We start from the raw sequence: 288,358 nt of genomic DNA, 5'->3' as shown, positions 1-288,358 counted from the left end.
CAACCCAGGGAGTCGAGACAAAACCATTAATAAAGAACCCAAACAGAGACAGTTCTTGGGGTTTAGTCCAGCTTTTAGGAAGGAAGGGTACTAGCTAGCCGAATCTTCACAAAGGCTATATTAACTGCAGAATATCTTCTACTGTATTCAAGTGCTTTTCTTTTAAGATCATTTTATTGGGGGCTCTTACAACTCTTTTTACAATCTGTACATCAAATTTAGCAGACATCTTAGTACATATACGGCCTTCATTCTTTTCTCGACATTTATTTTCTATTGAGCCCTTGGGATCAGCTTCTCTTCCACACCCCCTCACCCTCGTGGCCCCTTGATAGAAAATAGATGGTTATGTTCATATCTCACACCGACTGCCGTCTCCCTTCCCTTCTGCTCTTGCTGTTCTTCCCCCTGGATGGGGGTGTGGGCTTAGGTGCTGTTCATTGTGCTCAGCACACTCTTCGACCCCTTCCCCCTACTCTTTTGGTATCGCTAATCCCATTCCTGTTCTTGGGTTCTGCATGTTCTGAGCTTTATCTCTTGCCTATACCTAGGTACATGTTCTGGTCCAGTCCAGAGTGGGAAGCAGCACTGGGGTGATGATAGTGGGGGTGGGGTGGGGTGAGGAAGCCTCAAGGAATCAGAGGTATATTGCGTGATCCATCGGTGCTCTGCTGCACCCTGATTTACTTATCCCTTCCCTGCAACCCCTCTGTGGGGAGATGGTCCATTGTCTGCAGATGGGATTTGGGTCTCTGCTCTGACCCCCCTCATTCTCACCAATGCATTTTTGTTTGTTTGAAGTTTGTTATGAATCTTCTGATGCCTGTTACCTGGTCCCGATAACACCTCATGATCACACCAGCTAGTGTGCTTCTTCGATGTGGGCTTGTTGCTTCACTGTTGAATGGCTGCTTATTTAACTTTAAGCCTTTAAGACCCCAGACATATAGCTGGGCACCATCCTCTGTCTTCACCACATCTGCTTATGCACCCGCTTTGTCTTCAGCGATCGTGTGGGGGGTGAGCATCATAAAATGTCATTTTGTTAAAGTGCTCTTGTAATGAGGGAGAGTATGAGCTGGTGCCCAAGGCCCACCCACAGCCTCAGTGTATTGCCTCCTAACTATATGCCAATGCCAATGCCTCTATTTTTATGGATTTATGTATTTACATAAGTACACACCTCTGTTAATACCTCTATCTATAGCTTTGCTTCCTAGATCCTTCCTCTGTTTCCTTCAAGTACATGTTATAAAACATTTCACTCTAATCATTTCAGAATAAGAATGTAGTCACTCTCACATTGATGGCCTTCATAAATTCCCAAGTAAAAAAGGTTCCTTCCCAGTTTAGTTATTTTCTAGGTGCCTGAGTTAAATGGACACAAGTGGAGTATGATGGTCAAGCTTCTTATGCCCAGAATGGATAAGACCCTTTAGAATCTTTCCCTATCAAGGCGTATGTATGTCTGCATAGGATATATTAGCACAGCCATAAGGACAGATGGAAAAAGAGTCCAGAATCGGCTGATACTCCGCTGTGGCTCTATGAATTATTCTCCATATCCCCAGCTGGAGGAACTAGTTGAGCGTAGCTGAAGGCCAGGGATGGATTAGAAAAGCGGGTTCAATATATTTCCTTACCTAGGGAGAGGATCTCCTTGAAATTGCTCAATTTGTTGTCAAGGGGTTCTACTGAGAGGGCAGGATTTTCAGATAATGATCCCCAAAGGGATGAAGCCAATTTAATCTGTATAAAATTACCTCCCAAGGTTTGTCCTAGTCTAAGTTTTAACAAACAGCTCCAGTGGGCATGAAATGATATGGAACACTATAGATCTATGCCGGGGGCGGGGGCGGGGAATCAGGGACCCAGAGGAGAGGCGACAGAAAACCCCTGCCAGCAGTGTATTTCATAAAGTTTGTGGTTGACACAAGTTTTACACATGAAACTGAATTTTGGATTCGATCCCACTCTCCGGTGATCAGTTTATTACAACATGGTTCTTCACCGTCAGTCCACCCACCGCCTCCTCTCCACGCTCAATGCTGCTCTCCCTACATTTCCCCTCTTAGCACCGCTTCATGCTGAAGGCAGGCACATGGCATCTGTGTCAGTGCGGGCTGACTAGAGAAACAAATCCAGTGGCACTCATACATGTCTGAGAGAGAACTTTATATCACGAAACATCAGGGAAACATCCCAGCCCAGTCCAAACCAAGTCCCTAGGTTCGATATTAGTCCATAAGTCTGATATTAGCCCATGAATTTCTCTTCAGATTCACGCAGCACATGCAGTGATGCTGAATGCAGGCAAATCACAGGCCAGTGGGTCCAGTGGTGGTAGAAGCATCCCCAGGGATCTGGCTGCCATCAGCATGGTTCTGTCTGGCTCGTCCACAGGAAGGTGAAGCAAGAAAGAGTGTGTCCCACCTCCAGGGAGGAAGAGAAGTAAGCCCAGAATCTTTAGGAGAAGGCCACACCCACACGGAGGCATCATTGGCTATGACCTGATTGACAGGCTAGACTCCACCCCTTTACTCATAATACCCTCAATTTGACACGAGACTATGTAACTGCCACAACACCCATGTTCTTAAACGTGCCATACTCTCTCACACCTTGTGTGTTTGACCTTGAATGACCATTTTTTCTTTTACTACCAAGGAAACACCGATTTACCTTTAATTAGATCAAATCTCACCCTCCCTATTATAAGTGTTTGCTTACTTCCAACTTCACCACTACTCCTACTTACGAAACATTTGACCATTTCTCCCTCTGTAATTCCTATTAATTTGAGTATACAGGTAGTCTGAGATGTATGGCTGGCTCCATTCTAACTACACCTACTCAATAGGTTCCAACAGATGCAGAATCCCTCTTTACTTAAAATTTTTTTTCATTATTATTGCCAGTATCTTTGTAAATATGAGAGTGAACATCTGAGAATGTTAACATCAGCAAATTAGGCATTGCAAAATTGTATGTAGCACACATCAAAGAGCTGTAAGTGATTTGTTAGTAACTACTATGTTGGGGCCCACCTGTATCGCTTTAATACCACAAACACACTTAATAACACCCCTGTGGCAGCATCAGGGGTCTTTTCGGGGACCTGGGAGCTCTGGTTCTTATTTAATTGTCCAAGAATTTTCAGCTCCTTCCAACACTTTCCATTTTTGTGCTCAAGTTAGCGGAATTTACTTTCTGTTATATATAACCACAGAAGCCTAAGTGTTCAAGAAATATTTGAGAACTGAATGAATTACCTGAATGGGAAGGCCTCAGAAGGCCTAGAGAGGCAAACTCAAAGAGCCAGACACAGTCAGTGTTTGTATTTTTTATTCTGGCACAAAAATAATTCTTCAGGACTCCTTGTGTCTTAAGGATATTCCTAGGAGCACATTTTCCCCTCTGATTCCACGCTTTCTGGCTGGCTTAGTCTTCTAGTATTGCTATAATAAAAAATAGTACAAGCAGGTGGCTTTAAAGAATGGAAAATTAATTTGGAGGCTCAAACTCTGAAGTCTCAAAGCAGGGTCGCAGCATGTCAATTTCTTACTTGTTGGTAAGCAGGTATTTCTTGGCTCCTTGGCTTTCCTTGGCTTGTAGACTATCCTCACATGCCACCTGCCTTCCCTTGTGTCTATTCTCCTCCTCTTCTCTTCCTTTTGCACTCAGAAGTGTTTAGGTTTAGGACCAACACTAGAGGACATAAATTAGCATGACAAACCCACCTTGTTTCCAAATGGGATGACTTCCACAAACACAGTGGCAGGATTTCAATGCGGGTTTTGGTGGCACACAATCCAACTCACAACACAGCCAACTTGGAACCAAATTTAGCCTTTAGGTGTCACGAGACCAAGAGTGAAGTAGCCTTGCTCAATGAAAGAGAGATTTCCCATTGTAAATGAATAGCATCTGGCTTATAAGGCATTCCCTTGATGGTTCTAGTCAGCTCTTAGTCTGCCCCTGTTCAAACCTGACAAAGTCAAGTTTTTGAACCTGAAAGCCTAAGTCTGACCTGAGACAGCCTCACCAAGGTGGTGCTAGTGTTTGTTTAGCTCTTGGTTACTATTTTAATTTTTAAAAATCATTTTATTGGGGACTGTACAGCTCCTATCACAATCCATCCATCCATTGTGTCAAGCACATTTGTACATTGTTGTCATCATCATCATTTTCAGAACATTTTCTTTCTCCTTGAGCCTCGGTATCAGCTCATTTCCCCCATCCCCCACCCTGCCTCCCTCATGAACCCTTGATAATGTGTTTGTTTTTTTCTTGTCTTACATTGACCAATGTCTCCCTTTACCCACTTTTCTGTTGTCTGTCCCCCTGGGAGGGGCTTATACATAGATCATTGTGATCTGTTCCCCCTTTGTCCCCCACCTTCCCCTTACCCTCCTGATATCGCTACTCTCATTATTGGCCCTAAGGGGTTTACCTGTCCTGGATTCCCTGTGTTTCCAGCTCTTATCTGTACCAGTGTACATGCTCTGGTCTAGCCGGGTTTGTAAGGCAGAACTGGGGTCATAATAGTGCAGGGGAGGAAGCATTAAAGAACTAGAGGAAAGTTGTATGTTTCATCGGTGCTACACTGTACCCTGCCTCATCTCTTCCTTGTGACCCTTCTGTGAGTGGAATTGTCTACAGATGGACTTTGGGTCTCCGTTCCACACCCCCCCTTGTTCACATTGATATGATTTTTTTGTTGTTGTTCTGGGTCTTTAACGCCTGATACCTGATGTGATGCCAGTGTTTTTCCAGGTTATACACTCCTCTTCCCTATCTCATTCCATATAATACTCAAGAGCTCACTGCCACTGCTAGCCATTGTGGTTAAGTCAACTCCCAATCAAAGTCAACTCCCAATCCTACTGGACAGAGCAGTACTGTCCCAAGGCTGCAAATCTTTAAGAAGTCAAATTGCCAAATCTTTCTCCTGAGAAGTGGTTGGTGGATCCAAACCATCCATATTCAGTTGGCAGCTGAGCACTTACCCAAGTAGCATGCTGGTGGGAAGTCAATCTCCAAAAGCCATCTTTGCACTATGTTGGGCCAGGGTGTAAGCAAAACTTCATCAATTCCTCCCATCACCTACAATTAGAAATTTGAATCAATAAGGGTTAGTTTTACTTCTATATGATAAAAAGAGTTTAAGGAAATTGAAGGTGACTGGTTGACACAAATGATTAAGTATTCTACTTCTAGCTAAAAGGATGGGGCTTCGAACCCACCTGCAGGCACCTCAGTAGACAGGCCTGATAATATGCTTCTGAAAGGTCACAGCCACGAGAACTCTGTTCAGGAGTTGTCTCCGAAGATGGGGTGACTGTGAGATGGAATAGACTTGATGACAACTGAGAGCAGCACGGGACACTTGATCACATAAGGCATTAATATTCTCTCTCTCTCTCTGTTCTGTGACTACAAGACTAATGTTAGCATGAGCAATATGACTCTGAGTGCAATTGCTGACTTCATAGGAGAAATCTCATCATCTCAAGAAGATAATAGTAAAAGAACATGTGACAGTAACGTTCCTGCGAATGTGTGACCGTGATATGATCACCTCAACGCTTCCCTAGTTGATTGGAAAGGTTAATCGTTGGCAGTTTGCTACATCGGCGATGATCTGTTTCAGGGTGGTTGCAACACACGTTGGGTCCTGTTGAGACCTGCTAAGGTACATACTGAAGGGAGAATGGCTAAGCTAATTATTAACTAAACCATTTATCAGAATGCTCTAGTATCATGGAGCTAGCATGTCAATTTCATCTTTCCTGGTCAGTTCTAGCAGGAGAAACCGAACCCCAGTTTGGGAGTATTGGCAGCTTCAGCTAAACTACCCAACTCTTGCTGGCAAGGAATCCATCGATTAAATGATCCAGGCACTGTTGGTGTTGCGCTCCTCTCACAAATTCAGGCGGATCTTTTCAATCAGGTTCACTGAACAAGGCTTGATTCCTAGGGCCTGAGAACGCCCAAGTTACATGGCAGCGAGGTTCTGCTTCATTCTGGACCTGTTCATTTAGATCGCTCAGCCCACCAGGCCCCCACTGCAGGTAGAGTACTCTGGATGCTAGCCAGCGCCTTTTTAGGCCACGTGGGATTTATCGACTACTGGACCTGTAATTTTTGCCTCTAAAATGCGTGTGTTGTGGCATGTTCTTAATGCCATTGTCGCAGGATATACAGAGAGCAGGTCCTAAAGTTTGGAGTTAGATGTTGTGCTGCTTCTACCTCACATTGGCAGTTTGAGTACTGCCTTTTTACAAAGCATCTGTGAGCTTGCATCCAGCACACAGGAATTACCTAGGAACCAGAGCCATGAATTATGGATGGCACAGTTTCCTTTGCTTAATATTTCCTACTTTTGGGGGGTTTGTTTCGCAACTTTAATATTATTAATCTACACAACCTTTTACTTTTGATTCAGCATTTATATCAGAATCAGGCTAATAAATTAAAGATGAGTTAGTTCATTGTTGGATGGTTTAACATAGACCTAGCATGTTAATCCTGATGTACTTGTTACCAGGGTTTTAAAATTTTTATTATTATTTTCTTCTGCCTTGTAGCTGTGGTTAGGCAGCAGCAATCAATCAGAACAAAGGAATGAAGGTATTGGGGCTTTAGGGAAAACACGCATTAGAAAAAATTGGTTTGGCACTAAGGGCTGTATTGCATTAAGATAGAGTTTAGAGATAAAGAGGTAAGAGAATGTAGACAATAAATTGTATAAATAATCTGAGAACCAGCAAGTCTGTACAGACCCCTGTAAGCTACCATCAACAGGACTTCCTAATTCCTGTTCAAACAGACCAAACAGGTACACACTCTACTGAAATAGCCAGGGGAAATGGGCACACGGCTAATGCTGGAGAAAGTGGGGGGACAGATAAAGCTCTTTCAAATAGCCCAAAGGATTGGAATAATAGAAGTGCGGGTAGGAGTCTGACCTAGCATTTTCTGCGAAGAAGGCTTTATTGCCACTCCAGGCACTGATATTGCAAACCCATGCTAAGACAATCAGAAACGGGAAGCCTCACGGGGCAAGAGAATGCAGCTCTTGGCCGTAGGGAATTCATGTTGGCAGCCTGAGTGTGGAGGAGACCGGAGGGAGCATCCAGATAAGGTCAGGGTATGCTGTGCAGATGAACAAAATCCACAGTGTGAAAAGTGGAGGGGGTTGGAATGAGACAGGACCAGTCCCAGGTGCTAGGCAGTGGAAGGTTGTGGGAAGTAGTGGCTGATGGGTTTGAACCACTAGCCTTGTAGTTAGCAGCCCAGTACCCAACTCACAGTGCCATGAAGACTCCTTACAGAAAAAGAAAAAGGGACGTTTCCTAATAAGTAGAATCTTTGGGTGGTACAAACAGTCAATGCACTTGACTGCTAAATGAAAGGTTGGCAGTTCAAGTGTACCCACAGGCAGCACAGAAGAAAGGTCTGATGATCTATTTGTGGAAAACCAACCATTGAAACACCTCCTCTGACGTGCAAGGGCTCAGATGAGTTGCTTGGTACTGATGCCTAGTAAGGGGTACCTGAACCGAGAGAAGCCCATGTTCAGGGGCAGATTTTATTATTGGTGAAGGCCTCAGAGCTTGCAGATGGTGAGGGACAGTTTGTCTGGAACCCTAAACTGATGCTTGCAGTTCTGATGTGTTGGTTTTATCTTTGCTTTTTAAAATCCAAGGTGGTCCAGGCAAGTGCATGAAGAGACCCTGCTCCCATCTCTGTATTTGACGCTTCCCTAGACTGCCCTCCCATCTGCTCACACGCCCCGCCCTGGGCCTGCGTCACCTCCCCTGCAATCTGCAGTAGGTCTGCTCCTCTGCCTGACTGCCCTTCCCTAATGCTCCATTCCACCTTTAACAAGGGATTTTCTTGTTCACAACGGTCTTTAAGATACAGAAATGGGTGTAGAATGTACACAGAGTTCCTGTATACCCCTTTTCATTGACACACAGTGATTCATCTTCGTAAGATTTTACATTCCTGTGATGTATTTGTTTCCATTGATGAACCAACAATGGCACATAATTTTTAGGGAAAACTGATAGTTTACTTGAGAGCCCATAATGTGTGTTGTCTGGCTCTATGGACTTTGTAGATGTATCATGTAACACAGCCAGTAAACAGGATTGCCCCACTATCCTAAACTTGGCCTGTGTGCTAGATAGTTATCTCCCTGCCCTGCGCCCCTGGCAACCAATCAATAATCAATCTATCTATCTATCTATCTATCTATCTATCTATCTATCTATCTTTCTTTCTTTCTTTTTCTTTTTTCCATTCCCTGCCTTTGTAGTTTTGCCTTTTCCAGACTGTCATGTGGGTGGAATCATACAAGGGGCTTCTAAAAGTTCATGGAAAACTGGAATTGAAAGATAAGTGCAATTTTTCCATGAACTATTTGAAACCTTTTGTTTGTTGTTTTTTCCCAAATGTAAAGTTTCTCCATATCTTTTTCCCAGCTTGATAGATCATCTCTTTTTGCCAGTGTTCATTAGACTGTATCACAATTTATCCATTTACCTCTTAAAGGACCTCTTTTTTCATTGCCTTTAATTATTAGTAATGATGAGGAAAGCTGTGATAAATATTTGTGTGCAGCTTTTATGTGAGTATGCATTTTTCTTTATATAAATCATTTTATTAGGGGCTCTTACAGCTCTTATAACAATCCATACATCCATTGTGTCAAGCACATTTGAACATACAATGCCATCATCATTTTCAAAATATTTTCTTTCAACTTGAGCCCTTGTTATCAGCTCCTCTTTTCTCCCTCCCTCCCTCCCCTCCTCATGAATCCTTGATAAATTATAGATTATTATTATGTTCATATCTTACACCATCCACTGTCTCCCTTTACTCATGTTTTTGTTGTTCATCCCCCTGGGGTGAGGGTGGGGTATTAATACAACAATCATTGCAATCAGTTCCTCCCCCCACCCCCATCTCCCCCACCTTCCCTCTATCCTCATGGTATCGCTACTCCCTGGGGCAAGGGGGGTGGCCATCGGTTATTATCTGTCCTGGATTCCATGTGTCAAAAGCTCTTATCTGTAACAGTGTACATGCTCCGGTCTAGTAGGATTGAGAAGAACTAGAGGAATGTTGTGTGTTTCGTCAGTGCTATACTGCACCCTGGCTAACTCATTCTTCTTTGTGACCCTTCTGTGAGGGGATGTCCAATTGTCTACCAATGGACTTTCAGTCTCCACTCCGATCCCCCTTGTTCACATCCATACGATTGTTTTGGATCTTCTGATGCCTGATACCTGATTCTGTCAACAACTCACGATCACACAGGCTGGTGTGCTTCTTCCATGTGGACCTTGTTGGTTTTCTGCTACATGGCTGCTTGTTTAACTTCAAGCCTTTAGCTGGGCACCATCAGCTTTCTTTACCACATTTGCTTATGCACCCACTTTGTCTTCTGCAATCGTGTAAAGAAGGTGAGCATCAAAAAGCAGCGATGAACGTATGAAGCACATCGCCGCATGGGAAGAACTGGAGGAAGTTATGCTAAGCAAAGTAAGCCAAGCACAAAAGGGCAAGTACAACATGAGTAAGCTTAATATATATATGGAACATAGGGGAAAGGCTACTGTATACAAACATTCCTGGGGTGAGGTCCAGGTAGTATGACAGGGGCCAGACCAAATCCAGGGATACAACTAAAAAGGGGGAAAAATGAGTAGCAGGGAAACAGGACACTAACCCACCCAAGGGGAGGTAATTCTTTATAGCTCCACAGTGAAAGAGGGACCAGACTTCAACCCGGTGCTCCAAGATGTGAATGCAACATACCTGCATGAAGTAGGAAACTAGTAGAGAGGTCTGAGGGGCTGGCCCCAATTCCAACTACATGGACAGCTGCCCCTCCCCCCAGAAGAATTTACTTCAGAGGACACACTGAAGCTACAGCTCAGGAAGAGGGACATGTCTGATCAGAGCATTCAGGAGCAAATGAAAGGCGGCGAAGAAAAAGTGGAGCACATCCTGGCCCACCAAGCCTTCAGGACGATATCCCCACTCAGAGCAGCCAATCAACACAGAAGACCACATGGCCAACCCCACTATGAGACACAACATCCCTCACTGACACACAGCCCTACAGGGGACAACACTGGAGACACAGGGTAGGAATTATCCCTGATCTGAGGCACACCACACCGAGGCAAAACACTACACCATTCAACAGAACAGCAAGGGGAACAGCAATGAAGTCCTGAGGGAGTACCAAAAATAGACTTTGGGACCAGGAAGTGGCACACCATCAGACTCCACTAGAAAATACTTCTAAAGACCAACAAAAAGTTTTCAGGCTTTTCTTTTTTTGTCATTGTTTGCTGTTCTTTTGTTTTCTTTTGTTGCTTTGTTTTGCTCTATCTTGTTGCATGTTATTATTTCTCTAGGTCTGTCTAGATAAGATAGGCTGGATAAACAATCTGGAGGAGAACTCAATGGGATCGATGGTTCCTGGGGGAGGGGGAGGGGGGAAAGGAAGTGGTGGTAACAAACCCAGGGACAAGGGAACAACAAGTGATCCAAAATCGGTGGAGGAGGGTGTAGGAGGCCTGGTAGGGATTGTAACCAGGTAGGGTAAGGTAACTGAGAGGAATTACTGAAACCCAAATGAAGGCTGAGCATGATAGTGGGAGAAGAGGGAAGTAAAAGGAAATAGAGGAAAGAACTAGGAGGCAAAGGACATTTATAGAGGTCTAAATACAGGCCTGTACATATGTAAATATATTTATATATGAGGATGGAGAAATAAATCTATGTGCATATATTTATAGGTTTAGTATTAAGGTAGCAGATGGACATTGGGGCCCCACTCAACTATTCCCTCAATGAAAGAATACTTTGTTCTATTACAGTGACATTCCATGATGCTCACCTTCCCAACATGATCACTGAAGAAAAATGGGCGCATAAGAAAATGTGGTGAAGACAGCTAATGGTGCCTGGCTATCAAAAGATATAGCGTCTGGGGTCTTAAAAGCTTGAAGGTAAACAAGCGGCCATCTAGCAGCCCAGAAGCAACAAAACCCACATGGAAGAAGCACACAAGCCTGTGTGATCATGAGGTATTGAAGGGAACAGGTATCAGGCATCAAAGGAAAAAATCAAATTATTGTGAATGAGGGGGAATGCAGATTGGGGACCCAAGACCCAACTGTAGGCAATGGAAAATCCCCTTACAGAAGGACCGCGAGGAGGAGACAAGCCAGTCAGGGTGCAGTGTACCAAAAAAGAAACATACAACTTTCCTCTAGTTCCTAAATGCTTCCTCCCCATCTCACCTCCACCCCCACTATCATGATCCCAGTTCTACCTTACAAATCCAGCTAGACCAGAGGATGTATACTGGTACAGATAGGAACTGGAAACACAGGGAATCCAGGACAGATGATCCCTTCAGGACCAATGTTGAGAGTGGTGATACCAGGAGGGTAATGGGAAGGTGCGGGGAGAAGAGGGAAACTGATTACAAGGATCTACATATAACCTCCTCCCTGGGGGATGGACAACAGAAAAGTGGGTGAAGGGAGATGTTGGATAGTATAAGATATGACAAAATAATAATAATTTATAAATTATGAAGGGTTCATGAGGGAGGTGGGAGAGGGGAGGGGAAAAATGAGGGCTCAAGGGCTCAAATAGAAAGCAAATGATTTGAAAATGATGGTGGCAACAAATGTACAAATGTGCTTGACACAATGTATTTATGTATGGATGGTGATAAGGCTTGTACAAGCCCCCAGTATAATGATAAAACTAAGTAAGTAAATAAATAAAAGCATCTTTCAGAGGAAAAAGAAGGTGAGCATTAAAGAATGCCAGGTTATTAGAACAAAGGGTTCTTGTGTTGAGGGAGGACTTGAATGGAGGCCCATCTGCTACCTTAATACCTAACTTATCTAGATGTACATAGACCTATATACCTATCACTATATATTAGTATATTTATGTATATACACACATCTATATTGATACTTCTATAAATGTCTTTTGCCTCCTAATTCTTTTCTGTTTCCTTTTACTTTCCTCCTATTCCACTATCCTGTTCTACCTTCATTCGGCTCTCAGTAATTCCTCAGGCTCCATTACATTTGCTCAAACCCCACCAGGCATTCTACATCTTCCTCTCCATCGATTTTTGATCCTTGTTGTTCCCTTGTCCCTGAGTTTGTTGGTTCCTCCTCCATTTGCCCCTCTTCATCCTCTGCTATGTCCCCCCAGAGCCATCAGTCCCATTGTTTTCTCCTCAGTATTGTTCATCCTGACCATCTTATATAGATAGACTCAAAGAAAAGAGAAAACCTGTAAATAGTTCCAGGTTTGTGTGCTGACCCTTATGAATGTTTTCTAATTGGGTCTGATGAAATGCCAAAGCCCTGTCCCCCTCAGTCAGAAGTCCATATTCAGAATTCCTTGAGGACCTCATTGCTTTGTCCCTTGCTGTTGCTCTGTTGTATTCCCTTCATGTTTTGTCCAGTGTGTGTGTGTGTGTGGGCGGGGGGCGGGGATAGGGGGTGGAGGTGGGGGTCAGACAGACACAATTCCCATACTATGTCTCTAGTGCTGGCCTCGTAGCATTGTGGGTCAATGAGGAGGCATCGTGTGAGTAGGTACACATTTTTAGGTCATATGGGTAAATACCTACAAACATCGGACTGCTAACTGCAAGACCAGTGGTTCAAACCCACCAGCCACACTTTGGGAAAGGTTTTGTGTCTTATAATTTGGAAATAGGAGCCCTAATATCATAGTGGATTACACGTTAGCCTGCTAGCTGCTAGGTCAGCAGTTCAAACCCACTGGGACTTCTGTCTGAGAAAGACGAGGCTTTCTGCTCCCGTGATGATTAACAGTCTCAGAAACCCATAGGGGTGGTTCCGTTCTGTCTTGTGGGTTCTGTGAGTTGGCATGGACTTGATGGCACTGAGTTGGCTTTGGTTTGGTCTGAATTGAAGTGGACTGTGCTATGTTGTAGTCCCCACCCCTTGTCAGTAAGTTTGTTGTCCTGTGGTGGCTTATGGGTGGCTGTGAAAGCCTAGAGCTAGCGAACCGAAAAGGAAGAATGCACTCAGCATGTCTTACATTGAAAGTACAGGAGAGGAAAGCTTTAAGCATCAAGTTTCAATATTGAAAGATTCTAAAGGCAAAATATTGAATGATGCAGGGAGCATCAAAGGAAGGTGGAGAGAACACTTAGAGTCACTGTCCCCAAAGACCTAATCTACACTCCATCATGTCAAAAGGAGACATGACCCAATGGTAATGACGCAATGGTATATGAACAAGAACCAACGGTTCTAAAAGAAGAAATTCAAGCTACACTGAAAGCATTAGCCAAAAACAAGGCTCCTGGAATTAGTGGCATACCAACTGAAATGTTTCAACAAGCTGATGAAGCACTGGAAGCACTTACTCATCTATGTCAGGAAATTTGGAAGACTGCTACTTGGCCAATTTACTGGAAGAGATCCATATTTGGACCCATTCCAAAGAAAAGTGACCCAACAGAATGCTCAAATTATAGAACAATATCACTGAAATCACATGCAAGTAAAATTTTGGTTGTAAAACAATGGTTGGATCATCCAACAACAGTTGCAGCAATACATTGACAGGGAGCTGCCAGAGGTTCGAGCTGAATTCACGAGAGGATAAACAACAAGGGATATTGGTGTTGACAACAGATGGATATTGGTTCAAAGCTGAGAATGCCAGGAAGGTGTGTATGTTTTATTGACTTGTCAAGGCATTCAAATGTGTGGATGAGAACACATTGTGGATGAGCTTGAGAAGAATGTAATTCCACAATCCTTCATTTTGTTCATTCAGAACATGTACATGCATCAAGGGGCAGTTGTGCGAACAGAACCAGGGAATATTGTGTGGTTTAAAGTCAGGAATGGTGTGTCAGGGCTGTATCCTTTCACCATACTTTCTCAATCTACATGCTGAGCAAATTGTTAGAGAAGCTGGATTATATGAAGAAGAATGTGATATCGGGATTAGAGGAAGGCTTATTAACAACCCTCATTATGTAGATGACATAACCTTGCTTGTTGCCAGTGAGGAGGCCTGGAAGCCCTTCTTGATGAAGATCCAGGATCGCAGCCTTCAGTGTGAATTATGGCTCAATCGAAAAAAGACCCAAATCTGCACAATGGGACCATAGGTAGCATGATGATGAATGGAGGAAAGATTGAATTGTCAAGGAGTTCATCTTGCTTACATCCACAATCAAGGCTTATGGAAGCAGCAGTTAAGAGATCATAAGACTTGTTTCAGGAGCTGATACCAAGGGTAAAGTGGAGAACAAATATTTTGAGAATGATGAGGGCAACAAATGTGAAAATGTGCTTGACACAATGGATGTATGTATGGATTGTGATAAGAGTTGTATGAGCCCCCAATAAAATGATTTTTTAAAAAGACTTGTTTCATTGGATAAATCTGGTACACAAGACTTCTTCAGAGTGTTGAAAAGCATGGCTGTTTTATTAGAGAAATGAGGTGCGTCTGACCCAAGCCATAGTACTTTCAGTCGTCTCATATGTATGTGAAAGTTGGACATTGAATAAAGAAGTCTGAAGAAGAATGAATGTGCTCGAATCGCGGTGCTGAAGAAGACTGTAGAAAGCACCAGGGCCGACCGAAAGGACAACCGGATCTGTCCTCGGGGAAACAGGGCCAGCGTGCTCCTTCGAGGCAAGGGTGGCAGTGAGACTTTGTCGAACATATTTAGACATGTTGCCAGGAGACATGAGTCCCTAGAGAAGGGCATCATGCTTGCCAAGTGGGTGCATGGACGGGGTGGGGAGGAGTGGCGTGGACGGCCCTCAAAGAGCTGGATTGACACAGTAATGGCAACAATGGGGTCAAGCACAGGAACAATGGTGCAGACTGCCTAGGGCTGGGCAGTGCTCCGCACTGTTAGGCCAACGGTTGCTGTGGGTAGGAGCTGATTGAATGACCCAGAAGAACAACAACAATTTGCAGTCCACAGCAGGAACGGGAGTTTCTGCAGCTGCACATCCTTGCCCATATGAGAAGTTCTCTGGTTTTCACATCGTAGTCATTCTAATAGGGGTGTAATGCTATTTCAGAAATCTTTGGTTTGCAATACCCCCAGCGGTATATAATGTTGAACACTTTTTCATATGCTGCATGGGGAGCGAGGCACATCCCTGAGGAACACGGAAGCCTCATGGAGACATGGTGCTGCGACCACTCTCAGACTTTTTATATTTATTTTGCTCTCTATGTATCTTATTTGGTGAGGTTTCTATGTAGATCATTGGCTTGTTTTGTAATTTTTTCCTTATGGTTGAGTTTTAAGAGGTTTTTTTTGGTGGGGGTAGTGGGGGAAATGCAAGCCCTTTATTACATGTCCCTTTTGCAAATATTTTCTTCCAGTCTGTAAACTGTATTTTCATTTTCCTAATGATGGGTTTAGCAGTGCAGAACTTATTCATTTCAACCCAGAACGATTATCCAATTTTCTTTTTATGAATTGTGCTTTTGGGGTTTTATTTGAAGAGTCCTTACCAAACCCAAAGTTACCTAGCCTTTCTTGCGATGCTGTTTTCCAGAAGCTGTATAGTTAGCATTTTGCGTTTAGGTTAATTTTGTTGGAAAATGTATACTGGACTGAAAGATATCCTCCTCCTCCTCCTCCCCCTCCCTCTCCCCACCCTTCTCCCCTCCCCCAAGTAGCACTGCAGAAGCATTCAGAAGAGGGGAAGAAGCAGGACGAGAGAGTCAAGGGTTGTGATAAACACATAAATAATCTGAAAAAGAAATGTCAGAGAGAGAATGACTGAGCTGGAAAGCTTGCTGGACAAGACGCAGGCGGCCTGCAGGCTTCCACTGGAAAGCCTGGGACAGAGAGAAGCCACTAGACCAAACCTGCAAGAGGAGCGTGTGTGAGGGCCAGTGGAAAGGCCAGACCAGATGTGAGATGGTCTGACGGTAAACCTGGAGTCCTGGCAGAAGGAATGTGATTCCCTCTGAAAGGTTGTAGAGAATCGGCAGCTGGAACAGAGAGTGCGAGAGAGCGAATTGCAAGTTCATAGTGCCCTTTGGGGCCGCCCATCCCTTGGGGGATGTCCGCTTGCTGAGGCTGCAAGAACTGCAGCGAGAGAACACTTTTTTTTTTTTGATGATGAAATAAAAAATGTTTTTATTTAGGCATATTTTAATTTTATTTTTTTAAACATTTTATTAGGTAGGGACTCATACAACTCTTATCACAATCCATACATATACATACATCAATTATATAAAGCACATCTGTACATTCTTTGCCCTAATCATTTTCTTTTTTTTTACATTTTATTAGGGGCTCATACAACTCTTTTTTTTTTGTTGTTGTTTTTTTTGTTTGTTTTTTTTATTTTAACAATTTATTGGGGCTCATACAATTCTTTTCACAGTTCATATATATACATACATCAATTGTATAAAGCACATCTGTACAGTCTTTGCCCTAATCATTTTTTTCTCTTTTCTTCTTTTACATTTTATAAGGGACTCATACAACTCTTACCACAATCCATACATATACATACATCAATTGTATAAAGCACATCTATACATTCCCTGCCCCAATCATTCTCAAGGCATTTGCTCTCCACTTAAGCCCCTTGCATCAGGTCCTCTTTTTTTTCCCCTCCTCCCTCCCCCTTCCCCCCTCCCTCATATGCCCTTGGCAATTTATACATCGTTGTTTTGTCATATCTTGCCCTATCCGGAGTCTCCCTTCCCCCCTTCTCTGCTGTCCCTCTCCCAGGGAAGAGGTCACAGGTGGATCCCTATAATCAGTTCCCCCTTTCCAACCCACTCACCCTCCACTCTCCCAGCATCGTCCCTCACACCCTTGGTCCTGAAGGTATCATCCCCCCTGGATTCCCTGTACCTCCAGCCCTCATATGTACCAGTGTACAGCCTCTGTCCTATCCAGCCCTGCAAGGTAGAATTCGGATCATGGTAGTTGGGGGGAGGAAGCATCCAGGATCCGGGGGAAAGCTGTGTTCTTCATCGATACTACCTCACACCCTAATTAACCCATCTCCTCTCCTAAACCCCTCTATGAGGGGATCTCCATTGGTCGACACTTGGGCCTTGGGTCTCCACTCTGCACTTCCCCCTTCATTTAATATGATATATATATACATATATATACATACATATATACATATACACATATATACACATACATACACACACTTATATCTTTTTTTTTTTTTGGCATGATGCCTTATACATGGTCCCTTGGGCACCTTGTGATCGCACTGGCCGGTGTGCTTTTTCCATTTGGGCTTATTTGCTTCTGAGCTAGATGGCCGCTTGTTCACCTTCAAGCCTTTAAGACCCCAGACACTATCTCTTTTGATAGCCGGGCACCATCAGCTGGCTCATACAACTCTTATCACAATCCATACATATACATAAATCAGTTGTATAAAGCACATCCGCACATTCCCTGCTTCAGTCATTCTCAAAGCATTTGCTCTCCACTTAAGCCCTTTGCATCAGGTCCTCTTTTTATCCCCCTCCCTCCCCACTCCCCCCTCCCTCATGTGCCCTTGGTAATTTATACATCGTTGTTTTGTCATATCTTCCCCTATCCGGAGTCTCCCTTCCCCTCCTTCTCTGCCATCCATTTCCCAGGGAGGAGGTCACATGTGGATCCTTGTAATCAGTTTCCCCTTTCCAACCCACTCACCCTCTACTCTCCCAGCATCGCACCTCACACCCTTGGTCCTGAAGGTATCATCCACCCTGGATTCCCTGTGCCTCCAGCCCCCATATGCACCAGTGTACAACCTCTGCCCTATCCAGCCCTGCAAGGTAGAATTCGGATCATGGTAGTTGGGAGGAGGACGCATCCAAGATCTGGGGGAAAGCTGTGTTCTTCATCGGTACTACCTCGCACCCTGACTGACCCATCTCCTCTCCTAAACCCCTCTATGAGGGGATCTCCAGTGGCCGACACTTGGGCCTTGGGTCTCCACTCTGCACTTCCCCCTTCATTCAATATGGTATACACACACACACACGTATATATATACATATATATATATATTTTTTTTGCATGATGCCTTATACCTGGTCCCTTTGGCACCTCGTGATCACACTGGCTGGTGTGATTCTTCCATGTGGGCTTTTTTGCTTCTGAGCTAGATGGCTGCTTGTTCACCTTCAAGCCTTTAAGACCCCAGACGCTATCTCTTTTGATAGCCGGGCCCATCAGCTTTCTTCTAGGCATAATTTTTCTTTCTTTCTTTTTTTTTAAACAATTTATTGGGGCTCATACAATTCTTATCACAGTTCATACATATACATACATCAATTGTATAAAGCACATCCATACATTCCCTGCCCCAATCATTCTCAAAGCATTTGCTCTCCACTTAAGCCCCTTGCATCAGGTCCTCTTTTTTTTCCCCTCCCTCCCCTTTCCCCCCTCCCTCATGTGCCCTTGGTAATTTATACATCGTTATTTTGTCATATCTTGCCCTATCCCCCAGATCCTGGATGCTTCCTCCCCCCAACTACCATGATCCGAATTCTACCTTGCAGGGCTGGATAGGACAGAGGCTGTACACTGGTGCATATGAGGGTTGGAGGTACAGGGAATCCAGGGTGGATGATACCTTCAGGACCAAGGGTGTGAGGGACGATGCTGGGAGAGTGGAGGGTGGGTGGGTTGGAAAGGGGGAACTGATTACAAGGATCCACATGTGACCTCTTCCCTGGGAGAGGGACAGCAGAGAAGGGGGAGACTCCGGATAGGGCAAGAGAACACTTTCTTATGCACACATTTGCACAGAAGACTGATGCCTTACAAAATAATTTGTGAGACCTCTAAAATGGTGGCTCTTAGTCACCTTTCAGGTCTGGAATGGAAATCAGTCCCCCCACCCACTTAAAATAAACAGCTATTTGTCTATGACCATCTGTATCATTCTGGGAAGCCACTCTTGCTCTGGCCTGGTTCGGGCCAAATGGGAAACTATATGAAAGGGTAGCATTTACGCAAGGTCAAAATTCAGAGGATGAGGAAAGAAGGGGATGAGAACAGGAAACACAGGGAGGAAGTGAGATTGCTTCTGGTTCCTTGAGGGGATTACAACGGAGGAAGTGAAACAAAGTGTGTATGAATTACTGAATGAAAAACCAATAATCAGCCCTTAAACCTTTACCTAATTCACAACAAAAGTTCTTAAAAAAGAAAAAGAAACTTACCAAAGAATATGAATGATTAAACATAAATGATAAGATCTCAATAACAGAAAATAGCCAGTGAATAATTGTCAAATTAAAAAAAGTCAAAAGTTGCACTAGGTGTAGGGTTGTACAACCAAATCGCTGTAAATGCTGTCAATAAGCTGCACGTTTGTAAAAAGTAGAATTGGAAAAAATTGTGTGATAGATACAGTTATAAAAATGAAAAAAAATTGCTGGGGCTGCTTATACACAACCAATTACCTCGTGGGATCTGATTCTTTGGTTTTTAGTTTAAGGGTCATAGTTTCATGGGATAGCCCAGTTAATGGGCCTAATATCATGTTTAGTGCTTCTGTTATACTTCCTAGTTCATTGTATGGTGACCTGGGATCTTTAAAACTTGCAAGTAGCCATCCACGGCACAAAAGTTTCTACTTCCCTGAAGCAACCGAGGAAAAATTAACAAACACCAGCAAACTCACTGGCATGGAGTCGGTGCTGACTCATAGTGACCCCATAGGACAGGGTAGAACTGCCCATGTGAGTTTCTGAGATGGTAACTGCTTATGAGAGTAGAAAGTCCCTTCTTTCTCCACAGAGCAGCAAGTAGTTTCAAACTTTGGACCTTGTGGACTGCAGTCCAAGGCACTGTACAACCAAGGCTCCTGGCAGAGAAAGGAGAATCATCAATAAGAGGAGGACCTTGAACATGTGGCTCCTGGCCTCCATGAGCAACTGCCTCCTTTGTCATGAGACCAGAAGAACTGGATGGTACCCCACTACCATGAATGAACTTTTGTATTGAAGATTCTATAGAAGGATCAAATGTAAACGCAATGTCAGCTTCTCATGGACTTTAAACCGTCTTGAGCCACAGATACTGAATGAACACTTGAATCTATTACCCTGAGATAATCATTAAACACTAAGCCAATAATACAACCTGAAGACTTCTTAAAACCAAGTGACAGTTTAGTTTCACCAGTAAAAACTGCCTGCTTAGAGCATTACGTCCTTTTAAAAACTATCTATGTCGGATCAAGTTGATAACAGCAACTCAAAAACAAACACAGAAACCTTATGAGGATGTACGCTTGTTACTGAATGAAGAACAACCTGGAAACGGAAGATAAGACTGGTTGCACCACCCAAGGAAGAATACAAGTTTCTGAATTATACATAAAGAACTGTTGAATCCGTGTATGTGCCCAACAACAGCAAGACAAAAAGGAAATTAAAAATTGAAATAAAAATGACAAGTCAGTGCATTAAGATTACTTAGCAAATACATGAGGTACTTATTACTAAAGTAAAATGCAAAAGCAAGAGAGAAAGGCCCTGTTGGGCTGACAAGGTTGGGGGGACCTGTCAAGCTTATTTGTCAGGGAAAGATGAAGGTTTAGACTTGAGCTCTCAAGGGCACTAGTTCAGACAAGAGAAGAAAGAAGGGGTGTTTTACAGTGTGGGCACCAGGGAGCAGCTGTCAAGAAAGAACATGGGCAGACAAATCTTACCCTTTGTGTCTGACCATTCTTTGTAATCTTTTATGTTTCCTGTGCATTGATGTGTATCCCCAACATCTTGAACCATGATCTTGGCTCATGTAAAACTTGACAGTGTTTCTCAGGGACAGCCTATGAAACGGAATTGACAGGAGGATTCTGTCTGTAGGTTGGCATGACAAGCCTACTAAGGAAATGCACTCTTCAACGAGTCTGAAGCTCACACCCGGCTATTTTCACTCCTCAGTAAATGCTGGCTACATTCATTTTAATAGTGCTCTGTCAGTGTTTTATTTATTTTGTCCCATGCCACATTTCCTCTCCCAAATCTCTCTTGCATAAATGATTTACTATTTGTTCCTAAAGCCAAAGATTTTATGCCTTGTCTCATTTTTTCCCTGATAAGAGGATATTACAGCAGCTTTCTCTTTATACTGCTGATGGTTTTTATTTTGTTAATTCAAAGTTCAGCCGAGTAACTAGTTTAGGAAGGCACAGAAAACCAAGGTTCAGCTCCTGAAATGACTGAGACAGTAAATCTTCACCAGCCCATTATCAGGTAGAAAACCCTGTTGAATTTGCTTCCCTACAAAGCAAGTTAGCAACTAAAAGGGTTTTACATTTTCTAAACTCTCCAAACTAATTATATTTAGCGACCGGGCACTTAAGGTCCTTAAGATTAAGAGCCGGAGAGGAAAAACAGTTTTATGATGGAAACCCACGCATCTTGAAAGAAGGTTTAAAAACGAGAAGAATTCTTTTTGGGTATACCTTAAAAGCCTTCACATAGGAATGTAGAGTGCTATACAATTAAGACAGGGATTACGTGATTATTAAGAAGACTCATTTTATTTCTTCCATTTTGAAGCAGCATTTGGGGTCTTGATTTATAATAAGATATGTATATATGTGGTGACCACTACAGTACCAAGCTCACTGCCGTCCAGTGGCAACGACTCACAGTGGCCCTATTCAGCAGCAGTGGCTCTCAACCTTCCGAATGCTCACTCTTCCATACAGCTCCCCGTGTTGCACTGACCCCCAACAATAAAATTATTTTGTGGCTACTTCATCACTGTAATTTTGCTACTGTTATGAACCAGGCGACCCCTGTGAAAGGGTCATTTTACTCCCCAAGGGGTCACGACCCACAGGTTGAGAACCACTGCTCTAGAGCAAGGTAGCACTGAGAAGCATGTGTTTCTGAGACGGCAACTCCTTAAGGGGCTGGAAAGCCTGTCTTAATCCTGTGAAGTGGCTGGCGGCTTTGACTGACTACCTTTGCAAATCACCGCTCCACCAGAGCACATTTTGGCGGTCACTAAGCTAAGGGGAAAAGTAGAAATGAAAAACAAAAATCAATCAACACATTCACAAAAGTCATTCTCCAGCCCAGCACAGAATATTACTGTCCGACCAAGATACACATCAGCCGAAAGCCACACAAGTGCAAGACAGACCTGACTCCTCGGTCTGGGCTCCCACCTTTCCTCCCTTGAAGCATGAGAAGGAAAATGGCTACAGACTGAGAATGCTCCATCCTTTTTTCCTGAATTGCCCTTTTCCTTTCAACATTTCTAGCCTTAGCAGCCCTGCAGGCAGACCCTGAGAAGCAACATGTTCGGGGAAGTTGGTGAGAAATGGAGAAGGTTTGGGTGTCAGTTGGGTTACATCGAGTGCACTGCATGCGAGGGGGGGCAATGCTCAAAACACAGTGGAATACTTTTGTTAAACTTGGGTAAACAGGCTTCTCCAGCTTTCACTAATTACAGTTCTCTTCCAGAATATTGGTTATATGTATCCTGATTTGAGGAGCCCTGCTGGCGTCGTGGTTACATGTTGGGCTGCTAACCACAAGGTCCGCTGTTCAAAACCACCAGCTACTCCTGATCACTGCTGATGTCAGACAGCTCTTGGCTGAAAGCAGAGGACACCAGAAAGATATTTACTTGTGTTTCATTGTCTATAAAAAGGCATTCAACTGTGTGAAGCATTACAAATTATGGATAACACTGCAAAGAATGAGAATCTCAGAATACTTAATTGTGCTCATGCAGAGCTTGTACCCAGACAAGAGGCAGTTGTTCAAACAGAACAAGGGCATCTTGTAGAGTTTCAAGTCAGAAAAAGTGTGTGTCAGGGTTGCACACCCTCGCCACACTTTCTCAATCTGTATGCTGAGCACATAATCTAGGAAACGGAACTGGAGGCAGATGAATGTGGCATTAGGATTGGGGGAAGGTGCACTGACAATCTGCGATAGGCAGATGACACAACCTTGTTTGCTGAAAGTGAGTCGGACTTGAAGGATTTGCAGATGAAGACCAAGGGTTGCAGCCTTCAGTGTGTGGTGCAACTCGCTGTAAAGAAAACAACAGTCCCGACAACTGGACTGAGAGGTGACATCATGATAAATGGAGAAAATTTAAGTTGTCAAGGATTTCATCTTACTGAAATCCACAATCAATGCTCAAAGATCAAGAAATCAATTGATACATTCTGTTGGACAAGTCTGCTGAAAGTGTTAAACTGAAAAGATGTCAGTCACTCTGAGGACAAAGGTATGCCTTCTCTGAGCTATGGTATTTTTAACCACCTCACATATATGAGATAGTTGGGCATTAGGTAAGAAAAACTGGAGAAAAATCCATTCCTCTGAATTATGGTGTTGGTGAAGAATATTAAATACAGCACGGGCTGCTGGACAAATGGACAATTCTGTGTTGGAAGGAATGCAGTCAGGATAATTCTTAGATGGTGAGACTTCAGAAATGTGACCAGAGGGACCAGCTCCTGGAAAAGAACATCATGGTCGGCAAAGGAGAGGGTCAGTGGGAAAGAGGAAAGCCCTCGATGAGACGACTTGGCACAGTGGCTGCAACCATGGACTCAAATGTAGGACGGATTCAGCGAATGTTCCGGGACTGAGTGGAGTTTCCTTCTGTTGGGCATAGCAGCACTATCAGTCAGAACTGACTCCAATCTTACAGCAGTAGCATGACAACAACTTGAGGTTTTAGAGTGAGGCTACAGAAGGTGAACAAGCGGCCATCTAGCTCAGAAGCAACAAAGCCCACATAGAAGAAGCACACCAGCCTGTGTGATCACAAGTTGTCAAAGGGATCGAGTATCAGGCATCAAAGAACAAAAGAATCAAATCATTGTGAATGAGGGGGAGTGCGGAATGAAGACCCAAAACCCATCTGTAGGCTACTGGACATCCCCTTACAGAAGGGTTGCGGGGAGGAGATGAGCCAGTCAGGGTGCAGTGTAGCAACGATGAAACATACAGCTTTCCTCTAGTTCCTAAATACTTCCTCCCTCCCCGCTATCATGATCCCAATTCTACCTTACAAATCTAGCTACACCAGAGGATGTACACGGGTGTACATCCAGACAGGAACTGGAAACACAGGGAATCCAGGACAGATGAACCCTTCAGGACCAGTGCTGAGTGTGGGGATGTCAAGAGGGTGGAGGGAGGGTGAAGTGGAAAGGGGGAACTGATTACAAGGATCTACGTATAGCCTCCTCCCTGGGGGATGGACAGCAGAAAAGTGGATGAAGGGAGACATTGGACAGTGTAAGATATGACAGAATAATAAGAATTTATAAATGATCAATTTATAAATTATCAAGGTTTCAGGAGGGAAGGGAGGCGGGAGGGGGTGGAAATGAGGAGCTGATACCAAGGGCTCAAGCAGAAAGCAAATGTTTAGAGAATGATGATGGCAACAGGTATATAGATGTGCTTGACACAATGTATGTATGTATGTATGGATTGTAATAAGAGTTGTATAAACCCTCAATAAAATGATTTAAAAAAATCAAAGCCAAGAACAACAATGTATTAAAAGATATAATATTAAAAAATAATAAATAAAGAAGAATGAGGCTGCAAGTCATGACACAGCATATTGCTAGCTTCTGATTTACCTTAACTAATAACACCTCAATAACATAATTACTAGCTGTTTCCCAAAAGACTAAGAAGCATATGTTCATCCTATTTATTTAATTTGTGGAAGACTAAGGTTTTCACTCGGACTTAGTTTCCATTCCAGGCTCTCTGGCATTCCCCTTTGCCCACTCAGTTGTGCCAGTTCGCCGAAGGCAGGAGGAGAATTTGTTAAGATTCGGTTACAAGAGGCATGTCCTCTACAATTATTTTGATTTATTATATATTTTAAGCATTAGTACCAATGTAGTAAGAGCTATTTAACAATTCCAACTGACATAAATAATGGAAGAAACAAAAATATCGCTATTTGAGGATGATATGTATCTAATAAACTGTCTAAAAGCCAAAACCAAAAATAAAGTCAACTGTCATCAAGTCGGTTTTGACTCACACAGAGACCTGATGTGATAAAGTAGAAATGCCCCTTGAGGAGTTTCTTGAGGTTGTAAATCTTCATGGGAGAAAGTAGTCTCATCTTTCTCTAATGGAGGGGCTGGTGGCATTGAACTACTGACAGTTCAGTTATCATCTCAGTTTGTAAACCCACTACACCACCACGGTTCCTCAAAATGCCCAAGAAATCAACTAAAATCTTTAGACTTAATAGGATAGTAAATGGCCAGGTATAATATAGGAAATTCATGAAAACATTTGAATACCTATTACAGGCTATAAATGTCTAGTTTATAATAGATCCAATACACAGCCCAATTCACAATTGCAATAAAATAGATAAAAGAAGAGAAAATTTAAGAAGTGTTTAATTATCTAAATAAAAAGTAATAGTTATTGGGCAAGATGAATACAATAGTGTAAAGATGTCAATGTTGAAATTTTTCTCTTTAAAAAAAAGCTAATGCAATCCGACCAAAATCACATGAGTGTCTCTCTGGAATTTAGGAACAATGCTGTAAGACCCATTTAGAAAAATAAAGAGATGAGGAGAATAAAAATGTTCTCAATAAAAGGAAAAAAAATGAAGATGTACAACAGAAATATAAGTGAAACAGAAGAGAAATCCCAGCTTAAGTATCTCTTCCATTTTTGCAGCTCCCTTGTGTATGAAAATTAAATAAATGACCAAGTGCAAGACCAAACAATAGAAAATAATTTAAAATACATATTATTGGAATGGTTTATTAGAACTTTAAATTAAATTATTTTAGATCAAACACACCAAAGCATACTCCAGCTACTTAAGTAACTATATGTATCTATAAAGTGAAGCAACAGATGAAATTACAAAAGAAGGGATCAAGGAAGAAGCACACCAACATCATTGACCAAAGGATTGCAAACCATATAATCCTAAACTGAAGGAGGAAATGGTACCAGAGCCTAAATTGTGAGATTCTGCTTTGCAGAAGGCTATGGATCATACTTAAATTTTTTTATTTGACTAAAATATTAAAGCAATTTTAAAACAACAAAGGCAAATAAAATAAGATTCAGTTGTAGGAATGGATTTGGGTCTCACACTGAATCCTAGCTCAATTTAAGAACAGCTGGTTCTTACATCATGGCCCTGCTTGATACTCGCGCTCAGGAAGGAAACACAGAAGATATTGTCGCTACAGCAAAGAGTGGTAAAGCAATTAGATGTTGCCCAGTTAGCAAATAAAACAGCACCTGGAGTTTTAAAAAAAATCATTTTATTGGGCTCATACAACTCTTATCACAATCCATATATACATTAATTGTATAAAGCACACTTATACATTAGTTGCCCTCATCATTCTCAAAATTTGCTTTTCATTTGGGTTCCCAGCATCAGCTCATTTCCCCTTTTCCCTTCCCCCTCCCTCCCCACTCCCCCCCTCCCTCATGAACCCTTAATAATTTATAAATTATTATTTTATCTTATCTTACACTACCCGGCATCTCCTTTCACCCACTTTTCTGTTGCCCATCCGCCAGAGAGGAGGTTATATGTAGATCCTTGTGATCACTTCCCCCTTTCTACCCCATCTTCCCTCCCAGTATCGCCACTCTCACTGCTGGTCCTGAGGGGTTCAACTGTCCTGGATTCCCTGTGTTTGCAGTTCAAATCTGTACCGCTGTGCATCCCCTGGTCTAACCAAGTTTGCAAGGTAGAATTGGGGTCTTGACAATTGCGGGGAGGAACCGTTTAAGAACTAGAGGAAGGTTGTGAGTTTCATTATTGCTACACTGAACCCTGAGTGACTCATCTCCTCCCCACAACCCCTCTACAAGTGATGTCCAGTTGTCTACATATGGACATTGGGTCCCCATCACGCGCTTCCCTCATGCACGATGATATGATTTTTCTCCCCGTCTTTGGTGCTTGAAACCTGGTCCCCTCCGCCCTTCATGATCACACATGTTGGTGTGCTATCTCTCTACAGCTGGGCACCATCAGCCTTCTTCACCACACTTATGCACACATTCATCTTCAGTGTTTATGTGGGGAAGGTGATCACACAATGATGGTTTTTGTCCTTTGGTGTCTGGTACATGATCCCTTCAACACCTCGTGTTCACACAGGCTTCTGTGCTTCTTCTCTGTGGGATTTGTTGCTTCTGAGCTAGATGGTTGCTTGTTTGCCTTCAAGCCTTTAAGACCCCAGACACTATATCTTTTGATAGCTGGGCACCATCAGCTTTCTTCATCACGTTTGCTTATGCACACATCTGTCTTCAGCAATTATGTTGGGAAGGTGGGTATCATGAAATGACCGTTTAGCTGAGCAAGGTGCTCTTGCATTGAGGGAATGCGCGCGAGGAGGCCCAATGTCCACCTGTTACCCTACTACTGAACCTATAAATATATGCCCATAGGTTTATTTCCCCCATAATCATAAATATATTTACATAAGAACATGTCTATATTTAGGCTTCTATGCATGTCCTTTATCTCCTACTCCTTTCCTCTATTTCCTTACGCTTTCCTCCTGTCCCATGACCATGTTCAGCCTTCATTCTGGTTTCAGTAATTCCTTTCAGTTACCTTGCCCTTGGTCACTCCCTACCAGTCCTCTCATCCCCTCCCTACACTGGTTTTGAACCACTCGTTGTTCCCTTGTCCCTGGGTTGGCCAACACCTCCTCCCTTCCCCTACCTCCCATACTCTCCTGTGGTCCCATTATTTTCTTCTCACATTGTTTGTCCAGCCTATCTTATCTAGGTGGACCTGAAGATATAGTAATATGTGCATAAAAATGGGGATGGCTTTGACAACACCAAAGTGGCACATAAGAACATGACGACAACGGCAGCAACACCGACAAGCTAACCAACAAAAAAGCCACTGACATACAAAATTTAAAAGAAGAGCAAAAAAAAGGACAGAAAAAAAACAAAGCCTGTTAGTTCAAGGTCTGTTTGTTGACCTTTAGGAGTGTTTTCTGGACGAGTCTAATGGGGTGTCATGTCCTGTCCCCAAAGTCCATCTTTTATACTCCCTTGGGACCTCCTTGCTCTGCTTCCCCCGCCACTCCATTGCACACCCCCAGTGTTTTGCCTCAGTGTCGAGGGGTAGCTCAGTCGCACATCCCACACTGTGTCTCAGGTGCTGTCCCGTGTAGGGCCATGGGTCAGTGCAGGATGTTGCATCTCGCCATGGGGCCGGCTATGTGGTCCTTTCTGTACATTGGGCCCTCTGAACCGGGCTATCATCCTCTGAGCTGGGTGGGCCAGGTGTGCTCTGCTCCGTTCTTCCTCCTTCCTTTTTTTCAGCTTCCTTCTGGGTGTGGTGTGGTAGGTCAGTTCCTTTCCCACACCAGAGGAACTATTTTCATTTTCTGTGGTACTCCCTTCCATGGTGGGGGTTGGACTAATTCTGGTTAGGGCTGGCGTATGGTCCAGTCTCTTTTTGGATTCATCCATGCATTACTTTGCCCTCCTGGTTTGGCGTGTCATGGTGGGGTCTGTATGCACGTTTCAGTTCTGTGGGGACACAACCAATACTCTTCCCCCGGGTGGGTTAGTGACCTGTTCCCCCTGTGCCATCAACTCAGTTTCTCTCCACCTGGCTTCTCCCTCTACCTGCCCCCCTTCCCCTTCTTTATGTTGGCCTCTCATGTACCTCCCTAGGTGTGACCTGCCCTCCCTCCAACTATCTATGCTTCCACCTGTTTCTTGTGAGATAGGTGTTTATTCTTCTATTCCTGGCATGCTGATTGTACTTACCTCAGGGGACTCATGTTATACCTTGCATTTTGAGTTTGGCTTACCTCGCTTAACATGATTCCTTCCAGCTCTTCCCACGAAACAACGTGTTTCATGTGATTGTCCGTGCTTTTCAGTGCTGCATAGTACTCCATTGTATGTACGTGCCAGAATTTACTAATCCACTCATCTATCAATAGAAACTTAGGCTGTTTCCAAGTCTTTGCAATTGTGAATTGTGCCGCAATAAACATTGGAGCGCAGATGACTGGTTGTGTTTTATTTGTTGCTTCTACTGGGTATATGCCCAGTAGAGGGATGATTGGGTCATAAGGTATATCAATTTCCATTTTCTTTAAGTATCTCCAGATTGCTTTCCACAGTGGCTCTACAAATCTACATGACCACCATCAGTGGAGGAGAGTTCCTACTTCACCACAGCCCCTCCAACACTTGTTGCTCTCTCATTTGCTGATTTGGGCTAGCCTCAGGGGTGTTAGGTGGTATCTCATGGTTATTTTGATTTGCATTTATCTTATGGCTAATGACCTGGAACACTTTCTCATATGCTTATTGGCCATATGGGTCTCCTCCCTAGTGAAAGTACTTTTCAGTTCTTTTTCCCACTTCCCTATGGGGTTAACTGTTTTCCTCTTTTTTGTGAGTCATGATGGTGTTGTAGATTTTAGTAATGAGCCCTTTGTCCGATGTGTCATTACTAAAAATTCTCTCCCAGTCTGTGGGTTGTCTTGTCACCCTCTTGGTGAAGTCTTTCGAGGTGCACAGGTGCTTTATTCCTATTAGATCCCATTTGTTGATTTCCAGTTCACCTGTGTGTGTACTCTTCCCTATTGCAGTGAGCCTATGAGTTCCCTGGGCCAGTGCTCTGAGGTTAGTCTCAATTCCCTCCTTGATGGTTCTGATGGTTTGACGTTTAGCTTCTAGGTCTGTGATCCACCTTGAGTTTATTCTTGTGCATGGGGTGAGGTAAACATCTTGTTTCATCTTTCTAAATGTGGATATCCATTGTTTCCAGCACCACTTGTTAAAAAGGGCATCCGCTTCCTGCTTGATGGTTTTGGGACTCTTGACGAAGATCAGTTATCTATATGCTGATGGTTTTATTCTTGGGCTTTCTATTCTTTCCCACTGGTGTGAGTGTCTGTCATTGTGCCAGTACCATGCTGTTTTGACCACTGTAGCTGTGTAATAGGCATTAAAATCAGGTATGGTGAGTCCTCCAAGTGTTTCCTTCTTCTTGAGGAGTTCTCTGCGAATTCTGGGTTTCTTCCCTCTCCATATGAAATTGGTAGTCAGTTTTTCCAATTCTTTGAAGAAGGTTGATGGTATTTGTATTGGTATAGCATTGAACTTGTAAAGTGCTTTAGGTAGGATTGTCATCTTTACTATGTTAAGCCTTCCAATGCACGAGAGGGGATGTGGTTTTGGTTTCCTGTAGTAGGGTCTTATAGTTTTCCTTATATAGGTCTTTAGTATTTTTTGTTAAATATATTCCTAGGTATTTCAGTTTGTTCTTAGCTACTGTGAAGGCTACTTCCTTCTTAATCCCCTCTTCCATGGTCCTGTCCGATGTGTATAGCAAACCTACCAACTTCTGTTTATTCATCTTGTATCCTGCCACTCTTCCACATTCCTCTATCACTGTAAGCTTTTGGGGTTAATGTACAGGATCATGTCGTCTACAAATAGTGATAGTTTCACCTCCTCCTCTCCCATTTGGATCCCTTTCATGTCCTTCCGCTGTCTTATGTTGTTAGCCAGAGCCTCCAAAATTATATTGAGTAGAAGTGGGGACAGGGAGCATCCTTGTCTTGTACCCTTTTTCAGTGGGATTGTTTTTGTCTTTTCTCCATTGAGTATGATGTTGGCTGTTGGTCTTTCATAAATAGCTTGTATAAGGTTGAGGAACTTACCTTCCAATCCTATCTTCATGAGTGTCTTGCTTAGGAATAGGTGTTGGATGTTGTCAAATGCTTTTTCTGAATCTATGGATATTATCATATGATTTTTATCCTTTTTCTTCTCGATGTGGTGTATAATACTGATGGATTTTTGGATGTTAAACCATCCCTACAACCCTGGGATGAATCCTACCTGGTCGTGGTGGATGATATGTTTTACATACTTTTGCATTGTAATGGCCGATATTTTGTTAAGGATTTTTGCATCTATGTTCATTAGAGATATTGGTCTGTAATTCTCTATACCTGTGGCATCTTTGCCCTATTTGGGTATCAAAGTAATGCTGGCTTCATAAAATGAGTTTGGGAGTTTGCCATCCTCTTCTATGTTATGGAATACTTTGTGGAGGATAAGTGTCAACTCTTCCCTGAATGCTTTGGTAGAATTCTGCTGTGAAACCATCTGGCCCTGGGGATTTTTTGTTGGTAGGTTCTTGATGATCCTCTCTGTTTTTTCTTTCACTATGGGTTTGTTGAGGTTCCTGATCTCTGTCTGAGATAATCTAGGAAGAGACTGTTTTTCCAAATATTTATCCATGTCTTCCATGTTTCTGAATTCATTAGAATAGGGAACTTCATAGTACTTTGTGATTATCCTTTTAATCTCATTAGGGTCTGTTGTTATTGCACCTGTTTCATCCCTCATCCTGGCTATTGATGTTTTCTCCTTTCTATCCTTGGTAAGCTTTTCCAGAGGACTGTCAATTTTGTTAATTCTTTTGTAGAACCAGTTTTAACTGCATTTATATTTTGCATTGTTCTCTTGTCTTCCCACTGGTTTAACTCCGCCCTGATTTTTATTATTTCTTTTCTCTTGTTATTGGAGGGGTTGTTCTGCTGACTCTGTTCTAGTTGTTGGAGGTTTTGTGTTAATGTATCTGTCATACACCTCTCTTCTTTTTTCATATATACATTTAATGATATCAAGCTACTTCTGCTAACTGCCCATACGTTTTGATACATTTATTCTCATTGTCGTTAGTTTCTAGAAACTTCCTAATATCCTCTCTAATCTGGGCCTGTAGCCAATTATGTTGCAGAAAAACATTGTTCATCCTCCAATTGGTTGCCCTTGCTTTTCCGGACATCCTCTTATTAATCTCCAGTTTTATGGCATGGTGATCTGAGAAAGATGTCTGGATAATATCTATGTGTTTGAATTTACTCAGGCTTGACTTATGTCCCAGCATGTGGTCTATTCTTGAAAAAGATCCATGTGGACTTGAGAAGAATGTGAAATCCTTTGCATTTGGATGAAAAGCTCTATAAGTGTCTATCAGGCCCTGTTGCCTAATTACATTGTTCATCTCTATGGCCTCTTTGCTGAGCTTCTTTCCCAGTGATCTGTCTTTCTCTGATAGTGGAGTGTTAAAGTCACCTACTGTGATTGTTGCGTCTGTGATATCTTTTTTCATCTTTTTAATAGCTTTTTTGATGAAATTCTCTGCACCATTATTAGGAACATAAATATTCAATATGCTAAGTGCTTCTTGGTTTACTGAACCTTTGTGTATTATGTAGTGTCCCTCTTTGTCTCTTTTTATGATTTCGTTCTTGAAGTCCATTTTGTCGGAGATTAAGAAAGCCACCCCTGCCTTTTTTGAGTTACAATTTGATTGGTAAACTTTCTGCCAACCCTTTATTAGCATATTCTTGTCTGTGTGCTGAAGATATGTCTCTTGTAAGGAACAGATTGATGGATTATGTTTTCTGAGCCAGTCCTCAAACCTTTTTCTTTTAATGTATGAATTGAGTCCATTGGAATTCAGAGTTATTATCACTATCTGTGGATTCAGAGTTGTCATACCCTGTTTTGTGTTCTGGGGTCTTTACCTATCTCAATTCATATCAGTGTGCTTTGTTTGAGTGGAGAGTTTCTATCTTGTCTTCTTTTCCAACTGAGACCTTGTTGTCCTGATAATTGTTGCTGGCATGTTGGCTTCTAGATGGAGATGGGCTATATGGTGGTCTTTTGTTTGTTCTTGGTGGAGGTTGATCCTCTGGCCATAGTGAGTTAGCCAGTATCTTTCACAGGGTTGAGTGACTTGCAGTATATTCTTTGAGTCATTCCTTGTTCTGGAAGACCCTTATCTCGCCATCTATCTTAATGGATATCTTGACAGCGTACCGGATTCTGCGGGAGGCATTTTTTTCTTTCAGCTTTTGGAAGATGTTGCTTCATTTTCTCCTCCTCTTCATGGTATCTGATGATAGGTCTGGGCATATTCTTACCTGCACTCCTTTGTATATTACTGTCTTCCTTTCTCTTGCTGCCTGTAAAATCTTCTCTTTTTCCTTGAAGCAGAATATTTTTACTATTATATATCTTGGAGTGTTCTTCTTGGGGTTAAGTCTAGCTGGCATCCTTTCTGCTTCCTGTATGAATGCCTGGTTCTCCCTTGTTAGAGTGGGAAAGTTTACTTCCAGAAATTCCTTTGCTATCTTGGCTGTTGACTTGTGTGTTGTGTTGTGTTCAAGTAGACCGATTATTAGAATATTATTCCTCTTCAAAGCATCTGTCACTGATCTCAGGCTATCTTCTGTTTTTTAATTTTCCTATCTGACTGTCTTTCTTGCTTCCTTAGGTCTGTTTGAGTGCCTCGAGATCACTGATACAGTTCTCTGCCTCCTCAAGCCTAATCGTAAATTCTGTAACCTTGTGTGTGGCTTCTGCAACTTCCTCTTTTAGCTCCTGCAGTTCCCTTCGATGGGTGGGCTTCATCCCCTCTATTGTGAACTTCATCTCCTCTATCATTGCATCCGCATTCTGGGTTGCTTCCCTCAGCTCCTGTATTACTGAGAGCAGACTTCTGAAGATTTCCTTCGGTGGCAGATCTGCATCTGTTTCTTCTATGAGAGATGTTAGCTCTGCTACTATGTTTTGTCTCTCTGTTTTTCTTGTTGGGAGTGATGCGGTCTGTTGATTTTTCTTCAATCCTTTCATAGGTCCATGTTTGTGGGAGGCCAGGAGAACCTTATCTGTGTTACTGTTAAGGATTCTTTCAGGCGGCTCCCTATGACCTACTATAAGGATGTATCAGACTGCTGTGTAGGCAGAGTTCCCTGAAGGTTTAGTGACCAGCAGTGGTGAGATGTTTCAGCGACTGGAGTGGGGGCTGAAGCCTCAGTGAGTATACCCAGGCTGCTTTGATCTGGTCTGTCAAGGTACCCTTAACAGCCCCCCCCCTTTTTTTAGTAAGAAAAAAAAATGTTTTTTAAGTTAAAAAATAATTTTTAAAAATTTGGGAGGATAAAGAAAAAATGGAGAGAGAAAGAAGGAGAAACTATAAAAGAGAGAGAAGTGATAACAGTGAAAGTGGAAGGAGCAAAAAAATAGAAGGAAACCTAAAGAAAAGTGGCAGAAGGAAGTACTAGCAATAATGAAAACGGAGGAAGAGAGAGAGAAGAAAACACAAAAAGTAAAAGAAAAAAAGGAGAAAAACCAGCAAGAGATAAAAGATATATATATCTTCTATTAGGCATTGCTAGAACTAGGAGGGAAAAGAAGGGGGAACAATTTAAATATATATATTTAATATATATATTATATATATATATAAAATACATACCTCAGACATACCACGAATCGGGTCCTAGATCACTGAGGCCTCAGCTCAGGACAAATGCATGGGGTGGGGGTGGGGTGCTATTCCGGGGGGATATTTAACTCACCAGACTCCTACCACTCTGCTGCCTGGACACCAAACCCGCTTTGTTCCTTGTTCCAAAGAGCTCTCAGAGTATGTTGGTCCGCCATCTTCCCAGAAGTCTCCCATCTGGAGTCTTAAAGGCTTGTTTCCAAACAAACAGCCATCTAAGTGAGATGTCAACTAAGCCCACATAGAAAAAGCACACCAACATCACTGACCAAACAACTGCAAATCATATAATCCAAAGCAGAAGGAGCAAATGGTACCAGAGCCTACACTGTGAGATTCTGGTTTGAAGAAGGCGATGGATGAGAGTGGGAGCCAAGGATACATTTGTGAGAGCTATACAGGATCTACACAGGAAATAAGCCTCCAGTGACTTCCCTCTATACCTAACGGAGAGATGGAAATGAACTGGTTGTAAAACAGAGTAGAATTGAGAGGTGACTTTGGAAGATCAAAATGTTAAACCTGACATGAACAGTTAAAACCTTGGCAGTTGATCCCTCCCATACATGTTAGACCTGATAAGGTTTTCAACATTTTATGTGTCGCCCACCCCTTTAACTTCATATTGGGGTTTAGCACTGATGTATTTTGTCATTGGGGGTAGCTCTCTTGAATTTTTGTTATATGTTTTTTGGTACATGAAACCCAGGATTGATGAACCTCTAGAGTCAGGTACAATAAGGGTTCCTGAGAGGAGTCTGGTCTGTGGTCAAAAGGCATTTACCAGAAGCTTAAGTCACATGTATTTCCCCTTTACTTTATTATTCTTTTAAAATGAAACTATTTAAAAATGGGTCAAAAGAGAGATAAAATTACAAGACATTACATTTTAAGCTAAGTACATCTGCCAGAGCCACTTTACAATGGTCTCTTTCTGATAGCAAGCTATTCACACCCCTCACCTGTGGTCTAAGGGGATTCACCAGAGGCTTCATCCATCTGTGGACCCTGCACAGGGATTTGGGGCTTCACTGTCATCCATAGCTTTCTACAACTTGGGTACTCACAATTTAAATTCTGATACCATTTCATTCCCCCCTTCAGATTTGGATTATATTATTTATAATCCTTGGATGGACCACACAGGCTGGTGTGCTTCTTCCATGTGGACTCAGTTGACATCTCTCTTAGATGACTGCTTGTTTGAAGACAAGCCCTGAAGACCTCAGACACTATTCTTTCTGACAGCGGCCACCATACAGTTTCTCCACCTCACTTTGCTATCGCGCCCATATATTCAGCGATCTCTTCATGAGAGTGAACATCAAGCTGAGCCTTGTCATAAAAACTAATTTTCCTTATATTGGGCCTAAAATTGAGTGTGAACCCCACAGCCATCCATACACCTACAGTTTATATATGTCTCTAGATCACTTGAGAGACTCATTATCATTTTACGTTAGAGAACATTATCACTCATCCCCCTGGGGCCTAAGGTAATTCCGTTGATACTGCCATTAACTTACTCAATGGTATAGAGTTTAAAACACTGTTGAAAAAAGGAAAATAATGCAAGCACAGGCTGCCTTCAGACTGCAATATGTGAATGGTTGACTTGCGCAGATTAAAGAGTGACTAGACACTATTTACACACACACTGGGTGTTGGTGATAGGGCAAAATTTTCAATAATATTCATCCACTAAGGCAGAACCATGCCTACTAGACTAGGATTTGTCATAATAAAGCAAGGAGGACATTAAAATAGTAGTTTCCATATGCTATTCATTGGGCAGCCTCAAGGCAAGAGAGCTGAACCAGAGTTCTCTAACCTTGGGATAGCAGTCATCTGCTTCAGTCTTAAATTCAAGAACTGTGGGTTTGAGGTAAAGTCATTTCACTTAGTGGGGTTTCCACATTGAGCCTTTTGGTGTTGCCTAAGAAGGACGTTGTGTGCCTTAAAAGAACAGAGTTCCAATAGTCTATGGCATGGCCTGGGTGACCAAGGCCTGGATAGAAATTAGGTCAAAAGTGTCCACTAAGAAACATATCTCTTTTTTTTTTTTTTTAGTGAGAGAGTGAGTGAATTAGTGAGAGTGAGTGAATGAATTAGTGAGAGTGAGTGGTTGAATTAGTGAGAGAGTGAGTGAGTGTGAGAGAGTGAGTGGGTGAGTGAGTGAGTGAGTGAATTAGTGAGAGAGTGAGTGAGTGACTGTGAGAGGGAGTAAGAGAGAGTGAGTGACTGACTGTGAGAGTGAGTGAGTGAGTGAGTGTGAGAGAGAGTGAGTGAGTGAGTGAGTGAATGAGTGAGTGAGAGAGTGAGTGGGTGAGTGAGTGAGAGTGAGTGAGTGGGTGAGTGAGAGTGAGAGAGAGAGACTGAGAGAATGAGTGGGTGAGAGAGTGAGTGAGTGAGTGTAAGAAACATATCATTGGGCATATTCTCCCATGGGGTTCTTCTTTTTTTTTTTAATGGTTTTATTGGGACATGATTCATATATCATATAATATAATCAATATAATAATCATATCATATAATCAATAGTTCAATCATAGCAAGAAGAACTGTACAATAATCTCCACAATCAATTTTAGAACATTTTCTTCTTCCTTGTGCTCTTTGTTATTAGCTCCCCAGTTCTCCCCTTGGTTTCTGCATAAGTCCTGTGAAACGTCCCGCCCCCCCACCAATGGGAGATTTCTTCTCACAATTTACACCCCAACAGAAAAGTAATAGCCTTCTTGGAAACATGCTTCCTACATCCCCCTACCTTAGCACGATTGGGAGGAGCTCTGGTCGTGTAGAGATTACATGTTGGGCTGCTAACCACAAGGTGAGCAGTGCAAAGCCACTCTCCACTCCACAGGAGAAAGATGAGGTTTTCTACTCCTGTAAATAGTTATAGTCTATCCTCTTGTATAGGGATGCTATGAGTCCACGTCAACTCAGTGGTAGTGAATATGATTTTGTGTGTGTGGGGGGGGAGGGGGTTCAGCATATTTTTGTATGGAAGCATCCAAATGGCTTTCTCATTCTACCTGCATCTCGAAAAACTGATCCCAGCCAAATTGAGGTGTCTCTATCAAAGTGGTTGTAAGATATACATGTATAGATGTACATATAGGGGTGATATATGAAGGAGTAACTCCAAATAAATGGGAATTGTGCTGGTGAGTGGAGCTTTTATAGTAGTACACATTTTTCCTGCTAAGCAAGCATCAAGCAACTTACTCTGAGTTAATGCACCCAGTGGTGTCACCTGGGAAGGTTCTCTTTGGTCACTGCGATTTTTTTCAAAATAGCTGTTTCATTCAAACCTTCTTTTTTTGTGATGGCTGACTTAAGAGAACAGCTTGCTGCTGTGAAATTTTGTTTCCTATGAAGGAAAAATGACTCAGAAACTGTTGTGATGTTGAACACAGCTTACAAGGACTATGGGTAAAACTGAAGTTACAAGTGACTTTCTCGTTTCAAAAAAGGTGAAATGTTGACGGAAGAAAATATCCACTCATAGTGCATTTTGAGTTCATTCTACCAGGTCAGACTGTTAATCAAGCTTTCTATTTAAAGCATCTGAAAAGATTGTGTTAACAGTGTGCGACAAAAAAGGCCTGATTTGTGGCAGACGGAGGACTGGTTTTGCCACCACGACAATGTACCTCCACATGCAGCCAACTCAGTGCACCAGTTTTTGGCAACAACCAGCATGCCTCTCTAGCCCCACACCCCTGACTCACCTGACCTTGCTCTGTGGGACTTCTTTTTGTTTCTACTAATGCTGAGAAACATGAAAGTTCAGCAATTTGATGACAGAAGGGGTGAAGGAAAAAATGAGGGAGGTGCTGTCAGCCTCCAACAGATGAGTTTGAAAAATGTTTCCAAGAATGGAATCGCATATTTGACACATGTATTTAGTGTCACGGAGAGTGCCTTGAAGGTGAAAAGGTGTTTGTAAAAAAATGTAAATACATAGCTGTGGCAGTTACATAATCTGTCGACTAGAGGAAGGGATGGAGTCTGGCCTGTCAAACCTTTGGGAGAAAATTCTGGTTTTTAGAGGAGGTACCCCCTCATATGATTCATGGATGCTAGGTAGGGTCTCTACCTTGTTGCTTAGGAGGTTGGCTTAGATTACATGATCAATATATTTTTTAATGAAGCAATACATGACTTGAGCATCAGTTAGATGGCTGAAAGATAATCATTTGGGTTTTGTGAAGACCTGACTTTCCAATTTGGTTTTTACATAGAGAGCTGGCCTCATTTTGTTAATGATATGAATTAGAGTGTTTCCATCTATTTTTCTAGGCTGATTTTTAAAAAATGTACTATGAGCATTGTAAGGGATAAAGAGGCTCCAAAAGCTCTAATATAATTTATGGAGACACATTTCTTAAGTCTTAAAGAGAATACAGACAATTCATCCTGATGAGGGAGATCATCAGCCTGCGGCCACCTTGTGTCCAAGGATTTACAGAAAAATGACCAATTAAGAAGGACTTGAGAAGACAAAGGAAACTGTCACAAAACCATGATTGGTGGCAGATCAATACATTGCATTTGCCGGTGGACTGCAAGCAGGAATATGATCCAAGACAGTCAGGGTATGACTCATGACTATGTGACCCCAGGACCACAATCTACATCAAGGTCACACTCAGGCAAACCCCAAAGGGGGACTGAGCCTCCCTGGGCTAACTAGGCCCAGTGGCAGTAATCCATTTTCAACCACATGCTGCCTTTGGGCAAAACTAATTCACCCCACCACCATCAAGGGGAACTGGTCAGAAGGGATACAATGGAGGCTTGATCCAGGTGCAGACTCCAAATGGAACTCTATGATGCTCACTCTCCCGACACAACGGCTGGAGCCAAAGTGGTTGAACAAGTAAATGTGGTGAAGAAAGCTGATGGTGCCCGGCTATCAAAAGAGATAGTGACTGGGGTCTTAAAGGCTTGAAGATAAACAAGCGGCCATCTAGCTCAGAAGCAACAAAGTCCACATGGAAGAACACACCAGCCTGTGTGATCGAGTGGTCCCAAAGGGATCAGTTACCAGGCATCAAAGAACAAAAAATCATATCATTGACTGCACACCTCCATGATAGGATCGCTGAAGACAAATGGGTGCATAAGCAAATGTGGTGATGAAAGCTGATGGTGCCCGGCTATCAAAAGAGATAGTGTCTGGGGTCTTAAAGGCTTGAAGGTGAACAAGCGGCCATCTAGCTCAGAAGCAAAAAAGCCCACATGGAAAAAGCACACCGGCCAGTGCGATCACGAGGTGCCAAGGGACCAGGTATAAGGCATCATGCAAAAAAAACAACGATATAAGTGTGTGTATATATGTGTATATGTATATGTATATATATACCATATTAAATGAAGGGGGAAGTGCAGAGTGGAGACCCAAGGCCCAAGTGTCGGCCAATGGAGATCCCCTCATAGAGGGGTATAGGAGAGGAGATGGGTTAATCAGGGTGCGAGATAGTACTGATGAAGAACACAGCTTTCCCCCAGATCCTGGATGCTTCCTCCCCCCAACTACCATGATCTGAATTCTACCTTGCAGGACTGGATAGGGCAGAGGCTGTACACTGGTACATATGAGGGCTGGAGGTACAGGGAATCCAGGGTGGATGATACCTTCAGGACCAAGGGTGTGAGGGGCGATGCTGGGAGAGTGGAGGGTGAGTGGGTTGGAAGTGGGGAACTGATTACAAGGATCCACATGTGACCTCTTCCCTGGGAGAGGGACGGCAGAGAAGGGGGGAAGGGAGACTCCGGATAGGGAAAGATATGACAAAATAACGAGGTATAAATTACCAAGGGCACATGAGGGAGGGGGGAAAGGGGAGGGAGGGGAAAAAAAAAGAGGACCTAATGCAAGGGGCTTAAGTGGAGAGCAAATGCTTTGAGAATGATTGGGGCAGGGAATGTATGGATGTGCTTTATACAATTGATGTATGTATATGTATGGATGGTGATAAGAGTTGTATGGGTCCCTAATAAAATGTAAAAAAAGAAAAGAGGAGAAAAAAATGATTAGGGCAGGGACTGTACAGATGTGCTCTATACAATTGATGTATGTATATACTGTGATAAGAATTTTATGAGCCCCTAATAAATTGTTAAAATTAAAAAAAACATTTTATTAGGGACTCATACAACTCTTATCACAATCCATAAACACATAAATTGTATAAGCACATCTGTACATTCTTTGCCCTCATCATTTTCAAAGCATTTGCTGTCCACTTCAACCCTTTGCATCAAGTCCTCTTTTTTCCCCTCCCTCTCTGCTCCCCCTCCCTCATGTACCCTTGATAATTTATCAGTTATTATTTTGTCATATCTTGCCCTGTCCGGCGGCTCCCTTCACCCCCTTTTCTGTTGTCCGTCCCCCAGGGAGGTCACATGTGGATCCTTGTAACTGGTTCCCTCTTTCCAACCCACTCACCCTCTACCCTCCCAGCATTGCCCCTCACACCCCTGGTCCTGAAGGTATCATCTGCTCTGGATTCCCTGTGCCTCCAGCTCCTATGTGCACCAGTATACATCTTCTGCTCTATTCAGACTTGCAAGGTAGAATTCGGATCATGGTAGTTGGTGGGGAGGAAGCATTTAGGAACTGGAGGAAAGCTGTATTTTTCATTGGTGCTACATCATACCCTGACTGATTCATCTCCTCCCCTAGATCCCTCTGTGAGGAGATCTCCAGTGGCAGACAAATGGGCTTTGGGTCTCCACTCTGCACTTCCCCCCTCATTCTCCAAATGGCTTTTGAGCCTTCATTGTAAACATCTTAAAACTCAAACACACTGTGATTGAGTCCATTCTGACTCTTAGCAACCATTCAGCCAGAGTAGAGCGGCCTGTGTGGGTTTCCAAGGTGAAATCTTCACCGGAGGAGAAGGTATCATCTTTCTCATAGCCGTTCGCAGATAGCGCAGAATGGAAACTCTTCCTTGAGAAACAGAGAGCACAGGACAGCCTAGCTTCACTGCATGGCTGAACCCAGTGTTTCTCTGATCGTCACGAGAAGGTCCCCGCAGCCTACCTGGAACAATTGCTCATTTTGTCACTAGAGTGACTAGATTGAAGGACAGTACCTTCAAAACGAGTAGATTATTTTTGTGTGTAGCTATTATTCCTCAGCCAGCAGGGCTGAAAAAGCCAGAGGAGGCTGACAAATGACTCATGTCCTAGCTGTGACTACAGCATTTCCTGAGCACTAGACTAACGGAGAACGGACTGAAAAAAAAAAAAAAGACTTGTGACATAGTGGGTCAACACAAGACCAATGTCAAGCACACGTAAAATTGCTAACTCGTGGCAGGAGGAGAGAACGCGATCTGTCAAATACTTGATGCTCCATGATCAAGTTGGAATAATATCAAAAGTGATTCTAATCTGCGGCAGCAGAATGCCGTTTTCCTTGCATGGTGGAGATTCTCTGAGCAGACCCAGATTCAACGACTGTTCTTAGGTGGATGACACACTGGTTCCTCGTGCCAACAATGAATTCAGCCTGATGGCAACCTTTACAAATTGCTTCCTGTAAATTCTTTGTGAGAATAACAAGTCATTCATTTTGCCCGAGAGTGACTTTTGGCTAGGGACTCCACCCAACAATCTGGATTTAATCAAACAAAATGCACTTTGGTATTACAAACATCTTTTTGTGATCCAAGTTCCCCACAGAAGGCTGTGTAACAGCAAAGCATTTTCCTTCTCTATCCAGTGAAAGCCAGACTGATTAAGAGAGTGGTAGGGAAGGGGAAGGTCACTGAAAAGTCATGTACACATATTGTATTCAAGTTAATATATATATATATATAATTTAAAAGACTTTAGTTATAAAGTCACAATGGAGAGCAACACTTAGTCATTTAGACAGTAATTCATCCACTAAAGTTTGACATAAAATATTTATTACCAGGCATTTTCTAGGCTTTGGGGATACAGTTGTTGAACAAAATAGACAATGTTCTTACAACTTATATTTTAGTGAGGAAAGAAAGACAGTAAACCAAAAATTACCTAAAGAAAAAATTCCTTTAAAGAAGATTCTATGACTTGGATGAACCATGAAAACAAGTTTAGTAAAATATGTCAATCATGAAATAACAAATAGTATGATTTCACCTCTAAGAATCAACTGGAATAGGCAAAGGTATACTTCAGGAACTGCCTGCCATCAAGTCAACTCTGACTGATAGCAACCAACCAAACAGGACCGGGTAGAACTGCCCTGTGAGTTTCTAAAGCAACAGCAACACCAAACTCACTGCCATTGAGTCAACCCTGACTCACTGACCCAGTGATTGGTCCTTCTGGTGACATGTCAACAAAAAGGAAGACTGAATTTTAGCATCCTCATTTCTAACAAATATTTTGGCATTAGCTCCTCCAAGACAGGTGTATTTGTTTGTTGGTTGGTTGGTTTGGGCCAAAACCCACACTTCAGGTCCTGAGTCGATATATTCAACAGTCTTCACCAAGACCAGAGTTTGAAGGCATTTTCTTACTCACTCTTCTTTTTCCATTGTTCAGGTTTAGAATGCATGTGAGGCCACTGGAAATACCATGGCTTGGATAAAACCTTAGTCATCAGTGACATCTTTGCTGTTTAGTATTTTAAAGAGGGTTTTCAAAGCAGATTTGCTCAATGTAGTATATCATTGGTGTCTTGGCTGCTGCGTCAATGAGCACTGATTGCCAATCCAAGAAGGAAGAAATTCTTAACAACTTCAATTTCTTTGTTACTTATCATGACAATGTTTATTGGTCCAGTTTGGAGGGTTAATTTTTTCTATGTTGAGGTACAATCCACACAAAATAGAATAGTTTTTTTTTATCAGCAAGTGCTTCAAGTAATCTTCACTTTCAGCAAGAAAAGTTGTGCCATCTTCAAATCTGATGCTATTGATGAATCTCCCTCTAACCTTAGTGCCATAGAGTCAGTCCAGACAGGGTTACTAAGCCAAGCGAAAGAAGGCAATACCTACTCCAATTTGAAACCCTGAAGTACCTCCTCGTTCTATTCCAACAGCTGCTTCCTACTCTATAGACAGAGCTTGCATCAGCTCAATTACAATGTTCAGGAACTCACAATTACCCATACTTTTTACAGCAACGAAAGAATGAAGAAAGAAAAAGCCCTCTTTTGTTTTGTTTTGTTTAAAGACTTGTGTGGGGTGTTGGGGGGGGGGGGAAGAGAGTGAGAGAGAGAGAATTATATACTTAATAGGCAGAGTAGAGGAAATGACCACTTGCAGAAAAGTAGGTATTATGAACATTAGGTATTTAGGACTCATTGCAGATAAAATCATATTGGTAAATATTTAGCTTGGTGTCACTCAAAATCTGTATATAATTTATGATCCAGTTCCAGAATTCAAAGAGCTTACAATTCCAACTTGCAAAGCATTCCTGCACATCATGCAGACAGAAAGGGAAAAAGAGAATCATAGCGACATTGCCTTGCAGGTTATAATGGGCGCGAGGAAGGATTAGAACTCTTGAACCTTCAGGAATTAAATTCTTGGACACTGCGCGTCCGTTCTTATTTGGTCATCTGCTACTATTGTCTGTATGCCTTCACCCCTTTTTATGTTCTTTGGATTTATTACTCTTCTCAGCAATATCTGTGTCAGAATCAACTCCAGGACATTTTTCAAACCAGCAATCTAATGTTTTATTGTGTCAATGTATTATAATATTTATTTACCTACTTCCTTGTAGGTGGATATTGAGGCTTTTTGTGCTTGTTAGTTATACTGGCTGGTTCTCTCTCTCTCTCTTTTTTAAATCATTTTATTGGGGGCTTGTACAGCTCTTATCACCATCCATACATCCATCCATTGTATCAAACATATGTGTACATATGTTGCCATCATAATTTTAAAAACATTTTCTTTCTACTTGAGCCCTTGGTTATCAGCTCATTCCCCTCTCATTTCCCCCTCCCTCATGAATACCTGATCATATATATATATATATATATATATATATATATATATATATATATATATATATTCATGTCTTACACCAACCTCTGTCTCTCTTCACCCACTTTTCTGTTGTTCATCCCCTGGGAGTGGATTATACATAGATCTTTTGTGATCAGTTCCCCCTTTCTCCCTACACCTTCCCCTTCTCTTCCTGGTATCACTGCTCTCATTATTAGTCCTGAGGGGTCTATCTGTCCTGGACTCCCTGTGTTTCCAGCTCTGCTCTGTACCATGCTACATGCTCTGGTCTAGCCAGATTTTTGAGGTAGAATCAGGGTCATGATAGTGGGGAAGGAAGCATTAAAGAACTAGAGGAAAGTTGTATGTTTCATCAGTGCTACACCACACCGTGGCTAGCTCATCTCTTCCTTGTGACCCTTCTATAAAAGGATGTCCAATTGTCAACAGATGGGCTTTGGGTTTCCACTCCACACTCCCCTTTATTCACACTGATATGATTTTTTTGTTGTTGTTCTGAGCCTTTGATGCTTGATATCTGATCCCACTGCCACTTCACACAGGCTCACACAGGCTGGTGTTCTTCTTCCATATGGACTTTATTTGCTTCTCAGCTAGATCGCCACTAGTTTATCTTCGAGCCTTTAAGACTCCAGACACTATATCTTTTGATAGCTGGACACCATCAACTTTTTTCACCACATTTGCATATGCACCCATTTTTTTCTTCAGCAATCATGTCGGGAAGGTGAGCATCACAGAATGCTGAGTTATTAGAACAAAGTGTTCTTGCATTGCAGGAGTACTTGAGTAGAGGGCCAATGTCCATCTGCTACCTTAATACTTAACATATAAATATATGTACATAGATTTCCTAATCATTATATATAAGATATATTTACATAAGTACATGCCTGTATTTAAACCTCTATAAACACCCTTTGCCTCCTAGTTCTTTCCTCTATTTCCTTTTACTTTCCTCATGTCCCATTATCATGTTCAGGCTTCATTTGGGTTTCAGTAGTTCCTCTCAGTTACATTGCCCTTGATCAAGCCCCACTAGGCATCCTACGCCCTCCTTGCCATTGATTTTAGATCACTTGTTGTTCCCTTGTCTCTGGGTTTGTTGACACCCCCCATTCTTTCCCCTGCCTCCCAATCTCCCATGTTCCCCTGGAACCATCATTAGTCCCATTGTTTTCTCCTCTGGATTGTTTATCAGCTGGTTCTTCTACACATATCTATTTTCCAAAGTTAAATAAGATAAAGTATGCATTATATGCAAACCTATAGGTTGGCACTTAATGCATAGTTAACTATTGTTATCTAAAATCCTATTTTGTTTAGAATCCATGTATTGAATTCTAAACATTCACTACATGTTCATTTTCTTCTTTATTATAACTTGGACACAGTGTTTACTCATTTCTCTTGAGTATGGAGTTGCAATCTCATAGTTGTAAAAATTTTTAAAGAATTATAGAATCATCAGATTTCCCAAAACTTCATCTGTGAACATTGTTGTACTTACTATCTTCTACGAGTTGTTCTTAGGATATTTTATTAGCTTGTTGGCACGAGAATCCTACCTAATGTTTATTCACATTTCAATTTCCATTGAAATGTAATAGCTAGAGCTCTTGGATGCAAGTAACAAAAACTCAACCTTTTCTAGGAAGGGACTGTGGGAGTGGGGCAAGACTTCAGTGCCTGCTGGATCCACAGTGTGAAGAACAAGACTCTCTTCATATTAATCATAATAAAGACTCCTCACATAAAGAGAAAAACATACACACAGGTGCTATTTACCACCTGAGGGAATGATAGGAAAACCCTTTACTGATATCTCCAGGTGGACACAGAACCTTGTAGTCCACTGACAAGCAGCACCTGATGGAATGATACACGTGAGGCTCAATTATCTAAACCCAAGCCACAGAGTAATCAGGGCTCAGGCCCAAACCAAACCTTGGTGAGGACTTGTTGCTACACTATGTGCCTTTGGAGGTCTGGCCACTGATAGCCACAGGTTAGCTGGGCACTGGGAGAAGAGCAATCAGCAGTGGCAGCTTGTCTGAGGCTTCACCTTTGAGTCCGCCTCCCTCATGACGGCGACCCAGACATTGAAACAACGAAGTCAGAGGCAGCAGTTCATGCAAGTCTCTGTCCACCTGGTTCTGAGCCTTCCTGCCAAGCCACCTTCTCCAGGAGCACTCATGCCGACCTCACTGTGTCCTCTGGCCTGGACCTGTGAACCTGTCACTGCAGGTCATAGCAAGCCTTCTTTCCAACTTTCAGTCAAACTCTCAGACTTTGCTGATCCTCCTACCTTCCTGTGACTTTGGCAACAGTGTTTGTGCCTTGCAGCCAATATTTCAAGCAAACTCCTCGACTTTTGAGGCAATGATAATTGACGTAACGTGTCAATCAGGTCAATAAACATGACATGGGGAAAGATACAAGTGTGCTTCAAGGATCATTACATCCAATGACTCCTCTTGGGTGCTCTCTGCACGGGTTGTGGGTCACTTCTTAGTTCCTCCTCCTGTCTCCCGTGTCTGCTTCTCCCTGTGTTTAGTTTTATAGTCTGGTTGTCTCCACAAAGTCGGAAACCGAGATGCCAGCAGTCCCCACCCTTCACATTGACAGTGACTGCTTGGCTTCACCAACTCTGGCTAAGCCTATAAACTGGCAGGTACTTGGTACTCAGACTAGTTGTTCTCACTGGAATCATTTGGTTGGAGTAGAAGGAAGAGCAAGACCCCAGAGAGAATGTGTTATAGGAAAGGGCTCTCCGTTAGAGAAGTTTAACATTGTTCACATGTTTATTATTTGTGCTTTCTTGTGTGTGCGCTGTTCATATCTTTGAGCATTTTCCCCTCTTCAGAGAGTCTTCTCTTAGAAATATATATCATGGAAATAAAATTGTGCAACTATTATAGAAGCTTGGCTAGCTTTGACAAGTATTTGTTGGAAACCCATTATGTACAAGACTTAGTTCTGGATGCCACCAGAAGTTCAGGTAGCTGCATCACTGGTGAGAATTCTGCCTCTAAGACAGGGGTTCTCAATCTTCCTAATGCCTCGACCCTTTAATATAGTTCCTCAGGTTGTGGTGACCCCCAACCATAAAATTATTTTCATTGCTACTTCATAACTGTAATCTTGCTACTGTTATGAATCATCATGTAAAAATCTGATACGCAGGATGTATTTTCATTGTTACAAATTGAACATAATTAACATATAGTGATTCATCATAAAAGTAATATGTAATTATATGTTGTGAAATATTTATTTCTAATGACAAATAAATGAAATTTTGCCTTGAGGCCTGGTGTAGCATGGGTAGCAGGCTTCACGGCAGGTACTCCTATGTGGGCGTATCTGCATGTGGGCAGACCTGCCTGGAGACAGATAGAGGAGCGGTGTCTCGGTTCCTAAGACCATCGGAAATATGTGTTCTCTGATGGTCTTAGGTGACCCCTGTGAAAGAGTCATTTGATCCCCAAAGGGGTTGCGGCCCACAGCTTGGGAATCACTGCTCTAAGGGATAAACAACATAAAGTACGAGATAACAAAAAGATGTACAATCACGGCCTCTTGTTATTTTTTTTGTACTTTTGAACTCTAGGACAGAAGGATTTGTGGGTCCAGAGTTGAGACCTGTAGTGGAAACTGGGTTAATAGAAATGGTGTTTGGAGCAAACCTCTGGAAATCTTTCTGTTTTCCTGTACGAAAATAAACATCACATTTTGTTCCTCTTAATTTAGCAATCGTGACTACTACATGGATATTTGACTCTTCACTATTTCAAACTCACTAGCAAGAAAGACATGAAGATTTTTTTTATATACTTTCAAGGAGCTGTTTAGAAATTGTTTTTCATGAGTGCTAAAAATAGCAGTTGGGGGCGGGAAGAAGCTGCCCTCCTCAGAAGGATCAACTTCTGCCTTGTTTTATGACTGGTGGTTCCAGCTCTGTGTGGTTGTCCTTTTTCACATCAAGGGTTTCTTGCTCAGCTATTTGTGACACTGCTAGAGGCTGTTTCCAGCTGGAAGGGCATCGTTGGTGGGGAATAAGCTGAACGTGGTTTTGACTCTCATGATACACGCACAACTTTCACACTCTAGGAGACAACCCAGGGGGGGGGGGTTTACACTGATTCTGCAACATCACCACTGCCTTCCATCTTTTCCCTATCTCACTGTCTCAGTCTCCAACAGGCACTTCCTGCGATCGCACCTAAATGAACTACTTACATCAAAAGACTTGCTTTAGGGTTTATTTTAGGGGGAACCCAGCTTAAGGTAGACTTTGACGCCTTCCTGGATGTGCTGGCTCCCAGACAAGTGTGGACGCTTGAGACGGAAAATCTTGAGAACTGGTCTCCTCCACTAGCCAGGGTGTTGTAGCTCTGGAGCTACCTGGTGACTCCATGTTGGCATATGATCTCCCTCCTGTCCTCCTCACAGGCATCTCAAGAGGTACTTCCGGTGGCCAGGTTTATTGTCCAAGTCCTTCATTTCAAAAACCTTATTTTGCTTAATTCCCTTTCTATTTTCAACCTCCATTTCTCTGTCCCCCTAGTTATCAATGGTAGGAACGACTTAGAATTTTACTGTATAAAATCAACCAACTCACAAAACAAGCCAATTTCCATCAAGTTGACTTTGACTCACATTGATGTGCGTCAAAGTTGTGTGACTGAGTGGAGCTGGGCCCGATAGGAGTTTTAAAGTCCTAGGTTTGGGGGAAGTGGCATAGTGCGTTGTGCATTCGGTTGCTAACCACAAGGTCAGCAGTTTGAAACCATCAGCCACTCTGCCGGAGAAAGATGAGGCTTTCTGCCCCTGTAAAGATTTACAGTTTTGGAAACCCACATGGGTAGTTCTACTGTCCTACATGGTCTCGTTGAGTTGTAATTGATTCTATGGCAGTATATTTTTTGTTCTGTTTTTACTTTGGAGATGATCGGGCCTTTCTCCTAAGGCTTCTCTGGGTGGGGTTGAACCTTCAACCTTTTAGTTAGCAGTCAGAGACTTCCCAATTTACAGACATCAGAACTGGAAGTCCACAGATGCTAATAAAATACAAATCTGTGTGTATGCATGTAACAACAGTCAAGCCTAAGAGAACCTCACAGCTGAGGGATTCGAATTAGTGTGTTGGACACTAAGGAGAACTAGTCAAGAAAGGTATCACAGTGAAGGCTGAGCCTCTGAGTTAGCCCAGTTTCTGACCTGACAGATTAAAAGATTGAGATCCATAAAGTTAAATAATTTATTCAAGGTCTTCCAGCCTCAGCTGCCCTCTGCCCTGAAACTATGCCTGTGCTCAGCTCAAATGCTTCCCACTCACTGTTTGTCCAGGGGAAGTCTTTGCTGACCTTGTACTGGCCATGACTAGGAGGCCTGGGGAAGAATGAGAGGCAGTAGCAGTCTCCTGAGCACCCTACTTATCAGTATCAGTTCTTCTCCTGGGGCATGAATCTGCAGGATTTTGTTATTCGTTTGTTTTGTTTTAAATCTTGGAAAACATTTCAGTTGCATGGAATGTTTTCCCCTCCGGAATGAATCATGAGTAGCATATTCTTCAGCCTTGTTCTTTGGCAAAGCGGAAAACAAACCGGCCACTGTTGGGTCCCTTTGTTGAATGACGCACTTCTACTCCCCCTGAGCAGCCTCTGAGATCTCACTCTCTCGGGACAGCGGGGTGCTGCTGAGTAAGCCCTTCCGCACCCAAACGGTCCTTGAGTAAAGCCATTGACAATGCTTTCAATGCATTCTTCCCATTTCTGTTTTTAAAAAGAAAAGTGAAAACCTCAGCACGCTTTTATATTTTGTGCAAATTAAGAGGAGGCAGGAAACGGAGGGAACTTTGGCAAATACCCACTCCCACCACCAAAACGCTTTTCACATGTGTAACTGAAGGGGTTTCCTACCAGGTCCTGAAATGTGAATGCATGCAATATATTCACTTCTGCCTCAGATTTCAAGATGATGTTTCTGGTACTTTCTCCAGACTGTGGGATCAATATTCTAAGAATGAATCTGTCTTTCTCAGCCTCCAGTAACAGTGACTCAGGCAGAATTGAGGAATCCATTAAAACACAACTTTCTCTTCCCAGATCATGCTTTGTTTTAAAGTGACACATCATTAGCCCACTTAGTGTTTGCAACAGAGCAGTGCTATTCACCATGAAGTCATTTGATTACAAGGTTAATTTCCCATAATAGAAAATCTCAAGAATTCAGTATTAGTTGAGTGATACACTGACAGTAATATTATGCATCCTGCACTGCTCTAATTTTCTGCATTGATTCATGAATTTGATCTAATTGAGCATGTCTCACTTACTACAGAAAATACTGTTCCTTTGAAGGCTTTTAGCACCTGGCGTGTGCACTGCGTTTGGGTGTGGATGTCTATCCACATAAGGCACTCTAGTCTATCTGAGAACCTTTCTGGTACCTGTGAGGGGGCTTTTAAAAATTTCATGGAAAATTTGAATTAAAAGATAATGAAATTTTCCCCCCATGAATGTTTTGAAGTCCCCTCCTATGCGGAGCTCTCAAATAAACCCCAGATCTGCTCCCCTTTCCCTAGACTGTTGGGGCCCCTGCATCTCTTACATAGAGAATCATCTGGACAACCAGAGGTTTATAAAGGGAGAAATAGAAGAAATTATTGTCAGCAGGAACCGTTTGATCCTGTTTCCAAAAACAAGATCCAGTGTGGAGTAGGTGTTATTTTAGTAAGCATACCCTTGAAAACAAACAGAACTTGAGTAAGGACTTCCAGGGCAAGATGACCAACTAAACATACACACAGGTGGATCTCTCTGCAACAATCATAAGAAAATTGGCACAAAAGAAGGACCAGGTGGCCGGGGATATGCTGACCACCCAACGTCCCGTGTGCACGGAGCACTCTCTGGAATGGAGAGTGCTCTAACAATATGTCCTAACGCATCGTTATGTTAGAAGATATCCTAGAACATAACAATATGTTAGGACACAACGTAAGTCTTAATACATTTGAAAATGTGGAGCTTTTACGATCTATTTTCTCAGACCACAAAGCTAAGAAACTAGAAGTCAATAATAGGAAGAGCAAGGGCAAAAAAAAAATCAAAGACCTGGAAAATGAACAACAAGCTGCTTCAAATGACTGGGTAAATGATGACACCAGGAATGAAGTTGAAAAATTCCTTGGAACAAAGGAGAACAAAAACACAGCATGCCCAGACTTTGGTAAACAACAAAAACCGGGATCAGAGGGCTATTTACTGCAATCAACGCACACACGTGAGAAAGAGAACGGGACCCAGACCAACATCTTCACTCGGCATCTTCAACAGCTGGAACAAAAGCAACTAAATCAACCTTCAACAGCAGGCGAAGGGAAATCACAAGGAGGAGAGCAGAAATAAATGAATCTGAAAACAGAAACGTAGTATAAAAATCAATAAGAAGGTATTTCTTTGAAAGAAGGAACAAAATTGATAAACCACTGTCAACAAACAAAAGAGACCATGCAAGTGTCGAGGCCAAATGGGAAAAGGAGTAACATCAAACGGATCCAATTTAAAGGGATGAAATTTAAAAATAGTAACACACTACTTCAAACTATGATCTCCAATCAATCTGAAAACCTCGATTAAAGGGACATATTTCTAGAAATGCACTAGCAACCCAAATTTACGCAGACCAACGCAGAAACATCTCAACAAACCCACAACAAAAATAGATCAGGTTATTAAAAACTTCCAACAAACAAAAAGCCAGATGGCTTCACCAGCGAACTCTACCAAGTGTCGGAACAGAACTGACAGTTCTACACAAACTGTTCCAGAATGTAGAAAAGGACAGCAAATGCCCAAACGCATTTTAAAGAGATCGTCACCCTGATGCCCAACCCAAGCAAAGATGAGGGGTGGCAGGGGATACGACCTTCAGCTATAAGCGTGGAAAGGACAATCTCCTCCATCACCACGGGAGAGGTTTGATGAGGAGATCTAGCCTGCACTTGCTGGCAGTGAGAAAATCAACTTTAAAGCTAAGTCGAATAAAGTTCTTAAAGTGGGAAAGCAGCAATTCCTGCTGGCCGTCTCCCCTTTCCCACTGACCAGTGGCACGAGCTGCTTCTGGGACCTCTTACCTCAATAGCCTCTGAAGCCCCTGTGTGGGTCGCAGACCGAGTGGGCAGCTTGGAGCAGACGATCTCAGTGCCCAACCTATGCTTTTGGCCATTTTTTCTTCCTCCCTTTCTGCCTGCTCCTCTAGTACCCTGCCCTCCACCTGTTCTCCCTCCACCATCTGGCAGACAGGCACCCACATTAACACAAGGAAAGTAGCAGAAATACCCACCCACAAGCCTGTTTCACTTTTTTTTCATTTCTTCGATTTTTGGATTTTTGTTATATTATAATTATTTAATTCTTGTTTGCTCCAACTTTGTTTTCCTGTGTGACACCACCATCTGAGGATACACATTTCCCCCAGGCAAAAACAAGCAAGACCGTAGATTCAGGAACACGCATTGAATCAACGCCTTTTCTTTCTCCTCTGAGTGCATAGGGCTGCTCACATTTTCCCTCCCATAGCAACAGAGCTCCAACATCCACACCCAAGTCGCTGTCACTGTTGTCTCTTGTAGCTCTCCTCTACACATCCACATTTGTTTTTGTCCTTCTTTTTCACCTTGTCTTTTTTGGGTAACATTTTATTAGGGATTCATACAACTCTTATCACAATCCATACATACATCAATTGTATAAAGCACATCTGTACATTCTTTGCCCTCATCATTTGCAAAGCATTTGCTCTCCACTTAAGCCCTTTGCATCAAGTCCTCTTTTTTCTCCTCCCTCCCCACTACCTCCTCCCTCATGAGACCTTGATAATTTATAAATTATTATTTTGTCATATCTTGCCCTATCCGGCGTCTCCCTTCACTCCCTTTTCTGTTGCCCGTCCCCCAGGGAGGAGGTCACATGTAGATCCTTGTAATCGATTCCCTCTTTGCAGCCCACTCACCCTCTACCCTCCCAGTATCACCCTTCACACCCCTGGTCCTGAAGGTATCATCTGCCCTGAATTCCCTGTGCCTCCAGCTCCTATCTGCGCCAGTGTACAACCTCTGCTCTATCCAGACTTGCAAGATAGAATTCGGATCATGGTAGTTGGTGGGGAGGAAGCATTTAGGAACTGGAGGAAAGCTGTATTCTTCATCGGTGCTACATCGCACCCTGAGAAATACCACACCTTCTTTTTCTTTCTGTCTCCCTTTTCTCTATTTTTCTCTTCTCTTTTTCAATTATCCTCACATAAAACCTCATCTTCTGGTCTGAATATTTGCTTACAGTTTTCTCCTGCCCCACCCCTTTCTGCTGTGTCTCCTTTTCTGCATGAAATATATTTCCATGAAATCTATTAAGATTATCCTCTTTGGAAAGTAAAAGGAAATACAGGAAAGAAGTAGGAGACAAGGGTATTTGTAGAGGTCTAAATATAGGCATGCACATATGTAAATATATTTATATAGGATGTTAGGGAAATAGATCTATGTACATATATTTATAGTTTCAGTATTAAGGCAGCAGATGGACATTGGACCTCCACTCAAGTACTTCCTTAATGCAAGAACACTTTGTTCTATTAAATTGGCATTCTATGACGCTCACCTTCCCGACATGATCGCTGAAGACAAATGTGTGCATAAGCAAATGTGGTGAAGAAAGGTGATGGTACCCAGCTATCAAAAGATTATAATGTCTGGGATCTTAAAGGTTTGAAGATAAACAAGCAGCTATCTAGCTCAGAAGCAACAAAGCCCATGTGGAAGAAGCACACTAGCCTGTGTGACCACAAGGTGTAGAAGGGAACAGGTATCAGGCATCAAAGAACAAAAAATCATATCATTGGGTGCACACCTCCATTATGTGATTGCTGAAAACAAGTGTGTGCATAAGCAAATGTGGTGAAGAAAGCTAATGGTGTCTGGCTATCAAAAGATGTAGCATCTGGGGTCTTAAAGGCTCGAAGATAAACAAGCAGCCATCTAGCTCAGAAGCAACAAAGCCAACATGGAAGAAGCACACCAGCCTGTGTGACCACAGGTGTCAAAGGGATAAGGTGTTAGGCATCAAAAAACAAAAATCATATCATTGTAAATGAGGGTGAGTGCAGAGTGGAGACCCAACGCCCATCCGTAGGCAACCGGACACCACCTTACAGAAGGGTTGTGGGAAGAAGATGAGCCAGTCAGAGTTCAGTGTAGTAATGATGAAACATACAACTTTCCTCTAGTTCTTAAATGCTTCCTCCCCACACTATCATGATCCCAATTCTACCTTACAAATCTGGCTAGACCAGAGGATGTACAATGGTACATATAGGAACTGGAAACACAGGGAATCCAGATGATCCCTTCAGGATCAGTGGTGAGAGTGACGATCCCAGGAGGGTGGAGAGAAGGTAGGGTAGAAACGGGGATCTGATTCCAAGGATCTACATATAACCTCCTCCCTGGGGGATGGACCACAGAAAGTGGGTGAAGGTAGACACTGGACAATATAAGATATGACAAAATAGTAATTTATAAATTATCAAGGGTTCATGAGGGAGGGGGGAGTAAGAAGGGAGGGGGGAAATGAGGAGCTGATACCAAGGGTCAAGTAGAAAGAAAATGTTTTGAGCATGATGATGACATCAAATGTGCAAATGTCCTTGACACAATGGATGGATGTATGGATTGTGATAAGAATTGTATGAGCCCCAATAAAATGACTAAAAAAAAGATTGTCCTCTTTAAAATTAATTTTCCTATTTTTACAAATCTGTTGGTCTATCTAGATGGCTGATTATTATTACTATCATTATATTTATTTTATTCTCCCTTTTCTTTTAAAAAATCATTTTATTGGAGGCTCATACAACTCTTATCACAATCCATACATGCATTCATTGTGTCAGCACATTTGTAATGTTTTGCCCACATCATTCTCAAAACATTTTCTTTCTACTTGAGCCCTTGGTATCAGCTCATTTTTGCCCTCCCTCCCCACTATCCCCTGCTTCATGAACCCTTGATAATTTATAAAATATTATTATTTTGTCATGTCTTATACTGTCCAGTCTCTCCCTTCACCCATGTTTCTGTTGTCTTTCTCCAAGAGAGGAGGTTATATGTAGATCCTTGCAATCAGTTCTACCCCACCTTCCCTCCACCCTTCGAGTATCGCCACGCTCACCATTGGTCCTGTAGGGATCATTTTTCCTGGATTCTCTTTGTTTCCAGTTCCTATCTGTACCAGTGTTCATCCTCTGGTATAGCCAGATTTATAATGTAAAATTGGCATCATGATAGTAGGGGGTGGGGTAGGAAGCATTTAGAAACCAGAAGAAAGTTGTACGTTTCATTGTTGTTACACTGCACCATGACTGGCTTGTCTCCTCCTCACGGACCCTTCTGAAAGGGAATGTTCGGTTGCTTACAGATGGGCTTTGGGTCCCCAATCTGCACTCCCCCTCATTCACAATAATATGATTTTTTTGTTCTTTGATGCCTGATACCTGGTCCCTTCAACACCTCGTAATCACACAGGCTGGTGTTTTTCTCCCATGTGGGCCGCTTCTCAGCTAGATGGCTGCTTGTTTACCTTCAAGCCTTTAAGACCCCAGACGCTATATCTTTGATAGCCGGGCACCATCAGCTTTCTTCACCACATTTGCTTAGGTACCTGCTTTGTCTTCAGGGATCATATCAGGAAGCTGAGCATCATGGAATGCCAATTTAATAGAATTAAGTGTACTTGTATTGAGGGAGTACTTGAGTGAAGGCCCAATGTCCATCTGCTACCTTAATAAAAAACCTATAAATATATGCACATACACCTATTTCCCCATTATTCTCCCTTTTCTTCACCTCCACTTTTCCCACTTACCCATATCTTTCCCCATTGCTAGTTGTTGGCTCCAATTTGACCTCTCTCATGTCACTAGTCGGAACCAAATACTCTTAAATAACCCAGTTTCTCAAAGACCACTGATAACTGCACCATAATGCTGAGGAAACAGTAATCAACCACAGTAAACAAACAAGAAAAACAAATAGAACCAAAAAACCACTCAAACCTAAACAAACAAATTTAAAATCACTGCTCTTGAGTCAGTTCTGACTTATAGAAAAACCATAAGACAGCAGATAACTGCTCCTTAGTTTCTGAAATAGAATCGTAGGGGAGCAGACAGCCCATCTTTCTCCTGTGGAGAAGCTGGTGGGTTTAGGTTATCATCCCTGAGGTTAGCAGTCAGCCATTTAACCTTCGGTCCTACCACGGCTGCCTTCACCCCACTCAGGGACTCCAGTTTAATCATAAGCAACGCTTATTATCAAATTACATCTTAACCTAGCAGAGTTTTAAATCAGGCTGTGAACAAATTAAAAAGTTGGCCATCTCCATGTCTTCCTTTGAGTAATTGGGTAATTAAAAAAATACAGGAGGAAACTCATTTCAATTAATATGGTGGAATTGCATGTATTCCTGAGGCTTACCAGCACTGTCATAAGGAGGCATATTGCAACTTTCAATGTATAATGAAAATTAGGAGGACTATGATTTAGCAGCTAAGGTCTAACTTTGTCTGAAAGTAAATATTTATCTTTTCAAACCAGGAGTTTTTTGCGGATTTTTTGTAATCAGTATAACCTATGAAATCCAGAAGTTGCGTTAAGGCAGAAGCTTGTTACTCGCTGCCTTTGAGTTCATTCCAGCTCACAGTGGCTTTATAGGACAGAGTAGAACTGTGCCTGTCTCCGAGACTGTGATTATGGGAGTACAAGGCCTTTTCTTTCTCCGAGGAAAAGCTGGTGAGTTCAAACTGCTGACATTTTGGGTAGCAGTCCAACATGTCACCACTACTCAATGTGTATTGCCCACTAAAGAGAGACCGAAAAGTGGCAAGAGTGCACCCTCTAAAGGCACACAACTTCCAAGACCCAAAAGAAGGCAATCCTGTGGGGTTCTGGCGCACACAGCTTTCTCTATGCACCCGCTCCTCCCTTACCACCAGCATAGGTTCCAAAGGCGAAGTCACTGCAAAAACAGGCATGATGCAAAAATAGAGGGTTTTTGTGTGTCCAGGCTGTCCATTGTCCTTTTCTTTTTGAAAAACAGAAATAACAACAGCTGGCCTGCAATCCCATTTCTGGGTCTATACCGAGAGCGAGAGCGAGAGCGAGAGCGAGAGAGAGAGAGAGAGAGAGAGAGAGAGAGAGAGAGAGAGAGAGAGAGCTGTATAGTACAAATATACATGCACACCATGTTCATCACAGTACATTCACAATAGCAAGAAGATGGAAAATAACCTAAATGCCCATCAGCGGAAGAATGGATAAATCAAATGTCACACACACATCACGGAATATTATGTATCCAAAGAATAATGTCAAAACTATGAAACGGATGGATTTGGAGGACATTATGCTGAGTGAAATTAGTGCATTGCCAAAGGATAAAGATTGTATGAAATTATTACTACAAAAGAAAATAAAACAAGGTAAAAGTTTTTCATATAAAAAGAAATATACTTTGGTGTGTACATGAGTTGGGAGGGAATGGAAGGAAGGGGGAGCAATAGGCCTGACTAGAGTGGTTAACCAGGGTGAAGGGGAGGATACTATTCCACAAGAGGGAGAAGAGGAAAATGGGGAGGTGAGGGGGGTGGGCGGGCAAGCTCTTGGGATATTTGATAAGTTGTTTAAATTGTTTAATATATCATTGATGATCTGAAATGTAAACCCCACATAATTCACAATGAAACTTTTTTTAAAACCAGGAGAAAGGGGGAAACAACAATTAGGGAAGTATTACGATTAGCTGTCATTGTCCTCTCTGTAAGTATTAGTTCTGTTAGGTTCTTCCAGCAATTAGCTATTCAAAGGACATGGGTTTTGTTTTACTGGAGAAAGAAAAATGGTTAATTCTAGAGCATGGGGCACTTCTGAATATGAGACAGGTGTGCGCGCGCATGTGTGTGTGTGTGTGTGTGTGTGTGTGTGTAAACAGAGAGCACAGGACATCCTAACCTACTCCATCCTACCACCATGGAGTTGATTGAGACTCATACTGCCCCTATTATGATTTTAAGGCTGTAAAACTTTAGGGGAGCAAATAGCTTCATTTTTATTCTGAGCAGCAGCTAATGGATTTGAACTGTCAACCTTGTGTTTAGCAGTCCAACGCTTACCAACAGCTCCCACTGGACTCCTTTTAGTAGAGCCCACAGGATACAAAGTTATGGAAATTTCTTAGATATTCCTAACCCCCTGTAGGGAATCAGTTGTTGGGCTCCACAGTTTCCCCCAGAAGAGGTGTAAAAGGAGGTTAAGAAAGAAAATGGCCAAACTCAACATCACTAATGTAATGGCCTCCTGTGTAGCCTAAGATAGGAGTTAATGCTTGACCCTCCCTTTCTTCTTCCCCCTCCCATTTGGGTCCATAGGACGAGAATTTAAGCCAATATTACTGGCGTGAGAACTCACCAACATGACTAACTGAATTGCATTTCCTGGGAGTACGGTAGAAACCTAATAACCATGTTGCTGCTGCTGTTGGTGCCACTGAATCGGTTCTGACTCACAGATGCCCTGCCTACAACAGAAACATTGCCTGGTGGAGTACCCTCCTCACAATGGTTATGTGTGAGCCCATTCTTGCAGCCACGGTGTCAATCCACCTTTCGAGGGTCCTCCTCTTTTTCGATGCCCCTCTGTGTCACCAGGCACGATGTCTTTTCCAGACACTGGTTGCTCCTGGTAACATGGACAAAGGACATGAGATGAAGTCTGACCGTCCGCCCTTCTAAACGGCCTTCTGGCTGTACTTCTTCTGAGACCGATCTGTTTTTACTTTTGACAGTCCGTGGTACTTTCAAAATTCGTAGAGGGCACAATCATTCAAATGCATAGATTTTTCCTGGACCTTCCTTATTCAAGGTCCAACTTTCACGTACATATGAGGCCCCTGGAAATACCATGGGTTGGGTCATCATGGCACATTAATCCTCAAAATGACATTCTTGTTCTTCAACACTTTAAAGAGGTCTTGTGCAACACATTTATCCAATGCAATGTGTTTTTGATCTCTTGACTACCGCTTCCATGAGCAGTGATCATAAATCCCAGCAAAATGAAATCTTTAACAGCTTCAATGTTTCCCCCATTTCCATGCTATTACCTGTGGTCCAATGGTGAGAATTGTTGTTTTCTTTGAATTATGTTGTAATCCAAGTAGAAGGTTTGGAAGCCTTGTTCTTCACCTGCAAGGACTTCAAGTCCTCTTCATTTTCAGTAAGACAGATCATGTCATCTGCATAACAAAGGTTATTAATGAGCCTTCCTCCATCCTGATGCCCAAATCTTCCTATTGTCCAGTTTATCTGCTTATGTGCTCAGTATACAGTGGAATAAGTATGGTGAGAGGATATCACCCTGACACATGACCTTTCTTGATTTTAAAGCGTATAGCACTCCCTTGTTCTGCTCTCACAAGTTCCTCTTGATCTGTGTACAGGTTTTGCATGGACACAAGGAAGTGTTCTGGAATCCCCATTCTTCTCAAGACTACCTTCAGGTTTATAGTGCACACAGTCAAACGCCCCTGCAGAGTCAAGGAACTGTGAGTAGACATCCTTCTGGTAGCCTCTGCTTTGAGCCAAAATCCATCTGACCTCAGCAACGCTATAATCTTATTCCGTGTCCTCTTCTGAATCCAGCCTCGGTTTCTGGTAACTCCCTATCAATGTTCTCCTGCAACTGTTGTTGAATGATCTTAAGCAGAAATTACTTTCATGTAATATCAATCATATTGTTCTATAACTTGCTCATTATCTTGGCTCACTTTTCTTTGGGATGGGTACAAATAGGGATCTCTTCCAATCAGTTGTTCAGGTAGTGGTCTTCCAAATCTCTTGATTTCTTGGCATAGACCAGTGAGTGCTTACAGGGCTTCATCAGTTTGTTGGAACATCTCAATCAGTGTTCCATCAACTCTTGGAGACTTGGTCTTGGCTAACAACTTCAGTGTGGTTTGGACTCCCTCCTTAGTACTGTTGGTGCTGGATCAGATGCTGCCTCTTAAATTGGCTGAATGTCTATTACTTCTTTTTGGGACACCGATTATGTATTTTCTCCATCTTCTTTTGCTCCCTCTGGAACAATCCACTATTTTGCCATAGAATCTTTCAATATTGGAATTTGAGACTTAAAGGTTTTTCTTTCTTTTTGCTGGAGCAACTGGTAATAAAAACGTAGCTATTATTCACATCAGCATCAAAGTTTCTTTGGAGAATTGTGTCAAAGTCCCAAACTATACATTGCACACAGCTCAGGCTGAGCAATGAAAGAATTCAAGGGGAGTAAGCAAATGGCAGGGCTCCTGAGCTTCATGAAGGAGTCCTAGTGGCATGGCAGCTACATATTGAGCTACTAACCACAAGGCTAGAGGTTCAAACCCACTACTTGCTAGAGTAAAAAGATGAGGTGGTCTGATCCCATAAAGATTTCAAATCTCAGAAGACCTAAGGGGCAGTTCTAGTTTGTTCTACAGGGTACTCTGAATCAGATTCAGCCAGATAGCCTTGGGTTGGTTTGCTTATTTTTTCTGAGTATAGATGTGAGATTGTGCCCTGTTCCTCTGAGTCAGGCCAAGGGGATTAGCGGAGTCTGTGCTCCACACTCTGGGCAGAAGATGTCAGCTCATAGCTGCCTCTGCAAGGGAGGAAGGGGTCCTTCATTTACATATAGGTACAGGCTAGTCAGGACCTGAGCCTAAGACACCTGTAGTACTTACCCACAGGCAGGTAAGCAGAGTCAAGAATGGCACACACAAGGGTGCCTTCAACTGAAGTCACAACCCTGAACCTGAGCCAAAGCACTACGGCCCCAAAATACTTGCGCACTGACGTGGCCCAAACACTCCCAAATGATGACTTGGGAGGAGGTCAGCTGCCACTCTCAGGCAGTTTTCGCTGCACACATGGTTTAATAAAGTTCTCTTTGGCTTTGACCATTAGCCCTTTGCCTGAAATGTTCAGAAACTCAGTTTGGAAATGGGCTAGCTCTTCCCTGGAAGTTTAGGATTACCTTTTTATTTCCACAGGAACATAAAATTTCGTCCTTCGATCGGATTTGCCTGATTCTAGAGTCGACTTGAGAATATCTTTACTCACAGCTTGTTAGAAAGGCAGCGGAAACGTGGCTCCTGCGTCTAGAGCTGCTGCAGCAGACAAGCAGGCTTTGTTCTTCCTGAGCCGCAGTCCTGTCTCATGCACTGTCTTGCTCTCAATTTAGCACTTCACTTTTATCTACTCACTCACAAAGCATCGTCTGTGGTAGGCAGTCTGTGGGGTGCGGAGTGAGTCAGCCTGGCAGGAGGCAGTGCTAAGGAGTGTCTAAATATTTATTTCATTTAAGATGTTCTGTAGCCTGCCACCTCCAAAGGTTTTCTTTCTCCAGTTTGAAACATCTTTGGACCAGTCATTCAGAGGACGTTTGCAGTAAGAATCCAGACAAATGGAGTCAGCTGTCATGATCATTGTCTAGCTGATGGAACCACGGAGGTGGCCTTCCTAAGGAGAACGCCAACAAGCAAAGTGTTGTGGATTGAATTGTGCCCTTCTCCTCAAATATGTGTTTAAATCCTACCTCGTACAGAGCTGGAAGTAATTCCATCTGGGAATAGGGTTTTCTTTATTGTGTTATTTACTGTATAGGGTAGGTTTTAAGCCCGTTAATTTTGCCACACACCAGGAGCAGATCATGAACAGAAACAGAAAGCAGGAATGGGAGACAGAAGGATGTCATGGGAAGATCTCCAGGGAATGCTGAGCAGAAAAGATTTCCTCTCAGAGTTGACAGAGCCTTCTTCTAGAGCAGCGGTTCTCAACCTGTGGGGGGTTGAATGACCCTTTCACAGGGGTCGCCCGATTCATAACAGTAGCAAAATTACAGTGATGCAGTAGCAAGGAAAATAATTTTGTGGTTGGGGCGTCACCACCACATGAAGAACTGTATGCCAGGGTTGTGGCATTAGGAAGATTGAGAACCCTGAGTGTTGACTTCCAGACTCTTAAATTGTGCGAGAATAAATTCTATTTACTGAGGCCACCCACTGGCAATATTTCTCTCATAGATGCACTAGAGTACTAAGACAGAAAGACTGAGTTTTGAGCAGGATTGCCACCTACGATCACGCCTGCTGGCGGCAGTACATGGTGGTACAGGTGGCTATGTTTAGGAATGTCATAGAATGGATTAAGTTGTCTCTTTCAAGTCTCATCAGTCTCAAAGAACCGGTGTGTCAGCACAAAACATGGTTATTGCTTGTTCATGCTAAATGTCCAGACCACGCAAGGACGCGGTCTGAGGCCTTGCATCTCACCCTGGCCCTCTATAATGACCTCAGCCGGAGGAAGCATGATGATTTGTAATAAGATTTGTAAAATCAATAAAAATTATTAATTAAAAAATAAAATAGTACAAATCCTAAAAAGAAAAGCTTCTCCTCCTCTAGACAGAGCAGAATGGATAAGAGTGGGTGTTTGTGGTGCTCACAGTGTCTGTAGTCAAAGTCTTTATAGCTCCCACAAAACCAGTGGGTGGGACCATGCAGAGAGAGTATATTTCCTCTTGGCCCTGATGAAACTGCGTGAGAAAAGGTGGGGAGAGATGTGGATCAGATTATAAGATTCCATTGTGAGTGGTTGTTAACTGGGTTCATTGTAAATCTGAAAGCTGGGAACTCTAATGTGAGGATTGGTCGAGTTTGCCCTGCTGGGTATAAAATGAGCAATCTCAGAAGCAGGAGGGAGGAATCTCATTACTATCAGGGAAGAAGAGATAGGAGTGGGTCATTTGGAAGCTCCTGGATCCATGACACCCAAGGAGCGGCCGAGAGGCAGCAGCAGCAGCAGCAGCAGCAGAGATGATGGAGCACGGCACAGAGTGGTGAATTTCCTGGCTTCTGGAGTGAGTAGGAGACCCACTTGCAGAGTGGGTGCCTCCGAATGCTTACTTGGGGGAGCTAGGTTTGCTGATCCATTGAGTCAGAACGGAGCACACTTGGATTGAAGCGTACATAAGGGAAAGTGGATAGCCTTTTCAGCAGCAGTGGAAGAGCTTTGTAACCTTGCTTGAGCAGGGCAGAGGTCAAGAGGCCATGTCACTGGGTGCTGGAGACCAGAAAGGCATGCCTGGGGGCGTGACTCCGAAGAGGCTGTTCTGAGCAAATAACCGTGTCTTGAGCATTTCTGATCCCAAATTATAACCTGTTAACTTCCCCAATAAACTCCATAATTGTGAATAATTGTCTAGGAGTTGTGTGTAGCCATTGTAATGAATCGTTGAACCGGCAAAGCTATTGAGAGTGCTGTGGGAGGGGTGGCTGGTGTACGGATTGAGAAGATGATGGGAGAGTGGAGACATATTTGACCCGTCTCATAGGAATCAGTCTTGAGTGACATGGAGTTTGATTTTCCTTCCCCCCTGTGTAGTCAGAGGAGGTCAGACAAAACTTACACTATTCTTAAAGTCTCTGACCTCAGCTAGCTAAGAATCTCTTCTCTGAATTTGGAGTTTGAACTTAGTACACAGAGTTCTGCCCTGGTCTGGGTTTTCTATTAATGAGAGGTATCACTGAAACTGTTAGTGTCCACTAATGTTGATATGCACCTCTACATTCCCCAGCTGTCCTTGCAGTTAGATGGACGCCAGATGATTAAGTTTTAGCCAATACAACATAGACAGAAGTGACAGTCACCTGTATCTCTCGCGTATATTCTGTTTTCTGTTTCTCTGATAGGTGTTCTTGGGGGCCATGGGCTACAAATGGTGTATCTGTAACATGGATGGTGTATCTGTAACATGGATGGTGTATCTGTAACATGGATGGTGTATCTGTAACACGGAGAAGCATTGTCCATCCAGTAGGAAACTGTAATAGCAGTGAGAAGAACATTTTTATAGTTTAGGATGTATTTCTTACTTCTGCATAATCTATGCCAAGTAAAGCAGGACAGGAAATGCAGGAGTACCCGTGTTCTGCTGAGAAGGAAAAAGAGAGAGAGAAAGGAAAAAACAAAAACACAAAAAGCCTGATGTGCAAAGAGGGACAAAAAGGATGTGCACCCCTAGAGGTGCCGAGTTCAGGAAAGAGACTCGGCCCTTCTATCAGAATCGACTCGATGGCAGTGAGTTTGGGTTTCCTTTGGAGGCCCTTCTAATGGCTGGTTCAAATCCCTTCTTGAGGACAAACATTCCTGTCTACCACTGCCGCTGCTGTTGTGTGTAGGTGCCGTCGCACTGGTTCCAACCCATAGCAACCCGAAACACACAAAACGACACAATGCCCGGTCGGTCCTGCACCCTCCTCACAACTGTTGTGCTTAAGCCCTTGGTGGCAGACACTGTGTCAGTTCATCCCATGGAGGGACGTCCTCTTTGTCACTGCCCCTCCACTTTACCAAGCATCATGGCCTTCTCCAGGGTTGGTGTCTCTCAACATGGCCAAAGCCCGTGTGACAAAGTCTGACCATCTTTGCGTCGAGGGAGAACTCTGGCTGGAGACCTGTCATTTTCATCAAGTTTGCCAAAGACTTTGCTTTGCAACCAAGTAACCCATGACTAATACATCTCATCGTGCAGAGCTTTGGCTCGTGCTTAACTCATTACATCATTAAAATAACTCACAAACTAATGGGGATGGTTTGTTCTAACTTAGATTTCTAATTCCTACAAGTCTTTTATTCTGTCCAGGGATGCCAAGAACTATAGTAAAGTCTTGTCCAAATGTGATTAATACAACCATAACCTAAGACCTAGTTCCAGAATTACAGATTTTGTCTAGTTATCAAAAGGTTAAATAGAGGTGGATAATCTTTTCAGTTTTATTAGTTACAAATGAGCAGCTGACAAGTGACTCAAGTTCTGCAATTGTAGTAGAATTCTACAGTTATTGAGAAAGAATTATTTGTTCAAGAACAGCTAAAGAATTGATTGGCTCTTCAGAAGCGATGCCAACTTCCTTTCAGCAGGCAGGCTAAACAGCAGATGCCTTTCATAGAAGGGAAGCCATCATCTTAGGAAGGAAAACTCTCTGCTGTGAACAAGCTGAATGCAATGACAGAACCTGCAGACAAAAGAACTTCTGAGGACAGATAGTGCTGGTGCCTTCAAAGACATTCCAGGAAAGGTGGAGGGATAATTATGACTCACAAAGACTCATCCCCCCACCCCCGATGTACTCATTAGGCCAGTGGATCATCTGAGAAATATGTCATTGAGTCAGGCCATTTGGCAAAAAGATGCCAAGTCCCAAAGCTGGTTGTATTAAACCAAGTCAACCCCAAATAGATACAGTCTGAGGGAAAAGCGAAGACAAGAGTGTTTTGATAGTAAAAAGCAGTTTTCTCCTTTAGTCGTCCACATAACTGAAATAGAATGAAATTACCAAAGCCAGGGAAGAATGTCTTGAGTGTACTCTTCAAATCAATCAAGGACCCGGATGAAAAAGGGAAACAGTCATAATAAACAAAGGCAATCAACCGTCTAAAACAATGAAGTTTACATTGCAACTTATATGACAAGAGGACATATCAGAAAGCTGTTTGAAACATGAAAGGTTACACAGAAGGAGGAGATTGAGATGGGTGATGCAAGCATTATACAGATTGATCTGGCTCAAGAATTTAATGAGGTCATTGCCTGAAAGTATCCTATGACAATGGTATCAGCCATCTTTATGTTATTTATTTTTTTACTGAAGCATACATTAAGAATTGTTTATTAACATATAGGTACAATTTATATATACTTATCTATGCTACTGATATATCGAGGAATATAGTAGAGCATGCATGAAGTAAAATTATGAAAACTTGTTGGACATAATGGAACTGTGTAGGATGTGTGGCAGGGCCTGAGGGCTCAAGGATACCAAGGTCAATTGGAATAACACAATCCACAAAGATGATGTTCTACATCCTACTTTGGTGAGTAGGTCCTGGAGTCTGACTAGCTTGTGAGCAGCCATCGAAGGTGCACCTATTATTCTCTTCCTGTCCGGAGCAAAGAAGGGCGAGGGAAATGAAAAACACATGGAAACATTAGCTTAATGGACTAATAGACCACAAGAACCTCAGACTCCTGAAACCAGGAGAGCTAGTCGAAACCCACCCACCACTACCAACTACTCCATTAGAAGGTCCTGAACAGAAAGACGAGGCTAACTCGTTGAATAGAGGCTCACAGAACCCTCAAAACTATGGCCCTTAGTCACTTTTCAGGCCTCAAACTAAACTCCCTCCCTTGGTCTTATTTTCAACCAAACTATAGATAGACCTAGAAGGCGATTCGACTTAGGGGTACATAGTCCCTAGAATCATTCACCATTTGTGATCAAAAGTGCAGTAGTTGCTCAAGAACAAACTTCAAAAGGCAGGAAGGATTGGGAAAGAAGGAGGACTAGAGGAAGTAGTATATGTGGAGCTACTTTGTGGGGATTACAATTAATGACATAAACCAAAGTGTGTATAAATAAATGGTTGAATGGAAAACTGATTTGCGGCATAAACATTAGCTGAATTCACACACTAAAAAGTAACTGTGAATTCAACGACAGTTTATACCCTGGTTAACTGGCCTAGTCATGTGTTCAGTGCTTCTTATTGCACCTCGGAATTCATTGCAGAGAGCTGGAGACTTAAAATCTTGCAGGTGGTTACCCAAGGCACAACAATTTGTGTTTATTCACCTGGCACAACAGAAAAAGAAGGAAAGGCAGGCCCAGGAAGAGGAAATGGAATGAGTGACAAGTGGCTAACTGCCTCCCAGCACAACGGTTCCCTTGGCCACGAGAAGAACTGGGCTGTGCTGGCTAACATTAAACAATAGTTTGACCAAAGATCCCATAAAAGAATCTTGATCAAAAGGGAGATAGTACAGAACAGAATTTCAAATTCTCACGGACTCCACATTGTTTGGAACCATGGAAGCTGGATGAATCCCTAACCTACTGCCCTGAAATCATCTTTAAACCTTTAATTAAAAATATCTCAACAATAATTTAGATTAGCTAGTAAAAAATGCCTTCCTTGAGTACTATGTTCTTTCAAGGTCTATCTAAACCCAAACCGCCAAACCCACGGCCATCAGGGCAGTTCCAACTCATAGCAACCCTATAGGACAGAGCAAAACTGTTCCAGAGGGTTTGCACGTGTGGTAAAGTGACATTTCTGAACATTGCTCTTTTATCGATGTTTCTGTGACTCCCATCAAATGACTGAGTATGACTCAGCAACGAGGGCATGTGAAACACTAATAAAGGATACTGGTCAGTCTGGATGGCCATTCCCCTGGCTATAAGAGAGCCACCCCAGAAATGGGAAACAGAGAACTCCCAGGACCATTAAGCAAGAGTCACTAGTGGAACGTGTTCGAGATCCCAGCCTATAGTGGCAAAGGTGGTGTCACAGGGAGACCAGAGGCCGAGGCAAGACCACGAGACAGAGCAGAAGAGCAGTGCCAAAACTATACGAGTGGGAAGCAGAGCTGTCGGCTGGCTTCCTGACCCATGGAGACACAGAGTCAAAGGACTTCATGGCAGAGAGGCTGAGGACTAAGACTTTGTTGCTGCCCGAGAAGTGTTGCTGTGGTCCAATGATTTTATCCTAAATGCTTATGCCTTGACTTATAATAACCTGTTAACTTCCCCCCAGTAAGCCCCTTAACAGGGAGTATTCTCTGTGAGTTCTAGGTGTCCATTGTAATCAACGATGGAACCCAGCAGAGGAGTAGAATGTCAAGGGATGACTGGTTGGTGTCCAAATAGGGTAAAAGAAGGGTATCTGACCTCTGCCTTGTGGTGATCCATCTTGGGTTGGTGTGTAGTTGGTTCTCCTTCTTCCTCACATAGCCGAAGGGGGTCAGAAATGGCTTCTGTGTTGCTTATTTTCCAAGGCTGTAAATGATTAGGGAAGCAGACTGCCTCATTTTGCTCTTGGGGAATAGCTGATGGGTTCCAACCAAAGACCTTTCCGTTAGCAGCACACTGCTTAACCCACCGTGACACCAAGAGTCCGAGGACATACAAATGGGATCAGATTGACAACAGCAACTTGAAAGATTAGATAGGAAACGAATCTGAATTTATGTCGATGGGGGTAGAATGACTTAGACGGTGAGAATGGTTGTTCAACTTGAAAAACAGAACCAATGTCACTGCATTGCACCTGTAGAAGCTGTTGAATATTTTGCTGTATGCATTCCTAGTAACAGCAAAAAGAATAAAATTTAAATAATGGAAGATTAACAGGGCTTTACAAACCCCCTGTACACACTCTTTTCACCCTCTTGTGCTCACCCCTTCAACAGCCGGGCAGATATTACATTATTTGTACTTGATATTCATCATCTCCTACTTTTCTTTTATAGTTTTACTACTTTTGCTTATTGGAGGAGCCATGGTGGTATAGTGGGTTACATGACGGGTTGCTAATCAAAAGGTCAGCCGTTTGAAACCATCACAGCCCTGTGGGAGAAAGATGGGGCTTTCTACTCCCGTAAAGAGTTACAGTCTTGGAAACCCACAGGGGCAGTTCTACCCAGTCTTACAGGGTCACTAGGAGCCCATGTGGAGTTCATGGCAGTGCGTATGATTATGTACTTAAACTATATGCTGTTTGGGCTTGAAAATTTATTAGCTTTGTAAAGCAAGATCAAAGTTGGACTTTTAAAAAATGAACACATCTCTTGGTATGGCATCAAGTTCCCTGAGCATTTATAAGAGCCCTTTTGAGGAATGTCAGTGGGCAAGGTCCTCAACACATTCTGGGAGACAGACTCTGAACAGGCAGAACATCTGGCAGATTATGGGCATCATGGTATTATTAGAGTCAGGCAGGAATGGGATAAAGATGTGTTAGATGCTCTTATTTTTTTTTCAATGTACCTCTTCTCAAGAGTAGGTTAAGGCCAAATATTTAGTGAGATGCAATGAGAGTTCTCAATTGATGCTGGCATCAAGGTCGGGAGTACAGGGAAGAATCATTCATAGTAAATGGCCATGACACCAATAGGAATCTGGGCCAGGTTCCCACGAGCTCTCTGGTCTCAGGTGTGAACCCAGAGTAAGATTGTAGCGGAAACTTGGTGATGCCAGTCACTCACTTGCCCATCCGTGATTTGAATCTCACTACTGCCGGTTAGATGCCTTCGATGTCTGTTCATAGCTGCTCAGAAATCTCCTTGCATTGTTCTCATAAGGGTTTCCTTAAGCTCAATTTTGACATTGTTCTTCTAGCCTGACCTTGCCTATCGGTCCAGTCGTGAGGATTTCGGTTTTCTTCACACTGATTGGCAGTCCATACTAAAGAATGCAATCCTTGGTTTCCATCTTCCAGTGTTTCCAGTGCTCCTCACTTTCAGGAAGCAAGGTTGTCATATTCACACCGAAGTTTGTTAATAAACCTTCCTCCCATCCTGATGTCCCTGCATATAGTCTTCTTCATCCAGTGTAGCTTCTCAGATTAGTTGCTTCGGCGTACAGATGGAATAGGTATAGAACCCTGACACACACACCTTTCCTGATTTTAAACCGTGCACTGTTACCTTGTTCTGTTTGAACAGTTGCCTCTGGCTACATGTACTTGTTCTGTGTGAACACAATGGAATGTTCCGGAATTCTCATGCTCCTCAATGTTACCCGTTCTTTGTTACGGTCCACACAGTCAAATGCCTTTGAATAGTCCATAAAGCATAGTGATCATCTTTCTGGTACTCTTTGCTGTCAGTCAAGATCCAGCTGATGCTCACCATGATAGCCCTCTTGCCACATCCTCTTCTGAAACTGGCTTGCATTTCTGGCAGCTCTCTGTCAGTGTACGACTGCAATCTTTGTTGAATTATTTTCCATAAAATTTTACTTGCATGGGATATTAATGATACTGTTTGACAAGTTCAGCCTTCTGTTGGGCCACCGGTCATTGGAATGGGTACAAATAGAGATATTTTCCCGTTACTTGGTCAGGCCGTTGTCTTTCCAATTTCGTGGAACAGGCATGAGAGTGCTTCAGTGCAGCTTCTATTTCTTCCTTCGGACCATTGGTTCTTGATCATAAGCAACCTCGTGGTCAACCAAAATGTGCTTGTCAGTCCGTCTTTGGCATTCCTTCCATCTTCATCTGATGCTTCCTGCATTGCCAATCCTTCAGAACTGCACATCGAGGCTTGAATTTCCCCTTCAATTCTTTCAGCTGAGCTATTAGGAGTGTGTTCTTCCTCTCTGGTTTTCTAACTACTAGTCTTTTCACATTTCATTATAATATTCTCCATTGCCTTTTCGGACTGCCCTTTCAATTTTCTGCTCAACTCTTTCCCATCACCATTTCTTCCATTTGCTTTAGCGACTCTCTGGTTGACAGCAAATTTCAAGTCTATTATGGCGACCACTTTGGTCTTTTCTTTCTTTGCTGTCTTTTTAATGCCCTTTGACTTTCCGCATGTCTGCTGTTCTTGGTGTCTTCCCACAGCTCATCAGGTCTTCTGTCAATAGTGTTCGATGCATCAAATCTCTTCTTGAGGTAGTCTCTAACTTCAGGTGGGGTAAATTTGAGGTTGTATTTTGGTTCTGTGGTCTTGTTTTAATTTTCTTCAGCTTCAACTTGGATATGCACATGAGCAATCGAGGATCTATTCTACAGTGGACCATTGACCATATCCTGCCACTTATACAGAACTTCTTCATCATCTCTTTCCACAGACATAGTCAACTTGATTCCTGGATTTCATCTGGTGAAGTTCAAGTGCATGGTTGCCTTTTATGTTGTTGAAAAAAGTTGTTATGACAAAGTCGTTGGTCTTATAAAATTTTATCATGCAATTTCTACCTTAGCTTCTACCATTAAGGCCATAGTTTCCCTCTACAGTTGCCTCCTCTTTGTTTTTAACTTTCACATTCTAATTGCCAATAATTATCAATGCATTTTGATCACATGTTTGATCAATTTCAGACTGAAAAAAGTTCACAGAATTCTTCATCACATGCTTTAGTGGTTGTGCATTAATTTAAGCAATAGTTTCTTAACTGGACTTCTGTGTAGGCATATTCATATTATCACAGACAGCATTGTACTTCAATATTGATTTTAAAATGTTCTTTTTGTTGGTGGATGTGATGACATCCTTCTTGTGCTTGTCTCGCTCAGTCTAGTAATTGTCCAACTCAAAATTATCTCTCCCTGAGGCAGTGGGATGCTCAGGTTTGACTCAGTTGCCATTGACTTCTGTATTCTCCACCTGGCTTGGGCCAGGAGAAGGAGCGCCGATTTTCTGCTGTTGGTCAGGCCACACAAAGGCATGCAGTAGAGTCACAGGCTGCCAGATTCCCATTTGATGCTAACCTATGTCAGCAGTTGAAACCAGCAGCCTGCTTCTCAGAAGAAAGATGTAGTCTCTCTACTCCTGTAAAGAGTTACAGTCACATAGATATGATTTTTTTTTTGTTATGGGTCTTTGATGCCTGATCCCTGATCCCATTGACACCTCATGATCACACAGCCTGGTGTGTGTTTTCCATGTGGGCTTTGTTGCTTCTCAGCTAGATGGCCCCTTGTTTGTCTTCAAACCTTTAAGACCTCAGAAGAGAGAGTGAAGCACATCTTGGTCCACCAAGTCTTGAGGATGATATCACTGCTCAGTGCAGCCAATGCACAGAGAGGACCATAGGGCCAGCCCCACTATGAGACACAACATCGCTCACTGACCCATAGCCCTACAGGGGACAACACTGGAGACACAGTGTGGGAATTGCACCTGATCTGAACCCACCACACTGAGGCAAAACATTAAGGGTATGCAAGAGAACAGCAACAGACCTTGAACTATGTACAGGCTTTTCTCTTTTGTTGTTGTTGTTTTATATATATATATATGTATATATATATATATATATATATATAATTTTATTGGGGATCATACAACTCTTATCACAATCCATACATACATCAATTGAGTAAAACACCCTTATACATTTTTTGCCCTCATCATTCTCAAAATTCGCCTTCCACTTGGGTTCCTGGAATCAGCTAGTTTTCCTTTTTTCCCTCCCCCTCCTTCCCCACTCCCCCCTCCCTCACGAACCTTAATAATTTATAAGTGATTACTCTATCCTATCTTACACTGCCCGGTGTCTCCCCTCACCCACTTTCCTGTTGCCCATCCCCCAGAGAGGAGGTTACATGTAAATCCCCGAGATTGGTTCCCCCTTCCCTCCCGGTGTTGCCACTCTCACTGCTGGTCCTGAGGGGTTCATCTGTCCTCTGAAAGGGAATGTGTTAGTCTGGGTAGACTAGAGAAATAAATTCATAGAAACTCGTACGTGCATAAGAAAGAGCTTTGTATTCAAGAGCAATTGAATATTGAGAAAACATCCAAGCCCAGTCCAGATCAAGTCTCTAAGTCTGTTATTAGCCCATATGTCCAATACCGGTCTATAAATTGCTCTACAGACTCACAAAACACCTGCAATGATGCCAAACGGAGGATTATATCACAGGCCAGTAGGTGGGAAGTACTGTGGGTCCAGTGGCGTTGTAAGCCGGAGCCTCCATGGGGCTCTTCCAGCTAAGGGCACTAGTGTATTTCCATGTGTCTTGTGAGCTGCAGCATCTCCCAGGGAGTGAGCCAAGAGATAGAGTGCCTCCCGCCTCCAAGGAGGAATACAGAAGTTCCCAGAATTCTCAGGAGACCTTTCCTGCACAAAGGCCTCATTGGTTATTACCTGAGTCACAGGCTAGACAACTCCCCTTCATTCTTTTTCCTTTTTTAAAATTCTCAATACCTCTTCATTCTTAATCCTCCCAAATTGACAAGGGTTGCAGTCAATGACATGAGACCGAATGTGTGGAATATAAAACTAAATATCTTCTCTGTTAACTTTTACCCAAATCATAGTAAATCCTAAAAAAAATATTCTCACATGGGATACAAAGTGAAATCCTATAGAAGAATAGCCAGAGGAATCCTGGTAGGGAGTGGTTGGTGCTGGGCTGCAGAATGTAAGGTGAGCAGTTTGAAACCACTAGAAGCAGTGAGGAAGAAAGACAGGGCTTTCTACTCCGACTAACAGTTAGTCTCGGAAACTCACAGGGGCAGTTCCACCCTGTCCTACAGGGTCACTATGGGTTGGCTTGGATGCGACAGCGAGTTTGGTTTTTCCGAATTTGAGAAGGAGCTCTTGAGTGAGCACTGGGTGGTTGACTACCAAGTCAACCCAGCCACTCCTAGGGAGAAAGATGAGGCTGTCTGCTCCTGTAAAGATTTACAGCCTTGGCAACCCTATGTAGACTCAATGGCAGTGGTGTGCATATGAGAAGAAGAAGAAGAACATGGTGCTGATGCAGCCAGTCCATTCCAACCCAGAGTGCACCTGTGTGTGCAGAGTACAACTGTCTCCCTGGCTTCTCATGGCTGTGACCTTTCAGACGCAGATTGTCATGTCTGGCTTCTGAGAGGCCTCTGGGTGGGTTCAAGCAGCTAACCTTCTGGTTAGTAGTCAAGCACTTAACCACTTGTACCACCCAAGGACTCTAATCAGAGTACAATGTATAAACAGTGAACGGAAGTCCGCATGCCTTGACCCTGGAGAGTTGGTGGTACAGAGTGAGGCATTCCGTTGGCTTCGTACTTCACAATCCAGTCCTTTTTCTTCTGAAAAACAAGCTCAGGAAGCTTTAGCATAAAGTAGTAAAGTGGAGGTAGAAAAGCAAGACCAAAGGAAAAGGAGAATGCAAATGGCCCACGTTTAAAGATGGATGTTACCGCTAAGTGCATGCTTCAAAGTTGACTCAGCGGCTAGGGCAAAAGGTGAAACAGGTACATTATTTGATTTTTAGTCCAAAAGAAGAAGCCTACTAGTTCTTGTGGTCGTGTACAGCTGATTTACCCAACACAATGTGCCATTTGACCTCTTGACAGCGGCTTCCCTGAGCACTGACAGTGTGATCCCAGCAAGACAAACGCCTTGACAACTTCAAACTTTCCTCATTTAGCATGATGGTCCAGCTGTGAGATCTAAGTCTGATTTAATTTGAGTTGTAATCCATACTGTCGGCTGCAATCCTTCATCTTCATCAGCAAAAGCTTCGGCAAGCAAAGTTGTGTCATCTGCATATCGCAGGGTGTGAATAAGCCTTCCTCCAATCCTGATGCCTCATTCTTCTTCACGTAATGGATCTTTTCTGATTATCTGCTCAGCATATAGACTGAATAAGTATAGCGAGAGGAAACAATTCTGACACGCTCTTTTCCTGATTTTAAACCAGGCAGTAATCCCTTTTTCTGTTTGCACAACTCCTTCGAAGTGTTGAAAAGCAAGAATGTTACTTTGAGGAATATGGTGCACCTGACCCAAGCCATGGATTTTCAATTGCCTCAGAGGCATGTGAAAGTTGCACATTGAATGAGGAAGACAGAAAAAGATTGATGCATTTGAGCTTTGGTGTTGGTAGAGAATATTTAAAGTACCCTGGCCTGCCAAAAGGAAAACAAAACCAAAAACAACACATCCATCTTTGAAGAAATACAGTCAGAATTATCCTTATAGGCAAGGATGGCAAGACTCTGTCTCCCACACTTTGGACATGTTATCAGGAGAGAACTGTCCCTAGAGAAGGACATCATGCTTGATAAAGTCGAGGGCAGTGCGAAAGAGGAATACCCTGATAAGATAAACTGAAGCAGGCTGCAACATGGGCTCACACATCAGGACAATTGTGAGGATGGTGCAGGACCAGGCAATGTTTCCTTCTGTTGAACATCGGGCCACTGTGAGTCGGAACTGACTCAATGGCACCTACCAACTACAGGCGAGACAGGGTAGGGTTCAATTTAAAACATCTTTCTCTTCATGGTCTTTAAATTATAAAATGAGTGCATTAAAAAAATTCAAACACAAAGGTCTATAAAGTAAAAAGTACATCTTACTTATACCTGCATTCCCCTTCTCCAGGGGCAATTGCTAAGTACTTACACAGTTTCACAGAATGTGGGCCTTGTTTGATTGCTTTAAATGCAATTAATCAAACTAAAAACATTCTTTATAATGTGTGCTTTCACTTTACAATACATCAGGGACATTTGTTTACCTATGTATCTATTTCTTTGATTTCAGTGACTATAATATTCTGTTAAATGGATAGAGCCTAACTTATTAAACCATATGCCCCTATTTAAGTTGCTTTTAATTTTGTTTTAATTTTTCAATTCAATAAATAATGAGCATACTTCTATATAAATGTGTGTATATATATTTGTTCAGGAATATGAATATTTTCATAGGATAGATTTTTAGAAGTGCAACTATAGGATCATATGACTTATGTGTTTAAAATTTTGATGCATTGTTTTCTAAAGGACTACACTGGATTGTCTAAATAAAATAGGCTGGATGAACAATCTGGAGGAGAAAACAACAGGACCCACAGTTCCTGGGGGGACATGGGAGGGGGGGAGGGGGAAGAGGTAGTGGGATTAACAAACCCAAGGACAAGGGAACAACAAGTGATCTAAATCGGTGGTGAGGAGGGTGTGGGAGGTCTGGTAGGGCATGATCAAGGGTAATGTAACCAAGAGGAATTGCAGAAACCCAAATGAAGACTGAGCATGATAGTGGGACTGGAGGAAAGTCAAAGGAAATAGAGGAAAGAGCTGGGAGGCAAAGGGAATTTATAGAGGTCTAGATAAAGGCATGTACATATGCAAATATATTTATATATGAGGATGGGGAAATAGATCTAAGTGCATATATTTATAGGGTTAGTATTAAGGTAGCAGAAGGACATTGGGTCTCCACTTAAGTACTCCCTCAATGCAAGAATACTTTCTTCTATTAAATTGGCATTCTATGATGCTCACCTTCCTGACACAACCACTGAAGACAACAAAAAATCTTGTAATAGTGAATGAGGAGATTTATTGTGGAGTGGAGACCCAAAGCCCATTTGAAGGCCACTGGACATCCCCTTACTGAAGGGTCTCAGGGAGGAGAGGAGCCAGTCAGGGTGCGATGTAGCAATGATGAAACATACAACTTTGCTCTAGTTCCTGAATGCTTCCTCGCCGACCCTCCCTCCCCCACCAACTATCATGATCCCAGTTCTACCTTACAAATTCAGCTAGACCAGAGGATGTACATTGGTACAGATAGGAATTGGAAACACAGGGAATCCAGGGCGGACGATCCCTTCAGGACCAGTGGTGTGAGTGGTGATTCTGGGAGGGTAGAAAGAGGGTGGGTTGGAAAGGGAGAATCTATTACAAGGATCTACATGTGACCTCTTCCCTGGGGGATGGACAAGAGAAAAGTGGGTGAAGAGAGATGTCAGACAGGGCAAAATATGACAAAATAATAATTTATAAATTATCAAGGGTTCATGAGGGATGGGGTAGTGGGAAGGGAGGGGGAAAAATTAGGAGCTGATGCAAAGGGCTTAAGTGAAGAGCAAATGTTTTGAGAATAATGAGGGCAATGAATGTACAAATGTGCTTTACACAATTGATGTATGTATGGATTGTGCTAAGAGCCTCTAATAAAATGATTAAATGAGCCCCTAATAAAACTATTTTAAAAATTTAATAACTAAAAGAATAACAGGCTTGCAAAAAAAAAGGACTGCACTGATTTACACTCCAACCAACTGTGTATGAGTTCCCATTTCCCCTTTTCCTTGCCAACACTAGATACTATCAACCTTTTCCATTTTTCCTTGCCAACACTAGATACTATCAACCTTTTCCATTTTTTCTGGCACACACTTCTCAGTGGAATTTCTCCTGGCAAGGTCAATGCATTTTAATCAAGAGAGAAGACCAATGAGACTCTCTCTTGTTCTAGAATGTTGAATTTCAGGCTGTGCTCCATAGAGCCTCAAGAAGTTTGAGGGGTGGGAAAGAGGGAGCACAGAAGAACACGTCATCCCATCACTCTCTTGACCAGGGCAACTCAGCTGGTCTCGTTTACATGTCGCAGTGAAGGATGAGATTTTGTTCAAAGGCAAGGTCCTGTTGTTAAAAACAGATTTAGAAGCCACTGCTCTAAGACCTTGCTTTTATTGACTGAATAACAACTGGAAGAGAACTTGAACATGTAGTTCTTCCAGGCAAGTAAGGAAGGGTTCTTATACAGTGAGCCTCTAGCTATAATGCACATATTTTCATTTATACATTATATGCAGGAGTGTATGTATGTCTGATAATGGCCAATTCATGCTAGGCCTCTACCTAAAGTGTCCACCTGCTTTTCTCTAGCCAATCCTGAAATATCATTTCCTACCAGATTCCATAACAAACTATGGATGGCCACTGTGTTCATATGGAACCTGTACACAAATCGAGAGTCAGGTTATGTGACCAGAATAAGGAACTACTACATAGTTTAAAATCAAGAAAGGTATGCATCAAGATGGTATCCTCTCACTCTATTAATCTGCATGCTGAGCAAATGATGAGGAGCTGGATTATATGAGGAAGAATGCGATGTGAGGGCTGGAGGAAGGATTATTAACAACCTGTGATATGCAGATGGCACAACCTTGCTTACTGAAAGTGAGGAGGATGTAAAGTAATTGCTGACGAAGATCAAGGATTACAGCCTTTAGCATCGATTACAACTCAATGTGAAGAAAACAAAAATCTTCACAACTGTACCAATAGGTAACATCATGATAAATGGAGAACAGACTGAAATTGTCAAAGAGTTTGTCTTATTTGGATCCACAATTAATGCTCATAGAAGCAGCAGTGGAGAACTCAAAGGACATATCAGACCTATTTAAAGTGTTGAAAAACAAGGCTATTACTTTGAGGATTAAGCTTCATCTGACCCAAGTCAGGTATTTTCAATCACTCGTGTAAAAGTTGGACATTGGATAAGGAAGACCAAAGAAGAATCGACGTGTTTGAATTATGGTGCCAGAGAAACATATGGAAAGTAGCACAAAAGGACACACAAATCTGTCTTGGAAGAAGTACAGTTAGAGTACTCTGTGGAAACAAGGGTGAGATAGTTCATTGTGCCATCTTGGCCGATAAACACAAGTGGGATTAATTGAAAGGCAGAGATAAATGGCTCGGTGAGCCTCGCCTTTCTTGTCTCTTGCTTTTTAATCATCGGACCAGCATGCGGCTGCCTTGCTTGTTCTGTGCCTCAATTTAAAGGGTACACTACCTATGGGACGCCTAGCCTGTGGACTGTGTCGCTGTAAGTTGAGGTCCCTTTAAGACCACACAATTAGAATTTACATCTCTGGAGCTGGGGACTGACAGTTGGTGACCTGTCTTGCTGTTTGCTGCCTGTGCTGCGATAGCCTAGCTCTCTCTTCAGAGGACTACCTGGCGGCTCTCAAGACTTGAAGGACCTCCGGTGTCTCACAACTCTCTCACAGGAGTGAGTTGCACTGAGCCATTTGTACTGCTTTATAATTTAACTGTTCATTTCTTGTATTATATATCAATCTATATATCTGTGTATAATTTAACAGTTCATTTCTTGTGTTATATATCTATCTATCTTTATAAATATAAAGGGAGACTGCTGTCTCCCTTCCCCCATGGTTTCTGTTGTTCTTCCCCCTGGAGGGGTGTGTGCAGTTATGTGTTGATCATTGCAATTGGTCTCCCTTTCTCCTCTCCTCTCTCCCCCTTCCCCCTGCCCTTTTGGTATCGCTATTCCCAATCCTGTTCCTGGATTCCCTGTGTAGTGAGCACTTATCTGTACCTGTGCACATGCTATGGTCTAGCCCACAGTGAAAGGCAGGACTGGGGTCATGATAGTGGGGAGTGAGGAAGCCTCAAGGAACCAGAGGAATATTGTATGTTCCATCAGAGCTCTTCTTGGAAACATTTTCAAACTCGTCTGTTTAGAAGGCTGACTGCACCTCCCTTGTCTTTTTCTTCACCTCTTCTATGTTCTAAAATCGCTGTCTTTTCATGTCCCTCTTCATTCTCAGAAACAAAAAGAAGTTGCACAGAGCAAGGTCAGGTGAGTAAGGTGCATGGGACAAGAGAGGCATGTTATTGTTTGCCAAAAATGGCACAGTGAGATGGCTATGTGAACAGGTGCGTTGCTGTGGTGGCCAAACCAGTCCCCTGTCTGCCACAAATCAGGCCTTTTTTTGTTGCACACTGTTAAGCAATCTTTTCAGAACCTCTAAACAGAAAACTTGATTAACAGTCTGACCTGGTGGAACAAACTCCAAATGCACCAAGAGTTGACATTTTTGTCCATTCAGGAAGTTGACAGAGTCCAGAATGAGGTTTGTCATCAATCGGCATTTCACCTTTTTTGAAATGAGAAAACCACTTGTACACTTGAATTTCCCCATAGCACTGTCCTTGTCAGCTGTGTTCAACATCACAACAATTTCTGCAGTTTTTCCTGATCAGGAGACAAAATTTCACAGCTGCAAGCTGCTCTCTCGAATCAACCATCACAAAACCTGAGGTTCTAGTGAAACTGCTTTTACGAAAAAACTCACTATGACCAGAGAGAACCCTCCCGGAGGACACAGCTGGGTGCACTAACTCAGAGTGAGTTGCTTGATGCTCGCCTGGTGGGAAAAATGAGTAGTATGAAAGGTCTTCCCAGTGGAGCTTTTTCCCATTATTTTTGGAGGGACCCCCTCGTATGCATGGATGTACCCCATTCGCACCACCTGGGCTGCCTGTACCCATGTCATCTCTATAAACGGCACTCAGTGGAGGTAAAGTTCCACGACCCATGATGGTCTAAGACTTCTGTGAGCTACTCAGAACCTTAGGTTAGTGGGGCGTCCTCTGGCTCCTACTCTCAAGGTGCCGTCTCTCAGATCCACCATGTGAAATTCAGCTCACTCTTCAAAGTCACACCAAGAAAGCAATACCAATACAATGCATTCTTGAGAAAAGTATAATTTAATGCAGAAAACCTACTGCGAGGGGTCAGAGAAAGACGGGCTCTCACCAGGATGCAAACTATTTTAAAGTGGGTATCACTGTCACCTCTTGTGGCCTAGCCCTAGCCCCTCTTTATCTCACTGGTCCCCTGCTCTTTTTGTCTTCGTTCAGCTACCACCCTGGATTGAACAAAGAAGTTCAAACTTTTCCTCGACTAAGCATTCCCAGCTTTTACTCACGCGGCCAATCTCAATGTTCTTATTAAAGGGGCTTCCGTTTACTAGAATCTACACGCACCAGGAATTCATATAAAATCTTACCGACCCAGGTCTTGCCCAGCACAGCCAAGAAACAAAGGCAGAGAGGACAAACACGAAGGGGAAGCTGGGCTTTGGTTGATCCAGCAATGAGCAAGCCAGGACTAGAGTTGCCAAGTCAAGGTACCAAAGGGGAATTGCAGTTTTATACACGTACACGTACGCGTACAGATCAGGAAGCCAATAGAGGGGATTGTGATAAGCAACAGATATGTGAAGAACGATCCTGAATGTGCATTAGAGTGGGGTTATAATTCTTGGCTAGAAATGGCTTATTGGATCTCTTGCTTCCAAATGTCTGGTGACGTCTTTCTAGTAACTTTTAGCCCCTTGGTCAAAATGCTTTCATTCCAACTGAAGGTTGTAACTGTCTTTTCTGTGCATGTTGGCGGCCCAGGTCTGGTCATAACCGATATTGGATTGTTATGGGGGGCGCGACCACATTTCTACTGTCGTTCGCTATACAGTATCAGAAACCCTCAGGAACAATTCCACTGTGTCCTATAGGGGCGCCCAGGGGTCGCCAGGGGGAAAGGGCTCAGAAAAGACAGGTATCAGAAAGAAAATCCATAAAACCAAACACTGCCATAGAGATTTCTACCCATAGCGACGCTATAGGGCAGGGTAGAACTGTCCCTGTGGGTTTCAGAGACTATAACTCTTAAGTCCTTCTCCTTGGAAGCGGCTGGTTTACGAATTGCTGACCTTGCAGCCAGCAGCCATCGTGTCACATTATGGGCAATGTAGGAGGCATAAATATATTTCAACATCCTGTGACAACATCTCCTCTATTCTCAGGTAGGTTTAATGGGCAAACTATAGAATTTACAGGGTTACACAGGGCTAAACTGGTTGGGGAGTGGTCTCATAGAACAATAGTGAGTAACAATAGAAATGTTATTCACCCCACCCCTAATCCCACCTTAACACCCTGGAAAGGAGCCCTGGTGACATAGTGGTTACACACGCAAGGTCAGCAATTCATAACCGTCAGGAAGACAGGCTTTACAATCTTGGAAAGTCACAGGGACAGTTTGGCCCTATCCTTCGGGGTGCTATGAGTCAGCATGGGCTCCAGGGCAGTAAGTGTTACCCTGGGGGTAGGGGTGGGGGACGCGACAACATTTCTACTGTCGTTTGCTATACAGTATCAGAAACCCTCAGGAACAGTTCTACTGTGTCCTATAGGGTCGCCCAGGGGTCGACCATAACCCACGTGATAGCAGTGTTTGGTTAGTACTCTGGGGGAGCTCTGGTGATGTAATGGGTTACGTGTTGGACTGGTAACTGAAAGGTCAGTAGTTCAAAACCACCAGCCACTCTGCAGTGAAAGATGAGGCATTCTACTCCTGTAAAGATTTACAATCTCAGAAACCCAGAGGGACATTTCTACCCCGTCCTATAGGGTCACTATGAGTCACAATGGACTCGATGGCAGTGAGTTTGGCTATTGGTTTTAAATGTTCCAAGCCTCTGGCATATTACAAATGTGTAACAAGTACAATCACTACTAATTAAAAGATTAGAAGGAGGTTGAATGAGAAGTGAATACACGAAGACCCTTGGCTGTTTCCTAAAATACGGCGTGGAAATCTCCTTGCAAAGGTCATAAAACAGAAAGTTCCATGAGAATGCTCAGAAATTTCCCATTTCTATTTGTCTTTTAGGAAAGCTGTAATATGAGGTTGTCCTCGAAGTAGTCACTACTTTGGTTTTTTTGAATGTTGGCCTTTGCACTTCTAAAATTCCTTTCCGACTTGTCCTATGAGCGAGATATTATTTTTGTTCAGTCCCTTCCAGCTCAGCCAGATAGGAAGGACACAGATGATTATCTCTGTCCATACAAGATTTCCTCGGGCAGGGATCCCAATAATGAAGAATACTATATAAAGTAGCATGCTATGTAAACCAAGGCTTAAACCCGCCTTTAGGGAAGCATTATAAAATATCACTTGAAATTCCTACAGGAGCTTCTGCCTGCTCTGTTTAATTCCTAAATCTCATGTTATTAGAAGATGTCTGTTTGCTCTTATAGCTACACCCTACATCTCCCGATTTTTTTTTTCATCAAAACTGGCTTAGGTTGGTGTGAGGAGGCAGGAGCACATGACAACTTCAAATTTCTGATATTTGACCCTTTGTTACCAATTTAAGCCTATGAATAGCTGGTAGCTCTGCAAATAGATCCCATTCTATGGTGAATATGTACATATGTTTTCACTTTCCACCAGAAGCATAAACTTTGTCTCATTCTGCTTGTCAGAATGACAACATATTTACAGAGACCCTCAAGTGATAAAAGCTTCTATAAATTGGTAGAGCTATTTTGGTGAAATATACATAACTCAGAGAATAATTGACTAGTTTCTGGATTTTAAAAAAACCGATATTTCTCTGCAAAGACATTATCCTGTTTCTTCCAACCCCAGTGGACAAAGTGCCACATGCTCCCCTGTGAACATTTGAGTCCTGTCTGTGATCGTTCATTTCAGGTTTTCAGCTAAGGCAGTGGTAGCAGAAAAAAAATCTTTAATAAACCACACGCAAAAGGATGTTCACAGATTGTGTTAACATTTTAAGCATTTACATTTTCTGCGGGTCTCCTGATAAATAAACGGAAGCAGCTGGAGACAGATGTAAACTGTGCTTTCAGCATCAGCTCTGATTTGGAGCCTTGGTCCTGTCCCTAAGCAACTGTGACCTGGGGAAAGTGGCTCCCCTCCATAAGTCTGTGTTCTCAGCTCCAAACCGGGGCTCAGAGCACATTTCTCATATTGTTATTGTGGAGACTAAGAAGCCCACCGTAAGTGTGCATAAGGGGTGGCTGTGTTATTCTCATGATCGCGAACCCTTTACCATGTAGCACTCTGGTATCCTAGATTTTTTTTTCTATTTATAGCCCCTTTTGAATTTTTGCAAGATATTTTTCTAGCCAATACTGCATTGAATAGAAATATAGAGGCCTGTAAAGTTCTAATGAACCTCACTGAACCAGTTGCCAGCCCATTGATCTATCCCCACTTATGAGGGCCCCACGGCTTGAGAGAGGAACTGGGCTCCAGCCAGCAGGCTCTGGATGTCTGTTTTTTTAAAAAAATATTTTATTGGGAGCTCTTACATATATCATAACATTCCATCAACTTCAGTCGGTTTCAAAACATTTTCTTTCTTTTTTCATAGATGGCATATAATATTCTAAAAATACCATTAAACAATGTATTATTTAAAGTTAAGTATAATATGAGGGGATTTTTTTAAGTGTAGAAAAAAAAGAATTAAAATATAATGGCATCTTCCCACTTTCCCCCACTTCTTTTTTTTTAAAATCATTTGATTAGGGACTCACACACCACCCATCTCGATCCATACATACATCAATTGTGTAAAGCACATTTGATGCCTGTTTTTTATGATCAGCAAGCCTTTCTTCCAAGAACTCTGGGTGAAAGCGGGCTTCCTTGGGTTAGCAGTGGAGGGCACTGTTTGCCCCAGTGAATTTAGGGAACTGAGAAATAAAACATGCCCGCCATCCAGCTTCTGCACAAAACACCAGCCTTGTCCTCACCTTCATGAACAATCCTCCAGCCTCACACAACAACCAGAAGGAGGAGTTCTTCAAAGCACCATTTGATCACAACCCCTCACCCTTCACACTACTCCATTTCATCCCCAGTGAGAACTCTTCCCTGACTGGAATGCTTGCGGGAGAGAGAGAAACCATTAGCTAGGCTGGTGAAGTCCGGGCGCACACTCCAGCTCCCCTCAGAATACTCTTACCTCCTTGGTAGGTTCCGGCTTCTTGAAAGCCCCTCCTTCACTCATTCCTCTCTCCTGTGGCTTCTTTCCATCCTTCCTTTTCAACTCAACAAATCACAGCCTCAGGGAAGACTCTGTGGACCTCCCAGCCCTCGCCAGTGAGGGCGGCTCCCTTGTTGTTTGCACTTAGACCGCGCCATCGTTGTAACAATACATTTCCACAACTGCACTATAACTGCCTGTTGTTGCCACTCCTACAGGACAGAGAAGAGCGAACTGCTCCTGGAGGGTCTGAGGCTGTCAGTCGTTACAGGAGTAGAAACCCGCATCCTTCTCCTGCAGAGTGGCTGGTGGGTTCAAACCGTTGACCTTTCAAGGAGCAGCCCAACGTGCTAGCCGCTACACCACCAGGGCTATTCTGACTGTGAGTCAGGATCGACCTAATGGCCGTGGTTTTCTTTTGGGGGTGTTTTTTAGGGGATTGTCTCCACTAAGGAAGCAAGAGGAATCAAATCCCTTGTCTCCTTGCTATCACTAGCTTTCAGGATAAGGCCTGACATTTAGCAAACATCGAGAATCAGTATAGTGTATGTGCTTCCAGAATCTGTAATTATAGGTGCTGTCAGAGATACTGGGGGGGGGGGAAGGGGATTAAAAAATAATTGCAAGTGAATGGCATGTCTTCTTTCTCCTCTTTCTCCCTCCTCCTCTCCTCTGGCCCTCTCTCCCATCTACTCGTTTCACCCCTCTCTTTTTTCTTTTCTTCTCTACTCCTCCCCCCACCCCAGTCCAGTCCAGTCCTTTCCCCACTTAGGCCCCACCTCGTTTGAGACTGGTCCAGAAAAAGAAGATTCTGGTTCTAGCTCAATTAGGAGAAGGAAAACTTCTACTCCATCGAACAAGGTGGCGGCCAGACAAAATCCAAACTCAAATCGAACTCACTGCCATCGAGTCAATTCTGATTCACAGGAATTCGGGTGACAGAGTAGAACTGCCCTGTAGGTTTAGAGGTGGTAAATCTTTCGGGGAACAGACCACCTCATCGAAACCACCTGCTGCTCTGATAGAGAAAGAAGAGCCTTTCGGCTCCTCTAAAGGTTTATAGTTCAGGGGGAGGGATGGGGAGAAAAAAATGAGAAGCTGAGACCAAGGGCTCAAGTAGAAAGAAAATGTTTTGAAGATGATGGCAACAAATGTACAAATGTGCTTGACACAATGGAGGAATGTATGCAATGTGATAAGAGTTGTATGACCTCACAATAAAATTATTAAAAAGAAAGATTTACAATTTGATTCTATCCTAGGGTTGCTATGGGTCAGAACTGACGTGACAGCAGAGAGTAAGTGACAAGTGAATGCTTACAAGCTTTCTCCCGCTTTGTTTCTTCTTCTATTTATCTCTCACCTTGCTGTGATAAAAACTCTTCACTTAAGCAGATGGACTTTGGGCCTCTACTTAAAAATTAGCACAGTACAAGAATAGATTGCTCAATAATGTGGCAATGTATGTTACTCACTTTCCTGACACGATCGCTGAAGACAAAATGGGTGCATAAGCAAATGTGGTGAAGAAAGCTGATGGCACCTGGCTATTAGAAGATATAACATCTGGAGTGTTAAGGGCTTGTGGTCAAACAAGTGGCCATCTAGCAGGGAAGCAACAAAGCCAACATGGAAGAAGCATACTACCTGTATGATCAGGAGGTGTCAATGGCAAAAGGTATCAGAAGTTCAAAACCAAGCAACCAAATCGATGTGAAGGTGTAGGGATATAGTGGAGACCCAAACCCACCTGCAAATTAATTGGACAGTCCCTCTCAGAAGGGTCACACGGAAGGAATGATAAATCCAGGGTGGAGAATAGCACCGATGAAGCACATAACTATCCTCTAGTTCTTTAATATTTCCTCCACTTACTATTATGGTTTTTATTTGTTTTACCTCGTTAATCATGTTAGGCTTACATATGTTCACTTGTATAATTAAGATCATGAGCTACATGAAAGCCAAGAGAGAATCCTTGAGAAACAGTCAGAGATGCAACAGTTCCCTGAGGGAAGGGGAACTGGGAGGGGACAGCGAGGGAATGGGGAGCAGCTGACAGCACTGATGACTGTGTAACTCCACTCGAGGGGAGCAAACATCAGAAGATGTGGCAACAAAAGAAGAAAATAATAAGGGCTCCTGGGGGAGGATGGGAGAGGGAGCAGATAAAGGGGAGCTGATATCAAGGAATTCAAGAAGAAAGAACATGTTTGGAAACTGACTGTGGTAGCAATTGTACAACACTCCTTGATGTGGCTGAACTACGGAATGTTATATCTGTAAGAGCTCCCAATAAAATGATTTTAAAAACCCTCTTCACTTAGAACGCTTTTACTAAGTGACAGAAAGCAAAATGTTGTGGGACAATTACGGAGGTAAAAGCATTCGTGTTCATTTTCTTCTTTAAAAAATGCTGTGGGCAGAAAGTATGAACAGCAAACAGAAATATATGAAGCGTGCATCTAGTATCCCGCCGCCATACTGCTGTGTGACAATGTCTGCACCACCATGCCCCCTGTCCCCCAGAGTTGGGTTAATCTGTTGCAATTGCTTTTAAAATTCAAGTCAATTCAAATGAACTTGTCTCCTCCTCTAGACCCCTCTGTGAGGGGATCTCCATTGGCCGACAAATGGGCTTTGGGCCTCCACTCTGCACTTCTCCCTTCATTCACTATTGTAAGATTTTTTTTTTTTTATGCCTTATACCTGATCCCTTTGACACCTTGTGATCGTACAGGCTGGTGTGCTTCTTCCATGTGGGCTTTGTTGCTTCTGAGCTAGATGGCCGCTTGTTCACCTTCAAGACTTTAAGACCCCAGACACTATCTCTTTTGATAGCTGGGCACCATCAGCTTTCTTCGCCACATTTGCTTATGCACCCATTTGTCCTCAGCGATCGTATCATGGAGGTGTGCACCCAATGATATAATTTTTTGTTCTTTGATGCCCGATAACTGATCCCTTCGGAACTATGTGATCACACAGTCTGGTGTACTTCTTCCATGCGGGCTTTGTTGCTTCTGAGCTAGATGGCTGCTTGTTTATCTTCAAGCCTTTAAGACCCCCAGACACTATCTCTTTTGATAACCATCAGCTTTCTTCACCACATTTGCTTGTTCACCCGCTTTGGCTTCAGAGGTTGTGTCAGGAGGGTGAGTATCATAGAATGCCAATTTAATAGAAGGAAGTATTCATGCATTGAAGGAGTGCTTGAGTAGAGGCCCAAGGTCCTTCCGCCACCTTAATACTAAACCTATAAATATAGGCACATAGATCTATTTCCCCATCCTCATATATATATATTTGCATATGTACATGTCTTTGTCTAGACCTCTATAAATGCCCTTTGCCTCCTAGCTCTTTCCTCTATTTCCCTTGACCTTCCTCCTGCCCCACTAGCATTCTCCGTCCCCACCTGGGTTACAGCTATGCCTCTTCTTTACGTTACCTTACCTTGGGTCATTCCCTACCAGGCCTGTCACTCCCCCCGCACCACCAATTTGGATCCCATGTTGTTCCCTTGTCCCTGGGTTTGTTAACACCACTTCCCTACCCCCCCACCCCCACCTCCCCCTATCCCAAGTCCCCCCAGAACTGTCGGTCCCGTTGTTTTTCCTCCAGATAGTTCATGCAGCCTATCTTATTTAGACAGACCTGTGGAGATAATAACATGCACAAAAACAAGACAGAGGAAAACAAAGCAACAGTAAACAACAAAACAACAACAACAAACCACTGACAAAGAACAAAACAAAACACATCAAGAAATAAAAGCTTGTAGTTAGTTCAAGGATAGGTTATTGGCCTTTAGGAATGTTTTCCAGTCCAGTCTGTTGGGGTACCATGTCCTGGCCCCAAAGTCCACTTTCAGCATTCCCTGGGGACCTTGCCACTCCATTCCCTTGCTGTTCCACTACACTCCCCCAGTGCTTTGCCTCAGTGTGGTGGGATCAGGTCAGGTGCAATTCCCACACTGTGTCTCTGGTGCTGTCCCCCGCAGGACCATGGGTCAGTGCTTATTTACTTTTATGGCCAACTGTTAGGCATTTGTTTATGGAGAAAATGCACATCAGACCATGATTTTTTCCCACCCTTATACAATCCTTATACAACCCCACTCATGTCATCTTTAAAACAGAGAAAAAGAACAAAGAAACTTGTGTTGAGTCTCCCCACCAGCTGCTTGCTACTAGGTCTGGATTTGTTTTAAAAGTTTCCTAAGCACTGTTTCCATGACAAACTGCTGGTCTGCTTTCTCGGGGGGACCATCGGCACCAATGCAATCTTTTTGAGTGCTGGGTGTCCTCCCCCATCTCATGATTGTCAGTAGCTATTCCAAACACATTGCTCTCTTTTCCATCTTTTAGCCATAATCTTCTCACTTGCAATTACTCACAGTAAATGAAGGTTTTTTTTTCTTACTTCTCTTTCGCACACACTCACACAATCAACTGGCTGGTAAGTCCCCAATCTCTATCACAATCAACGATCTTTATCTTCGCCCCCTCTCCTCAATGTACGTAGCATTCTTCCAGCTATCCGTGATTAAACACAACAGCGAGTTCTGATCTATGGAAACATGCTCCTACAATTTCCTCCTCTTGCCTATCAACAAAGAAATGAGTGAAGTATTTCTTAATAGTAAACAAAATCTTGTTCTCAACCCCGTATTCCTCTCGAAACCTTGTGAACAGCATGGCCCTTGAAGGCACCATTCACAGAATCAACACGGGTGTGCTTGACACAACCTGAATATCTTGGCACCTTCCTTTCATAGCACGCTTCCTTAACAAACAAACAAAAACCATGCTTGCTATTTCATCTTCTTTAATTCTTACTCATTCCTAACTGACTGCAATGTGAGTTCTGCCCCCAATACTCCCTGCTAAAGCTTGGTGTTGAGACCAATGGTTTATTAGTTGTCAAATTCAATAATATGATTTTGTGTTTATCTTACCCAACCCTCCTGGGTTATTGGATAATCTTCATAGATGCTCTTTTGCTTGAAGCTCCTCTTTTATCTTTCATTCTCTTCTGACATTCCTTCCTTCCACGTCCCCAGGCAGTTTTTCTCAGATTCCTCCACGGACTTCTGTCCTCTGGCTTCCCTAACAGTTGGCACGCTCTGGGGTGCATGCTAGAATCTTCCTTTTCTGCAGCTTATCTGCAAACTGTAGTTGAAACAATTGGCTCTATGTGCAGAGGAGTCCCATTTTGAGACAGGGAGCTTTAGGGATGGTGATGGAAAGGGAGGTCCTAAAGTTAGGTGGAAGGTGTATCATGATTTACTTTTAGAAATCCTTTGAATAGCCCATAAAAACAGTATAGCACTCTGTCCTAGTAAGTTTAGGCAGCCAGTTTTACCTCCAGTATTGAAAGAGACTACTGAACATCAGCTGAGCGCCATGTTTAGTTAACACGGGTGCAGAGCCGAGTCATGTTAAAAATAGGTGCAATAGCTTCCAGCAGAGACCAACACTCAGTGTGGGGATGTTCAGCTCAGGGAACCTGGAAGGAAGGAAGGAAAGAAGAATGTGGCCTCTCTTTCTAGAGTTCATTTTGGGACAGAATCTGTTTGCGAGAAACCGTGGGGAAAATGATCAGCATAATCACTGATCGCTCTCTGTGTATGTTTGATTTCTCTCTTCTGCTGAAGGCATGTAGTTGGATTTGCATAAGTTAAATGTACACGTGCACTGTACTACCTGTATGCAGATGACTCTCCTTTCTGTATCTCCAGGATGGCCTTTCTCCTGAACGCACACCCACAAGCTGTCCACATTGTCTTCCTAAGCGTTAACACGCTAACTGAACCCACCACCAGCCCCTTAGCACACTACCCCTACCATCGAAAAAAATTACCTTCTACTGTCCTGCCTAGGAAAAATGAAACGTTTGTTTAAATACCCAGGCCAGCCCCCTGAGAATCACCCTTAAGTCTTTTCTTTCTTTCCCTCAACCTCCCCATTCCATGAACACCAAAGTCATCTTCATCCAACCCTCTTAAAGCCTCTCAGCTCCATCTTCTCTTCTATTGTTCTGTTGTCTCCTTTGGTCATATTCGTGCCATCGCCCGTGTTTCCCAAGAATTTCCTCAAAAGCTGTTAACTGATCTCCTGGCTCCTACCTTATTCCTGCTTCATTCTACTCCTAACATCTACAACACTTAAAAAGAAGGCCGAGGTAGTGCATCCGATCTCTCCTTTATTGTGGTGAAGCGTTACTTAACAGTTCTCTCAAAAACTCAAACTCACTGCCTCCAAGTTGATTCGAACTCTGTAGGACAGAGGAGAACTGTTCCTGTGGGTTTCCAAGACCAAAGCTGTGGGGCGGGGGGGGAGGGCGGAGGAGAAAGCCTCACCTTTCTCCCGCTTAGCAGGTCTGCCCAGTAATAATTTGAGGAGGATGTGCCAGAATTCACAGTAATGATTTAAGTGAGGATGTACCACAATTCACAGTGGAATCGTATTATGATTGGACTTCAAAGGTTAAGGACTCACATTCTATGCAGTTACATGTTGACTTGTAGATTTTTATCTGGTAGAGACGCAAACAGTTCTGTCTTCTAGAAAAGGTAACCTCAAGGCTTTATGGTCCTGTAGAACATTAACCAGACTGGCCTTTGACTTAAATACAAGGAAAAAGAGGAAGCAGGGTGGAGGCTCCCTGCGATTTATCTTTTGATGGCTCATCTCAACCCTCATTCCTTGTGTGCTCCGAATTATTGGCTGCTTTGTTACGTAACACATCAAATGAAATCTGTGACCCCTGTCGATTCCATACCCATATACGACCCGTGCTTTTTGTTTTTTAACTTACTGAAAACTATCTTTTGCCATCACACAGGCACTAATCATGTACTATTCGTAAATTGCTTATCCAATCATGCTGTTTCTCTGCTCACATCCCTAATGGCCTCCGTTCAACTTCGGGGTGGATGTGCACACTCCTTAGCTTGGAGCTTGCGTTCCCTTCATGCTTTCAGTCGTGCCTGCTTCTCCAGCTAACGCTCTTGCCATCTTGCATTCCAACAATGTGAAACTGCTCAGCAAGCAAAACGTCCCCCTTCACGCCTTGGCCCATGCTTCCTTCACTTAGAATTCCCCTGTCCCCACCACTCCAATTCCCTTTCCCTTTCGCTTTGGGCGAACATCTCTTTATTCTTCACCACTGAGCTGGGTATCACCTCCTCTAGAAGCCACCCCTTGTGCCCATTGCTGGGCATTAAGTGTACCCATTTAAGTGCCCATTAAGTGTACCTCCCCTGGGCTCTCCCACAGCACCCTGTGCTCTCTGGTATGGCGACCCCTGTCATGCTCTCTACAATTCCTCATTTACTTGCTAGATTGCCAACTCTTAAGCTAGGAACGGATCAGAAAGATCTCTTAGGTACTTACTTAGGTGTAGATCTTCTGATTGGACTAATAACTAATCAAAAAACTATTTCCCTTTTGCACCTCTGCAAAGAATGCATTTTCGTGGTGAAATGACATTGAGTTTATTGACTGTTAACAATGTCCTAATCACAAGTAGTGTTCAATGTAGCCCCTTCCCAGTGTCTTCCCATTGGTTTCTTCTTTGTGTTACACTAAATGAAAAACAAGCATAAATGAACTTATTCTCTGTGTCCCCATCGTATGGTCATGGAGGGATGCAGAAGTTTTATTTATATTTCAGGCTCTGCCTTTAATCAAGTTAAGCAGTATTATAAACACAAAGCTGTCCACATTCCTCCCATCCTGCCCCCCCTCCCCAAGAAATCTAGAGGAGCATTACCCCGGCAGTGAAGGCACTGGCCCATTAAGTGTTCAGAGCCCCTGGTAATGATGTGCATCTCAGTCTCTCCCAGTGTATTGTGTGGGTCATTGACTGTCCTTTCCTCTCAGCCAATTCAGACTAAGGCTCTGCTGCCCAAGAGGCATTCCATTGTGCGATTTCCTATTGACTAATGTCTTTCTTGTGCTTTGCTAAATGCTGTTCTGTCTGGAGCAAGATGGCTCCCTTTGGCAGAAAGTACTATTCATGAGAAAAATTCCCTAACGAAAGGCATCCTAGATGTCTGTGCGGAGTATCCGCAGCCTACGGCAAAGCACAACTGCATGAGGATTAGAACTTTATACGCATGATTGACTTCAGGCTCCAGCCAAAGCCAAGGCAGCATCAGGATAAATCCTCTCATGCCTTAACACACTCTGAATCACCCCCCGATGTCAAAGTTCATGGTAAGATGTATTCAATCTCTGCCTTAAAATACTTTGAGCCTCTAAATCTTTGAAAGCATATTTTCCTCTCTCAGTCCAGGCTGGGGAAGCACCACCAGGAAGGGTGACCTTGAGTTCCTCGGGGGTCTCATTGTAGATGGCTCCTTTCGTTACATAAGGGCCCTCGCCAGTTACTGGGCCCTCCTCAGAGGACTTAAAAACCACAGTCGCGGGTGATATGCATGTCTCTGCCTAGTTATTGTGGGACGGGTTGGATCAATGCTTTTTTAAAGACTCAGCTCTAAGTATCCTAGTGGGCCCCTGGGAAATCCCTCAGGCTCAAGCATGGGTGCGTAGATGGGGCTCTGTGGGGAAGTGAAATTGATTGGTGAACCCTCCTGTCCACGGTTCTCATAACTCTCACCATGTGACCTGGTGGGATCCAGCCGATAGGCACAGAGGACCCTAACTCGGGGATGGGTCAGTTTTGCCATTCCACTGGGTATGCAGTGAGGCACCTCAAAAGTAGGAACGGAGAACCCCACGACAAGCAAGGGAGGGAAAAAGTCCTGGGAGGCAAGCCCATGCAAGACCCTTTGTGGAGTCCGTCGAGAGCATGAGAGAGAGAGCAGAGGAATGGGACCATGCCTGAGAGGCAGCGCCAAGGGTTTCCCCACCCACCCAAGGCGCAAAGCTGCGTAGCTGCGGGCAGGAGGCTGGCCCGCAAGGTGGGTGCCCCCTGGGTATTGATCAAAGCTAAGGGAGCGGTGCAGCACTTGCCAGGGCAGGGCAGAGGCTGAGGACCAGAAGACCTGCCGGCGTGACTAAGAAGAGGCATGGCAGACAAAAGCACTGTTTCTTGAACATTTTATAGCCTGTAAGTTGCCTTCCTAAACCTCATAATACTGAACATCGTCTGTGAATCCTGGGTAGCCATTGCAGAAGATTACGGAACCCAGTGGAGAAGCAGAATGCCAGGGGAGGGATGGTGGGCAGCAGAGCAGGATAAAGGAGGTCGGAGGGTGGAAGCAGGTCTGAGCGCTGCCTGGTGGTAGCCGGCCTCGGGTTGGTGCGGAGCGGATTCTATTTCCCTTTACTGAAACCAGGGAGGTCAGAGCTGGCTTCCCCACTATTTCTGCAGTGTCCCCAAAACAGAAACCCCAGCTTCAATATAAGCAGCTTTCTTTTTTATGGACAGTGGGCTCTGTTTTACAGACAGTGGGCTCTGACTCAGATTTCATTTGAAGAAAGGACTCCACTACTTAAAAGCTTTGCTGTTTTCCCCCTGGGTTCTGTAACTAACTTGCACGTCACGCAAAGAAAGCAGGTGCAAACCAATAACCCGTTACTATCAAGTCAAGTCCAGCGCATGGCAGCCTCTTCTTCGTTAGTGTAGAGCTATGCTCCCTCGTTGGTATTTTAGAAGGCTGCTAGACTTGTCTTCTGTGATGCTTCTGGATGGACTCCCACCACCAGCTGCCCATTATCAGCTGAGTGTGTTCTTCATTTGCATGGGACTCCAAAGGAGGTATAGGATATGAATATTGTTGCTAGTTCAAAAAGAGACGCGTTTATGTTTTTATGTACCCAGCCTGCAAATGTCTCTTGAGCTTCTTCTGTATATTAGGTAGTGTGCTAGATGCAAGAATAGAACTACAAAAAGATGGCACGAGCCTTAACATTTTGAACCCGTGCCCTGAGGGCCTACACAGTCTAGTTGAGAAAGATAAGCAGTTAAGTAAGTGATTATAATGATTGTGATCACAGCTTGGTAATGGGTGTTAGAGCGAGGGTGGGGAGGCCAGGAAAGGCTTCTGAGGAAATTATTTCTAAACTGAGAATAAACTTGAACTGGTAAAGCAAAGTACCCACTGCCATCAAGCCAATTCTGACTCATAGTAGCCCTGTAGAGCATTTCTGAGGCTGTAAATCTTCACAGGAGCAGATAAGATCACCTTTCTCCCTGGGAGTGGTTGGTGGGTTTGAACCATTGATCTTGTGGTTAGCAGTCCAGTGCTTCTAATGCAACGGTGACACAGAGCTCAGCAAAGCAAAGTAGGGAGATGGAAATATCCAGGTAAAGACAATTATGTGTGTGTGAAAACCTGTGGAGGAAAGAAAACATGATTCTCTTGAAGAACTGTGGGTGGGGTAAGGGGGGTGGTGTGTACACAAACAAATCCAAGTTTCAAAGGAAAAAGGAACATTGTGAAGAGATAGAGAAACCTTGTAAATTATTTTAAGGAGTACAGATTTTGATGGAAATGTCATGGGAAATGGTGGAAAGACATGCTCAGATTTCCTTTTTGAATGCTTATGCTGGCTTCAGGGTAGAGACGGGCACGAAGTGGAACAGGGCAGAGGACCAGAGAGAAGGCGATGAGAGAGCTCCAAGTGAGAGGAGAGGGGTCCCTCTCGGAGCGAAGTACAGGTGGAGAGATGTCTCACGATAGCGCTACTAGGATGTTAGGTTCTGCTGGATTTGAAGTTAGATGGGACAGGTGTTGAACAGATGTGGAAGTAGAGCCTATCAAGGATGCTGCTCACTTTCTGGCTCAGGCATCTGAGTGGGTGGTGGAACGACTTACAGAGGGAGGGGCAAGTTGAGAGGGAAGGTGCTAAGATTCACTTTGGCCGTGCTGAGTTCTAGGTCCCTATGGAACATCCATGCACAGCTGGACATGTGAGTCAATCGCTTAGGAGGCAGGCCAGGCGGGAAATCCAGGGGCAGGACTCATCAGGATGGAGACGATGCTCAAAGCCTGAGAAGGGAGTGGGTAACAGTGCCCAGAAGTGGGAGTTGCCTGTGAAAAGAATTGTGGCTTAGGAGTGCAGAGAGACAGGGGAAGGAAAGAGAACGTGGCACCAGGGAGACCGGGGAAGACAGTAGCTCAAAGATGGCCGAGTAGCGGAGAGGTCACCGTCTGAAAAGTGGCCTTAGGGTGCAGGGCCATATTCTGCTAGGGAGGATGGTTGTAAGCGGATTACCACTGGTCTGGTCTAGACGTTTTCTCTTGAGTCCAGAAACAAACTTCATATGTAACTACAAGAATAGCCGGGAGATATAGAGTAGAATAAAAAACCAACAATTTCTATTAAATTTCATTTCTCAGTGGACTACTACCTTGCTCTGCTTTTTCTGTAAATACTAGAAGAGGTTTAAAAGTCAAAGAGCTAAGGATTCAAAAATCCCCAGTCACATACCATGGACGGGAGGAGCTGCAGCTGTCTCTTATACAATCTCTTTGAAAACCACAAGTAAATGTAGTACAAGTAAATGTAGTAATTAATACTAGTCTTGTGGGAAATATAATAAATTGAACTTGGAGACAACCAGAGTAAATGTGATACACTCACTCCCAAAAAATGATACGGCCATATTATCCCAGAGCTTTCCCCTTCCACCAGCTCCACTTACCTCCCGTCCTTCATTCCTCTCTCCTTCTCCATTTTTGGGGATCAGTGTGTGGAGCCATGATTGCTGATAGGTTGAGTTTGGGGCTTTACCCAGGCTTGTGGGATAGTGTTTGCTATGAAGTACGCACTTCTTTGCAGATGTTCGCATTTCTGTAAACGCATGGCTGAAAAAGAGCCTGGGGCTGCCTAAACCTACCCTCTTTCTCTGACAAATTAGGCCAGGGAGAAACAAAATGACTTGAGTCATTACATCAGGAACTAAGTGGGTAGTTAAATAGCTCCCCATATAGCCTGCCCTATGTGCATAAAAGGAGCCCAGGGGTGGGGGTGAGGGCTAGTGGTTACTCCTTGAGCTGCGATCTGCATGGTCAGCAGTTTGAAACCACTGGCAGCTCTAAGGGAGAAAGGCTGGGCTTTCTCCAGTAAACAGTTACAGTCTCAGAAAGCCACAGGGGAGTCACTATGAGTCAGCACTGACCGGAGGGCAGTGAGAATTAGATAATGACAATGTATCATGGCGAGGACATAAAGGACACAATATGCCTGCCCTGTTTTCTCCTGCAAGAGGAAACCTGTCTGTGTCAAGTTGCTAAATGGTTCAGATAAAAAATAAAGAGATTTTGTATGTTTGGGAGCTATTGTTAAAAACATTAGAATTCTTGTTTATTTTCTGTATTGCAGCAGCTTGCACCAAAAAAAACCCAAGTTTCCAAAGAAATCAGAGTTAGAGAGCTAGCCACTGATTTCTTCTGTGATAGCGGTTAAATTCTGCACCCCCTAAATCTTTCCACCCCAGCACTCCAGCTCATCCACTATCCCCTTCATTGTGCCAATGTCTCGACCTTCTCTGAGATGTCAGGAATTAACGTGGCTGCTTGGACAGGGCTGGAAATGGGACAAGGAAAGGCTGGGCCAGAAAAAGGCTCTTAAATCCAGCTGTCCAAAGGCCAGGTTAGTGTAAGAGAGCAAATAGCTTTCTTTGACCAGATGGAACTCCGAGCTGCCAAGGAGCCTGGGAGGATGGGAGAGGAGGTGGTCGTGCAGGAGAAAAGATCTCAGGCGATGGAGCCAGACAGAGTCGAGACCTAGAGTCCAGAGGACCACGTTGACTCAGCTGTGCTTCCAACCGACAGTGAACTGGATCATTTGTTTGAGCTTCTCTAAGCCTCAGTTTCCTCATTTGTTCAACCTGGCTTTGAAAGTTCAGCCAAATCATGATATAGACAAAATACTCAGCACATTGCTCAATGAATTCTAGCTTCACTTTTCTGTACCTAAAGTTTTCAGGCATCTTCTTTTATATCGAGTCTCACACTTCACATCTCTGAAAACTGACTCTGCTGGGGGAAAAATAAAAATAAAAAGACTCCAGAGTTCACTGGGACTAGCCTTTCAGAGAACCTCCTTGGCATCTAACTGACAGACTACAGAGTTGGTGGCATTGTGAGCCAACATGACTGCAACAAGGGAAAAAAAGAACTTGTGACAGAGAAGAATTACTCGCAGTTTGCAACACTCAGCGGCTTCCAAAGGCAGTTGTTGGTAGGTGGGGCCGAGGCGGGTGTGAGCATGCAAAGCTGGAAGAGCTCATGAAGCTGTTCTGCCTTAGAGAGTTTGTATAGGAGGTGGCGGAGCAGAACGGGACTCAGGAGCAAGGCAGCAAGATGAAAGAACCAGGGAAAATTCAGAGCACATGTCTGTGCGGGATGGAAGGGTACAGAGTTGGCTGGGAGAATTGTGTAAGGAGGCTCAAGAAGTTTAATAGGATATTCTATTAAAATTTTCCATGTGGTCCTGGCTATAACCCATCCACACATCTCTCCATAAATCTATGCGACATAATTGGTGTGTCTTTTTAATGTATGAGGGGAGCTGAACCTGTTCTTGTGGAGACATCTCACTTCAAAGTACCGAGGAGCCAGGACAGGGCCACCTATGAGGCTCGGGCACATTTGGGTCCCATTACCTAGATACCAGTATCTTCTCCTCTAGCTGAAGACATGTATTGTCTTTGAAAAGCAGAAAGAAGAGACACCCAGGAGTGATTGACTTCGGGTCTATATCGACACAGGCACCTCCGCAGGATGAGTGGGTGAATTCCCTCTGCACAGGTACACCGAGTCCAGAGGATTGGAGATCAACTCAGAACCTAACCGAAGGACTCTAAAGATTCCATTGCAAATGATTCCAACCTGAACAGCATCGCTGCTCCGGAATCTTTATCTGATGCCCTAGGTTTCTGAAAAACACTAGAACTACACCCAATCAGTCCCAAGGGATCAACTTTCCATTGACTGCATACTCTTTCCATATCCCCCAAAAAATCAACAGAAGCTGCTTGCTGAACTCAATGGGAGGCAGTGGGGTAATGGGTTGGAATTTTAGAGCTTCCAACAGAGCCTGCAGTTACATTGAACTCTGTAGGTCGACTTCTATTTCCCCACAATGCCCACGCCTTGTGTTGGCCGATTGACAAGCAAGTCGCAGCGTTAGAGAAAAAGAAAAACACAGACCTTGAAAACCTGAAAGGCATGGAAACTGTATCTGGAGAAAGAGGAGACGGTCCAGGAGAGAGCCCAGGAAGCGTTTAAGGCGGAGCAGTGTGCACACAGCGTGCGGCTTTGCTATAATCACTGTTCGAATGGAGGAAGCGACAAGGGTTTGTTGTGGAAGCTTAATTGCTTCAAGCATTTGGTGCCACTTCCGGAACAGCTACCATTTTAATTGGAAAACCACTTTCATTAGAGTGGTTAGCAGGTACAAATGATGGGACAGTGCTCAATTGTAAGGATCAGCTTCTAGATCGGTCCGAACATGCTATAGTAAGCCACCCTAGTTTTACAGAGCATCATGATATAGAACAGCATTTTCCAAAATGGGCAATACCAACCCCTGGGGGGAGGGGAGGGGGGAACGCTGGAATGATCCAGAGAGCTTCAATAACAGGTACCTATACTTTATCCTGGATTATGGGCTAGAGTTTTTAGTTGTGAGGGGGTACTCTAAGTAATCTTTTTTTCTGAAAAGGGGGTGGTAGACCATGTCAGATGGCCTAGACAGAAACCAGAATTCTAACAATTGTTAGCTCTCAAGAGGTAGGTCCCTCGGTTCTTTTGAACCTCGATTTCCTCTTCTATAAAATGATGGAATACTTGGATGCTGGATAGTTAACTTGCTCAGATTATTTTAAAAGTTGGTGGCCTGAACCCACTCAGAGGCACCTCAGGAAACCAACTGCTCAACAAGAAGAGTCGGTCTCGCTGGACCAGCTGAGACAGAGGACTCCCTGACTCTAACCTTGAACGAAAACAATCCCAAGTTCACCTTTTAGCAAAACAGCAGAGTGGCACACAAAGGAAAGGCTCTTTCCTGTAAGAACAGCACCCTACTAAAAGGACCATCTGGGTGCAATCAGGAGGGGCCCTGGTGACAGAGTGGTGCTATGCTTAGCTGCTAACTACAAGATCAGCGATTCAAACGCACCGGCTGCTCTGCTGGAGAAGGATGTGCCAGTCCACTTTCGTCAGGATCACAGCTTTGGAAACCCCATGAGGCAGGTCTACTCTGTCCTCTCGTGTTGCCCGGAGTCAGAAGCAGCTCTACAGCCCTGGGTATGTGCTTTCTTCTTTTTTTAATGAGACCAAAAGATCAACATTTGTGCTAAAGCAAAGATGAGAGAATAAAGGCACAACTAGATGTTAGGATGCTTTGCCCATTTTCCCTACTGCGACTGATTGGGTTTGAGCTTTTGAAGATATAGGTCCTTGTTCAAATTCTGTCACTATGCACATGCATCTTAGATAAGTCACTCACCTTTCCTCAAACTCGTTTTTTTTCCTTTCATTTTCTTGCTTGTCTGTAAAATATCAGTTGTAGAACAGATACTTTCTAAACATCTACGATGTTATATCCCTTTTTGGAGAGCCACGTAGGCACTGGAGGTAATATGGACAGACACACACGCGAATAGTTCTAGCCAGTGGTTAAATACTGACATCTTCTATACCATTCGGTCAAATCACTCCTGGTGGAATCTTCCAGGGCTCCTGTTTTAATACCCTCCTTTCCTCAATTTCCCTGTCCCTTTTCTTTTAGCCCCCCAGATTCCTCCAAATTCCAGCAACCACGGGGTCTCCACTGCCTGCACCCACTCTGATGGGGGCACCTGAGAGGCCCTATTAATTCCTCTTTTTTTTTTTTTTAACATCAACCCCATATAAAAATGACTCCTTTGCAGCCACCCTTCACAATGCATACTGCCCGTGTGACTAAGTGCTCCCAGGCTCAAAAAAAGAGACGATGCTTGAAATGCAGCCATTTGTACACGCAATCAGTGAAAATCTTAAACTTTGACCCATTTTGATAGAAATTTCAAGTACATCAGATACACTTATTTTTCTAAGTATGTTTAGTTATTTTTAGTCTTAAAGTTTCATCCTGTACAGTGCCTGAGATGTAGTCAATCAATATGGCCCTTCTAGCCATAATCCTTCATGCGACAATGTACTGTGAATTCTAGTGTCCCTTTCGGAGGGAGTTCTATATTGCAGAACTAAGGGGGAAGGTATGGAGTCTCCAGTGGATAGATGGCGTGACTCAAGGCACCACTATTTGTTTCCTTGGGAGTAGGGTCTGCTAAAAGACAAAAGTCACACGCCCATCAAAGCCATTCCTCTCTGTATGAAAGCCTCCTAAGGACCAGGGAGAGCAATCCTAGGGCCTTTGGAAGAAGAGCCACCAGGGGAGCACATTTGAGATCTCTGTCTGAAGTGGCAGCGACTGAAACCAGCAGCACCACCACAGGTTGTGGCACAGAGACCATGAGACTGAGCACAGGAGTCAGGCCGAAAACAGAGGCCCAGGCAAGCAGACCATGAAACACAACAGAGGAGCAGCACCAAGCCTATGAGACTGAGGCAAGCAGCAGGCTGGCGTCCTGGCCCAGGGAGGCAAAGACTAAGGGATCATGTGGCAGAGGGCTGGAGAGAGATTTAGCTGGTGGCGGAGGAGAGGTATGGCTGTGCACCAATGACTGTATCCTGACTGTGTACTGATCCTGACTTGTAACTGGATAACTTCTCTAATATTAAAAAATGGAAATTGCCCTAAATTCTGACTCATAGCAACCCTGTAGGACAGGGTAGAACTGCTCCTGTGGGTTCCCAAGACTACAAATCCTCACTGGAGAAGGAAGTCTGACCTTGGTCCTAAGTTCCCTAGTAAACCCCGTAATTGTGAGCTTTGTCTGTGAATTCTGTGTGGCTATTGCAGACAAGCAAAGCGACATGGGAGGAAAAGTTGGTGTCAAAGTAGAGAAAAATGATCAAGTGTGGAGGCAGGTCCAATACCAGGGTAATCAGAGGAGACCAGAAATAGTCCTGCCTGCCATTTTGGAAATACATTTTTATGTACTTATACCTATATGTTAAGAATTAAGGTTGCAGATGGAGATTGGGCCTCCATTCAAGTACTCCCTCAATGCAAGAACACTTTGTTCTAATAATTCAGCATTCTGTGATGCTCACCTTCCCAACACAATAGCTGGAGACAAAGCGGTGCATAAGCAAATGTGGTGAAGAAAGCTGATGGTGCCCGGCCATCAGAACATATAGCATCTGGGTTATTAAAGGCTTGGAGATAAACAAGCAGCCATCTAGCTAAAAAGCAACAAAGTCCACATGGAAGAAGCACACCAGCCTGTGTGATCATGAGATGTCACTGGGATCAGGTATCAGGCATCTAAGACCCAGAACAAAATCAGACCCAATGTGAATGGGGAGGGGTGGGTGGGTGGAGTAGAGACTCAAAACCTATCTGTAGACAATTGGACATCCCCTCACAGAAGGGTCAAAAGGAAGAGATGAACCAGTCAGGGTGCAATATAGCACTGATGAAACACAACTTTCCTCTAGTTCTTTAATGCTTCCTTCCCCCCACTATCATGATCCCAATTCTACCTTACAAATCCTGCTACACCAGAGGATGTACACTGTATAGACAAGAGCTGAAAACAGGGAATTCAGGACAGGAAATTCCTCAGGATCAATAATGAGAGTAGCAATACCAGGAGGGAAAGGTGGGGGGAACTGATCACAATGTTTTACATATAATCCCCTCCCCTCCCTGGGGACGGACAACAGAAAAGTGGGTGAAGGGAGACATCAGACTGTGTAAACCACGAAAAAATAATAACAATTTCTAAATTATCTAGGATTCATGAGGGAAGGGGGTTGGGGGAGTGAGGAGCTGAGACCAAGGGCTCAAGTAGAAAGCAATTGTTTTGAGAATGATGGTGACAACAAATGTACAAATGTGCTTGACACAATGGATGTATATATGGATTGTGATAAGAGTTGTATGAGCCCCCAATAAAATTATTTTTAAAAAAAGCATTAGTAGCAATTAAAACAATAGCAAGTGCTTTGAACAAGTGCAGGGTAACCACATTATTTGAAGCCTCATTGTAACTGGGTAATAATGGTCGGTCTGACTGGATTCGATTACAGAGCACAGATTTCCATGCATTATAGATGTATTGATATGAGTCAAAATTGGCTTGATGGCAGTAAATTTGGTTTGGGGTTTGAAGTATATTGATAAATGTAAGCTTGGCTTACAAGAAATGTTTGATTGTTTAGCCATAGGAATAAAATGATAAAATTCTGCTGAAAGACTGAACGACGACAAAAATTAAACATTGAATCAATATGAAACCAAGTTTCTAAAATCTAGGTATAAAATTTAAAAATTTGATGCAAAAATTCCCTCTGAGTTTCGAGGGCTGCCCTAAGGGTGTGTGTGGCCACAAGCCAATATTTTTTTCGAGGCTCCTGTTTTTATAAACAACTTTATTTCAGAATTCCATTTGAATATTTAGAGACCAAGGTGAGGAATAGAGATTGTTCCATACTGACTTAAAATAACAAAGCATACTTGGTATTTATTTATTGCACAATCAATGCATAAAAAGATTGCTCATCTTATCTAGGTGTCATCTCTGCCTATTCAAATCCAGCAAGCGTCTCTTCATGTTCCTATTGTCTCATGAGTGGCTGCTGACTAATTTCCTCTCTCCTACCCAGTGAAACCGTATTTTCACGCACACTGTCGTGGTTCTTTGGAAGCTATAGTTAGTTGCTTTGATCTTGTCAGTTCTGGGTCAAGGTTCCCCCATGTGCCAGATAAAGCTGCTCCATGGGGTGTCAAGACTGGCCTTTGGAAGCAGATTGACAGGCCTGACTTTAGGGACGCTTCTGGGTGGGTTGGAGTCATCAACCTTCTGACTAGTAGAAAGTGCTTCCCTGTTTCCGGCCATCCAAGAACACCTGCGCTGTTGCTAGTGGAGAAATAGGCAGTTGATTTGTGATTTTGTAATAAACAATCTGGCTAAAATTCTTCACTCATTTGAAAACATCTCTTGGAGATTTCTGGGATTTTTCATGTGTGATGGTCATATTGCATCTATCAATGGTATGTGATCTGCTATTTAATGCTTTCTTTGTTGAGCTAGCTAGATCCATCAGTTTAAGTTTGAATAAAACTTACAAGAGTAGACACCCTGGCCTATTTTCCTAATCATTTTTTAAATCGTTTTATTGGGGGCTCATACAACTCTTATCACAATCCATCCATACATACATTGTATCAAGTACATTTGTAGATGTGTTGCCATCATCATTCTCAAAACATTTGCTTTCTACTTGAACCCTTGGTGTTAGCACATTTCCCCCTCTCTCATGAACTCTTGATAATTTATAAATTATGATTTTGTCATATCTTACACGGTTCAACATATTCCTTCACCCACTTTTATGTTGTCCATCCCGCAGGGAGGGGGTTATATGTAGATCCTTGTGATTGGTTCCCTCTTTCTACTCTACCTTCCCTCCACCCTCCCAGTATCGCCACTCTCACCACTGGTCCTGAAGGGATCATCTGGCCTGGATTCCCTGTGTTTCTGGTTCCTATCTGTACCAGTGTACATCCTTGGGTCTAGCCGGATTTGTAAGGTAGAATTGAGATCATGATAGTAGGGGTGAGGAAGCATTAAAGAACTAGAGAAAAGTTGTATGTTTCATCATTGCTACACTGCACTCTGACTGGCTCATCTCTTCCCCGCAACCACTCTGTAAGAGGATGTCCAGTTGCCTACAGATGGGCTTTGGGTCCCCATCCCACACTCTCCCTCATTCACAATGATATGAATATTTTGTTCTTTGATGCCTGATACCCGATTCCATCGGCACCTCGTGATCATACAGGCTGGTGTGCTTCTTCCATGTGGGCCCTGTTGCTTCTCAGCTGATGGGTACTTGTTTATCTTCAAGCCTTTAAGACCCCAGACACTATATCTATGATGCTCACCCTCCCAACACAACCGCTGAAGACAAAGCGGGTAAACAAGCAAATGTAGTGAAGAAAGCTGATGGTGCCTGGCTATCAAAAGTTATAGTTTCTTCAGCGATCCTGTTGGGAAGGTGAGCATCATGGAATGCCAGATTAATAGAACAAAGTGTTCTTGCATTGAGGGAGTACTTGAGTGGAGGCCCAATGGCCATCTGCTACCCTTATACTAAACCTATAAATATATGCACGTAGAGCTATTTCCCCATCCTCATATATAAATAAATTTATATATGTATATGCCTGTATTTACAACTCTATCAATGCCCTCTATAAATGCCCTTTGCCTCCTGGTTCTTTCTTCTATTTCCTTTTACTTTCCTCTTGTTCCACTATCATGGTCAGCTTTCATTTTCTTTCTTTCTTTTTTTTTTTTTTTTGGTCACTTGTTGTTTTGTTTTCTTTTGTTGCTTTGTATTGCTCAGTCAGTGGGGGAAAAGAAGTGGTGTTAATGAATTCAGGGACAAGGGAACAACAAGTGATCCAAAATCAGTGGCAAGGAGGGTATTTTTCTAATCTTATGGTGAATATCTCACCATTAAATATGTTTGCTGTATCTTGTGGTAGGTATCCTTTAACAAATTAAGTAAATTTCCTTCTAATCTTAGTCTAAGAATTGCTATCAAGAATGGATGTTGTGGATACTGGTACAGGTAAGAACTCGCAACACAGGGAATCCAGAGCTGATAAACCCTTCAGGACAAATAAGGGGAGCAGCGATTCTAGGATAGTAAGGATAGGGGTGGAGAGTAAGGGGGAACTGATCCCAATGATCAAAGTATGGCCCATCTCCCAAGGGGGATAGACAGCAGAAAAGTGGGTGAAATGAGACAGCAGTCGGTGTAAGACATGGAAAAAAAGAGAATGATTTATAAATAATCAAGGGGACATGGGGGAGAGAAGATGAAGGTAGAAGAGGGGAAATGAGGAGCTTATGCCAGGGACTCAAGCAAAAAGAAAAATGTTTTGAAAAAGATGATAACAATATATGTAGAGATGTGTTTGACACTGGTACAGATAGGAACTGGAAACACAGGGAATCCAGGACAGATGATCCCTTCAGGACCAGTGGTGTAAGTGGCGATACTGGGAGGGTGGAGGGAAGGTAGAGTTAAAAGAGGGAACCAATCACAAGGATCTACATATAACCCCCTCCCTGCAGGATGGACAACAATTGGATTCTATCTTTTAGGGTTCTTTTGAACCAGTACCAACTGGCAGTGGGTTTGGCTTGGTTTTCAAGTATCTAACGGACACAAATAAAAATGGATTCTGGAGGAACTCAGCTTTGACACAGACTTCAACAAATTCCTCTCCAGTTCCCCAGAACTATGATTGTGGTCAAAATTCTAAATACAAACCAAAATTATGTACCATGAGCGAGGGCCAGTAGAAGTGAACAGGATCAAAGTGCAAAGTTTTAGCAATTAGAATTACCAGATGATAACCATTTGAACACATACTCCTGATTATTAGCTATCCAAGAGCTGAAAATCAAAACAATAATGAACTATCACCTCATCCCGCCATTAATAACAAAGTTCAAAAACTTAGAAACCAACAAATTCTGGCCAGGATCCTTCTTACACTGCTGGTGGGACTATGAAATGGTCCAACCACTGTGGAAGGCGAGATGGTATTTCCTGAAAAATGTGGGGGGTAGGAATATCATATGGCTCGACCATCCTTCTCATTGGCATATATCCTAGAGAAATGAGTAGACACATATACAAATAGATACATGCACCACCTGTTACTCATAGCATTACAATAGCAAAACCATGAAAACAGCATCAAAGTCCATCAATGGAAGAAAGGATGAACAAACATTGGCACACTGAGATGTGCTCAATGAATATGGTCCAACTAGCCATTCTGCATGGCTGTAGCTGTGCTCCTATTTTGGAGAACGTTCTGTGCTGTGTTAATTGACAGGGAATGAAGTAAAGAGTATAACTCAAGCCAACTCCTTTGTTTCCTTGGTGATATGGTCTGTGAGTAGGCAAAAACATCACCTACATCAAAACCAATTCTCTCTGTCTGCTTAAGAGCCATGTCAGAAGCAGGAGCACAGAAGGACATCCCAGGACCATTTGAAGAAAAGTCAACAGTAGAACACGTTCAAGATCTCTGTGTAAAATGTCGGAGGCCAAGACTGGAGTCGCCAGAAACTACAGCACAGAGACCATGGGACAGAGCAATGGAGCCAGGCTGAGAGCAGAGTTCAAGGCAGGGAGACAATGAAACAGTCCATCGGAGCACCACCACGACTATGGGACTGTGAGGCAAAGCAGCTGGTTGGCTTCCTGACTTAAAAAAGGCAGAGAGGGGCAGAGAATGTATGGATGTGCTTTATACAATTGATGTATGTATATGTATGGATTGTGGTAAGAGTTGTATGAGTCCCTAATAAAATGTAAAAGAAGAAAAGAGAAAAAAATGATTAGGGCAAAGACTGTACAGATGTGCTTTATACAATTGATGTATGTATATGTATGAACTGTGAAAAGAATTGTATGAGCCCCAATAAATTGTTAAAAAAAAAAAAAAGGCAGAGAAAGGGCCTAAAAGGCTAAGGGATCACAAGGCTGAGAGGCTGAGGACTGGAGAGAGACTTGGCTGCTGGCTCGCGAGAGGGGTTGCTGTGGACCAATGACTGTATCCTTACTCCTTACTGATCCCGACTTGTGGTCACCTGTTAACTTCCCTAATAAATCCCCTCCATCATGAGTCATGTCTGTGAATTTTGTGTGGCCACTGAAATGAATTCTAGACCCCGGCAGAGAAGTGGCGTGCTGTGGGGAGAATGGTTGGTGTCAGAATAGGCAAAGAAAGGTGGAGGGTGTGCAATCGAGACGCTTTGATAATTATTGGTGATTGGCAAGCAAAAGTTAGAAACAAAGAGGAAGGAACGGTAGTCTGAAAATCTGGCCCTAGTGATAGAAACATAGCTGGAGATCACATGATGGAGAGTGGAGGAATGACCTGAGATAATCATTGAACCTTGAACAATAAACCAGACACAGCCACTCAGATCTTCTTAACACCAAGCAACAGCTTAGCTGAACAGTAAAGAACGTCTACCTTGAGCACTGCACTCTTTCAAAACCTAACTCTATGGGATCAAATTTCCAACTCCAAAGATTAGATAGGAAACAGGGGCACTGTGTTTACTTTAGTGTAAGAGCAATCACTAGGAACAAGAAGCTGAAAACCCTTACATTTCCAATGTCACTCTTACCCAGGCCATTGAATTGTGCACAGAAAAGCTGTTGAACAGGTGGGTGACTTGATGGGTATATTCTCAACAACAACAAAAATAGATTTTTTTTTAGCTTGAAACCTAAAAGGAGGTATAGGAATTCACTTTATGGTTATGGTGTAGGAAAACATCTCTAACACAAGGTACCAAAAAAGCACACTTGATAAAGAAAACGATTGATAACAATCTTCAGTAGAATATAAAATGTATAGTTTAAAAGACATGAAAAGGCAAATCTCAAAGCAAGTGAATGTATTTGAAACAACATAATAAACACAGGATTAATATCCAGAATTTGTGGAGAATATGTAATGTAATATATGAATCGATATGAAAAATTCATTGTACAATCTTTGGAAGGTTCTAGAAGATTTAAATATTTTGACGACTTCGGACTTTGGAGTCATCCCTGCATCTATCATGTAGGTCTAGTCCAGAATGGATTTCGAGAAGACCCTTAAATTGAAGAGGAATGAGAGGTGAAGCGGTCTGAGGCTTCTTTAAGTGATGGCTGTAAATGACAAACATGCCTTCATGTTGGTGAAGGCAACATAATGCCCCATTTTTCTAATTAAACAAGACATAGTTTTGCAGAGCAGTATCCTGAATCTGTCTGAATCACTCAAATGCTATATTTATTATACACTCAATGTTTCTTTGCATTGTCTTCTGATTTTTTTAATTCCATTCCACTAACATTTGTCAGTTCTTGCACCAACATCTAGCTGTTTTAGCACTGTATGTTGATAAAGCTTTGTCATATAAAGCAATACACTGCATCCTCCCTACCTCGAGTCCTTTATCTTCCCCTTGGGAAGGCTATAATAAAGGAAAACAAAGATAATATTTATTAAACACTTGATCCCAGGCATTTGACTAAATGCCTTACATGCATTTTTCTCATTTAACTTTCAGTATAACCTAATGAGCTTGCCTTACTCATTTGAAAGCTAATACTATTAGCATTAAGGAAAGTTAAGTAAGTGTCCAATGATCCTGTAACCAGAAAATATCAGGGTACATTAAAATGTATTGTTACAAAATTATAGAAATTTGTATTAAATAGAAACATCAAATTGTAGGGGTGCTGATAATAATGGATAAAATAATAAGGAAATTGATTGACTAAAGAATTCAATCACTAGAATTTATTGTAGTGATGATTGTACAACTCTTTTTATTATATTTAAACCATTGAATTATAAGGTATTTGAATTATATGTCCATAACACCTAAAATGTATTAAACTATGAAGTTATAGGGGAAAAAAAGAAAGAAAGATGGAGGGTGGAGGCATGGCTGGCCTCTGCCTTATGCCAATAGGGAATCTGGAAGAAGATGTATATAGCCCCCTCCATGCTGTCATACAGGATGCATACACACAATGGAATGCTCACCCTTTCCAAAATCACTGCCATCAAGCCCATGGCGATTGATTCATCATGACCCTATAGGACAGGGTAGAACTGCATACCATGAGTGTCCACGACTGTAACTCTTTATAGGAGTAGAAAGTTTCATCTTTCTACTCTGAAGCAGCTGGTGCTTCTGAACTGCTGCTCTTCCGGTTAACAGCCCAATGCAAAGCCAGTACACTATGCAGGCTCCTCAATGGAGCAGTCCCAACACTAAAGAATCATGATGAAATTTGAAACACCTCCTAGCATAGGTGAACCTGGACGATATTATAACATCATTAAAATTTTATAATTTTACTGAGTAAAATGAATCAATCACAAAAGGACAAGTATTGGGTGCGACTATCATTATAAATAGGCAAGAGTTTCCCCACTAAAAGAAGCATTCCTTGAGGGTGACCGAGGGTGGGAGGGTAAGGCAGACAGGAGCAGCCACCAGCTAGAAGGTCCATGAGTATTAGCTTGGGTGAGTGGGAGGCAATAGTAAGAGGGAGGTTGGCGTGTGCACACACGCATGCGCGCGCGCGCGCGCACGCACACACACACACACAATGATGGAGATCAAAGAAGACTCTAGGAGTTGCAAGAGTTAAAGGCCACAGAGTCAGTACTGTCATATTCACACCCTGCAGTAGTGGTGACCTCTGAGTAGATGATGGGATCAACATGAAACATGAACAGGTGTGGGAGGGGGAATGGTAATATATCCACAAATACATCTAGGTTTGACAAAGGATATTTGGGTATGTGTAGTTACCTTGCTATAAATTATCCACGAATAGGGTAAAGCATACAAGAGGTAAAGTTATGAAATATTCTAAGACATGATCAAACACCCAGAGGACACCTAAGTGAAGTGGCTTAACAGAGTTCGCAAAGACAATGTCTACATCCTACTTTGATGTGTAATGACTAGCATCTTACAATCTTCTGAGGGCCTCTGTAAGGCACCGCTATTGATCTCTCCCCACCTAAAAGAAAGGAGAGTGATGAAAGTGGAAAGACATATGGGAACAATTAACCCAGTGGATTAATGAACCATCAATCTCCACAACCCTGAAATCAGAAGTACTAGATGGTGCCTAGCTACCAATAGAGTGGAAGAAAAGTGTGGAACAGAACTTGAAATCTTAATGAAGACCAGGTTTTTGGTCAACTGCAGACTGGTAGAGCCCCCAAGACTATGACTCCAAATTAGCCTCAGGTCTGGAACTGAATTTACCCCTGTGTTACAATTTACCCCTTTAAGATTCAAAGGGTGGCATTGACCCTAAGTCTGAGGTTTAGAAAAGACAATGGACTAGCAGTAGGAAACGTTAGAAGGAAGTGGGCTAAGTGATGGTACACCGAGAAGAGTGCAATGGATGAGTTAAAACAAAATGTGTATGAATTGTTGAATTTAAAATTGGTCATCTGTAAATCTTTACCCAATTCACAATAAACATACTAAAAAATTACAGGGTAGGGAAAATAAAATAAGTATGTTTAATGTACATTTAATGAATAATAGAGGGAATTAAAGATACACAGAAGATACAATTCAGAGGCTTAATGACTCCAAAGAACGACTTGAAGTTTGAAACAGAGTGTTTGAAATGTAGAAATAGAACAAATGGGTTCAATAGCAAAGTAACCACAGGTAGAGAATGAATTTGTGAGTGGAAGAAGAGAGACCTTTTCAGATGGTAGTTCAAAGAAATGGAAAATATGAAAGAGAAGTAATAAAAATGGAGATATTGTGAGAAATCTAACAATTATCTCATTGGAGTTCGAGAAAAACAGAAAAGAAAGGCACAGCAGAAGCAATAATTGATAGATTAATGGCTGAGAATTTTCCAGAAATGACAAACCACAGATTCAAACTAACCAAGAATCTCAGTAAGGATAAATAAAAGGAAAGTCACACATAGACGCATCACAGTACACTGCTGAATCCCATGAACAAAGGGGAACTTTGTAGCGCCCAGAAAAAGAAACAACAGATTATCGACCAAGAGACCACAGTTGGACGTCTTCAAACTATGAATGTGATAAAAAGTTAAGAATTGTCAGGGTAGCTGATGGTGCCCGGCTATCAAAAGAGATAGTGTCTGGGGTCTTAAAGGCTTGAAGATAAACAAGCGGCCATCTAGCTCAGAAGCAAAAAAGCCCACATGGAAGAAGCACACCGGCCAGTGAGATCACGAGGTGCCAAAGGGACCAGGTATAAGGCATCATGCAAAAAAAAAGATATATGTGTGTATATGTATATATACATATATATATATATACCATATTGAATGAAGGGGGAAGTGCAGAGTGGAGACCCAAGGCCCAAGTGTCGGCCAATGGAGATCCCCTCATAAAGGGGTTTAGGAGAGGAGATGGGTTAATTAGGGTGCGAGGTAGTGCCGATGAAGAACACAGCTTTCCCCTAGATCCTGGATGCTTCCTCCCCCCAACTACCATGATCTGAATTCTACCTTGCAGGGCTGGATAGGGCAGAGGTTGTACACTGGTACATATGAGGGCTGGAGGCACAGGGAATCCAGGGTGGATGATACCTTCAGGACCAAGGGTGTGAGGGGCGATGCTGGGAGAGTGGAGGGTGAGTGGGTTAGAAAGGGGTAACTGATTACAAGGATCCACATGTGACCTCCTCCCTGGGAGAGGGACGGCAGAGAAGGGGACAAGGGAGACTCCAGATAGGGCAAGATATGACAAAAAAACGAGGTATAAATTACCAAGGGCACATGAGGGAGGGGGGAAAGGGGAGGGAGGGGGAAAAAAAAGAGGACTTGATGCAAAGGGCTTAAGTGGAAAGCAAATGCTTTGAGAATGATTGAGGCAGGGAATGTATGGATGTGCTTTATACAATTGATGTATGTATATGTATGGATTGTGATAAGAGTTGTATGAGTCCCTAATAAAAGGTAAAAAAAGAAAAGAGGATTTAAAAAAAGAAAATGATTAGGGCAAAGACTGTACAGATGTGCTTCATACAATTGATGTATGTATATGTATGGACTGTGATAAGCGTTGTATGAGCCCCTAATAAATTGTTAAAAAAAAAAAAAGAATTTGCTAAATCCAATCTCATGTTATAAAAAAAATTAAACCATTTTCTTAAAAAAAAAAAAAAGAATTGTCAGGGTGCTGAAAGAAAATTACTATCTACTTAGATTTACATACTGTCTACCAAGAACATTGGTGGAGTCAAGCATTATCAAGCAAGTAAACAAAACCTGCGACAGGATGCCACTGACGGACCCTTGCTAAGGGGATTCCCACTGCTCCTCTTCAGGCAGAAGAAAGGGGCCACCGATGAAAATCCAGAGATGAAAAGGCACAAGGGAAGCAGTAACTATGTGGTTAAATCTAAATACGTATTGATAAAGGGCAGTAATAATACGGTATATACTGGTGTGTAAGCTGAGTTTCTCAGCTCATTTTCTTATGCAGTTTTTGTGGTAAACTTCGGCGCTCCGGCTGGTATTCGCCTCAGCTTATACTCGAGTATACACGGTAATGACAAGCTTTCAAGGTGTTAAAGTAAGATAGAAATGAAATACGCAACAATGGCAGCACATACATTTGAGGGAGCAAAGTTAAAGTCGTCTGGAGTCCCTTGTATTACGTGGGAGGATGGTAAAGGATAGTAAGTACAGACAGTCCCAAATTATGAATGAGTTTCATTCCTACATCTGTCTTTAAATCAGATGTTTGCAGAAGTTGCAACAGGAAAGTGCAGTTCATCTCTAACGACCGCCAAATGTTTGCCCCAGCGGATAGTACATGGAGTACCTGGCTATGGATAAAAATGTTAAAAAGTATCTCCAGCCACACTGAATCATCTGTAACACAATATGGAGTAATGATAATAATGCTCTGATGCGTGCTGCCATATAGTGCCTGCTTGTTTATTGAAAACATTTGTATGTACCTTGAATTTTTAATATAATGGGCTTTGTGAGGGTTGGTTTTTAACTGCACGTTGTATATTAAATCAGATTCCTCGCATAACCTCTAAAAGAGTGGCTAATTTCCTCACTAAGAGGGGGATATAGTGGACAAAGACGAAAGCAATACAAAAAAGGTGGGGAACAAAGAGGAGAAAAGAAATACTAAAGTGTCCATACACATAAAAAGCAGAAAACATAGATTACACCAAAGACCAAATAAAAGTGCCGTTTCTGAGGCTGTAACCATATACCTTATAGGATTTGTATCCTTCATTTGGAGGTATAGGGTCATGGTGTCATGGGGCACCACAGAGATTTAGTCTAAGAACATGATAAATACTTCTGTTCTACCCCCTAGTTCATTAAATAGTGCCTTGGCTCTTAAAAGCTTGCAAGCAGCCGTCTGTGGTACAATTGTTCTCAATTCACTTGGAACAGCGAAGGATGGAGGCGGAGGAGGAGGGAGTGGGGGAGAAAATGAGTGTGTGGCTGCTTCACTCCTTGAACAACTGCCTTCTTAGGCATGAGACCAGAAGAACTCGGTGGTGTTCAGCTGCTGTGGCTGAACATTTTGGTCAAAGATTCTATAGAAGAGTCCCAACAAGAGGTGGAAATTGCAGAAGGAAATGTCAAAGTCCCAGGAACTTCAAACTTTCTGGTGCCATGGAAGCAGGAGCAACTCCTAAAACGACTGCTTGAAATAACCTTTAAACTTCAAGCCCAAACAAATCCCCTGAGACTTCATGGTTGAGCTCGACTAGCCATGAGACCAGAGGAACTAGGTAGTGCCTGGCTATCGTGACTGAATGTTTTGATCAAAGATTCTAAGGAAGACACCTGACCAAAAGGCAGTGCAGACAGAATGTCAGACTCTCAGGCGCCAGGCGTTCTGGAACCATGGGAACTGGAGGAACGCCTAAAACTATTGCCCGAATAGTAATGTTTAAACCTTAAACCAACAATAGCCTCGAAAATCTGCTTTAAACCAACAAAGTTGAACTAACCCGTGCCTTCTTTGAGAAGTATGCTCTTTCCGTATCGATCTATGTGGAATCAAACGGACAGCAGCAACCCAGAGGATTAGATGGGAATGCTGGGGGACAGTGAGTGGATGTAACTGGGAAGGCACAGCTTAGAAAGGAGGCTGAGAACGGTTGCCCAATTCAAAAATCTACAGCATGATCCATGTCCCTGTAGAAACTGTTGAATTGGTGCATTTTTTGCAGTTTATATTTTCAACCACAAAACAAAAATATTAAAGGAGAGCATAAAACAATATAATAGCATAAATCAGAATTTAAGATAACTGAAAATGCACTATATGATGTCATTATCAGGTAAAGATTTATAGATTGTATATGTTATGTATATATATATATATATATATATATATATATATATATATATATATTTATTCTGTAGTAAAGAATTTAGTTCTATTTGCAAAAGGATATAAGGATTCATATAAATTTAGACGAAAATCATGAGGAAAAATTATACCATACAGAGAGTGAAATGAAAAGAAAGTTGTTGTTATATCAGTATTATACAAAATACATCATCCTTAAGGCAAAAAAAAATTATGAGATTAAAAAGAATCATTTCATAAAGATAAAAGGTTCTTAGAGCTTTTAAGAACCTTTTCTTCAGAGAGCCTCTCCAGGAAGGTGTAAGAGTTCTCTAAATGTGTGAATCCCTAGATCAAGATGACAAGGTCATTAAGGAAAGAGAGATTAAAACAACACAATTAACAAGCTGGATCTAAGAGAATAAATACACAGAACACTGCTCCTAACAAGTGTAGAAGACACATTCTTTTTCAAACACTGTGTAATATTTTTGAAAATTGACCACATGCTGGATCATAAAGCAAATGTCAACAATTTTCACAAAGGACTGAAATCATATACACCATCGTCTCGGACTATAATTCAATTAAGTTACTAACCGTCAACAACAAAAAATAACTAGAGAAGTCCCCATGTGGGAAATTATCTCTTCTAACTTGTGAGTGAAAAAAGAAATTAAGTGAAAACTAGAAAATAGAACAACACACATACTATAAATCCAAATGTATTCATGTTAAGTAAAATCTGAAAATTATGACCTTAAATGCTTATAGTAGGAAAGATTTTTTAAAAAGGCAACATCTAATGAGCTGAAAAAGAGAGAGCAATTCTATTGGCATGGAGTAGGCTCTGACGCAGACCCACCCTTAGAGAGTGGGGTAATAGTTAAGCATTGGGCTATCAATGATGGCAAGGTCAGCAGTTTAAAACCACCAGCCACTTTGCAGGAGAGAGATGAGCCTCTCTACTTCTGTGACAAGTGACAGTCTCCGAAACCCTCAAAAGCAGGGTCCCAGTGAGTCAGAATCCCCTCCATGACACTTAGTGAGCGAGTGGTAGCTGTAGAGGAGCAGATGGCCTTGACTTTCTCAGGCTATGGAGCTGATGGACTTGAACAAAAACCTTTCAGTTAGCAGCCCCATGCACCACCAGGCAGGCTCCTTCACCAAGAAGGTTTTTTTTTTTTTAAGTCAATTTTTAAAACATCATTTTATTGGGGGCTCATACAATTCTTATCACAATCCATACATGCATCCACTGTATCAAGCACATTTGTACATTTGTTGCCATCATCATTCTCAAAACGTTTTCTTTCTACTTGAGCCCTTGGTATTTTCCCCCCTCCCTCCCTGCTTCCCTTCCATTATGAGTCCTTGATAATTTATCAATTATTGTTATTTTGTCATGTCTTACACTGTCCGACATCTCCCTTCACCCACTTTTCTGTTGTAAAAAAAAGTCAGTTTTTAAAAACAGTATAAAAAATGAACAGAATAGTCAAAATATATGGGATAGGATATAAAAGCCCCATAAAAATAAAGCAAAATGCTAATAAACCATTAGAATGATAATAATCCGTGATCATGTTTATTTAAGGAATACAAGGTTGGATTGTCTTTAGAAACTCAATTAACAAAATTAATTAATTAATATATTAAAATCAGTTAATATAGTAAAAAAGAAAACTGATCATTTCTGTAGGTTCCAAAAATATACTTAACATATCATATAGACTTTAATCATTTAATCATGGCCAGAGGGGTTGTGCAATCATCCCCACAATCAATTTCAGAACATTTTCTTCTCATGCTCACTGTCGTTAGCTCCCCATTTCCCCCAGTCTCCCTTGCCATGCCCACAGGTAACTATCAATCCAGTTACTATCTCTGTAGATTTACCTATCCTGAATTTCATACACAGAACATCGTACCGAATACAAACAGGAAGCAGACAAAAATAAACCCAACAATGATAACTAGATAAAACAGAAAGCAGACAATATTAAAAGCTGAAAGGACTTTAAAATGGGTCAGAAGGGAGATCAAGTGATAAAGTGTGTTACATTTTAACTCATGTCCATGTTACAATGTCTGAAGCTGAGCTACTCACATCCCTGGACCATTGTTAGAGGGAATTCCCTGGAGGCTGAACCACCACCACCACCACCACCACCACCACCACCACCACCACCACCACCACCACCACCACCACCACCACCCCCCACCACCACCACCCCCACCACCACCACCACCACCACCACCACCACCACCACCACCACCACCACCACCACCACCACCACCCCCCCACACGCAGAGCCCTGGGATGGATTTGAGCTTCCACTGTCATTCATTGTCTCCTGTAAGCTGAATGTATACATACACTTTAAGCTCTGACACCATTTCTTCCTTCAGATTTGTATTTTAGTTTTCCAATCCACGGATTGCATCGACTGGTGTGTTTCTGCCAGTTAAACTTAGTTAACACCTCACTTAGAGGGCTGCGTGTTTGAAGACAAGCCTTTAAGAACCAAGGTCCTATTCTTTCTGATAACCAGGCACCATCTGGTTTCTTCACCACATTTTGCTATAGCGCCCATATCTTCGGGGATCTTTTCATAAGGGTGAGTATCGAGTAGGACAGGGTCCTTAGAATGAACAGTTCTTAGAATGGGCCTAGAATTAAGTGCAAACCTCAACTCCATTCATATATCTATGGTTTATCTATATCTCTGCTTCACTTTAGAGATAATTGCTATAATTTTAGGATAGGGAACATTATAAATCATCCTCCTGGGGCATAATGTAATTCTATTGAAAGTGCCAGTAATTTATCCAATGATATAGAATTTTAAACGCTTTTTTAAAAAGGAAATTATGTAAGTAGAGGTCAGCTTGACTACTGTAATACATGAATTGTTGATTTGTGCAGATTCAACTTTTAAGTAATTGTACACTATTTACATGAACAATAGAAGGTGGTGATAGCACTCATTCACAGAGGCAGAACCATGCCCACTAGATTAATATACAACATCCATTCTTTTTCTTCTTTACTTTTATTGAGGGCTCTTACAGCTCTTATCACAATCCATACATATATCCATTGTGTCAAACACATTTGTACATAGATTGTCATCATTTTTACAAAACATTTTCTTTCTGCTTGAGTCCCTGGCATAAGCTCCTCATTTCCCCCCTTCTACCTTCACCTTCTCTCCCCATGTCCCCTTGATAATTTATAACTCATTCTCTTTTTTTCCCATGACTTGTACCAACTGCTGTCTCATTTCACCCACTTTTCTGCTGTCTATCCCCCTTGGGAGATGGGCCATTCTTCGATCATTGGGATCAGTTTCCCCTTACTCTCCACCTCTACCCTTATCCTCCTAGAATCGCAGCTCCCCTTATTTGTCCTGAGGGGTTTATCAGCTCTGGATTCCCTGTGTTGCGAATTCTTACCTGTACCAGTATCCACAACATCCATTCTTGATAGCAATTCTTAGACTAAGATTAGAAGGAAATTTACTTAATTTGTTAAAGGATACCTACCACAAGATACAGCAAACATATTTAATGGTGAGATATTCACTATAAGATTAGAAAAATACCCTCCTTGCCACTGATTTTGGATCACTTGTTGTTCCCTTGTCCCTGAATTCATTAACACCACTTCCTTTCCCCCACTGACTGAGCAATACAAAGCAACAAAAGAAAACAAAACAACAACAAATGACCAAAAAAATAAAATGAAAGCTGAGCATGATAGTGGAACTAGAGAAAAATAAAAGGAAATCGAGGAAAGAACCAGGAGGCAAAGGGCATTGATAGAGGTCTAAATACAGGCATGTACATATATAAATGTATTTATATATGAGGATGGGGAAATAGCTCTACATGCATATATTTATAGGTTTAGTATTAAGGTAGCAGATAGCCATTGGGCCTCCACTCAAGTCCACCCTGAATGCAAGAACACTTTGTTCTCTTAACCTGGCATTCCATGATGCTCACCTTCCCAACAGGATCGCTTGATGTATTGTCTATGCCATTGTGTATTTGGAGTCTCAGGTACAGTATGATTTGGGGCCACCATTTTGTATAAGGCTAGTGATGTTATAAATTCTCAAGAGAGATTTTTGTCCCGTCTTCTTTCACTTAGAATCATGACTCAAGACAGCTTCTTTGGAATTCTGTGAGTTTCAGCAGGAGGTAATAGTTTTATTTGAAGCTCATTTTTACGCATAGGGTGGAACCTTTGGGGGGCCCAGTTTTCATCAGAAATGGAGGGGCCCACAATGAGGCTTTTGTCTTTTTGTGCCTCTCGGCCTTTGCTTCCGCTCATTTCACAAGTCCTCAAGGCGAAGGCCTGCTCCCGGTTTCTGTTGACCTTGGGGTTCCTGCTGGCACTTCGTTCTTGGCCTCTAAGTTCTTGGTGTTCTCACTTTTCAGCCAGCACCCAAAAAAAGTACATTTCAGAAGAGTATAAAATGTTTTCTCAAGCACGTCAGTCGGTTTCAGTGAGAGGATGATTCTAAATATCTGTTCTCTCATATTTCCAGGAACTAGAGTTTCTATCTGTCTGGGCCTAAGGGTGAACTGCTGATCTTCTCCAGGGCACCTGTCTGGTTTTTCTTAGTCTCTGTGACCTGCCTCCTGTGGCATTCTCGCTCATTCCCACGCCTCATAAATCTTCCTGGCCAAATATTTCCTCAGCTCTTTCTGGGGTCTTGATGCCCAGACTCAAAGTTCCAGTTTCCTTTCCCGTGCCTCCAATGAGATGTTTCCCCAAGCCCCACTCCCACCCCAAAGGTCTCTCAAATCCAGTCCTTTTCTGACACTGTTTTCCCGCCCTTGTTCCTATTGCCGTGAGTCCTAGCAGAATGCTTTGTTTCTGCTTTACTACCACCAAAATTCACGCTGTTGTCGTTCTCAAACTAAAATCCTATCCTACTCCCCTGCTACATCTCTAAATAGACTCCACCTTTGTCTGCTCAATAAAGCCCCCAACATTCAGGATCCACTGAAATCTGACAGCAATGCATTAGACCAGTCTGGTCTATGCCAAGTGCTGCCACTCAAATGACAGCGAATTTCCTGAGTGACTCCTGCCTCGGTCTTTAAATATTCAATTCCTTTGGGCCAGAAAAATCGTTTCTCCTCACTGATCTAGAAAAGTCTCTTCATCCTGCAAGAGCCAGTTAAATTCTTAATTTTTCCAACAAGTATTGTAATTGTGGTAATGAATTATTTTAGAAGAATTAAGCACAGACTAGTCCTGATAAATTGGAGATTAACGATGTCCCAAACGTCCAACTCTTGCAAGATGTTATTCTGCTCCATTTCCTGTCCCCACTCACCCCTTGAGCATATCCTGTCTGGTCCCTGGGCTCTGCAATGGACTGCAACAGCCCACCGAAACCTGACATTTGAGGCACTGTCTCATGGTAGGCGCTGCTGTTCAGTCGCAGATCTAAAGGTCAGGTAGAGGCCAGCCCAATGCAGGAGCCAGACCCAGAAGTCACAGCTTTGCTTCAACCAGAGCTCAAGTCAGGAAATCAGGAGTGTGGCTTTCCAAGTGACTTGCTGTGTCTTGGAACAAGTATACAACGGGTTCCCCCAGACACCCGGAGTTTTTTTCAGTTATGTATTAATTTAATTTTTTAAAAATTTTATTAAACAACATTATCACCTTCAAAGTACTCTCCATCACGCTGAATACATTTGTCCAATCAGTGATTCCATTCTTGGAAACATTTTTCAAAATCATCTGTTTGGATGGCTGACAGCACCTCCCTCGTTTTTTTCTTCACCTGCTCTATGTTGCCAAATTGCTGTCCTTTCATGTCCCTCTGCATTTGCGGAAACTAAAAGAAGTCACATGGAGTGAGGTCAGGTGAGTGAGGTGTGTGGGCCAAGAGAGACATGCTGGGTTTTATTTGGCAAAACCTGGCACACTGAGATGGCTGTGTCCTCAGGTACATGGTTGCGGTGGCAAAACCAATCCCCCATCTGCCACAAATCAGGCCTTTTTGGGACACACACTGTTAGGCAATCTTTCCAGAACCTCTAAATAGAAAGCTTTATTAACAATCTGACCTGGTGGAACTAACTCCAAATGCACTATCCCCCTCACATAAAAAAACCCCAGATGAGCATTATTGATCTTTGATTTCACTTGAGCTTTTGGGGAGTGAAGTGATGATAGTGTCTTCCACTGGCTTGATTAATGTTTGCTCTTGGGGTGGTAAGAACAGCACCATGTCTCGTCACCAGCAATGACCTTGGAAGAAAAGTCGGGGTTGCTCCAGAGCTGTTCTTTCAAAGCATGGCATGTTCCCACTTGAAGCTCTTTTTCCTGGTCGTCAGAACCCGAGGCACACATTTCGCAGTGACCCTTCTCCTTCCCAAATCTTCCATTAAAATTCATTGAACGTAGGTCCAAGATAGTCCAGATAACTTCCCATCTCTTTAATGGGCCGCCATCGATCTTCAAGCACTGGTACCTGAATTTTGTCGACATTTTCATCCATTCAGGAAGTTGATGGACATCCAGAATGAGGTTTGTCATCCATCGACATTTTACCACTTCTGAAATGAGCAAACCACTCATATTTTTGAGTTTTTTTCATAGCGCTGTCCTTGTAAGCTGTGTTCAACACCACAACAGTTTCTGCAGCATGTTTTCCAAGCAGAAAACAAAGTTTCACAGCCGCACATTGTTCTCTTAAATTTGCCATCACAAAAAACAAGGTTCGAGTGAAACTGCTTTTATGAAAATATTCACTGTGACCAGAGAGAACCTCCCCAGGCAACGCCACTGGGTGCACAAACTCAGAGTTAGTTGCTTAATGCTTGTCTAGCGGGGGGTGGGGGGTGGAGGACTGGAGGAGTGGGGGTGATGGGGGAATGCATAGTATGAAAGCCCCACCCAGCGGGGGTTTTTCCAGGTTTGGATGGGTGCCCCTCATATGTAGCCCACAAAGGATGGTGTCTTTCATCACATCCTCTCTAAGGTAAACTCAAAGATGTCCCCAAGGAAACAGAGAGTATGGCTTGGTTTGCACCCTCTACCAAGGCAGGTCTTAATCTCACCACATTCTAGTTCATTACTGTATTAGAGAATGCCCTCCAAAGTGGGACTATCGCCACAGGCATATAAAGTTCAGAATCATAATATCGTATAAGGAATTATGGCTAGAACTCAATCACTCCATTCACTGCCATCGAGTCAATGCCAACTCATAGCCACCCTACAGGACTGAGTAGAACTGCCCCTGTGAGTTTCCCAGATGGTAACTCTTTATGGGAGTAGAAAGACTTGGCTTTCTCCCGAGAATTGGCTAGTAGTTTTGAACTTCGGACCTTGCTGACCACAGTCCAATGCATAACCACTACACCACAAGGGCTCCTTATGGATACAAGGGCTATATGGATTGACAAGAAGCCTCTCTCACACAGAACTAATGCTCCATTATCACTTTAGACATTGAGATCACCAAGAGGTGGCAGCTAATCGGAAACCAACGTATAAACAAAAATTGAGGAGATAAAAAGATCTTTGGGAGAAAAAGTGTTTCAGGCTGAGTGACTATATGTCTAAAATTCTAGATATTAAAGAAAAGCAGAAGGTCTCCATACACCTGAAGGAAGTTCAGCAAACCTTGAGTGGGGTTAGGAGTGTCAGGGTGGGGATAGCAGAGCGAGCAAGCTAAGGTTGACCATATTCGGAAGTTGTACCTCATTCTCCACCACTGCCTGTCAGTTTGTTGCAGTGTGGTGACTTGTGTGTTAGTATGAGGTTGGGATCTATGCCACCAATATTGTAAATACTATAAGGTCACCCATGGTTGATGGGTTTCAACATTTTCTAGACAGACTAGAAAGGTGTGAAGATCTACTTGTGAAAATGAAGCAATAAGACCTTATGGATCATGACAGAGTACTATTTGATTCATTTGCTCTGGACAAGTCACCAGGAAGGATCGATCCATTGCTCGAGGAGGACATCATGTTTGGTGATGCAGAGAACTGGCAAAGGTGAAGGAGACCTTGGGTGAGATGGACGGGCACAACAGAAACCACAATGGACTTGACTGTGTGCCTGTGATCATGAGGATTGCCCGGGTCAGCCCAATGTATCTTTCTGTTGCGCACAAGATCACGAAGAGCATTGTGTCTATCTATCGGGTTGACCCAATGGCATGTATCTATCTGTCTTTTTTCCAGGAGCAGAGGAGAACCACTGAAGAATTTTAGGCAGGTGAGCGACATAGGCAGATGTGTATTTTAAGAGATTATTCTGCTTGCAGCAAGGTTAATGGCTGTCAAGTGGGACAAGAATACCGATTAGGAGACTGTTGCCAACAGTCAAGTGATGACTCACAAATTGCTGACGTAAGGCACTGGCATTTCAGAGGAACAAAATTAGATGGTTTCAAAAATTCCATAGGGGCTTCTGAAGGGGGAGGAGAGGGACCCTTGAAGATGCGGCTCAGACAGTGTAGTAAGGAGAGAGTAGTGGGGGCATTCCCTGAGATAAGGATCAGGAAGAGGATCAGTAGGGGAATGAGTTCAGTCTTGGAATGCTATTTAGCAATGCTTTTTGCGCCTTTAAAAATCATTTTATTGGGAGCTCATACAACTCTTATCACAATCCATACATACATCGATTGTGTCAAGCACATTTGTATATTTGTTGCCATCATCATTCTCAAAACATTTTCTTTCTAATTGATGTGTCTTATTTTACCCCTGGTGGTTCATCTCTGATTTTAGTACAGATGTGGAACCGGGTCCATACACTCTGATAACACTCAAAGCTGTTTTACTGCTTCACAGCTTTTTCTCTAAAAATCCCCTTCCATAGGGCAGGTTCCCACTCAAAGTGACCCTATAAGACAGAGCAGAGTGCAGTGTAGCAACGACGAAACATACAACTTTCCTCTAATTCTTGAATCCCACCCCCACTATCATGATCCCAATTCTACCTTACAAATCCGGCTAGACCAGAGCATGTGCACTGGTACAGATAGTAACCAGAAACACAGGGAATCCAGGACAGATGAACCCTTCAAGACTAGTGGTGAGAGTGGTGATATGGGGAGGGTAGTGGGAAGGTGGGGTAGAAAGGGGGAACTGATCATAAGGATCTACATATACCCCCCTCCCTGGGGGACAGACAACAAATATATGGGTTCAGGGGTATGTCAGACAGTGTCAGACATGACAAAATAATAATAATTTATAAATTATCAAGGGTTCTTGGGGGGAGAGGAGGGAAGGAAAAAATGAGGAGCTGATACCAAGGACTCAAGTAGAAAGCAAATGTTTTGAGAATGATGATGGCAATAAATGTATGGATTATGATAAGAGTTGTACAAGCCCTCAATAAAATGATTTTAAAAAGACACAGTAGAACTTCTCATGTGGGTTTCCAAGGCTAACTGTTTATGCGAGCAGTGAGTCTCATCTTTCACTTGGAGAGCAGCTGGTGGACTTGAACTGCTAACCTGAAGGTTAGCAGCCCAACACACAACCCATTATGCCAAGAGGGCTCCTTCAGCTTTCCCTAGAGTTGGAGAATCATTCAGCATGAGAAAGATACAGCCTGGAGTTACCATTATCTGGGAGCGTCCCTTAAGCAATGGCCACAGGGAGCTGGTGAAGAATGTTCTAGCCTCCCATCCTTCAAGGAAGCCATTCTATGTTATATTGACAGTCTTTTAAGGGTCTCCAGTGGGATTGAGCCCTGAGTACCCACAGTGCTTACCAGCTCAGTAATGTAGGAGGGGTTCCCAAGCATTCCTGGGAAAACTCCACAATCTCTAAATTGCATTTTTTTTCAAGAACTTTTTGAAGCCCCCTCATATCTTATCATGACTTTTCTCCTTTTTGGCATACTATTCCTGATCCTTCTTTCCTATTTCCTGGAATTGCCTCCCAATAAGCTTTCTACACCCAAATCCTTGTCTTACACTCTACTTGAGGAAGAACCCAAACTAAGACAGTGTCCTCACCGAACGTGAAGGTCTAAGTTACATGCTTAGGAAAAGAGATTGACAATAGACACTTAAATGTTCATTTTCTTCCAACAAGGAACTAAAAATAGAATAGTCGATTAAATCATACAACAGGAAAAAGGGAAAAAGCCTATCAGAAAATCTTAAAAATTTAAGGCATAGGCAGAAGAAGAGACAAGGATACCGAGGACAAGAGGAGGATGGAACAAGGAGAGCCTGAGGGCATGCAAGCCCAGGAAAGAGGAACACAGTCCAAGAAAAGGGTGGTCAGGTGTGTTAAATGCTACTGAGAAGCCAGGGCAAAAAAGTTACAGAGGTATGGTGGCTGGGTGCCCTTGAGTCCACTGTGACTCACAGTGCCCCTCTGTGACAGGGCACAAGTGGCCCCGAGCACATCCTTGGCTGTAATCTTCATGGAAGCAGATCACTGGCCTTTCTCCTGTGAAGTCGCTGAGTGGCTGCTAACAACCAATCTTACAGCAAAGAGCTGAACACGGAATCTTTGTACCACCAGGGTTTCTTAGAGAGAGGTAGCCATTACAGTGAATGGAGGGAGGTAACCCGGTGAAAACCAGCCCTAACAGGATAATGCTGCCAAAGCTAGCCTATGGTGGGTTAAAAGCTGAGTGGGAAGAGAGTGAATATGTGAGTTATTTAGGAAAGTTGATTTTTCAAATATTTTTTACCATAATTGGACACTATTTGCACAAACTATAGGGTTTGGCAATTCTCTCGGTAATATTCATTTATAGTGGTAGAACCAGGCCCCCCAGATTAATACAGAGCTTAATGAAGCCGGGAGGGCACTGAGATAACAAGTATGTGGTGGTCAAGGCCACCGTTCATGGGGCATTCATGAGGCAAGAGATCCGAGCCAAGTTCTGATGACCCGCCGGTTCTATGTCCTTGGTATGGGGGAAATTTGTTTTTTAGGGAGAAGGAAAATGAGGACACAACTGGCAGAATGAAAGGCATGTGTCTATCTCTGTGTCTATTAAGATGGGAGAAGGTAAGGAAGAATAGGGAACACAAAATAATGATCTCTCTCCTTTTAAAAACGTATCCCTTTAAGAACTTTATTTTTTCATATTTATTTTGATAATAGATCTTGGGAGGACCTCCGGAGGGACTAGGCATGATGGACAGGGCAGCAGCAGTTCTCCTCCATTTTAAACAAGATGAGCCGTTTGAAGGTTGCCTGTAAATCTGACCCAGGTGCAAAGATGGCTTTTGTAACGCTGCAGTGGAGTTGGCTTACCTATTCTTATATTCTTATTATTTATAATAAGAATGTTCATGTCCAAAGTACAAAATAATGTTTTTTAAAAATAATGATCTCTTTTTTATAATGTGTTCCCATATTCAATCTACCTTATCATTTCATTTCTCCTTTTTTCTTAATCATTTTATTGGGGGCTCATAGAGCTCTTTTCATAATCCATCCACTGTGTCAAACACATTTGTACATAGGTTGCCATTATCATTTTCAAAACATTTTCTTTCTACTTGAGCCCTTGGTATCAGCTCCTCGTTTTCCCCCTCCCTCTCCCAATAATGATCTCTTAAGGCAGGCAGGAGAAGATGGATGGATTAGTTTCCTTTTGAAGGAGGAACTTGACTTCCACTGAAATAATAAAATGACTCCTTGCTCTTTTCAAAGAAGACATTCCAACGCATAATTGCATAGTTATCTTGCACTGTCTTGCTTTTACCTGATAAACTTTCACTGTATTTGCACATTGAGAATATTTGATACCATGAATAGCATATCCATTAAATGATGGATTTTATACTGTTATGATATTAAGATTAGAGACCTGCAGGTGTTACATGGGCATCTGTTTGATGGTCTGTGAACGTGTGTGTGAAGGGAGGAATCACTAATCTCCTGGCAATCTAGTGGCCAGGTGTTCCGTGACCTCATCCGCCTTTTTAAAGGGAAGGCAGCAGGTCGCTGTACTGTTACACTGTTCCTCAATTCTGCACTGGAATGAATCTAATGGGTTTTTATGATCTAATTCTCCTGGATATTGGTCACGAACTGAACTTCCGTAAGTTAAACCTTTATTATTTAAGAGGGCAAGGTTATAAATAAAGGTACTATTCTTAGAAATCCACTTTATACCATAAAATACCAAAATCAATAGTAAACACAAATATAAGTAACCACAAGCATTGTTTAGCTCTGTAAAGAAAGGGGCAATGGTGTTAATGACCTTTCTGAAGGGTTCTTCTTTGCCAACTGCCTGAGGCCTTTTGAAGCATGAGTTCAAAGTGGTTGTAACTAAGGAGCCCAGATGTTGAAGTGGGTTGAGCACTGAACTACTAATCGCTAAGAAGTTCGAATTCAATATCTTTTTGTTTCATTCTCATATACCTCCCTGGAGCAAGGAAGTTCTTCAGTGCCATAAGGACCTTTAAACTGTGATCAAAATTAGGGGCATCTGCCTACACACTATCATTGCGGATTCAATGTGTAGACATCTTTCCCCTCAGTGGGAGTTTTCCATATCTCCTCCTGTTCCCCACCTCCTCATCCTCTTCCCAGCTTGTCTTCCAATTCTAGCATTAAATACCATAGCGCTCAATGGCCTTCATATTTGCAGGCAGATTTGTGGACAGATTACCTGCTGCTACTCTATTGACACAGTGGTTGTCAGGCGGATGAGTCAGAACAGATTGGCAGGCACCTGACAGCAATAATACTCTACTGGCATTTGCAGGTTTTTCCCCAAACATCTGTAGGCAACTGGACATCCACTTACGGAAGGGTCACAGGGAGGAGAGGAGTCAGTCAGGTATAGTGTAGCAATGATGAAACATATAACCTTCCTCTAGTTCTTAAATGTTTCCTCCCACCCCACCCCACACACTATCATGATCCCAATCCTACCTTACAAATCTGGCTAGACCAGAGGGTGTACACTGGTACAGATAGGAACTGGAAACACAGGGAATCCAGGACAGATGATCCCTTCAGGACCAGTAGAGTGGCGATACAGGGAGGGTGAAGGGAAGGAGGGGTGGAAAGGGGGAACTGATTACAAGGATCTACATATAAGCTCCTCCCTGGGGGACGGACAACAGAAAAGTGGGTGAAGGGAGACATCAGACAGTGTAAGATATGACAAAATAATAATAATAATTTATAAATTATCAAGGGTTCATGAGGGAGGGGGGAAAGGCGAAGGAGGGGGGGGAATGAGGACCTGATGCCAGAGCAAATGTTTTGAGAATGATGAGGGCAACAAATGTACAAATGTGGTTTACACAATTGATGTATGTATGGATTGTGATAAGAGTTGTATGAGCCCCAATAAAATAATTTTTTTTTAAATCCCAAGGCTTCTTACTGACTGAGTGAGGGAGCATTTTGACCAACACAGTGGAGTAACGCAAAGGGAACGATCAACTCCAGGACCAGGGAAGAAGCCAGAACAATTGCAGTTCTTGCTCCCCCATCCTCCCTGGCGCCCACCACTCCTGTATGTCACCCACTGCCTGGTTCCCTGGAAAGTGTTGGGCCTCACTCCCTGCCACCAGAGAATGGGACCCTTTGTCTTGTCATTTTGGGGCTTGAGAAATTCATGACCCATGGAAGAGATCACGTGTCATGAGAACCTGCTGGGAATACATACATCCAGAGCTGTGACCTATCTCACTGGATCCTCATGGCAACCCAAGAAGGAATATTCTAGAACAGTCCCCAAATAAATTCAACAGAATCTCAGGAAGATTCAAAAAGCTTGCTCTGTATCTCATGGCTGCTAAGTCATAAAGCCGAGGTGTTCAGGCCCAGGCACTCTGCTTCCAGAGCCCCGACTCCTAACCGATGCACAGAATTGTCTAAGAATCATTAGCTTCAATATCCTTCAAGATATGTTTCCCATGAGTCCTACCACTATTCATTTCTTTGCTTATTTCCATGGTTAGTGACTTGAAAGATGTCGTAGAGGCGGTAGAGACATCAAAGGCCAAACCAGAGGAAATAACCCTTGAACCTGGTCTCAGTAGGCAATGCGTACTTGACAGATACCTCTGTGTGTGCGTGATTTCCTCCAGCCCCCGCAACAACAGTGGAGTAGACATCATTGTGGATGGAGAAAGGCATCTCTGGGTATCTAAGGGACACGACTGGGAAGCAGTGATGCTCCAAACCCAGTCTCTGAGACCTGCCTCACATTTTCTTAGATAGAGGACTATCAAGGTAATTCATAGGACCTAAGAAACACTAACCAGAAAAATATTAAAATGTAAGGAATATAAAAAAGTGAAAAGGTATGAAGATGAGAAACACATTTACAAGGCAGTCTTGATTCCATGTATGTGATTGTATACATATAGGGGGATCGCATACTAATGCTGAGCCTAAAGGACTGGGTAGAACTGCCCATGAGTTTCCGAGACTATAGGGAGTAGAAAGCCTAGCATTTCTCCCTCAGAACAGGTGGTGGTTTCGAACTGCTGACCTTTGGGATCGAAGTAGACCAACTTGTAACTACTAGGCCACCAGGGCTCCCTCTACATACCCAAGAAACCCTACATAGGGTTTCTGAGACTACATTTAAAAAAAATCATTTTATTGGGGGCTCGTACAGCTCTTACCACAATCCATCCATCCATTCATTGTGTCGAGCACATTTGTGCATTTGTTGCCATCATCATTTCCAAAACATTGTCTTTCTACTTGAGCCATTGGTATGGGCTCTTCATTTGTTTCCCTCCCTCCCTCTAGAACCCTTGATACTTAATAAATTATCATTTTTTCATGTCTTTCACTGACCGTTGCTGAGACTAAATCTCTATGAAGGCAGACAGCCCCATGTCTATGGGAGCCAACAGCCTCGTCTTTTTCCCTCGGAGCAGCTGATGGGTTTGATGCTGAGGTTAGGAGCCCTTTCTGAGCGCACGGTGCCACTGGCGTGCCTCATATGAGATGCTTCCTGAGTCCTACTGTGATTCAAGTTACTAGGAAGATATCTTATAGATCAAACACACACAATGGTCTTTCAAAATGTTCACGGAAAGTGGAATTAAAAGATCACTGAATTCTTGAAGCCCCTTCATACATATAAATATTCCTATTTATAATTTTTTTAAATTATCGTCTGTAAGTCTACTTTTTTTCCCCAAATGTCTCCTGGCACTAAATAGATTAAACAAGCCAACCAAAAGCATTTTAAGCACTGTGTGTTTCTATTGATTTACTGGTGGCAATGTTAACACAGGGGCTGCTTGGAGGAGAACTTCTCATGCATAATAATTATTATTTACTGGTAGCAAAGCCCTGTGGATGCTGCTAAAGTGCCAGTGACATCAAGGAAAGCCTGTTTAAATGATCTGCGAAGCAGGGTCACGGCTGTAAGTGTGCCCTGGCAGAGCCCGTCAAGTAAAACGCATGATCTTATGAAACACAGCCATACTGCTTTCTTCCTGGTATTTGTAATTTGCTAAAAGTCTCCATGTGCATGCCTTTCGTCCCAATAACAATGGCAAATAGCCAATCTCTGTGCTTATCTCTTTTACACACATTACCTCGGGGTTTACTTGATCTCCTCTTTTATACTGAAAGGACTTATAGATATGGAAGGATGTGCTTACACTACATTTTGGGCCTGCTATTATATCACCGAGAACTCGGTGATGTAGTACTCAAATACGCTGAATAAAACAATGCTATTTAGAGACTTAAAAGTAGCTCCAGACTTACTGCTGGCTCGGCTTAGAAGACGAAAACAGCCATCCGATTCAACACTGCTGATATTTGGTTTTGTAAGAAATACTACATCTGGCATTTATAGGCTTAATCTTATTGCCAAGACCCCACGAGCATTTGTCTGGGATCCGAGCCATTGTCTACGGACTTGTAACTCAGAAGACAGGGGAAAATTCTTGCTACTTGGAAATAACAGGAATTTTCAGCAACATTTACTCATGACTTAAAGATGCTCAACCAGTGCCATCCACTCGATTCTGACTCATCCCAACTCACTGTCTTTGAGCTAATTTTGACTCCTAGTGACCCTATAGGACAGGGTGAAATTACCCCTGTGGGGTTCCGAGACTATAACTCTTAACAGGAGTAGAAAGCCTCATCTTTATCCCAGAGAGAGACTAGTAGTTTCGAACTACTGACCTTGAGATTAGCAGAACCACGCATAACCCACTACACCATCAGGGCTCCTTTCCAACTCATAGACACTAAAATAAGAGCCACTCTACATCATTACCCGCAAAAGTAATTTTTAATATAAATTCTGAGACATGAATTTCCTCTCTACACAATTGTATAGCCTCAAGATTTGAAGAAATCATGAAGGATATTGAAGCTAATGACTTTTATCAGATAATTCAGTGCAGCGGTTAGGAGTCAGGGCTCTGGAAGCAGAGTGCCTGGGTCTGAACAACTCGGCTTTATAACTTAACAGCTATAGAGACACAGAGCATGCTTTTTTGAGTCTTCCTGAGATTCTGTTGAGTTTATTTGGGGACGATTCTAGAATGTTTCTTCTTGGGTTGCCATGATGATCCAGTGAGATAGGTCATGGCTCTGGATGTTTGTGTACTCAGCCAGTTTTCTCATGAATGTGAGCTGTTGAGTCCCTTCTACAGCCTTCCTGTCACCTGATTAGTCAGCTTTGGATTGAAAACCTCCAGTGACAAAGAACGTCCCATTGCCTGAGGTGTCTCCATTTCAATTTTGAACCATTCTGACTTTAAAGGTCTTCGACTCAATTCACTGCCATTGAGTTGATGTGGACTCAGAGTAATCCCATAAGATAGGTAGAATTGCCCCTGCCGTGGGTTTGGGAAACTGTAACGGAAGTAGAAAGAGCAGCTGATGGTTTCAAACTGCCGACCTTGAAGGTGGCAGTCCAATGCAGTCAGTATGCCACCGGGGGGAACCACTAAGCCACCTGGAGAGCTTAAATTTCTTTTTCTGCTGCCTCTTCCTGTTGATCCAGATTACTCTTCCTTGTGCCTTTTAGGAAGAAAAACAAAACTTTCTATCTCTGCTTCACATAATAATTCTGCATTTAAGAAGCCTCAGACAGGCCAATGTAGCCCTTCCTTCCCTCCTGGGAAGCCTTCTTGTCCCCACGGGAATTATTCCCAAATCTTTCTTTCATGTGCCATGCTTTCGAATTCCCCATCCTCTGGAGAATTCTCCAGCACATCTCTACTGGTGCCCATCAAATGTAGTTCCCACAAATAAAACAATAGCCCAGTGAGGACTTAGGAGTGAAAAATACATGAAATTCTGATTCTGCATAATGACGATTTTCTGTATTTCTAATCATTAGAGTTGTATTTATTGACTGAAATAATGATAAAGGTTTTTCCAATAAATTTCTAGATAGTCAGCAATGAGCAAATATAATTTTTATAGTAAAAAAAGTTGTATAGGTTATCTTGTTAGATTTGGATCATTGTTTCAACCGGTAAGATCCCGTGGGGCAATGTGCTGTCCCTCACAAGCTACATGAACGTGCCTTCAACAAAAGTGGTTAAAAAGTCAGAACAATCGGGAGGATGGCTCCGGACCAGGCAATGGTTCATTCTGTTAGGCACAGGGTCACTAGAATCGGAACTAGCGACCCAGGATCCTGAAGATAAAGGGAATGAGGATCCCGAGGGACTAGGAACTAGGATCCTAAAGATAAAGGGAAGGGCAGAAGAGGGACCTCAAAAATTTTAGGCTTTTTCCAAATTTCTGTGCAGCAAAGGATGAAAGATGAAAAACTCACAGCTACCGGAGCAGCAACAGGCGGAGAAGTCATCAGAACTTTTGGCTGACATAAAAATCAAGACATTCAAAAAAAAAAAAAATCAAGACATTCAAATTGGAATTCAGGAACTACCATAAGGAGAGATCCCCAAGTCTTCCTATCTTGCTGTTGGAAACCTGGAAGCGTAATATCTAGGCGTAAGGGAGAGCTGGAAATAAGCTAAGCCCTACAAAGATTGAAACCCACACTGATTGGGTGTGTTATTTTCACAAAAGGGAATCTGCCTCTATTCTAACAACCTGCTCAGAGACAGATAACATGCTTTGGAAGTAGAGCCACCACACTTGAAATTGCAGGTTACATCTGGCCCGCTCTGTGTTAAGGAAAGGTACAGGAGGCCACCACATCTACAGTCTGCATATTACTTCTGACGACTTTGGGGCCCCAATGGAGAAGCTGAGCGTTGAGACAGAGACTCTTTGATGCACAGACCCTGAAGCATTTACACTCTGACCTCTAAATGAAAAAGTGTGCCAACTCCGGCACAGAGCCTCAGCTACCATTGATAATCTTGATTACAAAAGCCTGGCATTTGGTTAAAAGCGATTAGGCCTATTGAGAAAGGATCGAGAGACAAAACAAAAGTGGAAACAGAAAATTCACATTTTGGCTTTATTACACCTAGACTCTTAAACAACTGTGATTAGTATGTTCAAGAAAATAAAGAGGGTACAGGTAAGAGCTCTCCACATACAGAACCCAGGACAGATACACCCCTTAGGACCAATAATGAGACTATCGACATCATGAAGGAAGGGAGAAGGTGGCGGGGACAAGGGGGACAATGGAGGAACCCTGCCTTAGAGGGGCAAACAACGGCGATGTGGGTGAAAGGGTATAGGGACAGTTTAAAGTATGACAATAAATATAATTTATAAATTATCAAGGGTTCAAGAGGGGGAGAGGGAGGGAGGAGAGAAAAAGAGGAGTTGATAGCAAGGGCTCAGTAGAAAGAAAATGTTTGGGAAATGATGGCAACATATGTACAAAGGCAGGTCATGCTGAGACCTACACAACCCCTGTGATGCAGCCACTGCCACTGGATCCACACAACTCTGCACCCACCGGCCTGTGATCTTGAATTCTGCTTCATTGCATGTGGCTTCGTGAGTCTGAAGAGGGACTTATGGACTAGTATCGGACTTATGGACTTGAGTTGGACTGGGCTGGGATTTTGTTTTGGTTTGGGGGGGGATGTTTTTATTGATGCACGATTACTTCTTGAGATAAAACTCTTTCATATATATGTATAGCTCTGAATTTGTTTCTCTAGTCAATCCGGCCTCACACACAATAGTCATCTAAGTGAGGCGTCAACTATGTCCACATGGAAGAATTACACCAGCCTGTGTGATGGAAGGATTGAAAATAATAAAATCCAAATCCAAAGGAGGGAATGATATCAAAACTTAAATTATGAACAACCAACTTACAGAAGGTAATGGAAGACACTGGGAGCCCAAATCCATTTCCAGGATCCACACGTCGTTTAAGCCTTGGTGAATACCTTCTGACCATAGTTCAGGGACGTGGAACAGTCTTGCTATTGATCAGAAAACATTGTAAAATCAGTTATGACAGGTGTAGTTTAAAATGTACCACCTTTTCATCATTGTTTCAATTTTTAATATTTTCTGCTTTCTTTTCAATTAAAGTATTTCTCTGTTTTGTTTTGTCATCGTTGTTGTTTTTTTCATTTGTTTGCTTCCAGTTTGTTTTGTATGATTTTCTGCATATGACATTCAAGATAGGCAAATCCATAGAGACAGCAACTGGGTTAATAATTGCCTATGGGCATGGCAGGGGTGACTGGGGGATAAAGGAAGAGCTAACAATAGTGAGTATAAGAAGAAAATGTTCTGAAATTGATTGTGGGGATGATTGCACACTCTTCTTAATACAATTGAATGATTAAATTGTGTATGTGAACTACATGTCAATAAAACTATATGTAAAATAGTATATAAAAAAGAAAGAAAGAAAAGATTTCTCCTACAAAGTTGTGATTGAGGATCAAAATTGAGCATGAGTAGCAAAATTGACCCTGATGGTACAGAGGATTAAGTGATGGGCTGCTAATTGAGGTTGGGTGCTCAAACTCGGGGGACCAAGGAGCCTGTTTGCCTAAACAAAGATGTGAAGTCTCCGAAACTCTACCCGAGGTTCCTATGGGTGAGAATGGACCTGATGGTGGAGGCTGTGTAAGCAATGCAAAGAGCGCTGCTGAATACAAAGCACACTTTGTTCAAAAGCACAGACCCAAACCCAGTCTTGATGTAGGTGATTCTGGCTCAGCGGGACCTTATGGGTGTCAGAGTCTAACCAAGCTCCACAAGCTCTGATTTTCTAAAGTAGATCACCAGGATTCTCTCTCTTTTTAAAAATCATTTTATTGTGTACAACTCTTTCACAATCTATCCATCCATCAATTGTGTCAAGCACATTTGTACATTTGTTGCCATCATCGTTTTCAAAAACAGGATTTTCTTTTAAGGAGCCTTTGGGTGAACTTGAACTTTTAAGTTAGCAGCCAATCATATTAAATGTTTGCACCACCGGCAAACCCATTGCTGTGGAGCTGATTCTGATTTCCAGGACAAAGATGTGATCTGATTTACCACCTGGGAAACCCTATTAAGGGTTAGTGTGAGTCAGAATTGATTCCATGGTTGTAGGTTTCTTAGTTTGCATATAGTGACTTATTATGTATTAGTGCCATAGTGTTATCACTACTTTTAAAGTCAGAATTTATTATTTAGTTAATAAAATGACGACTTGCTTACAATCAGCATCATAATGCACTGGGAAGACCTGAGGTTACCTTAAGTAGGCCTCTGCTTTCCTGATACATTTTCCTTGGCTTGGCATTTTCATCTCACACAGAGTTTGACTCTTGGAGCTGCTGCTGGTAATAGCTGATGAGCAGCATACTAAACAGAAACAAAGAAATACCACAGAAACACCCCCCTTCCCATAATAATACACACGGCATTTTAAAAGGGAAATGATTTTCTAATAAAAATTCTCAATGGGGAGGTTTTTGAAGATAAAATATTAAAGTTAGCCTTAAAATATCACTTAATATAGTATGAAAAATTCCTTTCATGAGGTTTTCTATGTAATTCATAACCTTTTCCTTATAAATCTTTGGAAAGTGTGTGAACAGAATATATTATACCAGAGATTAAAAATCTTTTGATTATCCATGAACAATTTGAGGACTAAAAGATTATGCTTCAGGTAATTTAGAATAAGATTTTTTAAAAATGTGGATGCTGGTGTAGAATCACATTTGAAAATATTCAACTAAAATAAAAGTTTATCTTTTAAAATTATCTAAATTTCCAGAAATATTGCATGAATCATTTTAAGGGAGAAAACTGAATGACATATTCATTAAAATATTATGTCTACACTTTTTATTTGCATCAGATGAAAGAATTTTATCTTTATTACTACAAAGAATATCTTAAATAACTCAATAATTTAGTCTCTTAGATATTTTGGTCTAACCTCAATATTTTTATGAAAATAAATATTTAAGCAAGCAAACTCTAAATGTAATTGAAGTTAATGATGTACATTAAATACTACTGATTAAGCTATTCTCTGAACCTCAACATCAGCCTAGGAAGTAAACGATTTAACTTTATAGGATTACACACCTACTCCTCACTTATCTACTACCGCAGTGTCTGACATTTCACATTGATGACAATAATAGTAAAAGATCTAAAGATATAGTGTCTGGGGTCTTAAAGGCTTGAAGGTAAACAAGTGGCCATCTAGCTCAGAAGCAACAAAGCCCACATGGAAGAAGCACACCAGCCTGTGTGATCACAAGATGTCAAAGGATCAAGTATCAGGCATCAAAGATTAAAAAATCAAATCATTGTGAATGAGGGAGAGTACGGAGTAGGGACCCAAGACCCATCTGTAGGCAACTGGACATCCCCTTACAGAAGGGTTGTGGGGAGGAGACAAGCCAGTCAGGGTGCGATGTAGCAATGATGAGACATACAACTTTCCTCTAGTTCCTAAATGCTTCCTCTCCCCGCACCCCTACTATCATGATCCCAATTCTACCTTACAAATCTGGCTAGACCATAGAATGTACACTGGTATAGATAGGAACCAGAAACACAGGGAATCCAGGACAGATAGATGATTGCTTCAGGACCAGTGCTGAGAGTAGCGATACTGGGAGGGTGGGTGGAAAGGGGAACCAATTACAAGGACCTACATATAACCTCCTTCCTGGGGGACAGACAACAGAAAAGTGGGGAAGGGAGATGTTGGACAGTGTAAGATAAGACAAAATAATCATAATTTATAAACTACCAAGGGTTCATGAAGGAGGGGGGAGTAGGAGGGAGGGGAAAAATGAGCTGATACCAAGGACTCAGTTAGAAAGCAAATATTTTGAGAATGATGATGGTAAAAAATATACAAATGTGTTTGACACAATGGATGTATGTGTGGATTGTGATAAGAGTTGTATGAGCTCCAAATAAAATGATTAAATTAAAAATAATAAAATAAATAAAAGTGACAAAAATAAAATTTTAAAGAACTCAAAAATAATAGTAAAAAAATCTATTTAGTTATTTTTGTGCATTATGACAACTGTCTGGAATTCCAAGGTACACAGTGAAAGCAACACAGGAAGAGATGGTTAAAGTTTTGTGTTAACTTGGTTGCCCCATTATTCTTAGTGGTTTGGCAATTGTGTAATGATGTAGTCATCCTCCATTTTGCGATTTGATATGATCATCCTCTATTTTTCCCTACGCTGATTTTCAGATTTTCCAATTTCAGGTTTTTGGATAAATGAGAAGTGGGTATCCTATGGTTCCAGTTCTTATATGCAGGAATTTATTAGAACCAAAACATGTTTAAACATGTCTCTGTGATCGGTAAATGGTCACAGGCAAATTCTCTCGTAATACATTTGTCTTAGTCTCATCAGACAGCCTTTGAAAAAGGTCCAAACAGTGGATTCCAAGGGGATCTCCTGGCCAGTTCAATTCGACTTAGAAGGTTAGGGTGATTACTTTTTGGGAACCCAAAAGGGTAATCTTGACATCTTTTCTCAAATAAAAGAATTACCATAGTGACTTATTAGGAAGAAAATTTAAGAAAACTGAAAACTATATTGGTGAGAAAAAGCACAGCTGCTCTGAGGAAGTTTTCCCTGTTTATTCATTCTTGAAGGTTAGCAAAGGTTATCTGTGTTAGGCTGGGTTGCTTAGTGAAACAAAACCAGTGACACTCAGGAAGAACTTTATGTCAAGAAGTAAGTTCATATGAAGAAGACATCCCAGCCCAGTAGAACTCAAATCCATTGGTCCAATGGAAGCCGGGCCCTCTTCTGACTCTCATGGCTGCAGGCTGATGATGGTGAAAGGTGAGACAGGAAGCTAGGAGATTCCAGGCCAGTAGGTGCAGAGTCTCATGGATCCAGGGTTGGTGGAAACAGGTCAGGGTGCCAACAGCTCCCAGGTTGGTGGCCCCTAGGGGACAACCTTTGGAGACAGGACAGAGTTCCAACAAGCAGAGAGGGGAGAGAGAGGAAAGAGAAGTTCTCCCTGTCTCTTGTCCAAGAAAAGGCCACACTCTCAAGGAGCCATCATTAGGCTGTGACCTGACTGACAGGTTGGACTCCGCCCTACGCGTTCATACCAATTCAGGTTGTCCTATGAAAAATTTCATCAGGAAAACGTATCCCATCCATCCTATAACACTGATCTTGCTTGGTTAGACTGCTTTGATTACACAAAACTCAAACAACACTTAAAAATACTACATTTTGCAACCCTTAAGGATTGATGTGGTGCAAATCCAAAAGCGCAGAATTCTTTGTGGGAAGGTTAAAGAGATGAGAACTGCGTCTTCAGATGTGTACGCACCTAGATGAAGGAAATAATGGAAACAGTAGTTTCACATTTTGATATTGTCGTCTACGAAAGGGCTCTATAATTTTGTAGTAACACTTTTTGCCCTAACCTCCTGTTCCTCTTGCTGGGAAAGATGCCAAGAATGGTAATTCCATACTTTTCTCTTTAGAGTGTGAAGTCATTATAGATCAGAGATGGAACCCAAATTGCCCTGACCTCTTGATTCTACTAATGTCCTCTCTCTGGCCTTCTGTATTTCACTAATACGATGACCTATAAATCTTATGAGAATTAGCTATCAAAATAATATTTAGAAAGCTTTTTGAGCTCTTTGGACTATTTGCCCGATCAATAATTCTTTCCACAATTTTTCCTCTGGTGTATTTGTGCACCATCACCACCTCTTCCACTCCATTGGTCTCTTACATAAAGTATTTTCCTAACTATGAAAAGAATGCACATTATGGGAAATTTGGGTACTAAAATTAGAAGGGAAAATGTCGATAAAGCCATTAAGTTTTTCCTCTAGGATGTTGATGAAATCATTGCAATCCAAACAATACGCCAGGGCAAGTCTTTAACTACAGACACTCAGGTTTTCGCTCCATTTGATTGGTACGCGTGGACCATTGAACAGGCAGCCCTGTCCGTTGCCTTTCGAGTAAAGGAAGACAGGTATTGCCTGGCAAGTTCTTTTGAGGTGCGGTGAAATGGGTTCCGAGTCACAGCGACCCTGCACACGACAGGATGAAACACTGCCCGGTCTGCGCTGATCCCAATGCTGTTCTTCTACTTGAGCCCATCAATGCAGCCACTGCGTCCGTTCATCTTGTGGAAGGCCATCCTCTTTTCACTGCCCTACCTCTTCACCCAGCAGGATATTCTTCTCCAGGTTCAGGTTTCTCCTGACAATAGTCCAAAGTGCCTGAGATGAAGTCTCGCCATCCTTGCCTCTAGGATCATTCTGGCTGTACTTCTTCCAGGACAGAGGGGTTGGTGCTGTTGGCAGTCCGTGGTACTTTCAATGTTCTTCACAAGCACTGTAATTCAAAGGCAAGTGTTGTTCTCAGATGCCATCCAATGGATTTCCACCCACAGTACAACAGAACAAAACACTGCCGATCCTGCACCATCAAGTGCAAATAATGATGTTGAATTCAGAAATTAAACATTGGCATGCCTTGACTCCACTCTAGGTGTTTCTTCTTCATGAACATCATTTCAATAGATATGTAATCCTGGCCATCATTTATAGAGTCATCATTTATATACTCTTCATACCCATCATCATCGATAAGATTTCATTATGCCTGCTTTACAAAACAAGGGTCTGAAATCAGTTGCACAACTATTGGATGGTAAAGGGAACATTTTAGGAGATTTGAACCCTGCTTTCTGCTTCCAAAGGTGTCCAACGGCAGCCCAATGTCTTGCTATCAATATCACACTGCTTAATTAGGCCCTCGTAATTAAGGTCCGGCACTTCAAATACTTACCTTCCTCTCCCCCCAGTTCCTGCCTCCTTAATTGGAATTTTTTCTTTCTTGACTAATGTCAATAATGTTATAGGGGACACCGTAGTGTATAAAACCTTATTTGTGCCCACATCTACTTCCCCAATGAGCGCCTTAGAATGGAAGCATTGCATTAAAACCCAGGACTGAGTCCCTTCTGACTGATAAGCGATTCTGCCTCCCCTCCGGGCGCCAAGGCTGTGAATCCTCTGCCCTCGGAGGGCCAGTGCGCTCAAAGCACACACCTTTGGGTCAGCAGCGGGACGCTTGCACTATTGCACCACCATGGCTCTTCTATTGTGTCGGAGGTCATGAATATCTGAAGACCACAGTCGATTGTGTTTCCCAACGGGCTGGTTTAAATTATAATTCACTCAGCAGAATATAAGCTTCCTGTTTTACTGTACCCTTTTAAAAAAAATCTTGGCTCATGTATTTGCTGAGAAGTGGTTCTTTGTTTTGAATTTTTAAAAATTGTTTTCACTCACTGTTCTGATACACCCATTCTCCATTGTCTAAGAGTAGACCTTACATAGGCTGGTCAAGTCCCTGAACTGGCCTTGGAAAGATGTAGGCGTGGTCATTAGACCACTCAACAACCACCCAGCTCCCACTGCAGGGCCGCCATTGAGCTCCTGTCGGGAGATGGACAGATAAAAGCCCATGCTGACCCTCAAAGAGCTCGTGGACTAGCAAGAGAGGCAGACACAGACACAGACACAGACAATGACGGCACAGCTTGACCAGCACTGTGACTAACGATAGTCAGGGGTGTTTGGGGAAACACGGAGGAGGAAACAGCTTCAGGAAGATCCTGGAAGGACTCTTGGAGATGGGAGGACTCAGCTCCATCGTCAGGAAAAACAGAAGGCAGCTTTCCCTGAGACCCCTGACTTCAACAGTGGTTCTTCATTAAAACACTATTCATTTGTTTTTGCATCTCTCCATCACTGGGTTGTTGGTTTGAGGGGAACCAGTCTATGTTCCTAACTAGTCTACTACCATGTCCAGTATGAAGGCTATAGGAGTAGGAATGCAATGACCATTTGTGAAATGAAAATGAAATTCTAACCACAAAGTCACTTCGTCCCAGGCCTTCGACTCGTCAATTGAATAAACATGCTTGGCTCTCCTTTGGATGGTTAATATAATACTGTTCCTCACAAAGCCATTAGAATAGCTAACAGGAAAAAGAGAAAATAGCAAGGGTTGCTGAAATGTATGAAGCAATAGGAATGTTCATCCATTGCTGGAGGCAGGAGAAATTGGTACAGTCACTTTGGAAAACTGGCCGTACTCACTCATGGTTGGCCATACCCCATGACCCAGCAATTCCACTCCTAGTATATTCCCAACATGAGTACAAACCCAACAGTCCCAAACTACACACACAGCCGCTCATCAGCAACAACAGAATGGATAAACCTATTATAGCATGATCACACGCTGCAAGGAGAATGAAACCCCACGTGTTCACCAGTATGCATGGATGAATTTTGTTAAAAAAACAAAAATCATCAACAATGTAGAGGGCAAACATTCAAACAGCAACAAACCCTGAACCCTTGATCCTGGCGTGCATTTGTACTCACTCAAACTCCAAATACACCACCAATGAGTTGGTTCTGATTCATAGGATCACACATCGGGCAGACATTTCCAAAACTGTAGATCGTTACTAGAAAATCCTCTAGGTGCTGGTAAGGTTCTAGTTGTTGAGGTGTATTTTAAGCTGGTGTCTCATATGTATAGAATATTTAAATAATATTTTAAAAGTAATATATCATATGTAAGAGAAAGCTGAGAAATACAGAAATATTTAAAGTAGAAAATTTAAATCATCCATAAGTCCCCTATGCACAGCTAACTATTGGTAATATTTTGCATTATTTCCTTTCAGTCCCTTTTGAAGGCAGTGTGCAAACATTCTCTCTGAATTACTAACTTGCTGAGCTATGTTCATCTTATTTTATTCTACACCTATTTAAAAAATCATCCATTACTTTTGCAAGTGTTTCTAAGCTGCTGCAACACAATTCATCAACTATATGCGCTCTGACAACCGGTTCTCCGGCGTTGCATGTTTTTGTGACTTACAGTTTTAATAAACAAATTATAAAAAAGAAAATCCATGCAAATCATAATCTAGGTGCACAGCACAATTATTGGAAGAGGAGCTAGCTCCGGGGGGTCGACATGTTGTTAGCCCTGCCGCACACCTGTACAGCTTTAGACTGGCCAGGTGGGAGGAACGCTAGCATCACACCTCAGTCACTTATTACCCCCAGTGGTCGCTGTTGTTTAAGAGGGTGGGGCGGACACCGGCTGGAGAACGGCCAGCGGGACCCGGGGGAGGGCCGACGGGGGAGGGCCGGCCCGCAGTGCGCCCAGCACGCGTGTGCAGCCTGCTGCCGCCGCGCGCCCCCGGTTGCCATGGTGACGAGGGAGCGCGGTTGCGCTCGCGGACCGGGCCGGCTCCGAGGGGCCAGGGGCACCGAGGCTCAGCCATGGAGCTGCCGGACCCGGTCCGCCAGCGGCTGGGCAACTTCAGTCGGACCATGTTTAGGGACTCGAACCGGACCGGGCCGGAGTACCACGAAGGTCCGGGTGAGTGGCCAAGGCCCCGCGGAAGGGCAGCGGCCCGCCGAGGGCCTAGCGCGGGCCGTGGAGCGCCCGATTCTGCCCGCCACGAAGATGGCGATTTTGCCTTCAGCTGGGTCTCGGCGGGCCGAGCGGGGTGGGCCGGGCGACAAGGGCCGGGGCCCGGACCCGAGCTCGGCCCGCGCCCGTCTGGTCGCACGTGCGGCCTGGAAGGGGCGCAGCCACGCCGCCGCGCGTTTCGCGCCAGCCTTTGACCTTGTGCGTTCCAGGGCAGCCCGCGAGGAGGCCGAAGCGAATCCGGGAGCGGCTGGCGTCTCCCTGGCGCTCCGCGCCTTTCAGAAGGCCAGCTTTGGTTTGCTTTGATGCGATCCGCCCTGGCATTTGGGGACGGCATCCAGGGAATCAAGTCGCACTGCCACCAGGGCACCCCCTGCCTGGCCTTGGCCTTGTTTCTGGTCTCGCCTCCCTAGCACCTTCCTCCACAAGCCCCTTTCCCGGCAGAAAGGAGGAAACCGATGTCGTTGTCATGAGACACAAGCCACCGTCCGCGCGAGTGGCGCAGCTGTCCCCAAAACTCGCCCCTGCCCTGCTGGCTCCTGCCCGCTCTCTCTGCGTCCGGTCACCAGAGAGCGTGACGACAAGATCGCAGCCGAAGAACCAGCGATAACGCGGTGTCCTCCCATGCCTTGATGCCCCTTTGCCGGTTCCTCACCCAAGCCCGCTGGGAAATAGAAATCTTTTCCTCTGATTTTAGGGAATTTCTTTCTCTTGTTAAAGGAGGCTCAGAAAAGCAGTCCCCAGGGTTGTATTTTGTCACCTTGATCACGCCTGTCCCCCAGATGCTAGGCCCTTTGTGGTTCACGATTAAGCACAGTGTGCTAAGCACGGAGCTGCTAAGTGCAACGTAGGTGGTCCAGCCCCACCAGCTGCTCTGGACAGGTACAGCCCCAGAGACCTGCCCGAGCAGTTCTCCTACGCCCTCCAGGGCTGCTGGAAGTCGGAATCTACTAGATGGCTTGGGGTTTATGGTTTCGGAGGTACAACAAAAAAAACCTATAATGTGAAAAATTAGGTTTTCACGTTTCTGATGTTAAGGCTGAGGTTTGCTACTAAAATCTGATGATATGAGGTCGGGATAGAAGTGAGAGGGCAGCAAACCTTTTCTAGAAGAGGCCAGGGAGGAAACCTTGGAGGCTTTGCGGGGCACCTGGTTTCCTTCTGGGAGAGCAATAGACAGTAACTGCATGGGCAAACGTGAAACTTCATTTACAGGCACCGAAATTAGGATTACCTCTGCTTTGCCGGCATCATGAAACGTTCTTCCATTTTTGTTTTATCATTGTACCACAATCCAATTTTTACTTTAGAACCCTTCTTGTCCTGAGAGACTATGTTTCTTTCTGATACCATGAAAGTATTAAATAGCAGGTAAAAATTATTGTAGAGAAAAAGGGAAAATCATCTTTCAGTCAAGGGTTGTAGTTTTTCCCCTACATTTTTAGGACAGTTTATCTCAAAATAAGTATCTGCTCCCAAGTTGTTAGAATTTAGTCAATTTTTGAAGTTTTGAGATAAAAAAATTAATTTAGGGCTATTCTTTCCCTACATAAGAGCAAAAACTATTGAGTAACAGGCCTTGGGCTCAGACATCGCCACCACTGTGAGCATGGTGGAGGAGCGGGCAGTGCATCCTTCCGTTGTGCATGAGGTCACTGTGAGTCAGCACCGAGTCAAGCAAGACTCAAGCTCAGATAAAGGAAACTCATGTGTCATGGACAGCTGCACTGGTAATGTCCCTGTATCAGTGTGATTCGGCTCAGTCTTTCTGCGGTAACCGCCAATGGAAGTGGAAATATCTGGCTTCCCTGTTACCAAGTATCAGGCAGGAATTAGACATGGCCCACACATGCCTCATCCCTAGTTACGTATTCTGACAGCAGCCATTCCCCTCACGCCACTCTGCATTGATACTGAGTTCCATAATTCGTTTTAATGGCCACACAGAACTGAGTACTTGCAATGAAGGGAGTTTATTAGGGGAGTCATTAAGTTACCCCGAGTCAGGATCAAAGACAGTCAGGCGTCTTAGCCAGCAGCCTTGTCTCTCTGCTTCTCAGCCACGTGGTAACCAAGTCTCTCTCTGGTCCTCAGCCTCTAGCCACTTGGTCTGATGGCCTTCCTTTGCCTCCATGGGCCAGGAAGCCAGCCTGCCTGTCACTATAGTCTATGGCCAGAGGAGAAGGTACCCCATCGTCTCAGGCCTGCTCCTCTGAGGCTCTGGGTCACAGCCTGTGCTGCCTCTGGTCTCGGCAGCCTCCGCCCCTTCAGACAGGGATGTTGAACATGTGCTTCCACGGTGCTCGGGTTTCTCCCCCTCGTCAAAGAGGGCTCATCCTGATAACCAGTGGGGTGGTAACAAAAGTCGGTCACTCCCTCTATTAGTGTTACACATGCCCTGTTTGCACAGGCCACCCAATCATTTGGCGGGCGTTATACAGACGCGGGTAGAAGAGCCATATTAAGACATTGCACTCCACCACACTTCCACTTAGGCAAACCTGGTATTTACTGTCATAAAGCACAATGTCAAGTTCTGTGAAGCCCCAGATTCAGAGTTCAACGTGGCCAGTGCTCAACCACGATCCTGTGCATGAGCAGAAGAAAAGGGAAGCTTACTAATATGTAAAGCTTACCAATATGTATTGAGTGCCCACTAAGTGCCAGGCACAAGACTAGGGTGTAGTGATTTGTATTATCTCTAATCCTCATAAAGAGTTCTGCTGGCATAGTGGGTTATGTATTGGAGCTTCTAACCACAAGATCAGCAGTTTGAAACCACTAGCTGCTCAAGAGAAAGATGAGGATTTCCACTCCCATAAAGATGTACAGCCTCGGAAACTCACAGGGGATAGCTGAGTCGGAATCCTCTCGATTGCAGTGAAGATATATATATATATATATATATATATATATATATATATATATATATATATATATATATATATATATATATATATAATTTAGTTAATGCTCCCAAACAGCCTGTGAGGCCATTTTTGTGTTCCCATTATACAGATGAAGAAATTGAGGCTCAAGGAGATTAGCCACGGCATCCCAGGTATGGCACTGGAGACAGAGTGAGAGCTGCCAGCCTCGTGGTCTCCTCAATGCTGAGCTGAGTCTGGAACTCAGAATGTGTGTCTTTAACAACTCTTTCCATGCACAGTTTAGAGTGCTAACTGCCCAGAGAACAAAGAGCTTTCTGCTGGCGTGGGGGAACGTAATCAAGGAGGATTGATGAGAAAAGGGCCTTGAATTAGCCATTAGAAAATGGGTAGGTTTAGAGCAGCAGTTCTCAACCTGTAGGTCTCGACCCCTTTGGGGGTGGAACGACCCTTTCTTTCACAGGGGTCACCTGATTCATAACAGTAGCAACATCAGTTAGGAAGTGGCAACGAAAATACTTGTATGGTTGGGGGGTCACCACCACATGAGGAACTGTATGAAAGGGGCACAGCATCAGGGAGGTTGAGAACCACTGGGTTAGAGTATGATGCTAAGGGGAATGTGCCTAATTGTAATTGGGGGGAGATTCACTTTTGTGTGAGATTAGTTTATATGTAAGAGACTAGTTTTTGTGTCTGTATGTGTTCAATGTACAGGCCGTTGAGGCAGAACTCTACAAAGGAGGTAATGGCAATGATCACTCTGTCCAAGGAGACTCGGTCTGGTGCTCCACATTTAGTCTCTACCAGCAGTACCTACAAGGGTCAGCACACTGCCAGGGTCAAAGGATAAGCAGTCGAGAGCCCGGAAACATAGTCCCAAGAGATGAACACCCCATTCACTGTCCGTGACTTAGAGGAAGTAGGCCTCACATTTGGAGTGTGGCTGAGCCAATACTACAGTTCCCGCTAAGGAAGGGCAGGCTTGAGTGTGCACCAACCAGCATTTCCAATTTTCTCCTTTTCTCTCTCTCTCTCCCATAGATGACGAGATGGTCTCCAGTCTGGTACTGCAGATGTCCCTTTATTTTAACACGTACTTTTTCCCCTTTTGGTGGGTGAGCAGCATCTTGATGCTTTACATGAAGGTAAGTCCGTGCAACCTCTTGCAATGCTGAGGTCGCGTTCCATCCCTGGCATTGCGACACTAGGATTGTTTCATTCTACTCCAGGTCCGTTTCACGGTATGTGAAAAACTTTAAACAAACATGTCTATTTTTGTGTTTTAGTATTCCTTCTTGCCCGATTACTACAAGTTTATTGTGGTCACTATTATCATCCTAGTCACCTTGATTGAGGTCATCCGGCTGTATCTGGGCTACATGGGTAACCTACAGGAGAAGGTAGGCTCTTCCCTCCTTTCTGCCAGCGTGGCACACATAGGCCATGGGATTTTCACAAGGAAAAGGCAGTCGAATGTGGCTCAGGAGCAGGTGACTGCCGTTCATATTGGACTGGCTGCAGTGCTTCTGCGTGGGCAGTGGTGGTCCCTGTGCTTAGTTTCCATAGGACCCTCGCCTACAGTTGCCTTTAATTCTTGCCACGCTTCCTCCCAATCCAAGTAGACAATGGGAGCTCACAGGTGTGTTGGGATTAAATGAAATGATTTACATATAAAGTACCGGAACGTAGAAGCATTTACGAACTGATAGTTCTTCCTGTGTGCCTTCTTGTTGTAGAAAAACACTTTGTCAATGATGCACTGTTTGTTTCCTGAATGAGGAAATTGTAAACTAATTTCCTGGGCCACAAAGATTATTTCCCTCATCATTTAGGTTCCCTAAATATTGGCTCTTCTCAGAGCTCAGGGATAATGCCTGGAGATTGCAGTGCCTTTTCAAGGCCCTTCGGATTAGAACCCACTTGGCTCTATCCCGTGCTGTTTCCCAAGACAAGCATCCATTCCAGGCTGGGTGCTGGTTCCCTCCCATGGATGTCCCCTATCTTTGTTTGCTTCCCCTTTTGCCTCTTCTTCAGTTCTCCCAACTTTAAAGGCCCTTATCCTTGGAATCTCTCTGGCACCTGCCCTAATTGCTCGCTGGTCTTCTTTCTGGTAGCATTTAGCCTTTAGCTCTGAAGGCTGCTTTAGCTCTTCTCTAAACTGCCTGCCGCATTCCAGGGTTGGTTCATATAAATTAGTGTTGTCTTCCCATCGGGACTGTAGGTTCTGAGGTAGGAACCATCCGTGGTACTTGTGAATTGTCACGGATCCTGGGATGATAGTAGTGAGAAGCTCTTGCTAACCTGCGCAAACGACAGACTGCTTTATTGATCTTATTTATTACTCTTCATCGTGTGTCATTGCAGGTTCCTGAGTTGGCTGGCTTTTGGCTTTTGAGCCTTCTGTTACAGTTGCCTTTAATTCTTTTCTTGCTCTTTAATGGCGGCTTGAAGAGTTTGCCGATGGAAAAGGCAATCCATATGATCTATACCCTCTTCCTGACTTTCCAAGTCATTGCAGCCTTTCTTGCCTTGAAGAGAATGGTAAATCAACTGGCAACCCGTTTCCACCTCCAAGACTTTGACCACCTCTCTTCAAACAGAGGGGACATGAGGATGAGGTCCTGTATAGAAGAGATTTGACTGAGAGTTATTGAGTGATTAACCTGAAAGTTTCTTCTAGAAGAATAAAAGAGATAGGAAATCATCAGAGATCCAGCAATGAGGAGAAGAAAAAAGTCAACGCAAGTGCTTTGGACTGTTCACCGCACCGACACGCCAAGGTTGGGGATGGCTGGATTTTGTCTGCGCAGCACACGAAAGCCTCACACCCAGTGATGTTCGCTCGATGCCAACTATCGTCGCTTCTTTTGCTGTTGGCGAATGTGTCTGTTGGTGGTCCATGTACACCAGTTTTATTATCATACTTCCGCTGAGGGGTGGGAAAGAGAACCGTGTACCTTTCTTTCAAACATCCCTAGTATCCGTGTCATGGAGTCCCTGGATGGGGCCGGCAGTTAACAGCTATGTAACTGAAACCGTGGGGATGTCTCTGAAGAAAGCGCAATGATTTATCCTGAGACGCCAGCACTGGTGCGCCCTCTGGAGCAGACTGCCCTGACCTGCCTGGGGCCGCCCTGAGTCAGAACCGACCAGACAAGCCAGCAAGGAGCTGTTGTTGTTGTTTTGCCCACCCCGTGGCCTGTGCACCTGACCGTGATTCTTGCAGCACCTGCTAGTCATTGTTCTTGTGTACTTAACTATATTTTAAAAGATCAGACAATCATGGCTGCTAAGGTTAGAGTCTAACTTAAGTCAGAACTCAGACTGAGGTTAAAAAGGAAAACGTGTGGGTCATCATGGTACTTTGAATGCTTTTTATCATGAAATTGTCATTTCCATAAAACCATGCTCAGTATTTATGGCGGTGGTATGCAAATTAATTTTTTACAATAAATTATATTTATGTTCAAGTATGAACAGTGTATCATTTTCTGTCTTGGGTGCTTCTTTGGGGTTATGGGTTACTTTTCATTATAAGGGTCATTACACCATACAACAGAATAAAAAAGGAAATCCAGTGTTCAAGAGCTTTCTATGTTGCAGGCAGGGCACTAAGCACATCATCTTTGGGATCTCATCCAGTGGATCATAGTTCACTGAGGAACTGCTTCCTAGCAGGTAAATTCACAGGAGGTTTGATTTGAAAGCCAGATGCCTCTGGTTTGCATAGTGAGAGCTGTGACCACCCAAGGAACTATCTTCACGATCTGAAATTGGCTGTTCTGCAAATACGGGGTACCTGGCTAAGGAGATTCAGCTCTGACTGGAACTGCTTGGGTATAAATGGTTGGTGGATTGTTTTAAGGGATATTATTTTCATCACAGGTTTTTTTCTTCCCTACAGGGAATCCTACCTTTAAGAGAAACGTGTTTCTTCCCTGAAAGCCAATTGTAGCCACATCAAAAAATGTTCTTTACAAGTTTCCCTTTCTGCACATCTAGCTCAGTTTAGGATTTCCACATTTTGCCTTGTTCATTTTTACATTGTGTCTTAGTTACCAATGTGGCAGTAGCAGAAACAGCACAAGTGGGTGAGTTTAATAAATAAAAATCTATTCACTCACAATTCAGGAGGCTGGGAGTTGAAATTCAGGGTGTGGTTCTGTGGTCTGCCTTGGCTTCTGGGAGTTGCCGCAGAGGGTAAAGGCATCTGTCTCCCTTGTTTGCCTTCCTCTTCTCTGAGTCTGTGTGACTCATCTGTTCTTTCTGTAAGGCAGAAGTAATTAGGCTTAGAAATCACTCTACTCCTGATGGCCTCATTAACATAGCAAAGAAGCCCGTGGTTCCAGATAGTGTTCCATCCACAGGTACAGGTACGGCTGCGGGTAAGGGTGTGGGTACCGGTATGGGGCTCCAAAGTGTATTTTGTAGGAGGAACACAGCGCAAAATGCAGTGTTTCACTTTATAGACCGTCTCCTCTCGGGCCAAATTGTGTCTTGCTGATTTAAAAATCATCTCTAGTTACACTGACAATTCTCCTCCACTGTACTACTCCAATAATGAGCCTGTTTCCTGTTGTGACTGTTCATAAAAAAAAAAAAAAAAAACCCCAAACCAAAATAGGTACTAGGTAAGGTATACTCCAATAATTTGAAATTCAAAATAGGTTTCTGTCTGAACAGTTCTCTGAAACTTACATTTGTTTGCATGTGCTTCCCAGGAACGAGTACATAAGTGACTGTATAAGAAAAAATAAAGAAAAGCCTAAAGAATTGAGAAGGAAATACTGAGAAATGCTTTTCTATTTCAAGATTCCAGATTTTTATTTTAAGTTAGAATAAGAAATTAATAACTAAAATGGTAGAATTATGATCAATGTTAAAAAAATTTTAAGACCATAAAATTTGGGGAAAAGGGTTTTATTATCATTTTCAGTTAATTTTACAGTCATGAATATATTGTTTAAAATGCAAATGTAAGGACCTTCAAAAAGTTTGTGGAAATATTCCCATTACCTTTTAATTCCATTTTTCCATGAAACTTTTTGAAGCCCTCTCAGGTAATAATGGTAGGAAACAAAGAAACCAATGAATCAGTCAAAAACCCAATCAAATTCTTTCTCTACTTTCTTTAAATAAAACCATGATCTTTGTTTCGGGCCAGACCAATACTTTCTATTGGTGTTGCCTGGTTTCCGGGGGGGTGGGATGGTGGTGGTGGTGGTGGTGGTGGTGGTGGTGGTGGTGGTGGTGGTGGTGGTGTGTGTAAACCAAAAAACCAAAGTAGAGACGACAATGGCACGTCAGCACATTGGGAGTCTAGGATGTGTGTGTGTGTGTGTGTGTGTGTGTGTGTTGTGTAAACCAAAGTAGAGACGACAATGGCACGCCAGCACTTTGGGAGTCTAGGCCCTCCTGCGCTTAGGGTCCAGGATTAGCACACTAGCACACAGTCCTTCATCCCCTTCACTCAGCACTCCCCGGGCCTCACTCTGTCTGAGCATGGGGGGAGGGATAGGTGGAGTGTTCAGTGCTTACACACTCGCCCTTGTCTGCACACGGGAACAAGCAGTTTAGTGGGAAAAGCTGATAACGCAACTCCGTGAAAGGCCAGTGTACTAAGTGGGGTGCTGTAGGATAGCAGAAGGGACAGCTAAATGTCCACCTGGAAAGCCTCCCCAAGAAAGTGACCCTCGAGATTTAAAGAACGAGCGGGGTCAGGGTTAAGAGACAGTGACTGCGTGCCGTTTTAGAGCTTGCAGCTCGTTTGGTACCGTTGGCAGGGCAGCGTGTGAGCCACCAGGCGCGGGGTAAAGGGAAAGAAGCCTGGGGAGAACTAACAAGCTCGGCCAAAGATTGCAGTATTTTGCTGCATCTCCAAATGGTCTAAACAATGGGCTCTCAGGGGCCGGGTTAGGGTCTAGAAAGATCTGCAGAAAATAGATGGAAAGGGTTCGACTACAGGTCGAGCGATTCCTAACTTAGGAGAGGGTAGAGGGGCCAGCAAGATTCATTATCGACAGGGTATATATCGTTTTTTCTTTGCTCATCCTTTTGGGGATGACAGGCCATGGTGAATGAAAGGGTGGGCTCACCGTCTCACTGGCCCTCAGTAGTCTAACTAGAACTCCATCTGAAACTGTCCTACAGTCATTTGACATCGCTTACTTAAATGACTCTTTACAACAGTTTATACTCAAACTTGATTTTAAACGAGAATCACCACAAAATGTGGAGAGCAAAGGAAAGAAAAAGTAGAATTCCACTACCCCCAAAATAATGTTAATTAGCAGCAAAAGTCACGCTTTCTTGTAGCTTTCCCATTGTAAATGCTTCTTAAAGACCCAACAAATCAGAGCTCTGATCATAGGCACTTATAATTTTACAGCTCGCTTAACTGAGAATATTCCAAATATTTGTCCGCATCCCTAGATAGCTACATACCGTCATCTTGCATGAGTGTAAGGCGCGGTGGCGGCATGGCGGCTTACGCATTGGGCTACTAACCAGCACGCCAGCAGTTCCAACCCACTGGCCGTTCCGTGGAAGAAAGCTAAGCTTTACAGCCCTGGAAACCTAAAGGGCACTCTCTCCTGCTCTCTAGATTCGCTCTGACGTGGAATCGACTTAATGGCAGTGAGTGAGTGTTAATGGTTGTAAAATATTCTGTGGGTGAGATGGATCACTATCTAACTTTGCTCCTACTGTGGGATGTTTGTGTTGTTCTCTTCTCTTGCCAGCATATGCAACATTGCAAACAACATCTCATGCACACGCAGCCTTTTCCATATCTTTTTTCCATATCTTCGTTCCATTAATTAGCTGGGGTTTTCAGAAGTGCAGTCGCTGGTTCAGAGGCTATAACTATTATAAGGCCCTTTGATACATACTGCCAAATTGCTATAGCTCCTTCCTGCCATTCACCGCCCACCATTTCTAAAGATGGTATAAAGAGAATATTGATGACAGACCTTCGCTGCCCATTTGTCTTTGTGTCTCTGAGTAGCTACCACAGGAACACTGAGTCTCCTGAGGGGAGCTGGGGGCGGGGGTGGGTGGGGCGCAGTGGGAATCTAAAAGCTGTGAAGGGAGAAGTGGAAAGAATACGAAAAAAAAATTTTTGAATTCAGGAAAAACTGATAAGGGACAGGAAAAGGATTAGGCAAGCTGGTCACAGTCAGCAACAGTGAGATGAGACACAATAAAAACTGGGTCATTGAGTTGGGACAGCCGTAGGACATAAAAAGACTGAAATGAAGTAAAGCTCTGGATTACTTTGTTCTTGAATATTGAATTTTTCAGAAGCACAGAGCATGAAATATTATAGTGATAAGCCAAGATTGAAAACATAGCCAAGAAAAAGAGGTCTTTACGGGATTGTTTAAAATGTACTGAAGGAATAATTTGGTTTGGTCTTAAACAGCTCAGAAAGTAAATTGACACAAAGCTTTTGCAGAGTAAAATAGGCATGGGGGAAAAAACAAAACAAAGGGACAAAAAATGAGGGACACTAAAACAGTTCACCTTGTAAATTTGTTAACATGTCTGGTGTTAGACTTGGGCCACAGAAAACCTTTATCAAGAGATTAAAACGGTGTGTTTTCTATAAACGCAGTAAATATTCATTTACTGAGAGGTATACATCTCTCTTTAAGAGACGATTACTTTAGGGATCTCAAATTAGCAACAGAGAAAGACAGGTAATGCAGTGTTGTCAGGATCCGTCTAAAAATCTTTCTTCTTCTTCTTCTTCAAGGTTTAAGCATTTAAAACCATTCAGACCTTAGAAGATGTGCTTAAACAGGCTGGACTGTAACATGTCAATATATTAGATAGATTGTCATCTTTCTGACAATGAGGCTGGGCACAGATTTGTCTTCTTTTTAAATCAATGTCAAGAAAGGGTGAAACTCTTGAAAATAAGACACAAACCAGAGGACAGAATGAGACCTCGTCTATGAAAAGTCACATGCATTTAGAGATGTAGCAAATCAGCAGTTCAATCTAAAGTAGTTCAACAGCAGGACGTCTTGGTCTAGAAAGGGCCTTTAAGCCCCGTGAAGTACACTATCTATCAGCTCCTCGTCCTTCATTGCTTCATTGCCCCGTAGGACTGAGTGTGTAGCACTCGGCTACCTTAAAAAGATAGACTTTTAAAAACAGTAACCAACCGAAAATAGCTTTCTCTTTAATTTTTCAGAACTTTATAGCACTCTATTCAGCTGATAGGCATGTGGTATTATTGATTCTTTCTCAAAGGGTTTTAGTTCCTGGCGCTGAGTTATTTATATTCTCATTGAAAATATGTTGGAGGCACTGCTCTGTATTTACCCCAAAGAGAAAAAAAGTGTTGATATTCAAGTGACATACACATTGAATATTTATTTGACAAAGGCTCGGTTCATTGGTGGGTTGAAAAACAGAAAACAAGCCCAAACTCGGTGCCGTCGAGTGGACTCCCAATTGGAGCGGCCCAGTGGGACAGGGCAGAACTGCTCCTGTGAGTTCCGAGCCTGCGACTGTGTATGGGAGCTCAAATGAGAGAGGGGACATGTAGGAATTTGTTTCAATAGATCTCAAAAAAAAAAAATAGATAACTTATTTGGAGTCGATTTTCGAAATCCCCGAAACTGTAGCCCTCTATGGTCAGGAAGTAAGGCAGGAGACCAGGTCTCCACCGATTGTGCAGTCATTTACACACCAGAGCTGCAAAGCATATTTTCATGCTTTATCTTTTTAGTGTGTTATAATTTCGTTCTGCAAAGTCCGCTACATTTAGTTGGCTCTAACAATATGCTATCCACTAAGCTTTGATAAGGAGCCCTGGTGGTGCATTGGGTTAAGTGCTGATGTTAGTGATTAAAACAAAACAAAACCCACCAGCCATTCCTTGGGGAAGAGATGAGGCAGCCTGCTGCCGTAAAGATTCCCAACTCAAGAAACCCTGTGGAGCAGTTTCTATTCTGTCCTACAAGGCGGCTGTGAATCAGAATCCTCAACAGGGGATTTGGTCGATGCTTTGACTCCAGGGCAAAAATGGTAAATAGGCATGAACCCCTGGTCTTGCAGACAAGGCCTAACCGCAGAGACAAATTCAAGGAGACCATAGTGCCTTATGATAGATAGCATCTAACAGAGCTATGCAGAATATGACGCTAAGTGAGCAGTCCTGCATACAGGCAATATTGATGATTTCAGACAGATGGAAGAGCAAAGGGCAAAGGTACTACTCACTGCCATTGAGTCGAACCCGACAGGCTACAACTGCTGGTGTTTCCAAGACTGTGACTCTTTCCAAGGGTAGAAAGCTGCCTCTTTCTCCTGTGGAGTGGCTGGTGATTTCGAACCACTGTCCTTTCAGATCTCTATGCCACCAGCGCTCCCGTAGGCAGAGGGACACACATTTGAAAATACAAGGCCTCAACAGAGAACACATGCAATCTGGGGCTTAACATGTAAGATATGTGGAGGAAAAGGCTTGCGATGAATTGGATAGACCGGTAGCTGCCAAAATGCGTTTGTAGTAGTTTTGTTGGTACTTCTCATGGAGTCAGTTCTAACCTATGGTTACCCCAACCCTCTGTGTGGGTTCCGGCCACCATTTCTTGGTTAATAGTCAAGTGTTTTAACTATTTGTACCACCCAGAGACTCCCTCAGGGTGTTAACAGCTTTTATGTAATGTATTATGATTGACTTTGAACTTTATGCTGCATGCTATGAATAATATATCTATACTTAAACAGAACTTGAAGTCATTGTTGCCATATTTGAAAATGACAAAAAGCTAAAGGAAAGAGCTAAACTTGACAGATGACACAAGCACACTATAAATAAAGAGTCTCACAATAGGCTAAAGTGGGGGCCCAGAGACATGTCTACACACAGCCCACAGTGCATAATTAGGGAGCCCATTCTTTGCTACTTGAAAGGAAAACTACCTGGGGTTCTCAGGCGATGACAAACATATACAAGTATCAATAGACAGACAAGAAGCAGAGTATGAAGGATAACAATCTCAGAGCATTCTTCCCTGTTGCTATGATACATTTCCCTTTGGCTTTATAGTTCCACCCTAGAGTTATACTTATTGAGAAACAGAAACCAAATATCATTATGACACTGTTCTCTTTAAAATTCATCAAGATTCTCGTCTCCTGCAGGACAATCCCCAAACTCCTGAGTGTGGAATATCAGCCCTCTTCCCATCTGTCTGGTCTCTTCCCTGACCGTACCCCATCATCCTGTGTCTGCAGCACCACCACCACCCCCACCGGGCACCATGCTAGTTTGTGCCTGCTTACCTTTTCTTCCCATACTGTTCTCTCTGCTTGGAAAAAACAAATCTGATCCATGTGCTGGAAGCCTACACCTCTTTTAATGCCTTGTTATATTCTCGGAGAATTCCTCATTGTCTTCTGCTCCCCAGGCAGCTCTTGTATTCTTTTCTTATATCTCTGCTAACCAAACTATTGCATCTAAACTAATGTGTTATGTGTATTTTTATATACTCAACTCCTGCTACTTCTTTGTAAGGTCTTCTTGACAAGAAGAAGCCATGTATTTCCAATGCTTAATGTATCATAAGTGTGTAATAAATATTTGGTAAATAACAATGACTGAAATTTGTTAGGAGGAGCCCGTGGATATGTGGTTGACAGCACAGCCTTTTATTAAAACCTTAAGGCAAGAAATGAATGAGATAAATACAACATATTTTATATTTCATATTCATAAATGGTATTCTAATTATAATTTTATATTCTGTGATTCCTAGCCTTTATCATTCCTTCCAGGTTTTTAAGCTCATTTCATTGCTTCAGGGACCCTCGACCCTCAGGCTTGTTTACTCAAAAAAACAAACTCACTGACATCGAATTGATTCCAACTCACAGCAACCCTATAAGATAGGGTAGATTTGCCCCTGTGTTTTTCTGAGGCTATAACTCTTTATGGGAATAAAAAGTCCCATCTTTGAACTACTGACCTTGTAGACCACAGCCTGACACATGACCACTATGCCACCAGATCTTCTCCCAGGCTTGATTAGGAGGGCATTTTATTATCTTCTTAAACAAATACAATGGCTACCAGTGTTTATAATTATGTTGTTAATTGACTAATGTATTAAAGGAGTTACCCCGGACTGAGTACCTTGGGTATTGGCATAACAACTGTGCATCCTGAAAGGCTAGATCCACACAGAGGACCAAGTTGTAACTGCAGAAGTCACTTGTAAAGCTAAACTTGAACAGAAGAAAATCAGGTATTATTTCAAGAGAATGCTTTTAAAAGCTAATATAAGGAGGTAAGTAAAAAATATGTATACTGGGGGGGGGCGGTCCCAACCCCAACTACTAAGGGGACATCTGCCTCTCCCCTCAGAAGAATTTATATCAAAGGACGGCACTAAATCTACAGCTCTGGAAGAGGGACATATCTGATCGGAGCACACGGGAGCATAGGAAGGGGGAGGAGGAGAGAGGAGCGTACATCATGGCCCACCAGGCCAGGAAGTCAATGTTCCCAATTAGAACAGCCAGTCGACAGAGAAGACCACATGGCAGGCCCCACTATGAGGCACGACGTCCCTCACTGACCGACCCATAGCCCTACAGGCGACAACACCCGAGACACAGTGAGGGAATTGCACCTGATCGGATCTGCTACACCGAGGCAAAACATTAAGGGGGTGCAACAGAACAGCAAGGGAATGGAATGGTGAGGTCCCCAGGGAAAGCTGAAGGTGGACTTTGGGGTCAGGGCATGGTGCCCCAACATTCTGGACTGGAAAACACTCCTAAAGGCCAACAAACAATCCTTGAACTAACTACAAACTTTTCTTTCTTGTGTTTTGTTTTTGTCATTGGTTTGTTATCTATTGTTGCTTGGTTGTGCTCTGTCTTGTTTTTGTGCATGTTACTATCTCCGCAGGTCTGTCTAAATAAGATAGGCTGGATGAATAATTGGAGGAGAAAACAACAGGTCTGACAGTTCCATGGGGACATGGGACACGGGGAAGTGGGTGGAAAGGTAGTGGTGTTAATAAACCCAGGGACAAGGGAACAACAAGAGATCCAAATTGGGGATGAAAAGGGTGTGGGAGGCCTGGTTGGGCATGATCAAGGGCAATGTAACTAAGAGGAATTGCTGAAACCCTTGTGGGGACTGAGCATGATAGTGGGACAGGAGGGAAGTCAAAGGAAATAGAGGAAAGAGAGGGGAGGCAGAGGACATTTATAGAGGTCTAGATAAAGACATATACATATGCAAATATATTTATACATGAGGATGGGGAAATAGATCTATGTGCATATATTAACAAGCTTAGTATTAAGGCAGAAGAGGGATATTGGACCTCCACTCAAGTACTCCCTCAATGCAAGAGTAATTTCTTCTATTAAATTGGCATTCTATGATGCTCAACTTCCCAACACAACCACTGAAGACAAAGTGGGTGAACAACTAAATGTGGTGAAGAAAGCTGATGGTGCCCGGCTATCAAAAGATATAGTGTCTGGGGTCTTAAAGGCTTGAAGGTAAACAAGTGGCCATCTAGCTCAGAAGCAGCAAAGCCCACATGGAAGAAGCACACCAGCCTGTGTGATCACAAGGTGTCAAGGGATCAGGCATCATTAAAACAAAAATCTTACCATAGTGAATGAGTGGAGGAATGCGGAGTAGAGACCCAAAACCCATTTGTAGGCCACTGGACATCCCCTTACAGAAGGGTCTTCGGGAGGACACAAGACAGGGTGCAACATAGAAACAATCAAAAATTCAACTTTCCTCTAGTTCCTAAATGCTTCCTCCCTGCCCCCCACCTCCCACTGTCATGATCCGAATCCTACCTTGCAAGCCTGACTAGACCAGAGGAGGTACACTCAGGGAAGCCAGGGCGGATGATTCCCTCAGGACCAGTGGAGTGAGTGGTGATACGGGGAGGGGATAGGGAGGGTGGGTTGGAAAGGGGGAACCCACTTCAAGGACCTGCATTTGACCTCCTCCCTGGGGGACATACAACAGAAAAGTGGGGAAGGGAGACGTGGGACAGAGCCAGATATGACAAAATAACAATTTATAAATTATCAGGGGTTCATGAGAGAGTGGGGAGGGAGGGAGAAAACGAGGACCTGGTTCCAGGGGCTTGGGTGGAGAGCAAAAGTTTTGAGAATGATGAGGGCAACGAATGTACAAATGTGCTTTACACAATTAATGTATGTATGGATCAAGGTGGGTGGCGTATAAGTCCCTAATAAAATGATTTTTTTTAAAAAGGAAGTGGGGGAAAGTGGGAAGATGCCATTATTTTTTAATTAATTTTTTCCTATACTTAAAAAAAATCCCCTATTATACTTAACCTTAAATAATACATTACTTAATGATATTTTAAAATTATGATATGCCATCCATGTAAAAAAAAAGAAAGAAAATATTTTGAAACCGACTGTGGTAGCAATTGTACAATACTGTTTTATGTGATTGATGGAATGTTATGATATATGTAAGAGCTCCCAATAAAATATTTTAAAAATAGGTATACTGGTAAAAATCAGAGAAAGTTCTATTAAACAAATAATAAACTGTGAAGCTGTTCTTTCTCAACATATTCTCCATTGAGGTCTATGTTTTTCTAAAGGCAGTGTCCCTACCTCTCTCTCCCTGGTGGTGCTGTGGGCTAGAGGTTGGGCTGCAAGTCAGAAGGTCAGTAGTTCAAACCCACCAGCTTCTCCAAGGGAGAAAGATGTGTTTTTCTGCTCCTCCGGCCTGCTTTCTATGGTCAGAGTCGACGTTGGCACCGTGGAGAGCCCTTCCCAGCATCCTTCGTCCTCTGACACAGAGTCAAAATGACCGTTCCTGGCATCCTTGAGGTACCCAAAATCTGCTCCTTTGAACTTTTACTTGAGTTTGGGGAATGAAAGCACGTCTGAAGGGGAAGAAAGAAAAGTTTCCCGACAAAATTCTGCTAGGACAGCCCTTACGAACCTTGAGGACCGAGTAGATGCTTTGTCCTGATGGAAAAATTCCTCAGAACAACTTCCCTGGCTTTTTTCTCACCAAAGCAGTTTTCAATGTTTAAAATCTTGTTCCTAATAAGTCCCCAGGATTCCCCTGTGTCCTTTAAGAAAAACTCTACCAAGATTACCCTTTGGGGATCCCCCAAACAGTCCCCGTCATCTTCTGAGCTGACTGGCCTCTGTGCCTTGAAGTTAAATGGCCCAGCAGATCATCTCAGAAGCCAGTTTTGATTGGACCTTACTTTTGGAAGGCCCCCTCAGCAGGCTACGGCATATGTCTGTAGCCCTCCATTGACCAGAGGCGTGTTGAAGCACACTGCATGCGGAATAACCCAGAACGATGAACTGGGACCCACTGGCAACACTGTTTTTACTGACCCTAATATAGACCATAGGAGCACTCTCCTCTCAAAGGGGTCACATGCAGGCTTTAGTTATTTGTGTGTGAGATAGAGCCATGGTCTAAGGAGGCTGGCTTTGTCTTTGGTGTTGTATTTAACACAGCTTCGTCCTTGACTTTTCCATCCAGAAGGTCCATTTTGCTAGTACTCACGGCAACCCTACAGGGTTGTGTAGAGCTGCCCCTGTGGGTTTCTGAGGCTCTCAGTCTTGGCCAGAGGAGAAAAACCCATCTTTCCAAGCTGGCAAGTTGGAATTGCTGCCCAGGGCCAGCCACTGCTACATAGCAGACACTGTGCTCGGGCTTGATCCGTGTCTCCGTCAATTCTCATGGCAACTCTGTGAGGCACGCAAGGTTTCCATTTCACAGAAGCTAACCTGGCACTCGAGAGAGGTTAAGGAACGTGCCCAGGGTCACACAGGAGGTAAACAGAAGACAGCATTTGAATCTATGCCTGACTCATAACACCCTGAAGGACATCATGCCTGGTAAAGTGGACGGGACGTGAACAAGAGGAAGACCGCCAGGGAGCTGGGGAACACAGCAGGCTCAGACACGCAGTGCTTGTGAGACTAGCAGAACTGGCCAATGGTTCACTTTGCTGTGCTTCAGGGACTGGTCTCTCCTGACAACATGTCCCAAGCAGGTGGGATGAAGTCTCACCATCTCTACTTCTAAGTCTACCTTGCTTTAAATACCATGCTTTTTCACTGTGCATGGTTTCCTAAAAAGAAAAACAAAAAACCCACAAACATGTTCTGCCTAAATATTCTGGTTGACTTAGATCTGCCCAATTTAAAAGCCAAAACAGGAAAAAAAAAAAAAACTGGTGCTGTTTCTCAGCTTTGAATCTTAGGAATTCTAGGTCAAGGAAGGTAGTCAAAAAGTGGTCCTCTATTTCCCATTTTTTAAAAATTGATTCACCTATGGGAGGGCTGCCTATGCATCGGAATTGACGTGAAAGGGCTGAGCTAACACACTAGATGCTTTCTTTACTTTGGGTTGAAATGACTCCAGGTTGAAGCACTGTTACCAACCCCTCCATGTTGATCAAAGTTGCCGGCCAGTTAAAGATCTGTGCATCTGATTCATGTTTTAAAGTGGAAAGAGACTTTGACAGACTAATCAAAAGGGTCTAATTAAAAACCAGTTAAACTTTGGCTGAGGTAGGCCTTCGTAAAAAGTTGAGTGCTTTTTGTGCATTATCCGACCTACTTCTCCAAGGTCTTGTAATGACTCTATGATCCTTAGGTGATTCTCCGGGTGGTGTCAATGGTCAGATGTTCAACTACTAGATGAAAGGGTTAGTGGTTCCAACCCAACCAGAATGCTCTGGAAGACATCCCCATGGAACTGCTCCCAGGAACTCAGAGCCTAGACAGCCCTGTGGAGAAGCTCTACTTTGCATACCTGACAGCATGATGATATGTTAACATCCGAACATTTATTATGTCACATTACATTCTATCTTACACACGAAGGGGCTTCAAACAGTTTGTGGAAAATTTAACTGAAAGATAATGGGATTCTCTCGCAAATGTTTTGAAGCCCACTTGCATTGTATTATTTCCCATTTTATAAACAAGAAACTTGGCGTATTGCTGGGTGAGGAAATGGGACCAGGGCCATCTCTGACCTCCTCGGCTCCCGTGGCCAATTACTACAAGACAGAGGTCAGACACGCCTCCACCTTACCTTATCCTGACAGCAATGCCCCTGCCACAACACTCTACCTTCCATGATCGGTATTCTATAATTCATTGCAGTGCCTACATTACACTCACAGACAAGGGCTCACAAGTGCAGAGTTTATTAGGGAAGTTAACAGGTTACAACTCAGGTGAGAACTGCTCAGGATACAGTCAGGATACTATTCAGTCAGGACAGTCTGCTCTCAGTGCCAGCAGCCAGGCCTCTCGCTGACCCTCAGCCATTTGGCCTGGCCTCTACCCTACTCAAGAAATTTTACAAAGTTTTCTTAGGGCTTCCAATAAGTTCCCAAAGGGCATGCTTCTTTGCTATAATCCAAAGGTAGTCAGCTCCAGCTCTGTGAGTTAGCAAACGCAGCTCCCTCAACGAAGTGCCCAGAGACACCCCACTCCCCAAGCCAGCCTCCTGCTCAAAAGCATGCAGCTGTTACTTCTCTGAGGGCTGCTCTGTCTCCTGCTCGGGTTCCTGCTTCTGCTGCTGCTGCTGCTCCTCTGCCGCTCCTCTGGTGGTAAAGCAGTCTTCTGAATCATGGAAGTTCACGGTGCAAGGATCCCAGGGTCCAAAAGACATGCTCCTCTCTGGCTCTTCTCTCTTTGCTGGTAATAAGATCCCTACGTGCTGCTTCTGAGATAGTTCATTTTATACTCAGCAGGATGGTACTCACAATTGACCCTGTCAACTCACTCACAGCTGAATCACAGGATCGGTATCTTCCCCCACCCCAACCTGTCAGGAAAGTCAAGGCCACTCGGTGGTAGTAATAAAGGCTATGGTCTGGGTCAGGTGTCTACAAACTGCAGCTTCCAAGCTATATGCAAGTCCTTCAGTACATACATGTGTCTCTGAATTAAAAATGAAAATGAAAAGACAACAATCATAGTTTCATGTAAAAAATATTTATGCAGATAATATGATTTCATTAGTTTGTAACAATGTATTTATGGCTCTCAAATAAGTTTTAAACTGTTCTGATTGGCTCTTCCATCTCAAAAGTTGGCCAGTCATCGGTAGACCTGGACTGCAGATGGAGGTGTTTTTGATGCGTCAAAGCTTTATCACACTGTTTCTTCTACAAATTAATTAGGCCTTAGTGTCTGGCTGGCATGGGAGATTCTGGGATGAACAGGATACCACTCCTGTTTTCAGGAGGCTCCCAATGTAACATAGTACTTTTTAAAACTGGAGGGGCAGCAGAGAAACAATAAAGGGGTGTTTGGATTGGGGATCTCTGGGCCTCCCTGGGCCAGAGTTCCCTCAAGCACCCAAGGAACCCAGCGTGTGGAGCGCCTCCGTCCCTGGGACCCAGAGCGCAGCAGAACTCTTCAAGCCACTGGGCGCGGCACAGCCAGCCGTCGCTGGGAATCAAACGGAAAGCCCTTTTTTTTTGATAAAGCAAAAAGTCCTGCAAATGCAAACCTGTAACGTACAAACAAAGGGCACACAGGAAGGAGACAAAGTAGACGGCCAGAAAAATAGATTCTGAATTGAGTTGTCAGCATGCTGTTCTGCTTTTGTAGCGACAGGCCTGGTTAATAGCACGAGAGGATCAAAAAATCCTAAGAAAACATCTTTGTTGCAAATCCCAAACTTCTGGAATCTTTACAGCCCTCCGAACCTGTGACAACGGGGGGCCTTAAAATAAGAGGCCTTGTCAGCATGTGTCTTTCTTTTGTCATTGGGCCTGAGTGTGCTCTGAGGGCAATGTTGGGTCCCTCCTAGAGGAATTCACCGATTCTGGGGTTTCATCAAGACTGTGGAGTTCCCTTGTCCAAACTTACCTAAGCATATTTTGATGTAGGATTTTGGGTTTGTTTTTTTAATCTCTTTATTTTTAGTGGAGTGAAGGGTGAGGCATGTAAGTACTTGGGCTGTTATTTCGTGGTTCCTTTTCACACAAAATCTTAAACGCCTCAGGCCTGCCAAATTTCCTTTGAAAACTTCAGCCTGCTGGCTTATAAAAACAGCCCCCAAACCTCCAATAACCGCAGGTCCCCCGCTGCCTGCAGTGGAAGACGCCAAATAGTCCTGCCTTTTTCAAACCGTCCAGATCAATGTGAAGTATGAAAAAGACATCACAAAAACACAAGGCCAATCAAGCCCGCCCCGGCAGGGTCCAGGCTGTAACCAGCAATCACCAGTCGGCACCTGACCCTGCACAAGGACAAAAATAATTCCCTGGGTGTGGGGCACCAGCCTCCACAATCGAACGGGTGCGAGAGGGTGGTGTGTAATTGAGGGGTAAAATGAAAGAGACATCAGACAAGATGAAGCAAGCAAGCACTCACCTCTCAGCAGCCAAGCTGTGCAGAGTATAGGTTTCCAACCAAAGCTTAACTCCACTTGGGGGGCCGGAGGGGGGCATGCAAGCCCCCTAGTTACAAGTAAGCACGTGCATAACAGGAAGGGGTACAACTGGCATACCCGAGACAGGAAGGGGTCGAGCTAGGGGGGAAACAAGCAATAGGAAGGAGAGGCACTAGGGGGCATACATGAGACAGGAAGGCACAAATGTAACAAGATGGGGGGGCTCTAGAGTCAAGATGGCAGCCTAACCTTGGTGGTCCCTGAGTTGGCTTGACCTTAGGTGTAAACTTTGGGCTCTCCTTCAGGGGAACAATCCATTTTCCTCATCAGAAGGGAGTGGGCTCTACTTGGCTGAGGCACACAATAGGGTCTGACTGCTCCCGAGGGCTGATAACCTTCAGGCAGGTAACCTTTAAGCAGTTGTCCTCTGAGTGTATAATCAGCACCTTAGGTTTGGCATATGTTATGGGGGGACAACCTGGGATAACTTTTCTGTGTCCCGCACCTGGCGCCAGTGCAGACCGGGTCTGGATGCTCCCAGGCCACGGAGGAGGTGCTAATGATTTCAGCAGAGGACTCCTCCTTGGACTCCCTTCCAGGCGGAGAGAAAAGCCAGGGAAACGGAAAATGCGGTAGGAAGTACCCTGGGCCTCTCCATTGCGTCCCCTTTCAATGTATTTATTTGTTTGTTTGTTTATTCATTTATGTATTTATCCCACCATCCATCTAGCTAGCTAGCTATGTATTTATTCAATCATTTTATTGGGAGTTCTTACAGCTATCATAGCATTGCACAGTTCAATCACATCACACAGTATTGTACAATTGCTACTACAGTCGGTTTCAAAATATTTTCTTTCTTCTTGAACTCTTTGATATCAGCTCCCCTTTATCCCTTCCCTCAGCCCCTCCCCCACTCAGAAACCCTTATTTTTTTAATTAATTGACTTCTTTATTGCCGCATTCCCCTTTCATTTTAAGTATTTGAGACAGTAATACTTTGGAGCCAGAAAATAAAGAATCAAAGTTACCACTTACCCTCTGGGACAAACCCGAGACCCAAGGATGTTTGACCACAATTGCTTCCTGAGGTGGCTGTGCCACACACACCAGGATGTGTGGCTAGCCTGCCAAAATCCAGCCACGGGGTAGAGGCGCCTGTTTGTTGAGGAAGGCACCTTTGTTTTCAAGTTTAATTCCAGCCTTAACAGTGTAAGGCCCTGCCCTGACCCACAGAGAAACAAATACCGATTGGGTGTTCCTGGGGTGGAGTGTGCATGCATGCGTGTATTGGTTAGTTGTTTGATAAACCTGGCCCCTGGAACAGAGAAGTTCACTAAGGTTGGGGAACTCTTGGATTTCATTCTAAGAACAGAACCCAATAAATGGAGAGAAGGCATGCTAGCATGCAAAGGCTCATTGAAAATCTTTGAAATCAAGCCTAGGATTTCTATTTCTTTCCTTTCTGACGCTCCTAGGCTCAGACTCCAATTCCTGAGCTTCCTCGTCAACCTTAGCTTGTTGGGGGAACTTCGTAAGTTGAATGGCACTAGAAGAATTCTAGCCAGAGTTATATAATTGCCTTAAATATCATATAAGCTTTCTCATGTTGCTGTTTTCCAAAGCTCATCCACTATCAAAGAGAAGTTTGCCCATATACTTATTGCTTATTGGTAATGATAGAAGTATGTTGTGATAGGCTTATTGTGCCAACCTGGCCAATAGAAACTAGTGGGCAGGTTGAACTTTGATTGGGGGGCCAAAAAGTGTCTCTGCAAGGCTCGTCCCTGTCACTTGCTTTCTGGTGGTCAGACCAGTGTGCTGCTGCTTTAGCTAGTTCTCTGCCTCAACCTGTGTGCTACACTACCTGTGCTACACTATCCAACCCGTGGATAGTGTCACTAGAGCTTGTGGCTCCTTTGAGACCTGCTTTGCCATGCTGCTGGTACAGATGCTGCTAGTACGTACATCACTTGAACTTGAGGCTGGTGGATCCTGCTGCCTTACATTGAGAGTCCATCCGGGCCTGTTTTGCTAAGCTACCATGCTAGGGAAGACTCTGCTGTCTGCTTCCTTGACCTTGGATCGAAGGCCATGCCCCACCCTCTTCCCATGAGTTGAAGGACTTCTAGCATATTAATTTTCCACAAAAGTGTGTTGAATTGAGCCTTCTGTACTGCTGTGTGGACTAATTAGCTGTTATATTTCTTCTCGCTGTATATGTATATATATACATATATATAAATTAATATACTTGAAGTCCTTTGACTCATGGGAAGAGGGTGGGGCATGGCCTTCTATCCCAGGTCAAGGAAGCAGACAGCAGTCTTCCATATATATGTGTGTGTATATATATATATATATATATATACTGTACACATATATGTATATGTGTACTGGTTTTGTTTCTCTAGAAAACCCTGCCTGCTTTGTATGGATTGTGATAAGAGTTGTATGAGCCCCTAATAAAATGTTTTTTAATAAAAAAAAAAAAAACTCTGCCTGACACATATGCATTATAAATTATAAAGAAACCCGTTTCGAGAGGGGTGGCCTCCACGCGCCGCGCGCACCCACCGCCCAGGACACACACACACACACACACACACAAAAGAAACCCATTTCTCCTTTCTGGAACATTCTACAAAGTTGGTTTTTTTGCTTTACCCATTTAGCATCTTTCTATCACACTAATCAATATGAATGGCTTTGTGTCTGGGTGACACCTTTCTGTGTTAAACATATCATCATTTTCAAATCCACCAGCCAGGTCAAAACTGAATTGGGGAGAGAGCATGACATGGCCAGGATAAGGTCATATGAACACAAACCCTGGCCATGCAAGAGGTCTACAACTTTCCCAATACCCCCTTTCTAAATACATGTTGTCATCCAAAGCTACACCTTCAACATGAATGGAACCTGCCATGTATAGTTGGGACCTGTGAAAATCCTTTTGTTTGAGTCATGGTGTCTCAACTTCCTTAGCCTTTGACAGGAATACTCCCAACCACCCACCTATCTCACAGGTATTTTTCGGTTCAAACAAGGCCCCCCCATGAAACCACTTTGTGAAATTCTGTGGTGGGATGAAGCCTGACTATTATGGGAGGCCCCCTAAAGGCACCTTCATTCTATCCTCCAGAGCATATGAAAATGTTGGCAAAATGGAATTCAGTTTATAGGTAGAATTAATGCTGCTAATCAACTAGCCTTGAAATACATTGTTCTGGGTTATGCAAGCCGACCCAAGGCAATCACAGGGTCTTATATGTGGAAAAGGGAGGCAGTGCCAGAGTGATTCAGGGTAACAAAGTCATTCCTGGCTTTGAAGATGGAAGGGGCCTGGAGCCAAGGAATGTGGGCAGGCTCTAGAAACTGAGAAAGACGAGAGTGGATTCTCCTTAAGTGTCACTAGAAAAGAACCGGGAGGCCCATTTCAGATTCCTCTGAAGCTATATTGTTGTTGTTCCTCTTGTTAAGTATGGTCACATTGGTTTGGACTCTCAGCGACCTCATGCACAACAGATGGAAACGCTGAGGGACCCTGCTCCAGCCTCCCGATTGTTCCTATGTCTGAGCCCACTGTTGCAGCCACTGTGTCCGTCCACCTCGTTTCTGCTGTCCCGCCACCGCACCAGGCAAGATGTCCTTCTCCAGAGATTCGTCTCTCCTGACAACATGTCCAGAGTATCTAAGATGAAGTCTTGCTATCCTGGCCTCTAAGGAGCTCTCTGATAGTTCTCTATAAGATAATAAATGTGTGTTGCATTAAGCCACTAAGTTGGTGATAGTTTGTTACTGCCGCAATAGGCAAATATTACAATTATTAAAATTGCTGAGCTTGCAGAGCGGAAATCTCAGTCAGGTTGTGAAGGCAGTTGAATGACCTTCCGTGATTTACTCCCCCAGGGTCTCCCTTGCAGGTCAGCAAAGCGTTTCTGAGAAAGGGAGCTGGCAGAAGGATGGGAGCAACCAGGGAATGGAAAAGCTGCCTGGGGGTGGGGGAGGTACCTTGAGTGGGACACCTGCTAGAAATGATAGGAGGCCCTCTCCTTCGCCCCCTCCACCGTCACCAGGGGGCGCAGACTGTCCCTGTGCCCCTTGCAGCCTGATCCCTCCACCCAAGCAGCTTCCTTCCACGTTTTTCTTTGGTTTCTTTTTCACCTTTCCCATCCCTCTCCCTCTCCAGCCCACTCTAAGCCCATTTCCCTGGGAGCCAGGATTGGGAGCTGGCCAAGAGCTACTGTGATGGGCTATGCAGACTCCCCAGGGCTGCCGCTGGCACACAGGTTCCAGACTCACAAGCAGGGAAGCGTCACTGGGCAACTGCGTCCTCATTCTGCTGTTGCCTGAAGATCATTCCTACTTTAAATGAGTTTCATCAGAGGGCCCCCAGGGACAGGAGCCAAGCAAATGTCAGATTTTGAAATTATTTTCCTCCGGCTGCACATTAACATTTTATTTCAATCTCAACCCCAAAGGTTGCTCAGAATGAAAGGCTAGAGGGCTTTCTCCAGGTGGATCTGAGCCAAACTGATTTTTCTGTTTGCTCTAGGCCCCAGTGCCCCTGACTCTCCCACGTCTTTTCATTAGAATGAAAATCCTGCCCTAGAGAGTTCCCTCCTTCCTGCAGGTTTACACCCCTGTACCCCAGCCAGGCCTGCATGGAATCCTCCTGGTCAATTCAGCCTAAAACCCCATCCCTGGTACAAATTCCTATTGCAAAACAGCAGTGCACATTTCAGGACATTGAACTACGCAACTCTGCAGTTAGCCGACAGGAAATTTGGCAAAGCATCTGGTCATACAGATAAATGGACATGCCCCCCCCCACCACCAAAAAAAGGTACTGTTTTTGAAATTAATCATTAACTGCCAAGGGTTAATTTGGCACACAAATCTAACCTACTGCCATTGAGTTGATTTCCACCAGTAGCAGTCCAAGAGGACAGAGTACAATTGTCTCATGGGCTTTTATTAAATGAAATTGTGAATTAGGTAGGGGAGTGGGGCTCATATTTCAGACCACCAACTCTGTGTTCAACTGTTCAAGCAATCTCATCCACTTCTCCCCACCCTCACCCCTGTATCCCAAGCCACCCTCCACCCCTGATTTCTCTTCTCCTTCTTGGGGTGCTCCATCCTCCCTCTAATAGCCTTCCAAGCCAATAGCTGTCAGTCTTCCAGCCCATTGCTTCAGCTTCCCTTTTGGCCCCTCCCTCTCTTAGGAACATCCCAAACCTATTCCTTCGGGCCTGCCAGCCACTGTCTGTTGTTTGTCCTTATAGCAGTGGTCTCATACAATATTTGTCCTTTTGTGATTGACTGCTCTCTTTCAGCGTAATGTTCTCCAGGTCCGTCTGTGTCACGAGGTGCTTCATGGTATCCTCACAGCTTGTTAGCAATGCATAGTCTTGCACTGGGTGTATGTACCAAGTTTCTCTATCCGTTCTATTGATGAGCATTTGGGCTGTTTCCAGCTTGCTGCTGTTTTGAGCAGTTGCTACATCTGCGATGAAGGTGGGAGTGTGCACGAGCAAGGGAGCAGAGGTGTCTGCTTCGTGTGTGCCTCTCACTTCTTTAGGGTACGTACCCAGCAGGCGGATTGCTGGCTCATCTGGAATTTCTCTCCCCAGGTGTTTGAGGTAGCTCCATACTGCGTCCCACGGTGGTTATACATATATACAGACATACCAGCAGTGTAGGAGACGTCCAATCTTCCCACATACTGTCCAGCATTTTTTTGAATTGGGCTGTCCAGAACTGTAATCTTAATGGAGATAGATTACTCACAACTTTTTCCAGTGGAGCAGCTGGTGGGTTCGAACTGCTGGCCCTTTGAGTGCTTAATGCCTGCACCAGCGGGGTTCCTAGATTTGGTGCCGGGCGACTTGAAAAAGCATAAAGAAGAGCAGGCATTGCTCAAGAGGATGGAGGTACTGGGGTTCCCTGGTCATTTGTCCATGGCGGGGCCACCCCTGAATTAGGGAACATTCTCTGTCTCCTCTTCCAGTCACCGGCTTCCATTTTTTGTAAATGAGAGTAATTACAGTGGCCAGGAGCACAATCTACTGAACATGGTGCACCTTAGCTCAGTGGGCAGGAAACCAGGGGAGCCCCAGGTAACCAGACCACATTCTCTCAGAATGAGGCTGTGCTGGCCTGTGATCAGAATCAATGGAAGTTGAATCACCGCAGGGCCTGAATGTGGAAACACGATTTAATAGTGCCGGAGAATGCAAGCAGCTAGCCAAATCACCTTCTCTGAGCAGCTCTTAAAGCCAACTCATAGCAGATTTTGGCATTTTTTACTGCCTGTGAGCCTTCAACTTCTTCAAAAGGATGCACACTAGAGGAAAGATGGAGTGTTACATTAAATGTGAATCCCCCGTTCTCTTGGATCTTAGATCACGTATCTTATGTAAAAGCGTTATGCCAACTTGTCTCTTGCATGATGCTAGGCCAATAGATTAACGGAAGGACAATGCAGAGAAGACAATCGAGGTGGAAAATATATGTTCATTCTTAGACCCTTCAAGCCACTTCCACTTCCTTGAATTTTCTTTGTTTTGGAATTTCTTACTGAGGGTCAGAAAGGCAAGCTTGTCATAATACTCCTAAGCACGGGAGTAAGATAATATGTACAAAAGCAGGAAGGTCAGGCAGCAAGTTTCCAAGGAGAGGCAGGGAACATGGAATTCCTTTCCCCTGCTTTTTCAGAAATAGGCAGCCCCTGACAATGAAAATTATGAATCAATTGGGGACGCCATGATGCTCTTATTTATCCCTCTTTCTTCTCCTCCTAGGAAATTTTATATAATTTTTTTAATTTTTACATAATTTTATATGGTTTGGTTCTAGGCTATGACCATACTTTTTTGGTTAAAGTCCAAGTATGCCAACAAGATGAGAACTAAGATTACAAATGGGATTTTTAAAATCCCACCTTTTCTCGCAGATTACATGAAGATTTACTGGACAGATCATAGTTTACATTCAGCAGTTCATTCACAAGCTGATTCATACTTCTTCAGTCTACCATGGTTTGACTCAGGCACACCTTGCAAGGCTTCATATCCTTGCTCTTCAACACTTTAAAGTGGGTTTGTGCTGCAGATTTGCCCAGTGCAAAATGACATTTGATTTCCTGATTGCTGCTTCCATGACTGTGGATTCAAGCAAGAGGAAATCGCTGGCAAAAGCCTTGTGTAGAAATAGGACTTCAGTCCTCCTCCATACAGACTCAGAGACTTGACAAAGCAACAGAGTATCCCAGCGGAGACTGAAAGCTGTAAAGAAGTTATGAGAGGATGGGGTCCTGGAAACGACAAACCAAGGTGCGCAGAGAGTGAAAGAGAAGGGTTAGAACTGAGGAGGCAAACAAAATCAGAACATGTATCCCCTGCATACCAATAGGGGACTGAGCGACGAGCCGTACACAGGCTACATAAATTAAAGTCATGTGTGGCTTAAATTTGAAATCACTAACTGCATTGCCATTGAAGCCATTCTGACTCATTGCAACCCTATAAACCAGAGTAAACCTGCCCCAAAGTCCCCAAACCTGTAGCCCTTACAGCAGCACAATGCGATGTCTTTCTTCTGTGGCACAGTTGGTGGGTTGGAAACACCGACTTTTCACTTACTAACCCAGTGCCTCCGGCCTCCTTAAATTAACTAGAACCCACTACCATTGAGTGGATTCTGACTCATAGGACGGAGAAGCATTCCTATAGAAATCCTATAGAACAGAGGAGAATTCTGCCGTTGGGTTTCCAAGCCTGTAAATCTTTAGGGGAGTGGAAAGCCTCAGCTTTCTCCCACACAGTGTCTGCTGAGTTTGATCAGCCATCCTTGCTTGCACTCAGAAGTCCAGCGCTTACCTGACACCACCACCAAGTAAACAAAATTTAAAATTGAACTTCAGTCCCTGGTCGTACCAGCCACATCTCAAGTGTTCCATAGCCACATGTGACTCATGACAACGACATCGGATGGCTCAGCAACAGAATCTTTCCTCTGTAAAAAGTTCGACTGGGTGCCACTGCCCTAGACGGGGTAGAGATGGTCCTGGAGATCATCTGGTGATGCACCAACCTGCCCACTGGAAAGGGAGATGCTGGGAAAGAGGCAATAAAGACAAAGCCAAGTTCATTGAAGATTGGAAAGGAAAAGGGTCAAGAGCGACACTAGGCGTTAAGCCTAAAGTGATGAATGGTGGGGGGAAACCAGATGCTCTCCACTTGTCCGAAGAGCAATCGCAGGAAGCATGAACACTAGTTACAAAGAGCCTTGGGTTAGAAGGTCGCTGCTGCCGGAAGAGACTAGGAAGGAGCCCTGTCAAGTTTAAATCCTGGGAAAGGTTTCCGAACAGGGTAGCGGCATGACATCTGCCGCTGAGTCCTGGGGAACTGACTAGAATGAACCTCGCCTAAATCATCAGCTTGCTTTGACTTGTTCGTGTCCATAAACAGAGCGTGCATATGATTGGCACAAGTATTGCTGTAGGAACCCCATAGGGTTTTCTTGTTTTGGTCCTTTATATACATGCCTTCAGCCCTTATTCGCCCTTGATCTTGACCTCCCTGTTTGACCATTTTTGCTTTATCTCCTTTGTTTCAAAAGGGAATTAACAACTCTCACCTCAGACTTCCTTTTGAGCAATTGAGACGGACCCATCCATATTGAGAAGCTACAGGGGCAGCGTCCGTAACCTAAGATGTGCTGACTAAAATAGGAGGCTACAGCATGGAAGAGGGATCAAGAGTCCTAGGGCTTTGAGTCAGATAGTTCTGAATTTGACTTCCAGCACTTCCTCTTACTAACTAGGCAACCTTGGGTGAGTCATTTAAGCTTTAGATTAGATATAACACTCTAAGTTCCAAGTAACTTTTTTTTTTAAAGGACAGCTATAACTGATTCAGGTCCTTCCATAGTTTTTGTCATGTGGTTTCTTTTTTTTTTTTTTTAAACATTTTATTAGGGGCTCATAAAGCTCTTATCACAATCCATACATATACATACATCAATTGTATAAAGCACATCTGTACATTCTTTGCCCTCATCGTTTTCAAAGCATTTGCTCTCCACTTAAGCCCTTTGCATCAGGTCCTCTTTTCTTTTTCCCCTCCCTCCCCAGTCCCCCCTCCCTCATGATCCCTTGATAATTTATAGATTGTTTTTTGTCATATCTTGCCCTATCTGGTGTCTCCCTTCACCCCCTTTTCTGTTGTCTATCCCCCAGGGAGGAGGTCACATGTAGATCCTTGTAATCGGTTCCCCCTTTCCAACCCACTCACCCTCTACTCTCCCAGTATCGCCCCTCACACCCCTGGTTCTGAAGGTATCATCCACCCTGGATTCCCTGTGCCTCCAGCTCCTATATGCACCAGTGTACAACATCTGCTCTATCTAGACTTGCAAGGTAGAATTCAGATCATGGTACTTGGGGAGGAGGAAGCATTTAGGATCTGGGTGAAAGCTGTATTCTTCATCGGTGCTACATCGCACCCTGACTGACTCATCTCCTCCCCTAGACCCCTCTGTGAGGGGATCTCCAAGTAAATTTTTTTAAAAAGAAAAATTGGAGATGTATTAGTTTATGAACCCAGAAAACCCAAGATTCTCTCAAGACATCCAACCTCTGAAATCAATTTATTTATGAATCTCTTTTGGTGGTAACTGATAGATGCCCGACCTGAGTTAGTTTAAACACATAAGGAATTTATGGGTTTATGTTTATATGAGGGAGGGGGCAGGCTGGTGGTGTACTGGTTATGCATTGGGATGCAAGTCACCAGGTCAGCAGTTAGAAACCACCAACAGCTCCTCAGGAGAAAGATAGGGCTTTCAACTCCCATAAATAGTTACAGACTGGGAAACCCACAGGGGCAGTTCTACTCTGCCCTATAGGGTTGAGATGAGTCGGCCACAACTCAATGGCAGTGAATTAGATGTGAATAGGGTGATTTAAGACAACAATCTGTAGGCGTGGTTCAATTTAAGAATTATCATGCGGGATGAAAGAGACCCCAAATCTTAAATGTAATTTATGAAGAACATTTTTTTAGGTCTTAAGTAGGACAAAGACAAAGAGGAAGACACATCATCTGGATGAGAGAGACCACCAGCTGAGAGTCATAACAGCATCCAAGGGTTTAGAGAGAGTCATTGGCTTCAATAGGACATGGGAGGACAAAGGGCACCACCACGGAGGCATAACTGGTGGCAGATCAACACATCACAGTTGCAGGCAGGAGCACAGAAGCGGGAAGGGGACCGTGATTGGGACCTGTGTGCTGGGTTAAACAAAAGCCTTTACAAGATTGGGTCAGGGCCCTCCAACGCATGCCCATGCCACCCTAGCATCAATGTCCTCTATTACTGATCTGTCACTGGCTTGTATTTACCCCAAGTTCAGTGGCTTCCTGGGGGTCAAAAATGATGCCTCAAATGCCTGGCATATTGGCCTTACGAAAGTCCACAAGCTGATCAGCAGATGGCTAAGAAACAGCGTGGAAGGTCAAGAAACCGAGACAGGGCTATCTCCTCTGGAGAGAGGAAGATCAGGGCAGCAGAATACACTTGGCCAGTCAGCTCAAGTTCTGCATTCCAGCCCCTTGCATTTCCTTAATCAATTCCATTCAGGTAAAGCACCAGCAGTCTCCAAACCTATCCTGTGGAAACACCATGGGAAGAAACAGGGGAAATTCCCTAGGAACCAGTTACCTGGGATTTGTCCTCACACTCCCTTAGGCCTTCCTCCTTCACAACTATTGGAGCAAGACCCCACCATGATTGTCATGCAAAACACCACAGCTGGTCACACCCATTGGCTGTCAGTGTGATGTAAGCCTACATTGTGGACAACCACTGCCTGAATTCAGATTGAAGGCCAAGAGGAGGGAGAGCAGGCACCAGATATGTCTGCTACAAAGTTCAGCCAAGGTATTGCCTTTCCTCCTCCTCTGTCTCAGGGCCCCCCTCCCTGCCTCTTCCAGTCTTATTCAAATCTACTTCCACCGGGAAGTCCTCTCAGATTAGCTCATCACGGAGTGTGTCCACTCCCACTCTGCTGTCGACAACACTTCGTGTCATTTTTGTCATGTGTTTTGCACATTTGCTTTATTTGTCCTCTTTCACCAAATTGTAAGGTTCTTGGATGCGGCACAGTGGTATGTGGTGGGTGCGGGGTGCAGAGTCAAGGGCTGCTTTCTGCAGGAAGTCCCTCTGGGCTCTTTCTCTCGGTTCCCCCATCCCAGTCGTCTACCTTGTGCCCTGCTCATTGCTCACAGAGAAACCACTCTGTGAGCAAGAACTGCCTCACCGGCACCCCCGCAGCCCACTGCTACCTGCTGTTAGTGGCATGAATGAGAGAGAACACACAGGAAACCACACACACAGCTTGGGCTTGGCCTCAGTCTGAAAAGGCTCTGCCCTTACTCAGGGTTCAGAGCCGAAGCGCAGAGTTTGGGTCAGTGCTCTCATAACAGAGAAAGCCCATTCCCTAAAGGGGTTATAGGCGCAGGCATTGAGGTTAGAATTTACAGATCTTTTTGTGGGACATAATTCATAATTCTGTTTTAAAAATTTTAATGAAGGGTGGGTGATCACAGGCTCTAGAGTGGGCAAGGAGGGTCCAATGCCACCAAAGCCCCCTTAGTACAGAGCATACCCTCCTGAATTGTCCACCCAGATTGACTCTGGACCTCTTGTTTGAGAGATGCCCTGCAAACTGTTAACTTCTGCGCAGGGCATGTGCCTGTCCATGTGGGAGAAGTCCCAGAAGACCTGAGAGGAGATGCTGTCAGCATCAAGTGTCAGGACTGGCACAGAACTTCTATCCCCACAAGGTTGACGTCAGAGGTGAGGCCATGAGGGATGGAGATGGAGTGCCACATGCGTCCACCACTCCTGCCCAACAACAAGTATATCCAGGTGTAATTATGTGGTGAGGGACCAAGGAGTTGGCAAGGCTGTAGATGAAACACAGGCTCCATTCCACCCTCCCAGCTACTCCAGACCCACTGCTTGCTTGCGCTTCTTCATTCCCATCTCCTTTATCCAATGATGTTACTTAGCATCTTAGGAGCGCTGGTGACTTGGGCAACTTGAGAGCTGATGGTGGCTAATGGCCAATGGCCAGCCACTCCTTGGGCGAAAGGTGCAGCTATGTGCTCCCATAATGGTCTGCAGCCTTGGAAACCCAAGAAGGGCTGGCTCACTGGGAAGTGAAATCGACTCCATGGCAATGGGGTCTTTGGTTTAAGTCATACACACACACACGTGGGCTTTTAAACGTTTGTGGGGAAACGGAAGGAAAAAATCATGAGATTTTCCCTACATGCTTTGTGGAGCCCACCTGTACACTTCCTGTCTGCCTGAAGAAGCATCTTTTTTGACTGGTGATGACGAGGCTGGAGGACTCTGTGATAGTTACATAATCGGAGTTAATTTGTGGGGATTAGGAATGAAGGGGTGGAGTTGAGCCTGTCAGTCAGGTGGCAGCTTGATGACCTCATTTTGAGGCACTAAGGAGCTACATAGCTTGCTTGAGGTGGGACGCAGGCTCGCTTCCTGGGAGACATTGCAGCTGACAAGACACATGGAACTGCACTAGTGCCTGAGCTGGAGAAGCCACATAGAGACCCCTGCCAGAGCTGTGATGCTTGTAATGCCACTGGATTCACAAGACTTCCCACCCACTGGCCTCTGATCCTCCTGCATTCAGCATCATTGCATGTATTTCATGAGTCTGAAGAGGACTTTATAGATTGGTATCAGACATAAGGGCTAATAAGGGATTTATGGACTTGATCTGGACTGGGCTGGGATATTTTCTCAATATTCAATTGCTTTTGTATATAAAGTTCTCTCAGACACATGCGTGTCTATGAATTTGTTTCTCTAGTCTATCCAGACTAACACAGTCATAACCAGAAAAGAAAAAAAAAAAAAAAACAAGAGAAAACGTTGCCTTCGAATCAGCTCTGACTTGTGGCCCCCTGTGTGTGTCCAAGTGGGCATATGCTCCGGTGGGCTTTCAGCGACTGCTGAAAGAGAACTCTTCCTTCTGAGGTGCCTCTTGGCAGACTTGTACCGGCTACCTTTTAGGTAGCTGACGAGTTAGCAGGGGAGAGAGGACTCCTAAGCCCTATAAACAGCCTCCCCTGAACTTGCCAGGGAGAAAGGACTCCTAACCCCTGTAAATGGCCTCCCCTGAGCTTGTGGAGGTTAGGGGAAGCCTGGCCTTAGGCACCGTGCCTAAAGAGAAGCCCACACAAACCTACAGGGAGACTATGTCATTCACCAGCTTCTCCCAACCTTTGACATACTGGGGCATAGAGCAAACGGTCATTTTTATTCCACATATGCAAGTTCACTGAGTCCTGGTGGTAGATAGGTTATACACTGAACTATTAACCACAGGGTTAGCAGTTCAAAACCACCAGCCACTAGTTGGAAGAAAGATGAGGCTTTCTACTCCAGTCAAGAGTTACAGTCTTGGAAACCCACATGGGGTGGTTCTACCCTGTCCTATAGGGTTGCTATGGGTCAGAAATGATTCCGTGGCATAGTTTGAGTTCTACAAATCAATGGATGAAATTGCTGCTCCCAGGGCTGAGGGGCACCCCATCGTGCTTGGCATGCTGTGGCTACCTGCTGCATACCAGGCTGTGGGACCCCTGGGAAGTCATGCGGGATGTGTGGGCAGTGGCCAGCCCCAGGACCCTGAGGTGGGTCTGCAGAACCCACGGAGAGCTGGCTCCCTCGGTCTCAGCATTTGTTTAATGCCATTCTGCACATTCTCATCTCTCCCACCACCACCCTGCCCCCGGGCACCATTCCATCAGCAATCTGTTGCTCTCCGTGGTTCAACAGCCTCAGTGTGCACAGCTTCGCCTCCACCGGCTTTGTTCCCGGCTTAATCAGTGGCCAATCTGGCTGTCTCAAAAACACGGACAAAATCATCCAGCTGCAGCCCCAGCTGTCACTGAGCCCCGACCCGGACATTCCAGTGGCCGCAGGAGGGTCCTCACAGTGCCCAGAGAGTGTGCAGTTTCCTCTTTTCTTCTGCTCACAATCGACAGGCTCCGAGGGAGGAAGCGGAGCTGCTGGGCTTGGCAGCAGGGCAGGAGGTTCTTGTTAACAGCTTGCCTTCCTGTTTGTATGGGGCCTGGCAAAACTGCTAATTTCTCTCATGGAGGTGACAAATGGGACACCCAGGAATGCCAGAGAGCTGCAGCCTTAGGAATCAGCCCTGGAGCGGTGGCTTCAGAAGCAGAGCCAGGAGCCTGCTTGGGGGGGTGGGGGGAGGTGCAGCAGGGGACATTGAGGATTCCCAGGACTTCACCTACACAAAGAGTCCTGGTCGGGGCTCAGTGGGTTGGTTTCTTGATGGACTGTTAGCGGAAGTTCAGCAGTTCAAACCCCAAACCAAACTCACGGCTATCGAGTCAATGCCAACTCATAGCAACCCTATAGGACAGGGTAGAATTGCCGCTGAGTGTCTGAGACTGTCACGCTTTACTGAAGTTGAAAGCCTGTCTTTCTCCCTCAGAGGGGCTGGTGGATTCGAACTGCTGACCTTGCAGCTAGCAGCCCAATGTAACCACTCTGCCACCTGGGCTCATCTCAACACAAATATTTCTCTTTCATTGTATTAACATGAGCAGCTAACTGCAAGGTCGACGGTTTGAACCCCCCAGTCATTCGGAGGGGGAGAAAGGAGGCTGTCTGCCTCCACAAGGATTGCCCTTTTCAGAAACCCAAGGGGCTGTCTGCTCTGCCCTCTCAGGCCACTTCGAGTTGGAATCGACTTGATGGTAGTGGATTTCGTTTGCATGTTTGGTTGTTTAATTCACTCATGGCTTCATGGGACAGTTTCCGTTTCAGAGTTACAAATTCTTTCTGGTCATTCATTCCAGGAGGTTCTCCAGTCTCCCTGGCCCCAGTACGACTGGTTTCCACGTGAGTTTGAAATTCTGTTCCATACTGTACCTCCTTTTGATCAGGATCCATCGGTTGGATCCTTGATCAAAATGGAAGTGATCAGTGGGGGCCACCCATTTCTTCTGGTCTCACAGTCCCAGAGGTGGTAAGTTAGGGGAGCAATTGAACCCAGAGTCCATTCCCTGCGTCTCCTTCCTCGGCTGTTCCAGGCAAATAAGGACTGACTGGTGGCTGCCTGCCTTGAAGCTTTCAAGCCCCCAGATACCATTCATGGAACCAGGATGTGGAGCAGCAGCAGCCAGAGACCAAACTCAGTGTCCACTCCCAGCGACCACACAGGGCAGAGTAAAACTGCCCCTGCGAGTTTCTGAGTCTGTGAATCTTTTCAGGAGTCACAAAAACCTGTCTGCCTCCTCTACAGCTGCGGGTGGTTTCAAACTACTGACCTTGCCGTGAACAGCCCAAGGCATAACCACAGTGTCGCCTCCAAAAGCAGCCTTGGTAGGGTGAACCTCTTGAAGGCGGTGCATTGAAGGCAGAGGCCGATCTTTTCCACGCTGGTGGGGCCCAGTATCCGACAAGGTCAAGCAGGCTCTTATTATTCAGGTCCTGCCTGTCCTCATTCTCAATTCAATCCAGGCCAGAGGTCCTTAGCGGCTGAGATTTTCTGTAGGAAAGCTGCCATGCTTCTCAAGGCCTGGAGGACAGTGTGGCTTGTTCTAGGGAAAGGAGCAGCCTCCGAGGGGTGCGTGGGAGAGCATTTGCGCACCTGGGACACAGTGCTGCAGCTGCCAACGTTTCCAAGAAACGGGCTCTTCTCCACCCATAGCGCTCACCTGTCCGCTTCCCGGGACGTGCGTGCAGTTTCTGGCAAAGGAACCGGGATGCAAGACCGACTGTTGGAAGTTTTCTCTTAGAGAAACAAACAAACAAACAAATAGGTTTTTCCTGTCCTTGTGGTCTTTGGTTTCACAAGGAGGCAGTAAGATGACAATTTATATAGGGCCTGCAGAGTGGTGGCATGGTGGGTGGGTAGGCAAGGCCAGCAGTTCAAGCCCACCAACCGCTCCAAGGTCAGAGCAGTTCTACCCTGTCAATGGGGGGAATGGACTCCATGGAAGTGGGTTTGGGTTTGTTTTTGTTCTGTTTTGAAGGTTCTCTATTCAGGGATTGAAGACTTTCAAAGCTGGACAGACAACGTCTCCTGAAAGTGATAGCCGAGGTCTCTCCACCCTGTCACCTTGGAGCGCACCTCATCCTCAATGTGGCCATCCCAGCAGGGCTTTGTGACTGTCCCAGCATCCTTCCTTTCTCTTGCTCAGGCTCCCCCATCAGCCTTGGGCAGCTCTGTTTCCAAAGTCAGCTCCATCCCGCCCCCTTGATCTCTTCTGAAAGTCACCCCAGTCTGCTGAGTCTGTACCATACTCTTGGTCCTCCTTTGTGATCCGTTCTTGAAATCAGGTAATTAGTTCAGCTAACATTTCCTTTACTAATGTGTCCTCTATCCACCCCCTTCCAGTCCTGGCAGTCCCGGGACTAGCTGAGATATCTGCTCACGCATTCACCTCGTCGCTGAGTCGGTAAGAAAGAACACAAATCAGACTTGAGTCAGAAAGGCTCAGAGAAGCTGAAACCCTGCACGCCTCCACTGCCCTCTCCCTCACGTGGAGAGACCGAGGGTAGGATGAGTGGAGAGCACGTTTCGGGCTCTGTTGCCATGAGGTCTTGGGTGTGAGTCCTCTGATGGAGCGGCCTTCCCTAGTTCCAGAAGCCCCAGGGGCCCCGATCACCTCTGCTGCAGTCTCTATTGTGTTCTTGGCTCCGAAATACTGCCACCCCCAGATGGGGCAATTAAATTATGCTACCAGGGTGCTGGCTCTAGAACCCTGGTTTCTGGCTGCCTGGCTAGACCCTCTCCGGGCCCAACTTTTCTCTGCATCAAGGAGGGGGTATCAGTAGTACTGATGAGTGGTGCAGTGGTTAAGGGCCTGGCTGCTCATGAGAAGCTTGGTAGTTCAAGTCCACCCTGAGGCATGTGACAGAAAAGCCTGGTGATCTCTTGGGAAAAATCAGCCATTGAAAACTCTCCGGAGCCGAGTTCTCCTCTGACCCACCAGGGTCACCACGAGCTGGGCCTGCCTCAGCGGCTGCTGCTTGCTTCGTTCCACTGAGCTGCTGGGAGGAGTGACAGACCAGCAAATGCTGGCTACGGTGATTGAATATTCTTTCATTGGAGGGGAAGGCAGAAACCACCTGTTCTCTGCAGGTGAGAAGCCACCTGGTTAGCCCAAGTCCTACATCTTGAAACTTCCCTAGATTTGGTTCTTGTTGATAGAGGCGGTCCTTGTCTCCCAGCGAACCTCTGACCCCAGTCCTTCCTGAGCTTTTGGCTGCAGTAGCCTGGGTCTCCCAGAGGGGCCATTATACCAAGTTCTAAAACATAACCACCACCATGACATAATCTATTTCTTCTTCTTTTTAAAATCATTTTATTGGGGGCTCATATAGCTCTTAATCCATACATACATCCATTGTACCAAGGACAGTTGTACATTTATTGCCATCATCCTTTTCAAAGCATTTTCTTTCTACTTGAGCCCTTGGTAGCAGCTCCTCATTTTTCCATCCATCCCTCCCCTACCCTCCCTCTCTCATGAACCTTTGGTAATTTTTTTTTTCATTTCTTACACTGACCAATGAACACCATCTATTTCTAATTGTCTCATATGTGCTAGTCTTGTTCTTTGAGCCCTGTTGGCATAGTGGTTGTACGTTGGGCTGCTAATCATAAGGTCACCAGTTTGAAACCACCAGCCTATACATGGGAGAAAGATGGGCTTTCTATTCTTGTAAGAATTATGCTTTTGGAAACTCACAAGGGCAGTTCTACCCTGTTCTGGAAGGTCACTATAAGTTGGCATGGACTGGTTGGCAGTGAGTTTGGTTCTGCTTTGGTGATGCTCCCTAAGTGAAACCATTCTGTGTTGTATATTCATGTCCCAATTAGATCTAACATGGCTCTGGACACAGCTTGAGAGATCCACTAGGACTTGGAAGACCCCAAGAGCAATCTACTGCATCTGTTGCCCATGTTCCTTGAGATACGACAGAGCCCTGCAGGGATCCCCTTAATCTTGGACATCTGGGGTCTGGAGGAGATAAATATAACCAACTGCCTTGGATTTTTTGTAAGTGAAAGAGTGAGGTGACAATCAGCAGGCCGGTGCCACTCCTTGAGGATTAGATTGGACCCAAATAGCTTTCTTTGCAAGACAGAGAGGAGGTGCCAGCCAGAGCCATCCTGTATTTCCTGAGTGACATGCCAAAATCATACAGAGCCCAGAGTCTGCAGTTATCACAGGGGCACAGACCACACGGGCTTCTTCAGAGAAAGCCCTGGTCCTGCTGAGGGTCTCCAGGGCCACCCTTCTTTTACTGAAAGGGAGCTGTTGGCAGCAGGTGCTTCAGAGCCTTTGTTGGAAAAAGGCATTTAGATTAGTATTAAAAGTCTTCTATTACCCTGAAGAGACCAGATGAGTGATAAATGAGGGAATGGGTCCTATTTCCACAAAGAACTTTAAATTCCTTCCACTTCCCTAAAAGCCGGGGAGTGGAGAGTTTGGGGGTGGGGTGGGGTTGGCTAATGGTGTAGTGGTTGCTTGTTGGCCTAGTTGCAAGGTCAGCAGTTTGAAACCACCAGCCTCTCTCTCCCTGGGAGAAAGACAGGACTTTCTGAGTTACAGTCTCAGTTACAGTCTCAGAAACCCACAAGGGCGGGTCTTCCCTGCCTTATAGGGTCAATATGAGTCCGCATCAACTCAATGACAATGAGTTTGGTTTCTGGTTTATATAACTAAGCAGGAGGAAGACAAGGCTTGCAACTCCAGTAAAGAGTTACAGTCTCAGAAACCCACAGTTTCTATTCTGTCCCACAGGGTTGCTATGAGTTGGAATCGACTCAATGGCAAAGACTGGGTTTTCTTTTGTTTTTGTTTGGTTTTCTCTGAACAAAAGATCTGCATTCCCACCTCCACGCTCAGCTACCAAGGGGGAGGCTAAAGCCTGTCAAGTTCTGTGAAGGCCCTCCCTGACCCAGCCTGCTGTACAGGGTCACTGACTGAGTTGCGTTCTCCCACCCTTCTGATGTCAGTAACGGTGTGCTAATGGGCCCAAGAACCCCTCCGCCCGATGGCCTGAAATGCCATAGACTGACGACACCAGCAGTCCGTTGAGAAAGGCTCAGACACCAGATGCTCTGCTGTGCCTTGGCTCAGCAGCCCCTTACCAAAAAAGACCTCCCTAAATCCTTCTATCTTTCCCATCCCAAGCATCTTCTCCTCCATCGCACTGCCAGCCAGTTGATTCCAACTCGTCATGACCTTATAGGACGGAGTAGACCTGCCCCTTTGGGTTTCCAAGACTCTAAAGCTTTGCTAGAGTAGACAGCTTTATCTTTCTCCTGCAGAGTCGCCGGTGGATTCGAACTGACGATCTTGTGGCTAGCAGCTCAGTTTGTAGCCCACCACACTACCAGAACTTCATTCATTCAGAATAGGGGCATGTATTGAGCACCAACTGAATTCCAGGGACTTGATGAGGCAGCAGTACATGAACAGGAACTGCCAAGAATTCGAGCCAGATTCAGAAGTGGACGTGGCAAAAGGGATATCATTACTGACATGGAGAAATGTTTCACTTGTGTTGTCTTGATTATTCAAAAGCATTGGACTGTTTGGGTGACAATCAACTATAGATGACATTGAGAAGGATGGGAACTTCAGAACAACTAATTCTGCTCCCGTGGAACCTGTACATGGTCAAGAAGTGGTTAGGCAAATAGAACGGACATATTTCATAGTTTAAAATCAGTAAAGGTATGCTCTGGTTTTATCGTCTCACCATACTTAATCCAAGAAGTTGCACTATATGAAAAATTATGCAACTATATTAAAAAGGATCAGAAGAAGGCTTATTAACAACCTGATAGATGCAAATGACGCAACTTTGCTTGCTGAAAGTGAGCAGGACTTGAAGTATTTGCTAATAAAGATCAAAGCTTACAGCCTTCAGTATAGATTACAACTCAATGTTAAATTTTTTTTTAATTCCTCCCCACTGGACCCATTGGTGACATCACAATAAATGGAGAACAGATCAGAGTTGTCAAGGATTTTATCTTGCTTGGATCTACAATCAATGCTCCTAAAATGAGGAGTCGAGAAATCAAAAGACTCATTGCACAGGGTCAATGTGCTGCACAAGGGAAGAGCCAGGCTGCCACTTGGAGGACTAAGGTGCACTTGCTCCAAGCCACGGTCATTCCAATCGCTTCACGCGGCTGTGAGAGTTGGCCATCGAATCAGGAAGACCGAGAAGAATTGGTACATTTGATTCGTGGTGCTGGAGAAGAACATGAAAAGTGCTATGGACTGCCAGAAGGACAAACAAATCTGTCTGGGAGGAAGTACAACCAGAGTGCTCCTTAGAGGCAAGGATGGTGAGCCTTTGTCTCATGTACTTTGGACATGTTGTTAGGAGAGGCTGGTCCCTAGAAAAAGACAGCATGCTTGGTAGAGTTCAAGGGCGGCAAAAAAGAGGACAGCCCTTGATGAGATGTACGGACATAGTGGTTGCAACAATGGGCTCAAACTTAACCACCCTTGTGAGGATGGTGCGGGACTGGGCAGTGTTTCATTCTGTTGTCCATCAGGTCGTGATGGATTGAAAATGACTCTGTGGTACCTAGCAACTAACGTCAGTGAGTTCACTGAGTCTCTGCGAGGTTGGGGGCATTGTCTAAAGTCACAGGATGAGTTGCTAGCCCTTAAGTGCTCTAGCTGCTCTGTGTTCATTTTATTTCCCCACAGGGTCACTTAGCTTCCCCAAAGGTGAGCAGGACACTTGAACTTCTCCACGCAAAGCCTTGTGCGTGTGAAGTGCCTGATAGAGCAGCAGCTGGATGGTTGCTTGTGGACCACTTCCTGTTCCATAAACCACAGGCCAGGGGCGGATCCTCTTGCCCAGACCCTGTTGCTGAGAGGGGCCAAGTTTCCGCTCTATCGCTCGGGTCTCCTACTCGCAGTCCCTTGGCGTGGCTTCCTGTGGAGAAAGCCTCTGATCAGCCTCTGGAAGGGGACGTGGGGACATGTATCTTTGCAAACAGCCTTTGCGTGCTCCAAAGGTACTATTCTCAGGAAAGATGCAGGTGAGAAGCCCATAGGACAGGAGAGGTTTGCTTTTCTTCCTCAGAGAGAATCCAAGTTACCCTCCTCTCTGTGATTTATTTATGTTCCTGATGAGCCATCGGTGAAGAATAGCATGTAATAAGACCAAACTCCCCTACTACTGGGTAACGGTCCCCACAATCAAATGGGTCCAAGAGGCAGATGTGCAATTGAAGGATAAAGTTAAAGAGACATCAGACAAAGATAAGGCATGCAATTGCCCACCTCCCAGATGACCATGATCTCAGCCACCAGATCAATGCAGAGTGAATATATTTCCAGTCACAGCTTATATACAATTAGGGGACGTGGAAGCCCCCCTGATTGCATCATAACCATTGCTCCGTACCACAGGCACATATGCAACAGGAGGTGGAGGAAATAGGGGTACACACAGTAGGAAGGGGGGCACTAGGGCCATACAGTGACAAGACGGGCAGACTCTCAAGTCAAGATGGCAGCCTAACCTTGGTCCTCCCTGAGTTGGCTTGACCTTGTCTTTGGGACAGACTATAAGGTCTGATTGGTCTAGATGACCGATAACCCTCAGGCAGATAACCTTTAAGCAGTTGACCCCCAAGTGTATAGTCATAGACCATGTGTTAACAAGCAGCATCTTAGGTTCGGCATATATTATGGGGGGGACAACCTTTCTATATCCAACACTCTAGCTCTTCAGAACTTCTTTGAACAGCCCCACATGATGGGACTATGGTCTGACAGGTTATCATGAGAGAGAGGTCAGTGGGTCAGTGCAGAGGACTCCAGGGTGGACCCAGCCCCCAATAGTGGACCACCAGTCACAGTGGTGTCACCAACACCCATGCACACCTGGGGCTCTGGACAAGAAGGTCGGGCCTGGTTGTCATTTGGGCAAAAACAGCTGTGACCTTGAACTGTTCCTCGACAGACACAGCTTTCCCTGAAAGGCCACGGGCCAAGGGCCAAAGTCTACCCATGGGTTTTGTTCCTCAAAGGCTGCCACACCAGCCAAGGATAGGTAGGACTCATCCAGACCCTTACTGTAGATGTGTGTGTCCTTTATAATGTGGCAATTTAAAGGTTCATTTGACTCGCTCGCCACAGCCAGCACAGAATTCTGAGTTAGGAGAGACTGGGAACGAGGTCTCAGAAATAATCCGTCAGGGGGGAAAAGCAGGTAGGGAAGTACTTGGAATAGAGACAGAGTTGTCCCCCCACCCCCAACACACATACACACACACACACACACACACAAAGTGGTTAGTGCGGGGGTGAAGGCCGACTAATAAATTCAATGTTGTTTTACCCAAGAAGTCAGGCAAGAACTCCCTTACTGTGTCCCTTACTCCTCTGTAGTGAACAATTTCACATTTCTTCCATCACCTCAAAGATTCTGCTTGTTGGCCATCTAGCAGAGAAGCCACAAGCCAACATGGAAGAAGCACACCAGCCTGTGCCATCATGAGGTGTCGACAGAATCAGTTAACAGGCACCAGAAGACCCAAAACAAAAATTAAACCATATTGTTGAGAACTAGGGGGGGTTGGAGCAGAGACACAAAACCCATCTGTGGAAAATAGGACATCCCCTCACAGAAGGGTTACAGGAAGGGATGCGTTAACTAGGGCCCAGTATAGCACTGATGAAACACACACTATTCCTCTGGTTCCTTGAGGCTTCCTTACCTCCCACAATCATGGCCCTGGTCCTGCCTTTCACTGAGGGCTAGACCGGAGTATGAACACTGATGCAGATAAGAACTCATTACAGACGGAATGCAGGTCAGCTAAACCCCTCAGGAACAGAAATGGGAGTAGCAATGTCAGGAGAGGCGGGGAAAGGTGGGGAGAGAAGGGGAGGAAGAAGGAACTGATCACAATGATCGACACATAATCCCCCCACCCAGAGGGATGAACAAAAGAAATGTGGGGGAAGAGAGACAGAAAGTCAGGGTAAGATATGAAAATAATAATAATGTATAACTTATCAAGGGGTCATGAGGATGGGATGGAGGGGGAAAAGAGGAGATGATCCAAGGGCTCAAACAGAAAGTAAATGTTTAGAAAATGATGATGGCAACATATGTACAAATATGCTTGATACAAATGATGTATGGAACGTTAGAAGAGCTGTCAGAGCCGCAGTAACATGATTTTTTAAAAAAGATTTTGCTTATAAGTATGGCTGGCTTCTGTCTCCTCTCAACCCCACAGCACGTCCCTACAGCAGCAAAGCCTCTTTCCAAATGTAGAGTGTGACAGGGAAGGAGCGCCCAGTGAGCCATGTAAGCAGGGCCTGACTTGGGCTGTGTGGTCTGTGGAGTCGTGGGAAACTGCTTGCTACAGATTGTGAAGTAAGCTCCTGCTGACTCCCTCATCGGGTCACACTCCTGACACCTCGGCGCAGTGAAGAAGTATTCAGCTGCTATGGCCCCCACCCCCTCGGTGGCTTGCAGAGATCGGTGACCGAAGGAAAGAACCGTCCATCTGTTCCTGCAAAGATCGTAGCCTAGGCAACCCTGTGGCATGGTGCCTTACAGGGTTACTAGGCTGCTAACGGCAAGTTCAGCAGTTGCAATCCACCAGCCGCTACTTGGGAGAAAGATGAGGCTGTCTGCCCCCATCAAGAGTTTGCAGGTGGGGGGGAACCTCTTTTTTTCTGCCAAAGCCCATTTGGATATTCATAACATCCTTCACAGACCACATACAGGTCAAACATTTCATTAAGTCACGCCTGAACGTTACAGTTTGGAAACCCACGGCGCGGTTCCCTCGTGGGACGGGGTGCTGTGCATCGCTGTGGACTCAATGGCAGTGAGTTTGGTTGGAACGTGACGTTAATGGGCACGGATGACTTCTTGGGCCTTGTAGGGTCGACTGGCCGGAAGTTCCCCAGCAGTCTTATATGGTTGCACACACACACACACAAAAAAAAAAGGAGCCTGTGAAGAAATAAATAAATGAAACCCAGCAGCTTAATGTCTGTCCCAGACAGTGGCTATGATTTGGAACCAAATCAGGAAGAGCCCCTGGGACTGGAGTGGGGCTGGGTTCTCTCAAGGACGGAGGACGGAAAGAGGAAAGAGACTTTACAACTGCAAACAACCTCAGTCGGTCTGCAGGGAGGACCAGGCTGGCCCAGCTGCCAACAGTCAGGTGACTCCCTTCTCCAAGGGCACCAGCTGCGTCTCTTTCCAGAGGCCCGGAGCATGGGCCCGCAGGAAAACCTTGGGGCCTCCTTTCCCACTTTCCTGTGCCACCTCCATCTGTCCCTCACCTCACACGTGAGTAACCATCACCTCAGGGCTTTCTTTGTTCGGGGTTTGTTTCCTTCAAATAAAGGCTCTTGGAAAGAACTCCGAAGAAGATGAAAAATCCTAACACAGGAGGGTCATAACCTCATATGTTTCCATTTCACAGGGCAGCTCAATCTCTGGCTTCCTCGTTTTACCCCCAAAAATGCAAGCAAGCAAAGACTTGACTGTGAAGAAGCTCAGCAGGAAGCTGGAGTAGCCGACACAGTGACGTGAGAAGAGGAGGATTTAATCTTAGCAACAACGTTGACGCCGCCCACGATCACACACGGGAGCGGGCCAGGTGTCTGCGCAGCCTGGCTTTTGCCCACATGTCACTCGCAATGTGGCCCGCTTGAGGGAAGAGTGGGGTCGTCTCTATAAGTCCACTTCCGGCGGGCCAGCGCCTGAGGCTGGAATATGCCAGCACCAGCCCAGGGACTGCATTTTTGCGTACTGGGAGTTGCCTGCGTAGCATGAAAATTTATGTAAAATGAAAGTTAGACCTGTGCTTGAAATAACAGAAAATGCACTGGCACATTTTTTTGGAAAAACAAAGGCATTGGCTGGCAATAGAAGGTAGCTGCCTGCCTTGGCAGGGGCTGACCCTGGTGGGCATGATGTGCGGTTAGGCCACTTCCAGGCCTGGCTCTGTCCTCGAAGGAGTTCCCTGCCCCCAAGGGCTCTCTCTGTCCTCTAGAGCCATCCCTACAATCCCCCGTCTGCGAAGTCACACTTGCTGCATCCAGAAAGACGAGCATCTTCCGAGGCGCCCCTCCCATGCGTGCGCGCCTGCTCCGTCTTTCCTTGCGGTGTGCAGTTCGGCTCTCCTTCCTGTCCTCGCCTCTGTTCTGAGGTTTGTCCGGGATGAATACAAAACCCAGCCAAACCCATTACTGTTGAGCTGGTCCTGACTCATAGTGTCCCTGTGCCTACCCTGCAGGGCAGTAGAGCTGCCTCCATAGGGTTTCCGACGCTGTGGACCTTTCAGAAGCAGACTAGCTTATCTTTTCCCTGCAGCATGGAGGGTGGGTTTGAACTGTGGGCCTCGGGGCTAGCAGCTGAGTGCTTTCACCACTGTGCCACCAGGAAGCCTTTAGCAATCTCTTCAGCAGAGGTCAAATAGGGGATGTGACCAAAGCAGTAGGAGCTCAAGTCAGGGCCCCAGATGCTGTTTCCATTAAGCTGCTGGGTTTCATCTATTTATTTCTTCACCGGTTCCTTTTTGTGTGTGTGTGCAACCATATAAGACAGAGTTGAACTGCCTCTACAGTGGATGCAAGTCTTGGTTACAAGGTGGCCTGCAATCCACAAGGTTGCAGTTCTAAACCACCAGCCGCTGCCCGGAAGAAAGACGAGGCTTTCTACTCCTGTAAACAATCGCAGCCTCGGAAACCTGATGGGGCAGCCCTCCCTGGCCTATAGGGTCGCTATCAATCCACATCGACTCGAAGGCAGTGATATTTCTTGGCTTTCTTTTAGTTTATATATGCAGAAACCAAGGAGCCCGGCGGCATGGTGGTTATGTGTTGGTCTGCACACCATAAAGTCAGCAGTTCAAAACCACCAGTTGCTCCACACGAGAAAACAGAGGCGTTCCACTCCCATGGAGAGTGACAGCTTTGGAAACCCACCAGGGCAATTCTGCCCTGCCCTTTGTGGTGGCTATGAGGCCGAATTGATTTGATGGCAGTGTTTTTGGTTTTGTGTGCAGAGAGACTAATTTGTTGTTGGCGTTGCTCACAACTTTTGTTAGGACTGCCACATCCTCACTCTGTGGCATGTGATGTTTGGTACCAGTCAGAGCAGCCACCTGACCCTCTCCCATTCATTGAGGCTGCTGTGCCCCACTGCGGAGTGGATTCGGAAGCAGCAACCCTACAGGGCAGTGTGAACAGTCCCATGGGGTTTCCAAGGAGTCAAGTGGTGGACTGCTGGAAAACAGAGGAAGCCATTTGTTCCCATCGAGACCTAAAGACTCAGAAATGCTACGGGAACTTCTGTCCCTATAGGGTCCCTATGGGGGGTCTCTTCTGTCCTATCGGGTCCCTATGAGCCAGAAGCAACTCAATAGTTTGTTTGAGTTCATCGTTTTTTTAATAGATTTATTGGCATATACTTCACATAAAATGCAATTTAATCATTCAGCCCTATCCAGGAGAGTTGTTCAATCATCACCACAATTTATTTCAGAACATTTTCTTCCTGTACTTGGGGGACAAGTATGACTGTCCCTTGGCCTTCAGGCTAAGTCTCTCTGAAAGCCTGACAGGGCGTGTGCTAGTAACCTCCAGGACCACGTGTCCCCGCTGGGCAACCTGGCACATTCCCCTGCCAGGTGGCTGAGTGAAAAGAAACAGGCTCTCCAGGCTCGGCCAGGGATTGGGTGGCTTCTGGCTGTCCCCAGACGGTCATGTGGAAGAAAGAGCCCCAGGACGAGGGCCCATTTGTCCAGGGGGTGAAAGACAGGAAAGGAAATCGGTTCCCTCTGCACGCTCCCTTCCCCCCATTTACCAAGGCTGCTGCAGCACAAGCTTTTGCCCAGCCCTGGGGCCCCTGTCCCCACCCCATCTGCGCTGGCCCTGGCCGACCACAGCAGAGGGCACCTGAGGATCCCAGTCCTCTGAAAGCCGGCCTGAGTCAACAAGCCCCACGTTTCACAATTAGCATCTGTCCTCTGCTTAGAAAAGAAAGAAGAAAGCCCAGTGGCAGGGTGGCACACCTGCCCAAAGGTTCCTGTGGGAAGCGCAGTGAGTGCCCAAGGCCCTGCCACCTGGCTGGCAGAGAGCATTTGAACCTCTGTGAACGCTTGGCCTGGAGCTCTGAGGAGTCAGCGAGCCAGAAAGCTCAGCTCCTTCAGCCCTGAGTCATCCCCACCCAGTCCTACAGTCAGCGAGCAGAAGCCCTGTATTTCAACCAGGGGCCTGAGAGAGGACTGAGCCGGCCGGCTCGCATCAACAACAACAGCAAAACAAGGGCGGAGCAGGGTTCTGCCAAGAGCCAGAAGAGACCTCGGACTGGCACCTGGGGCAGAGGCCCCACCAGGAGTCCCTGTGGTGCTTCCAGATTCATGTATTTATGGACTGTGAAGGTGGGAAGGGACCTTTTGTGTGACTTTTGCAAATTCCCACTCCTGTCTGGGCCACGGTTGGTTTGCTTATCTGCACAATGAAGAGGGTGGAATGGAACAGTAGCTCTCCACCCTGTTTGCACGCAAGACCCACCTTGAGATGTGCCCACACTGGGATTAAGAGGTCTGAGATTGCTTCCAAGAACCCCAGGGGCAGGGCTGGAGGAGGGAGTGGAGTTAGAGATGAAGTAAGACTGGCAAGGAGTTGAACATGGTGGAAGCAGAATGACAGTTCAGGGGAGTTTATTATTCCAGGCGCTCTTGTTGCTTTTCAGAATAAAAAGTTAAACAGTGGCATATGGATGCTATAAGACTCCCTGGCCCAAGGGTCTCCCCAGGATCTATTAAATGGGCATCGTCCAGGGGCCAAGACCCTGCCACTGGTGTTTCTACAAAGGAGTTCTTGGTGACACTAAAGTACAGTCAGGACACACCCTCCAAGGTCCCCCCTACAGCTAGCCACCTGCACCTTCAAGCAAACATGGCAGGTCACATTCCCGGGTCACTTGAGGTGACTTGGTGCAGGGAACCCTGCTAGACCTTAACTCCAAGTCCTCCATGGAGGCCCTTGTTGGAACCAAAAAGTAAACAAACTCCTGCCGTTCAAGTCGTTGTCAACTCATAGCGACCCCATAGGGCTGGGTGGACCTGCCCCCGTGGGTCTCTAGGACTGGCGTTCTTTACGGGCCTCGAAAGCCCATCTGTCTGCCTTGGAGTGGCTGGTGGTTTCAATGTGCTGACCGTGCAGATCGCAGTCCAACGGGTAACCACCACACCCCCGGGGCTTCTTAGGCCTTCCTCCTGCTTTCCACAAGGAACCCTGACGGCACAGAAGGAGAAACGCTGGACTGCTTGCCACAAGATCAGTAGTTTGAAACCACCAGCCACTCCAGGGGAGAAGGATGAGGCTGTCTACTCCTACGATGATTCAGTCTCAGAAGTACTCTGTCCTACAAGGTCCCTACGAGGTGGGAATGACTGATGGCAGGGAGTTTGCTTTCGGGTTTGAGTACTGCTCTCTAAGGCCGCTAGTGCCAATGGAACCCATTCACGGGTACTGAGAGGCTGCCCCCTCCAGGGTCCGCAGCAGCCCTGGGCAGGACCCAGCCCTCTCACTCAGAGCAGCAAGCTTGAAGGTGAGCCTCCCTTTCCGGTTCCTCCTGTGCCCGCCCATCTCTGAGCCCAGCAGCCACATTCACGCTGAATTCCGTTTAACTTTGTTTCCAGCAGAATTGAATGTCCCTGGACAGCTTCCTAGCATCCTCGTGCTCCCTGTCGCATTTCAGCATCTAGGACCCAGACGCAGTGTCAGCCTGGGTTTCCACTGAGGCCCTCAGGGTTCCACCTGCGATCACAGCCTGTCATCCCAGACAATGTCTCCCACTACCTTCGTCCTCCAAGGGTCACCTCTCCGTGTCCTAGCGGATGGGTTTCCCGGGCTCTCCCGCTGGCGCGGAAGTCTTCATTCCACATTCCTGGGGACCTGTTTCCTAGATTCCTTTCGCTCAGCTCAGATCTTCCGTGTCCTGTGCTGATGGCAGATCAGCTCTGCAGCGGGGATGGGGGCCGCTTTTCCCGGGTCTTTCTGCAATGCAGCATATTTTACTTTCTTGGGAAACTTTTTCATAAAGGCTCTGCCTACTGCTTTCCTGCAGCTAAGGAGGCCCCCCGTTTGGCAGTTGAGGCCCTTCCCCTATGCCAGCTACCATCAAGTGATCCCAGTTCACAGAGGGAGGCCTGAAGTGGGCAGGGTATCTCAGGCTGGGTTCCACCTGGTCCTCAGTGGTGGAGTCTTCAGAAGTAGGGCACCAAGACTTTCTCTTGAGGTGCCCCTGATGTTTCGGTCAGCAGCTGGGCCAGTGGCCTGTTTATGCTGCACAGGGAATCCTGATCCCCCACACTGTCCAGTCGGTTCCAACCCAAGCTGGGACTGATAGGTACCAGGATAGGGGTTGCTCCTTTCTATGCCTAGGGGCCCCTACAGGAGGTTGGAAGCCAATGCAGGCTAAGGGGCATGTGCCAATTCAAGCCCCAGCCAGGTGGGCTCAATTCAGCCAATGGGGTCAACCAGTACTGCCGACCACGCCTCCCAGCGGAGGGCCTAAAGGGCAGACCCTGGAGACTTCCGGGCTGTTTTCCAGCTGCTCCTCCGCCTTGCGCTCTGGTGCCAAGGTCTCTCTCGAGCCTCAGGCCCCCACATGTGTGTGTGCAGTGCCCAGAGGGTGCCTGTGGTCAGGAACAGTCAAGCCTGGAACTTCTGTCCTTTATAAAAACCCACTGGGATCCCAACCCAGGCTTAAGGTGAATTCTTTCTCATGGGAAGCCAAGAAGTGAGGTATTTCCCACCTGTGTCCTTTCAGAAGCAGCTCCCAGGCCTGTCTACCCAGGCGCCCCTGAATAGCCCTAACCATCAGCCTTTTAGCTCGTACTCAAATCCGTTACTGTTTGCAGCACCAAGCACCCCGACAAATGTTCTTACTCGTTATGTTTAAGCTTTCCACTGTGGGCTGTGCTCTGAGGCCCATCTCCGACCTTTCTCCCTGGAGCTCACCTCGGATGCGGCGCCTCCGGCTTGAATCAGATCACCCTGTTCTCTGTCCGCCATCGCTGTGTCAGTGAAGCCAGGTACAACACGAGCAGAGGCTCACGTCCCCAGTACTTACCGAGTGACCACCACTAAGCCCCTCGAAACCTCAGCTCCCCACACGCCTCACAAAAACTCGGCGAGTCCTTTTCCGCTTCCTTTGTATTTTGAAATAATGTTAGACTTCCAGAAAAGTTGCCCCCAAAGTCGGGTGTTCTGCGTACCCTTCACCCAACTCCCCGGAATGTTAACATTCTACATAACCACAGCCTACATGGTGCACACCAGGAGCCTTGGTCACCCAGGGGGTGACCAATTGAGCCACCAATCACAAGGTCAGCAGTGCGAACCCACCAGGTGCTCCGTGGGGGAAAGATGAGACTTTTTTTTTTTTTGCAACCTTAAAGATTTAAAGCCTTGGAAACCCAGAGGGGCAGTTCTAGCCTGTGCTATCGGCTCTGAGTCAGAATTGACTCAATGGCAGTGAGTGTGGTGTGTGTCCTACAGTACTAACTACGAGCCTCACCAACTTTCCACAGATTTTGTTTTCCTCCGAAATGTCTTCTTTCTCCTGTTCTAATATCCACATTCAGGGGCCATGTCACCTGGGTGTCCTCCACCCTGTGCAGAGTCCCTATCTGCTCTCAACACTGGCACCTCTGATGAGTTAATACGTAGAAACTGTCCAGCCGGGTCTCTCATGGAGAGGTTCCGGTGGTGCCCGTTGGGTGAGAACAGAAGGGACGCTGTGTTCTCCACGTGTCTCCCACGGCTGCATGCTCCCCAGGTACCACTGCCTGGACCCTGGCGCTCTTTCCACACCCCACGTGCTGCCTGAAGAAGCCTCTCGTCGCCGCCCGAGTGCCCGATGTGTGATGCCTGCCCGTGACACCCTCTTGGTTCCAAAAGGGCATGAGCTCTGCCTGTCTGATGCCCCGAGATGGCTCAGGGTCTAGTCATTGGAGGATCGAGGCAGGCCGACAGAGCAACAGGAGGAAGTGGGGTCAGAAGAAGGTCCAGCTTCTTCCTTTTCCCAGCCTGCAGTGCAGGAGGAGCGGAGTGAAGCCATGTGGCGCTGCCTCCCAACTTTGTTCACACGGGTGACAAGGTCTCCCCTGCAGGAGAGGGGATCCCTGCAGGAGGATTTAAACTACAGGCAGGTAGGGTAGAAGTGTGGGGGCTTCATCCATTGTATGCAGATTCTCAAGCTTAAAGCGGAGATACTGGAAGAGTCCTGGTATGTGTGTGAGGGAGCATGTGGCGGTGGGCCAGGTGGCAGCTGAGCCTCGGGGAGAACTGGGATCTGGATGGAGGAGAGGTTTGTTTACACAGAAACCACAGGTGGAAATATCAAAAAATCCCCTTTGGAGGCCAAGTTCAGGCTTGAGCTTCCAAGTCCTGCATTCTCAGTCAGTCCACTGGCTGCTGCCAGGGCCCAGGGGGGGTCAAATGTCCAAGAGCTGGGCCCCGCCCACTTTGTCACCCCAGGAGGAAGAAAGCAGAAGTAAAAGCAGTGTCAGTGTGTGCCCTGAACACAATTACATCAGGGATGTTTAAGGAGAATTCTTTTTGTTTGTTTTTTAATCATTTTATTGGGGCTTGTACAACTCTTATCACAATCCATCTGTCCATCTATTGTGTCAAGCACATTTGTACATTTGCTGCCATCAAAATATTTTCTTTCTACTTGAGCCCTGGTAAAAGCTCATTTTCCCCACTACTCCCCCACCCTCACTCCCTCCCTCACCCTTGATAATATATAAATTATTTTTTCAAGTCTTATACTGTCCAATATCTCCCTTAACCCGCTTTTCTGTTGTGCATTCCCCAGGGAGGAGGTTATATGTAGATCATTGTGATCGGTTCCCCCTTCTCCACCTGCCCCTTCCCCTCCTGGTATCTCTACTCTCATTATGGGTCCTGAGGTGTTTATCTGTCCTGGATTCCCTGTGTTTCCAGCTTTGATCTGTACCAGTGTATATCTTCTGGTCTAGCCGGATTTGTAAGATAGAATTTGGATCATGATAGTGGGGAGGGGAGGGAGCATTAAAGAACTAGAGGAAAGTTGTATGTTTCATCGGTGCTACACTGCACCTTGATTGGCTCATCTCTTCCCCGCAACCCTTTTGTAAGGGGATGTCCAGTTGCCTACATATGGGCTTTATGTCTCCACTCCCCACTCCCCCTCATTCACAATGATATTTTTTGTTCTTTGATGCCTGATACCTGATCCTATCAACACCTCATGATTACACAGGCTGGTGTGCTTCATCCATGTGGACTTTGTTGCTTCTCAGCTAGATGGCCACTTGTCTATCTTCAAGCCTTTAAGACCCAGATGCTATACCTTTTGATAGCCAGGCACCATCAGCTTTCTTCACCACATTTTCTTATGTACCTCTTTGTCTTTAGTGATCATGTTGGGAAGGTGAGCATCATGGAATGCCAGCTTAATAGAACAAAATGTTCTTGCATTGAGGGAATACTTGAATAGAGACCCAATGTCCATCCTGCTACCTTAATACTAAACCTATAACTATATGCACATAGATCTATTTCCCCATCCTCATATATATATTTACATATGTACATGCCTGTATTTAGACCTCTATAAAAGCCCTTTGCCTCCTAGTTCTTTCCTCTATTTCTTTTTATTTTCCTCTTGTCCCACTATCATGCTCAGCCTTCACTTGGGATTCATTTATTCCTCTCAGTTACATTGCCCTTGATCAAGCCCTACCATGCCTCTTACACCCTCCTTGCCACTGATTTGGGATCACTTGTTGTTCCCTTGTCCCTGGGTTTGTTAACACCACTTCCTTTCCCCCACCATCCCCTGTCCCATGTCCCCTGGAACCATCAGTCCCATTGTTTTCTCCTCCAGATTGTTTTATCCAGCCTATCTTATCTAGATGGACCTGCAGAGATAATATGCACAAAAACAAGACAGAGCAAAACAAAACAACGACAAAACAATGACAAAAAAGAAAAACCTGTAAATAGTTCAAGGTCTGTTTGTTGACCTTTAGGAATGTTTTCTGGTCGAGTCTGATGGGGTGCCATGCCCTGACCCCGAAGTCTATTTTTTGGCATTCCCTGGGGACTTCGTTGCTCTGTTCCCCTTGCTGTTCAGTTTCATACCCTTAATGTTTCACCTAGGTGTGATGGGGTCAGATCAGGCGCAATCCCCGCACTGTATCTCCAATGTTGTCCTCCATAGGGATGTCCTCAGTGAAGGACGTCGTACCTCATGGTGGGGCTGGCCCTATAGTCTTCTCTGTGCATTGGCAGCTCTGAGCAGGAATATCGCCCTCAGGGCTTAGTGGGCCAGGATGTGCTACACTCTCTCTTCCTCTCCCTTCATTTATTCCCATGTGCTCTGATCAAATATGTCCCTCTCCCTGAGCTGTAGCTTCAGCGCTGTCCTCTGAAATGAATTCTTCTGTTGGGGGTGGGGGGCGGATTGTCCATGTAGTTGGGATTTGAGTTGGCCCTGACTCTGAGAATTCTTGCAGCCTATCTGGGAGACATGCTTTCAACTCACAATCACTTGCTACACAGTGGTCAGTGGTGGCTTGTGTGTTGGTTGGTACCATGCTGGGCAGGTTTCAGTGAAGCTTCCTAAGATAGACTAGGAAGAAAGGCCTGGTGATCTACTTCTAAATATTAGCCAGTAGAAACTGATCCCAACAGCCCAGTCCCCTAGTGCATAGCATCACATAAATTCAGGGCCAACTTGACGCTAATGAATGACAAGTAATCCCCCAAATGAACCACGCATAGCAGAAACAGGAAATGGTGGTACTCAGTATGAATGTGTTGAGCGTCAAACTGAGTGGATGGCATTTTATAATGCAGAAAGGATGGAATCGGTTTCTCCCAGAGAGAAGGACCTTCTGTCTCAACTTGTCAGGAGGATGGCAGCAGAACTGAAGGAAAAGGGACTCTGTGAGCTCATTGTTAGCCTGTAAAAGGCCCCTGTGGGAACCCTGGTGTGGAAGTGGTGGTGAGCGGGTAACATACTTGGCTTCTGGACCTAAGGTGCCCCTGTGCGGGAGGGACGATGGAGGACACCACCTTTGGAAGGTTCCTGGTGGTGCCCAGCGCCAAGAATGGTGACGAGAGGACAGCTGCTTCCCAGAGGAAAGGGCTTGATTGTAGCGAAAACAATTATATCGAGAAACAAATGACTAAACAGAGATGCAACCTTCCGGTCGGCAATGTTAATTCTCCGGTGCACCTGGGGGGCTCTAAGCAACTTCCTGAGTCAAGCAGGTGATGTTGAAGGATGATGCAAATCTGCTGTCTGGACAAGGTGGGCTGCCTGGACCTGGTCGCTGGCTTCTAGGTGAGGGGCTATAAAGGTGAAATCTTTACTTTTAATAAAAGGAGTGGGGATGGGGTGGAGGGGCATGAAGGTAAGAGGAGTCAATGGCCCTCCCACCCTATGACAAAAGTGTGGGAATCCTGTGGCAGAGAGAACAGTAGAAGCCCAATCAAAAGTCCAGCACCCCATTTTGCTGCAGGCTGCCTCGAATGGCTGACATCAATTAGTAAATCGCAGTACGGCAGAAAAGATGAAAAACGCCTCCGTTTCGTCTGTCAAGCGTGTCCTGCAGTCTTTTCCGCCCACAGGTTGGTTGTGAGAATTGAAGAGAATCGTAGCAGGGCCCGTGGATGATTTTCTAGAGTAAACAGTCCCTTGGCTACATTCTATAGAAGAAGCCAGAGGCTCTGTGTACTCGCTGGGAAGTGAGCACGAGCCCCCTCCACCCCTATTTGTTGTATTGAATTGTGTACCCCCAAAGTATGAGTTGTAAACCCTAAACTCTATGCTTGCAGTTATAATCCCACTTGGATGTGGGATTGCATCCTCATGTTAATGCACCAGGATTAGTGTGAGAAGTGTCTTAGTTGACCCCTTTTGAGTGATAAGAATAAGACATCAATAAGGCAGATGAACTTCAAGCAAAAGCCAGAAAGAAAGACGGGAGAAGACAGTTGGCACACCACACGGAGCTCACCAAGGAGTCAGGGAACAGAAGGTGAAGAGACCGGAGCCCCAGCTAGGGGTCCAAGAACTGCCGTTCACTCTCGCGCCATGTGTGGCTCTTTCGGTCCGTACCTGTGGCTCCAGAGTAAAACTGGAAATTTTAAAAGGCTATTACTTAGATCATGATCATTTTGTTTGGTTGTAAAAAGATATTTATGACTCTTGAATCATTTTTAATTGGCTATGAAGGACGGGATGGGCTCCTGCATCTCAAAGGTTTGCCGAACCCTGCCTTAGCTATAACACACCTGAGAAACAAACTTCCATTGTCTAAAGCAGTGGTTCTCAGCCTTCCTAATGCCAAGACCCTTGATTACAATTCCTCATGTTGTGGTGATCCCCAACCATAAAATTGTTTTTGTTGCTATTTCAGCACTGTCATTTTGCTACTGTTATGTATGAATCTTCATGTAAATATCTGATAGGCAGGATGTATTTTCATCGGTACAAATTGAACATAATTAAAGCATAGTGGTGAATCACAAAAATAATACATAATTCTATATTGTGAACTATTTATTTCTAATGACAAATCAATGAAATTTTGTCTTGAAGCATGGTGTAACGTGGGTAAAAGTCTTCACGCCAGGTACTCATATGTAGGTGTATCTACATGTGGGCGGGCCTGCCTGGAGACAGATAGAGGAGTGGTATCTCAATTCCTAAGACCATCAGAAATATGTGTTTCCTGTGAAAGGGTCATTCGACCCCCAAACTTAGACTTCACTGGTTAAGAAGCGCTGGTCTAAAGCCTCTCACCAGTGGAATATCTGTTACAGGTAACTGGGGCAAGTGGTCTGACAATGTTTCCTCGTTGCTTTGCTTACTAAGGAAAACTAACTGGGATCTGAGTGAAATCCAGTACTTGAAGATGTGTACAGCAAAACAAGTAATAATAATAACCTGACAGTAACATTTGAGCTAATTTTGAACTTTCTCTTTTCTCAGACTAGATCTTATGCAGGTCAGAAACAAACATACAAACAAATAACCCGCTGCCACCAAGTCAAGGCTGACTCCTTTTGAGCTCCTGTGGGTTTCTGAGACTGTAACTGGTTTTGTTGTTGTTATTGTTGTTTTTTTACTGTAACTGTTTACGGGAGTAGAAAACCCAGTCTTTCTTCCGAGGAGCTGCTGGTGGTTTCAAACTGGCGACCATGCAGATTGCAATGCGGCCCATGTCCACTCTGCCACCAGGGCCTCTTCTGCAGGCCACTGGGAAACAGCGATGCACCACCGTTTGTAAATTAGCGTATAAGGTGGCGTTGGCAATGTTTGAGGTACTGAAAATCATCGCCCCTGGTTTGGTGCCCTACAGAAGTCTCCTGCTGAGACAGCCAGGGAGTGGGGGCAGGGGGACCTCGGAGAAGGGGGGCTGCATTAAATGAAAATGTCGCTGCTCTAGGGGCTGATTTGGTCAAGAACTTGGTCAGGAGGGCATTGAGCAAAGGCGATGCTGACAGTTCAGAGCCCAACAATCGTGCATTAAATCCAAACGGTGATGTCCACTAAGAGCCACTGAGGGCCATGCCAAGACCACATCTCCCACACTCTGAAGAGCTCGTGTGGCTCAGCATGCCCCTGGGTTAAGGTAGGAGACAGGACCCCTGGGAACCTCAATGAGATGCTGCCGCTTATTCACAAAAATACCCCAATGGCTCCCAGTACATGCAATATCATTCCATGGACACATCTCATGCAAGCTTTTCCTATTTAGTCTCAGCCATTAAGTCAGTGCTGACTCATGGCAACCCTATCGGACAGGGTAGAACTGACCCTGGGGGTTTCTGGGTCTGTTATTGGAACAGAAAGCCCTGTCTTTCTCCCTCAGAGTGGCTGGTGGTATCAAACTGCTGACCTTGAGTTTAGCCCAACACATAACCACTACACCCCCAGGGCTCCGAGATTTCTTATATAAGGAAGTAATTTTCCAACGACCTCACAACAATTTTTAATCCCCAATTGTATTAACAGGGAAGCACGGCCCAAACTGCCCATGCAGGTTTGCTGTGCCGACACTGGGCATGTTGTCCAGGAGTTGCAAGAGCCTCTTGAAAAAATCCAGTTTACCTTGGGCTTCCTACCTTTCAATGCCTTCTTCCCTTAGCATTAAAATCCAAATGTTCATCATTTAAGGAGCCCTGGTGGTGTCGTGGATGATGCATTGTACTACGAACTGCAAAGTCGGCAGCTTAAATCCACCAGATGCTCTCAGCAAGAGAGATGATGTGTTCCTATAGCACCAGCTCTCAACCTGTGGGTCATGACCCCTTTGGAGGTAGAATGACCCTTTCACAGGGGTCTCCTGATTCATAACAGTAGCAAAATGACAGTTATGAAGCAGCAACAAAAAATAATTTTATGGTTGGTGGGTCACCACAACATGAGTAACTGTATTAAAGGGTCACAGCATTAGGAAGGTTGAGAACCACTGTCCTCGAGGGTCATCCTACCACTGGTCTGTCCATTTGCTGTACTGTGGTGGCTTGTGTGCTGCTTTGTTGCTGGAAGCAGAATCACTGGTATTTCAACCACCAGCAGGGCCACCCAACACGAACCGTTTCAGCAGAGCTCCCAGACTAAAAACAGATGAGGAGGAGGAACCGGGCGGTCCACTTCTAAGGAATTAGACACTGAAACCCTTTTGGATCGCATGAAAACATTGTCAGAAGCTGAAAACCTGAAGAACAGAAGAAGAACCTTGTCAGAAGCTGAGCCACTCAGGTTGAAGGCACTGGAACTCCAAATCTGACTCAGAAAGACCTGCCTTCTCAAAGTAGAGTTGATCCTAATGGCTTGATGAAGTAAAGCTGGTGGAAGTAAAGCTCTCAGAGCCTTCATCTGCTTCTCAACATGAGAAGAAACGGCTGCCATCGTCAATGAATAATTGTAACTTGGAATGCACCAACTATGAATCTAGGAAAATTGGAAGTGGTCAAAAATGAACTGAAACACATGAAGATCAATATTCTGGGTGAATAGTTAGCTGAAGTGGACTGTATTTGCCATGCAGAATCAGAAAATCATGGTGTACTATGCTAGGAATGACAGGGTCAAGAGAAATGACATTGCATTAATCTCTTGAAATATGATGCCATCTGTGATAGGATTCAATCTATTCCTATACAAAGAAATCCAATCAATACAACTATTATTCAAATTTACCCACCAACCATTAAAATTAGTAATGAAGAACTTGAAGAATTCTACCAATGTCTTCAGTCTGAAATTGATCAAATAAGTTATCAAGCTAAACTGATAGTTATTGGAAACTGGAATGCAAAAGCTGGACACAGAAGAAGAAATAGTAGTTGGAAAATAGAGTCGTGGTGATAGAAATGAAACTGGAGATCAAGTGATAAAAAATTTCCAAGACCAACGATTTTTTCTTTTCAAATATCTTTTTTTTTCACAGTACAAATGATGGCTGCGCATGGATTTCACCCACTGGAATACACAGAAGTCAAAGGGACTGTATCTGTGGTAAGAGACCACAGAGAAGCTCAGAATCAGCAGCTAGAACCAAGCCAGGTGTCAACTGTGGAACAGGCCACCAATTGCTCCTAGGCAAGTTCAGATTAAAGTTGAAACAAAATATTTGTAAAAGTCAGAAGATCCAAATACGACCTTGAGTCTGTCCCACCTGAATTTTGAGAGTATCTCAAGAACAGATTTGTCGTATTGAATAATAATGACAGGGGTCTAACGAGCTGTGGGGGGACATCAAGAACATCAAACATGAAGAAAGCAAACGCGTCACTAAAAAGACAGGAAAGAAAGAATAGATTAGAGTGGATGTCAGAAGAGACTTGGGAACCTGCCTTGAAGAGCTGGATAGAAGATTTCTAAAGCCAGCTCAAGAAGACAAAGTAAAATCGTGTAATGAAACGTGTAAAGACCTAGAGTGAGAAAAACCAAAAGGGAAGAGCACGCTCAGCATGTCTGAAACTAACAGAGCTCAAGAAGAATGTCAAGCCTCGGGCTTTAGTATTGAAAGAGTCTATGGACAAACTATTGAATAGTGCAGGAAGCCTGGAAACAGTTCACAGAGCCACTGTAACAAAAAGAACCAGTCAACATCCCACAATTCCAAGAGGGAGCACGTGAGCAAGAGCCAAAGGTACTGAAAGAAGACATTCAAGCTTCACTGAAGGACTTAGCCAAAAAACAAGGTTCCAGGAACTGATGAAGCCCTGGAAACACGTACTCATCTATGTCGGGAAATTTGGGAGGCGCCTGCCTGGCCAAGTGACTGGAAGAGATCCATATATGTACTCACTCCAAAGAAAGGTGACCCAACAGAATGCTCAAACTATAGACAAATATCGTTAGTATTACATGGTGTAAATTTTGCTGAAGATCATTCAGCAGTGGTTGCAGCGGTACATTCATGGAGAACTTCCAGAGGTTCCGACTGGATTCAGAACAGGATGTGGAACAAGGGATCTCACGACTGATGCTAGATGGATCTTGGCTAAAAGCAGAGACTACCAGAAAATGTTTGCTTGTGTTGTATTGACTCGGCTCTGCGTGGGTGATAACAAGCTATGGGTGACCTTGAGAAGAATGGGAGCTCCAGAACACTTCATTGTGCTCATATGGGACCTGTGCATGGATGGAATACTGCTTGGTTTAAAATCAGGAAAGGAGTGTGTGAAGGTTACATCCACTCACCACACTTATTCAACTTGTATGCTGAGCAAATCATCAGAGATCCTGGACTCCATGAAAAAGAATTCAGCATCAGAACTGGAGGAAGGCTTATTAACAACCTGCAATATGCAGGTGACAGAATCTCGCTTGCTGAGTGAGAAGAACTTGAGGACGGCAGCTGCAGTGTGGATAACAACTCAACGTAAAGAACTCCCAAGTCGCCATCTAGCTGAGAAGCAACAAAGCCCACAGGGAAGAAGCACACCCCCCTGTGTGATCATGAGGTGTCAATGGGATCAGGTATGAAGCATCAGAAAACCCGAAACAATCAATCATAGTGACGCCAATGAGGAGGGGGGGAGGCAAGGTATAGTGACCCAAAGTCCATCTGTAGACAGTTGGAGAAACCCTCACAGAAGGGTCACAAGGAAGGGGGAGCCAGCCAGGGTGCAGTATAGCACTGACGAAACACACAACATTCCTCTAGTTCTTTAATGCTTCCTCCCCCCACGAACACAACCCCAATTCTACCTTGCAAATCCAGCTAGACAAGAGCACGTTCACTGGTACAGATAAGAGCTCTCAACACAGGGAATCCAGGACAGATAAACCCCTCAGGACCAATAATGACAGTAGGTAGATACTATGAGGATAAGGGAAAGGTGGGGGAGAAAGGGGGAGCTGATTACAATGATTAATGTATAACCGCCCAACAGAAATGTGGGTGAAGGGAGACAGTGGTCAGTGTATGATATGAAAATAGTAATAATTTATAAATTATCAAGGATTCATGAGGGAGAGAGGGTGGGGGAGAAAGGGAAAAAAATGAGGCATCGATATCAAGGGCTCAAGTAGAAAGAAAAGTTTTGAAAAGGATGATGGCAACAAATGTACCAATGTGCTTGACACAATGGATGTATGGACTGTGATAAGAGCTGTAAGAGCTCCCAGTAATATTTCTTTTTTAAAAAAACCCAAATTCTCACAACTGGACTAATAGGTAATCATAAAAGGTGGAGAGAAGGTTGAAGTTGTCAAGGCTTGGACTGACAATCAACACTCATGGAAGCAGCAGTAAGGAGCCCCAAGGCTGCACGGCATCGGGGGTTAATCTGCCGTGCAAGGCCTCTCGAAAGTGTTGTGAACCAATGATGTGACTCTGAGGACCAAGGTGAGCCTGACCCAAGCCATGGTATTTCTATGGCCTCCTAGGCATGTGGAAGGTGGGCACTGATGAAGAATCGACGCATTTGAATGATGGAGTTTGGGGAAGGATACTGACAGTACCACAGACGACCAAAAAAAACCAAAAACAAGCTCAAAGTGCTCCTTAGAAGCAACAATGGAGAGACTTTGTCTCACGTACTTTGGACATGCTGTCAGGAGAGGTCAGTCCCTGGAGAAGCACACCGTGGTTGGTAAAATAGAAGAGCAGTGAATGAGAGGAAGGCCCTTGAACGACTGGGTGGACACTGTGGCTGCAACACTGGGCAGAAGACAGGGCCGCATCTCCCTCTTCTGCACATGGGTCGCTGAGAGCAGGTCCACCTCCCCCTCTCTGAGCAACACCACCAGAGGGTCAATGTCTCTGTCAGTGAACTAGATGGCTGTGGGTCTGGGGGTTCACCGTCTGGTTCGTTGTGCCCATGTGCCAGCCCACCAGCGTCACAGGCATGGCCTTTCCATCTTCAGGGTGTAGGAGGCAGTCGGTCACGCTCTCCCCGGTCTGCAGCTGAGGAAACCCTCCCTCGTAAAGGCGAAGTCATTGGCCCAGAGCCGCAGAATCTAGGGCTGACAGTCACTGAGAACGCAGACTCGGTCTGCTGCGGGTGGGGTGTCCCGCTGAATGTTCTCCCTGGGAGGCTCATCCAAGAGGGCGGCCTTGGAGCCTCTCCTGGCCCACTGGCTGCGAGCACACCCACGGCCTCACCCATGTCCACACCTACTGCCTCTAAGGCCTCCCTGTGCTGCCAGTGGATCTGGCTGGCAAAGCCCCGAGTTCTACCCTTAGCATCCTAGAAGAACGGGCTGAATGAGTTCTCACAGGCATTGCATGTGGGAGCCAGCCGAGCCTAGAGGGGTAGCAACACTTCCCCATTGTCTGCAGTTAGGAAGTGACGAAGGCCACTCTCACCCCCCGGTCCTTTTCTGATGCCCCGGCTGGGCTTTGGTATCTGTCTTCTCTGACACTGAGGAAATAACGGGGTCACACCCACCGGGGCAAAAACTGCAGGTCTCAGCTCCTTTTCAATAGAATGACCATTTCAGGATTCTGAGCATGGCAGTGGTGGAGCTGGAAGCTGTGGGGGACACTGCCCCCGGATGAGGCCACAAAATGGGACCAACTGGACCAAGGTCTTCCTCACTGGATGTCAGAGAAATTGGCCTCGCTCTCCTCCCCCTCCCCCGCCCCCTCCCCCCCCCTCCCCCATCGCTCCAGCCCTCTCCCTGGCGGGTCCTCCGCCCTCTCCGGGGCTAGTAGAGCTGAGGGGCGCTGCTTTGGGAAGAAGGCGGCACGCGTGGCCGTGTCGTTCACACCGTTAGAAACTAACGGTGCCTGGAGGGAAGCCCCCGGCACTGGGCTCCACAGCGCAGCCGCGCCGGCGAGCCTTTGTGCGGGGGACGCTGACCCCTGCTGACCGTGCGCGGGGATGCAGCGTGCCTGCCGCCAGGCTGGGGCCTGGGGACACCGCGCAGAGCGGGCTTCTTTGGGCTGGGCTGGTCTCTGAGCAGCCACCATCCTGGCCCACCCCGCATGAAGGGCGTGCACCTCAGGTGCCCCCTCCACCTCCCTCAGCTCTGCAAAGCCGTCAATTCGCTTTTTAAACATAGAGACAAACTGAGTTCAGAAGAAAGCGGAAAGAGGCTTGGAGTGCAGGGGTTGGAAATGAGTGGCCCTGGTATTGCTCTGGGCTAGAGCTGCCTGGGCTTCCAGCAAGTTCCCCTCGGCTGAGAACCTTCCTCAGGAGTGTCAGCCTCAAAGCAGGATCCAGAGCAGCTCTGTTCCTTTCACTGTAATGGGCCCAATAATGCAGCGCCCCTCCCCCACTAAACAAAACACCTCAGTCCTAATTCCTGGGATCCGAAGTGATTGCCTGCATTGCTAGTACCATAGGGATGCTATAGGTCCGACAGGGTAGGACAGGGTTGAACTGCCCCATAGGGCTTCCGAGGCGGAGAATCTTGATGGAAGTGACACGGCTTTCTTCTGTGGAGTGACCGGCTGGTTGGAAAGCCCCCCTTTGCCCCTGGCAGCTGAGCTAACTGCTCCCCCCTCCCCCAGGACCCCTTTTGTTAGAAGAGGGATTGCAGATGGGAACACGCTTAGGCTTTCAGGGTGGAGAGGTTGTCCTGGTTCCCCCGTGGGTCGGACATGAAATCTCAAGTGTCCTTACAAGAGGAAGGCGGGGGGGGGGGGGGGGGGGGGGGGGGGGGGGGGAGATTTTATTGCCGGAGGGAAAGAGATGACATGGCCATGGAAGCAGAGAGGGGTGTGAAGATGCAGCCCAGCTGCCCTTGAAGAGGGAAGGAGGGGCCACCAACCAAGGAGGGCTGGGAGGACAGCTCTGTCAGCTAGGAGTGGGCATGCACTCTAGAGCAGCTCAGCCCCATGCACACCTTGACTTCTGGGACCCCACGAAGCTCCGACCCAATGGCAGACTTCCTGTCTCCAGAACCACGAAAGCTTCAGGTCACCAAGTCTGTGATCATTTGTTACAGCTGCCGCTGGAGACCACTAAGCTGCCCTTCCACTCGCCCTCACACTCTTAGGGCAGGCACCTGGGACAACGCGGTTTAATGAACAAGAGTCCCCGACCCCAACCCCGCCCCCAAGACGTACAATCTTCTCTCTGGGAGTTAAAAAGCTGGGGCAAGACCATGCGGATGAATAGGCACTGGGGGTACAATCGAAACAGACAAGAGCGAAAGTCGGCAGGAGCGGAGAGCAACCGGAGCCTTCCGATTCTGCTGGGGTGAATGCAATCGAACCCGGACCCGACGCTAAGCCGTTCCAGAAGGAGCGGTGCAATGTGATGCAGTTAAGTTCCTCGGATCCATGTTTCCCTCAGGAAATACCTGAAAACCGATTCATCCGTTCTCGACCACCAAGTGTTTACCCTAACCTTGCCTTTTGATACATCACATTACACAGACGTTTCAAAGTAAATACGTTTAGAGTTAAAGAATATCGTTTAAATCAAACACAGCATTAAAAAAAGTTTTTCACAACTACAGGGTGGCCCATCCCTTGAGACTGACGAGAATCTGGATCTGTGGACACGGATGTGGAGAGGAGGGATGGAGCGAGAGTCACTGTTTGGAAGGGGACGCCCCGGCTGGCTTTCTCTAAAAACAATCTGTCTCATGTGGTCTGCTGTTGGCGTTTCCTTCACTGCTTTCTAAAAGGGGTTACTAAATTCTCATCAATATCAATAACACGGTTAACCAGTTCCTTATCATGATGATTCTTTTCAAAAAACTCTTTCTTAGGACCCATGTTTTTAATCTAAAAAACAGTACAAAAAGCCACAGAAAACTAGGAAAACTATAGCAAAATGCTTGGAACACAGCTGCAAAAGTTTTACACAATGCAAACGAACAACACCAACGAGCGCTGAGTGAGTGAGACACGAACTGCTTTTGTTCACTACACTCACGTGCGTCAGGTCAGATTCTGATATTTTGCTCGAGCAAAATGTTCTCAACATTTCGCGTTGAAATCCGATTATGTCTAGTACTGATGCGACCGAGTACGGGGTGCTACTGTCTAACAAGCTCTAGCCTCTTGGAAATCGTTTGGAAATGTCTTAAGAAATGACACATAAGTTGCTGTCCTGCCCAGCATCCCACTTCCAGGGGCAATAGAAGAGTGGTCCAAGGACATGCATGTGTCCATTCACAGTCACTGCCACAGCTGAGCCGTGGAAACGACCCGGGTGTCTACCCACTAGCGAATGGATCCACAAAGGTGGCATCCACCACGGAAGATGGAACAGCAGTAAAAAGGAACCGACGGCAGGCCTACCTTACACGGAGGCATGAGCCTCGCGAACAGGACGAAGCTACACACACCAGCCAGCTAGGATGCTTGTTTACGTGCAATGTCGAGAGGTGACACACCCCAAAAGCAGATTTCACGGTGACCGGAGAGTGGGGGTGGGATGACTGAGAACCACAAGGGAGTTCCTGGCATATTCTGGTGAGGCTTGCATGGTAGCGCTTCCCAGGTGAATGCTATATCATCAGCGATCCCACGAGAGCCGGAACTCGATGGAACTGCTGAGTTTTTCCAGATCTAAATTTTCTGCCTTGGGCAGGATTCCGTCTTACTACTTGGCTAGCACTTGTTTTAGCGTAAAATATCTGACTTTTCCTTCTCTGAGGGATTTCCGCCTCACACAGGCAGTCCTGTCTGTGAGTTACACCTCTGGAACGTTGATTTTAAAACCAGGCAGAGTCCGAGCCCTGGTGTACTAATGACACCTCAAACCATCTTCTTTTTCATCAAGAAGGGCTCTGTATAAAAGATTTCAAAACCTGGTTGACGGTGGGAGGCCGGGTGACTCACCAGATCTGGAGGTCACGGCCAGCACTTCTTGGGCTCCTGCTGGCAGGACAGCTTGTGGAAAGACAGCTACCTGACTGTGAAGGGCGTTCCCTGACTGTGAAGGAGCAATGGGAAGAAAGTCAGAGTGTCCCCTTTCCACCATGGCCAGGTCCTCACATGGAAGCCAGCACCTGCTCCTATAGCTGCAGCCCTCCGAGAAATGCCCCTGGGCCAAGGCCTCCGGTTCCCACCTGTCCGGCACCCTGAGCAATCTCACGCCTGCTACTTACCTCAAAGGGGCTTGAGACCTCTCACCCCCATGCCTCAGCCTGTGTTTTCTCCTTCCTCCTCCCAGAGGGGCCCTGGGCCTCTTCTTCCATGGGGGCTGGCCAGACTGCCCTGAGAGGTCAGGAAGTGGAGCGGGGGCAGGGGGCAGGGGGGTGCCGTCAGAGCTGCCCAGCCTGCTTGCCCTGTGTCTACCCAGGATGCCCGGCTAGCGCAGACCCACACCTTACCCTGCAGCTTGACTTCAAGTGCAGGAGACGCTGCCACTGTGGCTAGAGTGTCCCTGAAACACAATTGTCTTCATCTTCTGAACCTACACATTCGTTCCCATGTTCCTTTCAGAGGATATGGGAATGCAAGCACCTAGCCCTTTTTAAGGTGACCAGATTTGAACACTGATAAAGCGGGACACCAGCGGGACAGCATTGATAAAACTCATATCCTGGCGAAATAGCGACATGGCAGTCGAAAACCATATACCCTAGCTTGTCCTTCATCCTTTCCAAAAATCGGGACTTTTAAAAAATGCCGCAGGACGCGGGAAAAATTGTTAAAAATCGGGACTGTCCAGCCAAAAGCAGGAGGTTTGGTCACCTTACCTTAGTTGCATGTTAAATCTTCTACCCAAGGTTAGCTGTGTTCAATGAAAGTGTCTGGAGGGCAGGCGCCACAGTGAAGCTCTCTGGCTCCTCGCAGACATTCCTCCCACAGGTGGGAGTGCAGGCAGGCAGGCAGCAGAGGGATGGCCCCTGTTCCACCTAAAAGGCAGGGTTGAGACCCCAACATTAGCATTGATTTAAATAAAGATCCAACAGTGTTTTGTGTGGTTTTGTTTGTTTAATACAAAAGGCTTTCTTTTATCCAGGTCAAGCACCAGTGGTCACCTGGAACCTATAGGGGTCCAAACAGATCCCTATAGTGATCAAATCCAGCTGAGGGTGGGAAAAACCAACAACCAAGAAAAGGAGAGGGGCCTGCTGAAGCCAAGTTCATTTTCTCAGATCAGCATGAGGCCTATTTATCACTGAACCCATTCACTTTCATGGGTCAATCCAAGATGTTTCCATGTTCCCCAGGCACCTCCTGTGGAGCGTGTTTCTCCTCACCCCCAGGGCCTGGGTCCCCTGAGGCCAACCCTCAGCCCGATGCTGGGAGTACAGCGAAGGCTCCATGCAAGACCCAGAGCACGCAGACCTTCTCCCTGGGGAGAGCCTGTACCCACCCCACAGCTGGGATCCCAGGGAACGTGGGCGACACACCCGACTGGGATCAAGCTCCTGGCTCCATAGCTCTCCCTGATTTGTGACGTGACAGTGTAGTTTGAGCCTCTTGCCTACAATAGGGACCAAGATCTTCCCACGTCACTACTTACAAGCAGGTCCAGAAAGACAGCAGATAAGTTAGAGGTCACTGGGCTGGTTCTTCCCGGATGAGCAGGTCTCTGAACAGCTGTGCCTTCTTGTTCTGAGTCCCCTCTGGACCCTCACATGTAGCTTAGGCTGGTGGGGGTTGGGAAGGCGCAGGGTGTCTTCAGAGGTTCCTGAGGCTGAAAACAGGTGCTCTGGGCAAATGCTCGCCTGGTGCTGCCCCGGATGCAGACTCCATCTTCCCTGTGTGGATTCTGGCCCGAAGCCACTCTAAGCCCACAGCCTGCGTTAGCAAGAAGGCAGTAAACACAGCAGCTCCAACCTGCAAGGCCGTGTCCTTAACGGGCAACTCAATTCCTGAAATGAAAAAAGGAGACTTACTTTATACCCTTGCCCTTGGGCATAATAAAAACTTTAGCCCCTAAATCCCCCAAACCACAAAACCCTGTAGTCATTGGGTCAATTCCGGCGCAGTGATAGCAGACAGGGTTTCTGAGGCTGTGAATCATTTTGATGGGAGTAGAGAGCCTCATTTTTCTCCCTTGAAGGGTCTGGTTTGACAACCAAGGTCCCTGGGTGGTGCAGGCAATTTGCGCGAGACTTCCGACCATAAGGTTGGTGGTTCAAACCCTCCCAGCGACGTCAGCTCCATCTCACTAGAGGGAGGTGCAGTCCCAGTCAAGGGACGAACTCCTACAGCTCCTCACACGTGGAGCCGCTGACGGGTTTTCCTTTTCAACAACCTTCTCAAGTCTCCCAATTCCCCTCGTGACACTCTAGGTTCCAGCTGATCAGAACCAGTCAAAGCTACCTCCGTGTGGTACTCAGAGCAGTCATGTCAGGTGCATCTAACCACAGCAACACAGAAGAATGCTATCCCTCCTCCCTCACTATTCAACTTCTATTTCTACTGCTGTGAAACAAAGCTGGGTTCCCCAAAGTAACGCCAGCAAAGCCATGACGGTGACACTGCAGGTGTCCTGGTGTAGTCGTGGTTGCTAACTGAAAGGTCAGCAGATCGAAACTGCCGACTGCTCTATAGGAGGAAGATGAGACTTTCCCGTCCCATAAAAAGTGACAGTCTCAGAACGCACAGGGGGCAGCTCTACCCTGTCCTATCGGGTTGCTATGAGTCCGTGTCTATGCGGTGGCAGTGAGTGAGTGTGATATCAGATCTCACCTCCTAATCCTAATTGTTTTTCACCTAACAGCACAAGTCACAGCTCCCTCCCCACCCCACCCCACCCCCGGCCAGAGCAGGAAACTAAGCTATGAAATCAAGCTGCGTGTCCCTGAGGCTACGAAATGGTTAAAGCATTCTGAGGTCAAGGTCCAACTTTGAACAAATCTGGTTCAAACACGGCCCTGTCTAAAGCCACCATCCCGAGGGCTTCATCCAGAACAGTCTGAACCAATAGGAAGCCCAGAGAAACCACTCCATCAGTATGTGGCTAACGAGACTAGAACCAGCACCAGCTGCTGCCGAGTGGATCAGGGGTCCACAGGATGCTCCACTGGCTGGTTTACCAGGCCTTTCTTCTGGGTAGATGCCAACCACGCAGTAAGTAACTGAGCACAGGAAGCATTTGCACCACACCCAGGGCCTCCTGCTAACTTTAGAACTGTTCAGCAATTTCTACTTCTCCCCCGCAGTGAGCATCTGACTATCTTCCCTGGCTCTCTTGGTGTTTGGATGGGGTTGTGATGACGTCTCACAAGCAGGCATTTTCTGGGCCAATCAGAGACCCTCCAGAGCTCTTCCACAGCGGGGCACCAACAATTCCACCAGTGCAGGCCCCAACTGGACGGACTACCAGTAGCTTGAAATCTTTAGAGGTTGGTGGTGCTTGTGACCACCACTGAACTCAGCATCTCTGACCACAACACATTGGTCTGCAAATTCCTGAAAGAATAAGAGCTCCCCGTTCCATCTTTCCCTGACTCCTCCCATCCCCACCCAGTGCTGCTTAAGTGCCAATGTTCCACCCAACACGTTCTCTATCATTTTTATTTTTAACTGGACTTAATGGTTATATGAAATGAAAATACTTAGGGTGATAGGAGCTCAACTTATCTGATGGACCAGCCAGAAGGCCCCTTCCCTCCTTCCTAAGCATAGACAACGCAGATTTCTAGTAGCTTATAGCAAGAAGAGGGGTGACTGTCTATCTCGTTGAACCCCTGGCCTTCAACTACAGAGAGGGGAAGGGCCATGAATGTATCAGCTCAGAGCTTGGAAAGGTGATTAAAGTAGGCGTGTCCACTTCCACGGCCCTGGCTGATGCCCTTCTCCACCATGATTCTCCTTGGGCATCGACTCCACACTGGTACTTTGGGCTTCCCAGTACCACTAGGTCCCCTTAACTTCAGTGGGCTCAAAGCATTTGCTTTCCCACCCATTCTCACTCACTCATTGAGTTGATGCCACCTCATAGTAAGACCACGTATGGGGAAGAAGTGCCCCCTGTGAGTTTCTGAGTCAGTAACTATGGGAGTGGGAAGCTCTGTCTTTCTCCCTTCGGCTCATAAGGTTGTAAAAAACAGAAATAAATGACAATTTTAGCTGCTTCCTTTAGGGTTACTGCCCCACGCCCCAGTGGCCCAGGGAGCTTCCTCCAGCAACAACTCTGTCTGGCGGCCCAGGTGAAGCCACTGGACAAGAACGTTGTCCCACAGGGGGACGTACAGACAGGTCACTGCTGTGGCGGACAGGTCCTACCCACATGCATAGCACCAATTGCCTCTCCCCAGCGGGAGAGTGTGTGGATTGTCCGTGTGGAGCCTGCAGCAGAGCCAGCCCACCCAGCACAGACAGGCTCTGGAAGGCCATGAGCTACCTCTGGGCCTCCTGCAGGGTGGCTGCGTCTACTGTTACCATTGGTGACACAGCCCTGCCTGCAGACTGACTGCTGCGTGGGGCTGGTGCGTGATGTCCTTCGCCTAACTTTCCATGGGGAATGCAGCATTCTTCACTAGAGGCAACCTTTGACAGAAGGGTGGGTTTCTCCAGGCTCCATCCATTTGGACACGCAGGGGATCGTGTCCAGCACCAGAGATGCTTCGAGTTGCCAGCACTTCAGGGAAGGCACCCCTGACACCAGCCGGGCAGAGGCCCATGTTTGTCAGCACTGTGTATCCAAGATCATTCTGTGGCCCTGCCTTCCCGCCAGAATCCACGGGTCAGTTCGGTTGCTTGTGGGTGGCTGGGCACGTTTCCTGTCCCTCTGAGTCCACACCCTTTCCCTGCCTTTGCCTCCCAGTGTGGAAAGTTCTTTCCTTTCGGAAAAAGAATGATAAAGGAAATCTGTCTTCTGGACCATCTACACAAGCAAGGACTGCTTGGTGGTGGTGGTGGTGGGAGCCGTGTGTTAACGGGACTGGGGCTCAAATGCAAATTTCAGGGTTCCACCCCTGATTTTGTGGGTCTGAGCTTCTGGGCAGTGGAGTCCAGTCATCTGCCTAATTAGTCATCTGTTGGAAGTGGGTCACCAACAGGGGACTGCCAGAGGCATCCGCTGGATTTAGAAGAGGATGTGGGACAAGGGACATCACTGCTGGTATCAGATCGATCTTGGCTGAAAGCAGAGGACACCAGAAAAATAGTTACTTGTATTCTATTGACTAGGCAAAGGCATTCAGCTGTACTGGTCAGAACCAATGATGGATAACATTGGGAAGAAGCATGGATAACATGGAGAAGAGGGGAATTCCAGGATACTTCGCTGCGCTTGTGTGGAACCTATACACGGACAAAGAGGTAGTGATTTAGACAGACTTATTCAATCTGTACACTGAGCAAGCAACCCCAGAAACTGGACTGTCAGAAGAGGAGCACAGTATCAGGACTGGAGGGAGATTTGAATGATAGGAAACATGCCCTGAGGTGCCAGAAGGAGGACCAAATCTGTCTTGGAAGAAGTACAGCCAGATGCTCTTGAGATTGGAGGAGGGAGAGATTTTGTTTCTCATGGTGGCAACATTGTATCAGGAAAGGTCAGTCGTGGAAAAGTGTGGGGTAGCCGCCTCCACAATTGAAAGGGTCCAAGGGGCGGTTGTGTAATTGATGGGGTAAAATTAAAGACATCAGACAAGATCATGCATGTGAATGCTCACCTCTGGGACCGCCATGACTTCAGGAGCCAGATACACACACACACACACACACACACACACACACACAGAATATATTTCTAACCAAGGCTTCTATCCATGCAGGGGGCATGCAAGCCCCGATTACAGGTAACCACATGCGTAACAGGAAGGGGTTGTACAATAGGCATACGTGTGACAGGAGGGGGACGAACTAAGGGTATGCACTCAATAGGAGAGGGAAGCAGTAGGGCAAACATGTGACAGGAAGTCATGCAGGTAATACGATAGAGGGGCTCTAGAGTCAAGATGGCAACCTAACCTTGGTGGTCACTGAGTTGGCTTGACCTCAGACTGGGCTCTCCTTCCGGAACAATCCATTGTCCTTATCACCCTTAGGGTGGGACAGACTATAGGGTCTGACTGCTCTAGATGGTCGGTAACTTTCAGGAAGATACCCTTTAAGCAGTTGACCTCCAAGTGTACAGTCATGGACCATGGGTTAGCAAGCAGCTGATGCTATGGGAGGCAACCTGGGGGATAACTTTTCTGTGTCCCACAGAGAAGTGCATGGTGCTTGCTAAAATGGCAGGTCAGTGAGAAAGAGGAAGGCCCTGAAGGAGATGGACTGACCCAGTGGACGCAGCAGTGAGGTCAAGCACAAGAACAATTATGAGGACGGCCCAGGCCCAGGCAGTGTTTTGGTCTGTCAGATAGAGGGTCGCTGAGTCAGGCTCTACTTGCCTGCACCTAACAACAATTGCCCTCCCCTAAGGTAGCCCTTTGGTTCCATGAAAATTGGCAAAGTATTGAGAAGAAATCAATACACTTCACTGATGTGAAGCCTGGAGCGAGAAGTCGTTCTGTTTCAGGGCCCAGATTGCAGGAAAGACAGCGTGGCAGTCCTTAAACCACTTCCTGGTGCACTCGGGGTTTTGTATCTGTTGCGCGACCCCCCACCCCCACCCAGGAGCTGAGGTGCAGACATGGGCGTCTGCGTCTGTGTGGGGAGGGTGGTCTTCACATTTACATAGGTGCAAAGGAGGAGGCAGTGGGTAGTAAGAGAGGGAGAGGCCAAGGAGGTTGTACAGAGACAGAGCACCCAGGGTCCTTCATCTCTTGGATTCCCGAATTAAGGCCGAGGAGGAAGCTAACAGAGACATAAAATCACACAGCACAGCCTGGCTGGATCTCTACGAGTTGGGCTGCAATCTGCAAGGTTAGCGGTTGGAAACCACCAGGTGGCCCATGGGAGAAAAACGAGGCGTTTCCATAAACGGTGACAGTCTCAGAAACCGACCGGGCCCCTTCTACCCTGTCCTCTAGGGTTGCCACGAGTTAGAAGGGACTCATGGCAGTGAGTTAGGTTTGAGTGAAAAGCACGACACGGAGGAACAAGACCGTGGTTTCCATTTAGATTTCTTTCTGACTCACAGTGACCCTGCAGGACAGGGTCAGAGCTTCCCCTGTGTGTTTCTGAGAAAATGACTCTTGGTTCTTCCTGCGAGTGGCTGGCGGCTTTGAGCTGCTGGCCTTGGAGGTAGCAGCCCAGTGTAGGACCCACGATGTCGCCAGGGCCCCTTGAAATGATCCAAAGCAGATCCCTGAGGGGTCCAGACATGCATCGTGAAACAAAAGAAAGACAAGAGAGAGGTGAACCTGTAAGTCCGGAGACTGCTCCCTGGAGCGTCCTGGGGGGGAGAGAGGAGGCATTTGAAAGAGGGGGCCCAGGCAGCTTCAAAGGTCCTGCAGGTTTCTGTATCTTACTCCGGGGGGAGGGGGCTCCCCTGCGTTACACATGCAGCCCCTGGGTGACTAACGCAAGCTGTTCCCAACGGTGACTTTAAGAACTCGTGGGGAAGTCAGCATAGTTCTTCTGAGGCCTTCCTTCAGTGCAAGAGGAGCCCCCAGGCTCGTTCAGTGATTTAAGTCAAGTGAGGGTGACTGTGAAGGATTTGTTTTGAGCAGAGGTTGGACCCATCACTTCCAAGGGAAGGCAAATTGACCTCATGTAACAGCGGGGCTTCACAGATGGCGGTGCCCCACTCAAAGATGGCACTGGACCACACTGCTTTGAACGTGTGGCGCTCCCCATAGTCTGGCTGCAGAAAGGGTTTGCGGTGACTCTTCCACATCGCCCATGCCAGGACTTCCCCCAGTCTTTTCTTTACTTCCTGCTTTGGTTACTGTGACGAAGCACTAACATTATAAGCATTCCAGGCTGCGTTTCATTTGGTCAGTCATGACAGAAGCCGTTGGAAGCTCTGCATTAACCGGCACGTAGGAGCTGCCTGCAAGCTGGAAGTTTGTAATTCAGAGACTGAGATATAGATACAGATATACAGTTTTATGCGTATGATCTTTAACAACCCCACTACAAGTCATAGCCACCCTCCAGGACAGAGTAGAACGTCTGTAAATGGTTTCCAAGGCCATAAATTCATACAGGAACTGACAGCCTCAATTCTCTCCCACAGAGAAACTGGTGGGTTCGAACCTCAGCCCTTATGATTCACAGCCCAGCACTTACCCCATCGTGGCACTAGGGCTTTTAAATATCCATGAAATAAGGATCGGAGTGAGTAAAATACACCTAACATGCTCGTCAAAACCCCGAGCTTCGAGATGAAGGTGGCGCCTTCTGGGATTTGCAGAAGTGTTGCTTGAGCAAACCATGGGCGGTCCGACGTAGCCGGTATCGCCCAGCTGCTGCCGCGAGTTGGACGAGGGCCTGCCTGGGAGGGGACGCAATCTGCCACCCACTCAGCTGCAGGACAAGGGCCTGAGAGCCACACAGCGACACTGCTGAGGGGGGACAGGTCCTGACCAGGGTCAGCCCCAAACAACAAACGGGGAAAGAGGAACTAAGGCTGGGAGCCAAGCATGTCGGGTGACCAGGGGGTGATGTCCTGGTCTGAAGCCACCACTGTTGAGCTTCTTGGGAAAAATCAAAGCCCACTTCTCAGGGCCCCAACACCAGAGCATACATAACTGATCAGTCCACCGTGACGTAGTACGGACTCAGCTGCCCACGGTCTGAACACCAGCCACACATGCAGCACCTCTTCCTTGTCCCTAACCCCAGAGCTGCCACGGCAAAGGGCTCCGTCCTCCAGCTGCCCAAGACTTCGAGGCCCAACACCCTCACTCTGACCTGCTGGCTATAAACCCATCTTATATGTCAACTGCTGTTTTCCCACTAGCGCTTCAGGATGACAACGGCAAAGCAAGGGTGTCCTGTCACTCCGGCTCTGTCCTGCTGGCTCCCAGTGTTCCTGCAGGTTTGCTTAATTCCCTGGAATGAGTCACAGGGCCTGGGAGAGTGCTGTGCACAGGCTGCAGCTGTGTTGCAGCCAGAAAGGCCACACGCACACACACACACACACACACACACACACTGAGAGAGAGAGAGAGAGAGAGAGAGAGAGAGAGAGAGAGAGAGAGAGAGAGAAACGTAGTCTGGGCGGTTCCCAGCATACAGTGTCCATATCCCCAGATGGGACACACTGCCCTTGCATGGACACTGATGTCTGTCACCAAACAGGAAGCCCACAGGACTTCTTTTGTAGAATGTCAATGGGGGGGGAGGGTCTCATTACACAACTCACACTCCAGCTCCTCTCCCCAGCGGATCTTTCTGGCACAGCCACCCCCACTTCCAACCCCAGCATGAATCTCAACCCCTCAGAGAGGCCTGGGGTCCTCATAAAAAATGTTCTGATTGCTGGGGAACATGCCAGAGACCGAGAACAAATGTTGGGGTGAAATTAAGTTCTTTACCCAGCAGGCCTCATCTGGGCCAACTTCGGGGGGGGGGGTTTCAGGAATTGACCCACATACTGGCCTGAGAAGAACACCAGCACTCAATGGCTCCAGCAGGCAGCTCCCAGAGCCCATGAGCAGTCGTCCCCTGGGGCAAAGTCTCCCTCTTGGTGGTTTCAATAATCAGGGGCCAGAGCAGTGAGCCCAGCCTTAGACTAAGTGCAGAAAGCCCTTCCACCCTTCACTCAGGGCCCCTGAGCCGTGCGAGCATGTCAGGGGCTCTGGGACCACTGTACGAAGACACACTTTCTTCCCCTTGTTATTGCTGGTTGGAGCCGTGGGGCCAATTCAGACTCACGGTGACCTGTGTGTGCAGAGGAATGGCTCCGTGGGGTTCTCGGTCCATTAGAAGCAGACCACCAGCCTTCTCTTCCAAGAGGCCTTTTGGTTCAGAATGCACAAACCACCGACCCTTGAGGCTGGCTCAGGCTCTGGGCCATTTGCACTTGGAAGTCCGTGCTTGGAGGTGAAGTCGGAAACAAACACAGAGGGAAATAGGATGAGGACTATATCCCCTAACTTCTAACACAGGGAATCTGGAGAGTTGTATTCCACGGTAGGAGAGCCTCCACGATGGTAAGTTAGAGGCGAAGTCCAAGTACATTATCCTGCTTTAAAGATCATTCCCACAGATTCTCCCCTTAACAGCTGTGCTGCCTTAAAGTGAGCACATGGTTGACTCTATCTCCCTATAGCAGGGGTCCTCAAACTTATTAAACAGAGGCCAGTACACTGTTCCTCAGACCCATTAGAGGGCCGGACTATAGTTTAAAAAAAAAACTATGAAAAAATTCCCATGCACGCTGCACCTATCTTATTTTGAAGTAAAAAAACAAAAGGGGTAAAACACCTGGCGGGCCGGATAAATATCCTCAGTGGGCCGCATGTGGCCCACGGGCCATAGTTTGAAGACCCCTGCTATAGACTGAGGTTCTCTCTTCCTGCTGTGTCACCCAACCCCCCTCATGCCTTCCCCCAATGCAGGTACAAGGTTTCCTCACCTGTGAGCTCAGGGACCTTTATGGAGATACCACCCACCTTGTGAGGCATGTAACTACTGAATATGCACGTCTTATGGGTACCTATAAATGTCCCAAGACATTGAAGATTTGCTCTCTCTTCTCCCAGCTCCATGTGGTCCATCAAGAAAGGCCGAGGTGAGGATGCTACCATAAAATGTGCCTGACTCCTTTATTTGACTCTCTCCTATCTTTCCAATCCTCTATGACTTTACTGTCATCTTCGTATATGATCGCCAAACAATTGCGCCTACTGGCCCTTCCGTTGGTGGCGGCCGCTTCCCTGTGGCAGTCAGGGTTCTTCACACACTGCCCTGCTGGTCCCAGCGCGGCGGTCGGCAGGGTGTGCAAACAGAGCCAGGGCCCTCTTGAACACAGCAGGTGAGCAGGCGAGCAGGCAAGCAGAATCATGCATCCAGGCTGGTACTTGGAAGAAGGTTCTAGTAGGGGCAGGGCACAGTAGGCCCTGGGCCCCAGGGAGGACGGGCTTGCTGCCCAGCTGCAGAGCATGCGGTCAGCAGCCCACCTGTCCTCTCAGCTCTTGCAGGGTCAGTGGAGAGCTGCCTCTCAAGGCCATGGCCACACACAGTGACTGACCACCTGGCTATTGCTGTGTGCTATGGAAGAGATTCAGACTCACATCAACTCTCTAGGACGGACAGACTGCCCCAGAGGTTAAGCGCTAGGCTGCCAACCCAAAGGTTGGTGCTTGAAGACCACACAGCCACTCCATAAGAGCAGGTGGCAGTGAACTAAAACCCAAGTTCACTGCCACGGAGTTGATACTGAGCCCTAGTGCCCCTATAGGAGAGGGCAGAAGTGCCCCTGTAGGTTTCCAAGACTATAACTCTTTACCGGGGTACAAAGACCCATCTTTCTCCTGGGGAGCAAATGGTGGCTTTGAACTGTCGACCTCACAGTTAGCAGTCCAATGAGTAACCACGATACCAACAGGTTCCTCCTGGAAAGATGACAGCAAAGCAAACCCTGGGGGCATCCAACTGCCACCCAGATATGCTATGAATTGACAGCAACTAGACAGCACTGAACAACAATTGGCCTATTCTTCTGCGCCCAGAATCTTATGATGCATTCATCCCCCAGAGGTCAGGGGACCACATATGCGCTTCCAAAGCAGGGCATTTTTGAGACTGAACTTTAAAAATGAATAATCATTAGCAAATAACAGGCCAGGACCATCCTGGCCTGCGGCAAGGCTGTCACAGAGTGTCCTCCCTCTGGGCCATTCCCAGTGCCATCCTCCTGACCTTGAGAACAGCACAAAGGACACAGCCGCACAGCTCCCACTGGAATTGCAAGTGACAGGGAGAGGGCAGGTAAAGAACTGGTCGTGTTTTGATTTCAGGCGAGTTTGCAGTGGCTTCTGATCCTGGGACCTTTGGCTGGATTAGCTTTGGGGAGGCAATGACTCACCTTCCCAGCCTCTGAGAGTCCAGGTACCTACACAGCTACAAGGGAAACGTCTAAGGCAGCGGTTCTCGATCTGTGGATCGCAAACCCTTGGAGGTGGAATGGCCTTTTCACAGGGGTCACCTGATTTATAACAGTAGCAAAATGACAGTGATAAAGTAGCAATGAAAATAATGTTATGGTTGGGGGGTCACCACAACACGAGGAGCTGTATGAAAGGGTTGCAGCATTAGGAGGATTGAGAACCACTGCTCCAAGGCCTTTCCTCGGCGCAGCCAGCGTCCCAGGCACCTTGGAACAGAGAGGACCTGTGTGGGAAACAGAAGGATTTCTCCCTAGCTGTCTCCCCCAATATATGCCAAACTTAGCTGCTTTCCAATGACTGTCCACTTGGAGGTCATCAGGGTCATTCTCCCTAAGGGTTATCAGCCATCTAGAGCAAGCAGTCACCACTGTTTATCCCCCAACAAGTAGGGCCCACTCCCTTCTGATAAGGAGAGTACTTGTCTGTTTCCTTGTAGGAGATCCCAGAGAGGTCAAACCTGCCAAGGATGACCAAGGTGAGGCTGCTATCCTAAATCTAGGATCCACCCATCTTGTCACATGTATACCCCCAATCCCTCCTCTTCCTATGTGTGTATTTCCCTAGACCACCCCCTCTCATTACTGTACTACCTATAGCACATCCCCTTCCTGTGACATATGTCCTCACCTGTAATTAGGGGGCTTGCATGTCCCCAGAGAAGATAAAAGCCTGGGCTAGCATTAAATCTCTCTCTCCCTCCACGTGGACCACCAAGCGGGGCTGAGGTGAGCATGCTACCATGAATTGAGTCTGACTCCATTTATTTCAATACTTCTCTTCTATCTCTCATGCTCTCTATAACTTTACTATAATCTTTACTTATCATCGCTGTACAATTGCGCCTACCGGACCCGTAATGATGTGTTAGGGGCTGGCTTCCTCTGACAGACCTGCCCAAACAAACTTGGCTAACTCCCTGAACAAGACATCCTCAAGTCTGAAGGGCTAACAGAAGAGCTTGGGGCTCAGTCCGTCCAATTTCCTCTAGAGCAGGCTTGTATAAAGAACGTGTTCTGCTCCCTCTCAGAACACTTCCTCTTGGAGCGAGTACCCGGAGCCCCATGGGCTGTTGAGAACAGGTCCGGGTCAAGCCGGTGCCGAAAACCACAAAGGCTGAAAGCCGGAATCCATTGTGAAGATGCTTCCTGACATTCAAATGGGGAGGGGGGGGGTTGTCCTGGTTTGTTTGGATTTGGTTTGTTTGTTGTTTTGTCTCCTTGGTGGAGGTCATTGGAATCTGGCTACTTGACTCGATGGCGATGAGTTCACTTGTCTGCTTTCTGGATCGAGGTGACAGGCCTGGGGTGTGTAAATGGTTAACACAGCCAGCCGTTCACCGAAACTTTGGTGGGTCCAGCCCCTCCAAGGCTGGGAAGAAAGGCTTAGAGATCATGTAACTTCCAGAAGGTCCCAATCAGTGCACAGCTCAGCTCTGCCACCTGGCTCCCCCGGAGGCACGATCACTCCAAGGACAACTGGGAAAAATCAAGGTGACCATGTACTCTCCAGGAAAAGGTGCCACTTCACTCGCTGGAAGGGGTCCTGGTGGCATCCTGGTCATGCCTTATGCTGCTAACCTCAAGTCAGCAGTTCAAAACCACCAGCCACTCTTGGGGAGAAAGATGAGGCTGTCTACTTCCGTCAAGAGGTGCAGTCTCCGAACCCCCCCCCCCCGGGGCAGTTCTACCTGTCCAATGGGGTCATTATGGGTCCGCCTCGGCTTGATGGACGTGAGTGTTGGAGTGCTTTGTTCCCAGGGCTGCCTCCCGTCTGTCACCTGGGGTAGGAAAGGTCCCTGTACATGCAGACACTGTCAAACTAGGTGACAAGCCTCAGATGTCTTGCTTCAGGCACCTGTGACCTTCGGGGTCAAGTAACCTGATGAAGCCAGCCACTCTCCACCTGGAAGCAACACAGCAAATGCTTATTGAAGCAGAAGCTGGAAAAGTCAACCTTAAATGGCCCCTGATAGCCATCTAGCCTGAAGCTGTCTTACTGGTCGTGGTGACCAGCACTCTGGCCCAGTGAGAGCCCAAGCCTCCTGAGACAAGCTTGTCAGAAAGCCAAGCAAGCCTCCCCCTGCCCCCACCGGTGCTGCCCAGGATGCTTTGTAAACTGGCCTGGGCCCTTTATCTGTTATCCCAGAAAACCAGCACAGCTCGCATGGGGAGCTTTGCTCTGTTTGTGAACCTTGGGAAGGAGCCCGGGGCAGAGCAGGCCGGCTGGGAACAGGAACCGGACTGGGACCGGACCGGCCAGGCTGGGCTTCCTCTGTGAGCAGCCTGCTCTGTGCTATTTTACACTGATGTCTCTGTGGAGATGTTGGCTAGAAGCAAAGCACCGTTGTGAAGTCACCATTGGTCGAAGAAGGGGCCCAACAATTAGGGGAGAGAAACACTGGCCCAGATCAATAGTGTCACCTGACACCTAATGTGCCCCCATGCCTCAGTGGGGGCCACCCTTAGGAGCAGCAGTCAAGCCCTGCCTTTCTCCTACCCGCACCTGCATGGCTCTCCATAGCTCCTCCCCTCTCCAAGTGGCCAAAGTAGAGAGACCTTCCTCTCTACCAGGGGTGGAGGAATTAGAGGGTCAAGTTACTGTACTGGGTGACAAGTGACCCCAACTCCAGTGACACCACTACCTTGGGACCCCTCCCCCTAAGTGCCAGCCCACCCACCACACCGATGTTGGGGTCATTTTGGTTTCAGCCCCTCTGAAAGTATCAGGAAGTACGGTGCATTAGGCCGAGTTGACCAGACACTCATGTGTATAAAAAAAGAGTTTTATATAAAAGCAATTGTATCTTGAGAAAACAACCCAGCCCAGTCAAGATCACGTCCATAAGTCCTATATTATCCCATATGTCCGAAATTAGTGCATACATTCCTGTTTACACTCACACAGCACATGCAATGATGCCAAATGCAGGAAGATCACAGGCCAGTGGTAGAAGGTCTTGTGGATCCAGTGGTGGTGGAAGCATCTCAATGCTGGCAGGGGTCTCCATGGGTCTCTTCCACCTCTCTGAGTGTCTCAATAGGAGGAAAGGGAAGGCAGAGAGACTAGGTCTGACCTACAGTGAGCCATTTTTCTCCTTCGTGGCTCCAAATGAGGTCATCAAGCAACGACCTGATCGACAGGCTAGACTACCCCTTCACTCAAGTTGACAGGAGATGGTGTAACTACCACATACAGTCCACACCTCTCTTCCCCCCAATGACACCACTGGCCCCGACAGTGAAGTGTGTCGGAAGTCTCACTCTGTGGACCTCAGAGCTGTGTTCAGAGGCACGGCAGCGCTGGGTACTGGGTCCCCCCAATGACCTACCACCTCCCCACAGGCCAGAAACTCACAGGTGATTTCTATGAGGGGATCTGCGGATGCTAAGGGCAGGACTCATCAGGGAAGAGATAAATACTGGAGCTACATTTAGACCCCAGGACTTTATCTCTTATCATGCCTTGACACCATGGCTGCACCAGTGACCTCAGGCACAGGACCAGGCAGTGTTTCCTTCTATGTGCGCAGGGTCGCTATGGGTCAGAACCGACTCCATGCCACCTTCCATCAACGACATCATCTCATCGCTGCAGACCGTGACGTCAAAGCCAGGGAAGAAGCACATGAGCAGTCTCCAGGCCTTTGCAATTCCTCCAGCCTAGAAACCCCTTCCCGCACATGTCCATTTGGCTGCCCCCTCACTTCCCTCAGGCCTCTCCTACTAAAGGCTCAGCAGTCCTTCTGAAAGAGCCATGTGAGTCCTCTGAGACACTTAGCCCCTCCCAGTGTATCAAGCACTATTCCTCCCCAGGGAAAATGTAAGGGAATGAATGGAGGCATATCAAGAACAGCCAGGTCCTCTGCCTCTCACAGGTCAGTACTTATGTGCTGAATGAATGTGTGACTCTTAAAAGGGGTGGTGTGTGTGTGTGTGTGTGTGTGTGTGTGTGTGTGTGAGAGAGAGAGAGAGAGAGAGAGAGAGAGAGAGAGAGAGAGAGAGAGAGAGAGAGACTCCAAACAGCAGGTCCTTCACTGGACCCACAGGGACCTGTCTGAAAATGGTGTCGAATGGAGTGGTATGGAAGTGGCCGGTGGGACTGGCAAAGATCCAGGGCTGGGGCCCCTGCTGTCGCCATCACTCACCACGTGAGACGCAGCCCAGGGGCGGCTCTAACGAAGCACCCTTCCTTTTGACATCAGCTCTAATCAAGTCCTGGGCGATCACAGCTGGTAGAACAATGGCCACCACAGCAAAAGGTCCAAAGGAATCGTTTGACACACGAGGAAACCGAGGCCAGGCCCAGCGAGGCTAAGGAGCAGTGGTCGGGGTGCTTAGCCCTCAGGTCTATCTGACTCGCAGGCTAGTGTTATTTGCAAATGCACCACCTTTACCCACAGACCAAGCAGTCCCTGTAAAGGCGGAAAGCAGGATGTTACCTAGTTTCTTCTGAATTTGGGGTGGTACCCCATCAGATGGCAAATTCAGAACTCCTCGAGAGCAAGAGAGCGCTTGGCAAGGTTCTAGTTGAAATCAATCAACACAGCAGCCCCCCGGCCACATGCAGCCATGGAGATTAGCAATGGGGCTGGGGTGACAAAGGAAGTGCAGTGTCACTATAGGCACAAGTTCTCGATGAGGAAAGACTTGGGAACAGAGCAGAGTGCAGACACTGTCGTAACAGAGTGATGAGCCGGCGTTCATTCAAAAAAATAAACAAATCCACTGCAATCTCGATGCTGACTCCTAGTGACTTCCCTTGGCTGCCTCTGTGGGTTTCCAAGACTGTTAACTGTTCTCCGGAGTAGAAAGCCCAGTCTTTCTCCCAAGGAGCTGTTGGTGGTTTCAAACTGCTGACCATAGGGACCACAGCCCAACATGTTAACCACTACATCTCCAGGGCTCCAAGGCATCCAGTACTTGGAGAAAAACCATCACAGTGATAAGTGGAACAGGATCAGCACCATCCAGCCAGGCTGCCCAAAGTCAGGTGCCCATGCACAGGGTGTGATCACATCCAAGCACACCTTCATTCATATCTTGTGCAGAAAACAGCTGAATTCCTCAGTCCCAGGATTAACTAGGGGACAATTGCCATCAAGTTGACTCTGATTCGTAGTGGCCTTGCAGGAAACGTAGATCTTCCCCTTTGAGGAGCTTGCAGCCTCATCTTCCTCCGGAGGGGCTGGTGGGTTGGAACTGCTGACCTTGACGCTGGCTAGCAGCTTGTTGCTTAGCCCACTATGCCATTTGGACTCCCTACTCAGTGGGTTGATTCTGACTCCTAAAGACTCTATAACACAGCGTAGAACTGTCTCTGAGCGTTTCCATAACTCTTTACGAGAGTAGAAAGCCTCATCTTTCTCCCAAGGAGCTGCTAGTGGTTTCAAGCTGCTGATCTTGTGGGTAGCAGTCCAAACAGAGCCACTACATCACTAGTGCTCCCTTCTGGGCTTCCTACAGGCAATACAAGGTGGTGACGCTGTTGTGACCTGCTGAGTCGGTTCCGGCTCATAGTGACCCTGTGTGCAAGAGAACAATATCCAGCCCAGTCCTACACCATCCTCACAATTGTTCTTATGATTGAGCCCATTGTTGCAGCCACTGTGTCAATGTATATTGTGGAAAGCCTATTCCTTTCGCTGCCCCTTTACTTTATCAAGCATGATGTCCTTCTCCAGGGACTGGTCCCCCTGACAACGTGTCTGAAGTATATGAGATGAAGTCTCGCCATCCGAGCCTCTCAGGAGCAATCTGGCTGTCTTTGCTCACATGCTGCCTACTGAAATGGTACAATAATGACTAGCACTTTGGGGGACAGAACCCTTAATATTACCCCCCCCCATCTTCTCTGGATACTTCCTGCATCATTCAATATTTCACACATAGAATCTTTCAGGACTGCAATTTGAGGCTTGAAAATTGTCTGTCGTTCTTTCAGGCTAAGATGCTGAACATACTCTTTATTCCTTATTGACTTTTTTAACTTTATGTCTTTTCTTTTTCATCGATACATTATTCTATATTTTGTCTTTCCATTATGATATTTTGCTTTGTCTCTTTGAGCGGCCCTTTGGGATTTTCTGCTCAGCTCCTTCACATCATCATTTCTTCCACTTGCTTTAAGTACTCTACAATCAAGAACAAGTTCCAGAATCTCTTCTGATTTTCACTTTGATCTTTTGAATAGCATTTTGCTTCCTTCATGTATGGTGTTTTCCTATCATCTCACAGCTCATCAGGGCTTCTGTCAGGAGAGGTCAACGAGATGTCTCGATTCAGGTGGGACAGACACAAGGTCGTGTTTTGGTGCTTGTGGACATGTTTTCATTTTTTTCTTCAGCTTTATCCTGCACGTACATATGAGCAATTGATGGTCTAGTTCACAGTCAGCCCCTGGCCTGATTTTAGCTGCTGATGCTGAGCTTCCTGATTGTCTCTTTCCACAGATGTAGTCAATTTGATGTTTGTGTATTCCATTTGGAGAAGTCCATGTGCATAGTCTTTTGTGTTATTGAAAAAAAAAAAGGTATTTGCTATGAAAAGTAATCGGTCTTGAAAAATTCAATCAAGTGGTCTCCAGCTTCATTTCTATCACCAAGTCCATATTCTCCAATGACTGCTCCTTCCTCTTTGTTTCCAACTTTTGCATTCAAATTGTCAATAAGAATCAAGGGATCTTGATGGCCTGTTTGGTCAATTTCAGATAAAAGATTCTAATAAAATTCTTCAATATCTTCATTCTTAGCTTTAGTGGTTGGTGCCTGAATTTGAATACTAATTGTTTGATTGAACTTCCTTAAAGGCAGACAGATATAATATTATCCCAGACAGCATTGTACTTCCTGGTTGACTTTGATCATGAGGGCCACACGCCATTCCTCTTGACCGTGTTATTCCAGGCATGGCAGACCATATGATTTTCTGATTCCAAACGACCCTTAGCAGTTCAGTTCCGCTCACTAACCCCTTGAATGTCAACCCTTAAGTGTTCCACTTCACTTTGGACAACTTCCAATTTTCCAAGCGTCTTACTCGGTACTCTCCAAGTTCACGTTACTGAGAGCTGTTTGCAGCTGGCTTTTGTTCTCATTTTGAGTCATGCCCACCAGCCAACGAAGGTCCCACAGGCTTTGCTCCGCAGGTTTCACTCCATCTGTCACGACGGTGGACTCTACTTCGAGAAGGCTGCTCTTCCTCAGTCTTATTGTGAGTGCCTTCTGACCCCAGGGGCTCGACTTCTGGCCCTGCCTCCGGCAATGTTGGGCTTCTGTTCCTTAGGCCTTCGGGGTCGGGCCATTCCCCTGTGCTTATGCTAGCCAGAAGGTTTAGGGTGGCTAGCCTATTCCTTCTTTGTCGAGTGCTCTCAGTCTGGGCGCTCTAAACTGAAACCTGTTCACCTGGTAGTTGAAATATCAGTGACATACCTTCCAACATCACAGCCACAGTGGCACCCCACAGACAAGGCGGGGAGTCCAAGGTCAAAGGCAGAACTAACCGTGGCTGGCCCCCTGCTGGCAGTGCCCATCATTGCACGTAGTTCAGAATGGGCTGGGTTTAGCTGCGCCCAGCCAACAGTCCCTTCCTCTTCTACCAAATGACGATATTTAACGAAACTCGGGGTTTCCTGAGAGAGCAATTCTTTCCTCGACTTCCGGGCGTAGATAATTATATCCATTTGCGGCTAAGGAGGCGGTGAGGGCCTGACGTAACAGAGCACGCCTGTGCTCTCAGCCGGACGTTAGCTCTTAATTTTATACAGTTTTAACTTATTTACCTTCACATGTAAATGCCCGCGTGTTTCTAGTGGCTACCATTTTGGACAATGCAGCCATTCCTCACAGGACAGACATTTTGCGCCAAAACACGGAAGAGAAGCGGAGGTGGGTGACTGATTGTATTCCTAGCTGGGGCCACAAGATGGCACCGTTGCTCAGGATGTTTTCTCTGAAAAGCAAGCAGGTGGCTCCTAGTAGCATCTCCATCCCTCCTACAGCAAGCAGGTGGCTCCTATAAGCAGACAGGCTTGGGATCCTCCATCCCACCTCTTCCTCTTCCTCACCATCTCTCTTTTTCTTTTCTTTTTTCTCCCTCCCCACCCCCTCTGGTGGACTGGGCAATGGGCCATCAGACCCTTTCGTGAAGTTAGGAGAAATGGACACTTGGCTGCACAAAGCACTGTGAACTGGAGTGTGTGTGTGTGTGTGTGTGTGTGTGTGTGTGTGTGTGTCGGGGGTGCTTGATCCACTTGCTTCAGGGTCTACAGAGCGCACCCCCTTCCTGCCCCACACACCTGCCCAAGCCAGGGGAGGCCTTGGGGGCGGGGGAGGAAGTGGGGGTGGAGGGCGAGCTGACCCAGCCCCCAGCACACCCGACTCCGAAGTTCCCGCGGTGACTGCCCTCTGAGATCCGGTTCTGGGGTCAGCGCAATGACTGGGGAGAAACAATAAACCCGAAGAGGACGTCTCCCGGTGGGGCTTCTCCGGAGAAAGGAGCCGGGCCGGGCCTGGCGGGGCGGGGCGGGGCTGGCCGCGCGGGTCGGAGGTTTCCGTGGTCGGGAAACGGGGCCGGGTCTCCAGGGAGGGCGCCGGGCCGCGGGCCGATCCCAGGCCCGCAGGGTCAGGGCTGTGGATGCGCGGCCACAAAGGACCCTTCAAAGCGCTCCCCGAGGGGCCGCGGCAGGGTGACGCTCACTTTGTTCCCGACGACCGGGTGCTGTCAGCCCCGCGGGGTCGGCGTGAGCCGGGCGCCCACCCTGCCCTCGCCCCGGGCCCGGCCGGGAAGGCGCAGCCGGGGGCTCAGGGGGGCGTGGCCGAGCCCCTGCGGCGCGGGCCGCTGCGAACCGAGAGCGCGGGGCGAGTTCCGCCCTCGCTGGGCCTCGGAGGGACCTCAGCGGCTCGGCTCTGTCCACCCTGCAGTCCCGGTGAGCCCCACCGCAGCTCCGGGCTGGGCGAGGTGCGAATTCCGAGGTCACTTAAGGTGATAATGAGGACGATCCTTAATTTAAGAGTGACTTATCTCTGATGCGCACCGGGATCAGGGAGGGTGTTTATGGCGCAGAAACAACCCGCTGGTTCTTTCCTGGCTGGAATAAATCAGCAAAGCTCGCAGGCCCACCTCCCTGCCGGCCAGCTCCCCGCTGCCCCATCCTCTACGCCCACGTGCCTCCGCTGGAACGAAAGCTCTCCATCCTCGCCGCCCTGTCATCTGAGTCCCTGTCCGCAAGGACCAGCGCAGGGCAGGCGGCTCCGGGCCTGACTCCGTGAGCAGGGCCTACACTGCTCACGAAGGCTACTAGGGACGAGCGCAGGAGAGTGAGCTGTCCCTCTGTCCCCAGGGAGGGGACATGGTTGAAGCCTTAGGCCAGCCTCAGGTATGCAATCCAATGGGCCACCTCTCCTGAGAATTTATCATTCTTAAGTGGCTGTGCATATCAGACTCCGGCACCCACTACCCAGGGAGCCTGACCCCATACTGTAGTAGGAATGGGGTTGCCCTGGCGTGGCAGGGTGAGCCCTGCCTAGGCCAGGTCTCTCAACCTTGGTACTCTACACCTTAAAAACAAACAAAAAAACCCAGAACTCATTACCATCCAGTTGATTCCAACTCATAGCGACCCTGTAGGACAGGGTGGACCATACTGTGGGCTGTACAGTGCAGCAGCATCTCTGGTCTCTACCCACCAGATGCCAGCAGTAGCCTTCCATTGGCAATGTCTCTAGATATTGGCACATGTCCCTCAGGGGCAAGATTGCCTGGTTGGGAAGCACTGGTCTAGCTGGATGGGCAGCAGTGGAAGCAGAAGTTTGCTAGTTACATAATCTGGAATCAGTTTGAGGATAAAGAGTATAGGGGTGGAGTCTAGGCTGTCAGTCAGCATATAGTCAATGAGGCCTCTGTGTGGGCACTGCCTTCTCCTGAGGATCCTGGGAACTCTGGTATTCCTCCTTGGAGGTGGAGTCTCTCTCTCTCTGCAGACTCCCTGCAAGACATCCCTGTGGAGAAGACACATGGAGAGAGGCTGATGGAGCCAGATCTCTGGAGCCAGAGAAGCCACGGGGAGACCCTTGCCAGCGCTGAGATGCTTACAACACCACTGGATCCACAAGACTTCCCACCCACTGGCCTGTGACCTTCTACATTCAGCGTCATTGCATGTGTTTCGTGAGTCTGAAGAAAACTTTATAGATTGGTATTGGACCTATGGGCTAACATCGGACCTACGGGCTTGATCTGGACTGGGCTGGGATGTTTTCTCAATATTCGATTGCTCTTGTATAGAAAGCTCTTTCTTATACATATACGAGTGTCCATGGATTTGTTTCTCTGGTCTACCCGGACTAACACAAGAAGGAACTAGCTGATCTCAGAGAAGTCAATGAGGATGTTCCTATTTGTGGATGGTTTTCCAACTGAAGCCCCATGGGCTGGGGTGGGGTGTACCCTGACCCAGGCTGCCTTGCTGTACAACACACCTCTCTGATGGATCGAAGGCTGTGTGCTTGGGCTTGGACAGACCCTTCCTGAGCTGACAGATCTCCAGGGCCTCGTGCTTTCAATGTCTCTCGGACATCGCTGGTCCCTCCTCCCCAACAGATAGCCCTGCCCTTTCCTCCCCTGCATCTTTGCCTACTTGTCTCTCCACACTCAGCTCATGGGGAGCCACCTCCAAGTTCTCCGTGTGCCCTCTCCGTGAGGGAAGCTTCCTGTCCCCGAAATCTCAGAGCTCCCTCACACATCTCTGTGACCAGTGACACGGTTCTTGCTTGGTCTCCACTGCTCTTCAGTCTACCAGAGGACAGGCAGCAGGCAGGGTCAGGTTCAAACTGCATGGTGCCCAGTCCGGGGCCTGGTGCATGTTCAGTCCTGAATAGATGGTTTATTTGGTGAAAGGAGGCCAGGAAATGGGTTCAGGAGACAGCAAATAACTCATCATTTTTCTTTATTTCTGTTCGTTTCCTATCTCCCGAGGTGGAGGCTTCAAGTCATTGGAGCTCTTTGCCGTCCACACTCCAAGAAAATGGAGTTGGGCACTTGCTGTCTTGATCAGACAACATAAACAGATACGGGGCAAGAAACAACTTGAGGTACTGAAGGCAGGACATAATAGCAGGTTGTTTCCTCCCCTCCCCCTCCCCATGGTGACAATTTTCTCTAGGACATTCTCCTGACCCAGAATGTTCCTGAGAGCAGTCAGCGGGGCTGATGGGAGGCTAAACGTTGGTGATTAAAGTGACTTAGTGCCATCGAGTGGGCTGACCCAGGATGAGCTCAGACTCACTGGGAGTTCCTAGAGGCCCACCTCACCCTGGAGCTGCTCCAGAGCCCCCTCTGTCCCTGCTGCCTGATCCCCAGAAATCACTCTCTCAGCCCCTGGGGCCTCCTCGACGGGGACATATTAGACTCCTGGTTATTCACAGCAGCTCACTCAGGTTATCCTTCCCCCTGGGCCAGGTTAATAGTTGAAGTATTAACTGACTGACTTCGTGTTTAGCCTTAGATTCCTGCCTGCCTGTGAAACCTCACGTGCTCACACCTGGATCAGCCATGTGCCGGGTTCCCGGCACGCCTTTCAGATCGTCAGCCTCCCGGGCTACTTTTCGTTTATTTCGTACTTTTGGGCCCCCCGCCCCCACCTCCCCATTCTCCAAGCCCATTTTTCTCCTCCCACCGCAGGACCCACTCCTGTGACTTCGGCATGCCCTCCCAACCTGCAAGTGGATTTGTCCCCTTGCCCAAACCGGTGTGATTTTGTGCTGCTTTAAAAACTGCACCTACGTGGTCTTGGGTGGGCATCTCCTTCCGCTCCCCCCCCCCCGCCCCATTTGTGAGAGGGGTAGGAGTAGCTGGGGACCAGAGCATTGACTCGCACTGTCGTCTGCAGAGACCACGTTTTACTCAGCTACTCCCCTGTGAACAAACCCCAGACAAGCCTCCCGTGGACATATCCACCCACGGCTCCCTTGGGGCCTGCCCAAGAGCTACTCTGCACTTAGTGTCCAGGTGTGGGTTCCCGGCTTTGGTTTCACTTACCACTCCCCAACTGCTTCCCAGAAAGGCTAGCATCCCAGGAGTTTCCGGGAGTTTCTGTTTCCCTGCCCCACTGCTTATCATTTGCCCATCTGATAGGCCTAAGAGGACCTCTTATCCAAACTCCCTCCTGGACTTCCCACTGTCCCCTCCATTCAAAGTGTCAGGTTGGGATGCGATATCTCCCCTTCTGGGTTTTGCGTTTCAAAATCATGGGGTCCAAGGGCACCAAAAAGGGTTCTCGGCAGAGAAAAGTCACCACAAGGGAGGAAAATATGATGAATAAGAGAGGAGGAGACAGCACACCCCCACACCCCCCACTCTTCCACCCCAACTGGATCAATGGCCCTTGGGTCTGTGGAGGAGAGTGTTAGAAGGACCAAGGGGAGTCCCAGTCAGGGACCATGAGCGTGGCTGCTTGCGGGCCTGGACAGGGAGCATCAACCCATGAAGTGCCAGCCTCCAGTGCTCTGGATTGTCCTTTCCCAACAGAGAGAGGGCAGTGCATCTCAGTGACAGGTGGTCATGCAAAGTGAAGGCCTGACTTCCCAAGACCAGATTGTTATTCTTTGCTTTTTCAAGAAAGAACCCCAAACAAGAATTGTTATGTGGAAGTTCTTCTTTTCAGAGCTGTTCCTATGGGTAGCCTCAAACATACTCAGAAATAGGCAAAATAATATCATGGAAACATGTTCCCACTGAACCTCCATCATGATCGACTCACAGCAAATCTTGTTCTACCTGAGACTCCACTTACTCCGTTCTGAACAGTTTGGAAGCAAACTCAAGACTTGCACGATTTTCGTTGTAAAGATAAGGATTCTTGCTTCTCACCGTATGACTGAGGGTACGAATGAGACCCTAACTGTCAAGTACAATGTTAGGAAAACATGCAGTAAGCCTTAAACCGGAAAAGACAAGACCCAGACAAAGACGTGTCATCAGAAGAGAGAGACCATTAGCACAAAGTCATAAAGGTGCCCGAGGGTTTGCAGAGGTTCACAGACTGAAAAAACACCGGAGGGCAAAGGGAATTGTCACAAAAGCATGTTTGGTGGCAGGTCAATACATCACAGTTACAGGTGGGACTACAGAAGCAGGACTAGGACCATGATTGGGACATGTTCAGTATATCAGACAGAAGAGCTTACGAGACTGGGTCAGGATGTGACTCCCCTGGGAGAGTGGCCGCAATCCACTACCCAATGGGCTCTGCCCGAGGACAAGCGATTAGTGCTACCGGTAAGATGGTTGGAAGCATTCAAGGGAGGCTGCTTGTCTGTGGAGACACAGAAGTGGACTTAGGGCTTCCCCCGTCGACCACAGCCCTTTGCACACGTAGTGCTCAGAGATGGGAGCGCTACTACACATACATAATGTCATTATCAAGCCTCAAAACAGAGGCGATGCCTGTGAGTACGGCATATCCCAGCTGTCCTCGTTTTAGACCGATTCTCTAGCGTATCAGACTGAGGGAAACATGCATACATAGACACAGACAGATGTAGCAAGCGAATAGCTCCTGTCGTGGTAGAGGCTGCTAGTTGTGGTGAAGTGCCCTCGAATCCGCTCCGTATAACCCACGTACAGCAGCGAAGCAGTGCCGGCCCTGGGCCACCCTCACAATCCCGGTCACGCTTGAGCCCACTGTTGTAGCCACTGTGTCAGTTCATCTCGGGGGGTGGGGGGATCTTCCTCATTTTCCCTGGCCTTCCAGTTTGCCAAGCACCATGTCCTTTTCCAGAGCCTCTTGGTCAGACATCAGACTGGAGCTTCTTTGGATGCACGCAGCTGTCGGTCAGAAGGCTGGCTGCTGACTGTGGGGCGCTGAACAAGTCCAAGTCCGGCAGGCAATACGGGAAGCCCCTGGCTCGAAGGCAAAGAACTAGGGGTCTGATGCAAGCCAGATGCAGGGTCTTTTGATGAGCAAAGAGCCAGGTAACTTTACCAGAAGCAAAGAGTGAACTGCCAAGGAGCAGACTGGGGTTTCTGTTCAAAGGGCAGCAAAGAGTGTCTGGAAGGACCAGAGCAACCCAGGGTTGGGCCATATCTTCTACAGTTTCGCCAAAGTACCGCCCCCAAAGGAAACTTATACAGAACTGAGCTATAGAGAATCCAGGGACGTAGACCATTCATACCAGTTTCCATTTACAGAAATCGGGCTTTTTCAGTTGCCAGGCAATGGCTAGGTTCTGTGAATGTTATTTTGCTGACTGTAAAGTTTCTTCTATGAGTCTCTCGAAGGCCAGCCTGAAGGCAAGGCAGGCTCTTCCTGGGAGCATGTTTGGGGAGGAAGAAGGAAGGGGGAGCCCTGCAGGCAGATTCCTGAGGCATGCTGGTCAGTTGGCTTTTGAAAGTCAGCTCAGCATAAACGGGGGAAAAAATGTTTTTGTTTTTTAACGGAGCCTGGCCTGCATGTTTGGGCAGGATCCTCTCATAATGCCAAGCACCTAGTGCTTTTGTAGTACCTGGTGGCCTAGTGGGTTACACATTGGTCTGCTAACTCCAATGTCAGCAGTTCGAAAGCGCCAGTCCCCTCTCAGGAGGAAAATGAGACCCAGTCTCGGAAACCCACAGGGCAGCGTCTCTGAGACTGGAATTGACTTCATGCTAGTGAGTTGGGAAAGTTTTGTTGGGGGCAGCCCACAACCCGAGGAAACGCGCTTTGAAGTAATTGGTTGCTCCTAGCAGATCCCCTCATGGAGGTGCTAACATTATATTGGACATCGTCATGGAGATGATTACATCATTACATCATGACCATAAACCATTGAGAATCATGTCTCAGGAAAAAAAATGCCGCCTTCCAACTTGAACCATCACACTATTTAAATGTACATTCTCTTTTCTTTAAAAAAAAATCATTTTATTGGCGGGGGGGGGTGCGCTTACAAATCTTCTAACAGTTCATCATTCAATTGTATTAAGCACACTTGTACATATGTTGCCATGGACATTTCCAAAATATTTTCTTTCTACCTGAGCCCTTGGTATCAGCTCCTCTATTTTCTCTTCCTGCCCCAAGTGTACATTTTTCTCATACAAGTCATTTGTGCTTCCTTTATTTTGCTTGCGGTTTCTGTGCAGCGGGCCTGGCCAGGCCACACAGGTTGAGCGAGCGGCTGCAGGTTCCTTAAGTCTTTCTCATCTACCCGTTTGGTCTCCATCTCTCCCCTGCAACGTAGTCATTAAAGAAGCCACAGAAAAGTGGGTGAAGGGAGACACCGGACAGTGTAAGCCATGACAAGATAATAGTACTTTCTAAATTATCAAGGGTTCGTGAGGGAGGGAGGGAGGGAGAGTGGGAAAGGGAGGGGTAAAAATGAGGAGCTGATACTAAAGAAACTCTTCTGAGAATGATGGTGGCAACAAATGTACAAATGCGATGCTTCCACCACCATTGGCTCCACAAGACTTTCTACCCACTGGCCTGTTTTCTTCCCGCATTCAGCGTCATTGCATGTGTTGCGTGAAGAGGAATTTATAGACTGGTATTGGGCATATAGGCTAATATAGGACTTATAAACTTGATCTGGACTGGACTGGGATGTTTTCTTAATATACAATTACTCTTTGATATGAAGCTCTCCCTTACATATATATGAGTGTCCTGGATTTGCTTCTCTAGGCAACGCAGACTAACACAGTGTGGCATTTGAGACCATGAGGCCTACCTTCCCCTCATTCCCCAGGTAGAACCTCACTCAGGGAGATGCCAAGATCCCTAGAGGAAGGTCACTGTGTACAGGTGGAAGCAGCTGGATCCTGGCCCACCTCACAGGTGGGTCCAGCGAGCAGCTGAGTGGAGTGAAGGGATGCCTAGTCCTGAGAGGCCCACAGTCGGAGATAGGGGCATTCTCGTAATAGCTGAGGAGCATCTTCCTGGCCCCACCCCCACAAACAGGTATGCCCTCCAGAACTCAAACAATGTGAAGACAAGGAGCCAGGCCATCGAGTGGCTGGGATGAACGTCAGGACACCTTGATGGGAGTGGAGACTGAAAGACAAGTTAAGCTGCACTAAAAACAGAACGGCTTCTATTTCTGAGATGTGTACCGCTACAGGGAAGGAAGCCATGGGGTCCAAAGACCCCCTCACCACTCACATCAGAGCTGAGATAGTTGGGGGTTGGGGCATTAAGAGGGATCTTCAAAGGTGGTTAGTGACTAGAAACTATTGGCTTGCCTTCTGTTTGATCTTGAGCGAGATACTTGCCCAGCTTTCTGGGTTTTAATCTTTTTAAGACGTTATTTGAATGTACTTCATATGTCACGTACTAATGGATTTTGTTGTCAATTTAAGTGGGGGCTCTGTTTTGAAAAAGAACTTGGTTCTGTTCATTTACTATTATGTTTATTCATTTTCCAGTTTCATATTTTGTTTTCATTTCTCTGCCTCTTTCAGTTACATCTTTTATTTTTATCTCATAAGTAAGTACGTGCACCAAGTCATTGTACCCACCCCCTGGCAGTAACAGGCAATTAGCTTAAAACAAACAATGAACATATTATCTTCTAAATTTAGCCCTAACTAATAACAATTCGAACATGCAACTTTCTTTTATGAGAAAAAGAATTTCAGTTTTCACTGCATACCAAGCAAAGGCAAATAAATTCAAAGGCATAAGAACAATCATGATTCCATTAAAAGATACACTTAATAAGAAAGTGCTAATAAGATTGAATCTATTGTTTTTGTTAGGGGCTGGGTGACATTGAGTTGGTTTCACCTCAAAGTGACCCTGTGTGCAACACTGCCCAGTCCTGTGCCGTCCTCCCACTTGTTATGTTTGAGCCCCTTGTTGAAGCCACTGGGTCCACGCATCTCGAGGGCCTTTGCCTTTCTCTCCCAAGCAGGCTGTCCTTCGCCAGGACCGGTCTCTCCGGAAAACACATTGAGACAAGGTGAGACAGAGCCTCGCCATCCTTGCTTCTAGGAGCATTCCTGCCGTCGTTCTTCCAAGATGGACTTGTTCGTTCTTCTGGGAGCCCACAATATATTAAATAGCCTTTATCAACATATCATTCAAGGGCATCGGTTCTTCTTTCATTTTCTTTACTTATTGTCCAGCTTCTGCACGCATTTGAGGTGGGCACCCTGGCAGCTTGGAAGGGCCTTTTTGCGCTTCAACACTTTAACGAGGTCTTTTGCGGCGGGTCTTCCCAGTGCAATAGGTTGTTCCAGTTTATTTCTGCTGCTTCAGAGTGTGCTTGTGGGTCCAGGTGAAAGGAAAGTCTTAATGCCGTCAGTCCCCCCTACCACCACCCCCCTACTGATCACAATGTTGCTTATTGGTGCAGTTGGGAGGACTTTGTTTTCCCGATGTTGAGGTGTCATCCAGACTGAAATCTGTGGTGGTTCTTCCCTCTTTAGTTAGTCCTCTGCGCTTTGAGCAAGCAGGGCTGCGTCACCTGCGCACCCAGGTTGTTAAGAGCATCCCTCCCCTCCGGAGCGCACATTCTTCCTCCGGTCATTTTCTCAGACTATTTGCTCAGCTAGGGATGTGGTGAAAGGACACAACCCGAATTCACACTCTTTTCTCAGTTTGAACTATCGGTTCCAACAACTGCCTCCTGGTCTGTGTACAGCTTACACACGAGCACAAGGAAGTGTTCAGGAATTACCCGTCTTTCCGATTTGTCATCACGCACACCTTTGTGCAGTCAAGAAAAGACAGGTCAACTTCTCTCTGCTTTTCTCTGTTTGCAGCCAAGATCTACCAGGCCTCAGCAGTGATCTCCCGTGTCCCACGTCTCCTTCTGAATCCCACTGGGATGTCAGGTGGTTCCCTGCTGATCTGCTGCAAATATTTTTTGAGCTGTCTTTAGCGAAATGTTACTTGCGTGTGATATTTTTCTATGCGTTTTCTCATTCTGTTGGGCCCATGGGCTGGTCAGGTGGCCGTCTTCCAAACGTCTTGGCCGGGACGAGTGAGCGTTTCCAGCCGTACCTCCATTTGTCCAAACATCTCAGTCAATGCCTGGAGCCTGGGTTTGGGCCAGTGTCTTCCGTGCAGCGGGAACTTCCTCCTTTCAGACCGTCAGCTCATAAGCCTGCACCACCTCCTGAAAAGGGGAGCGTTCCACAGAGCTGTGGCCGGATGACCAAGCCCTGGTCAGCGAGCGGAGGGAGAAATGTGAGGAACTTCTGCAAAGACTCTAAAGAAGCGGAAGCAACGGAGAGGGGAGCTCTGCTTTGCCCTTGACTCCTTTCTCCTTCTTACCCCAGGAAGGCAGATGTGGTGGCTGGGCTCTAGTCGCTGTGCTGCGACCTTGATTACCATGAAAACCACAATTCTGAGCCTAGCACAGGAAAAGGATAGCAGGAACCGGGGTCCCTGAAGATTCCGGGGAAGCACAATTCCAAGGCTGAAGGGCTTTCCTCCAAATGCCTTTTAGATAACAGAATATCCATTAGATATTGCAACGAACTCTAACTCACTGCCATCAAGTCGCTGCCAACTCGTAGTGACCCTAGAGGTCAGGGTAGACGTGCCCAATGAGCTCCCAAGGTCATGATACTTCATGGACACAAAGAGCCCAGTCTTTCTCCTGAGGAGCTGCCGGCGGTTTCGAACTACTGACCTTGCAGTTAGCAGCCCCATGTGTAACCACTATGCCACTGGGCTCCTCCATTAGATATTAAGCTACTGTAATTTAGTGTTTTCTGTTCTATATACCAGCAAATCAAATCTTACCAAAGACAGGAACTTTCAGGAAGATGCACACCTCTCTCTTGGACTTTTCTGCTGGTTTACTGTGGGACCCCTGCTTTCCCTTGATGACACAGTATTTCCTCAGCTCTCTCTGGCTTGAAACCGTCTCTGCTCCTAGCTACTCCATCTTTCCCTCTCACCAACACATCTGTGCATGCTTTGAATGCTCCCAGATCAAGTTGAAATCAGGGACCCCTACTGATCACACTTCAACCCTCACCCCAGTTCCCAAGTCTATCCCAGCTGCCAAATAAAAGAATAATATTTTGCAGACAGGAGGAACGGATACCTAGAAAGAACCTAAACCGTGAGTTTACACTATGTATAATTTTCATAGTGTATAACCTAACCTCAGCTAGGTCAAAGAGAAAGGACATGATACATGCTGTGTTCTCTGGCCAAATCAGAGTAAAATATAAAGTAACCACCAGAGCACATAAAAATAAACCAGCGACTTGGACATTTAAAAATACTTACTGAATCAACACGTGGGAGGAAATCAAGAACACAAAAGGAGTTGATTCAGAAAACAATGATGGCTAAGACAGGCTGTGGTCATCGCTATGCAGCGTATTCAGAGTTGTCCTTGTAGGAAATTCCATCATGTCAACTCTTTTCTATTTACTGGCTGATAAAAAGGGAACATTTTGGAAAGACGGTAATTTGAGATATTCATAAAAGAAAGGAAAGGGCATTCTAAAAGAAAGAGAAAGAAGAAAACTGCATACTAAAAGCAAAAGGAGATAACCTGAAAATTAATATTAACTTCAGTGAGCACAACAAATAAGCCCACTGGATTTTAAAGAAGTAACACTATCATTCAACGGAATTTAAGTTAAGGAAAGAGCAACCAATATGAGTGTGAAACTAAGAAAATATGAGGAAAAAATATTGCTACAAACCTGAGAAAGCTCTATTTAATAAAAATATCAAAATGTGAAGTTATTGTTTTTCAGCATGTCTTCCACTCCAGTTATCAACTTCCAAAGGCAGTGTTTCCACCTCTTCAACCCTTACATGACGAATTCTCCCCGTTTCCATTGACAGCACATCAAAATGGTAATTTTGGAGTTCCCTGGGGACTCAAGTCGTATCCCTTTTGGATATCTGAGTTTTTTTTTGGGGGGGGAAAGCCTGAAGAGGTCATATCAAGGATGTCGGGGGCAGAACTTACTGATGAAGATTGCTTTCTTCAGTATGGATTACAATCCAATGGAATGGACGTAAACATCTTCACAATGGGACCCATCGGTCACACAGGATGAACGGAGAAAAGACGGAAGTTGTCAAGGATTTTGTCTGGCTTGGATCCACAACCAATGCCCATGGGAAGCAGCAGTCAAGTGGTCAAAGGACACATTGCATTGGGTAAATCTGCTGCACGAAGACCTCTTAAAGTATTGAAAATGAAGGTGGTTACTTTGAGGACTAAGGTGCACCTCACCCAAGCCATGGGATTTTCAAATCACCTCATCTGCATATGCAAGTTGGGCACTGATTAAGGAAGACCAAAGAAGAATCGGTGCATTTGAATTATGGTGTTGGTGAAGAAGATGGAAAGTACCATGGTCTGCCATATGAGCAAACAACTCTGTCTTGGAAGAAGGACAGCCAGAATGCTCCTGAGAGGCAAGGATGGTGAGATTTCATATCACGTGCTTTGGACATGATATCAAGACCAACCAGTCCCTGGACAAGGACAACCTAGAGGGGCAGAGAAAAAGAGGAAGTCCCTCGTCAAGATGGCTTACAACAATAGGCTCAAACTTAAGAACAGTTGGGAGGCTGGCACAGGACCGGGCAGTGTTTCCTTTTGCTGTGCAGAGGGTTTCTGGGAGTGGAAATGGGCTCAAGGGCAATGAGCAACAACAAGAGTGGGCGGATGGGGTAAGCTTCCCCGGCATCATTGTCCCGGGACAGCCCTGGTTCCCTTCCAAGACTGAGGTACGCTGTCGGCATGGGAAGTAAACCTTGGATACAACTCCCCGGCCTTTCTCTCACTGATATGGTTTTAAAAAAATTGTTTTAAACTTCTTCCTTCTAAGTCTCCATGATCCTTTTGTGGCTTTTGAGACGACTTACCAGGAACACGCCTTTGGGGTCCCAAATGCATAGTCACCATACCTTCCCAGCTGACCGCTCTGCCTTGAATATAACTAATGGGCTCAGCAGCCAGCACCCCTGGGAAGTCACTGTTTGGATTGGACCTTGTCACTAAAGGAGCTCTCTCAAGACCAAGACAAGTGGATGAGGAGGAGAAGGTGTCTGCAGTCACCGCATGTGTCAGTCTGGGTAAACTAGGGAAACAAATTCACAGAAACTCATATGCATAAGAGAGAGTTTTATATAAAGGGTAAGTGTACACTAAGAAAACATCCCAACCCAGTGCTGTCCAAACCCCAAAGTCCAACATGAACCCCTATGCCCGACACCGATCTGCAAAGTCCTCCTCGAGCTCACACAACAAATCCAAAGTTAGCCTCATCAATATAAAATAACAGAATAGGGAGAAATTTTGAAAAATTATCAACTGGAAGTATCCAGATGTAGTCCACTGATGTAAAACAAAGTACCACAAACTTGGCAGCTTAAAGCCACACACGTTTACTATCTTGGTTTCTGGACAGCTGTGACTTAACTGGGCCATCTGCTCAGCGTCTGGTAAAGCTACAATCAAAATGTTGGCCGGGCGGTGTTCTCATCCGATGGTTTGACTAAGGAAAACAGCTGCTTCTGAGCCCTGGTGGTGTAGTGGGTTACACATTGGGATGCTAACCATAAAGTCAGCAGTTTGAGACCACCAGCTGCTCTGTGGAAGAAAGATGAGACGTTCTACTCCCATAAAGAGTTACAGTTTCAGAAATCCACAGGGGCCGTTCTATTTAGGTTGTGGGGTCTCAAGTTAGAATCGACCTTATGGCAGCATGTTATTTTAGAAGCTCATCGGGATTTGCAGCAGAGTTCATTTATTGGTGACTTGATGACAGAAGGCCCGGTTAATGAGGGACTATTGGCTACCCTCAGGTCCTAGGGCTCTGCATGTCTCGCCATGTGGCCTCTCCGTAAGCAGCTCACAGCATAGTCTGCTTCGGCAAGGTCAGCAGGAGACCCTCTCTACTAGGCTAGCCATCTGTAAAGTGAAGCAGGACCCTGATAGGAGTGATCGCCTATCACTTTATCCGTAGTATATTGGCTAGAAGCATGTCACAATTTCCACCTGTCCACAATGGGCGGGGTGTATAAAAGGCACGACAGATTGGGAGGGAGGGGTCCCTTCGAGTATGTCCACCACAATAGCGGTGGATGGCAAATCCCCCAAGCTCTCAAAGAACAAAATACCTCACTACAAAAATGGCAATTATGGAGACCAGCCTACCACTCCACAAAGTGCATGGGCATCAAGCAAAGCGAACCTCCAAGAACAGAGCCCTGGGTGCCCCGCATTGTGTGTTTTGGCACCATACAGCCTCTGTCCTCCCTCTACAGCCACCTCTATTCACCACATTAAGTCTCTTTCTTCACCTTCTTGGTTTGATAAGTTATCCCCAAAGCAGTCCTGCTGTCTAGCTAACATAGCGGTTCTCAACCTTCCTGATGCTGTGGCCCTTGAAGACAGTTCCTCATGTGGTGGTGACCCTCCAACCAAACTTTGCTACTGTTATGAATCTTCATGTAAATATCTGATAGGCAGGATGTGTTTTCATTGTTACAAATTGAACCTAATTAAAGCATAGTGATTCATCACAAAACAATATGTCATTCTATATTGTGAAATTTTTATTTCTAATGACAAATAGATGAAAGTTTGTCTTGAAGCATGGTGTAACATGGGTAACAGTCTTCACACAGGGTACTCATATGAGGGCATATCTGCATGTGGGTGGACCCGCCTGGAGAAGGATAGAAGAGCAGTGTCTTAGTGGTGGACTACAACTGAAGGACTCTTGCCTGGTGACGGCACTCTGGAGCCAGACTGACCTGACAGCATAAGTCAATCTCGTGTGTGAAGACAAAGTCAAACACAACTGTTAGTCTACTTTTTCAGGACGGTCAGGAGGGGTTGTTGAAAGGCTGCCTCTGATACTAACATGTCTTCACCTGAGTCCTCAGTGCTCTTCGACAAACTTTCAAGACCTTGAAAATTGTAACCTGGAGGTAAACAACCGGCCATCTAGCTCAGAAGCAACAAAGCCCACATGAAAGAAGTACACCAGCCAGTGTGATCACGAGGTGCTGAAGGGATCAGTTATCAGGTATCAAAGAACAAAAAAATCATATCACTGTGTGTTCACCTCCCTGATATGATTGCTAAAGACAAATGGGTTCATAAGCAAATGTGGCAAAGAAAGCTGATGGTGCCCAGCTATCAAAAGATATAGCGTCTGGGGTCTTAAAGGCTTGAAGGTAAACAAGCGGCCATCTAGCTCAGAAGCAACAAAGCCCACATGGAAGAAGCACACCAGCCTGTGTGACCACAAGGTGTCGAAGGGATGAGATATCAGGCATCATCAGAACAAAAAATCTTACCATAGTGAATGAGGCGGGGGAGTGCGAGGTGAAGACCCAAAGCCCATTTGTAGGCCACTGGAGATCCCCTTGCAAAGGGGTCTCAGCGAGGAGATGAGTCAGTCAGGGTGTGATGTAGCAACGATGAAACATACAACTTTCCTCTAGTTCCTAAATGCTTCCCGTCCCCCGCCCCACACATACTATCATGATCCAAATCCTCCCTTGCATGTCAGGCTAGACCAGAGAATGTACACTGGTACAGATAGGAACTAGAAACACAGGGAATCCAGGGTGGATGATCCCTTCAGGATCAGTGGTGTGAGTGGCGATACTGGGAGCGTAGAGGGAGGATGGGTTGGAAAGGGGGAACCAATTACAAGGATCTACATGTGATCTCCTCCCTGGGGACGGACAACAGAAAAATGGGTGAAGGGAGACGTCAGACAGGGCAAGATATGAGAAAATATAATTTATAAATTATCAAGTGTTCATGAGGGAGGGGGAAACGGGAAGGGAGGGGTAAAAATGAGGAGCTGATGCCAGGGGCTTCAGTGGAGAGCAAATGTTTTGAGGATGATGAGGGCAATGAATGTACAAATATGCTTTACACAATTGATGTATGTATGGATTGTGATAAGAGTTGTATGAGCCCCTAATAAAACAATTTTAAAAAGAAAGAAAGAAAGAAAGTTGTAGCCTGGGATGGCAGGTGATAAAATTGTAGCCTGGGGTAGAGTTGATTCCCTGGGATAAAACATGGTTCAATGCGGAAATCTGCCAAGCTAATGAACAAATAGTACATTATCTAGGTCATGCATTCTCCCTGGGAGAGACTTCCTCAATGGGGTGAAAGTTGATCCCTGGAGGGGTAAACAACCTTTGTTTATGCTTAAATTATTGATATACTGTAGACCTATTTATAGTTCAGATGCTATTATATAAATAGATATATAGTACATCTGTGGTATGAAAAATTCATGAACTGGCAATTGGGAGGGAAAGAATGTCTAAAAATTCTCCTTAGAAGGCCAGTTGTGTGTGGGGGGGGTGGGGGGGCTGAAAATCCTTCTCTAAGGAATCCTTCTCTAGGAATACAAGCCAGCCACAGTCTTATACTAAAATATACATAAAATGGATTTCATTACTCTATTGAATTTCAGTACTCTACCCCCCCCCCTGAAAAGGATAATGGAAGGGCCTGACACGAAGGCAACTATTAATAATAGCATTAATGATAAAAGTATGTGGCCCGCATCACTAGATTCAATAAAGAACATGGTGATTCCAACAGATGCTGAAACAGCCTTTGATAGCATTCAATAGCCACCGCTACTATTTTTAATGAGGGGTAGAAATGTTTTGCAATAACAAACTACAGAGCTATTTAAAACAAAGTTGCTTTTATGTTTCAGGCAAATCAAAAAGTGTCATTAAAAACAGGAACAAAACAGGAAGTCCTGGCAGGCCTCCCCAGCCCCTCCCACTGCGCTTCACACACACCCTTCCCCCCGCCCGAGCCCTAGCCCCGCAGCCATGAGTGTCATCAGCAGATAGCCTCTTACTGTCCTTTGTCAGCGTGGCTGCAAGTCAAGTTCACCCTCAGGATAAGATCCATTTTCTGCACGGCAGTTGTCAGAGTCACTGGCCCCTACTGAAAGTACCAACGTTGTGGATCCTTGTCAAGCGCTTGAGATGCCTGACTTCTGGCTATATTCCTACCAGTCTGATTGCTCCAGACCTTGTGTCCAGCTGCATGTGGCTTACAGCATCATCCAGACCCCCTGCTGCTCCACTCCCTCGGCAGCGGTCAACCCTGGCCTCCACTTGGTTCAACACACTCCTTTGTTCCTGTGTAGCAAGGGTTTCAGACACTACTACTCCCAAGCATGGCTCATTCTGCCACGTCCCCTTTCACCCTCTGTGCATTTGTACATACTCTTGAGTTCATATTTTGCCAACACCCTCTGGGACCTTGTATTAGTCATCGTTTTCTAGTTGCAAACGACAGACACTAACAGTAAGCAGATATGAGATCTACTAGGTTATCCAATCAGTAACTTACTGAGTCAGCATCAGGGCCAGGCTACAAGTCTTAACTGGGCAGAGGGATGAAGGCTCAGTCAACACAGCACTTCAAGAGCAGCCAGCCTAGAAGTCCTGACTCACCAAGAGGGCACACCTGACACCACTGCAGCTGGCCCTGATGGCTTCCCAAGCTGGGTCCTGCCGCCCAGGACTCTCTGCGGGTGGTGGTGTCCCTCCAATTTCATTCTCTCTTGACGTTGCTTTGGCAGTTCACGCAACAAACAAACCCGCCGCCATTGAGCTGGTTTCAATTCACAGTGACCCTGTGGGACAAAGTAGAGTTGCCCTTTAGGGTTTCCTGGGCTGTAAACCTTCATGGAAGCAGATGGCCTCATCTTCCTCCCGCAGAACAGCTAGTGGGTTTGAACCTTCCATCTCTTGGTTGGCAGCCAAGTCCTTAGCCACTGCAGCGCCAGGGATCCTTGTGACTTCTAGGTCCTAGGAGCTTTATTTGGTGTTTAAAATCATTTTATTGGGGGCTGATACAACTCTTATCACAATCCATACATTCATCCATGTATCAAGCACATTTGTACATTTGTTGCCATCATCATTCTTAAAACATTTGCTTTCTACTTGAGGCCTTGGTATCAGCTCCACATTTTCCTCTCCCTCCCCTTTCCCCCCTCATGAACCCTTGATAATTTATAAAGTATTATTATTTCGTCATATCTTACACTGTCTGATGTCTCCCTTCACCCACTTTTCTGTTGTCCACCCCCCAGGGAGGAGGTCACATGTAGATCCTTATAATCGGTTCCCCCTTTTCACCCCACCCTCCTTCCACCCTCCTGGTATCGCCACTCTCAGCACTGGAATTTTTCAGATATTTTAGAACCGGCTTTTCCAGATCTACAAAGAGCCTGCTGGGATTGGGTGGGATGACATTGAATATATAGATTCATTTGGAATAAGTTGACATCTTAAGAAAATCGAAATCTTCCGATCCATAAATTTGGAGTATCTCTACATGTATTTAGCTCTTCTTTTATTTTCCACTCAGCAACACTGCCATTCTCGGCGCATAAGTCTCGGCACATTTGGGGTCAGATGTATCCCTAAACAGCCGCCCAAGTGATTTGTGTTCAAGTGTGACTCACTGCTCCGCATCCCCTCCATCACTTAGGTACTGCTGGGATAGCGCATGCAGAACCTGTCCGCACGGCAAGAAGACCGGGGCGCTTGGAAAATGCAAGGGCAGAGGCCAGCCTTCTCATGAATTAAGTCTGTTGAATGAAGTGGCTGCATGTATGATACAGTGTATACATAGAACCCAATCTCCTTCCTTCCAACTGATTGGCTCACTGCCATCGAATCGATCCCAACTCATAGAAACCCTACAGGACAGAGGAAGCAGACAATCCCTCTGTTATCCTCCCACTACTCTTCCCCTTCCTGAGGAGAAACCCCTGTCTTAGACACGACTGCTCCTGTGGGTTTCTGAGGTTGTGTGTTAGTCTGGGTAGACTAGAGAAACAAATCCATGGACACACATATGAATATAAAGGAGAAGTTTATATACAAGAAGAATTGAACATGGAGCAAACATCCCAACCCAGTCCAGTCCAAGACCATAAGTCTGATATAAACCCATATGTCCGATACTAATTTATAAAGTCCTCTCTATAATGACACTGAATGCAGAAGATCACAGGCCAGTGGGTAGAAAGTCTTTGGGTCCAGTGGCATTGTAAGCATCTCAGTGTTAGCAGGAGTCTCTCTGTGGCTTCTCCAGCTTCAACGGTCTGGTTGTATCCATGTGGCTTGTCTTCTGCCACGTCTCCCAGGGAGTGGCAGAGAGAGAGCAGTGTCTTTCACCTCCAAGGAGGAAGGACCAGATGTCCCAGAATTTTCAGGAGAAGGCCATGCCCACACAGAAGTCTCATTGGCTATCTCCAGATTGACAGCCTAGACTCCACCCCTCCACTCTTGATCCTTAAAGTGACACCAGATTAGGTGACTGCCACAGGTGGTAAACCTTTAGGGAACAGCAAGCCGCCTCTTCTCTTGCGGAGTAGCTGGTGTGTTTGCATCACCGATCTCTCAGTCAGCAGCCCAACACAAAACCCAGGACACCACCTGAGCGCCTTTGAGTTGAATAGAAACTCTAATTAAAAACAAGACCCCTGTGGTAGTTGTGTAATTGTCAATTGAAGGAATAAGTGTGTAGGGGTGGAGTCTAGCCTGTCATCAGGTCATAGCCAATGCGGCTTCTGTGTGGGCATGGCCTTCCCTAAGGCTCCTGGGAATACCGGTATTTCGTCCTTGGAGGTGGGAGACTCTCTGCTCACACCCTGGGAGACATAGCAGCTGACAAGACACATGGACCCACCCTGACGCAGCCCTGGGTGCTGGACAAGCCATGCAGAGACCTCTGCCAGTGCTGAAATGTTCCCAATGCCACTGGATCCAAAGACTTTCTATCCACTGACCTGTGATCTTCGACATTCAGCATCACTGCATGTGTTTTGTGAGTCTGAAGAGGACTTTATAGATTGGTATCGGACATATGGACTAGTATCAGACTTATGGATTTGATTTGGACTGGGCTGGGATATTTTCTCAATGTTCAATTGATCTTGTATATAAATCTAGTTTTTACACACATATGTGTGTCCATGGATTTGTTTCTCTAGTCTACCCAGACTAACACAATCCCCGTCACAAAAGTAACATTATGACCGGCTTTTTCATCCTAAAATCCCGTATGTCTCTGTGTGTATGTATGTGACTCAATAAAAGAAGGGCCTGGGAGTCTAAGACAGGGGTTTCTCCTCAGGAAGGGGAAGAGTAGTGGGAGGATAACAGAGGGATTGTCTGCTTCCTTTGAATTTCCTTCATTGATAATATATCAATTCGGTGTGTAATATCATAATTTTTAAACTTTGTACAATAGCGTGTATGATCTTTTATTTTTTTCTCAAATTGCAGATGCATTAATGTCTACCCCCAAATGAAAAATCTCAAAGGAGAACACATATTCTGGAATCAATAAAGCTGGGTGAACCCCCAAAACTATTACCATGACATAATCTCTAAACCTTAAACCAAAACTATCCCAATGTCTTCTTTAAACAAACAATAATTCCTCCTCACTTGTCAACCATTTCCTTATCTGACATGTCCACCTGCCCACAGGAAAGCATCTATTACCCAACTATGATGGAAATAACAACATCGATCCGGCGGTAACCAAGGTGCGAGAGGAGAGTGAGGATGGCTGCGAGGGTTAAGGTGATGTGCCTCCTTGGCTGGGCCGTGATTCTCAGGGGTTTTGGTAGCTATGTCACCATGCAGTTTGATAGTTACATAATGATGCAATTTGGCAGTTATATAATGATACAATTTGGCAGTTGTGTAATCATATAATCTGGCGGTTGTATGAGGATGTATTTTGATAATATTGCATAGCTATTGTTATCTGATGTGATCATCCTCCATTTTTGCATAGCATTGATTTTCCACCAACCACTTGGCTTTTGGAGTCCAATCGCATCATTAAGTGAAGAGTGGGTGTGATTGTTTAGCTAAATTGTTAAAGAATGCCTACTTTGAGCACGGGGCACTTTTAAGAACTATCTATGTGAGACCAAATTGGTCACAGAAACTTAAAAAATTAATTAGGAAGTTTAAAGGACAATGGGTTTATGTTACCAAGGAAAGACCAATTCAGAAGAAGAGGGCGTGAGTGGTTACACAGTTCACAGAAGACAATCAATGACACCGACTGTACGTGTAGAAATCGTTCAATTGGCACATTTGGCAACAAGAGCAAGAAGAAAAAAAGAAGGTCACACAAATTAATTGTGGTTATGTGTTGACAGTGGGATGTCTGGTAATTTTCACTGTGATTTTTCTTTTTAGTTGTTAACTGTCTTACAACGAACAAGTGTTATTTTTATAATAAACAGTAATAAATATATCTTAATTTTACAAATAAACAGAAATGTTACATGAATAAGGGTAAATTTAAGACTCAGATAGGAATAAGAATACAAACTCATGTAAAGCTAGGTCATATTCCCATTCATAAATTATGTCATCATATAAATAGAACAAAGATAATTTTCTCACACTATAAGAAGTTCTTATCGCAAAAATTACCAAAAAAACTACCTTTCAAGCATTACTCCACTCAGAGCAAAATGAATGTAAACAGAGGTGGTTGTTGTTAACCAAAGCTAAAACCAAACTCACCTCCATTGGGTCGATGCCGACTCATAGCAACCCTGGAGGACAGGGTAGACATGGCCATGCGAGTTTCTGAGACTGGAACTCTTTCCGGGAGTAGAAAGTCTCTTCCTCCCATCAAAACGGTTGGTGGTTTCGAACCGCTAACCTTGCGGTCGGCAGCCCGGCTCATAACCACAAGGACATCTTTGCTGTTGTTAGGTGCTGTCGAGTTAGGTCCACTTCTCTCTGTTTATTATTCATGTTGCCTGTTGGCCCAGTTGTGAGGATCAATCAGTGAGCTGCCGTCTACACTGCAGGCCGCAGTCTTTGATTTGCATTCACAAGTGCTTCTAGCTTTCCTCCCGCTCAGCAAACAAGGCTGTGTCATCTGCATCTCACAGGTTGTGTATGAGCCTTCTTCGGTCCAGATGCCGCATTGCTCTCCATGGGGTCCAGCTTCTCCATGGGGTCCAGCTTCTCCAGTTCTTTGCTCAGCAAACAGGGTGAAAGGATACAACCACGGTGAAACCAGCCAGCATGACTTGTTCTGTTCAGAAGAGCGCCTCTTGGCTTGTGCCCAGGTTCTGCCTGGGGACAATGAAGTGTTTGAAATTCCCATTCTCAACACTATCCACAATTTGTTAAACATAGTTTAATGCCTTTATATAATCACTGAAAACATAAGTTTCAGGCATTCTCTGCATCTACCCGAGATCCATCTGACACCAGCTGTGGGAAACAGAAAGATTTCCCCCAAGTTGTCTCTCCCAAATATCTGCCAAACTTAGCTGCTTGTTACACATGGCAAATGACTATACACTTGGAGGTCAGCAGAAGTAGATCGGGGTTATTCTCCCTAAGGGGTATCAGACATCCAGAGCAAGCAGGCACCATTGTTTAATCCCCCAATAACTAGGGCCCACTCCCTTCTGATAAGAACAGTAGTAAATTGTTTCCCTGAAGGAGAACCCAGGGAGGTCAAGCCAACTCAAGGGTGACCAAGGTTAGGGCGCCATATTGAATCTAAACTCTGCCCTTCCTGTCACATGTATGCCCCTAGTCCCACCCCCTTCCTATCATGTGTACACCCCTAGCTCATCCCCTTCCTGTTACACTTATGCCCATTGTATATCCCTCTCCTATGGCTTGTATTGCCTATTGTACAGCCCCTTCCTGTGAGTGTCTTTACCTGTAATTAGGGGGCTTGCACGTCCCCAGAGAATATATAAGCCTTGGTTAGCAATAAATCTCTCGCTCTCTCCATGTGGACCACCCACCAAGTGAGGCTGAGGTGAGCATGCTAACATGAAATGTGTCGGACTCCATTATTTCAAAATCTCTTCTATGTCTCATGCTCTCTGTGACTTCACTATAATCTTTACTTATTATCACTTTTGCACCTACCGGACCTGCGATGAGGCGTTAGGGGCTGGTTTCCCTGACAACCAGCAAGGAGATCCCTCATTGCACACCCTGTTGAATCAGGCTGGGATTTCTGGCCCTTCTATGTTGATGTTCTGCTGCGACCACTATTGAGTGATCTTCAGCAAAATTTTCCCTGTGTGTGCTATTGCTCAATAATTTCCCACACTCTATTGGGTCATCTTTCCATGGAATGGGCACAGAACTAGATCGCTTACCATCGGTTGGCCAGGTAGCTCTCTTCCAAGTTTCTTGGCATAGATGAGTAAGTGCTTCTAGTGCTTTACTGTCTTGTTGAAACATTTCAATTGGTAGCCCAGCAATTCCTGCAGCCTTGTTTTTCACTACTGTCTTTAGTGCAGCTTGAACTGGTTACCTCTTGAAATGGTTGGATGTGGGCTACTTCTTTTTGGTCCAGTAAGGAGCAGCCTCCTTATAAATGTGACAAGGAAACGGCCACCTAACTGAAGACCATGGTGCATACCTGTTCATAACAGTAGGGTGGAAACTGGGATAGGAAAGAGATGTCAGATACCCCCTTGGACCCAGGGTAGGGCTCAGACCTCTGCGGAGTTCTGCTATGGAAGGTTCTGACTCTAGGTATGAGTTGTAGCTTGTCCTGCAGTGAGTTGGATCAATGCTGCAGAGCAGCATAGGGGAGAGACTGCAGGGACCACCTTGTTGACCTCACATTCCGGAAAGGCATGCAGGGAAGGAATAGGACGGAGGGACCGTCAGTCTGTACCAGAGAGACCTTTGGTGGTTCTGAGCAACAGTGATTTCCAGAATACCAAAACTGTTCAGGACCAGAGGGGAAATATTCCCAAGGCAAGCGAAATGATTGAGGAAGGGTTTGAAAGAATAAAACCTGCCAGGGCTGCAAGATTTCATTGATGCCTCCAATCCCCCCACGTCCTTCTCCATTCCTCAGACTGTTAGCCAACCAGCTGAAAAACAAAATGAAGCAGAAGAACCCATTGAGGTCAAGCCAATCCTGACTCACGGGGACCTTACTAGCCCAAAGCTTTCAGGAAGCATCCATATGCATCTTTCTCCTGAAGAAGGACCAGTGGATTAGAACTGCTGACCTTTTGTTTGGTAGTCAAGTGCTTATTCACTGTACCACCAGGGCTCATCATTCAGCCAGTAACTGACCCCATTTCATGATAAATAAGAATCCAAAAGGAACCAGCCAGGGACTTAGGTTGAAAAATTGCAGAGGAAAGGAATCGACCAAAAGGCTGATAAAAAAATTAAAATCCTTAAAGGATTGCCCCAGAAAAGATATTCAAACAACACACACACACACACACACACACACACACACACAAATAAATGTGGGGCAAACATCTCTTTCTAGAACAATACTCCAAAGAATGGTCTAACAATTCAAAGCAGAGGTTATGTGATAACAGAAACGATAAGAAGCAAGCTGGTAGATTTGAGATAGAAATCCTAGTAGCAACCCTGCCAGAGATGAAATCTGTTTTAGAAGGTATTGACAACATGAAAATAAAAAAACAATGTAGTTTGTTGAACCCCTAGTGAACAAACTCTAGGAAACCACACAAAATGGAATGAACAACAGTAGCAACAAAACACGAGACTGGTTCCTGGTTCTGGAGCAAATGATTGTTATTGGAGAACAAGGAACAATCAACGTTCACAGAAGGGGCAGTCAAGAAATCAAATGCCTTACTGAATTTGGGCCAATCTGCTATAAAAGATCTGTTTAAAGCAGCGGTGCTCAGCCTTCCTGATGCCAAGCCCATTGAAGACAGTCCCTCATGTGGTGGGGACCCCCAACCATAAATTTCTTTTCATTGCTACTTCCTAACTGTAATGAATGATCATTTCTTTACTCATTTTTAATTGAGTGGTTACTTTGCTGTTGATTTGTTGGAATATTTTATATATCCATGGTGGACACTTTGCTAATGAGTACAACGAATAGCAGAGATAGAGTTTATTTGGGATCATTAGTATACTTTTATTAGCTACTCGATTTCCAAGTAATTTTTTTGTATTACGGAAGCTATCTTTTCACTTTCCGGAGGTCTGTCTTTCTTCCTTCCTTCCTTCCTTCCTTCCTTCCTTCCTTCCTTCCTTCCTTCCTTCCTTCCTTCCTCCCTCCCTCCCTTTCTTTCTTTTTTTTTCTAATCATTTTATTGGGGGTTCGTACAACTCTTATCACAATCCATACATATAGCCATTGTATAAAGCACATTTGTTGCCATCATCATTTTCAAAACATTTTCTTTCTACTTGAGCCCTTGGTATCAGCTCATTTTCCCCCTCCCTCTCCCACTTCTCCTCCCTCACTAACCCTTGATAATTTATAAATTATTATTATTTTTTCATGTCTTACACTGACCGATGTCTCCCTTCACCCACTTTTCTGTTGTCCATCCCCCAGGGAGGGGATTATATGTAGATCATTGTGATAAGTTCCTTCTTACTGCCCCCACCTTCTCCTTACCCTCCTGGTATCGCTACTCTCATTATTGGTCCTGAGGGGTTTATCTGTCCTGGATTCCCTGTGTTTCCAGCTCTGATCTGTACCCATGTACATGCTCTGGTCTAGCCAGATTTGTAAGGTAGACTTGGGGTCCTGATATTGGTGGGGAGGAAGTATTAAAGAACTAGAAGAAAGTTGTATGTTTCATTGGTGCTATACTGCACCCTAACTGGCTCGTCTCTTCCTTGTGACCCTTCTATAAGGGGATGTCCAGTTGTCTACAGATGACCTTTGGGTCTCCACTCTTCACTTCCTCTCATTCACAATGATATGTTATTTTGTTCTCGGTGTTTGATGGCTGATACCTGATCCCATCAATACCTCATAGTCTTCCACATGGGCTTTGTTGCTTCTCAGCTAGATGGCCACTTGTTTAACTTCAAGTCTTTAAGACCCCAGATGCTATATCTTTTGATAGCCGAAAACCATCCGCTTTCTTCACCACATTTGCTTATGCACCCATTTTGTCTTCAGCGATTGTGCCAGTAAGGTGAGCATCACAGAATGCTGCATTATTAGAACAAAGTATTCTTGCATTGAGGGAGTGCTTGAGTAGAGGCCCAATATCCATCTGCTACCTTGATACTTAACATATGAATATATGTACATAGATCTATTTCCCTAACGTTATATATAGATATATTTACATATGTACATACCTATATTTAGACCTCTATAAATACCCTTTGCCTCCTACTTCTTTCCTCTATTTCCTTTTACTTCTTATTCCACTATCATGTTCAGCCTTCCTCAGGGTTTCAGTAATTCCTCTCAGTTACATTGCCCATGATCCAGCCTTACCAGGCCTCCTACGCCCTTCTGAGAAGGTATTTCAATGTGTAAACATTGAAATTTTTTTATGTAGTCCTATTTATTTTTCCTTTTGATACTCATGCTTTTGGTGTCACATCTAAGAATCCATTGCTGAACACAAGGTCCTGAAATTTTATCCCTCTGCTTTCTTTTTAGAATTTTATGTTAGCTACTGCATTTAAATTATTTATTTTGAATTCATATATGAGGGGCCCATATATGCCAAACTGCATGTAGGAATCCAGTTGTCCTAGAACCATTTGACGAAGAGACAATGCTTTCTCCACTGAATGGCCTTGGCCCCCTTGGTGAAGATCAATTAACCAATTCTATTACGTTGGTGGCAGTCACCTAATCTGGTGTCAATTTACGGATGAAGAGTGTAGGAGTGGAGTCTAGGCTGTCAATCTGGAGATAGCCAATGAGACTGCTGTGTGGGCATGGCCTTCTGAGAATTCTGGGAAATCTGGTACTTCCTCCTTGGAGGCAGAAGACACTGCTCTCTCTCTGCCACTCCCTGGGAGATGTGGCAGAAGACAAGCCACATGGAGGCAACCAGACCTCTGAAGCGGGAGAAGCCACAGAGAGACCCCTGCTAGCACTGAAATGCTTACAACGCCACTGGACCCAAAGACTTTTTACCCACTGGCTTGTGATCGTCCTGGATTTGGCTTCATTGCATGTGTTTCGTGAGTCTGAAGAGGACTTTCTAGGTTGATATTGGACATATGGGCTTGTGGACTTGATCTGAACGGGGCTGGGATGTTTTCTCCATGTTCAATGGCTCTTGTATATAAACCTCTTTCTTATACACATATGTGTGTCCGTGGATTTGTTTCTCTAGTCTTCCCAGACTGACAGTGTCTCTCCTCTCTTGAATGAAACTTTGTTTTAACAGAGCCTGTTTGTGTACTCCTTTTCTATCTCCCAGCACCTACCCACCTCCTCCATCTCCCAACAAACAACAGCAATAGCAGCAGCACCAACCACCACCACAAATGACTTCATGGAGGCAATCCCGACTCGTTGAGATGCTTTAGGACAGAGTAGAACGACCACACAGGGGTTCCAAGGTTGTGAATCTTTACGGGAGGAGGCCAGTCGGTGTCGTGCTTACACCCTGGATTTGACTCCCATGAAGAGTTAGAACCTGGGAACCTCAGGGATAGTTCTGGGTCCTAGAGGGTCCCCATGAGGTGGAACTGACTCTGGCGGTGAGTTTGGAGCTCGTTTTGGAAATCTTTATGGAAGCAGACTGTCACATTTCTCGCCTGCAGAATGGCTGATGGGTTCGACTCTTCCCCTTTTGGTTAGCAACTGAGCACTTCAGTCACTGCATCAACACAGCTCCTTAGCACTGCCCTGTTGCTGTTTGGTGCTACCAGTCTGCTCTGACTCATAGCAACTCGATGTCCAAAACACCACCCGGCCCTGCGCCATCCCCACAGTTGTTCTATGTTTGAGCCCATTGCTGCAGCCACTGTGTCCATCCATCTTATCAAGGACTTGCTTCTCTTTTGCTGCCAGCCTACTTTAACAAGCAGGGTACCTTTCCCAGGGACTGCTCGCTTCTGAAAACATGTCCAAAGTATGTGAGATAAAGTCTCACCATCCTTGCATCTAAGCAGTATTCTGGTCATACTTCTTCATATATATATATATCTCCATGCTACTTTCAATAGCCTCCCCCAACACCATAGTTCAAATACAGTGATTTTTTCTTTGAAATTCCTTATTCAATATCCAACTTTTATATGCATATGAGGCAACTGAAAATATCATGACTTGGGTCAGGTGCACCTTAGTCCTCAAAGTAACATTCTTGCTTTTCAACACTTTAAAGAGGTTTTGTGCAGCACAATGATCCAGTGTAGTGTGTTGTTTGCTCTCCTGTCTGATGCTTCCGTAAATGTTGAATGTGGATTAGAGCAAGATTAAGTCCTTGACAACTCCCATCTTTTTCCCACTTATGATGTTAACTATTCATCCAATTGTGAGGAGTTTTATCTTTACATTGAGTTGTAATCCATACCGAAGGCCACAATCCTGGATCTTCATCAAGTGCGTCAAGTCCTCCTCAAGTCCAGCAAGCAAAGCTGTGTCATCTGCACGTCGCAGGTTGTTAATAAGCCCTCCTCCGACCCTGCTGCTGCATTCTTCTTCATATCATCCAGCTTCTTTGATTATTTGCTCAGGATACAGACTGAATAACGAGAGGGTCATAAAACCTGACAATGCCCATTGCTGGGTCCCCGTTTAAAAAACATTTCACTAAAGACTGAAATAGACCAAATGTACACTCCTTCCCACAAAATCCATTTCCTTTGTATAACTAGTGAGAAGCATTTTTCTATCCTTCACTTCAGTTTATTTTTCCTTGAGAGGGAAGATCAATTAAAGAGCTCCCTCCTCCCCCCATTTCCTCAGGCTCTTCCCACTTGGCCCATTTCAAGGGGCAAAGGAGTCAAGCTAACTTTCTCATGGGTCTATTTTTGGGACTCGTTTCTTATGGGAGAGGGAGGGTAACTAGTGGGATTTCCAGAGAAGTCAGTAACAAGAATTATTAGAAATACAGGAAGGAAGTGTGTTCTTAAAAGATTAAAGACCCAGGGTTCAGAGATAAATGAATTGGCTTGGTTTGTCATCTCAGGACACACTGCAGCCTTGGGGAATCCTACTGACCTTCCCATCTCCTCTTGATCTCCTTCCACCCTTATTTTCACAGGCACCCATCTCTGGCCTGTCATCACTACATACAAAGAACATTTTTTACCTGGAGATCAAAGCTCCAAGGGCAGAGATAAGAAGGGCAACTGAACTTCCTTTTAGTGTCCAGAAAACCCAACTAAATCAACTGCCATTCAGTTCCTCCTGGCAACCCCATGCATATCAGTAAGGAGCTAGCTAAGCTCAGTGGGGTTTTCAAAGGCTATGACCATTTGGAAGCCAGACCTCTCTTCTCAGGTGAATGGGGGTGGGTTGAAGCCTCCGACTTTGGAATTAGCCCAGCACTCATCATTTGTGTTGCCCAGGGACTCCGCTCTGACTTCTGAGAACCCCCCTTGCGGCCATTAAGTCAGTTTTGACTCCCAGCAACCCTGTAGGACAGGGAAGGACTGCCCCCATGGATTTGCAAGGCGGTAAATCTCTAAGGCGCAGAGAACCTCATCTTCCTTCTGCAGAGAGGGTGGTGGTGTCCAGCTATGGACCCTGCAGTTAGCAACCCAATGTGTCATCTACCATACCACTAGGGCTCTTTCTCCTGGGACCAGTAGCTGCTAAACCACTCAAAGCTACGATTCATGATCATGGCAGAATTCAGAGTAAACACCCCTTTGGGGGCTCTCTGGCTGCTTACCACTTCTATTCACGAGCATGTTTCCCTGGGGTGCAGAGTTCAGCAGATAACCCAGGAAGAGAAGCAGAGTGCAGGACCACAATAATGTATTTAATTAAGCAAAGTCGGTTTGGGGAAACCTTGAGACATCTTAGAAAAGTTAGTTATATGGGATTGGAACTTGAGGTAGTGAAAGCCTGAGACCACAAGACGTGGCTCCCTGAGACTGGAATCTGTACATCCATGGGCCGGGGAGGAAGAGTTCACCAAGAGGGAGGAGAAACGGTTGCGAGAAGAAGTGGGCGAGAAAGCTGTGAGAGCGCCACCACTGAGCAGGAATGTAAAGATGGCGAGGGTACTAACTAGCTTCACATGGCAGCAGAGGCAGAGGCGACAGAGAGGCTGAAATGTGTCCATCACGTTTAGCACAAATGGGAGCTCACAAGTCGTCTTGGACAGAGCGGAGGGGGCGGAAGCCTGGCTGGAGTGGCTGAGATGTGAACGAGCTGAAAGGCACCTCCTATGAACTGTTCACAGAAGAAGAGATAAACTCCTTCACCCAAGACTTGAAGTTGCAGAGACTCTTACCAGTGCTCATGGAGAGCAGTCAACGAGAAGGGTGTGGTGAAAGGAACTCGCTCATTTCCTCTTTGTTTATGATTTACTCTTACTGGAGGGGAAAAGCAATCATATTCTGAGTAAACTGAGGTAGCTCTCTGAAGGCAGCCTTTTGTTTTGTACAGAGGAAATGAAGCTAAATCAGTGGTTCTCAACCTGTGGGTCATGACCCCTTTAGGGGGTCAAACAACCCTTTCTTGGGGGTTGCCTAAGACCACCCGAAAACACAGATTTCTCATGGTCTTGGGAACCTTGACACCGCCTCCTCTATCGGTCTCCAGGGGGGACCCCCACATGCAGATATGCCCACCGACGAGTACCTGGCCTGAAGACTGCTACCCATGCTCCAAGACAAAATTCCATTTAGTTGTAATTAGAATAAATAGTTCACAATATAGAATTCCATATTGCTCATGTGATTCACCACTATGCTTTAATTATGATCAATTTGTAACAATGAAAATACATCTTGCATATCAGATATTTAACTCAAATACGCCTTTCTTCAAAGAGGAGAAATCAATAGCTTTACACGTATGTCTGTCGGCAAGTATCGCACAGAGCTACTTCTCTGAGGCCAGCTCCACTCTGCCCTCTCTTGGTTCTGCTCCACAGGCTCCACTGGCAGTGTCCACAGGCAGCCCCCACAATCATTCATCCTTAGAGAAATGCCAACTCAAACCAAACTGAGTGACGACTTCATACCCTTAAGGATGGCCATTATTATATGATTTAATCGGGAAATAAGTTTTGGCAAGGATGTGCAGAAACGGGAACCTCATGCATCGTGGGTGGGAATGTAAATGGCAAAGCCACTCCAGGAAACAGTTTGGAGGCTCCTCAAAACGTTTGGTGGGGCCATGCTGCCTACCGACCCCAGGAACCATCAACGGCCTGCTCTCAGATGCCATCTGGCCTGCTGGTCTTGGAGTCACCCTTCTGCAGCCATCAGCCTGGAGCAACTCAGACTGGCCTTGTCCACTGCTACAACCATGAGAGCCATTTCATTCATATATACATACATATATATACTTTTAATATGTAGATTACATTTGGGATATATATAGGGGCATACCCATACAATGGAAGGAGTACTACTGAGCCATAAAGAGAAAGGACGCTCTGATACATGCCGCACATGGATGAACCGTAAAAAAGCATAACGCAAACCAAGTCGGCCAGCCGCAAGAGGACAAATAGTACAGGAAGTCTTATACGCACTCGCTAGTATAGGTTAGTGCATGGAAGCAGAAACCGCCCTTGTGTTTGCCGGTCTGGGAGGGGAGAGGGACGGGGAGTTATTGGGTTTGGTTCCGAGTATGAAAGGCGCTGGGAGTAACTAGCAGTGATGCTCACCCTGCATCGTGATCATAATTCCTGCCATTGAATCGTACTCTTAAAAATGGCTAAAACAGCAAAACTGTAATCACAATAAAAAGTCAAATAAGTTGCTGTCAACTATTTAAAAAGAAAGACAGACAGAGAAGAAAGAAAACCCAGGCGTTCCTCCAGAGCGGAGTGGTGTGTGCTGCGCTGTGTTTATGAGCGTGCCTACTGAAGAGCCTGGGGGTGCAGGGTAACCATGCTGGCTGCTCACTGACAGCCATGCTGGCTGCTCACTTAATATACTCATTGTATATTAAGAAAACATCCCAGGCCGGTCCAGATCAAGTCCATGAGTCTGATGCTAGACCATATGTCCAACACTAGTCCATAAATTCCTCTTTAGACTCACGCAACACATACAATGACGCCAATGCAGGAAGATCACAGGCCAGTGGATGGAAAGTCTTGTGGATCCAGTGGTGGTGGAAGAATCTCAGCACTGGTGTGGGTCACCATGTGGCTCCTTCAGCTCCATCAACATAGCTCCATGTGGCTTGTCAACAGGAATGTCTGGCAGGGAGAGTGTGTCCCACTTCCCGGGAGGAAGACAGAAGTTTCCAGAATCCTCAGGAAAAGGCCATGCCCACACAGAGGCCTCACTGGCTATGACCTGATTGACAGGCTAGACTCCACCCCTTTGGCTCAAGTTGACAGGAGATGATGTAACTGCCACACCTTCTCAGAGCCCTTCTCTCCCTCATACCCTAATTGGTACAGGAAACATTGACTTGAGGTGCCAGGGCTATTTCATCAGCCTCAACCTATGTTTGGAAAACAGACAATTCACATGAGAGAACTTTGAAATGCATGGGCTAGTCCTGGAGCTTCCCCTTTCCTAAGCGTCAGAAAGGAGCGTGGGTGGAATAATGATTATGCATCGGACTGCTTACCACCAAGGTCAGCAGTTTGAGACCACCAGCCACCCTGTAGGAGAAAGAAAGGGCTTTTTACTCTCCTGAAGAGTTACAGTTTGGGAAACTCACAGGGGCAGTTCTACGCCGTCCTCTAGGGTCGCTCTGCATCAGCATTGACTCCGCGGCAGTGGGTTTGAGTTGAAGCATCAGGAAGGGGGAGCCGTCGTAGGAGGTTTTTCCCCTCCTCCCTCCCTCCTTCCCTCCAGTTTCCTGCCCCCTGGTCCCACCCTGGCCCCTCATAGTCTATTTAAAGTCTTATCCTTTGGTGTGAAAACAAATGTTCTTTTCCCATATTTTCCTTTATAATATTGGTGTCCTGAAATAGTTATCTTTAGGAGATTGACTCACTTTGCAAAGCACAGTGTTCTCCAACGTGTCCAAGTCTGAAGGTGCAGTAGTCCATCGTGTGAATGCACCAGAGTTTGTCCATTACTCTAGAGTCAGACTTTTAGTTGTTCCCAGCTTTTTGCTGTTACAGAAATTGCCGCAACAAAACATAGGTGTGCGTGTGTCTTTGTGTTTGGTTATTTATTGCTTTAGGTATATATCAATTGGAGAGATTGCAGGACCATAAAGTATTTGTATTTGCAGTTGTTGAGGGAAGCACCAGACTGCTTTCCAAAGCAGCTGTACAATTCCACAACCCCACCAGCAACGTATGAGCATTCTAGTCTCTCCACAGCCTCTCCAACATTTATTATTTTCTGGATTTGGGTGAGGGGGTGGGGTTGAATTTTGTTAAGAGTGCCCGGGTAAGGTGGTATCTCATTGTTTTAATTTTCATTTCTCTTATTGTTAACGAATATGAACATTTCTTCATATGCTTGTTGGCCGCTCAGAAGAAATTATTTTAGCATAAGTAGAAGGCAATGTGACCTCATACGGTTCTGATGACTCCCTAGGATCAGTCTGAGAAAAAAAAAAGATCCATCAGATTCCCCCCTTACCCCCCCCCTCCCCCAGCCCCAATGGTTTTTATTGCTAGAGGACACCGGGTAGTGAGGTGCAGGCAAGGAGAGGGAACCCAATTTGCTTCTACAGTTAGTCCATGATGAAGACCATTCTACTTCCTAGGGGTGGCTGCTCCAGCAACCTCACTCAACCCATGATTCTCCCCAACCCACATACTCTCCACCCCCCACACCCAGCCTCTTTACTACTACTACTACTACTACTACTACTACTACTACTACTACTACTACTACTAAGGTTGGCTTGTTTCCAAGTACCTATCTGTGATTATGGCAAGACATGGAGCCAAGACTGCCTGCCTTTCTTTGAAGGCTCAGGTTCCCTCTTTAAGCGAGGGATTCAGGCAAGCTGGCCCTCTGGGGTTCATCACAGTGCGTCACCCTCCCTCAGCCCCCTCTGCTCTGTCCCATACCATCCGCTCCTTCTTCTCCCTCCACTCCCCCTGTGGCCCCAGGGTTCATGACATCCGAGACCAGGGGAGGCAAGGCTTCACACTCGTCACCACCACTGTTCACGGGCTCCCTTCAATCAGGGCTAGTGCTCCCAGCAGCTCACAGAAACGCTCCACTTGGCCTGAACAACATTGTGAAATTATTTCCTGGATGACCAGCCTTTAAAAACCAGTTCCCATTCCCATACAAAGGTGCCCTGGAGGTACGAGGTTCAAGGGCTCAGCTGTTAACTGGAAGTCCAGCCATTTGAGCCCAGTTTGGGGCAGCTGTGTGTGAGAAAGACCAAGCAATCTGAGCCCATAAAGAGCAAAGTCTATACAGAGCTTTGTAAACTGGACCCCATGTGGTGTCATGTAACTGAATGTGGGGGTCATGAAAATTTGGGCGATAGTAAAAGGTTCTGAGTACCCACCAATCAAACATTAATCAACATCAACCTTGTAACAAACGCTGATGCTTCTGGCGGGTGTGCAAGTTTATTATCTTAGACCTTGGGCCCCTTCCCCCATTTCGAGAACCAACAGGACAGCGTCATCAAGCCACAAGCTCTCTCTCCTCGCCTTCCCTTGTCCCCTCCCCTCCCCTCCCCTACCCCTCCTGCTTCCCTCTTACAAAACCCTTAGTGATTACATCTCTCCAGCACACAATCTGTAGCTTAATCACATCTGCAAAGTCTCTTTGGCATGCAGGGCAACATAGCAAAGGGTGGGGGGAGTAGGACGGGGACATAGTTGGAGAGCATTCTTCTGCATACTTGAAAACGAAATAAAATAACTTCCTGTGGGGCCCACTCCAACTCATGGTGCCCCTTTGAGTGTCAGAGGAGAACCGAGCCCCCAAGACTTCTCAATGGCTGGTTTTTCCCCGAGTAGATCGCCAGGCCTTCCTTCGGTGGCCCCTTTGGCTGGGCCTTGCGGTTCGGAACTGAGCACATTAACCCTTTGCATCACCCAGAGACCCCATCGGTATGCTACATAGCCTTTCACATTTTTGTAGGCCCCAGTGCTGTTTCAATTGTTTCCAGTGGAAAACTGGCCCCGGTGAGCCTTAGTAGCTGCATTCATTTCTGCCTCTCCTTTCATAGCTGTCCAGATGGACCACAAAGCAGCTGAAAGGTGAACCCGAGGGAGGGGCCAAGGAGGAAGTCAGAGAGGCTGGAACTTCACAAACTGGAGAATGGGCCCAGAATCTCTGAGTGGGAACGACCGCGGCTCAAAATTTCCTCAGAGCAACCAGACTGAGCACTTTAAACCAGTCTGACGCTGTCCCTACTGTGAAAAACCCTTCAGGGCCAGCCGCAGAGGACATCAAGGTCAATTGGTTCCATACCCCATTCCCAAAGAGAATGTTCTAGGGCTGAGTTTGGACAGTAGACGCTGGGGTCTTAGAAGCTTGTGAGTAGCCATCTAAGATATACCTGTGGCAGTTACATAATTTACTGTCAACTTGAGCGAAGGAGTGGAGTCTAGCCTGTCAATCAAGTCATAGCCAGTCATGCCTCTGTATGGGCACAGCTTTCTCCTGAGGATTCTGGGAATGCCCGTCTTTCTTCCTGGAGGCAGGATACACAGTCTCACTGCTTCATCTTCCTGCTAACAAGTCACATGGAGCTAAGCTGATGGAACCAGAGCCCTGCAGCTGGAGGAACCATGTGGGGACCCACACCAGCGCTCAGATGCTTTCCCGGCCACTGGATCCACAAGACTTTCCACCCACTGGCCTGTGATCTTCCAGCATTGGCATCATTACATGTGTTGCGTGAGTCTGAAGAGGAATTTATAGACTGGTATCAGACATATGGTCTAACATCAGACTCATGGACTTGATCTAGACCGGCCTGGGATGTTTTCTTAATATACAATTACTCTTTCTATGGAGCTCTTTTTTCTATAGAACTCTTATACATGTATGAGTGTCTATGAATTTGTTTCTCCAGTCAACCCAGACTAACACAATAACTATTGGCCTCTTCCCTTCTAGAACAATGAGAGTAAAGAAAATTTAAAAACTTAAAAAAAAAAAAAAGTCCATAGAAGAATGGTCCATATGAACCACAGCGCCCTCTAATGGGAGATCCCAAAAGTCGATGGTGCTTGGCGACTACCACCAACTGCTCTGAGCAGGCACAGAACAGGAGAGCCCAGTTAGAAATGTTGAAAAAGGTTGGCACAAACCTCAAATGAATACAAACGAAAGCATTTAAAAGACCAGGCTCACTGGACTGACAGAAACGGGAGGAATAATTGCCCGCAGGCAGCCTTTTACCCGGGAATGGAAACCACCCTGCCAGTCACCCTTCAACCAAATAAGAGACAGACCTACCAAATGAAGTAGAACACCTGCAAAGCACATGTTACCTAGAACAGTCAGTGGTGGCTGCTATTAGGTGTTGTTGATTCAGCATCAACTCATATTGACCCTACCCACAGGAAGAAACAATGCCTGCTCCGACCCCAGCTGCCTGGCTTACACTCAGGAAAAGGGCTGCGACGGGGTTGGGTCCTTTCAATGTTTCCATTCAATCTGTGTGCTGAGCAAATAATCAGAGAAGCTGGATTATATGAAGAAGAACGTGGTATCAGGATTGGAGGAAGGCTTATTAACAACCTGCGGTATGCAGATGACACATCCTTGCTTGCTGAAAGTGAGAAAGACTTAAAACACCTGCTGATACCCAAGGATTGCAGTCTTCAGTATGAATTACAACTCAATGTGAAGAAAGCCAAAATCCTCAAAACTGGATCCACAGGGAACATGATAAATGGAGAAAAGGTTAAACGTGTCAAGGATTTCACCTTGCTTAGACCTGCAACCAATGCTCATGCAAGCAGTAGCCCCGGCTCCAAAGACAGATTGCATTGGTGAATCTGCTGCACAAAATCTCTTTAGAGAATTGAACGGCAAGGATGTTACTTTGAAACTATGCAAACCTGACCCAGGCCGTGGTATTTCTTTTGTTTTGTTTTGTTTTTTTCAGGCCGTGGTATTTCAATGGCCTCACTTACATGCGAACGCTGGACATTGAATAAAGAAGACAGAAGAAGAACCGCTGTATGTGCATGGTGGTGCTGGCAAAGAAGACTGAACGTGCCATGGACTGCCAAAAGGACAAACAACGCTGTCTTGGAAGAAGTATGGTTAGAATGCTCCCCGGAGGCAAGGATGGTGAGACTTTGTCTCAAGGACTTTGGGCATGTTGTCAGGAGAGACCAGTCTCTGGAGGAGGACATCATGCTTGGTAAAGTAGAGAGAGAGCAACAGAGAGGGAGGCCCGCAAGGAGATGAGTTGACACAGTGGCTGCAACATGGACTCGACCATAGAAACAATTGTGAGGGTGGCGCAAGGCTGGGCAGGGCTTCGCTCTCTGGTGCATAGGTTCACTGTGAGGGTGAACCAACTCGATGGCACCTAACAGCAACCACAACAACCTAGTCTACACACTTTCTGTTATGTTGCAATCCCTGTCAGTCCATCTCAGAGAGGGTCTTCCTTGTCTTCACGGATCCTCCACTCGATCAAGCATAACGTCCTTCGCCAGGGATGGGTCCCTCCTGATAACATGTCCAACACATGTGAGATGAAGCTTCTTTATCCTGGATTCTAAGAAGCATTCTTGCTGTCCTTCCGCCGAGATAGGTTGGTTTGTTTTCCTGGCAGACCATAGTATATTCAGGCTTCTTAGGCAGCACCATAAATCAACTGTACTAATTCTTCTTCAGTCTTCCTTATTCATTGTTCAGCTGTGATACCCTGTGTAGCAATAGAAAATATGGTGTGGGTCAGGAGCACCTTACTCTTCAAAGTGACAACTTGGCTCTTTAGCTTTTTAAATAGATCTTGTGCAGCAAGTTATGGTGCTTGATGTCGCTGACTGCTGTTTCCATGAATATTGTTTATGGATCTAAGGAAAATGAAACTTCCATCTTTTTTCTGTTTTATCATGATGATGTTGCCTATTTGTTTAGCGAACAATCAACTCAACAAGACCAAACAGGCAACGTTTGCTCAAGAGAACTGGAAGGAGGAAATATGGAGACCCGTGGCACCTTGTGGAGGCGAGGACAGCAGCCAAGGTCACTGAACAAGGTGTGTAGGCATTGTTGAATGGGAAACTAACTTCTAGGTAAAGTTTTACCTAAAACAACAAAATATTCAACCCCCCAATAAAACAGACTTCCCCTTCATAACTTCCCCTTGGCTGTAGAATAAGGAAGTCATTCCTTATACCAGTGGTTCTCAGCCTTCCTAATGCCACGACCCTTAATACAGTTCCTCATGTTGTGGTGACTCTCCCTTCCCTGCCCCCCCCCAACAGCCATAAAATTATTTTTGTTGCTACTTCATAACTGTCATTTTGCAACTGTTAAGAATTGGGTGACCCCTGTGAAAGGATTGTTCAACCCCCAAAGGGGTCGTGACCCACAGGTTGAGAACCACTGCCTTATCCCAACCCTACAGTAAGGGCTCTCAGCACTATTGGTGTTGGGCTGGATGACTGTTTGTTATGAGGGCTGCCCTTAGCTGGGGGGATTTGACCATCAGCCGCCTCTGTGCACTAGGTGTCAGTAGAAGTGCTTTCCCCCTCTGCCCATCCCTCGACCAGTTATTCCAACTCAACACATCTCCAGACCTTGCCAAATGCCACTCCAGGGCAAAAGGGCCCTTGGTTTGAACCCCTGTCCCAGGAGGCCCCCTAGGAGCTGAACTCTGCCTGCTGCCCCGCCCTCTTCTCTGCTATCCCAGGACACACTCCCTTTCCTCTCCCTCAGCCCGGGTTTCTCTCAGGGAAGAGAAGTTGTGCATATCCTAGTGCTCCTCTTCTTGACCGCACCCCCACTCTCGTTGTGCTTTCTTTGTGTCTCCACGGGGAGGACACCTGCTCTGCAGGAACACCCTTCCTGGAGCCCCCTCCCCACCAGAGCTCATCGCCATGGGCCTCTCACCCCCACCCCCACCTGTCTGCCTTCCCCATCCACCTTCGCAAAACAGGGCTCAGCCTCATCCCCAGCACCTGAAGGAACCTCCATCACCCGGTGAAAGAGAGCCCCTTAATGAGTAAGCTGCCTGCCTGCTACATCCATCATCTTCTAGATTTAGTGCCTTGCCGCTGTAGAAACTCCCCCTCCACTTCCTCCCTGGAAAGTAGCCCAGACATCCGAGTCAGGGCTGTAACACGGTTAAGGTGAAAACTTAGGATAAAGAATCGGCCCTGAGACAGGAGCACACACAAGAATGCAGACTGTATTCCTGGATGTGACGACCATAAACTTTAACTACACATGTGCCACGTCCTCCTCCCCGCCAGCACAAACACTCCGCCACCTCCTCCCCGCACCCCTCTGTGGGAGAAAAGAAGGCAGTCTTTGGAGAATTAGCCTGCTGGTCTTCAAAACCTATGAATAAAACATACCGATTCTCTCCCCACCTCTGTGACTGGCTACAGCGCCTAGTGGGCGGAGCCTTCACTTTCATCTTGTCAGCTCTGGGGGAAGGTGCTTGCCATCCATTTTCCTGGGGTCTCGGAGTTTCTCAAAGGAGGGACCCGGGATCCGCAGGGTGAGCTCCCAGCTCTTCTTTCTTGATCATAAAAATTGCCTCTCTCTGCGCACTTCTCTCTGCCACCGTGGGCTACGCGTTGGGCTGTTAACCACTAGGTCAGCAGGTTGAAACCACCAGCCACTCAGCAGGAGAAAAAGGAGGCTTTCTAATCCTAGAAAGAGTTACCATTTAAAAAACAAAAAAATTATAAATAAATAATTTTTTAAAAAGAGTTACCAATTCACAGACCCCTGGAGGCAATTTGAGCCTGTCCTCTAGAGTCGCTGTGAGTCAGAATCCACGGATGTCCGCGATTGAGATGGCAATGAAGGGACGTCACTCAAGATACAGCCCTCGCTAATCTTGAACATAATAAACACATCCCAATCCTCATTAAAATGGCCTGAGCCTGTTTCATAGATGGAATAGACAGCTCGTGCCCATATAGGACCACAGCCACAAGCATACAACAAAACCCTAAATCTACATTTAATACAGGACAATCCCGCAACACTGTGAAGCCTAGTCTAGCCAAGCTGACTTATTTCAGGAGCCAGAATCATTCTGTGACACATCCTTACCACAGGAAGCGGACTGTTGCTTTTTCTTGAGGTCCAATGTGATCTCTGCCCTATATCTATCCTGTCATCATGGTCCTTTGAGTAAGCCCAGGACAGCCACAGTGCATGGGCACCCGAGGCAAAGTACTGCAACTTGGGTAACCCGAAACCACCTAGCTACCATGTGCACAAGCCCATATACGCCTTGCTCTGTATTATTGTTCAGCGAATATGTTCTCTGAGGAGTCCTGGTGGTGCTGTGGGTTTGGCAATGGACTACCAATCACAAGGTCAAAGGTTCAAAGCCACCAGCTGTTCTTTAAGAGACAGATGAGGCCATCTGCCTCCAAAAATATTTAAAGTCTCTACAAGCCTATGTAGTATAACTCTGAGCTGGAATAAATTTGATGGCAGTGGCTTTGGATTTTAATGTGCTCTTCGGTCCCTGGATGCACCAATGCTTGACAGTACTAGCCTAAAGGTTCTAACTCACTCAGGTGTACAGACAAAGAAAGTCCTGGTGGTCTGCTTCAATAAAGATTATAGCCAAGAAAATCTCATGGTGCTTAGCTTTACTCTGTCACACATGGGCCCCGTGATCCAGAGGCCACTCAACAGAAACAGGCTGACTTTACAACACTTGTATGCTTCCACAAGGAAAGCCATTTTGTTCTGGCTTTACATATACAAGTAATATATGTTCATCATAAAAACACGGACAATAAAAAAAATAGAGAGAGAAAAAAGTCACCTGAAATCTCATTGTGCTTAAATGTGACTCTCGCAGAGTCACAATATTTTGGTGACTCTCTTGTTGCCCGAATATTAGTCCTTGCCCTGAAATGACTGGTCCCAGTTAATAGCCCCTCCAAGAGAAGCACAGTGAAAACTGGTTGGATTAGTTGGGAGCCGAGCTAGTGAAGCATCCGAGAGCAGTGAAGCTGATAGGCGCACACTCAAATTATCCCAGTTGTCTAAATGATGTTTATTCTGATTTCATCTCACAAGATCAATCACCAGTCACATGCAAGTCAGCTGTAGCTCTTTTTTTTAAAATACTTTTACTGGGGACTCTTACATCTCTCAGCACAATCCACACATTCTTCCAGTGTGTGAAGCACATTTGCATGTATGCTGCCATCGTTATTTTCAAAGCACTCTCTCCTTTTGATACGTGACAGGTTACAAGAAGACACGAGCACAGCGAATACATGAAATACAGTAAGTACATGAAAGGACAACTCTATACTCTATTATGTTGACCTAATTTCCAACTTCTGTCACCACCACTTGCCTGTTAGTTTGCCATAGTTTAGCGGTGGCCTGTTTCTGTGATGCTACGCAGATTCCCAATGCCAGCAGCGTCATCCATGGCGAACAGGGTTCAGCAGAGCATCCAGACTAAACACAGACTAGGAGGAAGGAGGTGGTGGTCCAGTTCTGAAGGACGAACCACGGAAAAACGTATGACTAGCAGTAGAACATTGTCAGACATCATGCCAGAAGATGAGCCTCTCAGGTTAGAAGGCACTCAAAATTCAAATGGGGAAAGTCTCTTCAAAGTAGAAATAACCAACCATAATGATGCTGACGGAGCAAAGCTTTGGGGCCCTCATTTGCTCATGGGACATGACTCAAAAGGAGATGAGACAGCTGAAACCAGCCATCAAGAATCAGAAGTGGCATGTATGAAGTATGAATCTAGATGAATTGAAAATCATCCAAGATGAAATGGAATGTATGAAATTGATATCCTAGATGCTGATGAACTGAAATGGCCTGGCACGGGCCATCTTGAGTCAAACAATCCTGATGACTGCCTCTACCAGAAATGGCAAATCTAAGAGGACTGCGGTCCTCGTCTGTCGTCGTCAAATAGAACATTTCAAGATCTATCTTAAAGTTTAATGCTGTCGGTGGTAGGATGATATCTATATGCTGACAAGGAAGCCCAGTCAATACTGCCATCATTCAAATTTACCAACCAATCACAAAACTAGTGGTGAAGAGATTGAAGAATTCTACCAACTTTTTCTATCTGAACTTGATTAAGCATTCAGTCAAGAAGCATTGATAATTACTGGCAATTGGGATGAGAAAGTTGGAAACAAAGAGAGAGGAACAGTAGTTGGAAAATATGGTCTTGGTAGGGATTGCACGATACCATTTTTTTTCAAGACCACCAACTTCTTTATTACAAATACCCTTTTTTAAACAACATAAAAAGTGACTATACATGTGTACTTCACCAAATGGAATACACAGAAATCAAATTGACTACATGATGGAGAAGCACAATATCATCAGTCAAAACAAGATCAGAGGCCAACTGTGGAACAGATTATCAACTACTCCTATGCAAGTTCAGGTTGATGCTGAAGAAAATTTTAAACAAGTCCATGAAAGTCATACACTGACCTTGAATATATCCTATCTGAATTTAGTGAACAACCCTGGAACAGATTTCACAAATTTCTGTGTATTAATAACAGAAGACTTGACAAGATGTGGAATGACATCAGGACCGTATACATGGAGAAAGCAAAAGGTCATTAAAAGAAGACACAAAGCACAGTGAATACATGAAGTATAGTAAGTACATGAAACGATAATTCTCTACTATCTTGGGAAAAAATCAAAGTCGGTATCAGAGGCAACTCTGAAACTTGCTCTTAAAGACAGTGTTGCTAAAGCAGATAAAAGCAGTGCCGTACAAGAGCTGAACAGATCATTTTAAGGAGCAGCTTGAAGGGGCAGGCATGCAATGAGATGTGCAAGACCTTGAGTGAGGAACCCACAAAGGGAGAACACACTGAGCACAGCTCAAGCAGGAAGCACTGGAGAAAAAAATTGAAGCTTCACGTTGCTTTTTTGAAGGAACCTATCGGCAAAATATTCAGCAATGAAGGAAATATCAAAAGAAGATGGAAGGATAAAAAAAACAAAAAAAAACAAAAAAGAAGATGGAAGGAATAAACTGAGTCACTGACCAAAAAAAGTGCTTGACGTTCAACCATTTCAAGGAATAGTATTTGATCAAATAGACCTTGGTTGGATGCAGAGACCACTAGAAAGGTGTTTACTTGAATTGATTCACTGTGCAAGAGCATTGGATGTTGTGAATCACAAAAAACCATGGCTGCATTGAGAAAATAGGAATGTCAGCGTCTTCGTTGTGCACATGTAGAACCTGTGCATAGACCAGGAGGCACTCGTTCAGATAAGTGCATACTGGCTGCTTTAACATCGGGCAAGAGGTGCATCAAAATTGTATCCCCTCACCATACTTATTCAATCGGTAAGCTGAATAAATAATCTGATAAGATGGACTATCTGAAGAAAAACCCCAAATCAGAATTGAAGGAAGGCTTATTAATCACCTGAAATATGCAGTTGACACAACTTTTCTTGCTGAAAGCAATGAGGACTTGAAGCTCTTGCTGATAGTCAAAAACTGCAGCCTTCACTTTGTTTGCATTTTTAAAAATCATTTTATTGGGGCTCATACAACTCTTATCACAATCCATAAATACATCCATGTGTCAAGCACATTTGTATATTTATTGCCCTCATCATTCTCAAAATATTTTCTTTCTACTTGAGCCCATGGTATCAGCTCATTTTTCCCTTCTGTCCCTGTCCTTCTTTCCTCCTGAACCCTTGATAATTTATAAATTATTATTATTTTGTCATGTATTATACTGTCTAATGTCTCTCTTCACCCACTTTTCTGTTGTCCATCCCCCAGGGAGGAGGTTATATGTAGATCCTTGTAATTGGTTCCCCCTTTCTACTCCACCTTCTCTCTACCCTCCCGGTATCACCACTCTCACCACTGGTCCTGAGAGGTTCATCTGTCCTGGATTACCTATGTTTTCAGTTCCTATCTGTACCAGTGTACATCCTCTGGTCTAGGTGGATTTGTAAGGCAGAATTAGGATCATGATAGTGACGGGGAGACAGCACTAAAGAACTAGAGGAAAGTTGTATGTTTCATCCTTGCTACACTGCACCCTGACTGACTCGCCTCCTCCCCACAACCGTGTGTAAGGGGATGGGCAGTTGCCTACAGATGAGCTTTGGGTCCCCAATCTGCACTCCCCCTCATTCACAATGATATGATTTTTTTGTTCTTTGATACTTGATACCTGGTCCCTTTGACACCTCATGATCACACAGGTTGGTGTGCTTCTTCCATGTGGGCTCTGTTGCTTCTCAGCTAGATGGCCAGTTGTTTATCTTCAAACCTTTAAGACCCTGGATGCTATATCTTTTGATAGCTGGGCACCATCAGCTTTGTTCAATGATCATGTCAGCAAAGTGAGCATCATGGAATGCCAGTGTAATAGAACAAAGTGTTCTTGAATTGAAGGAGTACTTGAGTGGATGTTCAATGTCCATCTGCTACTTTAATACTAAACCTATAAATACATGCACATAGATCTATTTCTCCATCCTCATATATAAATATATTTACATATACACATGCCTGCATTTAGACCTCTATAAATACCCTTTGCCTCCCAGTTCTTTCTTCTATTTCCTTTTATTTTCCTCTTGTCCCACTATCATGCTCAGCCTTCATTTGGGATTCATTTATTCCTCTTGGTTACATTGCCCTCGATCAAGCCCTACCAGGCCTCTTACATCCTCCTCATCACTGATTTTGGATCAGTTGTTGTTCCCTTGTCCCTGGGTTTATTAACACCACTTCCTTTCCCACACCTCCCCCTCTCCCATTGTCCCCCCAGAACTGTCGGTCCTGTTGTTTTTCTCCTCCAGATTGTTTATCCAGCCTATCTTATCTAGATAGACCTGTAGAGATAATAATGTGCACAAAAACAAGACAGAGCGAAACAAAGCAACAAAACAACAACAATAAACCAATGACAAAAAAAGAAAAGCCTGTAAATATTCCAAGGTCTGTTTGTAGACCTTTAGGTGTATTTTCCAGTTGAGTTTGATGGGGTGCCATGCCTTGACCCCAAAGTCTATTTTTGGTACTCCCTCAGGACTTCCTTCCTCTGTTTCCCTTGCTGGTCTGCTGCACGCCCTTAGTGTTTTGCCTTGATGTGGTGGGGTCAGATGGGGCACAGTTCTCACCCTGTGTTTCCAGTGTTGTCCCCTGTAGCACTATGGGTCAGTGAGGAATGCCGTGTCTCATAGTAGGGCTGGCCATATGGTCCTCTCTGCATTGGCTGCTCTGAGCAGGGATATCATCCTCCAGGCTTGGTGGGCCAGGACGTGCTCTCTTCCTCCCGCTTCATTTGCTCCCGTGTGCTCTGATCAGACTTGTCTCTCTCCCTGAGCTGCGGCTTCAGTGCTGTCTCTGAAGTAAATTCCTCTTAGGGGAGGGGCGGCAGCCTTCACTTTGAATTGCAGATCAATGTAAAGAGAAGCAGAATTCTCACAACTGGACCAGTACACAACATCATGATAAACAGAGAAAAGACAGACATGATCGATGCTTTGATTTTGCTTGGATCCACAAGGCTCATGGAAGTAGCAGTCAAGAAATCAATGGACATATTGCATTGGCAGGTGTGCTGCACAGGTCTCTCTAAAGTGTCCAAGCACAGGTATCATTTTGAGGGCTACATGTACCTGGTCCAAGTTATATTATTTTGAATCGCCTCAGATGCATGTGGAAACCGGGCAACCAGTAAGAAAGATTATGAAGAGTAGATGCACTTGAGTTGCATTGATGGAGAATATTGGAAGTGTCTCGGAGAAAGAAAAATAAAATCTTTCTTGGAAGAAGCACAGCCAGAATGCTCCTGACAAGCAGGATGGTGAAATGCCATCTCACGGACTCTGGGCATGTTGTCAGGAGAGACCAGTTCCCAGAAAGGGCATCGGGTTTGGTAGAGAGTGGTCAGTGTTAAAGAAGAAAGTCCTCTGGGAGACTTGCTGACACAGTGGCTGCAACAGTGGGCTCTGACACAACAATTCTGCAGATGGCGCAGGCTTGGTCAGGGTTTCCTTCTGTTGTACAGAGAGGTCACTGTGAGTTGGAATGGACTCAACAGCACCTGACAACCACTCCCTATCAATCTTAAACAATGGCTAAGAAAGCTCTCAGGGTCAACTTGACTCCCAGCAAGGTTCAAATAGTAATTAACATTCCACACTCTTGCTGAACCCTCAGAAAGTGTCGAAGCACACAATAGTCGATGTGGAACAAGACTGATAGACTTAAGTATGGCTGACGCAAATATAAATGTCTGCTCTCTTGCTCACGAGTCTTAATCACACCTTACACTCCTTTCCGACATCCTTTTATCTGCACACACATCAATGTCACTGTAAAGTAAGGCATAGTTTTGCCTAAATAAATGTACTAAAAAAGGAAATTTCCCATTAGTATAATTCATGACAAACTATATCACTTGTCAAGAGAAGGTAGGTAGCTCTCCACCCGCATCTGCATCACACTCTTCACACCCGCCAGTGTTTGTCCACAGAACAATAAATGCAATGAAAACAAACCAATGTGAGTAAACACGGACTCTTTTGCACCCGTCCCCCAGCTGTAACGTGGGAGTTGGCAAGTGTTAGGCTTCCCACTCATCGGCATGGGCACGAATATGGATCTCTTCCTGTGCTTGGCCAGGCGTTCCCCATGTACTGGCAGAGGAGGGTCAGCCATTGGAACGTGACGTCTGGTGCTGAAGCAGCGCAATTGCTCCTCTGTCACCTGCTGGCACCTGGTTTTTCACCTAGGCCTTCATGCAGCTTAAACACCCTCAGCTCTTGAACTAAACATGCGGAGAGGGCTGAACATCAACTCATTTCTTCGGTCACAGTGACTTTGTGTGCGAGTCTTTGTCTGCCTTCCATCTTTGTAAAGCAGATCAGGGAAACGGAGGCAGGCCCTCGAGAGCTGTGAGCTGCAAACGCGGATTCAAGCTCGGCAGTGGTTTTCAGGATGGCGCGGGGACATTTTGTTCCCTGTGCACACGGTCACTTTGTGTGGAAGCCAATTTGTGAGCACCTAACAGCAATAGAGACCTTGACCAGTTGGAAGGGAGAGTTTCAGATATAATAGAAGGAATGAAAATAATTCAAAGGAGGAAAATTGGTCTAATTCTCCCTTTGTCAGATTCTCGGTCTACAGTGTTGAAACTTTCCGGGTGCCCCCAAATGCCTCCAACCTTCTCTGAAGAGTGTAAGGGGGGACTCACATGGCAACAACAAAAACGCACAAGGAAGGGTTGGCTCTTTCCCTGCCGAGGGGAGGGGCACTATGTGCGACCTTCCTGCCGCTGAAGCCTCAGAAACTAGGAAGCTCTTTCATCCCTAAGGGTGGATGTTACAGGTGGGTCCCTGGGGACTCCTAACCAGACTGCCCCAGCCCCTGACACACATCCTTCCTCAGGCCTGGCCCCACCCAGAGCCACGGGAGACTGTGGCCATTTCCTCCTTCTTCACAAAGACTCTCTGTATCAGGAACCAACATCCCTGGGCAGGAGACTCAAAGCCTCACATGTACCAGGGACTGTTGGCACTAAGACGAGTCTTCCTGCCAGAACCAGGTCCTCCCGAAGGGGAGAAGGGCAGCAGACTGGATGGAATAGGGCGAGGCAAACAAGGTGCCTCTGTGCAAACGATCAGAAGACACTTAACTCTCGCCTGCCGACCCTGCACGTGCATGGCCCCAAGAATGGATACCTCATGGGTCTCTCCGGCCCTGGGCAGCAGAGCCGAGAGGAACCCCTCAATAGGTGGCTTTGGGACAGCTGAATATCCATGAGGAAAAAGTAAAATTGTATTTCTATCTTGTTGTACTTACACCATATATAAAAGTATATTTAAAGTGGATCGAGGCTAAGGACCCCAAACAAAGCAAACACAGAAACAACAGTTGCCATTGAGTTGACCGCAGTCCTGGGGACCCCAGGAGCGTCTGACTAGAGTGGCGCTCCGGAGGGGCCAGTGGCTGCTCTTCTAGCATTAGAGCCCCATACTTTTCTTCCCACGCCCCTTGGGCAGCAGCTGAGTGCCCACCACCTGCACCACCTAGGCCCTCCAGAAAACATGAAGCGATTTAGAAACCATAGCCGAGTAACTTCATACTATGAGGTAAAGAAAGTAATTTCTTTAAGAGATTCAAAAAGATTTCTTTAAAAGACACAGAAATGTTGAGTCTAATATGGCCCGCTAAGAACAGATTCTGCGTCATGGTTCAGCTTGAGAGGTTAGGAAAGGATCTAATAGCTTCTTTGGCTAGTTCACTAACCCCTGGCTCATGCAGGGGCCCACACTAAATAAGCTGAAGTACATGAAGGCCATGCCTTGGCACACTGTAGAAAAAGGTGCCCAAAGGCTTTGGGAAACTGTCGTGGGAGTTGGATTTATCAGGTTAGACCCACTGTCCCACGCATGGAAAATTACAGACATGCACCTTCCACCACGAGAGTGAAGAACAAATTTGTGAAGGGAGTCCCAGCAGACTGCTGCAATGGTTATTTTATGCCAGTCAGATGGTGGCAATCTCCCTAACTGAATCAATACAGCTAACTTCAGTGGGGGCTCAGTGGGCCCATGACGGTAGGAGCCAAGTAGCAGGGCTTTATTATCAAACACAAGGCGGTGTGGCTTCCTCAATGGACAGCAGAGTCAAAACAAGAACAGTCTGACTTCTAAGAGCTTATGGCATTAGTTACTGGGGTATGTTGTCCCTAGGAGTGAAAAAGATGGGAAATCTACAAACTCTGCACTTGATCTGTACAAGTGGATGAATTCTAGGTCAAGTGGATGACACTCTAAATTGAATCGCCAGGATAGAGAACCTCTCGATTTATTTCCAAACTTAAGCCAATTTGTTGACCTACCTATTCATTCAAGGGTATTGCCTTGAATGAATGGGGAGGTCAGGTCCCTTTGAGGAAAACCCTCCCCACTAGGCTGCTATAAAAATGGCATGTCGGAAGCACATGGTCATCTGACTCCTGACAAGTGGGACTAGGATAAGATCGACAGTTCAAGACTGATTCCTATGAGCCAGAGGTCAGATGTTCCTCAACCCCCCAACCTGTTCACCAAGTCTGAAACCAGCTGTCTTTCCCTGTTCACCAAGTCTGATACCAGCTGTCTTTCCCATAGAACTCCCTATTTCTCTGCTGCCGGTCCAGTAACTCATGGCAATGGCCACACAGACATCTCAGGAGATCCACAACATTGCTGTGGTGGAGAGGTCAGGTGACTAATGGCGTCTTAGCTCAGCTCCACCTCAGATTGGGTCCAGTGGGTCCCCAAACCCATCCTGATTTCTGTAGTTCCAGAATCTATACGGAGAATATGCTTACTTAGCAATGGGCAGAACCATCGCATTGGATCCCTGTGGAATAAGGGCTATTATGGTAGGAAAAGCCACGTGGAAGCCATAACACCGTTTCACCTAGGAAAATAGTAAGCCACAAGCAATACCAAACTCCTGGAGGCGGTGCAGAGACCAGGGCCACCAGGAAGACTTTGAAGGATGTAGAGGGGGCGCTCTCCCTAAGCCCCCTTTTGAACTTCCCATTCGGTCTGTGTCATTCTTGGAGAAGGATAGTGGATTAATATATACTTAACCAGGTGACGATCCCAATTGCAGCTGCTGTACCAGATGTGTTAGCAAATTAACACATCTCTGACTTTCTATCCGGCCAATGCCTTTTCTTAATTCTAGTTTTGAAGGGTCACCAGAGCAGTTGCCTTTAGCTGGTAAGGTGAGCAACACATCTGCATTGTCCTGCCTATTGTAATTCGAACTCTCCAGTACTATCTAATAATTTAATCCACAGGGATCTTAATTACCTTTCTCTTCCACAAGGTGTCATGCTGGTTCATTAGACTGATGCCATGATGCTGATTGGACCTAGTAAGGAGACAGTATCAAAGATGCTACACTGATTGGTAAGGCATTTGTGCGCTAGAGGGTGGGCACTAACTTGATGGAACCATACACTCTTTCTACCATAGTGAAATTTCTAGGGGTTCAGTGGCATGGAGTATGCTGTGAAATACGTTGTGCTGTTTCTGCAACAGCCAGGATTCAGGAACAAAGAGGTGTACAGAGGAGTGTCATGGCTGACTATTACCCACAGTGACCCACTCATAAACTGCTTCTTGTCCTTCTGACCCTGTACTCTGTGGGTCGGGGGTCTCAGTTCCAAAGGAAGGACAATCCCCACCTAGAGACTCAGCAATGCCACCTGACCACTTTGGGTCCCTCATGCCTCTGGTTAACAGGCAAAGAAGGGAGCTACTATACTGACTGATGTGATTGACTGTGATTACCACGGGAAAATCAGATTGATATTACATCATGGAGGTAAAGAAGGGTATGTCTGGAATCCAAGGGAGTCTTAGCAGTACCATGCCCTGGAATTAAAGTCAAGGGGAAACTTCAGCAACCCAATTCTGACATGACTACAAGTGGCCGACACACTCCAGGAACGAAGATTTAGGTCCCTCACAAGCCAAAGAACCACACCAGATGAAGTGCTTGCTGAGGACAGGTTGTTGTTGTTGTTGTTGTTGCTGTTTGGGGGCTGTAGAGTTGGTTCCAACTCATAGCCACCCTATGTACAACAGAATCAACCACTGCCCTGCCCCATCCTCACAATCGTTCAGATGTGTGAGCCCACTGTTGCAGCCACTGTGTCCGTCCATCTCAGCAAGGGCCTTCCTCTTTGTCGCTGCCCCTCCACTTTACCAAGCATGATGCCCTTCTCCAGGGACTGGTCTCTCCTGACAACATGTCCAAAATACTCTAGACAAAGTCTCTCCATTCTTGCCTGCAAGGAGCTGTCTGCCTGGACTTCTTCTAAGACTGACCTGTTTGTTCTTTTGGCAGTCCATGGTACTTTCAATATTCTTTGCTAGCAACATAATTCAAATGCATCAATTTTTCTTCATTCTTCCTATTTCAGTGTCCAACCTTCACTTGTATGAGGGGCAATTGAAAATGCCATGGCTTGGATCAGGGGCCCTTAGTCCTCGAGTCACATCCTTGCTCTTCAGCCTTTCAAAGAGGGCTTGTGCTGCAGATTTACTTAATATAATGTGTCAATTACCCCCCCCCCCCTCTCTCTCTCTCTCTCTCTCTCTCTCTCGGCAGCTGGTCCCATGAGCATTGATTGTGGATGCAAGCAAGATGAAATCCTTAACAACTTCCTTCTTTTCCCCATCTATCATGATGTTACTTATTGGTCCAAGTGTGAGAATTTTAGTTTTCTGTACATTGAGTTGTAATCTATACTGAAGGCCGCAATTGGATCTTCAGCAGCAAGTGTTTCACGTCCTCCTTATCTTTAACAAGCAAGGTTGCGTCATCTGCATATCTCAGGCCGTCCTTCACTCCTGATGCCACATTCTTCTCCACGTAATCCAGCTTCCCTGATGATTTGTTCAGTGAGCTGTTTGACAGCCAATGTTTGACAGTGTTTGTTTTGTTGCATTTTTGGAATTTTTACAGAGCTTTTCTTAAACTTCTATAAATATAAATACCCTGCTCATGACTGGAAAAGATCACGTATGTCTTTAAATTTACTTCTGAATCTTGGAGAAACTCAGTTCATCGAGTGAAAATGCTACAATCTATTATTACACACAACCAACAAAAAGACACATGCTTGTGTTTGCATTTCGTCGGCAGTGCTTTCAGCTCCTTCGGTTTCTCGTTTCATGTCTAGTCTTCAGCAATATTCTCTCAGGCCCTCATTGAGACATCATGTACTTCCCTGGGTGTATCAAAAAGACCTGGCCTAAATATGCTTCCAGAACTGCTCGTCATTGAGAAGAGGAGGTGAAGAAATGTGGAACTGAACATTAGACAATCAATCAACTGCCCTGGACAACAATCTGCTTTGCTGCGTCCTACAAGAGTAAGTGAGCATGCTGCACATGGTCTCAAAGTGGCGTTTATCCATTATGTTCTAAACATTTTTGTTGACGTCTTCACAACACCCCGACATACTGGCAGCGTTGTCATGGGACTGGCTCCCGCACTTGGAAAAATCCGTTTTTCAAACTTCACATACGTAGGAAAGTACTTGACTTGCCATTTCTTCACTGGCATGCCTTTATAAACTAGTAAATGTGATAAATTGCTCCATAGGGTTTCCATCTGCTGGAGACACGTAAGTTAAAATAATACTTCACTGATCTGTATGAGAAAAAGCACAAGTGGGATCCACAGAAAAACAGAAATATCAAGTTCCATTTATTTCGCTGAACATAGTCGATCCAACTTGGTCACTTATTAAGTTTATTACTTTTTCATATGTTGTTTTAGATATATATGATGGGTTGCCCGCTCCTGTGTCACCACATTTGGGGCTGTGACCTTCCAAAGGTTGATCAACTTGAACAGCAAGTTCAAGTAAACCCTGAAAGTTTCCAATTTGTGGGGACCCAAAGAGTTTGTTTCTTCCTCAAAAAGATAGCCCATGTTCAGGGATTGTTATAATGAACAACATGACGTTAAATGGGTTTCCAACACTGACATTCCTCGGTAATTTGTGTTTCCAGGTTGAGCCAAAGCGATGTCTCTGATTTAAATATGGCAACACAGAGTCTCTTTGAATTGAACCATGTTCAAGTGTATCGGTCATATTTGAGCTGTACCTATTGCTACATCCCGCTACAGCAAATCAATAATTAAATGACTTAGGATTGGATAGTTTACAAACAAAACAATATACAAAGTTGATTGATAAATAATACAGTATCCTATCCCTCTTATAATTTTCACTATTAACTTTATACCTGAGATAGTTAGTTTATTGTGCCAGCCTGGCTGATAAACACAAGTGGGATTAATTGAAGGGCAGAGAGATAAATGGCTCGGTGAGCCTTGCCTTTCTTGTCTCTCGCTCTTTGATCATCGGACTAGTGTACGTCTGCCTTGCTTGTTCTGTGCCTCACTACCTGTGGGACACCTAGCCTGTGTACTGTGCCACTATAAGTTGAGGTTCGTTTAAGACCACGCAATTGGAATTTACATCTCTGGAGCTGGGGACTGACAGTTGGTGACCTGACTGACGGTTGGTGACCTGCCTTGCTGTTTGCTGCCTGTGCTGTGATAGCCTACCTTTCTCTCTCTTCAGAGGACTACCTGGCGGCTCTTAAGACTTGAAGGACTGCTAGTGTCTCACAACTCTCTCATGGGAGTGAGTTGCACTGAGCCATTTGTACTTCTTTATAATTTAACTGTTCATTTCTTGTATTATATATCTATCTATCTTAATATAATTTAACAGCTCATTTCTTGTGTTATATATCTAACTATCTTTATAAATATATATAATTATCAGCAATCTGATTTTATCTCTCTAAGGAACCCTAATACAATACCCTAGAAATATATTATTGCTACAGAATCTTGTTCATTTACTAATAAGAAAATTTTGACACTAATTTTCAAATGGGGGGGAACCAATCACATGGTCAATATAATAACCCCCCCAAAAAAGGGGGGAGAACAACAGAAACATGGGTGAAGGGAGACAGTGGTCAATGTGAGATGCAAAGATAATAATTTATAATTTATCGAGGGTCCATGAGGGTGGGAAGGTGGGGGGGGGGCAAGGGAAGAAAGAGGAGTTGATACCAAGGGCTCAAACAGAAAGAAAATGTTTAGAAAACGATGATGGTAACATATGTACAAATGTGCTTGATACAAATGAGTATGGATTGCCATAACAGCTGTAAGAGCCCCCAATAAGGGGGGTGGGAAAAAGGGGGAACCCATCACAAGGTTGCCTACATAGACCCCACCCACCCCAAAGAAGATAAACAACAGAAATGTGGGTGAAAGAAGACAACAGACCGTGTAAGATATGAAATTATAATAACAATCTATAATTGATCAAGGATTCACAAGGGTGGGAGAGTGAGGGAGGGAGGGGAAAAAAGAGGAGTTGATTCCAAGGCCTCAAGCAGAAAATGTTTTGGAAATGATGATGGCAACATATGTACAAATATGCTCAATCTGATTCATGTATGGAATGTTGTAAGAGTTATAAGAGCCCCCAATAAAATGATTTTTTTAAAAGAGCTCCCAAAGGGTCTATTATGGGGCTGACAATAACTTTCCTTGGGTGGCATCATTCTGTCATTGGCAGCAGGAGCCCCCTGGCAGGGTCTGTACGTCTGTAAGTTTTGGAGCCTGCAGAGACGACCATTTCAGATTCTAACATAGTTTCATTTTCTCCAGCACTATTAATTTTTCTACTATGGCAAGGGATGGGTGAGAAATGTAAGCAAATTATGTTGTGGTGACATATACCTTTCTACTAGACATTTCAGCACTGGCAGTATGGTACAACGGTTTGCACCCAGGAGGCTGGAGCTCCATCAGAAGAGACTTTATGTTTTAAAAGGGGGCTGGTCATAGAACCATCTTTAGGAACTCACAAATTCTTTTCTTTCTATCTTCTGGGAAGTTTCATCTTTGTAGTCCACTTAGTTGCTGCCATTTCATTCTTACTCGGGAGGGGGAGGGGGGGTGAATGTCACTTTCAAAATTTGGCTCTACTGTAGCAAATAAAGTAGAATAATTGAAAATACATAAAATTTATAAAAACAAGTAAAATGTCTCAGATAAAATTTGCATTCACATTGGGATGTGTGTTAGATAGGGTTCTCTAGAGAAACAAAACCAGAACGCTAATAATTATATATATATTTATACAGATAGATAGCTACATAACATAGACAGTTAATTAAAGTATAAAGCAGTACAAATGGCTCAGTGCAATTCACTCCCATGAGACAGCTGTGAGACACTGGCAGTCCTTCAAGTCTTGAGGGCTGCCAGGTAGTCCTCTGTAGAGCACTTCAGGCTATCCGGCCACAGGCAGCAAACAGCAGGTCAGGTCACCAACAGTCAGCCAGATGACAGGGTCTCAAAGTCCCCAGTTCAAGAGATGTAAATTCCAATGGTGTGGCAAAGCAGGTCTTAAAAGAACCTCAAATTACAGCGACACCATCCATGGGTGAGGTGTCCCACAGGTAGTGTAGCTTGCAAATTGAGGCACAGAACAAGCACGGCACACTGGTCTGATGATCGAAGAGCAAGAGACAAGAAAGGCGATGCGCGCCGAGCCATTTATCTCTCCGTTCTTCAATTATTCGCACATGTGTTTATCAGCCAGGTTGGCACAATAAACTAACTGCCTCGGGATGTTAGCATCAAAGAGCACCCACTATTTGAAAATGAATAGGCTAAAATGGATTTGGAACATGTCATGTTGTTCTGAGATGGTCAAAAGAAATAATGCTTACAAGGCAGACAGGAGTAATTTCATCATCCATTGTATGGTGAAATAATACTCTAAAACTTGCACCCCTGTAGTAGAAAATTATAGAGAAAAAAAACAACCCTCTCACTCTTTCCAGCCTCTGATGCTGCATCTTTATAGCTCAGTGGACTGCAGCTGATAAACACCCGGGACACGGACCATCACAAAGACCACACAAGTACACGGGGTGCTCAATCAGAACCAGCATTTTGGTTCCAAGTAGGCAGGACCAATTCGGTCGTGAGTCACACGACAATAGTGACGCTGGAGTGTTCTTATGCGGTCAAAGAGAGAAAACGGAATGTGAGGCGATGGTCAATTAGATGAGACCGAAACAAAAAGAGAAACATAATTGGTATCGTATACAAAATTTACATACTGGCATCGGTTTCACGTAAGCCCTGCTAGTGGTGCTTATTTTTCCATGTGTCTTACTGCTTGGCATCAATTGACCTTGGCTTTGGACAACTGGTCCCTCTGTGCTGAAGTAGCATGGTGACATGATGGGCTGCTAACTACGAGGTGAGCAGTTTGAACCAACCCGCCACTCGATGGGAGGAAGCTGAGGCTCTCTGCTGCCATAATGAGCGACATCCTCAGAGACCCACAGGGGCAGCTCTGGGTCCTGGAGGGTTGCGATGAGTCAGAATGGATTCACTGGCAGTGAGCTATCTATGTTCTGTGGGTGCCCTAAGCACACGTTTATCTTGCTCATTGGGTCATCTGTCCATGTGCACAGGAGTAGGAGGGTGACAGTCATGAGACTTACCACCTGCATGTTACAAACGAGGTGTCCTGGGGGCGTGGAGGGTATGCGTTGGGCTGCTAATCGCAAGGTCGGCAGTTTGAAACCACCAGCCGCTCTGAGGAAGAAAGATGAGGTTTCTACTCCCATAAAGAGCTGAAGGCTTGGAAACCCAGAGGGGCAGTCCTACCCGGTCCTGTGGAATCAATAGGTATCAGAACCAACCCAATGGCACTGCTTTTGGTTTGGAGTCTGGTGATGTTACAAACAAAAAATCCTCGTAGCCTATCGGTGACCATGCTTGGGCTCTCTGAAAGAATGGCAGTTCGAACCGACCTCCCGTAAAGAGGACGGTCCAGGAAAAACCCTCTGTGACAGCCGGGCCTTACTATGAGTCAAAACCAACTGCACAGCACCTGGCCATCACCACAAAATGTAACATACAAAATGCTGAGATCCAGAGCAGCTGAGTGCTCAGCCCAAGGTCACACAGTGAGTCAGAGAAGTCGGAGGAGATCCCTGAGCCTCTGCACTGAAGATGAAGATACAATATATCTTCCAGGCTGAGGTAGCCCACACCCGCCATGGGGGTACAGGGAGTGCAATCTGCTTGGCTCCCTTCATATCACCCGAATTGACACAGCCCAGGGGTGACAGCCACCGTTTGTCACAAGGCAAAAATATCCCCGGGAGCTGGGACTGGGAGGTACGTGCTGTGCTGGCAGTCTGCTGGTCCTTAAGCGCTACCCAGGCACTGGGATTGCCCTTGTGTTGACCTTGTCAACAGAGAGCTGCCAGATCTCTCCCTTACTGTAATTGGGTTAGTCTTGTGGGTTTGCCTCCCTCCCCGTTGTCAAAGGAGATTATACAGAAATGTCCCACTGCATTGACCAGGTGCAGGCTGCAGCTGAGCCAGGAGGAAATTTCCAAACGCATTCATTAACTGCCCTCAGTACCGGGCCTCTGCCGGCTGCGGCACAGCTCTCTGCCCCTGCATTCACTGAGCAGCTTCCAGAGCTGCAGCAGCCCTGCGCCCCAGCCTTGGCTCTGGGAGGTGGACCTGGCACTGCGATGGTGACTCTGGCCGGCCAGGGAGGCTCTGCAGGACCGCAGGCCCGTGACTGATGGTCTACCTTAACAATGACACTGTGCTCCGGGACCTCCCAGTGCTTCCTATGCCTGCCGAGGGGGCCAGGCCGGACCCACACAGCGTGGGATGGCTTTCCTAGGGAATGTGAGGATTGGAAGGCACCCTAGACTCCTGAGTCAGAGGGTGGAACCAGTGCAGACACCCAGGGTTCTGCTTTCAGAAGGGCCCGGGACTCAGCAGCTAATGCTCGGCAGTCACCATCTGAATCTGCGGCTTATATGTGAAGCCTCTGCGTGAGATGCTACCTCCCGCCACCTGCCACCTTCTCGAGACGGGTTCTCCCCACAGTCCTAGCTCTCCCCACTGCCCCTCTGCCCCTTTCCTTTGCCCAATGAACACAGCCACCACCCACCCTGGGCAGGGGCTGAGCCAAGCACGAGGAAGGGACAGGGTGCATGGACTCCAAGCACCGAGTTGGAGGTCGGGTGCTGAGCAGATCGCCGTCCGTGGTTATCCCTGTGCCAGGGCAGTATGGCACTGAATAGCGAGTTTTTAAAATGCCATGATCGAGAGCAAGCGTGAGAACACAGAAGAAAGGCAGGTGTTTTTTCTTGCTTTATGATCAAGTGGCTCTGCATTTTCATTTTTTGTTGGGCCCTCAAATGAGGTTGTCAGCCCTCCCTCAGTCCAGCATGCTCCATCGCCTCAGACCTCACAGCTTCACCTATAACATTGGAGCTCTCTGGCTGAGCACAGTGGTCAGGGCACGTAGGAAGTTCTGCAGGTGTTCTGCATTCACATCAGAGGCTGTCTGTAGAGCAAGCAGTAAATGCAAGTGATCCAGCCCCGCCCCAGAGAGTCTACCTGGTAGGTCTAGAGTGTGGCTGAGATTTTAGATTTCTAACATGCTCCTGGGTGATGCCCAGTCTGCAAGTCTGTGGTCCACTCTTTAAGGGGCACTGATAACACCCTCATTTCACAGATGAGGCAATACAGGCCCTTCCTAATGCCACACACTCATGAAGGATCGGTACCATGGAACCAAGATCCCACCCTCCAAGAATGCCCCTCACAGAGTGCGAGGAAAGATGGAGCGACTTCAGACCATGGCCGTTTTCCAACTGGGGATGCTGTCATTTATACTCTGAGTGTTCATGATAGCTGGTTGGGCAAATATTCCAATCATTGAATGACACGCTCCTCATTTCTTCCTCTGACCTGTTGGCAAGGGAAGTAGTACCCGGAAGCAGAAAGATGGAGCTTCCCTTTGTTCTGAGTCTCAGTTTCCTTAAACCGCGCAGTATTGGTTCAACGCTTCCAGGACTTTTAGGCGTGTTATCTCATTTAGTCCTTTCCATAAACCTTTGGGACAGGTACTACTGCTGTCTCCATTTTACAGATGAGGTGAGAGACTCCGAATTTAATGTGACTAAAGCCACACAGCCAATGTACAGAGGCAGTCCATGAACACAGATGTCTGGCTCCATAGCACACGTTTCTTCTACTCCTCTGCTCTTAGGAAAGGACATCATGGGAAGCCAACAACAACATTTTGAGTGTCTTGCTGAGACTCTGCCAAACCTCTCCCTTATTTATGGTCTAGCTCAGTGGTTCTCAACCTGTGGGTTGCAACCCTTTTGGGGGTTGAATGATCCTTTCACAGGGGTCACCCGATTCATAACAGTAGCAAAATTACAGTTATGAAGTAGCAACAAAAATAATTTTATGGTTTGGGGGTCACCACAACATGAGGAACTGTATTAAAGGGTCACGGCATTAGGAAGGTTGAGAACCACTGGTCTGGGCCAATCCGCAGCTCCCATTGAAGATTCCCCTCATGCCTACTGCTCCACTCCCCTACCCTCCATGGGCAGCCCTCTGGGCCTGATCCAATCCACTTGGCCCTCAGCTACTACATCCCACGTGTTCAGTGCCATCTTTAGAATAAG

The 288,358-nt window shown here is 45.3% G+C and overlaps 1 protein-coding gene across 1 annotated transcript; it reads left to right on the top strand.

Annotated features, from left to right (window-relative positions):
- The first annotated feature begins 142,169 nt into the window (after nt 1-142,169).
- TMEM17 (transmembrane protein 17) lies at nt 142,170-148,763 on the top strand. The gene is made up of 4 exons (XM_075535719.1): nt 142,170-142,348; nt 146,332-146,435; nt 146,577-146,690; nt 147,655-148,763. The coding sequence occupies exons 1-4, from the start codon at nt 142,249-142,251 to the stop codon at nt 147,928-147,930; spliced, it is 594 nt and encodes a 197-aa protein (XP_075391834.1). The 5' UTR covers nt 142,170-142,248; the 3' UTR covers nt 147,931-148,763.
- The last annotated feature ends 139,595 nt before the right edge of the window (nt 148,764-288,358 follow it).

Source organism: Tenrec ecaudatus, chromosome 17 (genome assembly GCF_050624435.1).
Source record: "Tenrec ecaudatus isolate mTenEca1 chromosome 17, mTenEca1.hap1, whole genome shotgun sequence".
Classification (NCBI taxonomy): domain Eukaryota; kingdom Metazoa; phylum Chordata; class Mammalia; order Afrosoricida; family Tenrecidae; genus Tenrec; species Tenrec ecaudatus.
The sequence above is the reverse complement of the archived record's forward strand: the minus strand, read 5'-3'. Positions and strand labels throughout refer to the sequence as shown.

Coding starts and splice junctions, on each gene's coding strand:
- TMEM17 (XM_075535719.1), top strand. CDS start 142,249: ATGGAGCTGCCGGACCCGGTCCGCCAGCGGCTGGGCAACTTCAGTCGG. Junction 146,436..146,576: donor TCTTGATGCTTTACATGAAG/GTAAGTCCGTGC, acceptor TTTGTGTTTTAG/TATTCCTTCTTGCCCGATTA. Junction 146,691..147,654: donor TGGGTAACCTACAGGAGAAG/GTAGGCTCTTCC, acceptor GTGTCATTGCAG/GTTCCTGAGTTGGCTGGCTT.